At 44.7% G+C, this 263,217-nt stretch overlaps 2 protein-coding genes and 2 pseudogenes across 3 annotated transcripts; 1 reads left to right on the top strand and 3 right to left on the bottom strand.

The window, feature by feature from the left end:
- Positions 1-28,633: 28,633 nt before the first annotated feature.
- On the bottom strand, positions 28,634-104,653 carry LOC146357390 (cytosolic phospholipase A2 epsilon-like; annotated as a pseudogene). The gene is made up of 23 exons (XR_014789576.1): positions 104,639-104,653; positions 104,429-104,534; positions 104,251-104,264; positions 90,609-90,752; positions 81,129-81,246; positions 80,199-80,335; positions 75,244-75,375; positions 74,038-74,078; positions 61,040-61,082; positions 57,593-57,656; positions 54,837-55,003; positions 54,240-54,332; positions 53,426-53,463; positions 51,368-51,503; positions 50,246-50,382; positions 48,318-48,540; positions 47,392-47,506; positions 45,870-46,007; positions 43,040-43,147; positions 41,722-41,910; positions 34,712-34,881; positions 31,681-31,867; positions 28,634-28,876 (listed from the first exon to the last, which is right to left on the bottom strand). The product of XR_014789576.1 is annotated as a cytosolic phospholipase A2 epsilon-like (transcript).
- Positions 104,654-118,430: 13,777 nt separating this feature from the next.
- On the bottom strand, positions 118,431-193,636 carry LOC146357391 (cytosolic phospholipase A2 epsilon-like). The gene is made up of 21 exons (XM_084847194.1): positions 193,579-193,636; positions 192,758-192,847; positions 184,919-184,991; positions 183,473-183,609; positions 177,855-177,986; positions 157,923-157,963; positions 157,168-157,210; positions 156,109-156,172; positions 154,370-154,533; positions 153,015-153,098; positions 150,948-150,985; positions 142,284-142,419; positions 140,242-140,378; positions 137,315-137,537; positions 134,935-135,049; positions 132,628-132,765; positions 132,217-132,324; positions 130,133-130,330; positions 125,846-126,012; positions 124,369-124,555; positions 118,431-118,660 (listed from the first exon to the last, which is right to left on the bottom strand). The coding sequence occupies exons 1-21, from the start codon at positions 193,630-193,632 to the stop codon at positions 118,431-118,433; spliced, it is 2,559 nt and encodes an 852-aa protein (XP_084703320.1). The 5' UTR covers positions 193,633-193,636.
- A 21,515-nt stretch (positions 193,637-215,151) lies between these two features.
- Positions 215,152-255,972, bottom strand: PLA2G4D (phospholipase A2 group IVD). Its single transcript, XM_084847323.1, has 19 exons — positions 255,873-255,972; positions 254,067-254,203; positions 253,707-253,838; positions 253,084-253,124; positions 246,656-246,698; positions 246,381-246,444; positions 240,717-240,853; positions 238,471-238,584; positions 237,075-237,112; positions 233,865-234,000; positions 229,897-230,033; positions 228,214-228,436; positions 227,341-227,458; positions 226,245-226,382; positions 225,502-225,609; positions 223,323-223,514; positions 219,381-219,547; positions 216,163-216,349; positions 215,152-215,933 (listed from the first exon to the last, which is right to left on the bottom strand). Exons 1-19 carry the CDS (start codon positions 255,970-255,972, stop codon positions 215,725-215,727), a joined length of 2,421 nt encoding a protein of 806 aa, XP_084703449.1. The 3' UTR covers positions 215,152-215,724.
- Positions 255,973-258,495: 2,523 nt separating this feature from the next.
- LOC146357393 (hydroxymethylglutaryl-CoA lyase, mitochondrial pseudogene) lies at positions 258,496-259,221 on the top strand (annotated as a pseudogene).
- Positions 259,222-263,217: the final 3,996 nt, after the last annotated feature.

Here is a 263,217-nt window from a genome sequence, read left to right on the forward strand (position 1 = left end):
CACTGTCTGGCTTTCACTGAGAGGATTCTCAATGTGAGCCAGAGGGCAGGTGGCTGAGAACAGCTGCCCACCCTCTGTTTCGCTCTGAGGATCTCATCAGAGTGAAACAGAGGTTGGCAGCTACTCCAGAGAGTTCTGCTGGCCACTCTGTCACTGTGGCATTGGCCTTAGTAGGAGAACAAGACTGGCAGGGCTCTCCAGAGACTCACTAGTATCACTGAGTGGGCAGCTGCTCCAGAGAGTCCCACCAGCCACTCTCTCACTGCAGCATTTGCCATAGCAGGAATCAGCAGGGTGGAACTGATGAGGATCTCTGGAGTATTTTGCTAGCATCACTGAGAGGGCGGCTGCTCCAGAGAGCCTCAGGAGTAGCCCTGCTCTCCCCTTGCAGCAAATGCAACAGCAGGAGAGCAGCTAGCGGGGCTCTCCAGAGCATCTGCTGGAGGGGGCAGGAGGAGCAGAACAGTTGCCGCTCCTCCGACTCTGCTGCCCAAGGCGGGGGCTTCAACCCACCTCAAAGGAGGGCCAACCCTGCATCCATCCTCACTATTTGGAAACATTTTGTCCTCCCAGCCCCTTTTGTTCCTTGTGCAGCAGAAGAGTGAATGTTTCCCCCTGTAATTACGGAAAAAAATATTTAAAAATCCATGGAGGTGTTTCGCTGAGTGTTGTTTGCTAACTGCACATCCTGAGTATATAAGCAAATAAATACTTGTTGATCCCATATCCACAACTCACTCAGAATCAGGGTGCTTCCACTGAAAATCCTGCCAGTATAATAAGTGATAATAGCAAGTTATGGGTTATTGTACTAAGTGTCATAGAATCATAGAATAGTAGGGTTGGAAGGGGCCTACAAGGCCATCGAGTCCAACCCCCTGCTCAATGCAGGAATCCAAGTCAGAGCATCCCTGACAGGTGGCTGTCCAGCCTCGTCTTGAAGGCCTCCAGTGTGGGAGAGCCCACCACCTCCCTAGGTGTCACATGAAGCTTAACCCAAAAGCCACAAACCTTAATCCACTTCCTCCAGTATAAATGTCATCCTACTCAATGTCATCCTAGTCAAGTTATACTTAAAGTGAAACTAAAATTGAAAGTGGAAGCTTCCACTCAGAGGACTGGTTTTGTCAGGATTTCTATTTAAATAACTTCAGTAAGAGAATCACAGTTTCTCTGCATATTTATCTATTTAGTTTAGAATATCACCAAATTCTGCCTAATTTTAATCAAGTTTTATTTATGATTGTAAGCCACCCTGAGAGCCAATTTTTCTTGGTAGAAAGGAGGGGTACGATTCAAACAAATAAATAAACATTAGTGGAAACTAAAATAAAATCCAAAATTTACAATTACCAAAATTTTCTTTTGAAGATCTCTAGTTAATGAGATGAATTTAGGACTATTTTGGCTGAGGGTAGAAATCAATAAATATCTCAAGGTATTTATTTTCTATAAAATATAAAGACATTAGGCTGGTTCCAGACTAAGGGTGCAATCCTATGCATGTTTAGACCGAAAAAAGTCCTACAACGTCCACCATTCTACAGCCAGCCATGGCTTAAACTTTTGGTATCTCAGGGTAGATTCAGTGACCAGAGTCACAAGATAACTTCTGAGTCACAAGGTAACTTCTTAAAAACGTATGTGACTTTTAACCACGTGGGAAGCTAGCTCCCAATCATGTGATTATGCCCAGCATTACAACTTCACGGTGAATCTGGATTTTCAAGCAGATGCAGAGGAGTAAATACACTGGCCTTAACTGCGTAGCCAGAAACTAATGACGAACATCTCTCCACACAGTCACAGGCACCATGTCTGTAATTCGAGTGAGACAATGGAGTGCCTCTTCCAAGCACAGCCCTACAGAGGGGTAAAATGGACCTCAAAAATCAATGTGCTATATTTCTAATTATTAAAATATATTAAGTAATGTAATGTTTTTAGTGTGAACCATTCAGATGATTGGGAGACAGCTGGAAAGGGAGACTGCCATGTTTCCACCTTCTTATTGGCTCTGTGCATGCACCCTAATACTGTAAGGGCACAATCCTATCAAGATAGGCGGCCGCCTCCGAACCCGGAGGCAACCACCTATCGAAAGCAAGGCAGGAGAGGCATGGGGGAGGTCGTTCCCTCCTGCCCTGCTATTTTCTGCTAGACAACCATTTTCAGCTGTCTAGCTGGGGGGGGGGGGACTGGGAGAGGAGGCTGCTATATGGATGTGTCATACACACAGCTCCGCTCTCCCCATCCCGGAACACCCCTTTTCAGTCGTTCCACACTCCTCTTCCAAGTGCGGAGGACGGGGCTTCTCCGCGCTGCCTAGGATGCAGCGTGGACATGGGGGGAGGTCGGTTTTCCAGGAACCGACCTCAGAGTGTGGGCTCCAAGGTCGGTTCCAGAAAACAGCATATCCTACAGTGGCTATAGGATTGCTCCCTCTGGTGCATGTCACCACTGAATACTAGTGGTACAGGTGACAAATATCAGAAATACACAGCTGTGGCCAGCTGTTGCTGGTTGGGCAGCATCAAGTTTTCTATTTTTGCCACCCAGCTTCTGCATTGATGGTAGAACAGCAAGCAGATCTCAGAAATAATGCACCAGTAATCTTAAAGGAAAGGTACACAGCCATACATGATTGTATCAAACATCTATGAAATCAAAAGGGATCTTCATTGTTTGATGTGCCTGGGAAGCTAAGCAGGGTCAGCCCTGGTTAGTACTTGGATGGGAGACCACTGGGAATCAAGCTTCCTGCATTGAGCAGGGGTTTGAACTCGATGGCCTTGTAGGCGCCTTCCAACCCTATGATTCTATGATTCCCCAGAGGAGTCAGTCTAGGGATAACTCATGTTCTAGACATTTAACCTGTCATTATCATTATCATTATCATTATCATTTATATGTCATCTCACAGAAAGTAGGATTGTCCTTTTTGTATCTATTTGATATTGAAGCTTGGGAGAGGACAGCCATAAAGATTTCAAGTTTCCCCATAGAAAGGACTACTTATGGCAATACTTTTAATTTTTTTGTGGCTACTGCGCAGCACCCAGACACTTTCCTCTGTGAATAACTGACAAGACCTGCCTAGAGGTCTAGTGATTCCTGCTGAGTTTAGCTAGAATGACACCTTACCTTTGCTTGATTCTGGATCCTATAGTGAAAGGTTTCATTCCACACGGGGTCTTTGGAATCATTCACAGTCTGGGTTTTGGTCCTTTTCAGTGAGGCAGTTGGCAGCCATAACGTCACATAGCAATCAGACTGGGTTACTATTCCAAAAGAGACAGTTCTTTAATGATAACATAGCACAGCATCATAACTATTAGTGGGCTCTTTTGAGCTGTGTCTGTTTATTATTATAGATATGCATCCCAGGTTCTAAAGAGCTACTTAGACTCACACAAGATGCTTGTTGTCATAACATGTCATTTAATCCATTTAGTTGGCTAGAAGCTTGTCCTGAATGAGATCTGGTGGGAAGAAGAGGGTGGTGGAGCCAGAGGGGAGAAGGAGGAAGGAGGAAAAGGAGTGGATGAAGGGGCCGTAACTACTGGTAGAACACATGCGTTCCATGCAAAAGATTCCAGGTTCAATCCCCAGCATCTCCAGGAGGAGTTGGAAAAAATCCTGCCTGAACAACTGTGGAGAGCCACTACCAGTCAGTGTTGACAATACTGGACTAGATGGACCAATGGTCAGAGTCAGTATAAGGCAGCTTCCTGTGTTTCCTAGACAGAGCTAACACAAGATATTTTGCTGCCTGAAGCAGAAGGCAAATGGAGCCCCTGCCAAGTTAAGGTGCACAGTACCCAAGGCCGGCCAAATTATTTGGCAGCTGAGGCAAAAAAAAAATCCCTCAAATGCATCTCCCTGGCAGTAAAAATACAAAATACAACAATACAACAAATGTTCTCACACCATGGCTCAGTATGCCATGTTTATTGCATATGATGTACTTATTGACATGCTTAGCATTGATATAGTTGGACAGCTATATTAATAACCTCCACTGATAACAGTAATGGATAAAAAAATAAATGGAAAATCACTCCATGGACATGCAAAGCATATATTAAGATTCTCACTGGTCACACTCAAAGGGGGGGGGGGAGAGAGAGAGTTCCCCCCAGAATCTCATACAGAAGTCTTTGCCGGAAGATCACTCTTGGGCAATAGAGTGCACAAGGCAGAGCAGCTTACATTTTATGACATCACAGCCACTTTACCAAGGCTAGTAAACAAAGTATTAATTATTAGTCATACTAGCAGGGCTGGGGCTTAATTGTGGTGCATACCCAGAAAGCACAACAGCAAAAACATCAAAGTCCTAGGTAAAGGAATACTTAGTTCTGCCACACAACACTTCAAACAGTAGCAAGGAACTCATTACAAGGAACCACACATCACGAGTCCTATATTTTCATATAAACAAAATGGATGCAACTGAAATCCTGATGACTAAGCATATTAATTTGAATTAACATAAGCATTGGAGTAGAGCATCAAGTTCAGCATTGTGGTGGGAGGTTGTCCCAAATGACAGCAATCCTTTGCTCTTTAAGTTAGCTTTTTCAAGCATTCTGAGCCATTTACATGTCAGTTCAATCCCTTTAAATGAGAGCAGACTACAGCAGGGAAATACTATTTGTTCAACGTTGCACAGAAAGCCAGGGGAGGAGGAGAGGAGATTCCATACCCCTTACAATAGTGCAATCTAATGCTGTAAGGGTGCAATCCTATGCATGTTTAGACTGAAAAAAGTCCTACAACTCCCAGTATTCCCCAGCCAGCCACACTGGCTGGGGAATGCAGGGTGTTGTAGGCCTGTTCTTCTGTCTAAACACGATTGCGCCCTAAATGGATCTTTGTAATTTCAGAATGGCAGATTTTGTATTTTTGTGATAGCCTTAGAAGCCTTGCAGTGTAAAGTTTCTAACACTATCTGTATCATAAAATACAAAATATGTCATTCTGAAATTAGATAGATTCATAGCATCTACCACCCCCAATCCCCAAGCCCAAGCAGTCCATTTTATCCACAGACAGTGTTCAGAGGTCATAAAAGATGTAAGGGATCCCCTGAAGGCATTAAACATAAATCCTGTTTTCTCCTCTTTTCCATGGCATGTGTACATGGGCACTTATCAGTACCTTGTTCCAGAGAATGGGGGGGGGAGGGGCATGCACATCTCCCACATGTCCATCCAGCTCTCTCCCCTTCCCAGAGTCAACCCAAGCATGCACAGCAAGCTCAAAGCTCTTCAAATACCTGAAAGGTTGTCACATGGAAAAGGGCAAAGACTTCTTCTCTGCTGCCCCAGAGGGCAGGGATAGAGCGAACAGGCATAAGTGACAGGAGAGAATGGCCAGTTTGGCCAATGCGCTCCCCTGATCTCTCTACTTTATGTGAGAGGGAGGACAATTGTGCCCACTCACCCCCACCTGCTTGGCACAGCTGCCTTGCTGGATATTCACAATGTTTGAATAGGGCATATATATTGTGAAATCCAATGTAAGAGTACTAAGAGTACAATTGATATCCCAGATAAAATCCAAGGATCAGCCATACCATCTAGGCCCATGTACACACCATATTCAAATCTTACAGCCACAGATCAACATATGGTGCCTTCAGAAGTAGGACAGATAAATTGGATTGATGGGGAGGGAAGGCAGCCCCTGCATACTTCCCCCATGGGTAGAAGAGAGATTGGGGGAAAGTGTCTTCTGAACCAGGGTTATATCACTAGTGCACACATAGAGGGGCTGAGGTGCACCATATTATCAAGAGGGCCTATAGGACAGGGTCTAGGTCTAAAAGGCAGTCACATGGGACTGAAGCAAGAAATGTTTGCCATGTGCTCCATGGAAAGGTAGAAGGAACTAAAACCAAGTGACCTGTGAGAAAATTCCTTTCCAGCTTTCAAGCATGTTGATGATCTAATTGTGATCATGCAAGCAAGTCCTGTCTATCCATCCACCCCCATGGCTCACAATAGCATTGCAACACTTCCTGTTTCCTAACTGTTAATTCTCTATTATGTGTCCCCAGTCAAGACTGATCAGGTGGAGTGTTCTTTCTTCCGCCACCCCCAGACTTAGACCTTGGGCTGGTGAGCTAAAGTATATAGACCAACAATTAGCAGAAACTGAGTCAACCAATCTCTAATATTAAGGTTTATCTATCACCAAAGATCCTCTGGATTTTAAGTATGGCCTTAAAATAAATATTAGGAAAACAAAATATGTGGTGATAAGCAAAAAAAAAAACCCCTTTTACTGCATTTAATGTTACGATAAATAATATGCCGATTGAACAAGTCACAAAATACAAATACCTAGGAACTTGGCTCAATGAAAGAAATGAACAAACAAGAGATAAACACAAGAGTGGAGAAGGCAAGAACAGCGTTTGTTAAAATGAAACAATTATTATGTGATCAGGACTTAAATCTTGCAGTAAGGATTCAGATGGTAAGATGCTACGTGTTCTCAATATTATTCTAAAAAGTGGATGTTTGGGCACTTAAAAAGAACAATCTGAGGAAAATGGAATCATTCGAAATTATTATTATTATTATTTATTAAATTTATTAATCGCCCATCTGGCTGGTCACCCAGCCACTCTGGGCAATGTACAACACACCATAAAACAATTTAAAACAATAAAATTCTACCATAATTTTTTTTTTTAAATACCCTAACCCACCCCAAATGCCTGCCTGAACAACCACATTTTTAATGCACGATGGAAGCTCATTAAAGAGGGGGCATGACGGAGTTCCCTAGGGAGGGAGTTCCACAGAGTGGGGGCCACCTCAGAAAAGGCCCTCTCCCTCGTCCCCACCAGTCTAGCTGTCCTGGCTGATGGGACAGAGAGAAGGCCATCCGAGGCTAATCTTGTTAAGCCGCCTGTCTGGTGTTGCTGGAGGCGCTCCTTAAGATAGGCTGGGCCGGAACCATATAGGGTTTTAAAGGTCAAAACCAACACCTTGAATTTGGCCCGGAAAACAACTGGTAACCAGTGCAACTCCTTCAGCACTGGAGTGATGTGATCTCGCCGGCGGCTGCCTTTAATCAGGATATACTGATACTGAAATGTTGATATACTGATGCATGCTGAAAACACCGTGGACTGATAGAGTAACACATGAAAACGTACTATACAGAGTAAACAAACAAACAGAATTGGCAAAGACCATCATAAGAAGAAAGTTACAATACCTTGGTCATATTATCCAAGGTGAAAAATACGCCATACTCCAACTCATTATACAAGGGAAAATGGAAGGAAAAAGATCAGTAGGAAGAAGATGAACATCATGGTTAAAGAATCTGAGGGAATGGTTCAGCTGTACTTCTATACAACTATTCAGAGCAGCAGCGTCAAAAACAAAAATAGCTGTAATGATCATCATCCGATAGGAGATGGCATCTTCAGAAGAAGAAGGATCCTCTGAGGTATATAAGAGCTCTGAGGTATAACTGTGGCATAAGAACATAAGAAGAGCCATGCTGGGTCAGACCAAGGGTCCATCTAGTCCAGCAGTCTGTTCACACAGTGGTCAACCAGCTGTAGACCAGGGACCCACAAGCAGGGCATGAGCACAACAGCACCCTTCCACCCGTGTTCCCCAGCAACTGGTGTACATAGGCTCACTGCCTCTGGTACTGGAGGTAGCACATAGCCATCAAGACTAGTAGCCATTGATAGCCTTTTCCTCCAGGAATTTGTCTAACCCCCTTTTAAAGCCATCCAAACTGGTGGCCATCACTACTTCCTGTTGTAGCAAATTCCATAGTTTCACTAGTTTAACTATGGCAATTACTCTCATCCTGATAGCAGCATAAGGCTAGATGGTAAGGAGGAAACAGAAGGAGATGAGCATCCAAAGTAGATCACAAAGAAGAGAAATGGGTTCTCGGGATGCAAGCTTCTTATAATAAATTCTGTCTTGCATCCTGAGAACCTATTTCTCCTCTTTGTGACATAGGTGATAAGGAGGCCAGATATGTCAGAATAAATGTGGCCAGGATGCTATTACATTAGAAGGAGCTTTATTATACAAAGCATAAGAAATCAGGATGTAGGCAAAATTTTCCCTTAGCAAAGGGCTCTTTGGTGGTCTTCCTCCTATGTGGGTAAACCCTGACAGGTGGGTGCAGCAGTGGCAGACAGCAGCGCTCTGGGCAGTTGGGAGATAACATTTAAATGTTCCACAGTGTAGCTTTACTCTGGAGCAGGCCAGCCCTGCCAGTAGGCAAAGTGAGGCAGCCACCTGAGGCAGTAGATGCTGGGGGGCAGAGAGTGGCAGAAAGGTCTTGGGGCGAGGGCAAAACTGTGTGTGATACACAACTTGCCCTGCATCCCATAAGCTAGCCAGCTGCCTTCAGGTGTTGCGGAGGACACAGTCCTGTCACCATTGTCGAAGTAAGATTCAACTGCCAGTCCTCTCAGCTTCTGTAAATCATGGGATAGGGGAGCAGTCACCATCTTGTCCTTTGCTTAAGATGGCAAAATGTCTTGGGCCAGCCATGCGCTGGGACAGCTTCCCACTCCATCCCACAAAGTTAAGTATATGACTAGCAGTTCCTCCAGTATAATTTTAAAAAACAAAACAGAGCTTCTTCATGTCGCCTGCATCAATGCACCAAATCGGGATCGCACGGTCAGCATGATTATGTGATGATGCTACTATGATGCCATTTGATTAAGCTAATTTTTGGCTATATTATGATGTCTGCAAGCATTGGCAGGGAGACTTCATGCTTGTGGGCTCTACTTTGCTTTTTTGCTAGAACCCTAACAGAGCTAGGTGCAAAACAGCGGCCCAAGGGGAAACATACTCCTAGAATTAAGGAGCAAGGGTGCCTCTGAGCACATGCTCAGCCCAAAAAATTGTTTTCAGAACCAGAACTTAGCTTGCAGCCCTGTCACACAAAAATCCATTCCTAATTTTAAATAATAATAATAATAAATAACAACAACTAATAATAATAATAATAACAATAATAGGGCTCTCGTCCACCTCAGCAGACTCTATGCTCTCGTCCACCTCAGCAGACTCTAATTCAGAGTGGGAGGAGAGGGGGAAACCTTTTTGTTGTTGCTGTACGACTGGGAACCAGAAACTCCTGAGATCACCCAGAGGACTACCAATTGATCCCAATGTATCTTCAGCCTGCCCTTGCACTAAGCCATCTCAATGAGCGTAACAGTTCATGCCTTCACTCTCTACAGCTGAATACTTTAGCCTGTATCAACAAAGAACCCCAAACCATTGATACCGGGGCACTTTTCATATCCAGTTAAAGTTCTGGCGAAACCCACCACCTCTTTTGTTCTCAGCCCTAAATATTATTCACATCAAAAGCCGAGTGTAGTCAAACGCGTACCCTGGATTTTAGGAAAGCTGATTTTCATAAACTCAGAACAATGATCAGTAAGGTCCCATGGCAAGCGACTCTAACGAGAAAAGGAGTCCAAGATGGGTGGGAGCTTTTAAGAAAGGAAATTCTCAAGGCACAATCACAAGCAATTCCAACAAGAAGAAAAGGTGGAAGACAACAGAAGAAGCCAATGTAGCTTCACAAAAAGCTTAGGGATGACCTGAAAACAAAAAAGACACATATAGGAAGTGGAAAGAAGGCCAAGGAACAAAGGAAGAGTACAGGCAGATAGCACAGAATTGCAGGGATGGCGTCAGGAAGGCTAAAGCTGAGAATGAGCTGAGGTTAGCAAGGGATGTTAAAAACAACAAAAAGGCTTTCTTCAGCTACGTGCATAGTAAAAGGCAGAGGAAAGAAATGGTGGTTCAGCTATTAAATAAGGATGGCAAAATGATAACAGATGACAAAGAAAAGGCAGAGGTGCTCAATTCCTACTTTGGCTCAGTCTTCTCCCAAAAGAGGGTCTATGAGCCCCCTGGCAAAGGCGAAGTACAGGCTGAAGGGGCAGGATTGCAGCTTGAGATCGACAGGCATATGGTCAAGGAACACCTCATTACTTTGAATGAGTTCAAATCTCCAGGGCCAGATGAACTGCATCCTAGAGTCATAAAGGAACTGGCAGAAGAACTCTCAGAACCGCTGTCTATTCTCTTTGAGAAATCATGGAGGACGGGGGAAGTGCCAGATGACTGGAGGAGGCCTAACGTTGTCCCTATCTTCAAAAAGGGTAAAAAGGAGGAACCTGGGACCAGTCAGTCTGACATCAATCCCTGGGAAAATTCTGGAGCAGATCATAAAGCAATCCATCTGGAAGCACCTTGACAACAATGCCGTGATTACTCGAAGCCAACATGGATTTGTCAAAAACAAGTCCTGCCAGACAAATCTGATCTCATTTTTTGATCAAGTAACCTCCCTTGTAGACCGTGGGAATGCTGTAGACATCATATACCTCGACTTCAGCAAAGCTTTCGACAAAGTGCCCCATGATATCCTGATGAGCAAACTAGCTCAAAGTGGGCTAGATGAAACAACGATCCGGTGGATCCACAGTTGGCTACAGAATCGGACTCAAAGAGTGCTTATCAATGGGACCTTCTCAAACTGGGGAGAGGTAACGAGTGGGTACCGCAGGGCTCAGTCCTGGGCCCAATGCTCTTCAACATTTTTATTAATGACTTGGAGGAGGAGGTGCAGGGAATGCTGATCAAATTTGCAGATGACACAAAATTGGGAGGGATAGCTAATACTTTGGAAGACAGAAACAAAATTCAAAGTGACCTGGATAGACTGGAGCGCTGGGCAGAAAACAATAGAATGACATTTAATAGGGATAAATGCCAAGTTCTGCACCTAGGAAAAAGAAACCAAATGCACAGTGACAAGATGGGGGATACGTGGCTCAACCACACTACAAGCGAGAAGGATCTTGGAATTGTTGTCGATCACAAGCTGAATATGAGCCAACAATGTGATGTGGCTGCAAAAAAGGCAAATGCTATTTTGGGCTGCATTCATAGAAGCATCGCTTCCAAATCCCGGGAAGTACTAGTTCCCCCCTACTCAGCACTGGTTAGGCCTCATCTGGAGTACTGTGTCCAGTTCTGGGCACCACACTTGAAGAAGGATGCAGACAAACTGGAGAGGGTTCAGAGGAGGGCAACAAAGATGATCAGGGGACTGGAAACAAAGCCCTATGAAGAGAGACTGAAAGAACTAGGCATGTTTAGCCTTGAGAACAGAAGACTGAGGGGAGATATGATAGCACTCTTCAAGTACTTGAAAGGTTGTCACAGAGAAGAAGGCCAGGATCTCTTCTTGATCATCCCAGAGTGCAGGACACGGAATAATGGGCTCAAGTTACGGGAAGCCAGATTCCGGCTGAACATCAGGAAAAACTTCCTGACTGTAAGAGCAATACGACAATGGAACATATTACCTGGGGAGGTGGTGGGCTCTCCCACACTGGAGGCCTTCAAGACGAGGCTGGACAGCCATTTGTCAGGGATGCTCTGACTTGGATTCCTGCATTGAGCAGGGGGTTGGACTCGATGGCCTTGTAGGCCCCTTCCAACCCTACTATTCTATGATTCTATGATTCTATAAGTATGCATTTGTCTCCTTTTGCATGTTTGCGAGAGAGAAAAGGAAACTTATGTATGACCCGTAGGTCACTATTTCTGCACGTCCAAGGGCAAGCTGGTAGGTGCAGGATGGCAGAGCTCTCTGGGAGGCAATCAAGATGTTTTGCCACTGAACTGTGGAGCTGCCAGCAGCATCTTACTGTCTTTTGTTACAGAGGCTGGCAAGAGGATGGACCCAACCAAGCTAAGGCAACCAAAAGAGTTGCACTTCCAACTGCAGGAGATGGAAGAAGTTAAGGCATCTGGTGATCGACTTTGCAACTGACCAAGGCACTTTTGTTATTGATTCAGTTTCAGCAGTTAGGTCAGTGCCAGAGAGCAGAAATACTGATTCATAGTCCTCAAAACTCTTGCACTGGTACAGTGTATCTGTTACTCTAGGCCATGAGGTCATCCATTGCATCCTGTATAATTATCTGATAATCCTGGTAACTGACTATGCCTTTCGATTTAGCCCTACAATCAAATGCCATCACCTCACTAAATCAGCTCATTATCCATTGCTTAAAAAAACACCAAAAACTGTGTTTAATAGCATGCATGAAGCTGGCCAGAGATCAATTGCATCACCTACGTGATACTTCTCTTCACACCCTGAAAGTTTATCTTTCCTTTTCCCTTGTGAATTCTACCATTTAATTTAACAACAAAAAAGAAAGACAAGTAAAGAAAACTAGGATGGGCAACCATAGGAATATAAGAAAAGCCATGCTGTATCAGACCAGAGGCCTATCGGAAGAGCATTCTGCTCCCACAGTGGCCAACCAGATGTCTATAGGAAGTGAAAAAAAGCAGGACATGAATACAATAGCACTACCCCATTCATGTTCCCTACCAACTGGCATACTGAGGCATTTTGTTGTTGTTGTTTATTCGGTCAGTCGCTTCTGACTCTTCGTGACTTCATGGACCAGCCCACGCCAGAGCTTCCTGTCGGCCGAGGTAATATATAACCATCATGACTAGGAATTATTGATAGCCTTACCCTCCATGTATTTGTCTATTCCCCTTTTAAAACCATCCAAGTTGGTAGCCATCACTACATCTTGTGGTAGCAAATTCCACAGTTTAACTATGCACTATGTGAAGAACTACTTCCTATTAGTTCCTAATGGTTCTCAGTGAGTCAACTGAAACAATTGGTTCTCAACAAATAAGAGAGCAATCCTATGGCCCCTAGACAGCATCTGGGACACCACAGGAAGGTGCAGATCACCTCCTCTGTGCACATAAACAGAGCTATGAGCTTGAAGGAAGAGATCAGATCATTGTGACCTCATAGAAGAAGTTGGAGAAGGAGACTGGGGGGGTGTTGGTGGGTGGGGAAGGGAGAGGCCATGATATGCAATATCCTATGGGCTCTCCACCCCTCCCCACCCCTCTTGGCCTTTAGAGAAGTAATGGTGTTTTGTTATTTGCAATAATCCCTTTCCAGTTATAGACATTGAACAAATGGGTTTGTGATTGTGTGGTGCTAGTTCCTATATTCCATCATTTAAAACTTTAAGATTCATTAAGGAACAGGTCATATAGTGATATTTTTGTGATCATTTTTATTATTACATTTTGATAAAAGATGCATTGTAGAAAGATAGCCCCCACACATACCAAAAAAGAAGGAAATTGGACAGGTCAACCAGAATTTTTTTAAAAAAAACTCATATCTTCAAAAATCTCATATCCTCTACCCCAATATCTTCCATCAATTGCATACAAAGGCCAAATTTCCTCAGCTCATTGCCCAATCTTCGTGTGTCCTGCAAATTCTGCAATCCTGAATTGTTCAGTGTGATGGATGTTATCACACAGTAAGCCCTCTGTGTGAGTTATGTATGATCCCCCCCCACACACACACACTTCTATAAATGTTGCCAAAAGGGGGGGGGTTGCAGTGGCATGACCTGTACCACATGATGATGATGATAAGAGCAATTTAAAATGGCCTTCCAGTGGCAGCCATGACACCTAAACTGTTCTTAACTCTTGAGACGATACATCACAATTTCAAAATGTTCTGCAGTGGATGTTGCTTTGGCTGGCAGAACAGGTTGTTCTTCCCACAGTCTAATAATGTATTCTTGTTCGTTTCACCTTGCAAATTTTACATTTGGCGTTTGCTGCATTTTTATTTTATTTTTTTTTGGTGAGGGAGAGGCACATCTTTCCAACAAATCTTCTCATTGACTGGCGTAATTTCAAGTGTGTTTGTGCAACGTCTTTCCATTATTCATGATGCTATCTGGCTTCTTCACATAAATAGGCCCTTGGAGGTTTTGTTGATCACACACTTCCAGTTGCAACATGCAGGCGACAACTTGTCAGTGCCTGTAATCAACCTACTTCACCACAGGCTCACTGCAATAATCCCGCTGATATCTGGGACTACTCTGCCATTCTCCAGAAGTCAATGGCTTGCAGGTAGCAGCTGAAGTACCACAAAGGTGGTGACTACCTCATGATAAATCTTTGTGCACGCAAACCATTTCAGAGAGGCATTTTTGTGCCCTTTCCAAAGGCTGGATATTAAAGAACTACTGAGTTGAACCCAGGAACTTCCAGAGTAGAAATGAAGGGATCTGTGGGGCCTGCAACAAAATGCTCTCTGTTCACAAAGTGTTTCTGTTTAGGGTTCCAGTCAGCCCAGCCCTTTTCCCATAAAACTCCATAGAGTGGCCATGTGACTTACTTTACTGAGGACAGTCCGTTATTTTATGGTGTCCTCTATTTGATGGGCTGTCCAGTCCAAGTCCAGTTTAAAGTCAAAGCACCATAAGGAGGGAGAGCAGCAGGGGCCTTGAAGTTGCCCATCAGCAGTTACCACCTGGACAGGAGACTGATCAGATCACCTGGTCACATTCTTCCCCACTATAATGGGGAAGTGTAATGTATTTCTGCTTGAATTATAGTAATAATTTCTAAATTTGAATTAGTCCATGCATGTCAGGGTGGACACTGAGCCCATAGAATCCCAGAGTAGTTCTGATTCTGAGGAAGAGCAGTCGCTCCTGGGAGAGGAGCGCGCTCCTCTTTCCCAGGACCAACAGCTGACGGAGATTCCTCCCACCAGCATTCCTAGTTTAGTTAGCGGTCCAGGGAGTGACCAAGCACAGATAGCAGACTTGGTGGACGTGCGACACCGACGCAGAGAGCGGCGCCAGATGGAGGGCGCAGAAAGGAGGCAAAGTGCCAGGTTGGCGCGCAAACAACGGCTGCGCCCAGAGGCTCCAAGGGAAAACGGGAGGGACTCTCCCTAGTCCTTAAGTTCAGGGGTCTGCCAGTAATTCCCTTTCAAACGGAGACCAACTGTTCCAACTTAGGGCATAGGTACTGTGCTGCTCAGATCTAGTTGCAATCAGTATAGTTGTTAAGTTGTAAAAGAAGAATAAAGCTTTGAAAGGAATTCCTTTGTCTGTGTCTGGACTTGGCTACTGGTTTAGACAGAGAGAGACCTCCAAGGAGCCCTTGACAATGCAAATGTGCCCTCTTTTGTCCTTTTTGGTGATGCATTTCCTCTCTCTCTCTCTCTCTCTCTGGCGATATGTAAGTTGTCACCCTAATACTCCATTCTATCCCCCCCCCCCACAGTCTGGCAACATTATGCTCATTTGGATATTGCGGGTGGGGGGGGGGTGTCTTTTTCTTCCCTTAACTGTATTTCCCTAAAGATCTTTTGTACTTCTGAAAACCTTGAGCTGCCCCCAAGCCCACTGAAACTCCCCTCTTGTGCATGGATGGCTGCATTCGGGGTACATAAGAATCCACACTCAGAGAATGAGTTAGCTGAGGTCCCTAACATGGTGCCTTTGGTGACTGCCAGGCTTCCTGCCCCTTCTGGTTTTTTTTTTTTTTTAATTAATTTAAAAAAATAAACAGGAGATTGGTGTGTTGTAGAACCGGCCTCTAGTGCCACTTTTATTTCTCAGAATTCATCTGGTCCCAGAGGCATTCTTTAAAAAATTAAACTGGCTGCAGCCCAGTGCTTCATTTTGAAGTGCACCCAGCAGCACCCATAAAAAAGGAATAAGGCATAGTGGGGGTGATAGAGAGTGTCTTGTGGGGACGCTAGTGGAATAGTAGGGAGCAAGGGGGTTGTTTTGCCAGTGGTGTGTCGATCGTGTGTGTGTGTGTGTCTGTTAGCTGGTTTATTTATTTGTTTGTTTTGGCACGGTATGTGTTTTGCCTGGGGCTTTTTCTGGTGTGTCTGTGTGTTGCATGATTTTGTGTGTGTTTGTGTGGGGGTGTGGTATGGGGGTATTTTGCCCATGTGTATATGTTTATGTTTCTCTCTGGGCATCACCAGTTTGCCTTTTGTGATGTTTTGTTGTGCTTTGTGTGGGGAAATATACGATTTGACATTTCGGGCTCAGCCCCCACCTCTGTCTTGTGCTTGGTTTCTTGGCCAAGTTACTTGTCTCTGAGCCTCATGAGTTTATCTTCTGTGAAATGGGTGTTGGAGCAAAAAACAGTGGGTTCAAAAGGTTGCTGTTGAGTTTAGGAGCTCAGCCCCGCACTTCTGCCTTGTAATCAGGTTCTTAGACAAGTTACTTTCCTTTTAGCCTCACCAGTTGAGAGCACCCGGTTGAGAGCACTGCTCTCAAAATTCCAAATGTCCCAAAATTCCAAATGTTCCAGATGTCTGGTACATAGGGTAGACTCCAGAGACTGCTCTTTAAGATCAGATTTCTGCTCTCAGCCTGCTGGTCTTGTTAGATGATAGCAGGATTTTTATCTTGCCAAGTAGTATCTGACTTGTGTAGGTTCACCTAATGTAGCTGTCTAGTGACAGCTGATTGAAACCATCAGAATGTACAATCCTTCATGTGACTATACCACCCCAGAATGTAAATGGATGAAGTAAGTAAATGCTTGAATAAAGACCCACATCAAAATCTGCCTCCATATGGCAATAGTATGTGTCTTACACACAAGCTAGAAGCTTAGCCTTCTACACAGAAGCAGTAACCACCCCTGCTTATGATCAGCTGACAGTCATATGCCCTTCAAAACCCTAGAACTGATGCTTAAAGCATGCCACATCAAAGTCCAGTATTCTAGCCACTTGGCTATCTGGTTCTACTGACTTTAAGAGTCATATTCTTAAAATGAACATTGCAACAGCTGTGCTACATCAGACCAAAGGGCAATCTAATCCCTCATTCTGTTCCTACAGTGGCCAACCAGATGCCCCGATGGGAAGCCCACAAGCAGGACATGAGTGCAACTGGTATTGAGTGCAATACTGCCTGTGATACTGCAGGTAATGTGCAGCCTTCATGACTACTAGCTGAGAGCCCTGTCGTCCACACTCTAAGCAGCCATAGAGAAGAGCATGTTTAAAAATCAAACAAAGATAAATGCATAATTAGGTAGACCATGTGATACTTCATTTGCCATTTCCAAACCATTTAATCCCAAACTGTAAAATGCTTCATCAGAACCAGGCCCCTTCATGTATACGATTCTTTATGCCCAAACTACTTTGGATAGATTCCCAGTTTTCCACCCACCCCACACACACACCTGCAAAAACAACAAGTGATGGACATTTTTGGATTACCAGTTCCAGTGCCTAACCTAGTCTTAAAATTAAGAATCAATCCCTGGGCTCAGACTTGCTCTTCTGAACAAGGCCCACTGGGTCTTGTTCACCTGGCCAACAGTTTTTCTCATTTCCCCCAAATAATACTGGCACACCCAGGCTTCTTCATGGTGAGCTTTACTGGAATTCATGATGCCCTGTTATCTTCAGTGCCAGTAGTCCCTCCTGTATTTATCTTCCCATGTACTGGCTTATTCCGAGGTAAATCCTGCTTTGTTCAATGGGGCTCACCCTCAAGTATGTGTTTGTCAGATTTAGTCAGGAAAACACCACTTAACTTGTGTACAGTATTAGAAGACACTACTACCTAATATCAGGAATTAATAACTATTGGATACTCTGAGGATGAATAATCCCTGCTTCATCACTTGTTAACCACAGGATAAGTGGTAAAGATACTTTGAAATGCTATTTGTGTGGCAGGGGCAGGTGACATCATGCATTCCTCTATTGTTCCCTATAGAAACATTTGAGCTAAGTTGATTCTGAAACTAGAATTCTCAACTTGTCTTGAAATAAATGAGGATTGAAGATGTGCTGATCAAACCTTCTGTGATGTTTAGATCTGTGTTTAATTAAGATTCTATGCTTCTGGTACCACAAGAAAGTTCTAGGAACAATTGAAATACTCACGCAGGTCTGCCTTCCGGAGATTTTTCATTTTTACTATCTTTACTGTGAGGATGCTGCAAGGAGCAGGTTCTGTCTGCAGAATGAGAGCAAACACAAAGGATGGATTCACATTTAGCTTATTGTAGTGTTCAAAGATCCTCATATATTGAAGAAGTTCTGGGAGTTTGGTCATTCAGTTTGTTGATAAATCTCTGTTCAGAAGTGATCCCAATCCATGATAAGCAGAGACTGCATCTAACTCATTTACTGCATACAACAGGCCAACAAATTTCCCCCGGCCCAACATATAAAACAATAAGCAAAAACAATATTGAAAACTCAGGCATATCTGCTTTTGAAAATTGGAAATTCCTTGGCCGGCCGGCCATGCACTAAAACCCCCTCAGAGATCTTGTTGAAATGTCCTCTGGATTTCTACAAACATGTCACCCTTCAACTATACCTTCAATTTCACTTTGGGGGAAATTCAGTTAGACATGTGCAAACTCCCCTGACCTGACGAGAAATTTTGACTTCCTTCAAAATTCCTACTAAAGTTCCATCACACTAAGACCCCACTAGTCCCCTGAAAAACTTGCCTAGAATTCCACTTTAAACAATATTCAGTAAGAGATGTATAGATCTCCTTCCTGCCCTGAGAACTTTCTTCAGAATCCCTACAGGTACGTTAATTAAGGCTTGAATTTCACGGTATCCCATAGCTATTGTATCCCATAGCCATTGGCCATGCTGGCTGGGAATAATGGGAGTTGCAGTCTAACACATCTGGAGGGCACCAGATTGAGGTAGGCTGCTTTAAATAAACTTCATTGACAACTCTGAACTTGGTAATGCACACAGGACCATACTAGATCTGCTTGTGGTCCAAAAAAAGTGCTCAGATGTTCATATGTGCATAGATCTTTGCCTTCACCAGCACTGCTGCAACGGTGTTTGCCCATGACCCAATACAGTGAGCATTCCCCTAAGTGCTCTTTCATCACTCTGAGTGAGTTCTATGCATGTCATTCTTCTTTCTTTAAATTTCCAGGGCTGTTCGCATCGCTGATGGTGACACAACCCTGAGCTGTTCCAGTAAAAACATTGGACAGAGCCAGACACCTCCTCCTTTCTTGCAGATAATGTATCCCACAGCAGTTGTGGGTGTGGGTGTCACTGTTTATGATACTACATCTGCTGAAGCATAATATGAATGCTTTGGCTGCTGGTAATACCAAAGGAGGGCCAGGCAATTTTTTTTCCTCAATTTCGTGGGCTTATTGGACCGCATGGCTTGCCAGCATGACCAAAAGTACTTTCACACTTGTCTGGAAGAAAATTTCCATATCCATTTGATCCAATCCTGGCCCTTAGATCACTCTGTCAGGTTTAAGACTGAGAAGGGTGAGAAGCTCAGATACACAGGTATCATTTTAACGGCCTATTACCCAGCCATCCTTTTACCTAGCTAACAAAGCTGTTTGTCTTTGCCTGGGAAGGACTGCACTCAGACTGCTTCCCATCCTTGTTTATATAGCCCATAGAAGCCCCATCCCTTCTTTGATGCCCACTCCATCCATGTTCCAAGAGCCCCTGTGGTCCTTCAGGTTCTCTCAAGGAGTTTTCATCATGTATGTCTAACTGCTGTGACAAGGCAGAAGTAGAGCTCCAGTGAGCTTTCACAGTCTGCTTTGCCCTTCAACTTGTCTCTGGCCACCATGGTCAGTGTCAAAAGCAGACACGGTTGGGCACCTGCTGAGCGCCCACACCTCAGGGGCCCTAGGAGTTGCTCCCCTCTTCACCATTGCAACCAGTTTATCCACCTGCTTCTCACTCTGGCCCAGACAACAGAGATGGTGAGAAGGAGGGGCAATAGATGCCACTGCCTTCTTGTTCACTAGGTCTCTGCCTATCAGGCAAGGAAATGGTACAATAATGAGAAAGAGGATAAGGAACAGTAGCAGCTAGTGATAATGGTGGTGAGAAGGTAGACTCACTGCGGGAGCAGGCAGTTGTCTTGATGCCACTGGCCATTCATCATTCTATTACTTTCTGGATTGAGTTTATTTCCAAGCAAAAAACGCACTTGCAAAGCTGCACCAGCAAATGCTTCCGCCAGGCTTTCTCTGTTCTGACTGCTACAACTCCAGCCCAGACCTGGCAGAGATGTTTATGGATAAATCCAAGAGTACTCTGAAAGTGTCATTTCTTATTCATTCTGAGCTCTTTGTCGTGTATTAGGATCATTTCTGAACAGAGATTTATCAGCAGCCCAATAGGATTAGGGAAATGTATGCTATATGTTTTGAAGTGGTGACCAGAAACAAAAAAGAAAAAAAAACTCTTTTAAAAAGAAGAGAGGAATAACTCAGTTAGAAAGTGATACATATGTCACCCATGAAGCATCCTTCCCTGGGGCATTCCTTGCCATTATTTTGCTTTATAATGGGGGGTCAAACCCTCAGCTCCACCCTTCCCTCCCACTAAGAAAAAAACCGTAAGTAATTATTCCCCTTGCATTTTTACTTTTCTTGGATCAGTTAATCCTTGCTGAAAATTCAGTTCTTATGGGTCTAACTTTCTTGGTGGATTTCTATATGTGCAACATGAACATCTTTTATTTGTTTAGGGAGCAATCCTATGCCTGCTAGTAAGCGGCTAGATGGCCATAGGATATGTGGGTTTCCGGGAACCAACATTCCCCCCTTCCCTCGCTACCTCGCAGGCAGCTCAGAACAGCCCCACACTCCGTGCTCAGAAGAGGAGTGTGGTGCGGCAAAAATGGGGCATTCCAGGGGGCATTCCAGGGTGGGGAAGGCAGAAATGCAGGTATGAGACATCCTATGTGTCATCCGGCCGCAGCTTCTCCTGATCTGCCTTCCCACCGCTAGACGGCCACCACAAATGCAGGGTGGCTGAAGTGTGGAGGTGACGATCCTCTCCATGCTTCTCCTGCCCTGCATTGGATAGGCAGTCACCTCTGAGTTCAGAGGTGGCCACCTATTCCCATAGGATTGCACCCTTAACCTCTTACTGTAACTTCAGCCATTTCCACACAAAATTCATTATTTGGTGTTCTATTATACCTGGAGACTTTCCCTGGGAAAGCCAGGGGACTTTTCCCTAGGACACCTTTTGCACTTAGAGCAGTAAGCCAGTTGCAGAGCCTTTACTGGCTCCAGTCTAGCTGTGAGACCAGCAAACAATCTGCGTCAGGGACAGTCCCCCAGCACTGGAGGGATGGGATGCACCATGCAGTATGCTTGGCCCACAAGTGAGAGCCATGTGATTGTCTCATTATTCCTACATAACCCACATTCTAGCTGACAAATCAGAGTCTCAAGGTCTTTAACCCCGCCCACATTTTCAGCCCACCTCTGGACACAATCTCTGTTGATCTTCATTTAAAAAAAATCTTTCCAATGCCTATTCAGTGCAGCCTTTCATGGGAATCTGACCATTTTCTTAGCTCAGACACACTGATCAAGATGAAAGTATAACCAACAAAGGTCAATCATATGCTTAACAAGAAATGTTCCATAAAGCTGGAGATAACAGAGAAATGGCAATCTTAGTTCTGCACCGAAGAATCATTATGAAAACAAAACCTTGCTCACAGTGCCTAGAGAGCTGGTCAAACAGTGTGGATTTGAGTTCGCACCTCACGGCTCCTTACCTGTTGTTTGCTTGCAAATCCCCCCATTGTGGCCCTTGTCTGACAGATCCCACAACAGTTTCCCAGCCGGCAGTGATGGATGGAGTCAATTTACAGCCTTTAAACTCAGGAGTTAATGAGCAAGTGTTTTACAATCTGACTCACAGCCCCACCCCTGTCTAATTCCCATTAAAATGCAGCAATCTCTTTCATCAAACTGTGCTAAGAGCAATGAACAAGTACGACTTGCAGCTTCAGTGAACAGAAGACCAAGGAAACAGAGACTGATCCCCAAGCACTGGGCTATTGGCAAAAATTGGCTCACTGCAACACTTTGTTTGTTTGTTTGTTTCATTTTTATAGCGCCCAATAGCCGAAGCTGTCTGTGCAGTTCACAACCATTAAAACCACAAAATACAGCATAAAATGCCATATAAAATTTAAAAGTTTATAGCTACAGAATAAAAGTAAAACCAGAATAAAACTTAGTAGCAATGCAGAGATTTAGAATAAATAACAGATTTAAAATAACAGAGATAAAAAAGACTAAAATGTATGGGAAAATTAAAAAAAAAAAGTCTTCACCTGGTGCCAGAAAGAACACAATGTAGGCGCCGGGCAAGCCTCTGTGGAAAGAACATTCCACACCTCGGGGTGGGGCTACAATAGAAAAAGCCCTCTTCTTGGTAGCCAACCACCTCACTTCCTTTGGCAGGGGCTTCTGGAGAAAGGCCACTGAGGATGATCTTATGGTCCGGGCAGGTACCATAAGATACCTTGGGAAGAGACAATCCTTTAGGTAGCCTGGCCCCAAGCCATTTAGGGCTTTGAATGTTAATACCAGCACTTTGAATCGGGCCCAGACATGGACTGGCAGCCAGTGCGGACAAAAAAGTACTGGGATAATATGATCAAGCCAGTCCCCGTTAACACCCTCACTGAAATTTCTGGACTGTTTTCAAAGGCAGCCCCATGTATAATGCATTGCAGCAATCCAGACGATTGGTTATCAGAGCATGGATGTCGGTAGCAAGTCTCTCTCTGTCAAGATAAGGATATAGCTGGTATATCAGCCTAAGCTGATAAAAGATGCTCCATGCCATCGAGTCCATCTATGTCTTTAGTGACAGTTCTGGAACCAAGAGCACACTCAAACTATATATCACAAGCTCATTTATTTGAGTGGTCTAATAAATACCTAATACAGTACAATAAACACAATTTGGGATGAAAAGGAGTTGAAATTACCCAAAAGAATGTGGAGAAGACACAATCAAGATGTTTAGGGATTTTGGACTGGCTGATTACTTTTGCGTCTGAGATGCCACCAGAATATTGCACAGCAGTAGCAAGTTCCAGAACCCCCTATTATTATGTTTAGAACAGGGGTGGGTGGAAGGTAGGTCCAGATCTTCTGTTAGACCTCCAGGTGATTGGCAGTAAATTAGCAATGGTTGCCAGCTCCCGATGTCTTTAACAATCATGACAACAAAAGGCTTTTCTCCCCTCCTAAATTAGGCTGTTGAGAGATCAGAAAGCTTTGGGGAGGGGAAGAGATTTGTGTGTGAAAAGAACTATGCATGAGCTCCACTTCTGGTACTGAAAAGAAAGGGTTGTATCCAATGTCAGTCTAACTTTAGCCTCATTCATTTCAATAGGTCTGTTCTAAGTAGGACTAATATTAGATATAACCCAAATTCTTTGGCTGAGCATTGTTATGTCTGTGTGTCCCATGGATAACTCCTGGACACAGCACTGTAGTAATTTCTTTATGAGGCAGACATGTTGCTTGTTTCCCTGCTTGCCTTGTTCTGACTGCACTGAGATACACAGAGCCAGAAGAAACTCCCTAGAAGCTTGACATGGAACACAGATAACAAGCATGTTCTCAAAGGCACCTTGCCCCTCAATTCTATGTCTGCCCCCCTGGGCACTATTCTGCACATGGCTCTGGTCAGTGGACTCCTGGGTTCTACTAGAAAAAAAAAAGGGATATCCCACAAGCCTAAAGTCTGCCCAGCCCCGGTTTAGACGTTCTGACCACATAGTGTACAACTCATCATGTAGTACTACTAACCAATCAGTCAAATTTATTGCTTTTTTTACAAAGGCCATTGTTAAATATATAAGACAAATCACTGAAATATATAAAAATGATACAGAATATAAAATACAGATTTTTAAATTATGTTGCTACCGTTGATTATCACAGCCCAAAGAATAAAATCTCATTCACTGAAGTCATCCCCTGCACATCCCCGCTATCTCTTCAAATATGTGTGTGTGTGTGGGGGGGGGGGAGTGAATAGCAAAGGGAGCTACTTGCCAGGTCACATAGTTAGCCATATCATTTAGAAAATAAAAAAAACTGCATCCAGCAGAGTTTGATAAGAGAAGTCCTTAATTAGAGGTACAAAAAAATGCTCCTGACATTGTAAAACACAATGGATAAGATTCTGAGGTTAAGGATGAACCCCGATATAGAAACACTGTCTTCCTGAAAGGCCCCTATGTAATGTCTCCCATTCCAGTAAGCAGTATCCACTGTGGCTCTGTGTCTGTGAATGCTATCCAAAGATGCACATATAGGGAATATCCCATCCCTTGCTTCTTTTCTCTGGTATCTGCTGGAGAGGAAGGGAAACTCTCACAAGCAGTGGAGGTTTCCTATTTAAAAAAATGTATTTTTCCACTGTCCGTGGCAGGAAAGGAGTTCTGCTGCTGCCACCCCTAAAAGCAGTGGCAAAACCACTTTTTCGTAACCATTTATTTTTAAAAAGGGGGAAGACAAAAACACTACCATGGCTCACTGTCAGGGTAAGTGCCCCCCCCCATTTGAGAAATTTCAGACTTCTCAGCCCCAGTATCACTCTCTAAAGAACTTTGCCAATTTCAGTCCAGTCCTATTTCCCATCATTGTGAAGACTGCTCAAGCAGCTCATCAAACAGCATGGAGATAGCCTCTTTCCCCACCACTCCAATAATATAGGATTACAACTGACTGGCAATCAGCAGATGTAGACCTGCTGAAGGTACTAGAAACCATTTCTAGTGGAGGCCAGAGCTCGTTCATGGCACCCAGACTCCTGGAATCAGGGCCAATGTGCCCAGTGTGACACAGAAGCGGCACAATCCCTTTGCAGGGGAAGAAAGTGCTTTTCTTTTGCTAAGCTGACCCAAATTCTGACTTGGGGGTGGTGGTCAGAGGGATTGTGTCCTGCTTTTAGCTGTCAGGAAGGATATTTCCCCCCATGAATAATGGACCACGTGTAACCCACTGGTATGTTTCCCTTGAAGAATCCTGGAAGGGGGACATTCCTGCACATGCTCAGTAAGGGAGTGAGGTAAGGAGTGGACACCATTATGAGCAGTTACTTCAATGCAGTCTGGGGGAAGTTTGCTTTCTCCTCTCTATAAGGCCCTGAACCAGACAGGTTAATAGTGAGGCTTCCCTTAAAAAAAAATAATTTAAGGAGTCATGATTTTCACAAACACTATGAGTTCCTCTTCTGTTTATGTTCGTTTATTTCATATAAAGGGCTGTTGGTAAAGTTTTTTTCCTGTGTTACTGGACTCTGATCCATTTTGAGAAGACTGCTGCAGAGCTGAGATGAAATAAGAAGAGACTGTTTTCCCTCTTCGGCCAGCAGAAACATCAAGCTTCAGCGAGAAATGCTATTTATATTTTTGTTGTGGACCTAATCTGGAAGACAGAATTTGGGGAGGGCTGTGCTCTGTTTTATTGTTTTGTGATACGTGAATTATTATTTATGTAAAAGTCTTATATGTGTATTATTATTGTTGATAATTAAGAAATTAAAATGATATATGTTAATTGTCCCTGTATAAGGCCGTTGCTGTGAGTCCCTTTACAGACCCTGTAGAAAGTGTTACATGAGCACAATCTATGCTTAGGAATCTATTGATCTTCATTGGCTTGACAGCTTGATAAAATTTAGAACCCCTAATCAAAGAAGACCAAGATCTACTTTCCATTTTAAATGGCTTTAAAATGTTTTAACATTCAGGAACACATTAAAAGGGGGGAAAGTAGGCTTATTTCTTATACCATAGAGGTGGTATGGTTATTTCACACAGACAGACACACCTCCATCCCACATAATTCCAGAAGAATGTAGAGCCACATAGTAGGACTAGGATCTCCTGGGAAGGCTGTGCAAATGTCAAAGGCCAAATCATATGGGTCATGCTTCCCATGTGATCCAGCCCTCCCTCATGCTTTATACATTCCAGAGCAGGTAGAAGGAAGCCACATGGGAAAGCCAATGATGTCATTCCTCTAATGCAAGAATTGGCTCACTGATTATTTGGGGCAATGTTATCAAGTCAAAGAAAAATGGGTTGCATATCTTGCCCATGCAAGTTGTGGGAATATGGTAATGAAGATGCAAATGGACGGTATAATTGTAGCTAACTTAGAACTTTAGTTAAGCCACAACCTTTAAGAGTTCAGCCTAGAGGGTAAAAGGAGAGTTGAGAGCATTATGAATTAATACAACAAAGGCTGGAAAGTGTCCAGCCTGCAAGAGTCTATCTTGCTTTTTGTAGACTGGAGACAGAGAAGAGCTTTTTCAGAGAGAGAGGCAAAGGTGGAACAACAGAAGCATTGTTGCCACAGAGGGCACACTCATCCCGTGTTCACAGGCTTTGCAAGTTTTGTAATGCTTGAAAAACTTGCAAACTCAGTTTGATTAGGAATAATACTGAGGCAAAAGTATTAAGGAGGGGTGAAGATTTTGTTTGTTTGGTTTTGACAAGAATTTATAAAACTTTGCAAGTTCTTCATATCAAGCACAAAAAAAACCCTGGAGATTTAAAAAAAAAAACTGAAAGTGGGAGAAACCAAGTCTGAGAGATTCATGTTCTTAAAAATCTGCATTTGAACCTCTGTATTCAGCCATGTTAATGCTGAATTAGCATTACCACCTCTTTTTTTCTGACAGGCTTCTAAGCTTTAATAGCTACATGGCAAACAAATACACTCCATGCTGGGAATAGCTGTACTTACTGAATTTGGCTGGTGCAGATGGGTGAGGATTTCATTTCAGTACAGTTTTGATAAGAATGTACCAAAATTCACAATGTTCTTCACAGTCAGGAGAGAAAGAACTTGAGATTTTAAAAAAGTTTAATGTGGGAGAGAATGAAACAGGCAGATTTGCTGCTCTTAGGCTTAAGTCCAGGGTCACCTCCCCTCTGGTTGGTTCCGTGACCAGCTGTTCTAGGGCACAGCCATCTTGGGCTCCGTCCCCACCTAGTCTCTTCAGATGTTTCAGACTACAGCTCCTAGCATTCCGGATCATTGGCCATGGTGGCTGGGGCAGATTGGAGATGAAGTCCAAAACCCCAAGAGGGCACCAGGCTGGGATATCAAGAAATTTAACCTCTTTGTTGTGACTGAGATTTTTAAAAATCTGATTTTGAGAGAAAGTGAAACTGGCAGATTTACCCATCCATAAGAAGTTCTGTGCATAGTGTCAATATGTGGTCTAGTCACTAGATAATGCTGGACTGTCATATCTGATGGAGTCAGAAGTTTCCTGTGTCTGTTCTGTTTGTGTGGGAGAGAGTCAATAAAGTTATTTTCTAGCCTCCTGATTGGTGTGTCATCTAAGCCTTAACTGACATGGTGTGAGAAGTCATGTTTTAAATCCACAGATTCCTAACAAAGCAAAGAAATTGGCACAGTTCTCTGCACCAGACGCCGTCAGCTTTAATAATTCAGCACATCGTCAACTTCTCTAACACTACAGCACAATACATTTTCTGATGCCACAGGTGTTTTTCTCAATCGTGCACGCTACTAGCCATGCACAATACCATGTGGCATGCATTGATCAGGCCCAGTGCAGTTTCATCCTGAAATGCGAAATATTTTCCATCTATGGGCACAAAAGGGAAGGTTCCAAATCTGTGCAACCAAAACAGTAGTGTGCCGTTCAACCAGAACCCAATAATAAAACCGGAGGATTAATGTTAAAGCTTTTATTACCAGTTAAATTGATTACCAGTTAAATTGATTAACAGCAGAATCCTAGTTGTGTTTACTCAGAAGCTAGTCTCACTGTGTATGACACTCCCTCCCTAATAAGAGCATTTAGGGGCCGATCTACATTGCGCCCGCCATCGCAATGAATTCGGTGTCCCGTCGGGTTAAACGTTCTCTCATTAAAACGTGATTATTCACACTCACCCATTTTCCCCCTTGCAGTGCTTCATCAAATGCGCAAGCTCGGTTCACACTCGAGCACTGTGCTGTTTTCCTGCTGTTTTCCTGTGCGCACTTGTCTGATCTCGGATGCTAAGCGGGGTCGGCCTCAGTCAGTAGTTGGATGGGCGACCGCCTGGGAATCAGGCTTCCTGCAGTGAGCAGTGGGTTGTCCTATCCCTTCAAATGAGACTAAGTTTTACCCCCTCCTATCCCCCACTCCAGATGTTATTTAAAAATTAAGGCGTTATCCTTGCAGAATTGGGGCTTCTCCGCCATGTTTTTTTTTTCTAATTCTGGCATGATCTTCAAAGATTCGAAGTTGTGAAGCTTCACAACTTCAAAGATCATGCCTGAATTAGAAAAAAAAACATGGTGGAGAAGCCCTGATTCTGCAAGGATAACGCCTTAATTTTAAAAAAAAAACATCCAGAGCGGGGGATAGGAGGGGGTAAAACTTAATCTCATTTGAAGGGATAGAACAACCCCCTGCTCAGTGCAGGAACCCTGATTCCCAGGCGGTCGCCCATCCAACTACTGACCGGGGCCAACCCCGCTTAGCTTCCGAGATCAGACAAGCACACACACATCCAGCCCTTTGCTTGTTGCTGAGGAAATGGGGGCTGCTGAGGAAGCTATGTGATCAGTAGCTGGAAGAAGACATGGGGCTGTTGAGAGCTGTGATTGGACAGGAGAAAAATACAAACACCGCTGTATATGGACAGGCGGGGGAGGGGACTACGACCGGATATGGTAGCGAAGGCGGAAAATCAGAGCACATTAAGGGGAAATACCAGGATATTAGGGTATTGAAAGTGGGAGCACGGAAGTGGGAAATTCTGGTTCCAATTTGAGGCAGGTACTGTGTAGTGTGGAAGGCGGGCAGTGAAACCTAATTGGAAGCGAAAAAAGGCGGTAAGTGTAGATCCAGCCTAGGTTTGCACTGAAAACTTGCAGCACTGCTGCTTATAATGTCTGCTGTTTTCTTCGCTCCACTGCTAAATGCAAGGCTTCAACAATCTTGTTCTCATTGTTCAGGATGTTATATTCAGTCAGCTTCACCAATCTGTCAAAGTTCTCCTCTGAGAAGCTGACTTGCCATGTAGTAAATGGAGAATGAGAACTGGAGACATCTATATTGCCCTCTTCCATATTTGTGGGGCTGCGTTCCACACCTGTGGAAATAAAACAGCACTGTGACTCTAAGTATCACTAATAAGGCTTTAATCTAGGGATGTACGAAAGTCACTTACCTTTGCGGAGCTTGGATTTGCAGTGGGGGGGAGGTGCTCCGTCCCTCCCCCCGGAATCCTCCCTGGGCTGGCTCTGCGGAGCTGCCAGCCAGGGCCATCCGCAGCTGGAGTTCCAGCCGTGGACGGGCTGCTGCGGACGCAAATGGCGGCCGCCGTAGTGGCCACCATTTGTGTCCTGCAAAGCTGCCGTGATAGGCTACGTAAGTATTTACGTAGCCTATCACAGCAAGCCAAAAAACACCAGCAGCCGCCATTTGCGTTCCCTATTTTTAGCCGTTTTAGCCTACGTAAATATTTACGTAGGCTATTACGGCAAAAAACAAGGGCAACGCAAATAGAATAGTGGGCGCCATTTGCGTTCCCCCCCCCATTTTAGCCTACGTAAATATTTATGTAGGCTATTACAGGGAAAAAAACAACGCAAATAGCACCCACTACGCTATTTGCATTCCCCTTGTTTTTTGCCGTAAATATTTACGTAGGCTAAAACAGCTAAAAATAGGGAACTCAAATGGTGGCCGCCGTAGCCGCCACGATTTGCATACACTGTTCGGGGGTTTTTGGCTTGCCATGATAGGCTACGTAAATACTTACGTAGCCTATCACGGCCTCTGCAGGGACACAAAAGGCATCCCTGCGTTAGTATTGCCTACGTAGTCCCTATGTAAGTATTTATGTAGCCTATCATGGCTATGATGAAGAAGGAAATGGCGGCCACAAGGCGGCCGCCATTCACAAGTCAGCATGGACGGCAGCAGGTAAGTGCTCCATTTTGCGCGCCTTTTGTGGGTTGGGGGGCGGGGGCTTCATTCCACCACAGATTTCGGGGGGCCGAATGCACTGGCATTTGGCCTCACCAAGATCCGTGGCGGAATTCTCTGACATCCCTATCTAGGACATGATAACATAGCTAGTGCAGTCCCATGAACCTGATAAAGATAATATTGTTGGTCTTGCTTAACTACTACATTTTCCTTATATCTCTGGGTATGGTGGTGATATTGGTGCCCTGTCAATTAAGATACAAGTTTTCTCTGAGGGTGTAGATCTTTAATAATAAGAAAAAGATCTAGAAGAAGAAGAAGAAGAAGAAGAGGTAGAAGCGTCAGTAGCAGCAAGCATAAGTAGGGATGGGGAACCCAGCCATTTTTGAGCTTGGCTAAATTCTCTGAAAATCACTTCGAATCACATTTTGGTTCGCTTCCATTTTTTCAACCCATTTTTCACCTCATTCAAATGGGAAAAGTTAACATTTTGAGTGGGAAAAGTGAGTATTTCTATGCATATTTTTCACAACTGCACACTTTTCCTCCATTGACTAAAGCGTAAAAATGTGTATTTCTTTAAAAATGCACATTTAAAGTGCAATTTTTTTTAAAAAAAAATGCATATTTCAAACACCAGAGCAAGTTTAGGAATTTGCAAACATTGTCAGAGAACATGCGCTCCCCTTTGCATTCAGGGTTGCAAACAGGAAATTTTTGAGTGATTTGCAAATTGAAATGAAATTCTTGGATATCCCTATGCATAACAGGCACACAGCAAATTTAGAAACAAAGAAGGAAAAAGAAGAATAAAAGTAGAGACAAATGTTAGAACAGGCTGGAGTGTTAAGCATTTTAATAGTGTGGTCTCACGTCTCAGTGAAATATATTATTATTAATAATTTCATTTCTATGCTGCCCAATAACTGAAGCTCTCTGGGTGGTTTACAACAATTCCTAAAAGATACAGCAACAATATTACAAAAATATGACATTATGATAAAAACAGTCTAAAAAATTTTAACACACAAAAATTTAAACAATTCATACAGCTAAAAACACTGTTAATAAACAATTTTCCCATAAAGTCCTCTTTAAGACAGCAGTCAGAGATGCTCCATTATTTGCCATTAAATGCCTGGGGGCAGCAGAGGGCAGTCTTAACCTGGCACCGAAAAAATGACAGTGTCAGCACCAGGCACTGAAGGCAAATGAAAAATGAATGGATGAATACATAAATAAATAACTAGTAAACTGGACATGGGAGAAAAACATTCTGCCCAACAAGTCCCAAACATGAGGCTGTAATCTTTAAACTGTGTAGTAAGAAAAATCCCAAAGAAATAATATAGCCCATATCTTAAAGGGGGTTGGACTCAATGGTCTTACAGGCCCCTTCCAACCCTACTATTCTATGAACCCAAGTGATGCTGAACACCTTTCTTTTCTGATATAAGATTTTGTACTATATCCATTTCGAAGTTTAATATTTTGATTATTTAATATTTTGATTTTGATTGTAATTTTGATTACAATATTTTGTACTGTATTTTGAGTACAGGAAGATTATTAAGAACAAGGTAGTTTCACTTGTGGGAAATGAGAGAAAATATGAACTAAAACAGATACTTTAGATAAACATATCTTTGCTCTACCATGCTCCCAAGTCCTTGTTCTGCAACACACGTGGACGTTTCGCTGCACACCCACAAAGGCATCTGAAAGCTGGTCAGTGGCAACATCCCAAAATTAAAAGTTGGATCCATAGCGAACCCATCAGACAACAACTTCACCAGGTGCTCAAACTCAGCCCACACACCATCAACCCATATTTCAGTGCACTTGGGTAAAAATAGCAATTTAACCAAAGAAATGTTTTAGTGCACTGGATACAACATAGTATTACTGGGGCATGACTAGTAATAGTGGCATTAGGAAGTTCAGTGGCTTTTCACAACTTACCAGGCGATTCATATTTTCTGAAGGTGTCATTTGTTAGTGGAAAAAAGAGCACCATAGGAGCTGCTACATGATCTTTGTCTTCAAACACATAGCACTCCTTCAGGTTTTTCCTATCTTCCTCACTTAACTCAATTTTGGGAAATGGGATTCCCTGCTGAGAGGCATATGCTGAAAACTGGTCCAGATTCTAGATAAATAAATCACCCCCCAAAAATGAACAGTTAAAAGTCAAATACAAGACAGAACTACCAACGCACCAACAAATGTAAATATTTCAGTATCTAAAACAGGGATGGGGAAAGTATGGGCTGCACTTCACCGCCCAAAACCCTGTAGTGGAAACACCATTGCATTTCGAGGAGTTAGTGGTGCATCCATTCTCTTGCCCATATCTGAAGTGCCATTTGGGCCTATTTATGGAATTGGATGCTTTTTTATTAGTTCTCAGAGAATCGCTTGTTGATGCTCTGTTCCACACAATGTAGATAAGCTTCTGGCAGGACCTCAAGGTTAGCTATTGGTTGATTAGAGTGGCTGAGAATGCTGGGCCTGCCCATTATTAAGACTAGTGTTTTCCTCCTCAGGATGGATGATGTTGTGGGACCATGTCCAGAATGGGAGGGATCAAGGGGGTAGCGTATGATTCCCTGGGACCCCACTGAGGTAGAACCTCATTGTGGGCCAATCCCCAACAGGTGCTGCGGGCCAGACCGTTATGGAGTCACATTTGCTGCTAATCTTATCTTGATAAGATATCAGGGTTCCCAGTAGCTGAAAGGACGCATGCTTTATGCTTTGAATGTACTGTTTGGTTTTTCTCACTTTATTCACCTATTTTAGAGAAGTAAACTTCTTTCCATCACCCACTGGGTTCATTGCCTCTGAATAGCCAAAAAGAACCATTGCAGCAGCAGACTGGCAGCACAGTGCATTGGCAGGATTACTGCTTTGCTGCTAATAGTGGTGCTGAAACAGCATTCGAATCGGGGTATCTGGGGACTCCAGTGCAGCTCCCTCCACAATCCTGACCCTGTGCATGTGTGTGTGAAGGAGAGTGCACATATATGTACAGCCTCCAGCACTCCAGCAGGCATCCACTGCGACCCTTAGGGCTAAAAAGAGTATGTAGCTTTAGGGATGTACGAATCCCACTCACCCATCCGTTCCGGGGCATCGGTGGGGTGGGGGGAGGCACTCCATCCCTCCCCCCGGAATCCTCCCCGGCTGGCTCTGCTCCGTGGCAACTCCGTGGAGCCACCAGCCCAGGCCAGCCACAGCCAGAATTCTGGCCACTGTCAGGCTGCTGCGGCCGCAAATGGTGGCCACTACGCCAGCCACCATTTGCATGGCTGCCAAGCCGTGATAGGCTACGTAAGTATACACGTAGCCTATCACAGCAAAAGGCAGCCATGCAAATGGCGGCCGCTACGCCATTTGCGTGGCTGCCTTTTGCCGTGATAGGCTACGTAAATACTTACATAGCTTATTACGGCAAAGAGCAGGGGAGCAAATGGCGTAGCAGCCGCCATTTGCACCCCTGCTCTTTGCCGTGACAGGCCAAGGCTACGTAAGTATTTATGTAGCCTATCATGGCGAAAGGTAGCCACACAAATGGTGGCCACTACGACGGCTGCCATTTGCGGCGGCGGCAGCCCGGCAGCAGCCAGGAGACCAGACAGAGCTGCCGCCGCCACCACCACTGCATCTGCCGCCACCGCATCCACCACCAGGTAAGCACCGTCCTGGGCGGATTCCACAGGGTGGCGGTGGGAGGAGGCCGTTCCGCCATGGATTCTTTAGAATCTGGCCTCACTGGAGTCCGTGGCAGAATTCTCTGACATTCCTATGTAGCTCTGATCTAAAAGCCCAGTGCTACACATGGCAGGTGGGCAAGCGAGTAATCCAGTAAAGACAAAAATAACAAAGGAGAGACCCTGCATACAAGTTCACAGTCTTAAAAACTAAACAGTTATTAAGAATGTGGCATCTTTATTCTAGCATTTGTGCAATTTTCAAAGGACAATCCATGATACTATTATCCTGTGGAACACTCTTTTCAGAAAGGCTTGGCAAAGCCTTAGCTTACATCTCTTTTGGAAGCTCTGAAAGATGGATAGTCCACAATGTGAACCTGCTGCATTTTAGTCTTTGCAGGTGAGGCCTACAAATCCTACACAAAAGCAGTCTGTGATACCTAGTCTGTAGTGTACATAAGAAATGGGGAGCTGTTAAGGCTGCAACATAGGGTAGTCATTCATGCCTCACCAAAAGGTAAGAAATGCATCACACACAAAATAAGAACAAAAGAGGATACAGATCTGCATAACATGTACATATGCTGATCTATAGGTACAGATGAAAATTTGGAAATAATTACTATAATTTAAATAGAAATATAGTACATCTCACAAAAACGGGGAAGACTATGACCAGGGGACTTCTATGCCTGCTCAGTTTGTGGTCCAGCTGCTAATTGTTGGTGGGCAACTTCAAGGCCCCTACTGCTCTCCCTCTTTATGGGTCTTCGACTTTAAAACAGACTTGGACTGGCCAGCCCTTCAAACAGAGGACAACTTGAAACAGAGGACTGTTCTCAGTAAAGTCGGATACATAGCTAGCCTACTACAACATGACATGGGCAAATGAAGGTGACAGTTGGCCTATGTTGCATTGCTCACCACCAGAACCACCATGGGCGCAATGCCATCAGCTTCCATGACATTCACACCACCATGTTCCCAGTAGCACTCCAAATCTCTACAGTCCTACTAGGAAAAGAACCACCTTTCCCTGGTAATAATATATACAGGGCACTACACTCTGCATAAAATAAAAATAAAAACAGAACCATGTCAAGATCATCCAAAGTCTGTCCCAAGTAAAGTTGAATTTTGCAACATATAGAGTTTATGCAAATTAATGTGTGTGAAAGAGGCAAATGTAAGTCTTTTGAAATCAGTTCACTCTTCAAATAGCAGGAAGTTGCATTACAGCTGACAGAGGAAAGGCAGGATGAGCTCATGTATCTCACCAAGGTCTGTGGGCCCCCAGTGTAATTTAAATGTAGTATAACATCCACTTTTCTCTCAGGTTTCAGAAGGGGCGGGTAGCTGGTGTTGATGAAAAATCCAGTATCCACCAGAGACAGAGCTTGTGCTGCTGTTATCATTAGTTCGTTAGGCTGAGAATCCAGCACAGTGTCTGAAAAGCAAATATTTCAGGTCAGCTTTTTACTAGGGGTGTACAAAACCCCGCTTACCTGGCTCCGCTGGGTTCCACAGGTGGGGGGAGGCGATCCGTTCCTCCCCCCCAGAATCCTCAATGGGGGGGAGGCGATCCATTCCTCCCCCCCAGAATCCTGCCCGGCTGGCTCCGCTCCACGGCCAGGCCACAGAGCCGCCGGCCAGGCCAACCCGCAGCAGGGCCTCCAGCCGCTGCCAGGCTGGTGCGGATGCAAATGGCATCCTGTGTAGGAGATGCCATTTGCATCCCTACGCCGGCCCGTGATAGGCTATGTAAATATTTATGTAGCCTATCACGGCTAAAGCGGGGATGCAAATGGTGTCCCCTATGCCATTTGCATTCCCACTTTAGCTGTGATAGGCTATGTAAATATTTACATAGCCTATCACAGCAAAAAAAAAGGGAACGCAAATGGTGGCGGCTACGGCGGCCGCCATTTGCATTCCCTTTTTTTGCCATGATAGGCTACGTAAATATTTACGTAGCCTATCACAGCCTCCGCAGGGATACAAATGGTGTCCCTGCGTTAGCCGTGATAGGCTACGTAAGTATTTACATAGCCTATCATGGCCATTCAAAAGACGCGCGAATGGCGGCTGCAGACATGGCCACCATTCAAGGAGCACCGGAACGGCCGACCAAGGTAGGCTCCGTTCCAGGCCCATTTTGCAGGGGGGGCGGGGGGCTTCTTTCCACCACAGATTTCAGGGGAATCCCAGCGCATTCGCCCTCACCGAGATCCGTGGCGGAATTCTCTGCCATGCCTACTTTTTACAAGAGCTACCACAGTCTACAGGCCTCAGAGGTAGGGATGGTGGAGAATTTCTCCACAGATCTCCAGGAGGCCGAATGCCAATGCATTCGGCCCCCCGAAATTGGTGGGGAAATTCTCCGACACCCCCCCGCCCCCCCTGGGATGGGACTTACCTCTGTCGAATGTCCCTCTCAGCGGCGGGTCCCGGCGGCGTTTTGGCAGCATTTCTGCGGGGGCAGCAGCCGGTCTTCCAACCGGCTGCCGCCACCGCCATTTCCCCGTAAAGTAAAAAAAAAAAAGTGATAGGCTACATAACGATTTACATAGCCTATCACAGCTAGATTTTCAAAGTCAGCCGTGATAGGCTACGTAAATCATTACGTAGCCTATCATGGCTGACTTTGGGGGGGAAGCGCGTACACAAATGGCAGCGCCCTTGGGCGCCGCTATTTGCATTCTTTATTTGGGCATGGGTAGTCTACGTAAAGATTTACCTAGACCACGGCGAAAATAAGGGCAACGCAAATACGTAAATCATTACATAGCCTATCACTTTTTTTTTTCAATTTACTTTTTTATTTTGTGGCCGGGGAGACGGGGCGCTCCCACCTGGCCAGAATTTTGGCGGGGAGGGATGGGGCGCCTCCCCCCCGGCCTGAATTTCGGCCGGGAGGGGCGGGGCGCCTCTCCCCCACCAAGAATTTCGAGGAGAGAAACGGAGCGCCTCCCCCCCCACTGAAAACAGCTGCGGGACCAGGTAAGGGACTTTCGTCCATCCTTACTCAGAGGTAGGGATGTACGAAAGTCACTTACCTTTTCGCAGGAGTGATTCGCGGTGGGGGGGAGGTGCTCTGTCCCTCCCCCGGAATCCTCCCCGGCAGTCAGAACCCCGGAACCCCGGCAGCCAGAGTTCCAGCCGTGGCCAGGCTGCTGCGGACACAAATGACGGCCACCGTAGCAGCCTCCATTAGCATCCTGCTAGGCTGCCGTGATAGGCTACGTAAGTACTTACATAGCCTATCACGGCAAAGAGCAGGGAAGCAAACAGCAGCTCCTACGCCATTTGCGCCGCTGCTCTTTCCGTGATAGGCTACGTAAGTATTTACGTAGTCTATCATGGTAAAGGCAGCCAAGCAAATGGCGTAGTGGCCACCATTATCGTGGCTGCCTTTACTGTGATAGGCTACGTAAATACTTAGATAGCCTATCACAGAAAGAGCAGCGGCACAAATGGTGTAGCGGCTGCCGTTTGCATCCCTGCTCTTTGCCGTGATAGGCTACGTAAATACTTAAATACCCCCGGAATCCTCGACGGCCGGCTCCGGGCCATCCACAGCCGGATTTCCGGCCACGGACGGGCTGCTGCGGACGCAAATGGCGGCCGCCGTAGAGGACACCATTTGCATACAGCCAGGCAGCCATGATAGGCTACGTAAGAATTTACATAGCCTATCACAGCCAACACCCCCCCGCCCAAAAAACCCAGCGTACACAAATGACGGCGGCTACGGCAGCTGCCATTTGCGTTCCCTATTTTTCGCCGATTTATCTTACGTAAATATTTATGTAAGATAAAACGGCGAAAAAAGGGGAACGCAAATATCGTAGTGGGAGCTATTTGCGTTCCTTTTTTATGTAAATATTTACGTAGGCTAGAAGGGCGAAAAATAAAGGAATGCAAATAGCGCCCACTACACTATTTGAGTTCCCCTTTTTTTCGCTGTTTTATCTTACATAAATATTTACGTACAATAAATTGGCACTATTAAATAGGGAACGCAAATGGTGGCCGCCGTAGCCGCCACCATTTCCCTACGCTGGGTTGGGGGGGTAGGCGTGATAGGCTACGTAAATTCTTACGTAGCCTATCATGGCTGCAAGGATGGTAATGGTGGTGGTGGCAGCCCGGCCGCAGCCGGCCAGGAGACCAGCCGCTGAAGCCGCTGCTGCCGCCGCATCCACCGCATCCGCACCAGGTAAGTCCCGTCCCAGGGGGATTCCGTGGGGGGGCGGGGGGGCAGGAGACCATTCCACCACAGATTTCGGGGGGGCGAATGCACTGGCATTCGGCCTCACTGAAATCCGTGGTGGAATTCTCCACCATCCCTACTCTGGATTGACTATGCTTAAGGATGTCAGAGAAATCCACAACAGAATCAAATGACCAGCTTTTCCCGAGTCACACAGATTCCAGGGACTCACAGACTGAGGTTTTTTACTTTCCGGAATGTTACGCAAATTTAGTCATAGAAAAAAATGTAAAATAAAAAAAAATGGGCCAAAAATGTATGTCTCTCCCACAGGCTAAAGCATGAAAATACACATGGGAGGGGTGGATTGGGGCATGATTTGCTCATTCGCGCAAGTACGAATTTTGAAAAATTGGGGAAATTAGAAAAAATCTGATTCCATCAATGAATGAATGACAAAATGAAAGGTACCTGACAATCTGCAGAACACAGACAGAATGGAGTTTACAAAATCCATACATCCCTAACTATCCTTAGTGTACGTTCTAGGAGGTGAGCCTGTCTTTGTGTGGCCAGCTAAGCAGTACATTCTGCTTGCTGCTCTACAAGCTTCCTTTTTCTCACTACTCTAGCTGATCACAGGACCTCTGAAATAACCTCTCCACAGGGCCAGTGTAAGACATCTTGCTGAAGGACAAGATTTCCCCCACCAGCACCACCAGCACCTTCCATGCACAGAAGCCAACTGGACTGGCAGTTGAATCTTACTTCAATACTGGCAATGAAACAGCATCTCCACCAGCATCTCGGGATGTACGAAAGTCTCTTACCTGTATCGAAATTTGATTCGCGGTGGGGGGGAGGCGCTCCGTTCCCCCCCCGAAATTCTGCCTGGGGGGGAGGCGCCCCATCCCTCCTGCAGAGAATCCTGGCCGGCCAGGTCTGCAAATGGTGGCGGCCGTAGCCGCCGCCGTTTGCGTCCCTGCAGTCAGCCGTGATAGGCTATGTAAATGTTTACATAGCCTATCACAGCTGAGTGAAAAGAAAAAAACCCGCGCGTATGCAAATGGCGGCGCCCATCGTAGGGATGGCGGAGAATTTCTCCCCGAAACTTCGGGGGGGCGAGCGCCAACGTGTTCGGCCCCCCGAACAAGTTTCAGGGAGAAATCCTCCGCACACACCCCGCCCCCCGCACACACCCCCGGGACGGGACTTACCTTCGCCAAATGTCCCTCCCGGCAGCGGGTCCGGCCGGCGGTTCAGTGGGTGTTCGAGCAGGGCGGGAGCGGCAGCCGGTCTTTTGACCGCCATTCCAATAAAAGAAAAAAAAAACGCCCCCATGATAGGCTACGTGACGATTAACGTAGCCTATCATGGCTAGATTTGCAAAGTCAGCCGTGATAGGCTACGTAAATCGTCACGTAGCCTATCACGGGTGACTTTAAAAAAAAAAAGTGCGTACAGATAATGGCGGCCCCCATAGGGAGCCGCCATTGCTGTTCCTTATTTGGTCGCTGTAGTCTACGTAAACATTTACATAGACTACAGCGACTAAATAAGGAACGCGAATGGCGGCTCCCTATGGGGGCCGCCATTAGCGTACGCGCTTTTTTTTTTTAGTCACCCGTGATAGCCTACGTGATGATTAACGTAGCCTATCACGGCTGACTTTGCAGATCTAGCCGTAATAGGCTACGTTAATCGTCACGTAGCCTATCACGGGGGCGTTTTTTTTAAAAAAAAAAAACAATGGAGTTCGCGGCCGGACGAGGCAGGAAGCCTCCTCCCCGGTCTGAATTTCGGCCGGGCGAGGCGGGAAGCCTCCCCCCCCCCGGCCTGAATTTCGGCCAGGGCAAGGGGGGAAGCCTCCCCCCCCGGCCTGAACTTCGTGGGGGGAGCAGCGAAGTGCCTCCCCCCCACCGCGAACAAGCTTCGATGAAAGGTAAGTGCCTTTCGTCCACCCCTAGCCCATGGGCGCCGCCATTTGCGTTCCTTATTTTGGCACGTCTAGTCTACGTAAACATTTACATAGACTACTGCGAATATAAGGGGAACGCAAATAGCGTAGAATTTCGGGGGGAGGGACGGAGCGCCTCCCCCCCACCGCGAATCAAATTTCGTAAAAGGTAAGTGACTTTCGTACATCCCTACATTTGCGTACGCGCGGTTTTTTTTTCTTTTAAATCAGCCGTGATAGGCTACGTAAACATTTACGTAGCCTATCACAGTATTTTTTAAAAATGTAGCCATGATAGGCTACGTAAATCTTTACGTAGCCTATCACGTTTTTTTGTTTTTTGTTTTTTTTTACTGGAAATGGCGGTGGCTGAACCCGCCGCCTTGAGGAGGATTCGCCCAAGGAAAGTCCTGTCCCGGGGGGGTAGAGCGTTTCACCACTAATTTCGGGGGGCCAAATGCGCTGGCATTCGGCCCCCCTGAGATTCGTGGTGAAATTCTCTGACATCCCTAAGTGCGGGCCACAGGGCAGCAGGGTGACTGAGGGTGCATAGGGCACATCACATGGCACACACGGCTCTATCTTCCCAACCTTGAAGCTCCTGCCCCCTGCCCAACATCTGCCACCTTAGGTGGTTTTCTCATTCTCATTCTCACTCTGCCTAATGGTAGGGCCCAGCCCTGACCCTCCAGGACTGGACATGGGTGCAGCTGCCTACAGCTTGGTCTGGTCTGGCCTTGCCGACCGCCAAAACACTACCGCAAGCGTCTTTTAAAGTGCTATTAGATGATACATTAAAGATGTACTGTGTTTACCTGCCCAGCCCCATGGTCACTGGATACTCTAATGGTACTGATCTACTAGGTACATTTCTCACCGTGTTCCAGGTGTATACTAAATTTGTAATTAATACTGGTGCTTTGCCTCCCAATTATGTATTATTATTGACTGACTTCAAATATTTTAACCCATCTTTCAGAGTGAAAGTAATATGATACCTTCACTAGCAGACACTGTTCTTCAGTCCTGAAAATGTTGGAAGGTGTTGTTGGGGGTGGGGGAGGAATTAAAAAGAAATTTGTGCCACTGAAAATGTGAAAGTTTTAACAAATTTGAGAAATAGAAGGGGGGAAGTGGCAATAAATCACCTGTATAACCAAGGTAGCGGCATCCACACAGACAGATTCTTTAAAGGCAGCTGCAAAGCACTCCAGATCTCACCACAGCTGTTTTGTGCATAGTTTTGCATCGGTTGTCCAGCTGCTTCCCCCCACCACCACCACTTTTTTTAAACCTTATGGAGAGATGTGTATTCTGACATTACTCTTCCATAATATCTTTGGTGGAGTAAACTGCCAGATTCAAATGGAAGTGACTCTTCCATTAGGCCTTCTTGTGAAACTTAATGAACCCCTACTTCACTTCACACAGAACTAGATTGCCAATTTTCCTCAGTCAGATGTAGGGATGGGAAAGAATTCCACCACGGACTCCACCGAGGCTGGATTCTAAAGAATCCAGCCCCCCGGAGTCCGTGGTGGAACAGAAGACTTACCCCCGCCTCCAGGAGGAATCCTCTTTGGCTGGATCCTCCGGCTCCGGATTGCCAGCGATACGGCCAGCATGCCATATTGCTGGTTGAAGGGAAGTGACTGTGGATGCAAATGGTGTCCAGGATGCCATTTGCAGCTGTAAAGGCCTTAGTTTAAGGTAAATGCAGCCGTAAATTGCTGCATCTACCTTAAACGAAGGCCTTTACAGCTGCAAATGGCGTCTTGGATACCATTTGCATCCACAGTCAGTTCCCTCCCTTCAACCACCGATACGGCATGGCGGCCGTATCGCTGGCACTTCGGAGCCGGCCGGCAGCTCCGCAGAATTGCCACGGAGCAGAGCTGGCAAAAGAGGATTCCGGGGGGAGGAATGGATCGCCTCCCCCCCCATGGACCCCCCACCCACCCAGAGCGGCAGGTAAGTGTTCCGCCCATCCCTAGTCAGATGTGGAAAGGTACATCCTTGTCAGGTTGTGAACTGCTAGGTCTTGGTCATGAATGACAGTTGAGAGCACTCTGTACACCTAACGAGGTATCACCAGAAATGAAGGTTTATTACTGTGCCTTTCCAGGTAGAAAACTGCATATTCTCCAAGTATGCATCATGAAATTGGAAGCCCCTCAGGAAATTAGGATACTCTGCTATTGTTGGGCGTCCTGTTAAGACATCTCGGAAAGCATAAGAAAGTTGGTCCTGGGAAAGAAATAGGCGAGTTTCCAGATGGTGTGGTCTTGAAGGTAAAATAGAATCATCTGCAAAAGATAGAAAGAATTGTTGAAGTGCCTTAACTGTGCTCATGTTCATTGGTTTGAACAACATTACTTCTATAGGAGGGCAAACAGCTCAATGAAAGAGCACTAAGGGTGAAATCCTATGCATGCTGGGAGCTGTAGAACTTTTTTTCTGTCTAAACATGCATAGGATTGTGCTTTAAGAGCACATCCTTTGCAGTTGTTGTAGAGCTGCACAAACGTTTGCATGTATTTGGGATTTCTTCAAGGGGGAGATAGATCCTAAAGATCAGGAGAAGGAAGCAGACATTTGTTGGGGAGGGGCAAAAATTGGGGTTGAGGAATTGTAGTACTTAGTAACTGTTTTACAAGGTGGTTTTAGGGCTGAATCTTTATTTTGTTTTTTCTTTACTTTTAAAATTAGGCTGTGGCTGGGTGGCAGAGTGTGCAGCTGCGTGGCTGGCAAGCACTTGAGAAATAGGTCCACCGGTCTCCCAGGAAATGATGCTATGCAATGACATGGTGTCAGTACCAGTGGTACTTTATGGAAAAAAGATGGCTGCCACCATGGTTCAGTCCCCTTAGCATCTCCAGTTAAAGGATATCAAGAAGCTGAGCTGGAAAAAACTAGCTTAAGATTTTGGAGAACAAATGCCAATCTGAGAAGGAAATACTAGACTTGGACTAAAGATCTGATTCAGTGTAAGGCAGCTTCATCTGTGACAATAAAGTAAATGATAAATTTGACAATTTGTAATCAATATTAGCTGTATAAATGTGTGTACGTATTAAAGGAATATAAAAAGAAACAAACAATACATTTTTAATAAGCTTTTGCCACATGTAGTCTGAACACGTCATGAAAGTAAAGCCCTCCAGAATCAAGGGCTAAGTTTGAAGAAGATTGGGTCTCACTCTACTTGTCAAAGAGCTGGGAGAATTTGGGCTGGCATGTTCTGTGCTCTTCTTGGGTTAATGTCCTTTCCTATCTCTGATCACTTTTCTCAAGCAGGCAAGTACATTTTTAATAGAATCATACAAAATTATTTCCTCCCTCCTTTGACTGGAATGAGCTCATTCCTTGACACAACTCTGTATACTTTTCTTTCTTTTTTAAGAAAGGCAAGAAAGATGGAGAAAGTCACGTTACCAATGTCATTTATTCTATCTCTTGTCCATTTGTACCAGAAATCTTCTGAGTTACTGGACAAACTCCAGACATACATTAAATCCAAGGAAAATATACTGCTCCACATACCTGTGAAATGGGAGAGATTTAAAAGCACTAAACAGGTGAGGTCTTGAAAGAAAACCACTTTTCCTTGCACTAGGATTCACTAAATATCTTGTAATTTTTAATTTCTGTCCTGTATTTATTTTCTAAATCTAATTTTCTAGTTCTTCCATCCTATCCTGTTTTTGCTGCATACATCCTAATACTTGTTACTTTTTGTTCTACTTGCTTTTCTGCATTATCCTGAGAGGTTTTTTACAAATGTCAAACTATGTAAAACTTCTGCTATAGTTCTATACTTTATACCATTAGTACTCCCCAGCTTCCTATTAATTTTTACTTCAAATTTACCAGTTTCATCCTGCAAATTCTTCAGTTTCCATGACAAAACTACCCATCCCTTGCTTCTTATTTTTCTCATGTTCTACCAATTTTTCTCATACAACTACCTAATACTCTGTGGTTCTATAAGAAGATATAAAAAGAACAGAAACATAGAACAAATTGTATATACTTCCTAACCTTTGACCTTCATCCTTGTCGAATGGTCTCACCAAAGAGGTATGCCCTTCTGACTGTGCCCCTCGGGCAGCATCACACCCAGTGACACACTGACTGCCTTTTGCAAGAATCTTTATGAATAGTGCTGCTATTTATAAAAAGAATAGACCATGTGGAAAACAATGGCTAGAAACATTAGCTTCCAAGTCACCTTAGTACTGCAGTGGAGATGGTAGAGAGCCGAGCTCTTCCCATGAGAGGGGCTAGTTGTTACTCCTGAGTAGGTATGCATTTACTCCTGAATAGATATGCCTCACCTCCCACTGTCTTAATCCATGCTGCCTGGCTTTTGAAAAAGTCTTTTATAGATAGTAATGAAAATTAGATTTTTAAAGAGAAAAGCTTGAAGTATCTAATTTATTGGAATTTTTAGAATACTTATTTTGAATAATTCTAGGATCTAATGGTAACAAACAAGTGTATATTGACACCACATATCACATTAATTCAGAAGGGGCAACCATCTACATTGAACTCAGTGAGAGATGTACTTCTGAGTAGATATGCATAGGATAGCACTGTAAGGGCACAACTTCTGTATGCAAAGCAGGGGCTCTGCCCCTGAGCTATGGCCCCTCCCTGGCTGAGGGCAGCCTCTGTCAAAACCAAAAACCTGCCAGGCGCACAACAGCAGAACAGAAGACAGGAGGCATTTTTCTCCATGTTTTTTCCTATTTTATTCTGGTTTGTATGCATGCTAGGGTTGTATGAGATATTCATTTCAGTTTGTTTTTGATCAAGATTTACCCAGTTCATACCTCCCAGGCTGAACACAGACTTGGATGCAATTTTTGGCTGATGTCCGTACATTTCCAAGCTTGCAATGTGATTTGCAGACAAAAAAAGTGTGCATCAAAAATGCATCCTTTTGAAAATGCACACAAATACAGTTTAATGAATGGGAGAAGAATGTATACATTTCAAGACTGCACACAACTGATGTGTACATTTTGAAAAATACGCATGGAAAAGAAAAAGACAAAACCTTGCAAGCTGATGCGGACTCGAGTTGGAAAGAACTTCAAGATGGAATTCGGACTACTTCAGCGAGCTTGAGTTTTGCAGATTCGCACATCCCTACTGTGTCTGCCCCAGTTTTAATAAGTACAGTAACTCCAGGAAGAGGGTTGCACATTTTTCCTCCTGTTCTAGAGGCTGTTGGGAAAACAGGAAGACTTGGGATCCAGTCCATCCAAACTCTACCCGCCTCCCATGCATTCTATAAATGCTCCCTTTTTGTTTTTAACACCATCGGAGTACCGATAGCTGAACGGCAAGAGGTTTGCAATGGCAACAAAGATGGAGGTTTGCAATGGCAACTTTTCTTTCCACCCTTAGATACCTGTGGGCATAGAGGGACACTCTCCCAGTGGCTTTAGGACTGCAGCCTTACAATAGTAAGGAAATGTAATATGTAATATGGATTAGTAATATGTATATTAAGATGAAATCTTTTTGCATTGTTTTTCCGTGTGTGTGTGTGTGTGTATTAAAGAAATAATTTAAATTTTAAAGTGGGGGCCTATGGGAAAAATTAGTTTGTATGTTTGGACCAGCTTGTTTTGTTTTGTCTTTTGCTGCCTCCTACTTTTTTTGGTTACAATTATAATATAGGGCTCTATAGTTAAAGTGAGTGACATTTTCAGCATTCTACCATTATAGAGCCTAGAAATTCTATTTATCATGTAATCTAGACAACTGTTCCTGCGAGTGTCAATATGACATGGAGAATTCTGCTGGCAAGGGGTATAATCTGACTAAATTTCAGAACATAGTTTTAAACACATACACACACACACACACACACAACTATTCCTTCTCCTGGAGCTCTTCAGCAGAAGCAACTAAGGAACATTTGAAACCTCAACTTCCACCCCTCATTCTGAAAATATATTTCCTCTAAATACCTTCAAGCAACAAGCTCCTGTCTCACTTTATTCCAACGGCAGGTAGTTTTTTTAAGAGCTAGGTAAACTTTCTTTGTAAATTGATTAAGTGACTGGATGGGAGGCCATAGAGAGCAATTTCAAATCTCCGCTTTGGTTCCCTCAGCCTTTCTTTATTCTTCAGCCCCACTTGCAGCTTCTCTCTTACACTCCCCCTTTCCATACCAGAAAAAACAAAGAACAAAAGACAGACCCTTACTATTTCTTTCTTACTATTTTCCCCTGGCACATGAGTTTACCTTCCATGAAGCAGATTCGTGTTTCTGGGAGCTTTTTCATCAGTCGTCCCATGAAGAACTCACTACCAAAATTCTCTGAATGAATGTAGGCTCCATATTTTAAGCTTCCCACTTCATAAGGAGTGAACTCCAGCCACTCTGTGAACACAACAAAATGGAGGTTTAATAAGTACTGGAGAGCCTCAGTAATGAAACTAACCAAGGCATACAAACTAGTTTCTTCATTTGGTCTAGTCAAAATTTGCTCTAGTCAAAGGAAAACAGGTGCTGCTGGAACAAAGGAGGAACTGCCGCTTTAAAAGATAGCCATAACAGCTATGGAGGAAGGGTTGGTTTGAGTATCAGCAGAGGGTGCTTTTACTTTCTCTTCTCCAAGACCATGGAGTGTGGTAACGGTAAGCCTGTGTTCTGTTTCAGCCAGCGAGCCCTGTTGGAGCGAGCACATAGCTTCATTGGCCACGATGAAATCTAGTTCACACCGAGGACTTGGAGCAAGTCAAACTCGGTGGATTCCAACCAAGCAGGAGTCAGTTTTCCCAGAAAGACAGGAACACGATCAGAGAGCTCAGGGTGATGGTGGAATTGGAAGCTACACAAGCTTGCTTGTATGTTGTTCCAGCAGCAGATTGTGACTGAACCTTAAGTATGGTTTTGATTTCATTAGGTTGTTTAGCCCCACCTCCCTGTTGACTAAGGCCTTCTCCTTTAAAGGGGCTTTATCTGTTTCAGTAGCCTCAAGACATGATGACTACTATGGAAGTGGCTGCAGCTTGATACTGTCTTCATTGCTAGAGTCCTCAGAATCTGAGGGTGACAACAAGATGTCCTGTAGGCACAGGGGAGATCGTCGCTGGAGCCTTCTTGGCAAACTAGGTCCTAAGGAGGTGGGAACACATTTCTGTAACCCAGCCCTCTGCTTGATTGTTAAGTCAGGAGCCCCATTGTTAACTCAGGAGCCCCTGAAGCTTCGCCTTTCCTGCTGACCCTAAAACATACCATGCTTCTTAACTAGTGCCTGATGTTATCATATAACTTCAAACTGTGGAACATATTTTTAAAAGGACAACAAATAATCCCAGCCCTTCATTCAAAGGCACACAAAAAAAAAACCTTTTAGTAGGAAAAATCAGGATAGTAACTCTATTCACATACACTCAAACACCAGTTAGCAGTTACAAAGCTAAAGAGAACAAGGTTGCTGCATATAGAAAACGCCTACTCAGTCTGGAATCCTGCACTTCAAAAATAGTTTGCTGGTAGGAATTAATTTTTGTGAATAGCCCAGAGAGCTTCAGCTATTGAGCAGTATAGAAATTACATAAATAAATAAATAATAAACTTGGTATGAAATTATTGTACTAAACTTCCTTCTGCTCCTATCCAAGATTTAAAAGTCAAAATATGCTTGAATTTGAATGGGTTCATTTTATTAATACATTGTGGACACCCAAAATTTGTTAATATAAAAGAACTATAGGTATGGGGATAAGACAGTTAATTTATAATAGTACCATACTATTACCTCGAAAATCTTGAGCACTGTAGTTTTCTTTGAGGTTGACAGCCATGTAAATGGGCAAGGGGTTCTGCCCATCACTTACAGCCATTCGCTGATCTGAGAGGGTATGAAAGTCTTTCTGCGAAAGAAAGAGGTTCAAAGTTCAGCTAGAATCTAAGATTTGACTATGTGTGTACACATGTGCACAGATCCATTGGCTAGCATGTGTGAACAGATGGCTGTCTATATTGCAGTTTTATTAAAGATCCTCAAATTCACTTGAAATTTCTGCATTAGGTAAATTTGGTGGCAATGTATAGTAGCGGCAGCGCAGAGGCGTGCTGCTTGGACTATAAAGTCTATGCCAGTCCTATACTCACTGTCACTGACGTATGGTTGGATAGGAATATGCAGAGGGAGGAAGACTCACCTTTGTGAGGTGTGACTGGGGAGGGGGGTAGATGTGTCCCATGTGCACACATGGAAGGACATTAAAAGAGCCCCGCTGTGTCAAATCAAAGGTTCCTCTTGCCCAATATCCGGCTTCCCATAGTGGCCGTTATGTGCTTCTAGGAAGTCCAGAAGCATAATATGAAGGCAATAACCCATTCCCATTGTTGCTCCTGAGCAAACTGGTATTCAGCAACATACTACCTCTGGTTCCATATGGCCATCATGGCTGGTAGCCACTGACAGGCCTAACCTTCTTTAATTTGACTAACCCCTCTTTGAAGCCATCCAAGCTTGTCATCATCCACACATCTTGAGGCAGGTGAACTCCATAAATTAATTACGTATTGTGTGAAGAAGAAGAAGAAGAAGAAGAAGAAGAAGAAGAAACTTTCTTTTCAAATCACCTCCCTTCAAACCATTTTGCTATGCCCTTTCTCCTTTTACCCTCTCTTAATCATCCTGTTTCAAAAGGGGGGCAGGGGAAATACAGCCATTACCTCATCATGTAACATGGACTCAATGATAAGCCCCCAGAGGTCTATAAATGAAGTGTTGTGTCCTTCTTTGGTTCTTTGGTTCAGTTCATTATAATAATACTTCAGCTTATCCATGGAAAAAGAGTTAAACTTGGATTTGGCCACTTGCTTCCGAGCTTTGTCAATGGCTTCTTCCAGGTATTTTTGTGACCAATCAGCATCCTCATACACATTTGCCATACACCTGAATTTTAAAAGATGTTAAAATAGAAGAGTGGCATGCAACTAATTGCACAGAAACCTTAAGTTCAGAGAAAGCCATACTATGACTGTGTTCAGATGAGCTTTGGGACCCCATAAAACCACTCCCTTCTCCTCCAAACCAGCTACAAGGAGGAGACCAGAAGCTTCCACTTCAGTTTAGATTAGTTGCACTTTAGTGTGTTATCTATATCCTAAACTGTTGTTAATCTTAATTCTGGTTAGTTGAAACCAGCCAACTGTTGTCTTGCAGCCCCCATTTTGAGTAGATCTCTGTGCCTGAACTAGCAAGAAAGGCTTCATAACTGGAGTCATGTACCTCTGAGAATAATTGGTGGAAATTCTTATGGATGTCTCTGCAGGAATCAGCCTTGTTCAAACAATAAACTATCAGCCAGATAATCAATGGGCATTCTCTGAAAAACTAGTCCTGAGGTAGGATTCCAGCCTTGGGGCGCAATCCTATGGGGATAGGCGGCTGCCTCCGAACTTGAAGGCAACTGCCTACACAATGTAGGGCTGGAGAAGTGCAGAGGAGTTCCTCCCCTCCGCGCTTCAGCCACCCTGCATTCGCGGCTAGACAGCTAATTTTGGCTGTCTAGCCATGGGAAGTCAGAGCAGGGGGGTGGACGCCAGACAACGTCCGCCTGCCCCGGCACGACCCCAGGAATGCCCTGTTCCCTTGCTCCACGCTACTCTTCTGAATGCAGAGCAGAGGCCGATCCACGCTGCCTATGAGGCAGCGCGGGAGGGGGTGGAGGTCAGTTTCCGGGAACTGACCTATCCTATCATCTAGCCACTGACTAGGTTTAGGAAACTGCCTTATGCCAAATCAGATGATGGGCATATCTAACTCAGTATTGTATTTGCTAGCCTTCCCCAACCCACTACACATTTAGCACACCCCACCAACATGGCTCTCTAGGGTTTGGGACAGCAGACTCTTTCCCCACCTTAGCTGGATATACAGGGGATTGAACCCAGGGCCAACTGCATCCAAAACACCAACAGTGTGGAGAGAATAAGTGAGATGTCATGTTCTTATTCATCCATTTTCTACCCCACCCTCCACCCCTCATTCTGTCTGTCTGTAGGTTGCGCTGTCTGTCTGTCTGTCTGTCTGTTTCATAGGATTGCACCCTTAATTAAATATGTGATTTTAGCTGATTATTCTATTAATTAAAGTTGCATAGATTTGCACATGGGTGGAAACAATATTTCTGAAACAAGAAGAATACTTCCTTTATTTTTAGATGATGCACACATATTTCATAGTAGACATCATCTTAGAGGAAACATTCCTCCTCTAAGATGTGAAGGAATGCCTCTTTTAAGATGGTGCTCCTTGCCATCAGCAGTTTTCATAAGCAATTAAAAATCATTATTTTTTTTTATTGCTGACCAATTCATTGGCCACCTTTTTAGTCAGTTAAAAGTTTTAAAATCAATTAATCTAACTGATTTATTATAAACAGTGTAAGCCTACATTTCATAAAGGATGAAATGTCAGTGAATGTCATACATAGCTCATTTATTGTGGAAGAAAATCCCCTTTTTAATAGAAGCAGTGCAGACATCGTGGAAAGTCATATTGTTTTAAAGCTGTTCTGCAATACTGTGGTGCAGGGTATACATTGAACCGAATAGGGCATGCAAAAAACAGTAAATAAAAAGAAAATCCTCCTTACCATGTTGTGCCAGATAAACCCGTGATGTATGTAATGCAATCTAACAGATTCAGTTTCTGCAAACCCAGAAGGCTTCCATACATTGCCGCAAATGACCTGGTTCCACCACCTGTTGTCATGACTGCCACCACAGGTACCTGTTTAGCACCCAAAACTAAAGATGGTAAGCTAGTAGTCATTGTTCCAAGAAAATTAATTTTTAATGAAAGAAAAGACTGGCCAGATGTTCTACACCACTGGCACTGTCAGCACAATACACAACTTCTGTTTGAAGGCACTGGCAGATATTTATGGAAGTAACCTAATGGTCGAATTGTACCATTAACAGCCCAGAAGATTATGTATGTAGTCTTACTGCTTATTATCTTCCACTTGTTCTTCCACCGTCCATACAGAATACAACTGCATTATACAGAGATCTTTATTCTGGATGGACTTTGGCTTCTTTGTGACAATATGGGCTCTACCTGATGGACCACAAGCCTTGCTAAATCACCACACTTGGAACAGGGATACGCTGCACAATTGTGCCATTAAAAGGCTTATATCATCGCAAACCATTGTTGCCCATCTCCTCATGCTTTAATTCAAATGGTTGTTATTCAAAGACAGGTAAAGACAGAGAAGACAATATTTGGGGAAAAAAATTGAGCCATAAGACAACTGACTTGTTTTCTTCAAGGGATAGCTAAAACAATTGTGTACACTCTCTGACAGTTACTTTATCATGTAGCATACAAGATTGTTTTGGCTATCTCTTGGAGAGATTAACAGTGCAATCCTATGCATGTCTGTCTATCAGAATTAAGCTCCACTGAGTTTCCTACGGCTTACTCCAAGGTAAGTGTATATATAGGATTGCAATCTGTTGTCTTTGAAAAAGAGTCTTATGAGTTAAAACACATTGGACCTTAAGATATTCTTCTTGGTCCACCCCTGAGGTCTCCCCTCTCTGTGCTGGCACCTTTCCTTCTTTCCCTCCTGGTGTTCCCCCAACCACCATGCTTCTAGTAATGTTCTGTCAAAGAAGGTATTGTGAGAGTCCATAAGGGCAGCTATTTGACTGCTCTAGTCATACTGAGGAAACAGGAAAGGTCAAGGATACGCTCCTGCTTCACTTACCTCATCATCCTGCAGCTCTTCCTGTAGCTGAAGAGCCTTCTTAACAGCAGCCCCAACATATTTCCTTCTCTTGCTTAGGAAGCTCTGTTCCTCTGGACCCAAGTCATATGCTAAGCGCACATCTAGGTCTTTCGGCCTGCAATATAGCACTTCAGCATGCTTCCAATTTTGCACTTATTATAATTGTTATAGCTGGGCTAAACTCAATAGCATGGCGATATTACATGTCACTACGGCTGGACATAGGCTGTGGCTATGCCATCCCGCTGAAACTGATTCCCCAAACAGTTGCCTCACATTAATTCAAGGTAAGGCAGCCTTATTTGGACACCCAAGTTAGTCAGGGTGGGAGGAACCTGTTAAAGCTAACTCAAGCTTTAATTAAGTGGCATTTTTACCAAAGCAAACAATCCTCCAAGCTTCCTTGCTGGCAAACCATGCTCTAAAAAATGAAACATGAACCATGTTTGGACATCATGGCAGCTTTCAGCAGCAATTCATGGGTTAATTAACAAGGATGCACACTGTGCACAAACTACACACAAGCCACTTCCTGTTTCCATTAACAACCCTTGAGTGCTGCATTCAGGGGTTGTTTCCATGATGTCCAAACCCAGGAACCTGGGGTTGTTTGTTCGTTAAACACCCCCAAGTTAACCCATGGCTCATTCTTGGGTTAACTTGGGGATGTTTAACCCACAAACAACCCCAAGTGCCCGGGTTCAGATGTCACGGAAACAACCCTTTGAATACACCATTTGAAGGTTGTTAATGGAAACTGGAAGTTACTTGCGCATGGCTGTCATGACATGTAAACAGCCCCATAGTAAAAACAGGTGTGAGGAAGTAGTTGTGAACTGGCTGTCCTAGATAGAGAGGCTGGGAAGGAAGAGGTTGGTGTGCTCATGGTTCTTTTGGACTAAGGTGAACAGCACTACTTTGGCTAAATGCTGACCCAAAGCTATTCTTCACTATCCGTAAATGTATAAATACGTTTGTAAAAATAAAGACATCATAAGTCTTCAATGTTCTCTCATCTAAGAGAAGCTGATCCTGGAAATGGTCCCTTGAACCTGTCTTTTGGGGAAAGAAGAGTATGATAGATAACCAATAACTACACAACATGGATTATATAAGCTCAAGAAAAGAAGAGAACTCAATGCAAAAGTTAGTTGTGAACAGGGCTGCACCATGTATTTTCCTATTTTGATTTTGGAGTGAAAAATAGTGCTTTCAGAGGGGATAAGAATATTCCTTCCCACCCAAGCATTAGATGGTGGGGAAAATCACTGGCTTGGGGGTCTATTTGTTACAATTGGTTCTCTATGTGTCACTCCTTTATATGATTTTTGCTTCTAATTTTTGCATTTCTTATTCCTGCATTAATCATATGAGCAATCCCAGCCAATTGGGCTGCACACACTGAACAGGAGGACATCACTATGTAGCTGGCTAAGTGATGATGTCACTAACAACAAATGGGGGCAATGCTTCCTGGATAATATAAATCAGGGCTGGGCAACTTGTGGCCCCTTCAGAGGCTTTGGCCTACAACTCTCATCAGCATAGCAAGCAAAGCTAATAGTAAGGAATGATAGGAATGACCACAAGTTGCCCGCCCCTGGTATAAATGATGCTATGTGGCCAATCAGAGTTGGAAAAGCTTAAAAAGGACATCAAGAGAGAGCAATGTAAATTAATAAGTGACTATTCCCCAGGCATTGCCAAAAAAATTCAAAAGAGGTAGATACTTTTTGATGTTGCTGAAAATGTTCCTGAAATGTACTGTTTCTGTCCAGCCGTAGGCATGACTAACTTGTCTTATTATTATCAATGGGATTTGAGCATGGCTAAATTTCTCTGGATCAGGGACAAGGAATCTGGCTCTCTGGGTTAAAAGAAACAGCAGCAAATTGTTCAAGATGGTATTCCTCTACAAAGTCAGACTATCCTTCAAATGCTCTCAGATTCTTTTGAGAATCAAAAATCACATTTTCCTGAGAAGAAACAATGGAAATGCTTATATTTAGAAGAAACTGTCACCAAAAAATATTTTACCATTCTCTTTCCTTCACATGCAGATCAAATGTTTTGTGCTGAAAAGCAAGAGAATAAGTAAAACCTCAGGCACATGGTGAATTATTCCTCCCCTTCAACCTTACACCTGGGCAAACAACCCACCCCTGTTATTGATCAGCTTTAACTGCTACAGGAGATCCAACATGTGAATCAAACAGCATCCAAGGTTAGCAACTGAGTAGTTACAGACCCTCCAGGCCTTAACTTGTCATTAAAGTATTCCCCTTCCTTCTAGAACAATTGGAACAAAGGTGAGGAGCATAGGAAGCTGCTTTCTACTCAGTCAGACCACACTGGTCCATCTAGCTTGGAAAGCAGTCCTATGTATTGACTTAATCAAGTTAAGTAGGACTGAAGCTACAGTGTTGTCTATGCCAATGGAGGCTGGTGGCTTTGATTTTGGTGGGGCAGTGTAGCTATTCTGGGTTTCAGTCAGAACCAGCCAGAACTCTAAAGGAGCTATCCAAGGTGCTGAACCTATTTTGGGGACAGTGTTCAGAACCTTGGATAGCTCCTTTAGAGTTCTGTCTAGTTCTGACTGAAACCCAGAATGGATTTACAGCCCCACCAAAATCAGAGCCACCAGGTTCCACTAGTCTATACTCCCTGGCAGCTGCTCTCCAGATTTTCAGACAGGGGTCTTTCCCAGGCCTACCTGGAGGTGGTAGGAACTGAACCTGGGACCTTTTGCGTGCAAATGTTGTGCTCTACCACAAATCTATAGCCTCCCTTCTTTTCCTGACAAGCATTTAAATTCAATACAAATTTATTGTCTTAAAGATAAAGAACTCACCTCTCCTATTATTATTTCCTCTTCTATGGGAAGCTCAGCCAAAGGCAAAATCACAGTGGCATTACTTCCTGAGTTTTCTTTAAATGGATCCAACTAAATATATAAATATATATACACACACATATATATTTAAAAGGTATGGAGATTTAGCACATAATTTCTGCATTACAGAAAGAAAGAAAGAAAGAAAGAAAGAAAGAAAGAAAGAAAGATCTATTTATTTATTTATTTATTTATTTATTTATTACAAAGAGTGAAATCCAATGTCATGTAAGCAGATTTCCGTTTGCACTACGGGACTTTCCTCCCCCCTCCCCAGCATTCTGGGGACCCCCACAAAATCTTCTCTAAAGGGACCCCCAGTCCTCCAGAGCAGATCTTGAAGGTATCAGGGGACTCAAGGGGAGGGGGAATCACCCCCTTCCCTGTTCTGCTGATGGAAGCTATTCTGTCAGCAGGAGAGGCTAATTGGATGTTTAAGTAAATACAAATTTTTGCAAGCAAGTCTGAGATAGGAGAATTTGCTAGATAATTCCCCCCACTCCCTTTTTTTTCAGCCAAACAACCCTTGATGCAGTATTAGCAATGGTGACATACATTTGACCACTGCATCTTCTTAGGTAGTGTGACTTCCAGATTCGATTGATGATTCTTGATACAGTGAAACTGGATAATCGTTTGGTTACTAAGGCTGGACTTGGGAGCCAGTGGAATCTTCTGCGTTTCCTCATAGGAGCCCCTGACTGTAAGTATCAGATCACCTTCTAAACAGAAAAGAACAGACAAAGGGAATATTAACAAGAGCCACTTAGCCCCATGATGGGGCTCACCTTAAGAAGTGGTGGAGTGGCTTATGTGTGAGACCTTGCTGTAATAAACTGGTGCACCACCACTTGTGGGGACACAGCTCCAAACTGCTGTCCTGGCAGGCCATCACATCCCTTCCCAATGCCTCAGAAATGACATTTTGTCAGGATGTGGCATTATCTTCAGCATGTAACTACTTTGCTGAGTGAACGGCACTGCCTGTTCACTACTGAGCCAGGTTTAAGGTATTAGTACTAGTGTACAAAACCCTAAACAACTTGGGACCAGGAGAGCGCCTTCTTCTTTCCCAACCCGCCCGGTCACTGAGGTCATCAGAGGGCATGTCCCTGGTGGTTCCACAGGGACCGATGGACCAGCTTGAGTCCACCAGGAAAAGAGCCTTCAGCATGGTGGCCTCCTTCCTGTAGAACTCCCAAGGGATGGCGGAGAATTTCTCCCCGAAACTTCAGGGGGCCAAGCGCCAACGTGTTCGGCCCCCGAACAAGTTTCGGGGAGAAATTCTCCGCACCCACCGCACCCCGCACCCCCCCCGGGACGGGACTTACCTTTGCCGAATGTCCCTCCCGGCGGCGGGTCCGGCCGGCGGTTTGGCGGGTGTTCATGCGGGGCAGGAGCGGCAGCCGGTCTTTCGACCGGCTGCCGCCACCGCCATTCCAATAAAAGAAAAAAAAAACGCCCCCGTGATAGGCTACGTGACGATTAACGTAGCCTATCACGGCTAGATTTGCAAAGTCAGCTGTGATAGGCTACATAAATCGTCACGTAGCCTATCACGGGTGACTTTAAAAAAAAAAAAAGTGTGTACGCTAATGGCGGCCCCCATAGGGAGCCGCCATTCCCGTTCCTTATTTGGTCGCTGTAGTCTACATAAAGATTTACGTAGACTACGGTGAAAATAAGGGCAACGCTATTTGCATTGTCCTTATTTTCACCATAGTCTACATAAAGATTTACGTAGACTACAGCGACCAAATAAGGAACGCGAATGGCGGCTCCCTATGGGGGCCGCCATTAGCGTACACGCTTTTTTTTTTTTTAAGTCACCCGTGATAGGCTACGTGACGATTAACGTAGCCTATCACGGCTGACTTTGCAGATCTAGCCGTGATAGGCTACGTTAATCGTCATGTAGCCTATCATGGGGGCGTTTTTTTTAAAAAAAAAAACTTTGGAGTTCGCAGCCAGGCAAGGTGGGAAGCCTCCTCCCCGGCCTGAATTTCGGCCGGGCGAGGCGGGAAGCCTCCCCCCCGGCCTGAATTTCGGCTGGGCGAGGCGGGAAGCCTCCCCCCCGGCCTGAATTTCGCGGAGGGAGCAGCGAAGCGCCTCCCCCCCACCGCGAACTTTGACGACAGGTAAGTGACTTTCGTCCACCCCTAGAACTCTCTGCCTTTGGAGGTCAGGCAGGTGCCAACGTTGTGTTGCTTTCAGCACCTCCTGAGGACATTGTTATTTCAAGAGGCCTTCCTGAGTGACCAGCCGCGGTTTATTAAGTTTGGAATCTGTTCCTTTTAAAATGTTTTAATTGTTTTAATATCGTGTTTTATTCTTTTATTTTGTTGTTCACTGCTCCAAAATCTTTGATGTGGATCAGTATATAAATATTGTAAATAAATAAATAAATAATCTTGCAGAAAGGAAGATATGGTGGCCCCTTCAGAGTGGCTTTAGGTGCCACAGCATGTACTCAGGTAGGAATATCCAACTACAAAATGAATTCCCACACTATGAAGCATGAAAGGTACATCTATATAAAATTCTGCATGCATGTATCCTTTAAAACCACAAACCAATAATGAAATGGGCAGAGTAATCATAAAGTTCAGGGCTGGCCAACTTCAGGAGGTCCAGGGGCCATTTTTGCCCCTCCAGACTCCTCCCATGGGCCACACTCCCTGTGGGTGCCAAAAACATAGGAGAACCATTAAAAAAATTAAAACAATAAAACAAAATAGCATCTGGACCTGCTACAGAACACCAAAAGCCATCAAATACAGAATGCCAAATAGCACCTATGGAGCCCCCAAAGGGTCAAAATAGCTTGTAAACAAGCTAATTTAACCTGTTTGGACTCCGTAGTAGATCTGGATGCCATATATACATACATATGAAAGACAGAAAGACTTACAACAGAGTATTTTAAAAAATATTTAAGCTAAATGTTTCAGCTTCTGACCTCATCAGTAGCTGTGCTGTTAAAAGTGTGTGTGTGTGTGTGTGTGTGTGTGATTCATGTGTTTCTCTGTCTCCCAGGCCTGCCCCCAGCTGAGTGGGTGAGCTGGAAGGACCCAGAGGGCCATCGAACTCTAAATAATAAAACAGAGGAACGGGAGGTGTCTGCCACTCCTCCCGCTGTGCCGGGCTCTGGCCAGAAGAGCACAGGATAGACAGAGGGCACCAAGATCTGTCTTTAGAGCGTCAGTCCCTTACAATTGCACTCTTGATAGAACTATACATCTTCCAGTGGTTTCTGAGCTATTGACCCAAAGCAGCTCATACATAACCAGTTAATGACACTATGACCTCACTTGTGTATTGTTGCTTCAGCTTCTCAATATCCACTGTAACTTCCAGACATGAAACTTCACGTGACTGTAAGAACAATGGGACATAAGTAGTATGATGATCTCTTGATCCAAATGCTTACAACCCAGCAGCCTGACTAGTTATTCCAAATTAGTATTTGAAATCCAGCACTCTCCCTCAAATTCCTTCTGCCCACCCCACAAGCTTGAAGTCTTGCTGTTTCCCCAGTTTTCCCTCTACATCCTTTCTTCCCACAAGACACATCCTGTCCCAAACACTTCATCCCTCAGTTCCTTCTCTTTCCTTCAGCCAAAAGGAACTGGAGATTCATGGATGCATGAATCCATTTCTCAGCATGACTGGTATATGTGACAACTAATGGGAAGTGCTGCCACAATCGTGGGAATCAAGAGAGATTCCTACAGATGGTGCCTCCACAAAACCTAGTTCCAGCTGGGAACTTACCGGCAACCTCTCATACTCTCAAGGCAATTGAAGCGGGAGGGGGGGATCTCATACATGAAAGGGCCCAGCAGGAAAGCACCAGCACACCTCTCCAGAGAACTCACCAGGCCCAAACGCTTCATTCTCAGGGAGTCCTTCCTCAGAGTGTGGCATAGTGGGCAAGGTGGTCCTGGAGACTGCCAGTGCTCCAATGTTATAGGCAGTTTCTGTGGCCACCTCACCCACAATGCCTCACTCTGAGGACAGACCCCTCAGAGTGAGACATTGAGGGGGGAGGCAGAAGAGGTGGCAGTGCATTCTGCTCCCTCAGGCAGCTCGACATCTTGTGATGCTGTTGGTCCCTCCCATGACGATGGCTAATACTGGGTATTTCAGGGAGAGCTGTGGGGCTATTACAGTAATGCCTAGGGGTGGACGAAAGTCACTTACCTGTCGTCGAAGGCCGTTCGCGGTGGGGGGGAGGCGCTTCGCTGCTCCCCCCGTGAAGTTCAGGCCGGGGGGGGAGGCTTCCCGCCTTGCCCCGCCGAAATTCAGGCCGGGGGGGAGGCTTCCCGCCTCGCCCGGCCGAAATTCAGGCCGGGGAGGAGGCGCCTCGCCTCGCCCGGCCGCGAACGCGGAAGTAAAAACAAAAAACAAATAACGTCCCCTGATAGGCTACGTGACGATTCACGTAGCCTATCACGGCTAGATCTGCAAAGTCAGCCGTGATAGGCTACATCAATCGTCACGTAGCCTATCACGAGTGACTTAAAAAAAAAAAAAAGCGCGTACGCGAATGGCGGCCCCCATAGGGAGCCGCCATTCATGTTCATTATTTGGTCGCTGTAGTCTACGTAAATGTTTAGGTAGACTACAGCGAAAATAAGGGCAACGCAAATAGCGTTGCCCTTATTTTCGCCGTAGTCTACGTAAACATTTACGTAGACTACAGCGACCAAATAAGGAACGGGAATGGCGGCTCCCTATGGGGACCGCCATTATCCGTACACTCTTTTTTTTTTTTTAAAGTCACCCGTGATAGGCTACGTGACGATTCACGTAGCCTATCACGGCTGACTTTGCAAATCTAGCCGTGATAGGCTACGTGAATCGTCACATAGCCTATCAGGGGGCGTTGTTTTTTCTTTTTCTTTCATGGCAATGGCGGCGGCGGCAGCCGGTCGAAAGACCGGCTGCCGCTCCCGCCTCGCTCGAACACCCGCCGAACCGCCAGCCGGACCAGCCACCGGGAGGGACATTCGGTAAAGGTAAGTCCCGTCCCGGGGGGGGGCGGGGGGTTGCGGAGGATTTCTCCCCGAAACTTGTTCGGGGGGCTGAACACGTTGGCGCTCGGCCCCCCGAAGTTTCGGGGAGAAATTCTCCGCCATCCCTAGTAATGCCCAAACTGTTGGTCGCATCCAGCCTTCTGATGAGTTTGGTTAGTACTGCTTGATAACTAATTTTCCTACTTTGCATATGACAATAAATGCCCAAAAAGTAATGAGGTGTGACCCAGATGATTAAGTGACCTGCATCACTCTGAGGTGACTTTTCTCAGCAGATTAGTAATTTCTAATTGCAGCAAGAAGAAAATAATCTGTAACTGCAACCTTCTTCTGAGTCAGGGATTCCTGCCAGCATTGGGTTTAATTTTATTAATTTTGGGGATGTACAGATTTTTTAAATCTGTTCCGCTTGCATTTAGTGGATTGTCAGGTGCTTTTCATTCCATTGTCCACTCATTGACAGAATCAGATTTTTCCCAATTGCACTTACGCAAAATTCGCACTTTCAAAAATGTGCAAATCCCTCCAAAATGTGCATTTCATGCTTTAGTCTATAGAGGAAATGTGCATTTGGGGCTGGTATTTTTTATTTTACATATTTTTCTATGACTAAATTTGTGTAAAATTCCAGAAAGTAAAAAAAAAGAGAAAGAAAAGGTCCACAACTCTGCAGAGTCCGTACAACTTGGGAAAAGCTGGTTCACTGCAGAATCTGCAGGTCAGATTCACAGAAACTCAAACTCATTTGATTCTGTTGCAGATTTCTCCAACATTCTTAATTCGTTTCAGTGGCTTCAATCTAAAAGATGCTTTTGTTGATGATGAGAAATGGGAACTGATTAGTTGAGGTTGGAGCGAATAATAAAAGACACCACTGGAGAAAAAAGGCAGCTTGGCTGAAGCTTGTTTATCACTTTCAGAAGCAAATGCCATCTGCTGAAAGGCATACTGTTACTGTAGCAGTATTAGCTCAGTTGAGATAATCAGAAGTGCTAGGTATTTCACCCAGTCGTTCTATCTATACAGCTGTATTAGGGATGTACGAAAGTCACTTACCTTTTCGAAGGGTGACATTCGCAGTGGGGGGGAGGCACTCCGTCCCTCCCCTCTGAAATTCTGGCCGGGGGGGAGGCGCTCCGTCCCTCCCCCCCCGAATCCTAGCTGGCCAGCTCCGCAAATGGCGGCAGCCGAAGCCGCCGCCGCTTGCGTCCCTGCAGTCAGCCGTGATAGGCCACTTAAATGTTTACGTAGCCTATTACAGCTAATTTAAAAGAAAAAAACCCGCGCGTACGCAAATGGCAGCGCCCATGGGCGCCGCCATTTGCGTACGCGCGGTTTTTTTTTTCTTTTAAATCAGCCGTGATAGGCTACGTAAATCTTTACGTAACCTATCACATTTGTTTGTTTGTTTTACTGGAACTGGCGGCAGCGGCAGACAGTCGGAAGACCGGCCGCCGCCGAACCACCGCCGCAGCCGCCAGGAAGATTCGCCGAAGGTAAGTCCCGTCCTGGGGGGGACGGGAGGGGCAGACCATTTCACCACCGATTTCGGGGGGCCGAATGCACTGGCATTTGGCCTCCCCAAGATTCATGGCGAAATTCTCTGACATCCCTAGCAGTAGTACAGAGGCTTCCCCGCTTAGTGCAAGACAAGATGGCTTAAGTTCTCCACCTGACAACCATTTTGAAGAAAGAACTCTGAAAATAAATAATGATTACCAACAATGCTCCATTTGTAATGATGTTTTCAGGACGGTCTGGGCTAAAAAAAATAAAATGAAAAATGAAAAGGTTACATTCTGTTATTAATATTTTCTATGGCATCTCTTAGGTGCAAAACACCTTATAAACAGTCATCTTTCTCACTGCATAGTTTGTTGTAGCCAATCATTCCATTTGGGAAACTGAGATCAAAAGATAAATCCATTGTACAGTGAATATGAGAGGACATGTAAGTTCTAGAACTCTGGATATTATGCTACAGAATCAAGACAAGAGCTTGTGGTGGTCCTCCTAGCCTCAGATATTTTGTCATACATTAGTGTTCAGACTGTGGATTGTCTCCAGGGCTTTCCCTCCACTGACAGGAAGCTCTTTGATCCAGCAGAGACTTCCATCAGTGGAACAGGGAGGAGGCCATTTTTGCCAATTCCCTCTCCCTCCTACAGACCTCCATGCCACTTCCTACACCCCCCCCCCAACCTCTCGAACCAATTTAGGGAGGCACAAGGAGCTTGAAAACATTTTTACACAAACTTTCCCTGACCTGTAAAGGTTGTCCTTGACAATCCAATGCATTTCTGAACACTCTTGGGGATTTTCCAGTGGAGAGAGCTGGTGATCCAGCTGAGGCCCTAGTCTCACTGTGGAATGGTGAGATGCAGAGGCCCATCAGTTTGATTGCACCTGAGTGCCCTCTCTCACAGTGTACAGCCTGCTCAGCACCTTGGTATACTGGGGAGCTCTGGACAATGATACAAGCTGAACGTCAGCTAGAGTACAAATGGCATAAGACTTGAAGTTAAGACAACTGAGCACACTCTAGTCTAGAGCACATAATCATGACAATTGTGCAGCAGTGTGGCAGCAAAGCAGGCTTACTTTGCTGCCTCCATTGCATCCTTGAATAGCTGTTCAGTGGAGCTCTTTTGGGTGGTCTGGGGGTTGTTAACACTGTCTCCAGTGTGTGGAGCCGTGGTCCCTTCAAGGACCTGCTGTGACTGTTTTGCATCACACTTCGAGGACAAAATCACTTGTCTCCACAGTGAACTTGACACCATTATTAGCACAGCTCCAGTTGAAGTGTCTGATGCCATTATCCGTCCAATTTTGTGGGATCAGTGTCAGTTGCTGCAGCCCAATGATGTGGACAAGGTGCTTGCAGCAATGTGAATGACCACATGCCTTCTCAGTCCTTGCCCTTCCTAGCTAATAAGAGCTAGCTGAGGAGATATGACCAAGTGAGTCCAGGGAGTTGTAAATGCATATTTGCATGAGGGGGTGGTTCCTTAAGTCCTTAAGAAGGCAGTAGTGTGACCACTCCTGAAGAAACCCACTCTGGACCAAATTATATTTGACAACTACCACCCAGTCACAAATACCACTTTCCTAGGAAAGGCACGTAAGAGAGCCATGGCAGAGCAACTGCAGGCACTCTTGTAGGACACTGTTATCTAGATCCACTTCAGTCTGGGTTTTGATCTGATTATAGGACCGAATCAGCCTTAGTCATTCTGATGGATGACTAGGGTTGGCGGAGAATTTCTCCCCGAAACTTCGGGGGGTCGAGCGCCAACGTGTTCGGCCCCCCGAACAAGTTTCGGGGAGAAATTCTCCGCACACACCCCACACCCCGCACCCCCCCGGGACAGGACTTACCTTTGCCGAATGTCCCTCCCAGCGGCGGGTCCGGCCGGCGGTTCGGCGGGTGTTCGTGCGGGGCGGGAGCGGCAGCCGGTCTTTCGACCGGCTGCCGCCACCGCCATTCCAATAAAAGAAAAAAAAAACACCCCCGTGATAGGCTACGTGACAATTAACGTAGCCTATCACGGCTAAATTTGCAAAGTCAGCCGTGACAGGCTACGTAAATCGTCACGTAGCCTATCACGGGTGACTTTAAACAAAAAAAAAGCGCGTACGGATAATGGCGGCCCCCATAGGGAGCCGCCATTCCCGTTCCTTATTTGGTCGCTGTAGTCTACGTAAAGATTTACGTAGACTACAGCGACCAAATAAGGAACGCGAATGGCGGCTCCCTATGGGGGCCGCCATTCGCGTACGCGCTTTTTTTTTTTTTTAAGTCACCCGTGATAGGCTACGTGACGATTAACGTAGCCTATCACGGCTGACTTTGCAGATCTAGCCGTGATAGGCTACATTAATCGTCACGTAGCCTATCACGGGGGGTTTAAAAAAAACCAAAAAACTTTTGAGTTCGCGGCCGGGCAAGGTGAGGCGCCTCCTCCCCGGCCTGAGTTTCGGCCGGGCGAGGTGGGAAGCCTCCCCCCTGGCTTGAATTTCGGCCGGGAGAGGCGGGAAGCCTCCCCCCCCCGGCCTGAACTTCGCCGGTGGAGCAGCGAAGCGCCTCCCCCCCACCGCGAACAAGCTTCGAGGACAGGTAAGTGACTTTCGTCCACCCCTATGGATGACCTTAATCACAACAGGACAGAGGGAATGCAACCCTGTTAATTCTGCTCAGTCTCTTATCAGCTTTTGATACTATTAACCATGGTCTTCCTGGATCAACTTCATGAACTGGGATTGGAAGCACTGCATTACACTGGTTCTAGTCTTACCTGCAGGGTCAATTTTAGTGAGTAATATTGGGTGACCATTCCTCAGCCCCTTTGCAATTGAGCTATGGGGTTGTTTAACACCTATATGAAGCCACTGGGAGTGGGCATTAGGGCATTTGGAGCCAAGAACCATCAGTATGCTGATGACACACAGCTCTGTCTCCTTGTGACATCTGAATCAGGTGAGGTTTTCCAAGTCCTGGATGAGTGTCTAAACTCAGTGATGGGCTGGATGAGGGCCAATAAACTGAAGCTGAATCCTGGCAAGACAGAAGCCCTGTGGGTGAGTGGTTCCCAAGCCCAAGAGATAGGCTCATTGCCTATTCTGGATGGGGTTGCACTCCCTTTGAAATATCAGGTTCGTAGTCTGGGGGTATTCCATTTCCTAGATCCATCACTGTCTCTGGACGCCCAAGTGGCCATGGTGGCTCAGAGTGCCTTTTACCACCTTTGACTGGTTTGCCAGCTATGGCCTCTCCTGGAATGGGATAGTTTGGCCACAGTGATACAGGTGCTAGTATCCTCAAGACTGGATTACTGCATTGCAGTCTATGTGGGGCTGCCCTTAATGGGCAGTCTGAAAGCTAAAGCTAGTGCAGAATCCAGCAGCTTGGCTGTTGTCAGGAGCTGTCCCTTTTCAGCATATAACTCCTTTGCTGAGGGAACTACACTGGTTCCCTGTTAGCTACTGGGCCAGGTTTAAGGTTTTGCTACTAGTGTATAAAGTCCTAAGTAACTTGGGACGAAGATACTTGAAAGATTGGTTGCTCCCTTATCAACCAGCCTGCTCCCTGTGATCATCAAATGGGATGCTCCTGGCAGTTCCACACGGACTATGATTCAACTGGAGTCCACCTGGAGTAGAGCCTTTGAGTGTGGTGGCTCCTTTGGGAGGGTAATCCCTGCCTCTGGAGGTCAGGGGGGCACCAATGTTGTGTTGTTTTCGGCGATTGACCAGTCACATTTTAATTGGTATTGTTTTTTTAAAAAAATTAATATGAAGTGTATTCTTTTTATCTATTATTGTTCACCACACCACAATCTATTTAGATGTGGAGCAGAATATAAATTTTGTAAATAAAATCAATAAATTAAATAAAGGACTATGATGCAGCTCTGTATTATTGTTGTCTTCAATGTAATGTTTTCATTATTTATTAGTTTGTATTGTATTATATATACAAATTGGTGTGAACGGCTTAGATATATCATTTTATTAAGCAATACAGAACTATTATAAATAAACAAAGACCCTTCTTTCAGCCGAGGGACACCACAGGATACAACCCTGTTAACTGAATGCTTTCTATTATAAATCACATGAGAGAGTAAAGAGTCTTCTAAAATGAAGCAAGAGAAGTCCACATATGAAAGGAAGGTTCTGCATGCAGATTCCTCTAACGGATAGGAATCACTAAACAATCACTAAATCACTAAACACAGCATAGTGTTTAGTGATCCATTCCTAATGGATCACTAATGGATAGGAATCACTAAACACAGTGATTCCTAATGGATAGGAATCACTAAACACAGCAATCAACCCAGAACCAGATCCACTTCAGCATTGCAATGAGCATCTGAGGCACGTCATCCAATGCGTTCTGCATCCACGCTGCGTCATGTGGCTGGGACTGCATGTTTCCTTCTGTCTCACTCGCATGATGGGTGAGAATATTTCCAAGTCATTCTAATGCAGGGAATGGCAGCTGCCACCTTGCCCCCCACACCAATTGCCATAGAACAGAGTTACATCTGGGGCATTTGGGGAAGAATAAAATGGTGGCTGCAGGCAAGCAGCTGCTTCACAGAGCTTTGCAACCACCACCATCTTAGCAGCAGCAACTTTTTTTTAAAGGGCCAGCTGCCACACGCCACTGGTAAACCCCCTGACTTCTTCAGAAATCCCTCCCCCCCTTCACCAACTCTGCATGGGTCGGTGAACTGAGGGTGAGCATTTTGTAAAAGCTCCAGTTGCAAGCCTTCCTTTAAGCACCAGTCAGCTGACAGCTGCTAGGCCCTCAGAAGTGCCATCTTTTTTTCCTAACACAAAATGAGCTCAGATACTCCCTTGATGTCAGCATTCAATTGCTCTGTTGATCTTGATCTTGTTTTCTTTCTCCTGTCACAGAGGCTCAAGGTCTCTGGCAGTTGCAGTCCCTACTGGTTCCCTCCTCCTCCTGTGGTTTCTATCACATTTCTTTCTAATACCAAACTTGGGTGATCTCTTGCCTATCAACCTGGAAGCAAACAGGGCCATATATTTATATGCTTTCACTTCTGCTAAAAATAAAAGAATGAAGAGACTAACTATGAGTCTATAATGAATGGGTGCAATGGTACAAACTGAGCATAAAAGGAAAGAAGGAAATAAGACTTTGGTAACAAAAAGGGAAGCAGCATGCCCTCAATGTCAGAAAGGTTGCACATATTTTGTGCAAATAATTGGGAGTGAAGTGCTAAAATGGAACACTGTGTGGGGTGATGCATCATGAGATGCTGTATGGACTGTGAAATCTCCTAACACAATTACCAGCTTCAATTGCAGAATAAATATCACTCTGGGTACAATCTATACATGCATTGTTCTGAGAAATGATAAACATGTCTCCAAATGCACCAAGTAAATTTATAGTGGGCCCAATATGAACTCTTTGTTGCTTCCTTGCTCACTAATTGCCCATGATGAATCTCTTCATGCAAGAGTCTTATGAGGTTTCAAATATAGAGCATTTCTGCCAACATGAAATGAATGCATATGTGGTCTAAGGGGCTGTCCTAAAAGTCACATGGCTGCATTCACAAAATAAAAACAAAACCATTACAATACTATATTTGTCTTCATAGTCCTCTTTAATATATAATTTATACATATTTTATACATTTATTTACATTTTATGGACTTCTTTCCTTCATAGTTATCTTCACACAAACTTCTTGTTAGTCTAGGAATACACAAAAGGGCTGAAATTCAAATCTGTTGGAAAGAAAATGAGAAAAGTAAGTCAAATTAACCACCACCTACTCCATAGTTATCACATTCACATGGAGATATATTTGGGATCTGAAGTGTTTGGGGATCAGTACATCCAACCACCATGAGCCCTCATTGATAAGCTGGGCCCACACAGTTTTCCCATCCATCTGTGCAACAGAAGGAGGCCACAGCAGGCAAGCCACACCCCCTGGAGGAATCTGCTCACAGGGCATCCCCTCCCCCCACTGTTATCTCTGATCTGATTGGAGAGTAGAGATAGCAGCAGGGGAAGAGGAGTGGCAGGTGTTGGGACTTGCCTGTGCCGAGGAGAGTGGCTGCTCTTTCTGTGTACAGGCAAGTCCCCTTCTCTTTAGTCCACCCCACCTCCTTCCTGCAATGAGGGAAGGAGGCAGGGCAGCTGAAGCAACTAAGTCTCCTTCTCTGCTCCGTCGGAGAAACGAAAGGAACTCAGCCATTTCTCCTTCATACGCCCTGCCTCCGTCCTTCCACCATTGTGAGAAGGAGGTGGGGCATGCGAAGAACAGGGCAGAGGTGACCTAGTCCCCATTGGTCTTCCATCAGAGGAGCAACAGGAACTGGCTTGGCTGCGCTGCACATGGGACTTCCCTATCTGGGAAAGCCCATGTGGAGCAAAGGGGTCATATGGCCCACAGAGGGCTGATTGGGAGAGGCCATCTGCCCCCCCCCACCCAAAACTAGTTGTGTACCCCTGAGATACAGTATTCACATAATACAAGGCAAGAAGTCCATCTCCCCATTCCTTGTTACCTATTCCCCAACTTTGTTTCTGTCAAAGGCACCAAACTCTGGGCAGGATACCTCCCTATGTAGACATGCCTTAAAAATTACTTAGACATTTTAGAAATGTGATGTACCATTTTCTTTTCCAGGATCTACCAGAAGCCTTTTAATTGAAGGACCTCTGCTTATTAGAAGCCAGGAGGCCTAGGAATATCAACACTGCGGAACCAGTCAACCCAGCGAGATCCTAACGCAAGAATGCCTTCACTAGCAGGAGGCCCGGCAGTGCGAGGCCCGGCAGTGCGAGGGCCGGCAGTGCGAGGGCCGGCAGTGCGAGGGCCGGCAGTGCGAACCTCACCGCCCTCTCTTTGGCCCCTGTGAGCAGACAAAAGAGACAGAGAGAGAAAATGATGAAACACAGCAAAGTAATAATGAATACAAAAACACAGCAATTAACTACCTAAGTAAAAAGACAACTCACCTCCTCAACTTTTGCCTGCTGGGGCATCAGTTGTCACCCTTAGGCAGACCTGGTGTACGTATGGAGTCTCTTGACTCAGCTGAGGATGGCTAAAGCATTCCATGGACCATCCTGGGTACAGTGTCTTCAGATGGTCAGTGCCATTTGGTTTAGTAACGTTGCTGAAGTTCATATACACCTGGTTTAGAAAACGAGCTCCCCCCAGTTTGTAATGGGCAGCTTATGAATTGAGCACTATGTCCTACCTGGCTCAGAAATCTTCTAGGCATGTGAAGATCAACAAGAAATACCAACAGAGATGTCAGGTGCCTTGGTAACTTACATACCCAAGAGTTCCTAGCACCTGAGATGATGCTGCATGTCTCGTAACAGTGCCCCAGGTGTCCTGGGACATGTAGTTCCAAGAACTCCTGACATCCTTACTGAGTCCCTGCTCCTGCCATTTCCAAGTCTGGGGCACCAGGAAGGAATAGCCATTGCACACATTGCTACAAGATAAGGTTTGAGTGGAAGGAAGGGGGCAGGACTCAGGAGTTTATGGTGTGAGAGTAGGAAGGAGTTTTGAAGAGGCTTATGAGAAGTGGGATTTGGGCCCAATCACACTCCCAGTGCTGTGAGAAATGCAACAGGATTTCCAGATTTTGGAGCTGGGCTCAGAAAAACAAGAGCTATTTTCTTATGTATTAAATTTGGATAATAGCTTGGTCCGCTGAGTCCAAACTGAGCAGAGGGGAGTTCACCTATCATTTATCTGGTTCAAAGACCATGCCAGTAATACTGACAGCAAAGAAGAGATCTTGTACTGACATACAGAAGTACAGCTGTAATACTGTAGACAATTGCAATGTACATCAGAACACACAGACAACATAAAACAACTCTTGTCAAAATTAATTTTAACTATTTCATCAATGGAATTTGTTGTGTGATACCCAATGTACTAGAGAACGGTAGGGACTCCAGTGTCACTTACTTCTATAGCAAGTGTTATATGTACATAGACAGAGAGCTATACTTCAAACAAGAAATGCTAAGTTCCATTTTTCTGAAGACCCCCTTTTTCAAATACACATACAGAAAAGCCCCAAGCCCTTTATCCCTAGCATGGCATGCTAGCTAAAGGGTGTTTTACCAGAAGTCCTTAAACCAAAGCTAATTCTAACAGTAACACCAGCTGCTGATACTGAAAGAGATAATGTTGTTAAATGCTGTTCAATGAATTCTATATTTTGAATGAACAAATTATTAATTTTCACCTTCTTCTAGCTAATCAAGCTAACAAATGTGGGTCTACTCTAACAATGTTTCCCCACTTGTGTTTCAAAAACGTTTATGAGGAATTGGTCAGGAAATGTCCACAGACACAAGTTCTTGTAATTTCAAAAGGATGAGTCAAGTTTTAGGGCCATTTCCAAAATGATGTTTTATGCATGGCTAGCTGTTCCTTGCAGAAAAAAGTGGCAAATTGGGTGTCTTGATTTGGATTTGCTTGCAAAACGTCAAATCTATATTCTCCTAACTCTAGTTCTGTTAATGTTCCCAGACCCTGTGCAGTGGCTTAGCTATCCCTGAAGGAGGAGTGCCTCTCCTTATATCAGCCTGCCTAGGTCTCAGGATCTTCTGGGGTGGCTTTTTTCCAGGTACCTGCTGTGATATGTTATATGACAACTAGGGTGAGGCTCTTTTCTGTTGTGATATCCTGATTGTGAAACACCTTCCACAGAAAGGTGCAACTAGCACTAAATACTGCAACTGCTTCAACACCAGGTTGAAATTTGTTTTGTCTACACAGGCATTTTGAACTGGTTTATGCTAGATCGTGTTTTTTCTCCGTTGTTGTCTTCATTAAAATGATGATTATGTTTTATTGTTTGTATTTCATATTTGCATAGCTATTATCGTTGCACTATTGCATTCTTAATGTATTTATTTATGTATGATATTTATATACCGCTAAATATAATAAAATCCCTAAGCAGAATTAGTACACTATTAGTGTACACTAATAGTACACTATTATACACCAACCAGGTATCTGTAACAATGAAAGCAGGTGAAGAAGAAGAAGAAGAAGAAGAGGAAGAAGAAGAAGAAGAGGAAGAAGAAGAAATGTTGCTATGCTTAGAACACCACTATGCACAAGCCTATTTACCATCCTCTCAGTCCACAGGATGATGCCTGATAGTGAACCCACCAATCCAAACAGGGTTAAAACACACAGGGGCAGAAGCTGGGGCTGGAACAGAGGCAACGTGCAGCCCTGTACACGCTCTGTTGGCCGTTCATATATGAGACACAGTCATGCATTTTAGGGTAAAGCAGAAAAATCTAAGAAACTCTGAATGCATTCTAAAGTTCAACCACATTATTATGCTAGATGTCACTAATATGCAAGGGAAGTTTTGAAATCTGGCATTTTGGTGTCAAATTGTCCAAATATGACATATTTTGAAGTAGCTGGACTTATTTTAGAGCTCTAGTCATAGACTCAGCTACCTTTGCATCCAGTCATGTATTCATCATCCAGCTAAAAAGTCCATGATCAAAAACAAGCCTCACATCTTCCTGTCTTTTCTTTTTGCTTGACAAACTCACCAGAGTTTGCTATCTGCTAATATAACCTCCAAGGTTCCCCAGCCACCCATACAGAACTGTGTTTCTGCAGCCCCGCCAACCAGCTATCACCAGCTCAGTCTGCCCATCGTCTATTGAGTAGATCATCTATTAAGTGAACTACCCGGCCACCAGCCAAATGATCATTTCAGGACATCAAGTATTCCTCTGCCTATCCCTTTTGGGCCTCAGACAGCCCAGTCCATCATTGCATTGGAGGTCGTCCTCTACCTTGCACTGGGTTCCAAAAATGTTATGCTTGCATCTTTATGCACATTCTTTATACATTGGTGTCATCCTGCACCACCCCTTCATGGATCACTGCCTTGTTGTGGCGAAGGGGCTTGCGTAACTCAGTGAAGCCATAAGCTATGCCGTGCAGAGCCACCCAAGATGGACAGGTCATGGTGGAGAGTTCTGACAAAATGTGGTCCACTGGAGAAGGAAATGGCAACCCACTCCAGTATTCTTGCCAAGAAAACCCCATGGAATGTATCACAAAGCTAAAAGAGATGACACCGGAAGATGAGCCCCTCAGGTCGGAAGGTGTCCAGTATACTGCTGGGGAAGAGCAGAGGGAATTTCCAAGTAGCGCCAGAAAGAGCGAAGCGGCTGGGCCAAAGCTGAAAGGACACTCAGCTGTGGATGTGTCTGGTGGTGAAAAGGAAGTCTGATGCTGTAAAGATCAATATTGTTTAGGAACCTGGAATGTAAGATCAGTGAATCAAGGTAAGCTGGAGGTGGTCAAACATGAGATGGCAAGATTGAACATCGACATCTTGGGAATCAGCAAACTCAAATGGACAAGCATGGGCGAATTTAATTCAGGTGACCATTATATCTACTACTGTGGGCAAGAATCCCTTAGAAGAAATGGAGTAGCACTCATAGTCAATAAAAGGGTGGGAAAAGCAGTACTGGGGTACAATCTCATAAACGATAGAATGATCTCAGTACGAATCCAAGGCAAACCATTCAACATCACAGTGATTCAAGTCTATGCCCCAGCCACTGATGCCAAAGAAGCTGAGGTTGATCGGTTCTATGAAGACCTACAACACCTTCTAGAACTAACACCAAAAAAAGATATCCTCTTCATCATAGGCTATTGGAATGCTAAAGTAGGAAGTCAAGAAATCACCGGGATAACAGGCAAGCATGGCCTTGGTGTACAAAATGAAACAGGACAAAGGCTAATAGAGTTTTGCCAAGAGAACACGCTGATCATAGCAAACACTCTTTTCCAACAGCACAAGAGGCGACTCTACACATGGACATCACCAGATGGTCAATATCGAAATCAGATTGATTATGTCCTTTGCAGCCAAAGATGGAGAAGCTCTATACAGTCAGTAAAAACAAGACCTGGAGCTGACTGTGGCTCATGAAGAAGATCATGAGCTTCTTATTGCAAAATTTCGGCTTAAATTGAAGAACGTCGGGAAAACCACTAAACCATTCAGGTAGGACCTAAATCATATCCCTTATGAATATACAATGGAGGTGAGGAATAGATTTCAGGGATTAGACCTGATAGACAGAGTGCCTGAGGAACTATGGACAGAGGTCCGTAACATTGTTCAGGAGGCAGCAACTCAATCCATCCCAAAGAAAAAGAAATGCAAGAAAGCCAAGTGGCTGTCTGAGGAGGCTTTACAAGTAGCTGAGGAAAGAAGGGAAGTGAAAAGCAAGGGAGAAAGGGGAAAATATATCCAACTGAATGCAGAGTTCCAGAGAACAGCAAGGAGAGACAAGAAGGCCTTCTTAAATGAACAATGCAAAGAAATTGAGGAAAACAACAGAATGGGAAAGACTAGAGATCTCTTTAAGAAAATCGGAGATATCAAGGGAACATTTTGTGCAAAGACGGGCATGATAAAGGACAAAGAAGGCAGGGACCTAACAGAAGCAGATGAGATTAAGAAGAGGTGGAAAGAATACACAGAAGAACTATACAGGAAAGATCTGAATGTCCCTGATAGCCATGATAGTGCGGTTACTGAACTTGAGCCGGACATCCTAGAGAGTGAAGTCAAGTGGGCCTTAGGAAGCATTAGTAACAACAAAGCTAGCGGAGATGACAGTATTCCAACTGAGCTATTTAAAATCCTAAAAGATGATGCTGTTAAAGCACTGCACTCAATATGCCAACACATTTGGAACACTCAACAGTGGCCACAAGACTGGAAAAGGTCAGTTTACATTCCAATTCCAAAGAAAGGCAATGCCAAAGAGTGTTCAAACTACCACACAATTGCGCTCCTTTCACATGCCAGCAAGGTGATGCTCAAAATCCTACAAGCTAGGCTTCAGCAGCATGTGAACCAAGAACTACCGGAAGTACAAGCTGGGTTTCAAAGAGGCTGAGGAACTAGAGATCAAATCGCCAACATTCGCTGGATCATGGAGAAAGCAAGAGAATTCCAGAAGAACGTCTATTTCTGCTTCATTGACTACGCTAAAGCCTTTGATTGTGTGGATCACAACAAACTCTGGCAAATTCTGAAAGAGATGGGAGTACTAGACCACCTTACCTGTCTCCTGAGAAACCTGTACGAGGGTCAAGAAGCAACAGTAAGAACCGGACATGGAACAACCAATTGGTTCAAAATTGGGAAAGGAGTACGACAAGGCTGTATATTGTCGCCCTGGTTATTTAATTTATATGCAGAGTACATCATGAGAAATGCCAGGTTGGATGAATCACAGGTCGGAATTAAGAATGCCGGGAGAATTATCAACAACCTCAGATACGCAGACGATACCACCCTAATGGCAGAAAGCGAAGAGGATCTAAAGAGCCTCTTGTTGAGGGTGAAAGTGGAGAGTGCAAAAGCTGGTTTGAAACTCAACATTAAAAAAACTAAGTTCATGGCATCTGGCCCCATCACTTCCTGGCATATCGAAGGGGAAGAAATGGAAGCAGTGACAGATTTTATTTTCTTGGGCTCCAAGATCACTGCAGACGGTGACTGTAGCCATGAAATTAAAAGACGCTTGCTCCTTGGGAGGAAAGCTATGGCACACCTAGACAGCATAGTAAGAAGCAGAGACATCACCTTGCCGACAAAGGTTCATATAATCAAAGCTATGGTTTTTCCCAGTAGTAACGTATGGCTGTGAGAGCTGGACTATAAGGAAGGCTGAGCGCCAAAGAATTGATGCTTTCGAACTGTGGTGCTAGAGAAGACTCTTACGAGTCCCCTGGACTGCAAGGAAGTCAAATCAGTCAATCCTAAAGGAAATCAACCCTGACTGCTCATTGGAAGGACAGATACTGAAGCTGAAGCTCAAATATTTTGGCCACCTAATGCGAAGAGAAGTCACTGGAAAAGACCCTGATTCTGGGAAAGATTGAAGGCAAAAGGAGAAGGGGACGGCAGAGGATGAGATGGCTAGATAGCATCACCGATGCAATGAATATGAACTTGAGCACACTCCGGGAGAGAGTGGAGGACAGGAAGGCCTGGCGTGCTATGGTCCATGGGGTCACGAAGAGTCGGACATGACTTAACAGCTGAACAATATCCTGTACCAATTACTTTTCTACTGATTATACACCCACTGTAGTATTAAGAGTTGTACTCACATGTACTGTAACGAAAACTCTACTTCCAGCTCTTCATGTGTCTAGAAAAAAGGAGGGGGGTTATTCCTTCGTCCTTTTCAAATATCCATTAATAATATTTATTATTTTGGTACTTTACCCAACTCCCACCTTTCAATATATAAGATGGGCAACATGGAGCCAAAGAATTATGTTTCCTCTATGTTTAGCTACAGTTTTCTATTTTAGCATCAGTGCCAACACTGTTTGAATACAATGCATAAGATTCTTCCTGAAAGTAGTCCCCCACCTCCTCTTTTTCTTTTGCACCTGCAAGGAAATCAAAAACTTCTGCTTTCAGTTTTAAACAACCCAGGATTCCCCATGACATCCAAACCTGAGGAGCACTGGTTAATTAACTTTCCTGATCCCCTCTGGTGCATGAAAAAAGAGGAGTGGGAAGCACACAAGCCTGTGGCTTGGGCAGGCTCATTCATGAAGCAGGGAAACCATGATGTCTCATTATGGCTGAACTGGGCCAATGAGAGTTTAAATTGAATTGTGAATTCCGAACTGTGTATCTGAACACATTTGAATCAACACTGCCTTCAGTTCCAAGAATATACACTTCACAAAAGAGAATTCTAGAAGCAGCAAAACATCTTCTGTAACAATACGAAACACAGTGTTGTTGTTTTGTTTTGTCATACCCATGCTAACACCCTCTGGTTATCATTAGGCATTAGTTACTTGTTTTACAACTCCATCAATATTTGGGGCAAAGGGGTTCAAGTCCTACTCATTTTGCCCTATAACAAGGTGCATAATTTCCAGTGCTAAAAGGCAGAAACTGTACATTCTACTTCAACCCAAATATAATTAAACTTTGAAAGGAAAACTCCATTTTGAAAAGGTGTATAAGCAACCATTTGGCCGGCTGCCAATATTCTGAGAAAAATCAGCAGATGTATTTGCTCTTAAACAGAGGCACACCAAAACAATGAGAAACCGTCCTCACTTTCTCTATGTTAATGTTGCTGAGATAGCACCATCTGAGATAGCCACCATCTATACCAGTGTGCATGCCCAGGACGTTTTTATAAATAAATTCAGACAATAGTTTAAATACAGATAGAGGGGGTATCTACTACAGGGTAAAGTGCAATAATGCAATATATAGCAAATCTATGTTTGCTATATATTGCATTTGTTTCACTATATATTCCCCAGTATTACTTCACCACTTACTTCTGGATTCAATTTGAAGTTCACACGACTAGTTTGGCCGGTATTCAGTTTAGCAATATCAAAGAGGACTGTGTAAAGGTGATCATCTTTGGTGAATGTATCTTCATCACAGATTTTCAGATGCAGAATATTCTAGTAACAGACGAATATTGTGAGAATAAATATTATTTAAAAGACTATATTTTAAATTGCAGAAAACCCAAAAAGGGAAGGTACAGGCTAGCATATGTATATTCCATTTGTTTAGGTACATAAGGAAAATAAATAAGAGAGCCCTGAAGTAAACATTATATTTCTCTTTAAAATCAAGTCTTTGTGGACATTGTCATTATAAGGTTTAGAGAGCAATCCTATGGTCCCTGGGTGCTCTGATCGGAAGGGGGAATCAGAGATCTGACCCCTGACCCCAACCTCTCACAGCTGGCTGCCTCTCCAAAATCAGAAAATTGACCTCAAAGAGAGGGAAAGGGGGGGCATTCCAGTGGGCGGGAAGGGGAGAAGACTGGAGACACAAGGATATGATTTATCATGAGCCTCCTCCAGCCTCCTTCCCTCCCCTCGTGAAGCACCCTCACTAGATGGGCTCAAAAGCCCATCTCAAAAAAAATCAAAGATCAGAGGATGGGGAAGCAAAGATTGCCTCCGCTGCTCCTCCCACCCTGCCGGCTTCAGCCTGGCAGGGCATAGGAATCTTGGAAGCTTCCAAGTTTGGGGGCTTCTGAGCAGCAAGGACACAACCCATAGGATTAAGGCCTTAGTCACTAAGCGGCACTGGACTTAGTAATATCTGAGTGGAGTCAGGAAGTTTCCTGTTGCTTTTATGTTATTAAGACAGACAAAAAAGTTGTCTTTATTATGTCTTCCAAGCCTTCCATAAATGGTGCCAGAAGTCAAGTTTTAAGCCCAGGGATTCCTAACAAGACAAGGAAACAGCACAGTTCCTAGTACCCAAAGCGTTCATCATTAATAATCCTACAGCATGGCCTGAATGGAAATAAACATTTGCTTGCTTTGCCTGGCAACAAAGCTCCACCAAGGAAATAGCAATTTGTGGCCACAATTTCTGCAAAGCGCTATTTACACAAAAAAAAAACAAAAATCTGCGAACTGACCCAACTCGATGCAGATCAAGTTGGGCCAGCTCACAGGAAAGTGAACTGAAGTCCAGGGGGCTGAGCTGATGGAATCTCGGGGAGCTCCACCACCACCGACAGATACCTCTGACCTCCCTACTCTTCCCTCAGAGCTCAGTGGCCTTGAGTAGGAGACCTTAGGACTCGCTCCCTTAGCAGACCAGTAAGGGATATACCATCAAGGTAGCATGCCTTTAAACTATAGGAGACACAGCCACCTTTCGTTCCACAGTCTGCTCACTGTTTTTTTTTTTCTCCTTGCCTTTCTATTCTCCCACCCCCACTTCTTATACATGTCGATAGCATCTAAAGTGAAAGCCCGACATAGAAGCACAACAAGCCCAATATAGAAGCCCGATATAGAAGCACTTACTAGTACTTGAATTACTAGTAAGAAAGTATATCTAGGCTGTAGCTTTGACACGGACAGATTTTGGTCACACACACACACACACACACACACACACAGAGAGCAACCTATAACCTTCATATAACTTGTATAGTTCTCATTGGAGCAAACAAAAAATTGGCAAAAAAAAAGGATTATTGTAATGTATCTTCTGGTTTTTCTCCCTTTGAATATTCCATATTAAGAACTTTAGTGTGATATGTAAATTAGATCTTTTAATGATTGGCTGTTCTCTGTTCCTTACATGCCCACTGTTGGAAAAGGGAAGGGGAAGGGCAGGAAATGTTCCCTGTGAAATATTGATAGTTCACACAGTGTCTGATTTTAATGCCACATACTTGGACTTTTGACTTCTAGAAGCTTACTGGCTTCAGCACAGCAAAGGACTGAATTAGCCTCCACAAACTTCTTTTCCCCCCTCCATGTTTAACTTCTCCCATATGTGTGAAGGCAGCCAATTACACCAAAAGGAGTATTTGGACTATGTGATGTCATTTTTCAGGAGGTTTTGGGGAGACTATGTGCAGAGTGCCTCATGGTGCTGCCAGCAGGCATGCAACTTTTAAATATGTTTTACAGTTTAAAACCTCACCTCATACAGTTAATTAAGGTATATACAACCCCCTCAGACCCTCCACACACACCAAATCCCTCTGAAGTGCTCCCCCTGTGAAAGGAACTACTTGGCTTGGGGAGTCTCTGAGTCTGCCCCCTCCATTTCCAATCACCATTATTCTTTCCCTCTTCTTTCCTCCCCTGTTCTGCTCTTTCTTTCTCTTCTTTAGAGCAAGTCTTAGGGAATTCTCAAGAGAAGACGATGGTAAGTGAAAAAAGCTCTGAACTGTACTTGACTTTATACAAATGGACAAAATGTCTTCCTCATCCTCTTCTTCCTCCTATCCCAACTCTTCAGAAGAATTGGGTTCACAGAGTTACAGAGGAAAAAATTTGGGACTATTTTTTTTCATCAGCTGTGGTTATCCAGCAATGGAATGACAAACTTTAAGAAATTTGCAAAGTTTCAAAAGGATAGGTGAAGTGATTCATGTGGACGGACAGCTCTCCAATTTGGGGGTGGGGTTGATTTACTTCCCCTTCTCTCCCCTCACTTGTTTTTGGAGGGGGGGTGCAATTTGTATGAAAATGGCACACAACCTAGAAGACTCTCCAGGCAAAAGACCTGCAAAGTTTCAGAAGGATATGTGCAGAGGCTAGGGAGTTATGATGCTTGAAACCAATTTAAGGCTTTTTTTTCATAGTGAGGACTGGTGGCATTGGAAGAATGGCCATCCCACAGTTCCATCCTTGCCCTCCCCCAAAGCACAGTGATTGGAGTACCTGGTAAAATGTGCCCTAGGATTAGACAATACTCTGATCTGCACTCCCCTCTCCCCCCCCCCTCCATCAGCATTTTGGCCTATTTAGTGACCCAGGTTAGCAGTGAACATCCAGCAATAGTAGTGCATATGTTAACATTAACACACCACTTAATGGTAAATAAATGGAGAACAGCTACTATGCCTACTGATGGAATGTGTGGAGAAGGGTGTGGAAAAGAATGCCTATGAACAAAATTACTAGTTATAAAAGTTTATGGGAACAGAGAAGCGATTCAGCAGGGATCTGTCAGGGAATTTAATCAATATTTATCCGGTAGTGGATTGCTAACACATACATGATATCCTAACCTTTAATTAAACTGAGATATTAATATTTATGAATGTAAAGGAATATGATAGAATATGTATACATTATTTTCCTTAGTCAACATTTAGATTATTTGATTTTATGCTGTATAATATTCCTGAAACAGAGAATTGATTATAAATGATAATCTGTATATGTATGAGAAAAATGCAACTTAAAAAAGCTGTCAGTGACTCTTGCTGAAATATTGTCCATTTCAAATTTCTGAAAAGGGCTGTTATTAGTATTACTTATTATTAATAATCACATGTTTATCCTTTCAAATGGCTCCAGGCAGTGTGCATGAGCCTACCCCTCACAATCCTGTGAGACAGGTTAGGCTAAGAGACAATGGCCTGATTCGCACGCAATAACTAAGTTTTTAAAAACTTAGGCTGTCATGAATAAGCCAGCATGCTAGTCCCCACTACTCAGTCTTCTCTCATCTGGCTCCTCCTGCCAGTGGGAGTGGCTAAAAACCCAGTGAGCCACATAACTAACAAGGGATTTCAACTGGGTTTCTCATGTCCAGACCCACAAAAGGAGGAATCCTCTTGGTTGGTTGATCCCTCCTCCAAAATGTATTTATTATTATTATGTTCTATCTATCTATCTATCTATCTATTTATTTATTGTTTACAACATTTGTATACCACTCCATATCCAAAGCAGGTTCTGCAGCGGTGAACATAAAAGGCAAAACAGTGAAAAGATAGAAAGTTTAAAACACCATATTAAAATTATTCTTTTAAAAACACAATACCAATAAAAAAACTGTAGTTGGTCAATTAAGGAATGCATCCTGGAAGAGCTGTTTTCAAGAAGTGCAGGGAGCAACCAATGTTGGCACCTGCCTGACCTCCAGGGACAGGGAGTCCCAAACAAAGGGGCCCACCTTGTGGACAGATAGTCTCTATGGGATTCTTCAGGGTAACCCCAAGGAAGGTAGAGTTTGTTCTTGTAACCCTTTAATTTTGGAAGATATTACCCTTACCCATTTTATTTTAGAATGTGATGCCTATTCTGATATTAGGAAAATATATATATCCTTCTCTTGCTGGTTTGGATGAACACCTATGGACAGTCACCTATTGAAAAGCGATGTTTTTTATTAAATGATTTTAACAAATATGTAACTTTTAGAACTGCTAAATTTCTTGTACTGGCCTTGCACTCATGTGCAAAGGCCAAGGGGATGGATGTAACACATCTATGTGAAGTTGTATAATGGCTGGCTGCTAATTACAATAAACTTTTGCTTGCATGCTATGGGATTCAGAATAATAATTGTAGCACAATGTATATTTTATTTTAGCTTTTCTTATTTATTATTTTACAATGGGACCTACAACAAAATGGTGCAGTGTGGAGTGCAGCTGCTCAAGGTTCCAGTCAGCCAGGCTGCCAGCCCTACCCCCTTCCAAGGTATTCCATTCCCCTCCCCCTGGTTTGCTTCCCCCCACACCCAAATAATCAGTCAACATTTCATGCCCACCGAGCATGTTGTTTGGAGGAGCTACATTTTGGGAGGGGTTTCCTAAAGCTTTTTGTACAACCTGGGGTTCCCCCAAGCCTGTTGATACCTTCCTCTTGTGGGTGGATGGTGCCATTTTGGCTACATATAGATACAAACTAGGAGAACGAGTTTGATCATTTTTTGTTGGTTGATAGAATCTCATTGGAATTGTTCACACTCATGGCAAAAAAAGAGGTATATGTGGTCTCACCTTTACACGTTTGTCAATCCTGTAGCAAAAAGCTTGATTCCACACTGGATGTTTTGTGTTGGGAATAGTTATAGTCCGGACTTGTTCACTTGAAGCAGTTGGCAGTGATAGATACACATAGCAATCAGATTCAGTAACTGTAGGATGGGGAAATAAATTATAAGCGGTGAGGCAACTAGAACAGCCATATGCAGGGAGAACAAGGGTGGTGTATGCAGCATTAGCTACATGTGTACAAGAACCAGTGGTAAGCCCTGTGCAGGGAGACATGACTGACCGGGGGCGGGGGGAATGATTTCCCCTCATGGTGGGAAAAGAGCCTACAACTTCTACAGGGTGAGAGTAGGCCTCATAAAATCCTTGCTGGCCCAGGTGCAGCAGCCACAATCTCCATAACATTGTTACTAGGGCAATAGGCAAGGGAGAGGCCTAGGGAACTGGATGGATAAGGTCAAACCAGCTAGGACACGCACGCTGAAGTGTAAGCCTGGCCACTCCACCCAGCTTCCAAGTTCCAAATCGCACCCCTGTGCTAATTTGATTTCCAGCACCACACCCTGGATACTGGATACACTGGATAAGCAGATTTCAGACCTTGCCTAGATCAGCAGCCAAAGGAGGGGGGGCAGGAAAACAAGTGAATAGTATCCATTGCAGCAGAGAATAGCAGCCTTTCTAGAGTGGCCATGGAAGCTCAGATAAAATACTTCAACACAGTCAACCCTCCCTGTACAGCACCACCAAATGGCACTTGGGCATATCCAACTAACATCAGAGTGCAATGTTGTCCTTTTTAATTTAAATGGTCTAGGATTTTCTGTTTAACAATGACAAACCCTGTTTCCCTCACAGTCTGTAAAAATTTTCCCACCCACCTCCCAAAGCTAATATTGCTGGTTAGCCCAGGTACAGCCCAAGACATTTTGCTACCTGTGGCGAAAGACAAGATGGCATCCTCTTTCCACGTACAGAACCCAAACTGGCAGTTGAATCTTACTTCAACTCTGGTGATGGGACAACAACCTTGACCACACCTGAGGGCAGCAGGCTAGCTCAGAGCACGCACCCTGTGGCACATACAGCTATGTCCTCCACCACCTTACCACCACTACCCACCCCCAGCATTTGTCGCCTGAGGCACCTGCTTTACTGTGCATAATGATAGGACCAGCCCTGGCGCTAATCCTCAGATAACCACCATGCAGATATAAGATATATTTAAAAACAACGACAACAACAACAACGAACAAACCACCTTCACACATAAGGGCCGGGGGGGGGGGGGTGCTGGTGAAATCCTACATCAGAGGCAATAATGCACCACAGTGTGCAACATATTGCCACATGTGTGAGAATTCTCACATATATGCAGGAATCAATGACCTCTGCCTGAGATGCAAGGCCTTTTGCATTTTTGTAGGCAACTAAGGCAAGTCAACAAGAATTCTGGGCTGTTTAATGCCATACCATCTTGGGCAGCAGCAGAATAGCAGTTCCTAGTGCGGTCCACAAGTCTAAAGCAAGACTGTGAGAGGGAGAATATGCTGTATGGCCAGATCGGGCCTAGGTGTTCTCTACTTTAATTCTCTCCTTGCCCCACCCAGGGCTAATTTGCCATACAAAGAAGAAGTCTAGTCACTACCATTAGCAGCACCTATAGCAGCTGAGTGTGAGGTGAGGTTTTCCCTGGCTCTCCGCTTGTGTAGAGACTGTGGGCTGCTCTGGCAGTGGAACATAGGGAACATAAGGGGCTGCCTTCTACTGAGGCAGACCATTGGTCCACCTAGCCCAGCATCGTCAGCACAGACTGTCAGACCCTAATATCTGAGGGGGGATATTGGGGGGGGGGCAGTTCATCTGGTTTGCAGGCCTTATAAAGACAAAATTGTAAGCTGTTTTTTAATTGTTTGTTAAAAAAAACTGAGGGCATAGAAAACTTAGGGGGCTGGTCCCCTCAGGTGCCCCCCCCAGGCCCCCCTTGGCTTCAGGCCTGCTGACTGGCAGGAGTTCTCCAGGGTTTCTCAGTCAGGATTCTTTCCTAGCCCTACCTGGAGATGCCAGGGATTGAACCTGGCGCCTTTGGCATGCAAAGCATCTGCTCTGCCACTGAGCCTCCTGCAGTGCCACTGGACATTTTCTGGCAGTGCCAGGGGAGAGTGGAGTGCTCTTGTTTTTTTTATTACACGATGCAGATGGTAAGGGGAAAGTGAACAGACAAGGAAGGAAGACGCTACCCTTTAAAGCAGATAATATGAAGGGTAGTAGGCAGATATGCCTGGGCTTAGTGAGAAAGAGCAATAAGTGCAATGTGATTTTAGTGATGTTCCTGCACACTTTCCTGAGGAGAAGTGACATTGCTGTATGAAGGGATACCTTGGCACCCATATGGGATTTCTGAACAACAGAATTAGGAGGTGTGTGCCCTCCCAGCGTGTGCCCTCCCACTTCGACATTTGTGTTTATTATTGTTCTGATTTGGTTTTGCCTATATTTTTGTTAATTATAAGTAGTAATTTTAAAAACTGGCATAGGAATTTCTATTGACAGGCAGTATAGAAATGTCTTTAACAATAAATTCCCCATGCCTAGCACACGATTAAACAGAGCTCAATGCCTCACTAACATTACCATTTTTGAGATATCATAGGAAAGCAGCAGTTTTCAGGAGATAGTAATTTGTCATCTTACTATATGGAGCATCCAGACAATGGACTACTTTACTACATTAAAAATGAAGGGAAAAGTCTCCTTCAGGTGAAATTGCTCTTCTCTGTAAAATTATTATGTGAATTGGGCCTCTCTCTCCCCCAAATCCCATAAATTTCAATAAATCTAAGCTAACATAGGATGGGCCTATACTGTCCAAGCTAGCCACAGTTTCATTGTGCTGAAATCCTATTATGCAATGTGGCATTTTTCTGCAAAAGATTTAAAATATTTCCTTGACAGAGTACTTGAGATTGTCCATGTCTCTAAATCTGTCTTGTATGTCTTAATCATACTTTCCTAATACATTATGTGTCTCTTAGTGAGTATATTGCTGTGTCATCATTTGTCAGCACTTAAGGTCTGGCAATCTCACAGGTATGAGCAAAGACATGGTGCATTGAGTTGGCCTTGTACATACTCAAGTGGCTGATAATCCCAATGTAACAATTTAAGTCGGCAGTAATGAATCATCTAGTGGTTGTAATTTTCAAAAGAGTCATGCTCATTTCCCGTTGCCTTTCAGAGAGAGTTAAATACATAATACCTTCGGCATTAATTTTAAAAAGCAGCTCAACCCTATATCCCAAAGAATACTAATCGTTTACTTCTTATAAATCCATTTTCTCCACTCCCCAATGCATAAGCAGAGATGAAGTGGCTGACCACTAGCCTTCCCACATCAAATGGAATGCAGTAACAGAAGCCCTCTGTACCTCATCCCATGCCAATTAGTAACTTCTGGGTCAATTTCTGAGTACGATTTCTAATCTCCACCAAGCATCATCAAATCAGTCCAAGGAAGTCTCAAGTTTACCAGCCATGACTATGAAGTGTGAAAGCAACCCCTAGATACAATCCAGTTGACATTAATACAAGTAGCTTTACCTGCTTGTGCCTTTAAAGGGGCAAGGGGGCAGGGGGGGGAGCAGGAAAGCTAGACCCACACATCTTTATCCCATCCAAAGACCTGTGGAGGCCTGAGCACATGTTTCCTGCCCATTCTCATGCAGGGTTAGAAAAATATACACGTAGAGCCCTAAACAGAGCCTTCAGACATTGATCAGTTCCCTTTTCTGAGTAAGAAGGAACAATATTCTTGAAAGCACACTTCAATCTCTCATAAATATTGTTTGAATTAGAACTATTGTCTTTTGAAGCTGAAAAGGAAAAAGATAGGACTTAATAGATTGGGGGGGGGGACATAGAATTCAGGACTAAAGCAGCCTTCCCAACCTGATGCCCTCCAAATGCTTTGGACTACAATTCCCAGCATTATTGACCATTGATCATGCTGTCTGGGGCTGATGGAAGTTAAAATCCAAAACATCAGGAGGGCACCAGACTGGGAAAAGGTGGACTAAATGGGTAGTATCCAATATTAGTCCTATGAGGAGTAGACCCATTGAAATGAATGGGACTTTTTCTTTCAATGGGTCTATTCTACATAGGACTAACACTGGATACTACCCAATGGTTAAAACTCGTTGTTTCAATTAGGCAACTTAGGGTGCAATTCTATGCACGTTTAGACAGAAAAAAGTCCTACAACTCCCAGCATGCCCCAGCTATGTTGGCTGGGACATGCTGGGAGTTGTAGGACTTTTTTTCTGTCCAAACATGCATAGGATTGAGCCTCTAGGCAATTAGTGAAGCAACTTGGGTAGAATCAGATTCCCTTCTCCTTATTCCTGTATACTTAGCAGTTTTGGTGACAGGGTTAGATAATCCAATTACTTATTTGGATCCTGTGCTGCTGATGAATGGTACTCATGTTAGGAGCCCCTGTGTAACCATTTATGAAAGAACAGGGTGTGAAATATTTCATGTTCTTGTCATGCCACACATGTTTCACAGTGTGTTTCATAGTTACAGTAGATAAACCATTACGTGGAGCTATTAGGAAGAAGCACAAAGTGTAACAGAGTGACCGGGACATGTGTCATATTCCTAATAGCCTTGAAGCATTCCACCTGTTTGGCAACATACTCTAAACTGAGAGGCAGCAGTAGAGGTAATAAGGAGCTAAACACCTTTAAACGAGCAACAAACCAAAAGATAACACATTAATAAACACAACTGGGTATTGTTTTCCATGAGGTGGGCTTCTTTTGAGGATCCATTAAAACAGGGATGGGCAAACTGTGGATCATGGGCAGCACATGACCTTCAGAAGATGTCTGTGTGGCCTGCCACAGGAGCCCTCCCCTCCCCCACACCACTTCCATTACCATCACACAGCTGTTGGCAGGCTGGGGGGAACCTGATTCTGCCCAGAAATAGCACATGTAAGGATGACTCTCCTCACACACCCTTCCTGCCCCCACGATCCTGCTGGTAATAGCAGCAGGGAAATAGCAATCCTCCTTGCATTGGGATCACTGGGGGTGGGGTGGTAATTGTTTAAAACAAAGAGTGTTGATTTCATGGGGCTTTATAAATCTAGGGATTCTTTTTTGGAATAGAGTTGTGTGTGTTTTAAGGGGCACTCCTAATGATCAAGCATGTTTTAGGATACATGAGAAAGGATTACAATTTAATTTGTGAATTTAATTTGTGAAGCGATCATTATGGTAGGGAAACATGACGGAAGGTATGGCTTGTGGCGCAATTAGGGATGGCAGACAATTCCACCACGGATTTCAGTGAGAATTTCACGGATTTCACGGCCCCCTGAAGTCCATGGCAGAACGTCCTCCCACCCCCCATCACCCCACGGACTCCCCCCAGAACAAAACTTACCTGGGGCTCCGGTGGCGGCGGCGGAGGCTCCGGCGGCGGCAGCTGGTCTTTCGGCTGGCTGCTGCAGCCGTTATTTGCGTCCTGCCAGGCTGCCGTGATAGGCGATGTAAGTATTTACGTAGCCTATCACAGCAAACAGCAGGGATGCAAACAGCGGCCTCTACACCGTTTCTGCCGCGGGTCTTTCCGTGATAGGCTACGTAAGTATTTAGGCTAAGTAAGTATCTTTCCATGATACTACTCCATTTGCGTGGCTGTCTTTACTAAATACTTACGTAGCCTATCACGGAAAGAGCCGCAGCACAAACGTCGTGATAGGCTACATAAATACTTACATAGTATTATTTGCTCTTTGCCGTAAGAATTTACGTAGCCTATCATGGCAGCCTGGCAGGACGCAAATGCCGCTACAGCAGCCGCCATTTGCGTCCACAGCAGCCCGGCCGCGGCCGGAACTCCGGCTGCTGACGGCCCTGGCCGGCAGCTCCATGGAGCCGCCACAGAGCGGAGCCGGCCAGGGACAATTCCGGGGGGGAACGGAGCACCTCCCCCCCACCGCGAATCACACCTGCGAAAAGGCAAGTGACTTTTGTATATCCCTAGGCACAATAAGGGTACTTGTAACTAGTAATGTATTCTTGCAGGTGTTATTAGGGGTTTTGTCTGTATCACCCTGAGCTCTAGCTCCAGGTGGGAAAGGAGCTATAACTCGATATAAGTGCCTTCCACAAAATCTGGGGATTCCAAATGTACAGAGGTCCTAACATAAGAAGAGTCATGACTCATGCTGGATCAGACCAAGGGTCCATCTAGTTCAGCATTCTGTTCACACAGTGGTCAACCAATTGTCAACCAGGAACCCACAAGCAGGGCATGAGCGCAACAGCACCCTTCTGCCCATGTTCCCCAGCAAATGGGGTACATAGGCTCACTGCCTCTGGTACTGGAGGTAGCACATAGCCATCAGGCTATGTGCTACCTTCACACTTGGCCTCCAAGTTTGCAATGCCCCTTTGTGAACAGGGTCTATTTAGGCACAAATTGTACATGCACTCCCTCTGTGTATTCAGTAACCCCTTATTATGATGTGGTGAACAGGGCTAGACTGCACAAAAATCCAGAACAGGTTGTCACACAAGCCATACAACTGAGACGCTATGATAAGTGGTGAAACTCATTACGCAAGTAGGAATGAGGCTGCACTGAGTACCCACACCCCTGACTTCATGTCGTAATGTAGCTCTGCCCATAGGCAGAGGCATAACATGAATGCCTGCAGCAGGGAGGCCTTCGTGTGTACAGCTGTGTGCACACAGGCTTCCACTCAATTCCAAACCTTGCACAATCGGGGTCCTGAATCGCATGGAAGCCTACACATGTACAGCAGATATGATATTGGGGATGGGACCATTTGGCAGGGTCCCAGTCCTCGCATGGTGAGTTTCACCACTTATGAGAATGCCTGAATAGGACTAATGGGAAGGGGGGAATAAAAGGGAGAAAGAGCATGACTTTGAGTTGCATGGATTTCATGGACTTGCAGACCGGTTTTTTTACTTTCTGGAATTTTACGCAAATTTGCTCACAGAAAAATATGTAATATTAAAAAAAAAACCTGACAAAAATGAGCATTTTCCCCATAGACTAAAGCATGAAAATGCATATTTTGGGAGGATTTGCCCATTTTTGCAAGTCTGAATTTGTACAAATGCAAATTCATGCAAATTCAGGAAATTGGAAAAAATCTGATTCTTTAAATGAGTGGATGATGGAACAAAAGGCACCTGAAAATCCACAAAATGCAAACAGAATGGATTTTAGAAAACCCATACATCCAATGCACTGGCTACTGTGGGAGGGGGGAGGAGGTCCATACATCAATGCAAACCCTGGCCAGCATTACTTTACCAATATAATGTATAATGTACTAGCATCACACAAACAATGGAAGTGATCTCTGATCCCCCACCCCTCTTCATTAGAAAAGTTTCCGTCACTTGGGGCCAACATCATGTGTGACATTTTTTTTCTCTACATTGGATTTTGCTGTCCTTTACACAAGTTAAAACTTCAAATAAGAACAGAAGAAAAGCCCTGCTAGATCAGGCCAAAGGCCCACCTGATCCAGCATCCTGATTTGCACAGTAGCCAACCAGATACCTCCAGGAAGTCCACAAACAGGACATGAGGGCAAGAGCCATCTCCCACTGTTGTTCCCCAGCAATGTGGTATTTGGAGGCATGTTGCCTCTAATCCAGGAAGTGGCATATAGCCATTATGTCTAGTAGCCACTGATAGCCTTATTCTCCATGAATTGTCTAATCCCCTTTTAAATGCTGGTGATCATCAGCACATCTTGAGGAAGCACATTTCATATTTTAACCATGCACAGTACTTCCTTAGGGTGCAATCTTGTGCATGTTCAGACAGAAAACCGCAGCCAAAGTCATGAGATTGTTATCAGTGGCATCTCATTACATCATTAACATCTAGACTTCCATACTCCAAAATTCTTCCTGATCTGAGTAACAGGTGCCTGCTGACTCTTCTGTCACCTGAGTTTCTTCAAACACAGAAGAGTAACAAGCATTCGCAGATAAAGTTGTATTTTCATTCAGCTGCTCTTCTCAGTTTGTTTAAAATTCGGTGACTGATCCTTTACCTTAGACTTGTGCCAAAGTCCTTTCTGCGACTAAGATTAACTTATAATCATGTTTTGTTTGGCATTATGTTCTATATGAAAGTTGGGTTGTTACGTTAAACCATCACCATGCTGGGTGGGAAATTCAGTACAGGCAGTCTTGACATTTGTTGTCCAAAGGAGAATGGAAATTCCACCTTCTAAGGCAGGGTTTGGTAACTGCCAGCTTGTGGGCCACTTCTTGATCACCATGGAGAAGGTGACAGTGACAACTCAGGTGAGAGGAGGCGATAGAAAGATGACCACAGAGACATATTACTCTGTGGTCTCTCTTTGGTTGTCTTTATGACAAAGAGAGAAAGAAAGTGAATAACGTCTGATCCCCTTAAGGTGAGCCATTGTCATGGCCACATTTCAAGGCATTGAACTCTCAGCACTGTAAAGAGATAGACGTATGGAAGGGAAAACAAGGGATGTTGATGCTCACCAAAATTTTCCAAATTTCACTTCAGAGCTCGGTGTGGCTCACTCCCATTTTCATTTGTTATATTTTCATTTTTTACGATCACAGGAAGTCCACATTTCAAAATGGGAAACTGCTTTTTTTCCTTCATTTTTCAAAAGTGCAAACTTCTCCCGCCCTCCCTCCGCACAATTGACTAAAGCATGATGTGCCATCAGCCTCTTTGGTGGTACTTTGGGTATATTCCCTTTAATTAAAAAAGGCACCAATTAGTTCCTTGACACTGTTCAAAGTGACTGGGTCATATTTTGACCATTCTCCCAGTTGTGTGATAACAGCTCATGAATAAGAAACACCCAAGTATCTAGAAGACCTTCTACAGGGTCTCAGAGGCAGATCTGAGAAGAGGCTATAGTCCATGTGATTGGAATGGTTTTCGTTATTGAGTGAAAGAACACAGTTAACCAGATTCATTGTCACTGTAGGCAATATTATATTGGATGGAATCCAAGTATTATCATAATCAATTACATTTCTATATCGCCCCATAGCCAAAGTTCCCTAGGCAGTTTACAAAGATTAAAAATACTTGTGATGGAATCTGGCTGTTCTGTTCCGTAATGTGTAATACTATTTTCTAAGAACAAGACAGATCATTTTCCCTAACTCCCATCTTCTGGTTGCTTTTGTCCAGAATAACTTAAACCAAACACTCTAATCTGTTTTCTTTTACCATTGATTTTTAATTCTCTGGTTTTTTTTTATTTATTTATTAAATAAAATTCGCTGTTTTATCATGTTATACTGCTTTTGGTAGGTTAGAATTGGTTTTTTGGGTTTTTGTGTGTGTGATTCACCTGGTAGAAAGGTGGGTTATAAATCCTCTTATAAAATAAAAATAAAATAAAAACAAGAGAAGTGTGATCATGAAACCAACAGTCCTGGGGAGAGTGGGGAAGGAGAGACAATATTTGGAGCCTGCTCATCAGATTACAGCAATCTGGCTAGATTTGACACCACAGGCTCCCATTTCTGTGTGTCTGCTGACAAATAATACTCTCTCCAGAACCATGGACCATCTATTAATGACAGAGATACTCACATGTGTCTGCCTTGTGGATATTTCTGGCTCTTATTATTCTTACTATGAGAAGTCGGAAAGGAGATTCCTCTCTCTGCAACAGACAGAAACAACAAATAAGCAAGCATCTGTGTTTGTGTGTGTGCATTCAGAGACACACACACATATTCAAATAGAATAGATAGGAAAGGTTTTGTTTGTGCAATTTGGCAAGTTCTGGGTCACTTGAAGTTGATCTAAATGCAACAAAAAAGGCGGTGCTATTACATATTTTAGAACAGCGTTAAGGGGTTTGAAAAATAGATCAGCAGAATTTTATAGATACAAAATGATGGTCCTAGTGCCATTTTCAGCTAAGATAAGACCTTATCTTATCTTAAGATAAGTCTCCTGTGGGGTAGTAAGCCCATCCTATCATTTGTTACCATGCCCCCTTCTGGAACCATGCTTTACCCATCTGGGTTTTTTGAGCATTTCTGTCACACATTTCTCTCAAAAGAAAAATCCAACCCTCAAGGGTTTGGGTTTGGTGTGTGTGTTTGACAAGAATGCTCAAAAAGCCCAAATGCGCTTGAATATCACTAGCTACCTTTCTTTTAGAGGTGGCGCATGCTCTGGCATCATTGGTATCATTAATCAGATATTTTCGTATGCAACAAGAGGATGTATGCATGCTACCGACTAGGTTCACATGATTGGGAAAGGAAAATAAGCCGTCATAGCTTATTTTCCCACCCCGTGCATGCCCATCACACACCACCGCATTACCATAATTACCCTCTCCAGGCACGGTTTATCGTGTCGTCTGAACCTGGTGAAGGTGCGAAGCGGGGTTGAGTTACAAGCCACCGATTGTGAGGTGGTTTGTAAATCCAGCTGCCGCGCACCCTTCCCAGGTTCAGCTAACACAAGAAACCGCACCTGGCAAGGGCAGTTACGGTAATGACACTGCACATTCAGGGTGGGAAAATAAGCTACGATGGTTTGTTTCCTTCCCTGATCATGTGAACCTGTCCATTGGCTGCACATGGGATAGTTACCACTGAACAGGGAATTAGCAAACATCTCCACTGTGAGCACACTGGTCACTCCATGCAACTAGGGATGGCACAGGCACCTGACTGGGTCTGGGTTATCTATGAGACTCCCCCCACCACTCTCCCCCCCTTCCAGCTCAGTGATCTGCCACCCCTGCCTGCCAAGCTGCATGAGCGGCTTGGACTTACTGGACCTGTCCGTTCATGCCAGGCAGCCACCTGTCCTCCTTTCAAGCCTCCATCTTTTACGGAAGATGGGGCTCTATATTTTCATATATTTACTACTGCTCACAACAGCAGCCATAAAGGGCCATTTCCACAACATTAGAGGCATCTAATGTTGTTGAAATGACCCTTTACAGCCACCGTTCTGTGCAACAGTAAATATATGAAAATACAGAGCCCCATCTTGTGTAAAAGATGGTGGCTCAATGGGGGAGCAAGCAGCTGCAGTGCACTCTCAACAGGTCTCCAAGCCCTCCAGGGGCCTGTGCAGCCTGGCTTGCACAGGTGAATGGTAGCAGTCGCTGCTCGAGTGCCCGCCAAGCACGGACTCCAGTGAGTCCGTCCATCCCTACATGCAACAGGATTTCTCTTCTTTGTTTATGTGTGCAGTGCAGAGTGTGGTGCATGTGGAATGCCCCACCAAATTGGGCCAAGAGTGCCTACTTGTTGGTTACTGTACAATAACTCTATCAGCAGCAGCAGGTGACACCAGCTGTTATGACAAAGATTCCTAAGGCAATGCTAAAACATAATGGGCACAAACCAAGGACACTTACACCACAGTTAAATTCTGGAAGCTCATTGACCTCAGTGGGTCTATCAGAAGTCTGTACACATGACAAACTGCAAAGGAATTGCCAGCCTGCTTCAAGTGCCTAGTTTCATCTTGTTAATCCACTGCTGTGGGCTGAATTCTAATTTGGTGAACTTCTTGCCACGTAATATCAGAGCATGGCAGGGAGCACTGACACTGTGCAATCAGAGTGATGCTCACAATGCAACACATCCTGAAACCTATTAGGAAACTGGGATGAATCAGGATATGATGAGATTTCAAATCCTTTATTTTTTTATTTATTAAATTTATTAATTGCCCATCTGGCCTGTCACCCAGCCACTCTGGGCGATGTACAAAGTGTATAATAAACAGTTTAAAACAATAAAATTCTACAGTAAAAACACTATATTTCTAAAAAATACCCCAACACACCCCAAATGCCTGCCTGAACAACCACATTTTTAATGCGCGGCAGAAGCTCATTAAAGAGGGGGCATGGCGGAGTTCCCTAGGGAGGGAGTTCCACAGCTCTGATATCATGCTGAAGAACAAGACTGAATTATTCACATGGTGTCCAATTTTGGGGGAAAGTTCTCTACGTGGAAATCACACAAATCAGCCATAACAGCTGTATCCATTACACCGGTTTTCATCCAACCTCAGAGAGCTCCTTTAGAGTTCTGACTGAAACCTGGGGTGGGTTCCACTACAACCAGCTTCCACTACAACAAAACATACAGCTGAATGTGTTGCTCCCACAAAATGCTAGAAGGAAGCAGAAGAGGGGCGGGAAAGCCCTGCGAAGATGGGAAGTAGGCAAGAGGCTTGTGCATCCGTCAGCTGAACTCTGGTTTTGTATGCTGTAAACTAGGGTATTCTCAATAGCCTGTGGAAGGCTCTCAGGAAGGGACCAGAACTGGGCCGTGATCATTACTGATGAATAGCCTCTCAAAATTGCCCCAGTGCCAGTTTCTCTTCCAATGGGAGTTGACTATTTCTGGCACACTTTGATCATTTAAAAATAAAAAATAAAACAGTGAGTGGAAACCAGTAATTAAAGCCACCTTTTTTTCCCCTGCCACCCTATAAGAGGATGGCACCACGCTTCCTACTGATGAATGCAAGTAACAGACACAACAGCCCAAGTAATTCATGACTAATTCCCCAGCCTAGATCAACATGAAGCCATACAGTGGGCTAAGTCACAAAGAAGAAATTATTTATTTTATTTCTTCAATTTTTACACTGTACTGTAAAATCACTGTAATTCAGTTTATAGGCACTTGAGGCCTGAAAGGTATTAATAACATTTAATAACACTGGACAGGATGGTGCTGCAATTGTGTTTTATTGCAAAAAACCTGCCATAGATCCAATCTGAAAGAACACAGGATTACTTAGAAAGCATGATTCAAAGCAGTCACTTGGGGAGCTAATCCTAGCTGGAAAGCAGAGTATGCCTAAACAAATAAGATAAAGTTAAGATGAAAAAGGTGGCCCACCTGTTGCCACATAAAAGTATTTACATGTGGGCACCAATGCAAGAAATTTAAATGTATGTTTAATTTGTATCAATGGGTCTTACAAGTTCTTTGTTTTTGCTGGCTAACACCAGCTTAAAGGAAACACACAACTACTTTGTAGGAAACTAAAACACATGTAAATGACTGTAACCAAAGAATGCTATGCTCTGTGAAATGGCAGACTGAAAATGACCAATTCAAAAGGAGCTTCAAAGAGTTCCTGATAATTAATACACTTTTAAATTCCAGCAACTAAAAGCACAATTGCCCCAAAGAAAGGAAAAACAGCACATACTACAGTCAGGTATTTAGGATGGTGTTGACTTAATCATGAAAGGAGAGTGAGCTGGACATCTCAGACCCTCTTAGACAGAGGCTAAGAGATAAATGGGCTGCAGGAAGCCCAGGGGGCTGCCCTTTATCCTTCCGAGGTGCTGTGGGCTCATCAGGTGCTTCTGAGAGCTCCAACTGAATGGGGGGGGGTGGCCTGAGTACTCCCAGCAGCTGAGTGGGCAGGAAGCTTCAGTCTGTTTCCCACCTCCCAGCTGAGCAGAGCAGAGCAGAGGAAGCTGCTTCAGCTGGTCCAGGGACTACAGAAGCAAGCAAGCTCCCAGACAGCGAGCGACCAGGGGGAGCAAACAGGAGCTGGCCAGGGGAGGTCATGGGGGAGGCCCCTAACATTTTTTTTTCTTTTTTAACAAACATTTTTTTTCATTTATTTGTCTTGTAACACACACTTCCACACCAGTGGGACTCTTTTAACCTCTACTGAGTAGAGGAGCAGGCACAGGCTAGTCTAGAACAATCACAAAGCTAGACACAAAAAGGGAAAAGAGGCTATGGAAGGACAAGACTCTCCAGTGGTGGTGACCTGCAAGGTGTGTGCAATGTTTGTTTTCTTGCCGGAGAACAACATGGCCTACACGTGCAACAAGTACAAGTTGATCACGCTGCTGGAAGAAAAAGTAAGTGGACTGGAGCGGCGACTGTCGACCCTCTGGGGAATAAGAGAACACGAAGAGTTCTTGGACAGAATGGGGTAACTACAGCAGCAAAGGGAAGACCAGAAGTTTGAAGAGCAACAGCAAGCTGAGGCTGAAGTGGGAAATACTGAGGTGAGGAAAAATGGAGTAGAGGATACTCCTTGGAAAAGGGTGACAGTTAGAAGAAGAAGAACTAGATGCCACTCTGCACCAGTGGAAGCAGTGGAGCTGTGGAACCGATTCCAGGTACTTGCGGATGAGACTGGAGGACAGCCTGCAGAGGAAGAATCACAGGAGAACCTACATGAGAGTGAGCAGGAGGCTGAAGGTCAGTCAAACAGAGGCAATGAAACCCAGGCCTACAATAACAAGAAGAGAAGAGTGGTAGTAGTGGGAGACTCCTTGCTGCATGGCATCAAGACCCAAGTATGCCACGAAGACCCGTGGACTTGCCAGGTATGTTCTCTCCCTGGAGGATGGATTAGAGATGTGACTGAATGGTTGCCTGCACTCATAAAGCCCACTGAGGGGTATCCCTTTCTTCTCATCCATGTGGGAACAAATGATACCGCCAAGCAGAGCTACGAAGAAATCACATCAGACTTTGACGCTTTGGGAAGGAGACTCAAGACCTTTGGGGCCCAGATAGTTTTCTCATCCATCCTTCCAGTAGTTAGAAGAGGGATAGAAAGGGAACGAAAAATACTCTGGGTGAATGACTGGCTACAAAGGTGGTGCCGACGAGAGAAATTTGGATTCTGGGACCACGGGCCATACTTCCTGGAAGATGGGCTGTTGGCAAGCAAGTAGGGATGGCAGAGAATTCCGCCACGAATTATGGTGAGGCCAAATACCAGTGCATTCAGCCCCCCGAAAGCTGTGGCGGAACGGCCTGCCACCCCCCCGCCACTCCGCGGATCCCCCCCGGGATGAGATTTACCTGGGGCGGATCTTCCGGGCGTCAGTGGCTCCAGCGGCATCTCCGGCGGCGGCGGCTGGTCTTCCGACTGGCTGCCGCCACCGCCATTTGCAGTTTTTTTTTTTTTCCTACAGAGACGTAATAGGCTATGTAAGTTTTTACGTAGCCTAAAACGGCTGGGTTAAAAAAAAAACAAGGTGCACACAAATGGCGGCAGCTACGGCCGCCGCCATTTGTGTTCCTTAGTTTGGGCCGTCTTAGTCTATGTAAATATTTACACAGACTAAGACGGCGAAAATAAGGGGAACGCAAATAGTGTCAGCTACGCTATTTGCGTTCCCCTTATTTTCGCCATCTTAGTCTATGTAAATATTTATGTAGACTAAGATGGCCCAAACTAAGGAACGCAAATGGCGGTGGCCGTAGCCGCCGCCATTTGCGTACGCAGTTTTGTTTTTTCCCAGAGCCCTCCGTGGCCAGAAATCCTGCCGCGGACGGCTCTGGCTTGGCCTGGCCGGCTGCTTTCGGAGCTGCTGCGGAGCACAGCCGGCCGCGGAATATTCCGGGGGGGAGGAACGGAGCGCCTCCTCCCCGGCAAGGATTCCAGGGGAAGGGACGGAATGCCTCCCCCCCCACCATAAACATAATCTGCGAAAGGTAAGTGACTTTTGTACATCCCTACAAGCAAGGCACAGATTGCGCCTGTCAGGGTGGAAACTGAGCCCCACAGAGCCCCAGAGCAGTTCTGATTCTGAGGAGGAACAGCAATCCGTGGGAGAGGAGCTCGCTCATCTCTCACAAGCACAGCAGCTGGCAGAGATTCCTCCTGCCAGCATTCCTGGGATAGATAGTGACCCTGGCAGTGAGAAAGTGCGGGAGGGGGGCTTGCTGGACGCTCGGCACAGACGCAGGGAGCGACGACAGATGGAGGGCGCGGAAAGGGGGTGAAGCACAAATTTGGCATGCAAACAACGGTGGCATCCCGAGGACCCAAGGGAAAGAGGGAGGATCTCTCCTAGCCCATAAGTTCAGGGTCTTCCCGTGATTCTCCTTCAAACGGGGACCAACTGCCTTACTTGGAGCTTAGGCTACCCAGCTATCTTTCCTAGGGATGGACGAAAGTCCCTTACCTGATCCCAAAGCTTGCTTCGCAGTGGGGGGGAGGCGCTCCGTCCCTCCCCCCCGAAATTCTGGCTGGGGGAAAGACGCCCTGTCCCTCCCCCCCGAAATTCTGGCCGGGGGGGAGGAGCCCTGTCCCTCCAGCCACAAAACCTCCTCTCCTGCCGGGACGCAAACGGCGGCGGCCGTAGCCACCACCGTTTGCATCTCTGGCCTGCAGTCAGCCGTGATAGGCTACGTAAACGTTTACGTAGCCTATCACGGCTGACTTTAAAAAAAAAAAAGCGTGTATGCAAATGGCGGCGGCCATGGGCGCCACAATTTGCGTTCCTTATTATGGCACGTGTAGTCTACGTAAACATTTACGTAGACTATGGCGAAAATAAGGGGAAAGCTTATGTGAGCTTTTTTTTTTTTTAAGTCAGCCGTGAGAGGCTACGTAAATGTTTACGTAGCCTATCACGGTTTTTTTAAAATCTAGCCATGATAGGCTACATAAATGTTTACATAGCCTATCACGTTTGTTTGTTTGTTTGTTTGTTTTACTTGGAAATGGCGGCGGCGGCAGCCGGTCGGAAGACCAGCCGCTGCAGCCACCGCCACCAAACCGCCGTCGAACCACCGCTGGAGCCGCCGCTGCCGCCAGGGACATTCGAGCAAGGTAAGTCCTATCCCGGGGGGGGGCGGGGGGATGTCAGAGAATTTCACCACCAATTTCGGGGTGCCGAATGTGCTGGTAATCAGCCTCCCCGTGATTCGTGGAGAAATTCTCTGACATCCCTAATTTCCCAGGTCTGTTCCTTACTTTGTCACTAGTGATTAGTATTCTGAAAGAGTCATAAAGTAATAAAGGAATAAAGTCTCGGAAAGAATTCCTCGTCGTCTGTGTCCTGAGTTGGCTATTGGTGGGGACTGCAAGAGGCAGCTAGGGCGCTCCTGACAGTGCCTCACAAAGGATGGAAGGGATGTGTTTGGCCACAGCATGAAGAACTTAATCAGGAGGGCTTTAAACTGAATTCTACGGGGAAGGGAGATGTAAAGTTGGGGGTAACAATGGACGTAGGCGCATGCACTGCAACGGAGAGAACAGCTCTAATAGCGCCCAATAATAGTCTTCAGACACATGTAGGAAGAAAGCCACACTATGAAGCACATGGTCTTCGATGTCTATGTACTAATGCCCAGAGTATGGGAAACAAACAGAACGAACTTGAACACTTAATACAAGAGGGAAATTATAACTTGATAGGTATAACTGAGACTTGGCGGGATGACTCTCATGACTGAAATACAGCAATTGAAGGATATACCTTGTTCAAAAAGAACAGGAGGAACAGAAAGGGAGGTGGAGTTGCACTATATGTGAAAAATACATATCTCTGCACAGAAATACAGGAGGATGAGCTTGGTAGCCCCATTGAGAGCATCTGGTTCAAAATAAATGGAGCGAAGAATAAAAGGAACCTGGTGGTCGGAGTCTACTACTGGCCACCCAATCAAGGAGAAGACGAGGATGAAACTTTTGAAAGCAAATAGCCAATGTTTTAAGGAAGCATGATGTAGTAGTAATGGGGGACTTCAATTTCCCCGATATTTGTTGGGAGACAAATTCTGCAAAACATGGCCCCTCCAGGAAATTCCTGACTTGTGTGGAGGATAACTTCCTCCTACAGAAAGTAGAGGAAGGAACTAGAGGATCGGCTATCCTTGACTTGATCCTATCCAACAGAGATGACTTAGTGGATAAAGTAGCAGTTACAGGAACTCTGAGGGAAAGCGACCATGTTGTACTTCAGTTCTTGGTTCTAAGGGAAGCGAAAGCCGAGTGTAGTCAAACACATACCCTGGATTTTAGGAAAGCTGATTTTAATAAACACAGAACAATGATCAGTAAGGTCCCATGGCAAGCGACTCTAAATAGAAAAGGAGTCCAGATGGGTGGGAGGTTTTAAAAAAGGAAATTCTCAAGCCACAATTACAAACCATTCCAACAAGAAGAAAAGGTGGAAGACAACAGAAGAAGCCAGTGTAGCTTCACAAAAAGCTTAGAGATGACCTGAAAACAAAAAAGGACACATATAGGAAGTGGAAAGAAGGCCAAGTAACAAAGGAAGAGTACAGGCAGGTAGCACAGAATTGCAGGGATGGCGTCAGGAAGGCTAAAGCTGAGAATGAGCTGAGGTTAGCGAGAGATGCTAAAAGCAACACAAAGGCTTTCTTCAGCTACGTGCATAGTAAAAGGCAGAGGAAAGAAATGGTTGCTCAGCTATTAAATAAGGATGGCAAAACGATAACAGATGACAAAGAAAAGGCAGAGGTGCTCAATTCCTACTTTGGCTCAGTCTTCTACCAAAAAGAGGGTCTATGAGCCCCCTGGCAAAGGCGAAGTACAGGCTGAAGGGGCAGGATTGCAGCTTGAGATCGATAGGCATGTGGAACATCTAATTACTTTGAATGAGTTCAAATCTCCAGGGCCAGATGAACTGCACCTAGAGTAATAAAGGAACTGGCAGAAGAACTCTCAGAACCGCTGTCTATTCTCTTTGAGAAATCATGGAGGACGGGGGAAGTGCCAGATGACTGGAGGAGGGCTAATGTTGTCCCTATCTTCAAAAAGGGTAAAAAAGAGGAACCTGGGAACTACAGACCAGTCAGTCTGACATCAATCCCTGGGAAAATTCTGGAGCAGATGATAAAGCAATCCATCGGGAAGCACCTTGAAAACAATGCAGTGATTACTCAAAGCCGACATGGATTTGTCAAAAACAAGTCGTGCCAGACGAATCTGATCTCATTTTTTGATCAAGTAACCTCCCTTGTGAACTGTGGGAATGTAGACATCATATACCTTGACTTCAGCAAAGCTTTCGACAAAGTGCCCCATGATATCCTGATGAGCAAACTAGCTCAAAGTGGGCTAGATGAAACAATGATCCAGTGGATCCACAGTTGGCTACAGAATCGGATTCAAAGAGTGCTTATCAATGGGACCTTCTCAAACTGGGGAGAGGTAATGAGTGGGGCACTGCAGGGCTTAGTCCTGGGCCCAGTGCTCTTCAACATTTTTATGAATGACTTGGAGGAGGAGCTGCAGGGAATGCTGATCCAATTTGCAGATGACACAAAATTGGGTGGGATAGCTAATACTTTGGAAGACAGAAACAAAATTCAAAGTGATCTGGATAGACTGGAGCGCCAGGCAGAAAACAACAGAATGACATTTAATAGGGATAAATGCCAAGTTCTGCACCTAGGAAAAAGAAACCAAAGGCACAGTGACAAGATCGGGGATACGTGGCTCAACAACACTACAAGTGAGAAGGATCTTGGAATTGTTGTCAATCACAAGCTGAATATGAGCCAACAATGTGATGTGGCTACAAAAAGAGAGAATGCTATTTTGGGCTGCATTAATAGAAGCATAGCTTCCAAATCCCGGGAAGTACTAGTTCCCCTCTACTCAGCACTGGTTAGGCCTCATCTGCAGTACTTTGTCCAGTTCTGGGCACCACACTTGAAGAAGGATGCAGACAAACTGGAGAGGGTTCAGAGGAGGGCAATGAAGATGATCAGGGAACTGGAAACAAAGCCCTATGAAGAGAGGCTGAAAGAACTGGGCATGTTTAGCCTTGAGAAGAGAAGACTGAGGGGAGATATGATAGCACTCTTCAAGTACTTGAAAGGTTGTCACAGAGAAGAAGGCCAGGATCTCTTCTTGATCATCCCAGAGTGCAGGACACGGAATAACAGGCTCAAGTGACAGCAAGCCAGATTCCGGCTGAACATCAGGAAAAACATCCTGACTGTTAGAGCAATAGGACAATGGAACCAATTACCTAGGGAGGTGGTGGGATCTCCCACACTGGAGGCATTCAAGACGAGGCTGGACAGCCATCTGTCAGGGATGCTCTGACTTGGATTCCTGCACTGAGCAGGGGGTTGGAGTCGATGGCCTTGTAAGCCCCTTCCAACCCTACCATTCTATGATTCTATGACCCTTTCCTCATGCACAGGTATAGCAAGTGACTAGAATCAAACTACAGAACAAACTACCACACCATTAGAAAGCACAGACAACTAAATAGAAAGAGAAATACAAGCACTGTTTATATTTCTCCTGATGTTTTGGTCTGCAACTCCTATCAACCCCAGCCAGGATGTCCAATGGTAAGAGATAATGGGGGTTGTAATCCAAAACTCTCCCAAAGCAAGAGAAAAACATTTCAAATGTATTCTCAAAGTAAAAAGAGGACACATTTTTAAAAAGGCATTTTCTGTATCATTTGTACAAATCAGTCACACTACATCCTGTTCCCCATGTGTGAATAGGGACGCTGGAGAAATCCACTGCAGACCCAAATCAGGCTGAATTCCCAGGAATCCAACCTCTGGATTCAGCAGCATTCTGGCATCCCCTTACATGGCGCTTCAGCCATAGGTAAGGAGATGCCAGTGGGGTGGCTCTCTGGCTATCTAAAAGGCTTGATAGGCTAATGGCAGCTGCCATTATCCTATCGTGGAGAAATTACAGCTGTAAATTGCATAGTTGATGGCATTTGCAGTAGCAAAGCACTTTTTTCTATTGAAATTATGGCATAAAAGGCCACAATTTGCATAGAAGGATGTGCTTTATGGCCGCAAATGCCGTAAACTACGTGCCAGGGCTCCCAGGAAATCCGCAGGGTCCAAAGCAGGCCAGATTTCCTCACAGTGGATGCCACCCCTGGACCAATTGTCGGCGGGTTCACCTATCCCTGTGTGTGAGGTCCGTTAAAAGACATACTGCTCCTTATTGTGACAAACTATTTGGCATCCTTTAGAGTTGTAGATATTTTTGTCTAAGATACTCACTCTAATTCTTGAGTTCCCCTAAGCAGGGGGGAAAACTGCACATAACCATAATTAATCCTATATAGTCATACAAGGCCTAATATATAAACATACACTCATATTTCCATGAAACAAGTTGATAAAGAAAGAAAACAAAGGAGAAAGAAATCTGTAAAGAGAGGAACTGTAATATAAGAATTCATATGAACAAAGCGAGGGACCTAGTCTGTGGCACGGGATGATAGCGATAAGCAGTGAGACTTTATGGACCAGGATAATAAGGATTTATCCATAAAGCACATTCTGTATTTGCAGTTAAGATTTGTAATTGGAAATATGATGCTGTTCTAGTAAGATTTCATCTGATTTATGTTCCAACGCTGCCTCCCCAGACACCATTTATAGCACAACTTGTGTTCTAGGGCTGTGCTAATCCTGACCTCCTGTTTCCCAAAAGTTTTCTCCCCCTGGCCTCTCTTATTGTTATGAGGTGGCTGAGAGTGCTGTACATGTTATTCTAGTTTTCCTTCCTATTACACATCTCTCCATCGCTCTAGTTTTCCTTTCTATTACAATCTGTCCATCGCTCTGCAGCCTCCCTGGTTGCCCACACTTCCTGATCTGAAAACCCTCATTGGAAGGAGTTCCCTTGTAACATCTTCTGGGCTTTAATTGAAGTGTGGGAATCCAGAGGGTGCTGCAAACTGCCAGGGATGATTGTACAATGAAAACAAGACACTCGCACACACCCCTCAGCCCTCAACTAAGATAAGCACAAGAACCCACACCCCACCCACCAGAGTTTCACTGAAATGTGGTTTTTCCCTTGGAAAAATATCTGAAAGCAATTTATTTTCTCTCAAATTGCGTAAGAATGGTCAAAAATATGTAGAAAAAAAGTTCAGCTTAAAGTGTGTCAATTTGGTACATACCCATCTTGCCTGATGTTCTGGATTGTTGGCTAAGCCCTAAAGAAAGAAGAAAATATATGTTTAAAATGGTCATTTGATGTCATAAATTCCACATCTACAAACATATAAACACTCCACAGCTCTCCAACTAGGATGCTAAGGTTGCTTCCTGGCAGGGATATGTGTCTAGTTCTCTGGATTTATGTACTACAACAGGAATAAAAAGCAACTGTTGTTGTTGTTGTTGTTGTTGTTCAGTCGTTCAGTCGTGTCCGACTCTTCGTGACCCCATGGACCATAGCACGCCAGGTCTTCCTGTCCTGCGCTCTCTCCCGGAGCGTGCTCAAGTTCATATTCATTGCATCCGTGATGCTATCTAGCCATCTCATCCTCTGCCGTCCCCTTCTCCTTTTGCCTTCAGTCTTTCCCAGCATCAGGGTCTTTTCCAGGGAGTTTTCTCTTCGCATTAGGTGGCCAAAATATTGGAGCTTCAGCTTCATTATCTGTCCTTCCAATGAGCAGTCAGGGTTGATTTCCTTTAGGATGGACTGATTTGACCTCCTTGCAGTCCAGGGGACTCGTAAGAGTCTTCTCCAGCACCACAGTTCGAAAGCATCAATTCTTCGGCGCTCAGCCTTCCTTATAGTCCAGCTCTCACAGCCATACATTACTACTGGGAAAACCATAGCTTTGATTAGACGGACCTTTGTCGGCAAGGTGATGTCTCTGCTTCTTACTATGCTGTCTAGGTTTGCCATAGCTTTCCTCCCAAGGAGCAAGCGTCTTTTAATTTCATGGCTACAGTCACCGTCTGCGGTGATCTTGGAGCCCAAGAAAGTAAAATCTGTCACTGCTGCCATTTCTTCCCCTTCTATATGCCAGGAAGTGATAGGGCCAGATGACATGATCTTCGTTTTTTTAATGTTGAGTTTCAAACCAGCTTTTGCACTCTCCTCTTTCACCCTCAACAATAGGCTCTTGAGATCCTCTTCGCTTTCTGCCATTAGGGTGGTATCGTCTGCATATCGGAGGTTGTTGATAATTCTCCCGGCAATCTTAATTCCGACCTCTGATTCATCCAACCCGGCATTTCTCATGATGTACTCTGCATATAAGTTAAATAAGCAGGGTGACAATATGCAGCCTTGTCGTACTCCTTTCCCAATTTTGAACCAATCGGTTGTTCCATCTCTGGTTCTTACTGTTGCTTCTTGACCCTCGTACAGGTTTCTCAGGAGACAGGTAAGGTGGTCTGGTACTCCCATCACTTTAAGAATTTGCCACAGTTTGTTGTGATCCACACAATCAAAGGCTTTAGCGTAGTCAATGAAGCAGAAATAGACGTTTTTCTGGAATTCTCTTGCTTTCTCCATGATGCAGCGAATGTTGGCGATTTGATCTCTAGTTCCTCTGCCTCTTCGAAACCCAGCTTGTACTTCCGGTAGTTCTTGGTTCGCATACTGCTGAAGCCTAGCTTGTAGGATTTTGAGCATCGCCTTGCTGGCATGTGAAATGAGCGCAATTGTGCGGTAGTTTGAACACTCTTTGGCGTTGCCCTTCTTTGGAATTGGAATGTAAACTGACCTTTTCCAGTCTTGTGGCCACTGTTGAGTGTTCCAGATTTGTTGGCATATTGAATGCAGCACTTTAACAGCATCATCTTTTAGGATTTTAAATAGCTCAGCTGGAATACTGTCATCTCCGCTAGCTTTGTTGTTACTAATGCTTTCTAAGGCCCACTTGACTTCACTCTCTAGGATGTCCGGCTCAAGTTCAGTGACTGCACTATCATGGCTATCAGGGACATTCAGATCTTTCCTGTATAGTTCTTCTGTGTATTCTTGCCACCTCTTCTTAATCTCATCTGCTTCTGTTAGGTCCCTGCCTTCTTTGTCCTTTATCATGCCCGTCTTTGCACAAAACGTTCCCTTGAGATCTCCAATTTTCTTGAAGAGATCTCTAGTCTTTCCCATTCTGTTGTTTTCCTCGATTTCTTTGCATTGTTCATTTAAGAAGGCCTTCTTGTCTCTCCTTGCTATTCTCTGGAACTCTGCATTCAGTTGGGTATATCTTCCCCTTTCTCCCTTGCTTTTCGCTTCCCTTCTTTCGTGAGCTACTTGTAAAGCCTCATCAGACAGCCACTTGGCTTTCTTGCATTTCTTTTTCTTTGGGACGGATTTTGTTGCTGCCTCCTGAACAATGTTACGGACCTCCGTCCATAGTTCCTCAGGCACTCTGTCTATCAGGTCTAATCCCTGAAATCTATTCCTCACCTCCACTGTATATTCATCAGGGATATGATTTAGGTCATACCTGAACCGGTGTCTCTAAAAAGGCAGAAACAAAAGGCAACTGTTCCAGGTGCAACATCTGAGGACTTGTCAAAGCACCCCAAAGCATTTTACCTACATTTGAATATACCCACAATGAACTTCTAAACTGGCATTTCACACGCTCAGGGTGTGTTGCTTTGCTTGGGAAGTTTTCTTACCTCCCGTGAACTTGAATTTGCTCCCATCAGGGTATCTGCTGCATGTAATCCAGTTGCTTGGAGTGGTGCACAGCTGATACCGTCCACAGCTGACAGTGCCTCCTGGCTGAAGTAGACAAGCAGGTGATTTTGGAAGATGACTCATTACCCCACCCCTCGCTGAATGACAAGGAACACCAATGCTTCCTAGTCCCCACCCTCTTTCCTCACCCTGTTGAAACTCATCATCAGATTTAATTGAAGCTGAAGACATTTACACTGCTGTTGTTGTGGCTTGCATGACCACATTGTTCTGACCATACAGCCGGGTCAGCTGAGCATCCATTTAGCTATTGTCTATGCACTGAGTTCTTCTCAAAGCATATGCCAGTTCTGCGGTTTGAAAGGACAAGGATCAGAGAGAGGCAGAGGAAGAACATGGAGCTGTGAGTCGGGGTGCCAGAGAAATCCGCTACAGACTCAAATGAGTGCAGATCTCTTGCAGCCCATCCGAGAATTCCATGGCATCCACAGGTCAAGCACATTCTGCAGTCATGCAACTCCCCCCCCCCCGATTTCCCATTTCTGAAATTTAGTTGTAGGGATGTTGTGGGAGTCTGAGAGGGGGCTGGAATCTGGAAACTCCACACACACACACACACACACACACACACACACTCGGCCTGCCGGACCCCGCTCACCAAGCCTCCACGCACTTACTGGGCCATTTGTCAAGCACCACATGGCCCACAAGCACCTAGCAGCTGCCTGTCCCCTCACCAAGCCACCATTTTGCAAAAAAATGGTGGCTTGCGGTTTTCTATCGAAGTAATGTTGCATAAATGGCAGCCATAAAGGGGCCATTTACACAACATTACAGGGAGAAATGGACCATTTACACCTGCAGTGTGGTGTAAATGGCCCCTTTATGGCTGCCATTTATGCAACATTACTTTTACGGAAAACTCCAAGCCGCCATTTTTTCACAAAATGGCAGCTCGGTGAGGGGACGGGCAGCCGCCAGGCATTCACCAGGTGCTTGGTGGATTATTCAGTGGATCACACAGCATGGCGAGCACGGGTGGGCAGCGGCAGCAGTTCGGCAAGCACCTGGAGGGGATGGATGGAGGTGAGTCCATCCATCCCTATTTAGTGGGGGGGCAGTATTCTGCTTAGGGCAGCATTTTGCTTAAAGCAGCACTACTGTGAGCATTATGTGCAGGGGGCGGAGGTTAGAATGAAGTCTTCTGTGTTGGTGCATTTCCTACAACCATAAAAGGACTTGGGGTCCTTGCATGGGCATTCTCCTAAGTTTGCTGACTTGGAGACTGCCTGCATCTTTCAAGGAAAAAGCCCTTTCCCTCTTTGAAAGGCACTCGGGCAATCTCCCAGCCAGCAAATGCACAAACACAGAGACGTCATTCTAAAACACACACTGCTCATTATAAGCAGAATACTGCCCCCTCCAACTAAATTTATTAATAAGTCGTTTCTTCTGTAACTTGCTTTAAAGTTATTTCTGTATTTTTCTGGGTGGGGAAAAAAATAATCCGACTCCACAGGTTTGTGAATGGCAGACCAGAAAACTTAACCCAATCTGCAGACCTCACGTGGAGTGGATTTAATACAATCCTAACATCCCTAGCTGTGAGTTGGTTGAAGATGATGCCTTAGGATGGAACACCTCTTTGTGGCAATCCATTTCAGGCTGAGTAGATTTGCTGCTAGCTGGAGAAATGTCTATTTTATTTTTTTCCCAAATGAAACAAAATCCCTGTATTTGCTTTGCCCTGGGCTTCTCAGCACTTGGGGAAAACTGGGAATAGGGGTGGACCCCGTCGGGATTCCTGTTTTTCCACTGCCAAGCTTAGTCTGTCCTAGTTCCATATGGGGTTTGTTGTCCCCGATGCCACAGGCCCAAAATCTATTTTGTGCGCATTTTAAGACGTATGCATTTTTGTGCAGATTATTCAAATGTATGCATTTTTGTACACATGCACCCATTGGCTAAAGCATGCTTGTGTGCAGTTAGAAGTGTGCAGTTTTCTTTGCAGTTTTCAAACATGCACAAGTTCACAGATGCATCTTTTTGTTTCATGGAACACATCGCAAGCTTGGAAACATAGATTAATGATTGCAAATTGCATTTGGGTTCATGTTTAGTTTCAGGAGATACAAGTCAGGTAAAACCATCTAAAAAACCCTCATGGGTCTAATTTCCCAACCATCCCTAATCAGGAATGCTTAACAGTACAAATGAGGTACTTATGGACAAATGGCAGAATAAGCATGATCTAGCCAATGTTAAGCACCTCAAGTCCTGTTGATTTCATGGAGGAGTTCAACATGCACACATCTCTTATCATTAAAATGGGGGCGGGGGTAGATGATCTGGATTAGTGCCTAGTTTCTGGCATTCCAGTCCTATCTGCCTAAACTGCCATGCTCCACTCAAGGAGGCACGAGGGAACCCCAGAGCATAGTAGCACTTCCATTTCACAGTTTGGTCAGGATGGGGCTAAGGTGGAGCACCTGAAAATTTCAGTTTCTAGAGTGGTAGTAAATTAGGCTTTTGCAACAAAAACAACAAAGAGTGTTGTGGAATCTTAAAGACTGACTTTTGATGGCACAAGTATTTGTGGACTAGAATCCACTTCATCAGATGCATGAAGTAGCAGCTGCCCTAAGATGGTGTACTAACATGAGCAAGGCATTTCCCCCTGCTGGTCACAACAGAACCCTTTATACCAGCTTCCCCAACCTGGTACTTCCAGTTGTGTTGGCCTGCAACTTCCATCAGGCCCAGCCACCGTGGCCGATGGTCAAGAATCTTGGGAGTTGTAGTCTAAACATCTGGAGGGCTGCTGTATACAATGGTATAGCAAAAGTGTGCCCTTGATAGGGAGCCTTTACCCTGTCACATCATGGGAATTGCTGCCAGGAACATGGCTACATTGGACCAAACATTACTTCCACCATGCCACTGCATCCACCAAGACCTTCTCTCAGCATAACTGAAGACAGAATAGGATTGAAAACGTTAAAGCTTAAGGTATTCCTAGATAGCAAGTCATATCAACAAGGCAAATTTCTATGGGAATATTAATTCTTGTTTTCATATTTTATTGTAATTTTTTAAAGTTTTCCTTCTAATAAACGCAAGTTTTGGCCTTTGTAAAAAATCCAGCAAGCATTAAACATCCCAGAATATCTAATCTCTGTCCACAAGAGTGAATTAAATTCTACTGATTATACATACATGAAATTGCTTGCAGTGACGTGGATGCAGACAGTCATCTGATAAGGCAGAGGTCACGTGCACACTTTCAAATGGGCACTGCAGGGCACTACAAGACCACTTTGACAAAATGCCTTGTTGTTCATGACTAAGTTCATGACTAATGGCAGGGAAAGAAGTCAAGAGCATGTCTATGATGCCAACGCCAACATTCAATGTCAATGACTCAGTTTAAAATCATTCAGGAGCAACTTGAGTATTTCAAAGCATTCAAGAGATTTTGTCCAGGGGGGTATGTTAGACTATTGCAACAAAACCAACGAAGAGACTTCTGGCACCTTAGGCATGAACACATTTATTCTGGCATAAGCCTCCATGGACTACAGTTCACTTCAAAAAGTTGCATGAAGAGTTTCAAGCATATATATAGTATATAGCAGTGGGGGAAAGGGGCATAGTAAACAAAGAAGGTTAGTAAGCCATGTCAATGAGAATCACATTATCAATCATGACCATTCAAAAAAACTGTTGCTGCTGGTAACACAAACATCCTGGCACTAGGTAAGCCAATAAACACATGTAATGTGATAGAAATTCTCTCCCCCCCCCATTCAAGCCTTTTCTAAGGCTCATTGCTTGAAAGTGCAATGCAAGCGAGAAATTGTTCTGCAATGTTCTGTTTGCACAGAACCCACTAGTCCTGAAAGCGTAGAGGAAACTACTCTCACCATTTGTTTGGTTTTTCCAAAAAGTATCTTTGTTTCACAAAGGGGAGTGTTTGGGGGGAGTGGGGTGTTTTGGTGCCCTGAAAACAGGGCTCGGTAGAAGTTAAACATTTTTTGGTGAGTATAGAAAATGGAAAACATGCTACCAAACCAGTTTTGACATATATTAAGCCAACCACAGCTGGTAGCGATAAATCACTGGCTGATAACAGGCTCGTAAACCTGTCCAAGGTTGTGAGAGGGAGAAGGCAGCTGAAGCAGGAAATTTTGCCACATCACTTTGGATTCGACTGCCCGGGTGAAGAGAAGTCTGTTTTCCAGTCTGATGCCCAAAACACAAGGGAACATAAGCAAGGTCAGGTCTAGGGTTGAGGCTGAAATCCAGCATAAGATACAACATTGTTCTCCAGCAGCCTTGCTCCTGCCTGCTTCCTGCTTTTAACTGCCATGTCCTGAAGCAGCTGCATCCAATCACTCCTGCCTCTGAGAGCCTTTCTGTCTTAAACTGGCAGAGGCTCACCTATGTTGCTCTCTTACATGATGCAGCTGCCTTTGCTCTGCAGGGGTCAGTGGCATTTCACCCTCCAAATCCTTGGGACAGTGGGCTGCAGCCAGGCATGGAACATCCACAGGAGGTGAGGGGGCTCAGACTCCTTCTGTGCTGGTTGCTTCCCCTGGGTCAGGAGCCTACCATTCCCCTTCATCCTCAGAGGAGTCTGCAGGAGGCATGACACACTGACATTGGAGCCAGTCAAAACAATTCAAACAGCTACCACCACCTGATAATGCAGGGATCAGAATCCCAGTTTGTATGCCCCAGCCATGGGCTTCCAAGATTTAGGGATACTAAGAAAGGGATGAGTCAGGTCCAGATTTGCTTACAAGGAGATTTTTATTGAGTACCTACAGCACACAGGTGTACCCAATGGTTGGATCAGACAAAGCCCTGAACAAAAAGCTGTGCTGCAAGATGACTTTTATATCATACATGTTGTTCAGGTATAGCAGCTAGAGTTTGTCTACAGCTTTCCCAGCATAGCCTAGCAGTGCTTGGTAATATATTTGGTAGAAGCAAGACTATCATAATTTTCTCAGCATAGACACCTGTGGCTTAAGGTAAACATAACTTTACTCTCTGGCGCATCCTAGGCTCTAATAAGATAAACGGTACCAGAGCTTGTTAACTCTGGAATGTGCTGAAGAGGCACTACACTGGCCTTTGACTCATCTTATGAGCCAAGAGGCCCAACTGCAAGGAACTGCAACTATTAAGCAAAAGCAGAGAGCATTATGGATCTCTAAGCATCTCTAGAACTACTGTTAGCTTGTTTACAGGCCTGGGGGCCTACACAGTTGTAAATCACTGAACTGTAATGGCACCACACCATTCTTGTGGGCTTTTCCAGGCCCTCCCCTGTGCTAGATTCTCTACCCTTGAGTAGCACTTACATGCAGGCTTTTTGCCAAATTTGCGAACTGATGCAGAAAGGGCCAAAACAAATTTACAGTCAGGAAAAGAAGGAACTGAGTGAAACCGAAATAGATAGATTTGCCCATCCCCACATGGATGAGAACAAAGGTACAAACTTTTTGAAAGTCAGAGACCATCCAGCTGTGAACCCTGCAGGACCTGGACCCTGCTTCTCTGCCTGGCTCTTTCCACTTGGCCTGGGAGGGCAGGGGCCCAACCTGACTCCAGGTATAAAGGCTCTCCTGCTGCTGGAATGGTCAGAAACAACATAGCTGTGAGTGCTGCAGGACCGGGACCTTGTTCTTCTGCCTGGCTTTCTGGTGGCCTGAGTATGTGCCTGGGAGGGAGGGTGCTGGGCCAATTGTGGGGACGGGGGACCGGGGAACGGGGGGAGGGAATCAGTGTTGTAGTGTCAGGTAGAGGGAGATATGATGTTGTGAGGAGGACTTGCCAGGTAAGGGGAATGCGGCCCAGAGAGTTAACGGCTGTGCTGTGTTCCAATCCTCCCTGCACCCGCAGGTTTGGTGGTTGCTCTATCAGCCTGCCTTTGGGTCTCTGGAGGATGCTTTTAAATGCCAGATCAGTTCAGAATAAGGCCCCCCCTTATTCATGACTTAATGGTGGATGAGGCAGCCAATCTGGCATGTATAACTGAGACCTGGGTGGGTGAGTAGGGAGGAGTCAGTCTCTCCCAGCTATTCCCACTGGGGTACTTGGTCCAGCATCAGGGAAGGCTTGAGTGCTGGGGATGGGGGGTTCACTGTGGTCTATAGGAATTCCATATCCCTCTGCAGGCCCCCTGTCCATGTGACTACTGGTCTAGAGTGTTTGCACCTTGTGCTGGGTCAGCAGGACAGATTAGGGATTCTGCTGGTGTACTACCCACCCTGCTGCTCAACAGATGAGCTCATCCTAGATGAGCTGATGGAGGTGGTCTTGGTTGTGCTGCTGAGATCCCCCAGATTGTTGGTTCTGGGGGATGTCAACATTCACGCTGAGGGCACCTTGTCTGGGGTGGCTCAGGATTTCATGGTCTCCATGACAGCTATGGGACTGTCCCAACATGTTATCAGCCCACACATGTAGCAGGGCATGCTCTAGACCTGGTTTTCTCAACTGAACATGGAGATGGTGATCTGAAGGTGGGGGACTTTGCATCAGTCCCTTCGTCATGGTCAGATCACTGCCTGCTGAGGTTTAGATTTGCAAGGGTGGGGGAGCTATTAAGATGGTCTGCCCCCAGAGGCTAATGGATCCAGATGGTTTCCAGAGGGCTCTGGGGCGGTTTCCGGCTGATATGGCTGGTGCTCCTGTCAAAGCCCTGGTCAACCAGTGGGATGCAGAAATGACCCAGGTGGTTCACACAATCACTCCTGAGTGCCCTCTCCAGAGTAGAGCTTGTACGGCTCCATGGTATACCCTGGAGCTGAAAGTGATGAAACAAAATAGGAGATAGCTTGAGTGCAGGTGGAGAAAAACCCCTAGTGGATGCAATCGAACCCTGGTGTGTGCCTATGGCCAGGTGTATTCAAAGGCAGTGAGAGTGGCAAGGAAAAAATATTTCACTGCCTCTCTTCTATCATCCATATGCCACCCAGTGGAGCTTTTTAGAGTTGTCCTTGGCCTTTTACATTCTGGCCCTAAGGACACTCTGGAACCATCTGAGGCCTGCTGCAATGCACTGGCTAGGCACTTCCAGAACAGAATCTTTTGCATCTGCTGGGACTTAGACTCCAGTATTACTGCAGGTGAATCTGGTGAGGTATCCAGAGCACAGTCTTGTCCAGTTTTCTTGGGTGAGTTTCAGTTGGTACAGCTCGAGGACGTGGACAAGGTGCTTGGACAGGTTCGTGCAACCACTTCCATATTGGATCCTTGCCCAACTTGGCTAATAAAAACTAGCAGGGAGGGAACAGCCATCTGGGCTAGGGAAGTGATTAATGCCTCCTTGCAAGAGGGAGTGGTCCCAGACTGCCTGAAAGAGGTGGTGTTGAGACCACTCCTGAAGAAATCGTCCCTAGACCTGGAAAACCTTAATAATTATAGACCTGTTGCAAATGTTCCATTCCTGGGCAAGGTCCTTGAGTGAGTGGTTGCCAACCAGCTCCAGACACTCTTGGATGAGACCAATTATCTGGATCCATTTCAATTTGGGTTCAGGCCAGGTTTGGGCACAGAAACAGCCTTGGTCACCCTGTATGATGACCTGTGTCAGGAGAAAAGTAGGGGGAGTGCAACCCTGTTGATTCTCCTTGATCTCTCGTTGGCTTCTGATACCATCGACCATGCTATCCTTCTGGGACAGCTCTCTGAATTGGAAGTGGGAGGCACTGCATTGCAGTGGTTTCTCTCCTACTTGAAGGATTGGCTCCAGAAGGTGGTTCTTGGGGAACACTGCTTATCCCTGTGGATTCTCCAATTTAGGGTTCTACAGGGGTCAGTTTTGTCCCCCATGCTGTTCAACATCTACATGAAACAGTTGAGTGCGGTCATCTGGAGTTGTGCGTTGTCATTATTATGCTGATGGCACACAGCTCTATTTCTCCTTTTCATCTTCTTTAGGTGAGGCTGTGGGTGTGCTGAATCAGTGCCTGGCTGCAACAATGGACTGGATGAGGGCTAAGAAACTGAAGCTCAACCCAGGCAAGACTGAAATGCTGTTGGTGGGTGGTTCTGCTGACCAGATGGAGGGTGCTCAACCTGTTCTGGATGGGGTTGCACTGTCCCTGAAGGAGCAGGTCCATAGCTTGGGAGTCCTCCTGGAACCATCTTTGTCACTTGAGGCTCAGGTGGCCTCAATGGCACAGAGTGCCTTCTACCAACTTTGGCTGGTGGCCCAGGTATGCCCCTCTGGACAGGGATAACCTGGAGTCAGTTGTCTATCCTCTGGTAACCTCCAAGTTAGATTATTGCAGTGCGCTCTGCATGGGGCTGCCTTTGAAGATGGTTCGGAAGCTGCAGCTCATGCAAAATGCAGTGGCCAGGTTGATAATGGGGACCAGAAGGTCTGAACATATAAGACCGACTCTGGGCTGCTTGTACTGGCTGCCTATATGCTTCCGAGATCAATCCAAGGTGCTGGTTTTAACCTATAAAGCCCTACACGGCTTGGGACCACAATACCTGATGGCACGCCTCTCCCAAAGTTAACCTACCCATACACTACATTCAGCATCTAAGATCCTCCTCCGAGTGCTTCCTCCAAGGGAAGCTCAGAAGGCAGCAACAAGGGAGAGGGCCTTCTCAGTGGTGCCCCCCCATCTGTGGAACAAACTCCCTGATGAGGTCCACCTGGTGCCAACGTTATTATTTTTTCGGTGTCAGGTTAAGACCTCTCTCTTTTCCCAGGCATTGAACAGTATAGAAATGAAATAAAATAAATAAATAAATTTGACAGCACATGATGATTTTTAATTGGTCCTGGATGTGTCTTTAGTTGTGACTGACAGTTCAAAGTTGTTTTTAGTTATATGTTGTTTGTGTATATTGTCTGTGTGCTTTTATGTAATTGGCTTTTAAACTCTTTATATTGTATATTAATGTTTTTAACTTCTGTAAATCGCCCAGAGAGCTTCAGCTATGGGGTGGTATAGAAATATTAAAAAAGAAGAAAGTGTGAGATTACACTTTACACAGCATAGGACTACCTACCTTGGTGCATACATACATTCAGACCAGGGGCTGAATAGAAGGCTAGAAAATGGATTTTTTACTTGACCAAGGTTTTCAAAGTTGATATGGAGATTCTTCACAGGAGAGACATCTAACAAAAGATTTTCAGAACCCTCACCAGATTATTTGGAGGAAGCCATGCAAATTAAACTGATTTTTTAAACTTAATTTTCAGAGAGTCAAAATGAAACAGGACATTTGATAATATTTACTCATAGCTCTAAATAGTATTACACATGACCACCAAGCTTACTATGGGACAAACTAGATGTGATATTTTTCACATTGTCCAGGTTTGCATGATCAGCAGGAAAACTGTGCAGTATGGGTTGTTTCTCCTGCCCCTGCCCATGCCATCATTTGCTGAATTACCAGTGCCACATCATGGGTTGCCGTGTCATATGAGCCCGGTGCGCAGCATTGCGGGGGTGGCTTCTGGCCCACCCCACAACCCATAGCTTGTAGTAGAGGTTGTGGGGTGGGTTAGAAGCCACCCCTGCCACACCATGCACTGGCTTTGGACAACACGGCAACTCGTGACACAGCATGGGTGACTAAGGAAATTAATTACCTGCAAACAGCATGTGCAGTGGCAGGGGAAACAACCCATAGTGCGTAGTTTCCCCCACTGATCATGCACACTCAGCCATAGTTTGGTGCTACGTACCTGTTACGTTTTTGTTTTACAAAATAGCCAGCTCCAGGGGGCAAGCCAGATTGGGACTGTGGCATGGGGGGCTCTAACCCTTTGCTCCTGCCACAGCCCTCCCCTTCAAGCACACAATTGCTATTTGCAATAGGAGGACAGCTCCCATTGATGCCAATGGGCTTTACTCCCATTGCAAGTAGTGGGCATGTGGGGTGGCAGTTCCGACTGGGATTGCAGTGGGGACAAAGGGTTAAAGGCCCCCTCCACCCATAACACATCCCTGATCTGGCTGGGGGTGGGGGGACAACAGCTCTTGAGTTAGAAGAAATCACTACATAGTGCCAAACTATAGAGCAAAAGTCATGTCTGGTTTGGCCCTAGGAAGCAACATGAAGCCATCGCTTCAAGTTAGGCCATTCAAGACACAATGCCATATTCCTCCAATCCAGGGATGTCAAACTTCAGAGCTGCGGGCCAAATCCAGCCCACCTGGGTTCCCCAGATGGCCACACCTCCTTCCCCTAACCCCACCCTCTTTCCCCAGACTGCTGATTATTTGGTCATTTCCCCGGCTTTTGCACAGGCTTTTTCTTATTCTAAAAGGTTGAAATGTCTCTTCTTTGGCTTAGTTAGTGGTAGCGGGAGCTTTAAGCTTAAAATATGCTAGTTTTTTGGACCCACCCCTTTTGCCTTTGGGTCCTTCACCCGCCACTGCAACGTGGCCTCTAAGAGCTTCCCCAAAACTGAATTCAGCCCACGGACCAAAAGAGGGTTGACACCTGTGCTCCAATCTCTCTCTCTGTATGTTATTAAAATAAATGAATTCCCATCAGAACAGCATGGCTGTCCTTCATTACAGATGCACAAATGTCTCAGGCAAAGCATGACCATACAAAGCAGCTATTCTTCCCTTTCTTTCCTGGGACAATTTATCATAACAATTTAGATCCCTTAGATCAGTGTGAGATTTACAATCAATTTATAATTCCACACACTTGGCATGCCAGGAAAAGGGATGATAACATCTGAAATCTGGGGTAATTTATTTATGCCTTCTTCCTTTTGACAATTAGCTATGGAGGTGATGCTGTCTCTTGCATCTGAAAGAAGTATGACCATACATGTAATGAGAAGCAAAGTGTTGCTGACGTCTCATAGAAATGTTGCACCTTATTTCCCGAAGTAATTGTTGATTGAATTCACTGATAATGCTACTGAAGCTGTATTTCCCTCCCGTCCACCTCACCTTCCCTGCTGCCTCAGTGACAGTGTCACTCATCCAGACAGAGATTATTATATGCATAACATATTGTGAACAAGAGTTGCAATCAGGATTTTAAGAACTCGGGACACAAGGTGCTTTTAAGCACGAAAAGCAACAAAATGATTGCAGAAGTGGAGATGCGGTCTTTTTAGCTGGAGTTAGAAGAGCTTCACCTGTTTAGTGTAGTTTAAAAAAAAATAGACTGGAGGCTTGACATAGTGCCAATGCGATTTCAGAAAGGTTTTCAGAAAGGCAAAGCAAAGTGGGGTACCCACTCCCCAAAAAGGTTTCACCTATCCCGCCTCTGGAAAAATAGCCCTCTCCGTTTATCCACTCTCAAACAGACTAGCAAAACAGGGAGGGCCATTTCAGCACAGCCCCAGATATTCATGTACATCACCATTTCTCATCACTTGATTACCTCATGCTTGATGACTGCAACTGAAAGTGTGAACTGGCTTCACTGAAAAGCATTGTGGGTAAGATGGCATAGGGTGATGTGTGAGTGTTTCATCTGTGGTATTAGAGTGATAATATGGCTTATTCAAAAATGCAATTCATTGCGTAATGCTGCAACCATCAAGTGATGCATATGTCTGAGTGAATCAGCCCTGAAAAGGTGTGTGATAGGTCTCTCCAAATACCTCAGGGAGGCGGGCCGGGGCTGGGCAGAGTGGGAAGAGTTGAGAAGCTGCCAGGTGCCTGCTTCCCCTGGTATAGTAGTGCGACACAGGAAGTGCAGGGCGAGTACTTAGTGGAAAAGGAACGCTGACATCCCATCGTTGCTTGCGCCATAGCACAGGAGCGTTGAACCATTTGCACCCTGAGGACTGGATTCAATTTCAGAGAAGCTCTTGGGGGCCACATTTCATTAGTGGGCAGGACCAGAGGTGTAGGGAACTGGGGCCAGAAATACCAGCATATTTTAGCTTAATGTTTTTATTGCTAGTAATTAAACCTTAAGAGAGGCATTTCAGTCTTTTAGAATAGGGTGGGAAAAACCTGTGCAAACACCAGGAAATCACCAAATGATCAACTGGGGGAAAGGGGAAGGGGGTGGCCATCGGATTAAGACCCCAGGTGGACCAGATTTGGCCTGTGGAACTAAGATTGAGCAGGGGATTGGACTCAATAGTTTTATAGGCCCCTTGCAACCCTACTATTCTATGATTCTATGATTCAATGCCCCTGCTATAACAGTTGCTGTGTTACCCCTGCTGACCTTATTAGACAATTTGGATGAGCAGAAATCAATATAGGAATTAGCACAACCCCTGTATGGTTTTGCAAGCCACTCCCTCTTGTCTTCCAAACCCTCAAATCTCATGCAGGCCAAGATATAGCAGAATTTATTGTAAAGGACATGGACTGAAAAAATAATTTATTGTACCACAGACACTAGAGTGAAAATATATATGACAGCAAATGAACATAGACAGTACAAAAACATTCAGGTGCCTAGTTAACAGAGCAAACCTTCACACAAGACACATTGCCCAAATGTCACTTTCAGATTGGGAAGTACATGCTGGAAATGTTGAACAGCACCCCTATATATCCACTGGCCCTAGATTTGCAGGCTATCACCGATTCCATCCTTTCCCAACTTGATGCCCACCAAATGTTTTGGACTACAACTTCCAGCATTCCTGACCATTGGCCATGTCAGCTGGGGCTGATGGGAGTTGAACTCCAAAACACCTGGAGGGCACTACATTGGGGAAAGCTGGACTATTCCATTGGCCAAGTTGTTTGTTTTTGAAGGTTTGCTCCATTGCTCCATAGTTGAGTGTTTTTGAAATTTGCTCCATCATATGTTTTTTCCCCTTGTAATGATAATACAGACTAACTAACAAAAGAAAGTGTATGCTTTTTGTTAAAAAGGAATCCTGTCTTTGTAGCTGCATAGTATAAACTGGGTGCTGCAGGGACAGCTTTTCCCACATCTACCAATCTTCTCTTTGTCATACAGCTATTCAAAATTTATGATCTGGGGGGGGGGGTTATACGTTTAACAGTCTTAGGCTTGACACCTAAAATACTAGAAGTCTTGCTTGTTCTGAAGCTCTTTGCAACAACCTATGTAGCCCTTAAGGAAGGCTGAATCAGACATGAATATTCATTACTCCATGACAGTTTATAGTACTGTCAACCGAATTAACTTCTCTAGAGGGCATAAAAAAATCACTTTGTGTATAAATCATTCAAGAACACATCAGTCTCAGTCAATGAACCACAGATGAACATGTGAATTCGAATGTCCTCCATTGAAAAGTATTGCATCTGGGATAATGTGAGGTGACACGAAAGCTCTGTTCTGTGGTGTTTAATCACCGATGGCTACATCATATATGCCTATCATCACTTGATACTGCCATCTTCAAGTGATAAGTATACATGTATAAACTAAGCCTAAAACCTGAAGTGTTTATCAGGGACTTCAGCTGCTGAGCCAATATAATTCAGGCCTTCAAAGCCTCCACAGTGCTGGACTTGAACCTAGGAAAAACATGTTCCAACTCCACTTTGCTGAGGAGGTATTGAGTTGGGCACTATTTTTCCATTATTATTAGATTTATAACCCACACTTTTTCCCTCTTGCAAGGAATCCAAGGTGGCCTACGTGGTCCTCCTCCCCTCCATCTTATCCTCACAGCACTGTGAGGTAGGTTTGGCTGAGAGTCAGGGACTGGCCCAAAGTCATCCAGTGAGCTTCATAGCTGAGTGGGTCTAGAACTCAGATCTCCCAAGTCCTAGTTCAACACTCTAACCACTACACCACACTGGCTGTCATATATATCTCACTATATCTCAGAGCTCCCACCCTATCTGCTCCCCGCTGTGCTGTGCGTGAGTGAATATTCTAACACACTGTTGCACATTTGGGGTAAATGACAAGTAATAATAATGGCTTCCCATGTGTGTAATACTGGCAAATGGCACAAATGAGCCAACCCTGGTAGTTTCCAGAGTAAGAAAACAGGGAAAATACATTTGGAGGGGGTTAACAGGGAAATAGAGAGTGTCTCTTCTGCTGCTTCTTTCTTTCTATTGCTGTACGCAAAGCCTGAAGAATCAAATGTACATTATTGAGGATATTGTAGGTGGTCAAATTCAGCAGCTTGTTGAAATTCTTCTCTGAGTATTGCAGCATGCTATTAGCATATGGAGTAAAAACAGTGCTGGCAACATCAAGTTGGCCATCCTCCATCTCACTAGGACTGCGTTCCACACCTATAGAAACAAACAGGAAAGGAGGAATATAACAGATTGTATTTCTTAGAAAATGAGTTCAGAGAGGGATATTTGTATCTAATGAGTTAGCTCATATTTTTAATTAAAAATAATTCAATCATGCCTTACAGCAGAAGCCAGGCTGTGTATGCTTTGAAAAGAGAAGAGGGGCATTTGTGCTTTTGGGGAGAGAAAAAAGTGGCCCTTGCTACATTGAACTCAGGGTCCAGGATCCAAAGGAGATCCATGCATATTACCACACAAAGCCAGGGCTTCTCTCCTGTTTTTGCTGCAGCAGTTGCCACTGCTAAAGAGACATCCCACTTTTAAAACTAAAACTGAGTGGCTTATCTCTTTGGCAGCAGGGACTGCCATTACCAAAATGGCAAATCAAGGTCTAGATGTGCATGCAGCTTTCTCACTCTGGGCCGATCTACATTGCACCCGTCATTGCAATAAATTTGGCATCCCATCGGATTAAATGGTCTCGCATTAGAACGTGATTATTCACACTCACCCATTTTCCTCATTGCAGTGCTTCATCGAATGTGCAACCTCGGTTCACAGTCGAGCGCTGTGCTGTTTTTAGGGATGTACAAAACACTTACCTGGTTTCATCAAGGGACATCCGTGGTGGGGGGGAGGCACTCCATCCCTCCCCCCGAAATCATCGATGGGGGGGAGGCGATCCGTTCCTCCCCCCGGAATCCTGCCCAGCCAGCTCCACTCCGCTGGCCAGAGCCATCCACAGCTGGAGTTCCGGCTGTGAATGGGCTGCTGCGGACACAAATGGCGGCTGCTGTAGAGGCCGCCATTTGCACCCAGCGAAGCTGCCGTGATAGGCTATGTAAGTATTTACGTAGCCCATCACGACAAGCCAAAAAAAAAAAAAACAGCATATGCAAACGGCAGCGGCTACGGTTAGGGATGTCAGAGAATTTCGCCACGAATCTCGGGGAGGCCGAATGCCAGCATATTCAGCCCCCCGAAATCGGTGGTGAAACGGTCTGCCCCCCCCTGCCCCCCCCAGGACGGGACTTACCTTGGGCGAATCTCCCTGGCGGTGGCGGCTCCAGCGGCGGTTCAGCGGCGGTTCGGCGGCGGCGGCCGGTCTTCTGACCGGCTGCCGCCGCCACCATTTCCAAGTAGGGATGTACGAAAGTCACTTACCTGGTCTCGCAGCTTGCTTCGCGGTGGGGGGGAGGCTCTTGGCTTCTCCCCCCGAAGTTCAGGCGAGGGGGAGGAGGCATCCCGCCTCGCCCGGCCGAAATTCAGGCTGGGGGGGAGGTGCCCCGCCTCGCCCGGCCGAAATTCAGGCCGGGGAGAAGCGCCCCGTCTCCCCGGCCACGAACTTCGAAAGTTAAAAAAAAAAAACCCGTGATAGGCTACATAACGATTTACGCAGCCTATCACGGCTAGATCGGCAAAGTCAGCCGTGATAGGCTACGTTAATCGTTACGTAGCCTATCACGGGTGACTTTGGAAAAAAATACACGCGGACACAAATGGCGGCCCCCATGGGGCGCCGCCATTTGCGTTCCTTATTTGGTCCCTGCAGTCTACGTAAAGATTTATGTAGACTACGGCAAAAATAAGGGCAACGCTATCACGTTTACTTCAGCTGTAATGGCGGTGGCGGCAGCCGGTCGAAAGACCAGCTGCCGCCCCCGCCGAAAGCCCGCCAAACTGCCGCCGGGACCCGCCGCCGGGAGGGACATTCAGCTACGGTAAGTCCCATCCCGGGGGGGCGGGGGGCGGAGAATTTCACCGCCGATTTTGGGGGGCCAAATGCATTGGCACTCGGCCCCCCGAAGATTCAGGGAGAAATTCTCCGCCATCCCTATTTCCAAGTTTAAAAAAAAAACGTGATAGGCTACATAAAGATTTACGTAGCCTATCACGGCTCGATTTTTAAAAAATACCGTGATAGGCTACGTAAATGTTTACGTAGCCTATCACGGCTGAGTGGGGGGGGGGGAAGTGCGTACGCAAATGGCGGCGCTGCCATTTCTGTTCCTTATTTTGGCACATCTAGTCTACGTAAACATTTACGTAGACTACGGCGAAAATAAGGGGAATGCAAATAGCATAGCGTCTACGTTATTTGCGTTCCCCTTATTTTCGCCGTAGTCTACGTAAATGTTTACGTAGACTAGACGTGCCAAAATAATGAACGCAAATGGCAGCAACCATGGGGGCTGCCATTTGCGTATGCGCGGTTTTGTTTTTTTTTCACTCAGCCGTGATAGGCTACGTAAACATTTACATAGCCTATCACGGCTGACTGCAGGGACACAAATGGCCACCGCCATTTGCAGTCCCAGCAGGACAGGATTCGCGGCGAGAAGGACGGGGTGCCTCCCCCCCGGCCAGAATTTTGGGGGGAGGGACGGAGCACCTCCCTCCCACCGTGAATCAAATTTCGTCACAGGTAAGTGACTTTCGTACATCCCTAGCTACGGTGCCGCCATTTGCAGTCCCTATTTTTCGCCATTTTAGCCTACGTAAATATTTAATAGCGTAGTGCATGGTATTTGCGTGCTTTTTTTTCCACTGTAATAGCTTACATAAATATTGATGTAGGCTAAAATGGCGGGGGGGAAAGGAATGCAAATGGCACCCACTACGCTATTTGCGTTCCCCTTTTTTTCACTGTAATAGCCTACGTAAATATTTACGTAGGCTAAAACAGCAGAAAAAAGGGAACGCAAATGGGGGCCGCTGTAGCCGCCACCATTTGCGTATGCTGGGGGGGGGGGTTGGCTTGCCGTGATAGGCTATGTAAATACTTACATAGCCTATCACAGCAAACAGCATCCAGCAAAGCTGCTGTGATAGGCTATGTAAGTATTTACGTAGCCTATCACGGCAAGCCAAAAAAAAAACAGCATATGCAAACGGCGGCAGCTACGGTGGCCGCCATTTGCAGTCCCTATTTTTCGCCATTTTAGCCTATGTAAATATTTAATAGCGTAGTGCGTGGTATTTGCGTGCCTTTTTTTTCACTGTAATTGCTTACGTAAATATTTACGTAGGCTAAAATAGCGGGGGGGAAAGGAACGCAAATAGCGCCCACTACGCTATTTGCATTCCCCTTTCTTTCACCGTAATAGCCTACGTAAATATTTACATAGGCTAAAACGGCGAAAAATAGGGAACGCAAATGGCGGCCGCCATAGCTGCCATTTGCGTATGCTGTTTTTTGTTGTTGTTTTTTTGCCTGCCATGATAGGCTATGTAAATACCTATGTAGCCTATCATGGCAGCCTGGTTGGATGCAAATGGCAGCCACAGCAGCCAGTCCGCGGCCGGAACCCCAACTGCGGACAGCCCTGGCCGGCTTCTCCATGGAGCTACCGTGGAGCAGAGCCGGCCAGGCAGGATTCTGGGGGGGAGGACCGGCTCACCTCCCCCCCCATCAAGGATTCCGGGGGGAGGGACAGAGCGCCTCCCCCCCACCGCGAATCAATCCTCAAAAGGTAAGTGACTTTTGTACATCCCTACTATGCGTCCCTGTCTTTTGCTGTGATAGGCTATGTATATATTTTAGGGGTGAACGAAAGTCACTTACCTTTTCTCGCAGCTTTTTCACGGTGGGGGGGAGCGCTTCGCTGCTCCCCCCGCGAAGTTCAGGCCGGGGGGGGAGGCTTCCCACCTCGCCCGGCCGAAATTCAGGCCGGGGAGGAGGATTCCCACCTCGCCCGGCCGCGAACACGAAAGTAAAAAAAAAAAAAAAAAAACGTCCACTGATAGGCTACGTGACGATTCACGTAGCCTATCACGGCTAGATCTGGAAAGTCAGCCGTGATAGGCTACGTGAATCGTCACGTAGCCTATCACGGGTGACTTAAAAAAAAAAAAGCGCGTACGCGAATGGCGGCCCCCATAGGGAGTCGCCATTCGCGTTCCTTATTTAGTTGCTGTAGTCTACGTCAATGTTTACGTAGACTACGTCGAAAATAAGGGCAACGCAAATAGCGTTGCCCTTATTTTCGCCGTAGTCTATGTAAACATTGATGTAGACTACAGCGACCAAATAAGGAACGGGAATGGCGGCTCCCTATGGGGGCCGCCATTATCCGTACACACTTTTTTTTTTTTTTTAAAGTCACCCGTGATAGGCTACGTGACGATTCACGTAGCCTATCACGGCTGACTTTGCAAATCCTGCCGTGATAGGCTACGTGAATCGTCACGTAGCCTATCAGGGGACGTTTTTTTTTTTTTTCTTTCATTGCAATGGCAGGGGCAGCAGCCGGTTGAAAGACCGGCTGCCACTCCCGCCCCGCTCGAACACTGGACGAACCGCCAGCCGGACCCGCCGCCGGGAGGGACATTCAGGGAAGGTAAGTCCCGTCCCGGGGGGGGCGGGGGGCGGAGGATTTCTCCCCGAAACTTGTTCGGGGGGCCGAACACGTTGGCGCTCGGCCCCCCGAAGTTTCGGGGAGAAATTCTCCGCCATCCCTAATATATTTACGTAGCCTATCACAGCAAAATACAGGGGCGCAAATGGTGTAGCAGCCGCCATTTGCACCCCTGTCTTTTGCCGTGATAGGCTACATAAATATATATGTAGCCTGTCATGGCAAAAGACAGGGACGCAAATGGCGGCGGCTACAGCGGCCGCCATTTGCGTCCCTGTGCAGCCCAGCAGCCAGATGTTCAGCTGCAGACGACCCCGGCCGGCGGCTCTGCGGAGTCGCTATGGAGCGGAGCCAGCCAGGGAGAATTTTGGGGGGAGGAATGGAGCGCCTCCCCCCCAGTGCAAATGACCCCACGTGGAATGAAGTAAGGGATTCATACATCCCTATTGTATCCCTTCAAATGAGACTAAGTTTTACCCCCTCCTATCCCCCGCTCAGGATGTGTGTGTTTTTAATTAAGGTGTTATCCTCGCAGAATTGGGGCTTCTCACAAGGTTTTTTTTTCTAATTCAGGCATGATCTTCAAAGCTTTGAAGTTGTGAAGCTTCACAACTGGAAGCTTCGAAGATCATGCCTCAATTAGAAAAAAAAAACATTGCGGAGAAGCCCCGATTCTGTGAGGATAACGCCTTAATTAAAAAAAAATATATCCATACCTGGGGATAGGAGGGCATAAAACTTAATCTCATTTGAAGGGATAGAACAACCCCCTGCTAAGTGAAGGAAGCCTGATTCACAGGTGGTCTCCCATCAAAGCACTGACCGGGACCGACCCTGCTTAGCTTCCAAGATCAGACAAGCGCGTGCACATCCAGCCTTATGCTTGTTGCTGAGGAAATGGGGGCTGCTGAGGAAGCTATGCGATCGGTAGCCAGAAGAAGACATGGGGCCATCCAGAGCTGTGATTGGACAGGAGGGAAATATAAATATTGCCGCACATGGACAGGCGGGGGAGGGGACTATGACCGGATACGGTAGCGAAGGCGGAAAATCAGAGCACATTAAGGGGAAATACCAGGATATTAGGGTATTGAAAGCGGGAGCACGGAAGTGGGAAATTCCGATTCCAATTCAAGGCGGCTACTGCATAGTGTGAAAGGCGGGCAGTGAAACCTTATTGGAAGCGAAAAAAGGCGGTAAGTGTCAATCCAGCCTCTCTCACACACACGTGAACTTTCTTTCAATTTCAGCCATGGACTAAAAAAATCTTGGAGCCAGGAAGGAAAATCAGCAGGAAGAAAGGTCATGCTCTCCTCAGCTAGAATACTCCTCTGCTTAACTTACCGGGCGCTTTGTATTTCTGGAAGGTGTCGCATACCAATGGGAAATATAGCAATATAGGAGCCTTTGGACTCTCTCCTTCATCAAAGAGGTAGCACTCCTTCAGATGCTTCCTGTCTTCTTCAGTCAGCACCACCTTGGGGAATGGAATGTGCTGCTCCGCATAATACTTTGTGGCCATGTCCAATGGCTAGAGCATCAAACACAAGCAAAATCAGAATGGCTTTGATTCCACAAAGTCTAGCAGTTCCACTAAAAGGCCAGGCAGGCACCAGTCAGGGATACTTTGGGTGTGAGATATCTTGTCAGTGTAGGGGTGGGTATGGACTAGACTTTTATGTACTATGATGCTATCAGATGGTGATAAGGAAGGAGGAGATGGCAATGATGGCCTAGGCCTAGTCTCTCTAGGAGGCCCACTCTTTCTCCCACTGGCCTGCTTCTCTCTCTCTCTCTCCCCCTCTCCCTATCCCTCTCTGTTTCTAGAACTGTGCACAAATGGCCTCTCAACATTCTCCAGCCTATTTGCAGGCAGAGAAATTGGGGGGATGATTCTACCAAATTTCTCCTAGGGTTGGAGAAATTCTCCAACAGTTTCTCACAGATAGGGCTCACTATTGGCCGAGGTTGTAGCACAGGTTCTTTCTTTCTCCCTAAGGGTTTTTGGTTTACTGCACTGCTTCTGTAGGTGGCAACAGCATCAACTGTGTTGAGGATTCCACTTTTTTGAGGAAGAATTTTGGATTTCTTTTGGTGGTATTTTTGAGCTTACCTAATGGCCGAGATGGCCCAAGGTGCTGTGTGTGATTTCTCTCTCTATCACACATCTTTCCATTGCTCTGCAGCCTCCCAGGCCACCTGCACTTTCTGAACTGAAAAAGCCCCGTGGGAAGAATTGCTTCATTATGTCTTCCTTATGATGGCTTTAACTGAACTGCGAGAAGCTGAGGAGGCTGCAGGCTGCCACAGATTACTGTACAATGACAAGACAGGACACTCATGCACACTCTTCAACCACCTCATAAGTAAGGCAAGCCCAAGAAGCCTAAACCCAACCCATGAGAATTTGAATTTCTTTTCGAAAGCAATGTCTTTTCTATCAGATTGCATGAGAATGGTCAAAAAAATGTGGGAGAAATTTTTGGCACACCGCTATCTCTTTCTCTTTCTCAGCAAAGGTAGCCTGGGCCAGAAAGTAGGTCTATCTTGTTCCAAATCACTTCCTGTGTGAAGGGTTGGAGCTATATATTTGGGGAGGGGAAGAAATAGAAACCCTAAGCAATGTTACTTACAACTCAGTCATATTTGAAATAAGTTCAATGCCAGCTTTTTATAACGTGTAGTTACACCAAATAGCAGGACAAATTAACTGGATTATTTTCCAGGCTTTTCAAATCATCTTAATATTTAAAACTGAAAAATTAATGGGAAGGCCAGAGGTTATAGACAAGTTCCTAAAGACAATAAAGAAACTTCTCACCAATGTCTGTGATCCTCCACTATAATTTAAATGCAAAATAATGTCCACTTTCCTCTCTGGCCTCAGAAGGGGAGGGCAGCTGGTATTGATGAAGAAAGCAGTGTCTACAAGTTCCAAGTATTCTGCTGTGTCACTCAGTTCATTGGGGGTAGAATCTAGAACAGTGTCTGAAAGACAAATTGTTTATTTGCATGCACAACATTGTAAAGCAGGGGTGCAGAACCTTTGGTCCTCCAGAGGCAATTGGACTTCAACTCCCATCATACTTGACCACTATTTATTTATTTATTTATTTATTGCATTTATACCCCGCCTTTTTTCCTCTTGCAAGGAACCCAAGGCAGCTTACATTATCCTCCTCCTCTCCATTTTATCCTCACAACAACAACCCTGTGAGGTGGGTTGGGCTGAGAGTCTGTGACTGGCCCAAAGTCACCCAGTGACCTTCCATGGCCGAGTGGGGACTAGAACCCGGATCTCCCAGCTCCTAGTCCAACACTCTTGCCACTACACCACACTGGCTCTCACTAGCGCTGCTGGCTGAGGCCGCCAGGATCTGGAGTCCAACAACGTGTGGAGGGACACAGGTTCCTTGCTTCTATTGCTAAGGAAGTACATAGATAATAAAGGTGAGGAGAACACAAAGAATCTTGTGTTCTTGACATTTTATTAGGGATGTACGAAAGTCACTTACCTTTGCGGAGCTTGGATTCGTGGGGGGGGAGGCGCTCCATCCCTCCCCCCGGAATCCTCCCTGGGCCAGCTCCACTCCACGGCAGCTCCGCAGAGCCACCAGCCAGGGCCGTCCGCAGCTGGAGTTCCAGCTGCAGACGGGCTGCCGTGGACGCAAATGGCAGCCACCGTAGCGGCCACCATTAGCGTCCTGCAAAGCTGCCATGATAGGCTACATAAGTATTTATGTAGCCTATCATGGCAAGCCAAAAAAAAAAAAACCCAACGTATGCAAATGGCGGCGGCTATGGCTGCCGCCATTTGCATTCCCTATTTTTAGCCATTTTAGCCTATGTAAATATTTACGTAAGCTATTACGGCGAAAAACAAGGGGAACGCAAATAGTGCCCACTACGCTATTTGCGTTCCCCTTGTTTTTCACCATAATAGCCTACGTAAATACTTACGTAGGCTAAAACGGCTAAAAATAGGGAACGCAAATGGCGGCTGCCATAGCCAACACTATTTGCATACGCTGTTGTTGTTGTTTTGGCTTGCCATGATAGGCTACGTAAATACTTATGTAGCCTATCACGGCCTCCACAGGGACGCAAAAGGTGTCCCTGCATTAGCCGTGATAGGCTACGTAAGTATTTATGTAGCCTATCATGGCTATGATGAAGAAGTGAATGGCGGCCGCAGGGCGGCCGCCATTCGCAAGTCAGAGCGGATGGAAGCAGGTAAGTGCTCCATTTCACATGCCTTTCATGGGGCAGGGGCTTCGTTCCACCACGGATTTCAGGGGACCGAATGCACTGGCATTCGGCCTCACTGAGATCCGTGGCGGAATTCTCTGACATCCATGATATTTTATGCTGCTCAGTGCCCCCCTACTTTACAATTTTATATAAACTTTATAAACACCTTCTCCTAGGTTGGTACCTCTGACTGACTGGGGATTTTTATATTTTCATTTTTCAAGCCAATAGAGAAGCTTTTAAAAATCTCAGTTGATTCTTTAATGCAATGGAAGAATAAAGAAAGGTGTTTCCTCTACTAGCCCAAATTGTTCCATTTAGTTTGCCTTGATACCACATCCTAACAACTTTAAGCCAGAGAAACATGGATGTAGCCTGCTGGAGAATGAGGGGAGAGTCTTCCCTCACTGCATCTTTTCAGCAGCCCAAAAGGACATCAGGTCATCATTACTGGGGCAATATAGTTGTACTACCATCCCTTCATACCAAACCCATGCCTTTCCCTCCCTCACCTTTTCCCCTTTGCCACTCCAGTACTTGGAACAAACATGAAAAGTTTAGGAAAACATGAACCTCAAAAGAATAAATAATCCTTACAATCATTTATCTGCATAATTTATTCTGCCTGCACAATGAGCAAGAAGGGAGAGGGGAAAGAAAAGGAAACGGGGAAGGCCTGTGACTGGCTATGCAGGTTCTTGATACCCAACATAATAGCTTACTCAGTCCCACGCCACCTCTGTAGCTTCTGAGCTTTCACCAGATACTCTCCTTGTATTCATGAGTTCCATGAAATTTTTAAGAAACTACAATCAAATTGTGCAGAATGGCCCGTATTCAGTCCTGAGGGGGTGCTGAATAAGGCAATGAATGTGTAATACAGCAAACCGTGGTCATTTTGTCATGTAACACAACCCCGTGGGTCCTAACCTCACCACTGTCAACCTGTTGCAATGGTTGGGGGAGGAGCACCACTACTAGGGATGTCAGAGAATTCCGCCACAGATCTCGGGGAGGCCGAATGCCAGTGCATCGTGGAACGGCCTCCCGCCCCGCCCCCTGCGGATCCCCCCGGGATGAGACTTACCTGGGCCGAATTTTCCAGACAGCGGCAGCTCCAGCGGTGGCGGCGGCGGCTGGTCTTCCGAATGGCTGCTGCCGCCGCCATTTGCAGTCTGTGTCTTTCCCCCCCCCCCCATAGACACGATAGGCTACATAAAGACTTACGTAGCCTATCACGTCTGGGTCTAAAAAAGAAAAACGCGTACGCAAATGGTGGCGGCTACGGCCGCCACCATTTGCGTTCCTTATTTTTCGCTGTCTTAGTCTACATCAATATTTACGTAGACTAAGACGAAGAAAAAAAAGGGGAACGCAAATAGCACCCACTATGCTATTTGCGTTCCCCTTTCTTTTCTTTGTCTTAGTCTATGTAAATATTGACGTAGACTAAGACGGCAAAAAATAAGGAACACAAATGGTGGCGGCCATAGCCGCCATTTGCGTACACTTTTTGTTGTTGTTGTTGTTGTTACCCAGAGCCCTCCGCAGCCGGAAATCCGGATATGTGATGTCCAATGTATGCAGATGTGATCTAGAGTATTTCTACACAAGGCTTTTATTGCACACTCGTGATTGGTCACTCACAGAAGTTTGTGGGGCCTTTACATGATGTCATCAACCCCAGGGTATCTCCCGTGCTTTCTGACCTTTATCCTGGTTTTTAAAAGATTGGGGATAATGCAGTAATAAATGTTAATCCACTTTAATGGCTGTGTGGAATTGTGTGGTTCCCCTATAACACAGCACCACCTAGTGGCTGTATAATGAAACATGTAGAACTTGCAGACAAAGGAAGTCCTGGGGGGGGAAGCCCATGTCAGCCCATGTAAGGAGCCGATCTTAATCCTGCAAAGAATCCAGAATCAGAAGGTCCAGTACGTTGCAGGATAAAAAGCCTGATGTGGAGAAACCCATAGTTATGGGAAAGGATCATAAGAAACACCCGGAATAAGACAAAAAAGACAGAGGTGAAGAGATCTGGATAAATGAGTATTTATTGTAGGGATGGCGGAGAATTTCTCCACGAATCTCCAGGAGGCCGAATGCCAACGCATTCGGCCCCCTGAAATTGGTGGGGAAATTCTCCGCCACACCCCCCCCCGGATGGGACTTTCCTCTGTCGAATGTCCCTCTCGGCGGCGGGTCCCAGCGGCGTTTCGGCGGCGTTTCGGAGGGGGCGGCGGCCGGTCTTCCGACCGGCTGCCACCGCCGCCATTTCCCAGTAAAAAAAAAAAAAGTAATAGGCTACGTAACGATTTACGTCGCCTATCACGGCTAGATTTTCAAAGTCAGCCGTGATAGCGTTGCCCTTATTTTCGGTGTAGTCTACATAAATCTTTACATAGACTACACATGCCCAAATAAGGAACGCAAATGGTGGCGCCCATGGGCGCCGCCATTTGCGTATGCGCTTTTTTTTTTTCCAAAGTCACCCGTGATAGGCTACGTAACGATTTACGTAGCCTATCACGGCTGACTTTGAAACTCTAGCCATGATAGGCTACGTAAATCGTTACGTAGCCTATCATGTTTGTTTGTTGTTGTTTTTACCATTTACTTTTTTATTTCACGGCCGGGGAGACGGGGCGCTCCCCCCCGGCCAGAATTTCAGCGGGGAGGGATGGGGCGCCTCCCCCCCGGCTTGAATTTCAGCCAGGAGGGGTGGGGCGCCTCCCCCCCTGCCAAGAATTTTGGGGGGAGAACCGGAGCGCCTCCCCCCCCACCGAAAACAGCTGCGGGACCAGGTAAGGGACTTTCGTCCATCCTTAATTTATTGTAAACTTTAGTATATTACCTTTCCAGGTACAAAAACTGTCATTCTCCAAGTATTTGTTATTCAGTTGGAGGCCCCTCATGAAATTGTGATAATATGAAAGCACTGGGCGCAGCGTTACAACGTCTCTAAGCACGTCCGTCAGGAAACCACTAGGGGTGAAGAGGCGTGTTGGCTGCACATATGGCTTCCTAGGCAGGGTGTGTGGAATATCTTCTTCTGTGGAACATAGGAGAGCTTTGTTTAGATCCATTGTCCAAAGCGTTCCTTTGTAGCAGTGATAAATAGACAGCTATGGCTACTATTGAAAATAACAATGGATAATCACAACAGTGAGCTGAAAAAAGGCCACTTTCAGTTTTTAAAGTTTTTTTTTTTTAAGCAGTCCTTGAAGTCAGTTTTGAAGTGCGAAATCTAAGAATGGCTGGCATTTTAAAGGGTCAAATTCAAAACCTGCCATTTTGCCAAATTTTGAATTTGTAAAAAAAAATGTTTCCACTAAAGCAAGGATATTCTTAGTTTTTCTGCTGTCTTGGACCTTACACTAATATAAAGGGTCATGCAGATAAGGGAGAAAAGTCTGCAGTACTACTAAAACTAATTGCCTTCAAATAGTTTGGGGGCAGGGAAGACAAGCCAAAATAATTGTGGGGGGGATGACTCAGGCTTAGAGTCCCTTGGTGGTAGGGGGGCAAAGTAAGTGGGCTCAGAGGACACATACCACAAAATATGCCTCTTCCAAGCCAAATTCCTTGCTCCTGCTTTCAGCTCCAAGATGAAGGAAAGCAAGGGGCCTGTTTCACTTCAGCCTATCAAACGTCCCAGCCCAGTCTGTCTGACAGCTGGTACCTCCGTGCTGCTATCCAAAGTTCCCTGGAAGCATGAGAATATTGAATATACACAGCTCCATGAGTTTGGGCTGGTGGAGTTTAGGAGAGTCGAGGTCAACTTATACCAATCATGGGATAGCTTTGGTGTGTTGGGGGACTACATTCCCCCTCTCCTAGAACCCTTGCTGTGGTTGGAAGTGGCTGTGTAGCCAGATTCCAGACTCTTATAATACTAGGACCCAGGTTCATCCCATGGAGCTGACTGGTGGGAGATTCCGGACAGACAAAAGGAAGTACTTCTTCACACGGCACCTGGTCAAGCTATGGAATTCGCTACCACAAGACATAGTGATGGCCACCAATTTGGACGGCTTTAAAGAGGGCTAGATGAATTCTTGGAGGAGAAGGCTATCAATGGCTCCTAGTCCTGATGACTATATGCTACCTCCAGTATCAGAGGCAGTAAGCCTATATACCCCAGTTGCTGGGGAACATGGGCAGGAGGGTGCTGTTTTACGCATGACCTTCTTGTGGGTTTTCCGTCAACAGCTGGTTGGCCACTGTGTGAACAGAATGCTGGACTAGATGGACCCCTGGTCTGATCCAGCAGGGCTCTTCCTATGTTCTTCTTCCCAGTGATGCTGCTGGAAAACAAGGGTGTGGGAGCACATGCCTTGTTTCTGAGCAGAATCATGCTCCCCTCCCCTGTCAAACAGCTGTTTGGTGGGCTGGAGAGAACACAATTATGCTGTGATATACAAGGCACACACTCCCCACACACTTTGTTTCCCAACAGAACTGCTGGAAATTCAGCAGCCCAAGGAGACCCAGCAAAGGACACACACAAAAACCCATGGGGAACCTTATGAAACCCATGGGTTGCCCACCCCTAACCTATACTATCACAGATCTTTCTGGTGTCTGATCCTCAGCCTGTCTGCATGTAAATAGAGGGAGTGATTAATACTATTCCTGAGCATTTACTTCTAGTACTGCCCAATCTGTTGTACACAGAACATAGAAGTGGCAGGGCTTACAATCTACATTCAGTAGACAAGATGGGAAGAGGTTGGAGGTAAGAGATTGCCAGTTCAGAACTGGGATGGAGAAGGGACTATATGGTGATACTGGAGGGTAAGATAAGGCAGATTTACAGTTTTTACGAGCTTTCCATTTTGAACTAATTAACCTGAAAGCAAATCATGTCTAGAATTCTCAGCAAAGGTGAACCTTTCCAAGGTAAATTAACCAAAGGAGAAGCAATACCCTACTGACCGATATCAACCACTCTGTCTCTCGTCCATCTATGCCAGAAGTCCTCTGAACAGTCAGCGAAATATAAGGCATCCAGCACATTCTGGGAAAATATATTGCTCCACATGCCTGGCAAGCACAGAAAATTCAACGAAGACTCATTTGATATCAGATTTTTAAAGCATTTCAAACCAGCATTAATGTAATGTCCAACCATATGTTTAGCAGAGTGTTGTATTTCATTTTTAATTATCACATTGAAATTAAAGTCATGGTAAAAAGAACTGTACCTTGCTCTTCTTACTATCACCACAAATGCATGAAAGTTGGAAGTGTAGTAACATTCTTACCATAGGGGTGTAAAGAGTCAATTTCAAATTGCATGCAACTAAAGCAATATAGACCTTTTGTTTGTATGTTTAGATAAGCCACCTTGGATGAAACTGAGCCGAGATTCCGGGACCTTCTTCATCAAGTGACCCATGAAGAACTCACTTCCAAAATCTTCTGCATCAATGAAAGCTCCATATTTCAAGAAGCCGACTTCATAAGGTGTGAATTCCACCCACTCTGCAAATAGCCATAAGAAAATCATTGTAAATCAACTTGAAAATATAACCATTCGAAGAGTGGTGGAAAATGGCAATGAAACTACATTCAGCCTGTTAATGATGATGCCCATTTACCACATCTGAGTGTTCAACCTTAGTGTGGCTTTGCGCTAGGGATGTACGAAAGTCACTTACCTTTCCGCAGATTCTGTTCATGGGGGGGGGAGGCATTCCGTCCCTCCCCCTGGAATCCTCGACGGGGGGGGGAGGCGATCTGGTCCTTCCCCCCGGAATCCTCGACGGCCGGCTGTGCTCCGCAGCGGCTCTGCAGAGCAGCCAGCCAGGCCCAGGCCAGGGCCATCCGCAGCCAGATTTCCGGCCGTGGAGGGCTCTGGGTAAAAAAAAAAAAAGCGTACGCAAATGGCGGCGGCTAAAGCCGCCACCATTTGCGTTCCTTATTTTTGGCCGTCTTAGTCTACATAAAAATTTACGTAGGCTAAAACGGCAAATCAAAAAGGGACGCAAATAGCGCCCACTATGCTATTTGCGTTCCCCTTTCTTTTCTCTGTAATAGTCTATGTTATTTACATAGACTAAGACAGCCAAAAATAAGGAATGCAAATGGCGGCGGCCGTAGCCACTGCCGTTTGCGTACACGTTTTTGTTTTTTTGTTTTTTAAACCCAGACATGATAGGCTACATAAGTCTTTACGTAGCCTATCACGTCTCTGTTAAAAAAAAAAACAAAAAACCAAACCTCCAGACTGCAAATGGCGGCGGCGGCAGCCGGTCAGAAGACCAGCCGCCGAAGCCGCCGCCGCAAAAGCCGCCACCGGGACCGGAGCCACCACCACCCGGAACATCTGCCCCAGGTAAGTCTCATCCCGGGGGGGATCTGCGGGGGGGCAGGGGGGGCAGGCCGTTCTGCCACAGATTTGGGGGGGGCGAATGCACTGGCATTCGGCCTCACCGAGATCCATGGCGGAATTCTCTGACATCCCTACTTTGCACATCATGACATCCTCACAGAAGCTGACTGTAACAGCATAAAAGTGATAGGTCTGCCAAGTAGCAGACATAACCGTACTGTGGCTTGCTATGTGAATCACTGTCTCCTCCAGCAGATTTTTTGTCATTGATGCTGGAATGGAAAGTGTCTGTGAAATGAGAGCAATTCATGTGGCAAGCCAACATTTGGGGCTACCAGAGTTACAAGAAAAAGGCATTTTGAAGGGTAAACAAGTAAATGGGTGAGCTGTGTTGAAAGAGGACTGGAGGGGGAATCTAAATGGGTTGCTGCAGCATCTGCCAGAAATAATAGCAACCAGACAGAGGTTTCAGATCACATGGAAAATCTATTTTTTAAGTTATTTTCAGATTTTGCATAAATGTTAGTCATGTATTGTTTATTGTATTCTTTGATGACAATTAGTTTTAGGCAAATAATAAACTAAGCTAAACTTAATCGGAGGCTCCTGCATGAACCAGAGTACTGTTGTTTAGTGGAACGTGTTAGGGCCAAACTTGAGATACTTAAGGTGAAATTACAGCTGTGCATTTCACATACTGGACAGAGCAAAATAACTGATTCAGGACCTTTCCAGATCAGATTATATTGCAATGGATGTAGTTATGACCCATTTATTCGACAAGAGCCAGGAATTTTGAAACACACTTCTGATCTTGAAAAAGGTATAGAAATGTTTTCTCTCTCTTTCAGATATGTTAATTCATATCTACCTATTTATCTATCTATCTATCCATCCATCCATACTCATACACACGCGCACACCCCACTCTCCCTCTATAGCCCTATTCAGGCATTCTGAACCTGAATAGGGCAAACATGTGAAGAGAAGGAGCGTTCACTGCCCCTCCCCCTCATTGCATCTGTTGCCCTCTATTCACAGAGGGTGACTGTCTAAAGAGGAGAACCCCCTGTGCCTATGGAGGCTCTACAGGTGGGCCAAAATGCTGAAAAATCTGCCAGGACACATGAATAGGGCATCTATCTGTCTGTCTCTCTATCTAACTATCACCATCTGTGATTCTTCATCTAACAGGATGTTTAACATTGGTATTTGTACAAAGTACAAATTGTATTTGTAGAAACTGTCAACTAAAAGTCTCCTCCTGGCCCATCTGGCATCAAGTCATAAACTCATATAATCTATAACTACTACCTTACCTTTAAAGTCTAGAGTGCTGTATCTTTCTTTGACATTAAGAGCCAGATAGATGGGAAGAGGGTTCTGACCCAGATTCACTGCCTGTCGTTGATCTGAGAGCTTGTGGGGATCTGGCTATTAACAGAAAAGCAACGGTTAGAAAAGCAAAAGAGTCAGGAAGGAATTTCAGAAATAGCCTTTGATACATTTGGACTCCTGAGTCTATCATTTCCAATTGATTGCTAGATGGTCCAGGTTCTGTCAAATGACAACTTTCAGAGTAAGCTCATTTTTCTATGTACAGAAATATCTCGTATTGCACTGCTGCTGGAAACTACATTTCTATTAGATTTGTATGAAAGATAAATACACATTTTAATAGATGTGCATTTACCTTTTGATAAAACTTAGTGTATCATTACTTTCAACATTTTGACAGTGTAGTTTTTATTATTTTTGATAAAAAGGCACATTTTGGCAAAACCTTTTTAGGATATAGTGGAATCCCTTTTATTGTACTGGGAGATGGAATTGTCTGGGAGATGATGTCCAAAATGCTCAGATAATCAGAAATTCAGAAAATCACAAGTGTAGTTAACGTGGAGTTATATGTCTCCATGGACACTGGTTAATCAAGATTCAGAGGCTCCCTACTGTAATTGTGCTCTCTTATGACATTTATACTCAGTCACCCCAAGATCCATTTCTTGCTTGTGCGGAGGATTCCTTATTAGCGTGAAGCTATGTATAATTGTTGTCTGCAAGTTTCAACTGATATGTTGTAATAGACATTTAGCAGTGCTCTCTGGCTTCCACTGAAAATAGATCCAGCTTCTTATTACCATATGACACAGAACATAAAAGCTTACCTACTCATGGTGATGGAATGCCCAGAACTTATTACATCAGTATTGCAGCATCAGCACTGACTCCGTATTGTCTCATGGACAAAATTCAACATACAAGCTTGACTTTGAAATCCCCAAATAATCTGAATCCAATATGCCTAAGAGCCTGCCACCTCCATTATATCCAAACATATTTTCTAAGGTAGATTGACAGTTGTTATTATTATTAGACTTCTACTCTGTGCTTTTCTTCCATAAAGTTATTTACTTACTTACTTATTTCCTTACTGAAGAATTTATATGCTGGCTTTCTAAACAGAAGTTTTCCAAAGGCAATCAATAGCATAAAAACATTTTTAAATCAATATGTTACAAATTGTTAAACTAAAACAGCAAAGTAAAACTATTTCTAATCCAGTCCAATGAAACAAACAGTCTTAGAATTTTAAAGAGAGAGCAGCCCAGCATTTTTGAACAAAGCCAGATTCAAATAAAAGGTCTTTTAGGCCTGCTAAAAAGTGAACAGGGAAGGAGCCAGATATACCTCCATTGGGAGAGAGTTCCTTAAATGTGGGGCCACAGCTGAAAAGGCCCTTTGTCTGCCAATCTTTTAATTTAAGAGTGGTCTTATAAGCAGGGCCTTTGTGGCTGATCTTAATACCCAGGCAGGTTCATATGAGGTGCAGGCCAACAGAGTGGCCTACAACTATTAGGCAATACTCAAGCTTCAGTTGAGTTCTGTCTTCATAATACCAAACATTTTGTATAATAACAAAATTGTTGATGTACAAAAAAAATTAATAATAGGGCCTTTTACAGAGGTGTTCTGAATAGCCAACCACAAATATATAACTTTTTCTCCCCTTTGAAATTCACCAACACAAGTATTTTTTTTAAGAGTCAGAAAAACTTTCTACTTGGTTTGGCTTTGGAGATGTTGGTGGGATGGATGATCTGTTGAGTTAGTATGGTGCTGTGGCTAAAATGCTGGGTTTGGATGATGGGATATAGCTTCAAGTCCATGCTCAGCTATGAAGCTCCCTGGGTGGTCTTGGGCATATTATTCTCTCTCTCAGCCCAGCCTATCTCAGCCCTACTCTCTCTCAGTCCAACCTATTTTCATTTATAGTGCACCTGTCATGTCAAGCTGGGGTGGAAACAAACAAACAAACAGCTAACATATTATTTGTTCATGTATTCACCTGTCCCTACCATTTTTCCAAGGAGTTTAGAGTGGAATTATAGCCTCTCACCTACTCTGTAGGTTTGGTGAGAGACTATAATTCCACTCTAAACTCCTTGAAATAAGGGTAGGGCACAGGTGAATATAGGAACAAATAATATTTTAGCGGTTGGTTGGTTGGTTGGTTAGTTGGTTGGTTGGTTTCCACCCCAACTTTACACAACAGGCATACTATAAATGTAATTAAAGAAACAGTAGCAAACACTTCTTTTCCTTTCAGAGTTTACTTTATTACACATTTTCTATAATCTGGATCACATTATGGTTCGTTTGTTTTTTGAAGAAGAAAAAAAGATGTGAATAAAGTACCTCATCATGAAACATGGATTCAAGAATGAGTCCCCAGAGATCTGCAAAAGACAGCTTGTGGCCCTCAAGATGCCTCTGACATATTTCCTTTTCATAGTATTTTAAGCGCTCCGCAGTAAAACAGCACAGTTTATTTTTCATCACATGTTTACGAGTATCACTGATTGCCCCTTCCAGATCGTTTTGTGACCAATCTGCATCTTCATATAAATGTGTCATGGTCCTAGGAAAAGGAATTTTAAAAGCTAAAATTTAAATTTGAATTGGCCAGGAATTTGGGGCAAATACAGACAGCCACTTAAAAGTGCCACCTTGGCTGGATCGACACTTACCGCCTTTTTTCGCTTCCAATGAGGTTTCACTGCCCGCCTTTCACACTATGCAGTACCTGCCTCGAATTGGAACCGGAATTTCCCACTTCCATGCTCCCGCTTTCAATACCCTAATATCCTGGTATTTCCCCTTAATGGGTTCTGATTTTCTGCCTTAGCTACTGTATCAGGTCATAGTTCCCTCCCCTGCCTGTCCATATATGGCAGTGTTTGTATTTCCCTCCTGTCCAATCACAGCTCTGGATGGCCCCATGTCTTCTTTTGGCTACTAACTGATCGCATAGCTTCCTCAGCAGCCCCCATTTCCTCAGCAACAAGCAAAGGGCTGGATGTGTGCGCGCTTGTCTGATCTCAGAGGCTAAGCGGGGTCGGCTTATCTTTGCAGAATCAGAGCTTCTCCGCAATGTTTTTTTTTCCTAATTCAGGCATGATCTTCAAATTGCTTCACAACTTCAAATCTTCAAAGATCATGCCTGAATTAGAAAAAGAAACATTGCGGAGAAGCCCCGATTCTGTGAGGATAATGCCTTAATTTAAAAAAAAACCTCTGGAGCAGGGGATAGGAGGGGGTAAAACTTAATCTCATTTGAAGGGACAGAACAACCCGCTGCTCAGTGCAGGAAGCCTGATTCCCAGGCGGTCGCCCATCCAACTACTGACCAGGGCCGACCCCGCTTAGCATCCGAGATCAGACAAGCACGCGCAGGAAAACAGCACAGCACTCGAGTGTGAACCGAGCTCATGCATTCGAGGAAGCACTGCAGTGGGGAAAATGGGTGAGTGTGAATAATCACGTTTTAATGCGAGAGCATTTAACCCGACGGGACACCGAATTCATGGCAATGGTGGGAGCAATGTAGATCGGCCCCTTATCACCATGTTCATGCAATCACTTCATGAGCAGGTATGTCCTGCCAAGTAGTCAGGAGAGTTTCTCCATGCATCTACACCTGTTCAAATATCCAGGGAAGCAAAAGGGGAGGGGAGGGGTAAAATTCTCCACACCGCTTTACAGAATAAGTTTCTGCAACACTTTCAGATAAAAGAAGCCAGCTTTCTTTAGAAATCTCTGCTTGGCTCAAAGGAGTTTATAAACTTCAATTAAAGTTGAGAGAGAGAGAGAGAGAGAGAGAGAGAGAATCCCACCTCTGACTCTTAACACATTTGAAAGTTGCTAAAGGTTCTTAAGAGATGTATGATGTTCCCTTGGTATTAAAAAAAAAAAATCATAAAGGCTGTCAGTGGTCCTATTAGCGAACCTGTCACATTCACATCGTTAGGGATGTACGAAAGTCACTTACCTTTTCGCAGCTTGGATTCGCGGTGGGGGGGAGGTGCTCTGTCCCTCCCCCCGGAATCCTCCCTGGGCCAGCTCCGTGGAGCCGCCGGCCAGGGCCGTCCACAGCTGGAGTTCCGGCTGCAGACAGGCTACTGCGGACGCAAATGGCGGCCACTGTAGTGGCCGCCATTTGCATCCAGCGAAGCTGCCATGATAGGCTACATAAGTATTTACGTAGCCTATCACAGCAAGCCAAAAAAAAAACAACAACTCAGCGTACGCAAATGGCGGCGGCTATGGCGGCCGCCATTTGCGTTCCCTATGTTTAGCCGTTTTAGCCTATGTAAATATTTACGTAGGCTATTATGGCGAAAAAAGGGGAACGCAAATAGCATAGTGGGCGCTATTTGCGTTCCTTTTTTTTTCGCTGTAATAGCTTACGTAAATATTTACGTAGGCTAAAACGGTGGGAAAAAAGGAATGCAAATGGCGCCCACTACGCTATTTGTGTCCCCCTTTTTTTCGCCGTAATAGCCTAGAAAAATATTTACGTAGGCCAAAACAACTAAAAATAGGGAATGCAAATGGCGGCCGCTGTAACCGCCGCCATTTGCGTACTCTGTTGGGGGGGGTTGGCTTGCCGTGATAGGCTATGTAAATACTTACGTAGCCTATCACGGCTGTGATGAAGGAGCGAATGGCAGCCGCAGGGCAGACGGCAGCAGGTAAGTGCTCCGTTTCGCGCACCTTTTGTGGGTTGGGGGGGCAGGGGCTTCGTTCTGCCATGGATTTCGGGGGGCCAAATGCATTGGCATTCTGCCTCACTGAGATCCATGGCGGAATTCTCTGACATCCTTACACATCGTATTTCATTTCAATTTGCTCTCAGCATCCAGCACTGTTTCCCATACATGCATGCTTCCTTCTCCTAGAACTGCAGACTCAGTTTGTTATTTATATTTTCCTAATCATGTTGAAAGCAATTGCACTCCATTAATAAATTAACTAATACATAAATTATAAATCATTAAGATTAATTAATTAATTAATTGTGTTAATGCAGAAAAGGGCACCTGAAGTTGAGGGGTACAACACTTTAAACAAATTCTTACATAAAAGGGCATAAATCAGAGACATGGAGGATGATTTTCATCTGGACCACAGAGCGTGTGTGTGGGGTGGGGTGGGGTTCACACTTCCCTCCCCAGTCATGAGCCTGACAAGAATCCCCAACCCAACCCCAGCAACGAGGCTTAGAGAAAAAGCTTCTCCTGGTGCCAATGTCCTCCTTATAGATTTAAGTATGTTCTCCTTACCATGTTGTGCCAGATAAACCAGTGATGTATGAAATACAGTCTAAGAGATTCAGCTTCTGGAGAGCTAATAGACTACCATACATAGCTATCATGGATCTCACTCCACCTGCTGTTGTCATCGCAGCCACTACTGGAATCTGAACAAACAAAGGCATTCAATTCAGGACTAAGTATTCACACATTCCAAGAAAAGGGTTGCCTCACTTTTGGGATTCTCCATGTGATCTTACTATACCGCACAAATTATTGAACCATCTTCAGAGCTCTACCTTTATTTGGATAGCTTGCCATTCAATTATTGCAACCTTTGGAAGCTCTTTGGAAACTGCAATTCATTCAGAACACAGTAGCAAGATTGCTGAGCGATATCAACAATGGGGGACACGCAGACACACATCTTGCCAGTTCTTAAAAGAAATTCACTGGCTTCCAGTTTCCAGGCATAATTCAAAATGCTGGTGTTCACCGACAAAGCCCCAAATGGCCTGAGACCCACTCCCAGCCAAACCACCCAACAATTAAGTTCATCAGAGGCCCTGTTCAGAGTGCTCCCACAACAACATAAACAGAGCCTTCTTGTTTCTGGCACCTCGACTGTGAAATGCCCTTCTTCTATCCATCCATTTGCTCAGCTCCTTCTTTGATGGCCTCTAAATGCCAGTTAAAAGCACTAGCATATATTCAAGCTTTTAATAGAAGTCTAGGATCTTTTCAGCATTTCATTATTGGATCTGATACTTTTTAAACATTGCGTGTATGCTGCTGCTGTTGTGTTTTTATAGCTGTTTGATACTACAGCTTTTGCTCTCTTGATTGTTTTTCTGCTGCTTTCCTAATGTGGCTTTAATTTTATTGGCTTTATTTCTTGTGTGGATTTTAAAATGTTGTTCTAACCCACCTCAGGAACTAAGGTTGAGAAGCAGGTTATAAATATTTTGAATAAATAACTACCTGTTTTGTTAGCTGGTTCGGGGGAGTGGAGGCAATCAGACTCAGAAAGACAAATAAATATATTTTATCAACCATATCCTGGCTACATATGTTAAGTACAGGCCCCATCTCAGAGGTATAAGAAAGATTTCTAAGTTTTTCAGATTTGAATCGCAGAGATGTAATACATACAGGGCCAACCCAAAACATTTTGCTGCCTGAGATGGAACAGCAAATGGTATCTCCCATCCCAAGTCAAGGGGCATAGTACCCAAACCTGGGTACAGAGACAGAAAAGCCCACAACCACGTTTCCCTGTGAGTAAAAATACAATAAAAATAAAATTTAAAGCTAACAGTTCACTGTCCTTCCAAGAAGTTGTTCCCAAAAATTCTTCTGAAAAATCTTCTTCCCCAAATCAGCTGTCTGAGGCAACCAGGTCTCACTCTGCCTAATGGTAGGGCAAGCTTTGTGGGGTCAAGCTGAAGTCAGGTTCACATATTTGAATGTAAAATTGTGTGTGAGGACCCTAATTGCTCCCGGGGAGGTTCAGGAGTTTGATCTTCCAGTCCTCAGCTTAAGAGCATACGGGAGCAATCCTATGGCCACTAGACGCTGTCTAGAGGATATGCTCATTTGTGGGAACCGACCAGCTCCGAGGTCGGTTCCCAGAAAATTGACTTCTTCCCTCATCCGCGCTTCCTCCGAGACAATGCAGAGAAGCCCCGTCCTGCATACTCGGAAGAGGAGCGCGAAGTGACTGAAAAGGGGCATTCAGGGGGGGCGTTCCAGGGTGGGGAGAGGAGAGCTGCGCTCACGACACATTCTATGTGTCGTACGGCAGCTTCCTCTCCTGGTCGCCCCACCACCACCACTAGACAGCTGAAAATGGCTATCTAGCAAAAAAGAGCAAGGCAGGAGAGGCACGGAGGGATCCCACCCGTGCCTCTCCCGCCTTGCTTTGGATAGGCAGTTGCCTCCGAGTTTGGAGGCGGCCGCCTATCTAGTTAGGATTGCGCCCTAAATTGCACATGAATGCATGTGTACATGCATATATCTGCACTCATCAGCACCACTTTCTCTGCCTTCTTACGTTCTTCTGGAGGCCATACCTCATCATCCTGCAGATCTTCTTCTAGCTGAAGAACATTTTTCAAAGCAGCAGCAACATATCTCTTGCGCTTATAGATGAAATCCTGCTCCTCTGGACATAGATCAAATCCCAAACGTATATCTAGGTCCTTCTGCCTAGATCACAAAGATTCATATCATAAATCTGAGCAACTCTATGCACATTATATAAGCATTATTAAGTGAGTCAATTCAAATGGATTGTACAGGAACATATTTTGTAAATTTGAACATATGAAAATAATAACATAATAGTTTCGACTGAAAATATTTATATTTCACCTTTTGATTCCAAGAATATAGAGGGCAGCTTGTAAAATAAGTGACCCCATGCAAATGCTAGTGCAATGTAATGGGTAGATATTTGGGGTTGAATCCATTGCTGGCCATCTGCCAGAGGAATGGAAACTGCTGGTGGAATAGATTTCCCCTTCTCCCTGCAGCCCACAAGCACTGCCAATCTGCTACAGAGGGTTGGGGGAACCTCCAGAGATGATTTGGGGGGGTGAGGGGGGCTGCAGGGGGTAGGGGAGTAAGGTGAAGCTCTGCTGCATAAGCAGGCATCCGCTCATATAACATTACATTTAAACTCTGGTGTTTGATTTCAGAGATATTAGCTACCGAGCCACATATAAGGTTATGTGATTGTCATATAGAACCAAAACCAACTTGGGACCAGGACACCTAGCAGGCAACCTTCCCTTATACATACCCAGGCAACCTTTACAATCATCAGAAGAGGCCTTGCTGGTCTTTGAAAAACCAATGGAATGCTGCCATGCAATACCCCGACGGCGGGCCTTCTCTGTAGTGGGACCCACACTTTGGAAAACCCTCCCTCATGCAGTTCAGGACACAGAAAATGTGGCATCTTTTAAATGCCTCTGGAAACACACAGGTTAACTTGTTTCCCTAGGCTGTAATTAATTTATCATGCTGCTCCATCTTACTGCTCCTTGTATTGTTTTTATTGTAATTCTCAAAAAGAACAGGAGGAACAGAAAGGGAGGTGGGGTTGCACTATATGTTAAAAATACTTATCTCTGCACAGAAATACAGGAGGATGAGCTTGGCAGCCCCATCGAGAGCATCTGGGTTAAAATAAATGGAGCAAAGAATAAAAGGAACATGGTCGTTGGAGTCTACTACCAGCCACCCAATCAAGGAGATTGGCCATGGTTTCAAGGAAGCATGATGTAGTAGTAATGGGGGACTTCAATTTCCCCAATATTTGTTGGGAGACAAATTTTGCGAAACATGCCCCTCCAAGAGATTCCTGACTTGTGTTGCTGATAATTTCCTCCTACAGAAAGTAGAGGAAGGAACTAGAGGATCGGCTATCCTTGACTTGATCCTAACCAACAGAGATGACTTAGTGGATAAAGTAGCAGTTATGGGAACTCAGGGGAAAAGAGACCACATTATACTTGAGTTGTTGGTTCTAAAGGAAGCAAAAGCCAAGTGTAACCAAACATGTACCCTGGATTTTAGGAAAGCTGATTTTAATAAACTCAGAACAATTATCAGGAAGGTCCCATGGCAAGTGACTCTAACAAGAAAAGGAGTCCAAGATGGGTGGGAGTTTTTAGAAAAGGAAATTCTCAAGGCACAATTACAAACAATTCCAACAAGAAAAAAAGGTGGAAGACAACAGAAGAAGCCAATGTGGCTTCACAAAAAGCTTAGAGATGACCTGAAAACAAAAGGACACATACAGGAAGTGGAAGGGAGGCCAAGCAACAAAGGTTACAGGCAGGTAACACAGAATTGCATAGGGATGTCAAAGAATTCCGCCACAGATCTCGGTGAGGCCGAATGGCAGTGCATTCGGCCCCCCAAACTCCGTGGCGGAATGGCCTGCCACTCCCCGCCACCCTGCGGATCCCCCCCGGGATGAGACTTACCTGGGGTGGATCTTCCGGGCGGTGGCGGCTCTGGCAGTGGCTCCGGCGGCAGCAGCTGTGGCGGCTGGTCTTCCGACCGGCTGCCGCCACCGCCATTTCCAGTCTTGTTTAAAAAAAAAAAAAAAGACGTGATAGGCTATGTAAATCTTTACGTAGCCTATCATGGCTGGGTGGGTTTAAAAAAAAAACCACGTACATTTTTGTTACCATTTGCTTACTATGTTACCATTTTGTTACCATTTGCGTTCCTTATTTTTGGCCGTCTTAGTCTACGTAAATATTTCCGAAGACTATGACGGCGAAAATAAAGGGGAACGCAAATAGCGTAGCGGGCGCTATTTGCGTCCCTATTTGATGTGCCATTTCAGCCTGCGTAAAGATTTACGTAGGCTAAAATGGTGAATCAAAAAGGGATGCAAATAGCACCCGCTACGCTATTTGCGTTCCCCTTTATTTTCGCCATCATAGTCTACATAAATATTTACGTAGATTCAGATGGCCAAAAATAAGGAACACAAATGGCAGCGGCCGTAGCCGCCGCCATTTGCCTATGCGGTTTGTTGGTTTTTTTCCCCAGAGCCCTCTGTGGCCGGAAATCCAGCTGCAGGCAGCTCTGGGCTGGGCTGGGCCTGGCCAGCTGCTCCGCTGAGCTGCCGCGGAGCACAGCCAGCCATCGAGGATTCCAGGGGGGAGGAATGGATCACCTCCCCCCCATCCAGGATTCCGGGGGGAGGGACAGAACGCCTCCCCCCCCCACAAACATAATCCACGAAAGGTAAGTCACTTTCGTACATCCCTAGAATTGCAGGGATGGATCAGGAAGGCTAAAGCTGAGAATGAGCTGAGGTTAGCAAGGGATGCTAAAAGCAACAAAAAAGCTTTCTTCAGCTGCGTTCATAGTGAAAGACAGAGGAAAGAAATGGTGGTTCAACTATTAAATAAGGATGGCAAAATGATAACAGATGACAAGGAAAAGGCAAAAGTACTCAATTCCTACTTTGGCTCAGTCTTCTCCCCAAAGAGGTTCTATCTGAGCCCCCTGGCAAAGGCGAAGTACAGGCTGAAGGGGCAGGATTGCCGCTTGAGATCGATAGGCATATGGTCAAGGAACACCTAATTATTTTGAATGAGTTCAAATCTAGGGATGTACGAAAGTCACTTACCTTTTCGCAGTGGGGCGGAGGCGCTCCGTCCTCCCCCCAAAATTCTCTCTGGCTGGCTCCGCTCAGCAGAGATTCCGCGGAGCCGCCGGCTGGGGTCACCTGCAGCTGGACATCCGGCCGCTGGGCAGCCTGCAGGGACACAAATGGCAGCTGCCACCATTTGTATCCCTGTATTTTGTCATGATAGGCTACGTAAAGATTTACATAGCCTATCACAGCAAAAAAAAAAAGCGAATGCAAATGGTGGCGGCAACGGCGGCCGCCATTTGCATTCCCTTTTTTTTTGCCGTCTTAGCCTACGTAAATATTTATGTAGGCCATTACGGCCAAAAAAAAAAAGGAATGCAAATGGCGACCGCTAGGCCATTTGCGTTCCCTTTTTTTTTTTTTGCCATAATAGCCTACGTAAATATTTACATAGGCTAAAACGGCAAAAAAAAGGGAACGCAAATGGCGGCTGCCGTAGCCCCCGCCATTTGCATTCCCTTACTTAAGCCGTGATAGGCTACATAAATACTTACGTAGCCTATCACGGCTTCCACAGGGACGCAATTGGCAGACGCAGTATTTACGTAGCCTATCACGGCTATATGGAAGAAGTGAATGGCAGATGCAGACGCGGCCGCCATTCTCAAGTCAGTGCGGACGGCAGCAGGTAGGTGGTCCGTTCTGGGTCCATTTCGTGGGGGGGGCGGGGGGCTTCGTTCTGCCACAGATTTCGGGGGGCCGAAGGCACTGGCATTCGGCCTCACTGAGATCCATGGCAGAATTCTCTGACATCCCTATTCAAATCTCCAGGGCCAGATGAACTGCATCCTAGAGTAATTAAGGAACTGGCAGAAGAGCTCTCAGAACCACTGTCTATGATCTTTGAGAAATCATAGAGGACAGGTGAAGTGCCAGATGATTGGAGGAGGGCTAATGTTGTTACGGGTGTACGAAGTACTTACCCGATTCCAGTCCGGGGCATCCGCATGCGGGGGGCGGCAATCCGGTACTCCCCCCAGAATCCTCCATGGCGGGTTCCACTCCGAGGGAGTCCACAGAGCCGCCAGCCAGTTCCGGCCATGGTCGGACTTCCGGCTGTGGCCAGTCTGCAGACGCAAATGGCGTCCAGCGTAGGGGACACCATTTGCGTCCCTGCCGTTGGCCGTGATTGGCTACGTAAATATTTACGTAGCCAATCACGGCCAATGGCAGGGATGCAAATGGCATCCCCTATGCCATTTGCATCCCTGATCTTTGCTGTGATAGTCTACGTAAATATTTACATAGCCAATCATGGCCAACGGGAGGGACGCAAATGGCATCCCCTATGCCGGACACCATTTTGTTCCACAGCCCGGCAGCAGAATGAAGACAGCGACCCGGACCAACCGCCATCAGGTAGGTTCCATCCTGGGGGGGATTTCGGGGGCGGCCACTGTAGACCGTTTGCCACGGACTCCAGGGATTCTTTGGAATCCAGCCTCATTGGAGTCCGTGGCAGATTTCTCCACCATCCCTAAATGTTGTCCCTATCTTCAAAAAGGGCAAAAAGGAGGTAATTCTGGAGCAGATGATAAAGCAATACATCTGCAAGCACCTTGAAAACAATGCAGTGATTTCTCAAAGCCAACATGGATTTGTCAAGAACAAATTCTGCCAGATGAATCTGATCTCATTTTTTGATCAGGTCACCTCCCCTGTGGACTGTGGGAATGCTGTGGAAATAATATACCTCGACTTCAGCAAAGCTTTTGACAAAGTGCCTCATGATATCCTGATCAGTAAACTAGCTAAAAGTGGGCTAGATGAAACAACAATCCGGTGGATCCACAGCTGGCTACAGGACTGGACTCAAAGGGTGCTTACAATGAGATCTTCTCAAACTAGGGAGAAGTAATGAGTGGGGTACCGCAGAGCTCAGTCCAGGGCCCAGTGCTCTTCAACATTTTTATTAATGACTTGGGTGAGGAGGTGCAGGGAATGCTGATCAGATCTGCAGATGACACAAAATTGGGCAGGATAGCTAATACCTTGGAAGACAGAAACAAAATTCAAAGTGACCTTGATAGGCTGGAGTGCTGGTCAGAAAACAACAGAATGATATTTAATAGGGATAAATGCCAAGTTCTGCACCTAGGAAAAAGAAATCAAATGCTCAGTTACAAGATGGGGGATACGTGGCTGAACAACACTACAAGCAAGAAGGATCTTGGAATAGTTGTCGATCACAAGCTGAATATGAGCCAACAATGGGATGTGGCTGCAAAAAAGGCCAATGCTCTTTTGGGCTGCATTAATAGAAGCATAGCTTCCAAATTCTGGGAAGTCCTAGTTCCCCTCTAGTCAGCACTGCTTATGCCTCATCTGGAGTACTGTGTGCAGTTCTGGGCACCACACTTTAAGAAGGATGCAGACAAGCTGGAGAGGGTTCAGAGGAGGGCAACAAAGATAATCAGGGGACTGGAAACAAAGCCCTATGAGGAGAGACTGAAAGAACTGGGCATGTTTAGCCTTGAGAAGAGAAGACTGAGGGGAGATATGATAGCGCTCTTCAAGTACTTGCCACAGAGAGGAAGGCCAGGATCTTTTCTTGATCTTCTCAGAGTGCAGGACACGGAATAATGGGCTCAAGTGACAGGAAGCCAGATTCCGGCTGAACATCAGGAGAAACTTCCTGACTGTTAAAGCACTAAGACAATGGAACCAATTACCTAGGGAGGTGGTGGGCTCTCCCGTACTGGAGGCATTCAAGACGAGGCTGGACAGCCATCTGTCGGGGATGCTCTGACTTGGATTCCTGCATTGAGCAAGGGGTTGGACTCGATGGTCTTATAGGCCCCTTCCAACCCTACTATTCTATGATTCTATGACATTTGCAGAAGCCATCATATTATATAACTACAACGTAGCTAGCCAGCAGCCATGCTTACAGGTTCAGTAAAAGGAACTGTAGAGATTCAGGTGACAAGTATCTCCATAAGCAAAACTGAATAGAATCCAAAAGACTGACGCTGCAGTGCCAGAGGCCGAGTGTTGAAAAAGTGATTGGAGAGTGACGAAATCATGACTGTCACATGGAATCTTGAGCTATTTCATGCCACTGAATCCCAAGTTCTATGTAGACTGTACTATTCTATGATTCTATGATTCTAATTGGAATTGCTTTTAATGTTGTTTTTAATATTGTATTTTAAATGTGATTTTAATATTTATATGTGAACTGCTCGGGAATTTTATTACACTTAGTGGTATAGAAATATCACAAAAAATAGTAAATAATAAAGAGATCTGGCTTCAATATTCACCTCAAACACTGAATCATAGCAACTCCCTATTTCTCCATCCCAGTTCCACATCTGTGAAACATGAATCAGGGTGACCTACCTACAAGTCTGTTATAAGGCTGAGAGCAAACAGGTTGTAAAATATTTTGTAAATCAGAAGTGCTGTACTAATATTATGCAGTATTTGTTATATATCCTTGTTACAACGTGCCGCGGGTTGTAATGGAAGTCATTATGTAACGCTACATCATAGAATTTAGGGGATGGGTGGCTCAGGATAGCTTCAGTCATTCTAAACAAGCTGTTGTTGTTGTTTATGAATTCCATTTATGAGTCACCCTATAGCTGAACCTTTCACAGCAACATACATAATAAAAACAAATAAAATAGAAGCAATGATAAAACACATTAAAAGAATTGAAAAGCAGCAACAATAATTTAGGGCGCAATCCTATGTGATCTGCACCAGGTTATCTGAAGGATTGCATCCTCCCATATGTGCCTGCCTGGACCCTATGATCATCCTCAGCGGTCCTTCTCCATGAGCCCCTGCCAAAGGAAGTGAGGCGGATGGCTACCAGGAAGAGGGCCTTTTCTGCTGCGGCACCCTGGCTGTGGAATGAGCTCCCTAGAAAGGTTAGCCTGGCACCTATGTTGTATTCCTTCGTGCACCAGGTGAAGACCTTTTTATTCTCCCAGGCATTTTAGCATTTTAGCTTCCTAGTCTTTTAGCTTTGGTGTTTTAAATATGTATTTTAAATCTCTGCATTGCTGCTAGGATTTATTCTGGTTGTATTGTTATATCGTGGTTTTAATGTTTTTATATTTTATATTGTTTTGTCCTGTGCTTTTGGGTTTTAATTTTTGTGAACCGTCCAGAGAACTTTGGCTATTGGGTGGTATAGAAATGAAATAAATAAATAAATGCAGGTTTTTAGACAGAAAAAAAGTCCTGTAACTCCCCGCATTCCCCAGCCAGCTATACTTTTTTCTGTCTAAACTTTTTTTCTGTCTAAACCTGCATAGGATTGTGCCCTTAAAATAGTTTTTTAAAAGACAGATAGATAGGAGAGAGGAAGTGCAAATGTGTTGTGCTTCCTCTCCCCTTAGTTATTCGGAACAGAGCTCAAATAAATTTTCTCCCAAAAGTTCTTATCAGAATTATCCTATGAGAGTTTTGATATTGAATACTCTCCTAATGTGCGTCACATTATTTACTGGATTTGCTGGATATTCTATATTGTATGCCTGTACCTTTCCATATTAGATATTTGACTCCAGTGTCTGTTTTCGGCAGTTTATGTTTAATAGTATTTGACAGCTGACATGTAACAGTATTTGTCACCATTTGATAAATAACTTTTTACAGGTGACCCATAAAGTGTCATTCCACTAGCACAAATCTTCCGCTTGCAGAGACACTGTTTATATCTTTGCACAAGTGGTGTCAAATCCAGTATGCTTGATTCCACTTGTCCAAGCTTTTGTACAAGCCACTGCATAATTTGTAATGCAATGCATAATTAGGCATTGTGCAAGCTGTCGCACAAGTTGTCCCGCAAATCACTGTCCAAGGCTTGCACAATTCAGCACGACTTTAGTAGACTCGATGTTGTTTGTGCTACCTGTGCTAATTCTGATAACTCTTGTTCAACTGCTAGTGGAACAACACCAATTCTTGTAATTTTTCCACTAGAGTAACATTGGATATAACCCTATGATATTTCATATTTGATGATTGCCAAAGTTAACAAAGAAAAAGAAAAGCTAGCAACGAAACTAAAGCACTTTGAATGTGGAAATAAAATGTTACATTCAAACCTGAGTTCAAATTTCAAATTCAAAAATTTGCATTCAAAAGTCAAATGAAAAAATTGAAATTTTCCAAAATTGTTGTTTTGACATAACTATTTCAAAATTGTTGAAATAGTTGTTTCAGCTGTACCTTAAAACATCTGAGGTTGAGCCTGTGTAGCCTTCCACTCCCCTCATACACACACACACACACACACACACACACACAGAGACAGAGACAGAGACAGAGACAGACAGACAGACAGACAGAGCTTCAACACTACATGCACACCTAGCCAAAGACCAGAAAAGGAAGATGAATTAAACCTCTATGAGAAATCCCTTCCTGGGTACACAGGGCTGGGAATGGATCAAGCTACTTATTTGTTCCTTTTTAAGCCATTTCAGAAAGCTGTAAACGAATTCTCTCAAATATTTAAAAAAGCAGACGAAGTAAAGATCAAACTGCAAAGTCACCAGAATAAATAGAAAAATAGGAGGGAAAAGTTTACCAGTTTTCTTCTGTCACAAATATATCATATGCTTTGTCCTAAAGGAAAACAAACCGGAAATGTAATTATTACCATTTATTAGTTCTAACTCATTTCTAAAGTGTCCATCATCTTCAAAGGAATTTTGTTTGATCTCCTCCTTCTTTAGTCCAATTTGACAATAATAGTAAACAAACTACAGTTTGAATCTTCCTAATGGGATGAAATGTAGTTTATCAGAATCACACAACTGCATCAATTCAGTTTACTATAAGAAATCTACTTTAGAAATCCATGATTTACTACAGTTTCTCAGTTATGCACTCATCTACTCAACTTCAGATAACTATGGATGGGTCTGCACATGCAGGTTAATGATGGTTCAATAGTTATCCAGTATATCCTGACAGCTATCAAACCTGCACAATTGCATCTGTGTACACTGAATTTTATCGTATCTGATAACTACTTTCAAGCACACAAGCTCTGATGCTTGCATTAAGCTCCCTGTATGCAGAATGGCTTCTCCATTCATTTCAGTGGAGGGTCATATTTCCATGCACATTCCTTTTGACACATGAATCAACTCCTTCCATTTTAAAGAATGAGGAACCCCAAGCATACAAGAGATCATCTAAGCATACACTGATCTCTGGAGTGCAACAGTCAATTGTGATCCAGAAAAGCAGATTACAAATCCACATTTTGCCTTTGTAAATCAGTCTTGCCTCTAGATCATACTCACACATTGTATTTTGTTGATAATTTTTAAAAAATCAGATTATCCATTTTTTGTTCATAAAGTGGTAGAGAATGGTTTCATAAGTGATATGAGATAAATGAAGGCAAACTGCCTCTTTTGGGAAGAAGAAATCACCCAGATGATGGCTGCTACTTAGGGAGCAATCCTATGGCCACTAGACACTGTTTAGAGGGCCATAGGATATGTTCATTTCCAGGAACCGCCCTCCGAGGTTGGTTCCTGGAAAACCGACCTCCGAGGCAGCGTGGAGAAGCCCCATCCTCCGTGCCCGGAAGAGGAGCGTGGAGTGACTGAAAGGGATGGGGCTGGGGCATTCCGGGGCGGGGAGAGTGGAGCTGCACGTACGACACATCCAATGTGTTGTACAGCAGCTTCCTCTCCCTGTCAGCCCCACCACCACTAGACAGCCAAAAACATCTGTCCAGCAGAAAATAGCCGGGCAGGAGAGGAGCGGAGGGAACAATCCCCCCCCCCCGTGCCTCTCCTGCCTTGCTTTGGATAGGCGGTTGCCTCTGAGGTTGGAGGCGGCCACCTATGTAGTTAGGATTGCGCCCTTAATTTATTTGATGGAGGGTTTTTTAATGTCAATATTTCTTGGGATTTTATTACTTGTATGCTGCCTTGGTGGGACTTGTATCCTGAAAGGCAGCATATATACCTGTAATAATAAATAAATGTTCTAGAGAGGTGGAAATCAGGAGTTAAACCATTCTTGCTTCAACAGAGGAGGAAGGTAGAATTTTCTGTAGGAAAAGTCCTATAGCTGCTGCCCACCAAGCTACGAGAACCTAAGGCTGAATGTGCTCTTGGTAGAACACTCTTGACTTGATCTCAAGTAAACTAGATGGGATGGCAGCAGTTCCATGTGTTTAAAGACAAAACTGCCCCAATCAAGTTGGAAGGAGGGAAAGCAAAGGAGCCCTCAGATGATGCGTAAATCCTTCTTCCAGTTGTGACAGGCTTTTGCGGATGGATTTTATCAGTGTTGCTCCTCTAGATTTCTCTTCACCCCCAGTGTCTGTTCTAGCATACTAGCAGTGAAACAAAACATCTTACCCTTGGAGAACAGGGAAAACCCAGCGCTCTCTAGACACTGGTGTTACTCACGTCTGGATTAAGCTATCATTGCTGCAATTGTGCGTTCACCTAGGATTAAGCCCCACTGAACTCAGTCAAACTTACTTTTGAGTAGAGACATACAGGATTGCAATGTAAGTATTGTTTCATATGTTGTACACCATCTACTGTGCCGCTCAGGTGGCAGAGAAGCAGTATAGAAAACAAATATTGTAAACATTGTAAATACTGTAAATCTGAGGACTCACGTTTGCTATTTCTATTCTCTCCCCCATCGGAAGATGACACAAAGGCAAAGTCATAGACTCCTTTCTCCTTTTACTTGAGAAATGCTGAAGGGGAAAAAAACAAATAGTCACAATACAAAATGGCAGATGGTTCGTGCTAGAAGGTATCTGTCCACTACTCCAGTGACCAGGGTGCAGAATAACCAGCGATGGATATCTTGGGTTGACTACGTTAAGTCCCATTTATTTCAATGAGTCTGCTCTAAGTAGGAATAAGACTGGATATAACCCATTGTGGAAGGCACGTGTTCTATATTTCTGAATAGAATTTCCCAAGTTGCATAATTTATTCCAATCAGAGATAATTAAAATATTCTAATTAGAGATAACAATCTAGCTAAAAGTTTACTGAAAGGCAACTTTGGAAAATATTTTAAAATAAATAAATAAAATATTGAAGACTACGTCCCCTTAAAAACATTGGGACTTAACATTAATCACAACTAACATGTTGTATCAGTTTCAGTGGGTCATGATTATGTTCATCTGGATTGGGGCTTTTAAGGTTTGCGTGGGCTAACAGGCAGGTGGGATAGGAGCACAAAATTCTAGGACCTAAGAATATGCATCGGCTTTTGTGCATCCCTCATGTCTGTGAGTTGCCATCTACACATCGAATCCCTTAACTACGTTAGCCCTATTCAGGCATTCAGGAACTGGGTAAAATCAACATGCAAGCAGAAGGAGTGCTCTAGCCCTGTCCACTTCCTCACACATTTCCATCACCCTGTACTTTTGTAGGTCAACAGTCTGAAGAGGACAGCCTCCTTTATCCCTGGAGGCTCTCCACATGGGCTAGGCTGCTGATTGTCCAGGGTCCTGGATTGCATAAAGAGCACCTCCAGATACAGGAGGCTGTCCTCTTCAGACATTCTCCCTACACAAGGACAGGGTGATGGAAATGCATAAAGAATGGGGCTCGAGCGTTCCTTCCGCTTGCTTGTTGATTCTATAAAGATCCTGAATGCCTGAATAGGGCATTTGAAACGTGCCATTCTGAGAATGGCAGCTTATATTATAGCTCATCTCTCCTTAATCTCTGGTTTCTGTTCTCTTCCCTAACTTCCCACTTCCCTACTTCCTAGGACTTTAGGAAGGACAACTGACAATTTTCTTTGTGGAAATTTTCCAAATTCCCTTGAAGCCCAGATCTTAGAAGTAGGAATAAAACTGCGAAACAAGCAAATGGCATACAGTTTGCTTAAGGTGTTCTATTCATTCTGAACAACATAGCATTTAAGGTTTTCTCTATGCAGAATATGGAAGCTATTTGTGTGGAGTACATATGACCCTGGACATGGGTGACAGTTACTCACACAGCAGGAACATTTCTTTGGTAAGGCCACCTCCATTTGGGGGCAACAGTACTTCGCATAATGGAACAGTGTGGGATTTGGGGGAACATTCCTGGTATGCAAGTCCAGTACAATGCTGGCAGTATCTTCATAGGATCCTTTTACAGTAAATACGAAGGTTCGCTCTGTGTTCAGAGTAGAGAATACAAACAGAACTTCAGTATTCATCTAGCCAGAAGTGCATTTTTATTTATAGTATTTGGAATCCTCTCCTCCCTTCAAGAAGATCAGGGCAGCATTCATTAGGTCAACCTTCCCCAACCTGGTGCCCTTCAGCTGTGTTGGACTAAAACTCCCAGCAATGGCCATGTGGGCAGGGGATCATGGGAGTTCTAGCCCAACACACTTAGAGGACACCAGGTTGGTGAAGACTGCATCAATTTACCCCATTTTATTCTCACAACAGTAGTCGACTGGGTCAAGAGGTAGCAACTTGCCCAAAGTGGGAATTGACAAATCTGTCAGTTTCTCTTTCTCCAGCATCTGAAAATCAAAATCTCAATGTCTTTCTCTCCCATATATGAAGAAATTTGTGAATTTTGCTAAGTTCTTATAAAGAATGAACTGAAATGAAATTCTCATCCATCTTCAGCTATTCCCAGCATGAAGAGCATTATGTTGTACTTGCCTGCAATATAGCTGGTTAAGATGAGAAGCCTGACAGAAAAAAAAGGTGGCCCCCCAGTTCAGCACCACAAACTTGGTTGACTACACAGGGATTAAAAGCCAGACTTTTAAGATCTAAGTGCCTGGGCCTGGATGAGCGAATCTGTCAGTTTTGGTTTCTTCCTCATTCAAATATTTTTGAATCTTAAGGTCTTTCCATCCCATTTATGGAAAAATGCATAGTTTTTGGTAAGTTCTTATCAGTAAATGAATTGAATGAAATTCTCACCCATCCCTAGCCCGAAGCTAGGGCTTCTTGGCTGAGTTGGGATTTGAGCTCTGATCTCTGTAATCCAAGTCCACATTTATGTCACCCTGTCTCTCCTTACAAGGAGGGTAAGAGATTATACCCTGGCCAGAAGAAAAATACACTGTGTCAGAGAGCTACCTCCATATTAGCGGGCAAGTGGGAAGGTCAACAGGACCAGTTGCCAAAGGAGAGAATTAAGCAGGGCAGCAAAAAAAGTAGTGCGATAGGAGATATGTTTGCCTTGATGATGGTCAGGATGTCACAGAGCTGAAAGGAGTGGGGAGAAGGGGCCCACTTGTTATGCATGTATTCTACATACCCATGAAATCAGGATGTCTTAGGTGACTCTGAGCTTTATTAGACAAGGCTGTTTATCCCATTATTTCTACTTTTGTTTCTGTTGCAGAATTAAGATCAGAATTCTACATGCAGTTATTTTCCTTTCCTGCCTTTCTGTACTTTCCGCTATGTAACCTCTAAGTGGCGCCGTGGAATAGTGGAATAACACAACTACAGTGGTGGAGACTAGCACTTTGTTTTGCTTTGGCAAAAAACCCTGGATTTTCCCCACTCCAACTCCCACCCCTGTACAATTGCTTTTAAAAAACAGAAGTGAAGCTGGATGGTGACAATGATGTCTAAAGCGCCCTCAAGCACAGAATGTGAGGAATGATGAGTGCACAATAAAAACCTTGTCTACAAAAGTTCACAGTTTGCATATCTGTAGATTGCACACATTGTGTGCAATGGGGAAAACACAGATAGATGCAATCAATAATCTTACTTCTGAATTTTTTCCACCTTTCTTTTCCATCCACTTCTACATTTAGGCAGGAAAGTTCCCGGGACTGCAAGAGAAAAGACAACAACTGCATAGCTCCAAGGGTTCAACAGATGAAAATATGGGCATGCTTGTCAATTTGTAACACCCCTGTTCACACACCAGGTATCACTACCTGGTGGCCCCTGTGCTACAAATTATTGAAAGCTCTTCTCTGAGTAATGCAATAGTCTGACTCTTCAATAGCATTCAAAGTAGATGGGGCTTTTAAAAATATTTTGCTTTAAGAAATGCTAGAAAATCAATTTTCCTTAAGGTTAAAATGGACATCACTAGGTACAGTATGTGAAATGACAGGCCCTTGCTACATGGTGCTTTAGTGTTCTTGTCTATGTATGTACATGCATGTACACTAGAGAGAGAAAAGTGTGATCTGTTCACACACACACACACACACACACACACCATTCAGAGATTATGGGATGAATACAATTGTGCCCTTCCATCTGCAGAAAGGCCTTTGATTCTGTGTATGCTTCCATTAACCAAAGAGGAAGTGGCTAATTTTCGATGAGCCCTCTGGAGCAGAATTGGGGGGGGGGGTATAAAGATCACCTCTGACCTTCTTCTGCTAGTGGAGGTACCTGCTAGATCAAAAGCAATTGGGTTAAACCCATCTTCCTGAGAAGCAGGGAAAGGAGCTGAAACCTGAAGAATAGCAACTCTGACAATTCATAGCAGAGTTTTAAAAGGCATGTTAAGAAGACAGAATAGGAACAACCATTTACCAGCAGCAGTTGCCAGAAAACAGTGACTCTCCCCAGTAAAATAGGAACCATCAGAGCATGTGCAATCGCTGACATCGTGTTCTACCATATTCTGATCCACTATTACAAGAAGCAGCAACGTATGGATGCTGTTAGGAGCCATCATGCTCTAACCTGGCAAGGAGTTTGTTTGTTTGTTTGTTTGTTTGTTTGTTTGTTTACTATTCCAGCTTTTAGAATAAAATCTCCCAAAGTCATGGTAAATAATTCAGAAACACAAAGCCAAAGAACATACCACCATTACTCCATTTGTAGCAAGGTTTTCAGGAATATCTGGCCTGGCGATAGAAAATATATCCGTTAAAACCACTATCTACATAAAGCTTACTTTCTTTTTCATTTTTCTGAGTATTTTGAACCATTTCCAAGCATGCTATATTTTCCCAGCACACATTGCATATAAACTTTGGGCATTGATTTTAAGTTTTATCTGAAATTATTCCATCATAATGAGATTTATTTAGAAATAAGTCACATTGAAAACACAGGTACTCCATTCCTTGTTTTATCCTGCAATTTCTGGTTGGTGTGTTCTATTTTTAATCCAGCTAATTACAAGCATTCTCTGGGCAGATTTCAAAAAGCTAAAAGAATACAATACAATATAATGTATTTGTTTTATACCCAGCCTTTGCATTTAAACATGTCCTATTTAGCATGGTCCCTTGATATATTTTAGGTGATAAAGAATTAAGAAGTTATCCTGGGGTGCTGTGGAAGAGACAATAGGTTTACCTGAACAAACATAATCCAGTTCATAAACTAAAACTAGTTCTCATTACAGTGTACAGGCCATAACCATTTCAGGATGAGAAATGTTCTGCCCTTTTGAGGCGGCAGAAAAGCATAATCATTTTGGTGGGAAAAGCTGTCATCTGAGAAAGCACCTAGCATATGCCTGATTCTGTACTGCATTACGGATAATCTCCTGAATCCTTGAAATGTACATTTTATCTTCTCTAGACAATTTATCTCCTCAAGTTTACTCACATCTGTTCCAAAGTGAACTCCACATCTAGCAGCTCATCTTTCTGAAATTGGGAGAGAAAAAAAAACAATCGGAGAAAGGTAATTATATGTGCTAAGTATTATTATAAATTTTAAAATTGCACTGCTGAACTGATTCTGTGCCATTTTCCTGGGAGTGGCTTCACAAGCAAATATTTCATACATGATATCCCTTCCATGTTGGAAATTAATATGCATAACGTACAATATGGCGAGCACATGGGCCTAACTCAAGATGTAAAGCTATGGCTTCCCACCACATGCAACAAAAGGAATTCCGAAGGAGTGCCTTCTCCTATATCAACCTGCCCATGCATTAAGATTGTCAGAGGAGGCTTTCCTCTGTGCTCCTTCTGTAAGAGAAGTACATTTAACATTTACAAAAGCGAGGGCCTTCTGTGGTAGCCCCCGGCCCTGGAATGCTCTCCCATAGGAGATACGGCTGGCACTAACATTGTACTCCTTTCAGTGGCAGGTGAAAACCTTCTTGCACAGGCATTTCAAAGCAAACTTTCAAAATTGTTACATGTTTAAATTCAACTTTGTATTGTTTTAGCTGGTTGAACTAGTTGTTTACCTCTTGATTTTACTTTTTGATGTTTAGATTTTAGATTGTTTTATCATATTGTAATGTATTGTTTTTAGGTCATTTTATCTTTCTGAAAATGAAAAAAAAATGGGAGAAAGGTAATTAAGGGCGCAATCCTATTCAGATAGGCAGCTGCGTTCAGACTTGGAGGCAAATGCCTATCCAATGTAGGGTAGGAGAAGCACAGAGGGGATCGTTCCCTCCACGCTTCTCCTGCCCTGCATTTTTGGCTAGATGGCCGATTGCGGCTGTCTAGCCGCAGGAAGGCAGAGCGGGGGAGGAGGCTGCTGGACGACACATTGGATGTGTCATACAGGCATTTCCGCCCTGCCCGCCCTGGACCACCCTCCGGGAACGCCCCTTTTCGGCCGCTCCGCACTTCTCTTGCAAGCACAGAGCATGGGGCTGTTCTGCGCTGCCTTGGAGGCAGCGTGGAAGTAGGAGAAGGTCAGTTCTCTAGGAACCGACCTCAGACAGCAGGCTCCAAGGTCAGTTCCCAGAAAACCAGATATCCTCTGGCTGTCTAGCCACTATGTCTAGCAGCCATAGGTTTGCTCCCTAAATGTGCAAAGTATTATTATAACTTTTAGAAATGCACTTTTATACTGATACTGTGCCACTTTCCGGGAATGAAATCCTTTTTGGGATGAAAATGAGGTTTATAAAAACAAACAAATAAATAAATAAATCAGAACCATTTGTTGACTGCACTGATAGATGTTGTAACCTGCCTTTCCTACATAGCAGAACTGGCATCAAGGGTAAGCGTGGTTGGGCCCCTACCAAGGCCCTGCACTCCCTCAGGGGCCCACTAATAAGAACCCCTTGGAGTTTCTGCTCCTCTTCACCATTGCAGCCTACTTGTTCACTGGCCTCTCACTCCAGCCCAGACAACAGTGGTGGTGAGAAGGATGAGCAGTAGATGCCTAGGGATGTAAGAAAGTCACTTACCTTTTTGATGGGGTGATTCGCGGAGAGGCGCTCCTCACCTCTCCCTGAAATCCTAATCTGGCTGGCTCCGCTCCACAGAGATTACGCAGAGCCTCCAGCCGGGGCCACCCACAGCCGGACATCCGGCCGCTGGGAAGCCTGCACATTTAAAAAAAAAAAGCGTAGGCAAATGGTGGCGGCTACAGTGGCCACCATTTGCGTTCCCTTTTTTTCGCTGTTTTAGCCTACATAAATATTTACGTAAGCTATTACAGTGGGGGGGGAAAGGAACGCAAATGGCGCCCACTATGCTATTTGCGTTCCCCTTTTTTTTCGCCATAATAGCTTACGTAAATATTTACGTAGGCTAAAACAGCGAAAAAAAGGGAATGCAAATGGCGGCCGCTGTAGCTGCCGCCATTTGCATACGCAGTTTTTTTTCTTTAGCTTGCTGTGTTAGGCTATGTAAATACTTATGTAGCCTATCACGGCAAAGAGCAGGACGCAAATGGCGGCCACGGCAGCCAGTCGAAAGACCATCCGCTGCCGTCGCTGCCACCGCCACCGCCGCCGGAGCGGGTAAGTTTCCTTCCGGGGCTATTCTGCAAGGTAGTGGAGGATGGGAGGCTGTTCTGCCATGGGTTTCGGGGGGCCAAATGAAATGGCAAAAAAGGGGAACGCAAATGCACTGGCATTCGGCCTCACTGAAATCCATGGCGGAATTCTCCGCCAGCCTCCTTGCTTACTGGTTACTTGCTCACTGGCTCTTTGCCTGTAAAGCAGGTAGGGGTGTACGAAACCCTGCTTACCTGGCTCCGCTGGGGTCCGCAGGTGGGGAGAGGCTATCCGTTCCTCTCCCCCAGAATCCTGCCCGGCAGGCTCCGCTTCACGGCCAGTCCGCAGAGCTGCCAGCTGGGCCAACCCGCAGCGGGGTCTCCAGCCTCTGCCGGGCTGCTGCGGACGCAAATGGCGTCCTGTGTAGGGGATGCCATTTGCGTCCCTACACCGGCCCGTGATTGGTTACATATATATTTATGTAGCCTATCACAGCTAAAGCAGGGATGCAAATGGTGTCCCTTATGCCGTTTGCGTTCGCACTTTAGCCATGATAGGCTACATAAATATTTACGCAGCCTATCACGGCTAAAGCGGGAACACAAATGGCATAGGGGATGCCATTTGCATTCCCGCTTTAGCCGTGATAGGCTACGGAAATATATACGTAGCCTATCATGGGCCAGCGTAGGGACGCAAATGGCGGCCGCTATGACAGCTGCCATTTGCGGCTGCAGCAGCCCGGCAGTGGCCAGAGCCACCACCATCGCTCTCACCGCCGCTTCATCCGCTGCTGGAGCCACCACCGCCGCTGGAGCCGCAGCCAGGTAGGCTCCGTTTCGCGGGGCTTTTGCAGGGTGGTGGGGTGGGTTACTCTGTTCCGCCACGGATTCCGGCGGGCCAAATTCAGTGGAATTCAGCCTCCCCGGGATCCGTGGCAGAATTCTCCAACATCCCTAAAAGCAGGTAAGCAAGTGGTAGCAGTGATGAGAGAAAGGAGGAGGAGCAAGAGCGGCTGGTGACAACGCCGGTGAAAAGCAGACTCACTGTGCGGGGAGGGGCTACTGAGGGTGTCTCGCACAAAGGCCCTCAAAAACCTGGAACACAGTAATGATTTCTACACGGTAATGATTTTTGTATAGAAAACAGCCATGTATTGAGCATTTATTTACTGCCAGAAATGGCATCTGTATGAGTGGGTCCTTGAGCTGCTGTGCCGAGAATGTGATGATACAAGTGGTGCTTTCATGCCTCATTCGGGGAGACAATGCAATACAGAATCAGCACAAGGAACACCACAGCCAAAGCCTCCTGAGATTTAGCAACTGCCCTGGGATCGCCAATTTGGCCACTGAAGGGCAGGATTTTTATTTTGTTTTTGAAATAAATAGGAAATAAATGTATAAGCTGCATATGAAAGGTCAGGCCAAAAGCAGAGTTTTCCTCAGAAGAGAAAGAGGTCCCTCTGGTATGGCTCCACTTTTCAGGAACAGGTTCCAAATTCAGCTATAGTGGCTCAAGGCATCACTTGCACTCCCTTCAGCTAATGCCCAGGAATACTGGTGAGGATGTGCATTTCACAGACAGGGGAATTCTGAGTTAGTTAGGATGTGAGGTTACATGTTATGCTTATTCTTTAGTTTTTGATAAATTAATTTCAGATGTGGGTAGGTGGATGAGTGGCTCAGTGATTATTACTTTGAATGAAGCCTGTAGTGAAGACAGGCTTTTCATTCCCCAGCTGCACAGCGCAGGCTTTGGAAGAAGGTTCCTATTGGGGTCAGTGGGAATTTCTTTTCCAAAGCTACAAGCTGTGTGTGTGGTGGAAAGGGAGGGATTTTTGGTCGGAACTAGGGATGGGGGAGAATTTCTACCCGAAACTTTGAGGGGCCGAGTGCCAACGCATTCGGCCCCCCGAAATCGGCGGTGAAATTCTCCGCCCCCCTGCCCCCCCCGGGATGGGACTTACCTTTGACGAATGTCCCTCCCAGCGGCGGGTCCCGGTGGCGGTTCGGCGGGTCTTCATCAGGGGCGGGGGCGGCAGCCGGTCTTTCGACCGGCTGCCACCGCCGCCATTACAAGGAAAGTAAAAAAAAAAACAAAAACGGGATAGGCTACGTAACAATTAACATAGCCTATCACGGCTAGATCTCCAAAGTCAGCCGTGATAGGCTACGTTAATTGTTACGTAGCCTATCACGGGTTTGGTTTTTTTTTACTTTTTTTTTCATGGCCGGGTAGACGGGGCGCTTCTACCCAGCCTGAATTTCACCGGCGAGGGATGGGGCGCCTCCCCCCTGGCCTGAATTTTGGCCGGGTGAGGCAGGGCACCTCCCCCCCTCGCCTGAACCTCGGGGGGAGAACCGAAGCGCCTTCCCCCCACCGTGAAGCAAGCTTCAAGAACAGGTAAGGGACTTTCGTCCATCCCTAGTCAGAACACAAAAATAAATGATAAGCCGCTTCTCACCACATACTGCATTCAAAAGTACAAATCACACACACCTGTAATTAATTTATTAAAACACCAATAAATGTAGTATGTAGTTTTGCCCTAAATCAGAATAAGGAAAATGTAGAAAGAGAGACTTTTCAGTTCTTTATAAGCTCAAAATTCACTGTTAGTTATTATGAGAATGTTATAGGGATTATTGGTTAATAGGAAAGCATCGTTTGTTGTTTAATTTTCAATAATTATGTACAAGTTCTGACAACCACTGCCTCCACCCTAACCTCTCTTGCAACCCTTGACACCTGTTTGTGGGATCAGGATGTCTGAGGTATATGACATGTATCAATTCATATCAAGAGAAGTATCAACACGAATTCAGTTATCCAATAAACTCAGATACCCCTAGTATCTGTGTTTATCCAGGAGATGTTAGAATAGAGTACTTCCAAAAGGATGTAAAGTCCCTCAACCTCCCCCTGCCTTTATACAAGTTCGATTCTTTCATGTCTGATCACAGCCCTGGTGTGTTGCTGCTATGATACTAATTTTTAGGGCTTCTTTCTCCTTCAGCACAAGAACCCAGCCAATGAGAGATCACGCAGCGAACACGATGGTGTCACAGAATCATAGAATAGTAGGGTTGGAAGGGGCCTATAAGACCATCGAGTCCAACCCCCTGCTCAATGCAGGAATCCAAGTCAGAGCATCCCTGACAGATGGCTGCCCAGCTTCATCTTGAATGCCTCCAGGGTGGGAGAGCCCACCACCTCCCTAGGTCATTGGTTCCATGGTCGTATTGCTCTAACAGTCAGGAAGTTTTTCCTGATGTTCAGCTGGAATCTGGCTACCTGTCACTTGAGCCCATTATTCCGTGTCCTGCATTCTGGGATGATCGAGAAGAGATCCTGGCCTTCTTCTTTATGACAACCTTTCAAGTACTTGAAGAGCGCTATCATATCTCCCCTCAGTCTTCTCTTCTCAAGGCTAAGCATGCCCAGTTCTTTCAGTCTCTCCTCATAGGGCTTTGTTTCCAGTCCTCTGATCATCTTCCTTGCCCCCCTCTGACCCCTCTCCAGCTTGTCTGCATCCTCCTTAAAGTATGGTGCCCAAAATTGGACGCAGTACTCCAGATGAGGCCTAACCAGTGCTGAGTAGGGGGGAACTAGTACTTCCCGGGATTTGGAAGCTATGTTTCTATTAATGCAGCCCAAAAGAGTAATTGCCTTCAGCTTGCGATGGACAACAATTCCAAGATCCTTCTCGCTTGTAGTGTTGTTGAGACAAGTATCCCCCATCTTGTAACTGTGCATTTGGTTTCTTTTTCCTAGGTGCAGAACTTGGCATTTATCCCTATTAAATGTCATTCTGTTTTTTTCAGCCCAGCGTTCCAGTCTATCAAGATCACTTTGAATGTTCTTTCTGTTTTCCAAGGTATTAGCTATCCCACCCAATTTTGTATCATCTGCAAATCTGATCAGCGTTCCCTGCACCTCCTCCTCCAAGTCATTAATAAAAATGTTGAAGAGCATTGGGCCCAGGACTGAGCCCTGTGGTACCCCGCTTGTTACCTCTCCCCAGTTTGAGCGAATCCCATTGATAAGCACTCTTTGAGTCCGATTCTGAAGCCAACTGTGGATCCACCGGATCATTGTTTCATCTAGCCCACTTTGAGCTAGTTTGCTCATCAGGATATCATGGGGCACTTTGTCAAAAGCTTTGCTGAAGTCAAGGTATATTATGTCCACAGCATTCCCACAGTCCACAAGGGAGGTGACCTGATCAAAAAATGAGATCAGATTCGTCTGGCAAGATTCTTAGATTTGTTCTTGACAAATCCATGTTGGCTTCCAGTAATCACTGCATTGTTTTCAAGGGGCTTACAGATGGACCACTTTATCATCTGCTCCAGAATTTTCCCAGGGATTGATGTCAGACTGACTGGTCTGTAGTTCCCAGGTTCCTCTTTTTTACCCTTTTTGAAGATAGGGACAACATTAGGCCTCCTCCTATCATCTGGCACTTCACCTGTCCTCCATGATTTCTCAAAGATCATAGACAGTGGTTCTGAGAGCTCTTCTGCCAGTTCCTTTATTACTCTAGTATGCAGTTCACCTGGCCCTGGAGATTTGAACTCATTCAAAGTAATTAGGTGTTCCTTGACCATATGCCTATCGATCTCAAGCTGCAATCCTGCCCCTTCCGCCCGTACTTCGCCTTTGCCAGGGGGCTCATAGACCCTCAATTGGGAGAAGACTGAGCCAAAGTAGGAATTGAGCACCTCTGCCTTTTCTTTGTCATCTTTTATCGTTTTGCCATCCTTATTTAATAGCTGAACAACCATTTCTTTCCTCTGCCTTTTACTGTGCACGTAGCTGAAGAAAGCCTTTTTGTTGCTTTTAGCATCCCTTGCTAACCTCAGCTTGTTCTCAGCTTTAGCCTTTCTGACACCATCCCTGCAATTCTGTGCTACCTGCCTGTACTCTTCCTTTGTTGCTTGGCCACTTCCACTTCCTGTATGTGTCCTTTTTTTATTTTCAGGTCATCTCTAAGCTTTTTGTGAAGCCACATTGGCTTCTTCTGTTGTCTTCTGCCTTTTTTTCTTGTTGGAATTGTTTGTAATTGTGCCTTGAGAATTTCCTTTTTTAAGAACTCCCACTCATCTTGGACTCCTTTTCTCATTAGAGTTGCTTGCCATGGGACCTTACTGATCATTGTTTTGAGTTTATTAAAATCGGCTTTCCTAAAATCCAAGGTATGTGTTTGGCTACACTCGGCTTTTGCTTCCTTTAGAACTAGGGATGTACAAAATCCCTTACCTCCAGTCCACCGGGGGTCCGCAGGGGGGAGGCGATCCATTCCTCCCCCCCCCCAGAATCCTCACCAACTGGCTCCGCTCCGCAAGCGATACAGCCACCATTGCGGTCCGTATCGCTGTCTGAGTGGAAAGAGGAAGTGATCCGGACGCAAATGGCCTCTGCTACGCCATTTGCGTCCCCATTTCTTCTTGAGATAGGCTACGCATCTTAATTTCCATAGATATTTACATAGCCTATCGTGTGTGGGGGGGGGGAAACAGGGACGCAAATGGCATCCACTACGTCGTTTACATCCCTGTTTTTTCATGCGATAGGCTACGTAAGTATCTACATAAATAAAGACGCGTAGCCTATCATGATAAGTAATGGGGATGGAAATGGCGTAGTAGATGCCATTTGCATCCGATCACTTCCTGGTTCCGCTCAGGACAGTGGAACGGAATAGGCTGGGAGGGGAGATTCGGCCTGTTGCATCCGGGGTGGCAGGGGTAAGTACATTCATTCCACCACGGACTCCAGGGGGGGGGGGAATTAACTGGAATTTGGCCTCATTTGAGTCTGTGGTGGATTTCACGGCCATCCCTATTTAGAACCAAGAACTCAAGTATAACATGGTTGCTTTCCTGGAACAGGACCCTAGCGTGAGGGTAGGGGAGCATTTAAGAACTGGATTGGGCCACCTGAGCCTTCTATAAACTAACATGAAAAAAGACGTAGGTGCTGCTAGACACAGATTCAGAGTAATGTCTGCTTTGGCTGACTATTAGCCCAGCCCTGATCACCAATGTGCGCCCTAGTCCTCTGGCCTGTTGAACCATAACAACTAATTCCTCAGCCTTGGTCAGCTCTTGTCATGTAAGAGGGGGAAATACTCTTCAGAGGAGGAGCCAGAGCTTCCAGAGACAAACAGCATTGAAAAGCAGTCCATATCTGGAAACCAGGAGTTGGACCAGGAGCAGCATGGGCCCTTCGAGAAGATATCCACTGGTCTGTCCCCACAAGGGAGGGGAGTTCTGCCTCTGAGACAGAAGCAGAGTGACAACCAAACCCCTGAGAGTGACAGCATCTCAAGAGACAGGCCAGAATAATCACTATGAGAAGAAGTGCCCATTTGCAAAGGACGGCGTGAAGGTAGGTCTGACTAGGCCTTGTAAGTAGTTTGGGTTAGGCAAGGTGCCTGATGGGACTGAGAGAGAGAGAGAGAGAGAGAGAGTGTTTGACCATGAGAAGGTAATTGTAACTTGCTCATAAGCAAGAAATTCCTATCCACCAGAGTAACTCATCCCTAAAGATAAGAAGGCCGCTGTGCTGATGACTGTCCCCTCAGCTTCTTATGCTGGGAGACTTTGACATCCATGCTGAGGCTACCATGTCGGGAGTGGCTCAGGACTTCATGTCCTCCATGACGACCATGGGTCTGTCCCAAGTAGTTTCTGGCCCCACTCATACAGCAGGTCACACTAGCCCTAGTTTTCTATGCTGAGCAGGATGATGGGCGGAGAAACTTTCTGTTGTTCCGTTGTCATGGACAGAGCACTACCTGGTGGGGTTTAGACTCACTGGAACTCAGTGCCTCTGCAGGGGGGGGGGGGACTGATTAAGCTGGTCCGCTCCAGGAGGCTGATGGATCCAGATGGTTTCCTGACAGCTCTTGGGGATTCTTCTGCTGCCTCGGCAGGCGATTCTGTCAAAGCCCTGGCTGATCTCTGGAATAGAGAAATGACTGGGGCGGTGGACACAATCGCTCCTGAGCGTCCCCTCTCATGGAGTGGCGCCACACCAGCACCCAGGTTCTCTGGGGAACTGGCGGTGATGAAGCGAATGAGACGGAGACTAGAGCGATGTTGGCGGAAAACTTGGAATGAGTCCGATTGAACACGGGCTAGAGCTTATTTGAAAGCCTACTCTGTGACAATGAGGGCAGCAAAGAAGACTTTCTTTTCTGCCACCATGGCATCTGCAGGGAGCCGGCCAGCGGAGCTGTTTCGAGTGGCCAGGGGCATGTGATAAAAATTCTGACCATTCAACAGCCCGCTGTGAACAATTTGCTCAGCACTTTGCTGATAAAATCACTCGGATCCGTTCTGACTTGGATGCTGTAGTTGATGCAGATCCTGTGGATGTCACCTTGGCTCCTGCTTGTTAAGTGTTGATGGATTCTTTTCAATTTGTGCAGCCCGAGGATGTGGACAGGATCCTTGGAGCGGCAAGAGCCACCACATGTATGCTTGATCTTTGCCCCTCCTGACTTATTAAAGAGGCCAGAGGAGGACTGCTGAGTAGATAACGGGAGTGATTAATGCCTCTTTGGAACAAGTTATTGTTCCATTATGCTTAAAAGAGGCAGTTGTGAGACTTCTGTTGAAGAAGCCTTTCCTGAATCCCACCATACTAGATAACTATCATCCAGTCTCTAACGTACCATTTTGGGGCAAGGTATTAGAGCGTGTGGTGACCTCCCAGCTCCAGGGGTTCCTGGATGACACAAATTATCTTGATCCATTTCAATCTGGTTTCAGGCCTGGGTATGGGACAGAGACAGCTTTGGTCACCTTGGTGGATGACCTACACCGGGAACTGGACAGGGGGAGTGTGTCCCTGTTAGTTCTGCTGGACCTTTCAGTGGCATTCAATACCATCAACCATGGTATTCTTCTGGGATGGGACTTGGGGGTACTGTTTTACAGTGGCTCCATTCCTTTCTAGCGGGGTGAACTCAGAAGGTGGTGTTGGGGGGATGCCTGTTCAACTCCGTGGCCATTAGCTTGCAGGGTCCCTCAGGTTTCTGTTCTGTCCCCCATGCTATTTAATATCTACGTGAAACCGCTGGGAGAGGTTGTCCAGAGTTTTGGAGTTTGGTGCCACCAATATGCTGATGACGCCCAGCTCTACTACTCCTTTCCACCAGATTCCAAGGAAGATGTCTCTGTCCTTAACCAGTGTTTGGCATCAGTAATGGACTGGCTGAGGGAGAACAAATTGAAACTTAATCCAGACAAGACAGAGGTCCTCCTGGTCAGTCAAAAGGCAGATCAGGGAATAGGGATTCAGCCTGTGTTGGATATGGTTACACTCCTCCTGAAGATTCAGGTTTGCGGTTTGGGGGTGCTCCTGGATTCAGCCCTAAGCTTGGATGCTCAGGTCTCAGTGGTGGCCAGGAGTGCTTTTGCACAGTTAAAACTAGTGTGCCAACTGCGCCCGTTCCTGGAGATGTCTGATCTGGCCATGGTGACACATGCCTTAGTTACATCCCATTTGGATTACTGCAACGCACTCTATGTGGGGCTGCCTATGAAGAGTGTTCAGAAACTGCAGTAGGTTCGAAGAGCTGCTGCCAGACTGTTGACTGGAGCTGGTTACAGGGAGCATACAACTCCCTTGTTAAAACAGCTTCACTGGCTTCCAGTCTGTTTCTGGGCACAATTCAAAGTGCTGGCTATGACCTATACGGCTCCGGTCCAGGTTATCTGAAAGACCATATCTTCCCTTATGAACCTGCCCGTGTCCTGAGATCTTCTGGGGAGGACCTTCTCTCAGTCCCACCACTGTCACTGGCACATTTGGTGGGAACCCAGGAGAAGGTCTTCTCGGTGGCTGCCCCACAGCTGTGGAACACCCTTCCCAGGGAGGCTAGGATGGCTGCTTCCTTGATGTGTGTCTGGAGGCAGATTAAGGGCTGATCTACACTTATGTTTTTTTTCACTTCCAATGAGGTTTCACCGCCCACCTTTCACACTACGCAGTACCCGATTCAAATTGGAACCGGAATTTCCCACTTCCCCCAAGCTCCCGCTTTCAATACCCTGATATCCCTGTATCCCCTTAATGTGCTCTGATTTTCCGCCTTTGCTACCATATCTGGTCGTAGTCCCCTCCCCTGCCTGTCCATATACGGCGGTGTTTGTATTTCCCTCCTGTCCAATCACAGCTCTCGACGGCCCCATGTCGCCTTCCGGCTACTGATCGCATAGCTTCCTCAGCACTCAATGCTTCCTCAGCAACAAGCAAAGGGCTGGATGTGCGCACACTTGTCTGATCTCGGAAGCTAAGCAGGGTCGGCCCCGGCAGTAGTTGGATGGGCGACCACCTGGGAATCAGGCTTTCTGCATTGAGCAGGGGGTTGTTCTATCCCTTCAAATGAGACTAAGTTTTACCCCCTTGGGCTTTTTTTTTTTAATTAAGGCGTTATCTTTGAAGAATCGTGCCTTATCCGCAATTTTTTTTTTCTAATTCAGGCATGATCTTTGAAGAAAATATTTTTCCCCAAGAAGTGTGCACTATATTAACAAGCAAATTGGCCAAATGAAGAACCAGCTGATCTTAATACTTTAGACCAAGTGCACAGGAAAATATTCTAGTACTGCTGCCATTTTTTTTCTTCTTTTTTTTTGTAGTCAAATTTGAGCATAAGAAAAGTAAGTGTCGCAGCTGGCCTGGCTAGCCGATGGAAACATTTCACACATCCCCCTCATCCCCCTCCTCCTCAGAACTTCTAAGACAGCCAAGAAGTTTATAACTTCATCAACGCCCATTTCTTTCTATTGACCAGAGGCCTTTTGTGTAAACTTAGTTGTACTATCTTTGCTCCCTGACAGAGTATATTTAGATATCCCTGAGCCACTTTCCTGGTCTTCCAAAGCTGAATCTGCTTCCACTGCTCCAAAACAAGCCCTATTTTAAAACAACTTGGACTTCCTAATTATTGCATTCACTCTCTTCTGTTCTGAAAAAAAAAAATTCTGTTGCTCTTACTGTGCTTACCTAAAAGCATGGAAATAAGAACTGACTAGTAATATATTACAGTACTTTCCTTGATTCTGCAGCTGTTGCCCTCTTTGTTCAAGCCTCTGAAAACATTGTGTTATGTTCTCCTTTAACTCTTTGTGTACCTCACTCAGTGGCAGCTTTTCTACTTAAAACAAAGACTGCACCTATCTCAATCACGCCTCTTCAAGGATGAAATTTTGCTTCTCTCTAGCAATCATATTACTCTAAACTCTAAATCCTGCTTCTTTGCTACCTGATCCTTCTGAAAGTATCCCTTATGATTGTTTAGAAGTGGTTGAACACTTAGCAAAGCCATGTCCAGACTTATCAAATGAGCCAATGACTAATGTAGATTATGTATATGTTGTGGATGGGTGTTGTCAAAGAAATGCTAAAGAGATATGCTGTCTGTACTTCCCATCCTGTAACAGAACAAATTATTTTGCCTAACTGTACTTCTGGTCAAGTAGCAGAACTCTGTGCCCTCACGAGGGCTACTGCCTTATTCCTTTCAGCAATAAACCAGTCTCCCATGACAACTTTTAAAGATGTTGCACAACTCCAAAATTAGGCCCAAATGTTGAAAAAGAAAAGTAGAGACTGACTGGTTGTTCTCAGTTCACTGACCATTTGTGGTGCTCCCTGGACGGCCACCTGGTGGTAGCGCCCATGGTCCTTCTTCCCCACCTTGTAGCAGCAGATAAGAAAGGTAGAATCGATTGAGTCAATCCCCTAAGGGGTGAAGATGCTACTATGTAGGGATGTTAGAGAATTCCGCCACGGACTCCAGTGAGTCCTAATGGAGTCATTCCCCCCGGAGTCCGTGGCAGAATGGAGCACTCCCCCTCGCCATCCCACGAAACTTTCCCGGGACGGACCCTACTTGGTGTCAACTGGTCCGGTCCATCCGCTGCCCCGCTCTGCGGCTACGAATGGCTGCCCCAGTCTGCGGCCACCATTTGCCTCCCTACTTTAGCCATGATAGGCTATGTAAGTATTTACGTAGCCTATCTGGGCAAAGAAAGAGCAAGGACGCAAATGGCGTCCGCTATGTCATTTGCGTCACTACTCTTTTCTGTGATAGGCTACGTAATTATATACATAGCCTATCATGGCTAACGCAGGGATGCAAATGGCAGCCGCTACGCCATTTGCATCCCTGCATTAGCCATGATAGGCTATGTATATATTTACGTAGCATATCACAAAAAGAGCAGGGAAGCAAATGGTGTAGCGGGCGCCATTTGTGTCCCTGCTCTTTACTGTGATAGGCTACGTAAATATATACGTAGCCTATCACGGCTAACACACTAATGCAAATGGTGCCCGCTACGCTGGACGCCATTTGCGGTCACAGCCTGGCAGCGGACAGAAGCCCAGCTGTGAGCGGCCCCGTCCAGTGGCTCTGTGGACTTGCCACAGAGTGGAGCTGGCCAGGAAGGATTCCGGGGGGAGGGACGGATCGCCTCCCCCCCACTGTGGACACCCTGGACCGGAACAGGGTAAGTAATCCGCCCATCCCTACTACTATGGTTTAGATAGGGATGTACGAAAGTTCCGCCACGGATCTCGAGGAGGCCGAATGCCAGCGCATTCAGCCCCCCGAAATTGGTGGCGGAATGGCCCACCACCCCTCCGCCACCCCCGGGACAGGACTTACCTTGGGCGGATCTTCCTGGCGGCGGTGGTTCGGCAGTGGCGGCCGGTCTTCCGACCGGCTGCCACCGCCGCCATTTCCAGTTAAAACAAAAACAAAAAAGTGATAGGCTACGTAAAGACTTACATAGCCGATCACGTCTGGGTGAAAAAAAAAACGCATATGCAAATGGCGGCGGCTATTGCCGCCACCATTTGCGTTCCTTATTTTTCGCCGTCTTAGTCTACATAAATATTTACATAGACTAAGATGAAGACAAGAAAGGGGAACACAAATAGCGCCCAGTACACTATTTGTGTTCCCCTTTCTTGTCTTCATCTTAGTCTATGTAAATATTTACGTAGACTAAGACTGCGAAAAATAAGGAACGCAAATGGCAGCGGCCGTAGCCACCGCCATTTCGTACGCGTGTTTTTTGTTGGCGGCACAGCCGCGGAGCAGAGCCGGCCGTCGAGGATTCCGGGGGGGAGGACCGGATCCCCTCCCCCCCCCGTCGAGGATTCCGGGGGGAGGGACGGAACGCCTCCCCCCCCACCATGAACAGAATCCACGAAAAGGTAAGTGACTTTCATACATCCCTAAAAAACAGCCTACCTGGATCCCTGCATCCCACTGCAAGAAGGTGTTGCTCCCTAGAGTAGGGATGTCAGAGAATTCCACCACAGATCTCGGGGAGGCCGAATGCCAGTGCATTCGGCCCCCCGAAATGAGGTGGCAGAATGCACTGCCACCCCCCCGCCACCCCCCCGGGACGAGACTTACCTGGGGCAGATCTTCTGGGCGGCAGCGGTTCGGTGGCGGCGGTGGCAGCGGCCGGTCTTCTGACCGGCTGCCGCTGCCGCCATTTCCAGTTAAAAAAAAAAAAAGACGTGATAGGTTACGTAAAGATTTACGTAGCCTATCATGGCTAGGTTTAAAAAAAAAAACGTGATGGGCTACGTAAATGTTTACGTAGCCGATCACATCTGACTTAAAAAACAAAACGCGCGTACGCAAATGGCGGCGGCTACGGCCGCCACCATTTGCATTCCTTATTTTGGCACGTCTTAGTCTACGTCAAGATTTATGTAGACTAAGACAGCGAAAATAAGGGGAGCACAAATAGCGTACGCTATTTGCGTTCCCCTTATTTTCGCCATCTTAGTCTACGTAAATCTTGACATAGACTAAGACGTGCCAAAATAAAGAACGCAAATGGGGGCAGCCGTGGCCACCGCCATTTGCGTACGCGTGTTGTTGTTGTTGTTTTTTAAGTCAGATGTCATAGGCTACGTAAACATTTACATAGCCTATCACGGCTGACTGCAGGGATGCAAACGGCAGCAGCTACGGCTGCTGCCATTTGCGTCCCTGCTAGCCAGCGGCCGGATGTCCGGCTGCTGGCGGAGCCGGCCAGTAGCTCCGCAGAGTCCCTGCGGAGTACAGCCAGCCGGCCAGGATTCAGGGGGGAGGGACGGAGCACCTCCCCCCCACCATCAACATAATCCGCGAAAAGGTAAGTGACTTTCGTACATCCCTACCCTAGAGACAACATACCCCAGAACAAGACAACGCTGGACGTGCCCTAACACAGAGTTCATCAGCCCTCTGAGTCATTTTGGACCCAGAAAGAGAAGAACATCTCTGGTTGCCATCGTGGTACTGGCTTGTTGCCCTTTTTCCTGCTATTGTTTGAAATCTTCTTAGACATTTGGCACTTTAGCCTCCTCTGGATTACAAAATAGTAATCTAAAGGACCAGTAGTGAGCCAAGCACTTGCTGGTGAGGTCAGCATAAGTCTAGCAGTGTTTCTGCTGTTAGTGAAGAAAGAGTTGTCTCAGCATCCACCAGAGGCACATTCTCATGATGTGGCCCAGCTGCATCCTGCTCCTGCTTGACATCTTCAGTTGCATAAAAGCAAAGAACACTTTCCTGAAAGTAGTAAACCAGATTCAAGTAGACTTAAATGTAGGGGTGAGCAGGTCACTTACCCGGTTCCGGTCCGGGGCATCCGCTGCAGGGTGAAGGCGATCCGTCCCTCCCCCCCCCCCCTGGAATCCTCCCCAGCCGGCTCTGCTCCACGGCAAAGTAGTAAGTATTTAATTATTTACATAAGTATTTACATAGCCTATCACAGCAAAGAGCAGGGGCGTAAATGGCGCCCATTACACATGTAAGTATTTACGTAGCCTATCTCGGCCTAAGACACGGGCGCAAATGGCGGCCACTACGACAGCCGCCATTTGCGGCCACAGCAGCCCAGCAGCAGCTGGAAGATGACCCAGAGCCGCATCCGCTGCCGCTGCATCTGCCTCATCTGCTGCCGCCGCCGCCAGGTAGGTCCATTCCAAGGGGGATTTCGGGGGGGGGGGAGGTAGTCCGTTCCGCCACAGACTCACTGGAGTCCATGGCGGAATTCTCCAGCATCCCTACTTAAATGTATCCAACTGCTAGATCTGCAGCCATGTGCCAGTCCATGCTCATGGAGGCATACCAATGATCTCAATTCCACAAAATGAGACTAAGGGTGCAATCCTATGCATGTTTAGACAGAAAAAACTCCTACTGGAGAATGCTGGCTGGGGAATGCTGGGAGTTGTAGGCCTTTTCTCTGTCTAAACCTGCATAGGATTGTACCCTAAAATGATTAAACCCTATTACCTAGATCTACCAGAAACAGCCACCTAGCAAGATGTACAATGTAGTAAGCATAATTGTTGTTTGTATTGTTTTGTTCCATGTGATCATTGCTTTGATTAAATGTTTTATCAAATTCCTTACTAAAGCTATACATAAAGCTGAACTGAACCAGATGGTCAGTAGAATGCAAAGATAAATGTGAAAAAAAGAGAGAGAGATAAAGAGATTGAAGAACTGATAACAGTACAAGCATAGAAGGTGACTAGGCCTTGTAAGTAGTTTGGTTCAAGCCTGACTAGGCCTTGTAAGTAGTTTGGTTCAAGGCAAGGTGCCTGATGGGACTGAGAGAGAGTATGTATGTGTCTGACCATGATGAGAAGGTAATTGTAACTTGCTCATAAGCAAGAAATTCCTATCCACCAAAGTAACTCATTCTATTTTGTCAGGGATGCTCTGACTTGGATTCCTGCATTGAGCAGGGGGTTGGACTCGATGGCCTTGTAGCCCCATTCCAACCCTACTATTCTATTCTATGATTCTAAAGATAAGAAGGCCACTGTGCTGAGTATTAATTGGTTTCTGAGCATGCGTAGTGTATTTTCTTTGTTCTCCAACTTTCAGTCTGAATAAATGCATCCTGTCTGTTTTATTTGGGAGAGACACAGATTCGTCTGTCTCTCCCACAGCCATGATGTGCTTTAATAAATTTCTGACTGTTGAATAGGGATGGCTTCCAATTTTGGGCACAACACTTTAAGGAGGATGCAGACAAGCTGGAGAGGGTTCAGAGGAGGGCAAGGAAGATGATCAGGGGACTGGAAACAAAGCCCTATGAAGAGGGACTGAAAGAACTGGGCATGTTTAGCCTTTAGCCTCATTTTTTGATCAGGTCACCTCCCCTGTGGACTGTGGGAATGCTGTGGACATAATATACCTAGACTTCAGCAAAGCTTTCGACAAAGTGCCTCATGATATCCTGATCAGTAAACTAGCTCAAAGTGGGCTAGATGAAGCAACGATCAGGTGGTCCCACAGTTGGCTACAGAATCGGACTCAAAGAGTGCTTATCAATGGGACCTTCTCAAACTGGGGAGAGGTCACGAGCGGGGTACCTCAGGGCTCAGTCCTGGGCCCAGTGCTCTTCAACATTTTTATTAATGACTTGGAGGAGGGGGTGCAGGGAATGCTGATCAAATTTGCAGATGACACAAAATTGAGCAGGATAGCTAATACCCTGGAAGACAGAAACAAAATTCAAAGTGATCTTGATAGGCTGGAGCACTGGGCTGAAAACAACAGTATGAAATTTAACAGCGATTAATGTCAAGTTCTGCAACTAGGAAAAAGAAACCAAATGCACAGTTACAAGATGGGCGATACTTGGGTCAACAGTACTACAAGCGAGAAGGATCTTGGAATTGTTGTCGATCACAAGCTGAATATGAGCCAACAATGGGATGTGGCTGCAAAAAAGGCAAATGCTCTTTGGGGCTGCATTAATAGAAGTACAGCTTCCAAATCACATGAAGTACTAGTTCCCCTCTACTCAGCACTGGTTAGGCCTCATCTTGAATACTGCGTCTAGTTCTGGGCGCCACACTTTAAGAAGGATGCCGACAAACTCGAGAGGGTACAGAGGAGGGCAACAAGAATGATCAGGAGACTGAAAACAAAGCCCTATGAGGAGAGACTGAAAGAACTGGGCATGTTTAGCCTTGAGAAGAGAAGACTGAGGGGAGATATAATGGCGCTCTTCAAGTACTTGAAAGGTTGTCACAGAGAGGAAGGCCAGGATCTCTTCTCAATCATCGCAGAGTGCAGGACATGGAATAATGGGCTCAAGTTACAGGAAGCCAGGTTCCGGCTGAACATCAGGAGAAACTTCCTGACTGCTAGAGCAATATGACAATGGAACCAATTACCTAGGGAGGTGGTGGGCTCTCCCACCCTGGAGGTGTTCAAGATGAAACTGGGCAGCCTTCTGTCAGGGATGCTCTGACTTGGATTCCTGCACTGAGCAGGGGGTTGGACTCGATGGTCTTATAGGCCCCTTCCAACCTTACTATTCTATGATTCTATGACATTTGCAGAAGCCATCATATTATATAACTACAACGTAGCTAGCCAGCCATGCTTACAGGTTCTGTAAAAGGAATTGTAGAGATTCAGGTGACAAGTATCTCCATAAGCAAAACTGAATAGAATCCAAAAGACTGACGCTGCAGTGCCAGAGGCCGAGTGTTGAAAAAGTGATTGGAGAGTGACGAAATCATGACTGTCACATGGACTCTTGAGCTATTTCATGCCATTGAATCCCAAGTCGCAATAGGGATGTCGGAGAATTTCTCCACGAATCTCCGGGAGGCCGAATGCCAACACATTCTCCCCGAAATTGATGGAGAAACGGTCTGCCACCCCCCGCCACCCCCCCCTCGGAATGGGACTTACCTTTGTCGAATGTCCCTGGTGCTGGCGGCTCCCGGCGGCGGTTCAGCAGCAGTGCGGCAGCAACGGCGGCCGGTCTTCTGACCGGCCGCCGCCGCTGCCATTTCCAAGGTGAAAAAAAAAAACACCAAACGTGATAGGCTACGTAAAGATTTACGTAGCCTATCACAGCTAGATTTTCAAAAAACACCATGATAGGCTACGTAAATCCTTACGTAGCCTATCACGGCTGACTTTGAGAGGGAAAAAAAAAAAGCGCGTACGCAAATGGCGGCGCCCATGGGCGCTGCCATTTGCGTTCCTTATTTGGGCACATGTAGTCTACGTAAACATTTACGTAGACTACCGTGAAAATAAGGGCAACGCAAATAGCGTTGCCCTTATTTTCGCCATAGTCTACATAAATGTTTACGTAGACTACACATGCCCAAATAAGGAACGCAAATGGCAGCGCCCATGGGCACCGCCATTTGCATACGCACTTTTTTTTCCCCCCAAAGTCAGCCGTGATAAGCTACGTAAGGATTTATGTAGCCTATTACGGCTGCCTGCAGGGACGCAAATGGCGGTGGCTATGGCCGCCACCATTTGCATCCCGGCAGGAGACGAGGTTCGCGGCCGGAGGGACGGGGCGCCTCCCCCCCAGCCAGAATTTCAGGGGGAGGAACAGAGCACCTCCCCCCCACCGCGAAGAAAGCTGCGGGATCAGGTAAGGGACTTTCGTCCATCCCTACATGTAGACTGTACTTCTTAAAACTAACTAGACTTTATATTTTTCTAACAAGGGGGCTGTATTAAAGACTAAACAATTCTACATCAAATGCAATTCTACATTTAAATGATAAATGCAAAATAGGTATCTTAATGGGCAGAAGGAATTTCCTGTAATCGTGTATATACAGTATAATGAAAGCATAAATGTTTGGAAAATCACTCTGAATGGTGAAAATTACTTGGGAACACTAAATGAAAGTGAAACAACAATGTACACTGAGCAAATTAGATACACATTACAGGATGTTTCACAGAAACTCCTATGAAGCTGTATCGTACCCACACAAACCACACATATAATTTTGTTTCTTACCTTTTTGTTCAGTTCAAAATGCCTGTAAACCGTTTGTCCAGGTTGGAGATGAGCTATGTCAAAAAGAACTGTGCAGAGCTGCTCATCCCTGAAAGGCCTATCTTCATCACAGACTTTCAGTTCGAGTACATTCTGCAGGGGGGGGGGATATATGATGAGAAGGGTAGAAGCCTTTTTTAAGACAGACAGCATTAGCATATCCCCCCCATGGCAGAGTCCACACAAGCATTTGAGGTTGTGTGTGCTGCATTCATTTATTTATTTATTATCACGATTATATCCTGCCTTTTTTCCTCTTGCAAGGAATCCAAGGCAGCTTACATGATCCCCCTCCGCCTCTCCATTTTATCCTCACAACAACTCTGTGAGGTTAGGCTGAGAATCAGTGACTGGCCCAAAGTCACCCAGTGAGCTTCATGGCCAAGTGGGGACTACTAGAACCCGGATCTCCCGACTCCCAGTCCAGCAATCTAACCACTACACCACACTGGCTCTCAAGGCAGTCCTGATTTCTGACAGGGATGGACAGATCACTCTAGTTCCAGCCTTTGTCAGTTTCATAAATCTGTTTTGTCCTGTTTCTGCATCAGCTTGTGTAATTTTTTGAATTAAAAAAAACCACACTTTCTCATTTAGAGTTGGTTAAATATGCATTTTTATGCATTTTACCCTAAAATACATGTTTTTATATGCATTTTTTAATATGCATTCAGTCTGTTTCCCGCCTCCCAGCTGAGCTGAGCAGAGCAGAGCAGAGGAAGCTGCCCAGCTGGTCTAGGGACTATAGAAGCAAGCAAGCTCCCAGAGAGTGAGGTCTCAGAGCGACCAAACATGGGGAGCAGACAAGAGTTGGCCAAGGGGAGTTGCAGTGGCAGAAGAGACAAAGGAGACAACGGCAAAGAGGTAAGTGGGCTGGAGGAAGCCCAGAGGGCTGTCCTTTTTCTTCTGAGTGGCTGTGAGCTCACCAGGTGCTCCTGAGAACTCCAACTGAATTGGGGGCGGGGGGTGGCCTGAGTACTCCCAGCAGCTATGTGGGCAGGAAGCTTCAGTCTGTTTCCCACCTCCCAGCTGAGCAGAGAAGAGCAGAGGGAGCTGCTCCAGCTGGTGTTGGGACTATAGAAGCAAGCAAGCTCCCAGAGAGCGAGTGAACAGTGGGAGCAAACAGGAGTTGGCCAGGGGAGCTGCAGCAGGAGAGGTTCAAGGGGGAGGCCCCTAACATTTTTTTGATTTTTTTAAACATTTTTTTTCATTTTTTCAAATAAAATAATAATAAAAAACTTGTCTTGTTACATGCCAGTGGGACTCTATTTTTAACCTCCAGTGAGTAGAGAAGCAGGCACAGGCTAGTCTAGAACAATCACAAAGCTAGACACAAAAAGGGAAAAGAGGCTATGGAAGGACAAGACTCTCCAGTGGTGGTGACCTGCAAGGTGTGTGCAATGTTTGTTTTCTTGCCTGAGGACAACATGGCCTACACCTGCAACAAGTACAAGTTGATCACGCTGCTGGAAGAAAAAGTAAGTGGACTGGAGCGGCGACTGTCGACCCTCCAGGGAATAAGAGAACAGAAAGAGTTTTTGGACAGAATGGGGTAACTACAGCAGCAAAGGGAAGACCAGAAGTTTGAAGAGCAACAGCAAGCTGAGGCAAAAGTGGGAAATGCTGAGGTGAGGAAAAATGGAGTAGAGGATACTCCTTGGAAAAGGGTGACAGTTAGGAAAAGAAGAACTAGACGCCACTCTGCACCAGTGGAAGCAGTGGAGCTGTGGAACCAATTCCAGGTACTTGCGGATGAGACTGGAGGACAGCCTGCAGAGGAAGAATCACAGGAGAACCTACATGAGAGTGAGCGGGAGGCTGAAGGTCAGTCAAACAGAGGCAATGAAACCCAGGCCTACAACAACAAGAAGAGAAGAGTGGTAGTAGTGGGAGACTCATTGCTGTGTGGGATCGAGACCCAAGTATGCCGCGAAGACCCGTGGACTCGCCAGGTATGTTGTCTCCCTGGAGGATGGATTAGAGACGTGACTGAACAGTTGCCTGCACTCATAAAGCCCACGGACGGGTATCCCTTTCTTCTCATCCACGTGGGAACAAATGATACTGCCAAGCGGAGCTACAAAGAAATCATGTCAGACTTTGAAGCTTTGGGAAGGAGACAAGACCTTTGGGGCCCAGATAGTTTTCTCATCCATACTTCCAGTAGTTAGAAGAAGGATAGAAAGGGAAAGAAAAATACCCTGGGTGAATGACTGGCTACAAAGGTGGTGCTGGTGTGAGAGATTTGGATTCTGGGACCAAGGGCTATATTTCCTGGAAGATGGACTGTTGGCAAGGGACGGGTTGCACCTCACAAAGGCTGGGAAGAATGTGTTTGGCCACAGCATGAAGAACTTCATCAGGAGGGCTTTAAACTGAATCCTACAGGGAAGGGAGACGTAAAGGGGGGGAGTAACAATGGATGAAGGCTCATGCACCGCAACGGAGAAAACAGCTCTAATAACACCCAATAATAGTCTTCAGAAACATGTAGGAAGAAAGCCAGACTATGAAGCACATGGTCTTCAATGTCTATATACTAATGCCCAGAGTATGGGAAACAAACAGAACAAACTTGAACTCTTAATACAAGAGGGAAATTATGACTTGATAGGTATAACTGAGACTTGGCGGGATGACTCTCATGACTGGAAAACAGCAATTGAAGCATATAACTTGTTCAAAAAGAACTGGAGGAACAGAAAGGGAGGTGGGGTTGCACTATACATTAAAAATACAAATCTCTGCACAGAAATACCAGAGGATGAGCTTGATAGCCACATCAAGAGCATCTGGGTTAAAATAAATGGAGCAAAGAATAAAAGGAACATGGTGGTCAGAGTCTACTACCAGCCACTCAATCATGGAGAAGATGAGGATGAAACTTTTGAAAAGCAAATAGTTTCAAAGAAGCATGATGTAGTAGTAATGGGGGACTTCAATTTCCCTGATATTTGTTGGGAGACAAATTCTGCAAAACATGGCCCCTCCAGGAAATTCCGGACTTGTGTGGCAGATAACTTCCTCCTACAGAAAGTAGAGGAAGGAACTAGAGGATCGGCTAGCCTTGACTTGATCCTAACTTAGTGGATAAAGTAGTAGTTAACAGGAACTCTGCGGGAAAGCGACCATGTTATACTTAGTTCTAAAGGAAGCAAAAGCCGAGTGTAGCCAGACGCATACCCTGGATTTTAGGAAAGCTGATTTTAATAAACTCAGAACAATGATCAGTAAGGTCCCATGGCAAGCGACTGTAATGAGAAAAGGAGTCCAAGATGGGTGGGAGTTTTTAGAAAAGGAAATTCTAAAGGCACAATTACAAACAATTCCAACAAGAAAAAAAGGTGGAAGCCAACAGAAGAAGCCAATGTGGCTTCACAAAAAGCTTAGAGATGACCTGAAAATAAAAAAGGACACATACAGGAAGTGGAAAGAAGGCTAAGTAACAAAGGAAGAGTATAGGCAGATAGCACAGAATTGCAGGGATGGTGTCAGAAAGGCTAAAGCTGAGAACAAGCTGAGGTTAGCAAGGGATGCTAAAAGCAACAAAAAGGCTTTCTTCAGCTACGTGCACAGTAAAAGACAGAGGAAAGAAATGGTGGTTCAGTTAATAAATAAGGATGGCAAAATGATAACAGATGACAAAGAAAAGGCAGAAGTGCTCAATTCCTACTTTGGCTCAGTCTTCTCCCAATTGAGGGTCTATGAGCCCCCTGGCAAAGGCGAAGTACAGGCTGAAGGGGCAGGATTGCAGCTTGAGATCGATAAGCATATGGTCAAGGAACACCTAATTACTTTGAATGAGTTCAAATCTCCAGGGCCAGATGAACTGCATACTAGAGTAATAAAGGAACTGGCAGAAGAGCTCTCAGAACCACTGTCTATGATCTTTGAGAAATCATGGAGGACAGGTGAAGTGCCAGATGATAGGAGGAGGGCTAATGTTGTCCCTATCTTCAAAAAGGGTAAAAAAGAGGAACCTGGGAACTACAGACCAGTCAGTCTGACATCAATCCCTGGGAAAATTCTGGAGCAGATGATAAAGCGGTCCATCTGTAAGCCCCTTGAAAACAATGTAGTGATTACTGGAAGCCAACATGGATTTGTCAAGAACAAATCTTGCCAGACGAATCTGATCTCATTTTTTGATCAGGTCACCTCCCTTGCGGACTGTGGGAATGCTGTGGACATAATATACCTTGACTTCAGATTCCAGAAGCCAGATTCCGGCTGAGCATCAGGAGAAACTTCCTGACTGTTAGAGCAATACGACCATGGAACCAATGACCTAGGGAGGTGGTGGGCTCTCCCACACTGTAGGTGTTCAAGACGAGGCTGGACAGCCATCTGTCAGGGATGCTCTGACTTGGATTCCTGCACTGAGCAAGGGGTTGGCCTCGATGGTCTTGTAGGCCCCTTCCAACCCTACTATTCTATGATTCTATGATTTTGTACATTTTTTGAGCTGAGGACTGGATCCCAAAATTCAGCAAGTGCATAATCCAAAAGATAACTGCGGTCTGATCCACGTATTAGTCAGGGAAGTGTGAATCAGATTGTTCTGCTTAAAAATGCATATCAAACCAAATAATTCTGCCTAATTTCCGAGCCCCAAGAATGATCACCTCTTCCTGCCACGTCATACCTTCTCCTCTTCTTCTTCCTCTTCCTTGACCGTACTGAATGCAAAATGGGTCATAATGACACTGAATAGCAATCAGGTTGTTCAGAAAGATGGAGAGGAGTAAAATAACTGGTTCTGTTTTAGGCGTGGGAGGAGTATGTAATGGTAAAGTGATACAGAGGCCTGGCAAAAGATATGAAGACTACCTGACCATCACTCAACAATTATATAAAGTTTCACTGTACGTATGTGTAGGCTGAATCTTCCTATATCACTGTTCCACCCAAGAGGAAACAACAGCTAGATCTGAATAACAAATGCTAGTTGGGATATCTTTAGCATCTTCTAAGTTAATTAGACTCTGCAGAACATTAGAGGAATCAAATAAAATCAACAACATATAATTAGAATGTGGAGCTCTCCCCAAACATTATGGTAGCTAAGAATTAGAAACACGATTCAAGGGAAACAAAGGACCATTTAGGAACTTATTTAAATCTGTGGAGACTTTTTTTCCCAATGTGGGCTCCGTGCCACACTCCCCCTTCATATGCGTAGTCAGAAGTGTGGGAGCTCTTTCCACTTGTGCATGTAAACAATGAGATTGTGTGGTTGTGACGAGTGTTGTGGATCCAGTGGAGGCCAATGGCTCCAATATATGGATATTTCTCACTCAGCACTAACTGGGTCCTAACTGGGTAAGAGACCCACTTGGATTGGCCCCACCCACAAAGTCGTTCTATTCATACATGCTTCTTTGCAGCCCTTCTCCTCCATTTACTGGCCACCATAGGTGGGCTTTTTTAAAAGTGTGCAGTAGCATATTAATTGGGATCTAGGTGCATAATGGACTGGAAAAATACTTTGTCCTATCCACATATTAAAAATAAGCCAAAAATGTAGACACGGGGGAGGCATATGAGCTGCCATTGGGAAGAGATCATTAGCACATCACCTTAGTCATATTCTGGATCCTAAAGAAGAAAATTTCATTCCAGACTGGATTTCTGCAATTTGAGACGGTTTTTGTCCGAGCATCATGAAACGAAGCTGTTGGTAACCTCAAACTCACGTAACAATCACTTTGGCTTACTGCATGATTTAAAAAATATGCATAAGAAAGCAGATACAGACTTCTCATTTAAAAATAATTGTTTGAGATATTACTTCAAGAAAGATATATGGTAAAGTGCACTGGATCAATTAAAAGGAAGATGTTCTACACGCATATATTTACTATTGTGTTTGTCATTTGGAATATATTATGCTTATGGTTATCTTTGTACGAACAAGACTTCTAACAGGTCAGTTTCATTCCTATTTTTCGACCTGTAGCCTATTGAATAATATTCTGCTCTTCTGCCAAAATGTTAGGTAGTCATCATGGAATCAGGTTTCTTGAAGCGCTACTACTTGTACAGACAACATGAAAAAAAGGATGTCTGAATTAGTTGTCTACAGAATATTTAGGGAAATGAAACTACACATGGCCTTACAGCTGGGACAGAGGACCCGTGGCCCTCCAGTTGTTGTTGGACTTCAGCTGCCATCAGCCCCAGTCAGCAAGGCCAATGATCAAAGATGCTGGGAGCGACAGCCCAGAAACATCTGGAGGGCCACAGGGTTCTCACCCCTACCTTACAGGTGCACATACCTCTTGTTTATTGGATTTTCTTTTGGAAAGTTACATCCTTCAGGTGGCACCTGGTTCCTCCCTCCATCCTACCTCACTTGGGACAAATAGTCTGCTGTAGTGCATATATTTAATTAGAGACCTGGTTCAGAGTATAATTTGATATATACCTTGTTGAGTGTTGGGGGGAGCACATTTTGGTCTATTTAAGTGTGCAGCAGCAGAAAATGTGTACCAGAAGTTCTTTTCAGACATTGACTGCATGGGAAATGAACAAGCATAGACAGATGGGGGGTGGAGAGAGAGCAGCATCACAGCATCCAGCTCTGCCTCTGATGTACATGCATTTCTCTTTCGCTGTGTAAAACAAGCTTCTAAGCATCCTTTTCCCATGTGGATAACGTTCAAAAAAGGATTAGAAATGGATCTTAATCCATGGTCGCAGCCCAGAGGCCTGCACTGAACTCTGTGGCCAGCTAGAGCAAACCACGTTCTAAATGCGTGCTATAAACAGGGGCTTCTGTCGTTCCCTTTCTAACAGACTGCAGAAGCAAGCATGGGAATGATGGTCTCTTCAGATCCTTCAGCAATGGCAAAGACAGTGGACATCATAGGTCTAAAGAACCTACAGTAGCAGTGGTTACTGCAGCTTCCATTGAACACTGACAACAATTAATATAATGTTTAATTAATATTAATTAATGTTAACCTGTTTCCCCCCTGCATTTGGGGAGCTAAGCAGCAAGCATGGGATTTACGGATACTCACACACATCTGCTTGCCGGAGATTTCTCATTCGTATAACATGTACAGAGAGCAAACAGAAGGGTGGTACCTGTGCCTGAAAGTCAATGTGAAGGAAAAAGAAAGACATCAACAACTCAAGGCAGTTAACCATAAGGAGGCTCAATGTCCTTCAGGAGCCACAGAATGTTGAATGTCAGCTGGAAAAGAAAAACAGAAAAGTGGGAGGAGTGAACTGATTTACTCGAGCCTTGAACAGCTTATAATATCCCAGAGAATATTGGCTGGCGCCCCAAACAGGAGCACTTCTGCTAAGGGGTTAGGATATACTGCAACACTTTGTTGCAGATTCCACTTGCAAGTGCATAGTGCTTGACCAGCCAGATATCATTAATTAAAATTTAACAAGAAAAACAGAGTGAGAGAACGCAGATCCCACCCACATTTTCCCTCATCCCCATCACATTGTGCATTAATTCCGCATAATGCACAGTCTATGAACAACTGAACTATGCCAAAACTCTTGTTCATTTTCAGCTTAGAGTAACTGATAGAATTGTTATCAACCTACGCAAGGATAGCCATGAATCGATTTCTCTCACTAAGGATTCTAGATTGTTGAACTTGCTCAGTAAGGGGAGGGGGTATTTCAGCATAATGCCAACATCCCAAGGTTGTGAAACCCATTACTTCTACTCTCATTGCTGGGACTTTCCCACTATTGTGCTACGTTTTGCTGTAGAACTTCCCTTTATCCTTCATTCAATAAAACAAGCTGAGGATTCAACAAAACCAAACAGCCAATAATTCTTTGAATAAGTTTCACAACTTCTTGACAAACCTGCAACCTTTTGAGCACAAGTTGCACAACCCAAATCCAGTCTTAATGATACCTGCAACATACAGAAGATTAGTATGCCATCTAGATGAAGCCACCCTTCCATGGCTATAAACAGATAACTTGGAATTGGTGTTCCATATCTCTCTCTTCATCTGCATCTGGATTTGTACCCAGATTACTATGCTATTTAGTCCTATGTGACACGGATGCATGCAAAGCTATACCTAACAATGTTGTTTTATATATACAGATGGTTATTTATTTATTTTTCAAAATGTATAGCCAAAGCTGGCTGACGATATCAATAACAAAACAACAAGAGGATAAAAATAATTAATTTCAAAGTACAACAGCATAGAACAGCAAGATAGAACATAACCTATTAAAATATCAACACAAAGTCAAAATTATCAACATCAAGTACCACCTAAAAACAGCAGCATAAAACCATATCAATAAAACCACAAGCAGTTAAAAAAAAAAGAACAGAAAACCAGAGCAAGGTGTTATAGCTCAGCAGCCCTTCTAGAAAGAAAGGTCTTTGCCGACTGGCAAAATATCATTGGAGAGCAGCAAGATGGAGTCCCCTTGGGAAGGAGTCCTGTTGCCTGAGAAGGCCGTCTCCTTGGACCCACCCAGTGGAGGCTCCAATTTCAGTGGGGCTGTGAATCTATTCCGGGTTTCAGTCACAACCAGCCAGAATTCTAAAGAAGCTATCCAAGGTGCTAGACCTGTTTTGGGCATAGTGTTCAGCACCTTCGGTAGTTCCTTTAGAGTTCTGGCTGTTTATGACTGAAACCTGGAATGGATTTATAGCCCCACTGAAATCAGAGCCACCAGCCTCCACTGGTCCCACCCAAAGTCCAAAGTCAAAGTCATTTGACCTTAAAATACTTTCTAGAGATGCAAGATCCCTACTCAGAAAATGCAACATAATAGTGACAATCAGGAAGGGCCTAATCTAGACTGAAGATAGGGTTTAAGGATGGAACTATACATTACACACAAACGTATATCTGTATATATAAAAGCCCAATGGCTGCAGGGAAAAGCTATTTTGGATGGAGTCCATTTTGAGTGGAGAAGTGGTAGAGGGAGGGGGCTTATTCCTTTCATTGCCTGCCACTTCTCTCCTTTTCAGTTCTCCTCTTGTTAACTGTTTTTCTCCCAGCAGCATTCCAGCTGTGTTTACCTTTACAAATACATATGACTGGGATCTCATAGTGGAGGAAAGCAACAAGGAGGAGAAATGTGAATCACTGGGCAGGTTTCAGCTCAGTCCTATGCAGGTTTTGTCATTTGTGGGTTTGGGGGGTGGAGGTTTGCATGAACTCTAGCTTCAGTGGTGAGGGAAAGGCACTTGGTGCATGCTCAGAGTTCCTACATAACTGAGCCCTACTTTTGAAAACAGACTCATTGGCTGAATCCTGGTGAAGTCTTGGCACAAATGAAGTTATGGGGAGGAAAATACAATGAGAGCTTGTGCATAACAAGGAGGGGGTAGAGAGGAGTTGCACAAAACAAGACATCTGTTTCGATGAAGAGTTGCTGGAGGATGGTAGGATGAGGAGGGAGGGTTGCATGGCGGGGAATAGAATTGGTAGGGGGAGGATGTAAGTGCTCAGTGGTGAAAGAAAAACATTCTGCACATGCTCAGAGGCACTCTCTATTTAAGAACATAAGAAGAGCCATGCTGCATCAGACCAAGGTCCATCTAGTCCAGCATTCTGTTCAGATGCCCATTGGAAACCCACAAGCAGGACATGAGTGCAATAGCACCCTCCCACCCATGTTCCCCTGCTGCCAACATTAATAAAATGTAAATACATTCTAGTAATTCTAAATTAGAATGCATGTATATCCTTCAGAAACTTTGCAAGTTTCTTGCCTGGGGGACACCTCTAATGACCTCCGCATTTTCTTACAAATTTACCCAAAAACTATTGGGAAAGGGGTGAATGGAGAACTCCCCCAAACTGGAGAACTCCCCTTCCACATGAACTGCTGCACCTATCCTTCTGAAACTTTGCTGGTTTCTTACTTAGGGACAACTCTAGGCTGTCTGTAACTTTCAGAACAATGGTCCACAAGGAATATAGGGAGGTAAGTATGTCTTCTTTTGGAGACCTCAAAATGTCAAGGCCATCCTTGCACAAAAACCCTTGTGGCTATCATTCTGAAATTTGGCAGACATGATCTCCTCTGATGGGGCAATGAATACTGAAATTTTTATCCAATTCTTCAAAGGAATAAAAAACATTATTGGCAGTTCCCTTTAAAAGAAAATATAAACCCTGCACCTATTTTTCTGACATTGGGCAGGTGTAATCCCCTTCTAGGGGGCTACTATGCCTGAAATTATCCAGTTCTGACCAAGAGAAAAAAGTTACTTTTTTTTTTCTAATTTCCCATGGTAGTCAACAGGAAGCATAAAGACTCATTTTTCCAAACATTGACTCAGGTTTGGTGCTAAGCTGAAGTGGTCCGACTACAAATTGGCCAGAGCAGAAGTGGGATGTTTTCCAAAATGCTGAATCGGGGTCTGAGTTGAAGTGGGGTAGGGGGTCAGTGCACACTTCTTATGTATGTATGTATGTATGTATGTAATCTATATACACATGCAAGCACACTGCATGTATGCACCACACACACACACAAGCACACTGCATGAATGCATCACAAACACACACACACACAGACATTACATGTGCACTTAGACTCATGTGTGTGTGTATGCATAAATTTGTGTTATGGGCCCGTGCCTCAGATCTTTTAAGACCCTAGCAATGCCCCTGCCTTAGTCTCAAAGCAGAAAACAACTTTTAAAGACATAAATACATACGTAAACATTCCATGCCTACATCCAACCACTGACACTAAAGAAGTCCTAGGAAGTCACTGGGACAGCCCCAAGGAAAGTGGGTCATGGATTATGACCTGTGTCTCCAAACTGGTTATTTAAAAGCACAGATATACTGTACTTCGTTGCTGAATCTGCTTATTTTATTAATAATAATCTTAGCTAGATACTAATTGACACTACCATCTAAGTGGTGTTTTGTTGTACTGTATAATTGCATCTAGAAATAGTTTGTACAGCATTTAAGAGTAGCTGCACTGTGAAGGCAATTCTGATGTGCATGTCAACTCATGCTGGATTCTTCCCGCAGCCACCATGTGGAACATGGTGAAGAGGATCATCTGCCCAGGCCCGGGGCCCGGGTGCTCATCTCTCAAAGGCTGGGTTTGAATCCCTGTGTGGTCAACCATATTTGTGCTTAATTGGGGTTGCCAGCTCTTTTTGTCTGACAGGCTCCTCATGTCCGACGGCTGTATGGCAGGCAGATACAGTGGCGAGAAAAAGTTTGTGAACCCTCATGATAATTATGGAAATTCCATAGTTTTACCATGATAGCTTTCGTGAATCATAACCAACCCTTTTTAAAATATCCAGTAGGGTTTATATTAACCAATTCCATGTTCTGTGAAATAAAACAATGTATGAACTAGGCAAACAATGAATACTTAAGAGTCAGGGTATATGCAAAAGTAAGTGAAACCCTGGTTGCATCAACTCAGTTAAAGGGAATAATCAGAATCAGGTGTTTAAGTAGTTAGGTAGATCTTCAAGGGTGAGGAGGCCCCACCCTACAAAAGGATCAGACGCTTTGTTAGTTTGGTCTTCACCATATGGTTGTGTGGAAACGCATCATGCCACAACCAAAGGACATCTCCGTGATAGGCTACGTGACGATTTACGTAGCCTATCATGGCTGACTTTGCAGATCTAGCCGTGATAGGCTACGTTAATTGTCACGTAGCCTATCACGGGGCCGTTTTTGTTTTGTTTTTTAACTTTTAATTTCACGGCCGGGCGAGGCGAGGCGCCTCCTCCCCAGCCTGAATTTCGGCCGGGCGAGGCGGGAAGCCTCCTCCCCGGCCTGAATTTCGGCCGGGCAAGGCGGGAAGCCTCCCCCCCCTGGCCTGAACTTCGGGGGGAGAGCAGCGAAGCGCCTCCCCCCCACCGCGAAAAGCTGCGAGACCAGGTAAGTGGGTTTCGTGCACCCCTACTAATCAGTGTAGAAAGGGTTACAAAAACATTTCTAAAGACTGGGGCTCCACCAATCCAATGTCAGACAGATAGTATATAGTATATAGAAATAGTATATAGAAATGGAGAAAGTTCAAGATCACAGTCACTCTACCCAGGAGCAAGCATCCTACCAAAATCTCTCCAAGAACAAACTGGCGCATCATCTATGTTTAGCAAAAAACAAACACTGAGTTCAAACAGAAGAACCACATCCCAACCATCAAATATGGTGGTGGGAATGTGATGCTTTGGGCCTACTTTGCTGCCTCAGGACCTAGACAGCTTGCCACCATTGACACAACCATGAATACTGCAGTGTATCAGAAGATTCTAGAGGACAATGTCAGGCCATCTGTCCATGACCTGAAGCTGAACTGAAAGTGGGTCATGAAACATGACAATGATCCTAAATGTACAAACAGATCTACAAAAGAATGACTGCGGAAGAAGAAATTCTGTGGCCTAGTCAAATGCAGACCTAAACCCCATCAAAATGTTGTGGCAGGACCTGAAGCAAGCTGTTCATGCAAGGAAGCCCTCAAATGTCAGTGAGCTGAAGCAGTTCTGTAAGGAGGAATGGGCCAATATTCCTCAAAACTGATGTGAGAGACTGACCAACAGTTACAGGAAATGCTTACTTTAAGTCACTGCTGCTCAAGGCTGTGCCACAAGGTACAGAATCTAAAGGTTCACATAGTTTTTCCCACATGGATATTGAATGTGGAATCAGTTGTGGATAAATAAATGTTGCAAAAGCATCATGTTTGTGTGTCATTTGCTTAATCAGGTTATCGTTCTTTATCTAGTCTTATGGGGTTACATTACGTTCTAATAATATTTTAGGCTGGAAATATGTGACAATCCTAACGGGTTCACAAACTTTTTCTCACCACTGTACATCATAGTTCTCTCCATGCACCTATTGAATCTGGCTGGTACAGATGAGTGAGAATTTCATTTTGGTTCATTTTTTATAATAATTTACCAAAATCCATGCATTTCTTCATATTCAAGATGGGAAGGACTTAAGATTTAAAAAAATCGAATGCAGGGGAAAGAAAAACTGACATGTTCATCCATCCCTATACAGAGCAATATCCCATTACTCTGTCCACTCCATTCATAATGGAATAATATACAATCAATACCCAATGGACGGGTGAATGTGCTTTGGAGACAGAGAATGCCTGCTGCTCTTTCCTTCCCCCTCACTTTTAAAGGCACATTGATGTGCATTTTGGCACTGAAAAAAAGGAGCATTCAGCCTGCCAAGAGAGTATTTGCACAGCAGCTGAAACGGACCAGTCCCCAGTGGAGGCTGGTGGTTTCGATTTCAGTGGGGCTGTGTATCTATTCTGGGTTTCAGTCAGAACAAACCAGAATTCTAAAGGAGCTATCCAAGGTACTGGACCTATTTTGTGGGCGGGGTTCAGGACCTTGGATAGCTCTTTTAGAGTTCTGGCTTGTTGTGACTGAAACCCAGAATGGATTTATAGCCCCACCAAAATCAGAGCCACCAGCCTCCACTGCTAGCCTTGAAGCAGAGTCTAAAGAAGCCAACATTACAGTTCAGCAGGACATCTAGAGCCCTTTTCAAAACTGCACTGAGTAGACATGTGAGGAGCAGGAACTTGCTGTCCTCACCCCCAACCCCCAACCACTGAGTGTCTATATGCACAGAGCCCACACACCTATACAACTTGTATGCACATAATCTATCTCCACATGGTAGAGGATCCAGCTTTTTGCCAGGTTCCCAAGCACGCATACAGATGAACATGTTTTAAGGAATGAGCTGCCTTATACTGAGTCAGACAGTTGGTCCATGTAGCTCAGTATTGTCTATCCTGACTGGCAGCTTCAGGGTTTCAGCCAAGAGTCTTTCCCAGCCCTATCTGGGAATGGAACCTGAGACCTTTGGCATGCTAAGCATGTGCTCCATCACTGAGCTACAGCCTTTCTTCTTGCCTTATGTGTGCACAGAATCCAACAAAATGGGGAACCCCAGATTGGAACACCAAGAAAGCACAAAGTAATTGGGTCAGCAAAAGAAGATGATTTGCTCCAGTCTAGATACAAGTATGTGCATAGAGCAGCTTTCCTCAGTCTGATGCTCTCAGATGTCTTAAAGTACAACCGCTATAATCCATATACAGCATTGGGAGGGCACTAGTTTGGGGAAGGCTGGCATAGACCCTATCTACACAGGCACATTCAATGCACAGAGATCAGAGGGTGGGAACGGTGGGCGTGATCATGCTCCCCCCTCCACATATTCACTCTGAGCCATTTTAAAGGGTCTGAAGAGGGCTTAGCAAATGTCCCCAGGAGAAATCTGAAGTCGTCATGCCAAAGATGAAGCTGACAAGGTTGTCTTTTCTCTGCAGTTTGCCTTGACTATGCAGTTCCAGCTCCTCTCTCAAGTCCCCTCTTACCAGAGTCACAAAATAACGATAATTCGGGTCGCTTGTTGTCAGTGGTCTCGCAAGCATGATCTAGGCACCTGTCAAATTTGCAGAACGCATAGCTGTCCAGATCACAACAGACCTGCTAGAGGGGAAAAGGATCACATTTCCTCCAGTGACGGCTTATTGAATGCTAGAAAAATGTGTTATGCTCTTGAGGGAAACATTTTACAGCCCTCAAAACAAACGAGGAAAACCAGCTCGCACTGGTCACACTATAAACAGTGCATAAAAATCATTCAATCAAAATACAACTGCTGTGTAAAATATTCACACACACATACACACACACCAGCCTAGTGCCCCCCCAGGTCTGCTGAATAACAACTCCCATCATCCCCAGCCAAGACTGATCAGATTAAAGGATTTGAAGAGTATACTGAAGCATACAGACAAATGTAGCACCGCAGAGCCATTCCTCCACTCATTCCTCCCACCATAAAAATAGCTGCATTGTCTAGTACCTGCCATTCAGCCCCATGTGGAACGTCAGCGCCATAGTACTTCCTCTTTGTTTCTCCATTTCCACATAGATTTGTTTGAGTGTTTGGGTCCTAGGTGGGAAAAAGAAGTTCAATGAATCTAATTTACAAATTCCTCTCATTTTTAAAATTATTTTTGAGTTCTACTATATTTCACAATTGGGGTAGATACAAAATGAAAGTGATAGTTAAGATCTACAGTGATTTTGCATTGGGATGCCTGCCAGATATTTGGAGATTAAGGGCTCTGATATATTTGAATGAGAATATTTATTAATATTTGTTATCAACACCATTAACTTGTCTAAATGTTGTTGTGTTATTATAATGATTATTATTATCTTATAGTTTGCTGTAAACAGCTCTGGGAATTTTAAAATAGGAAGTGGCATGTAGATATTCTAAAATAAATAAAATAAATAATATTTGCTAAAAGGCCATCAAGGTGGCATACAACAACTTGAAACACTAAATGCTTAACACAGTAAAAAACAAGAACATGAAGAACAGTAAAACATTAAAGCTACATAATTTTAAAAGCTAAATTTTATAAGATGTATCTTCACACCCTTTCTAAAAGCCAAGCAAGTGCTGATAAACTGTAGTTAAACTGCAAGTACAGAATCTATGTGTCAGTTACACCATTTTATGAAAACAATCAAGAGAAATACACTGTTAGCTAAACTGCTTATCGTTTGAGCTCACAGACCCTCTTCCATCACAGATACAGCCAGCCGTCAAAATACAATCCACAATTACTGTTTTTGTGTTTGCTCTGTCTCTGTCAGGAAAGTAAAACATACCATCTGGCACTGAGGACTTTTTCTTACGTGGAGAATATTCGCTGATGAACCCATATAAATCTCTGATACATACAGTTCAGATGCAGCAGGTGGAGCTTTGATACAGAAGCCCAAAGCTGGCAATGAGCCTTGTAACACAGATAAAGCCTTCAAACCAGTTGAGGAGGATGTACAGGTGTATAAACACTGACTCAGAGCTCCACCCCTTCCCGAATGTAAAATTATACTAAATCACTTCCCACTTTCCACACTCTTGCTCATTAAATCTACCAGGGGGTTGAAAAATGGGATAGCTTTCTTGTATGCTTCCTGGAGAGTCAAAGATATAAAACTTGCCAAAGTTTAAAAGAGGAAACCCTAAATTCTCATATTGGATGACTTGAAAAAGAATCAAGAATTAAAACTAAACTAAACAAATCTGATATGTTCACTATTAAAATTCTGGTCTGTGAAACAGCCTCAGGCTCACCACTGCCATTTCTGATCACCACCATTAGTAGTCAAGTTTCCTGTCCCAGTAATAGCTGCAGGCCAAAGTAAAATGCCAAGGAAGGGAGAGAAGGGAGTGAACAAACAGCTGAACTGAAAAAGACTTCTTGAATTAGGATCAGAAAAGCAGAGGCCACTGTAAGGCTGGGGGCAAGATATGGGAAAATTCCAAGGGACCAGCTTCCATTTTGCTCAGTTTGTTTGGGCGAGCCATCCCCGCAGAATAAAAGAGCCAGCCCTATCCCCTTTTAGTTGCTGTCCGTCACCCAAGCCTTCTAAAATCTTTCCATCCTTATTTGGCACCCTGATGTTGTGGGAGGGGGCATAAAGTATTTTTGTCCTGTGAAATAGGCAGACAACAGGGAGATTGTCCCCATCAATGTATCTCCATGCTGGAAAGTACTTTATCCACTGAATATCTGCCCATCATGCAGGTATTCATGAAAAAAGATTTCTGAAACATAAAAAGTGGACATCTTGTTTCAATATATGGAACCTTCAGAACTTGTTGGCATAACTTTAAGACTGTCACAAGGGGGTGGAGCTACTGTGACATCCTTAGGATGTGGCAGATGTAATCTCCAGGGGCTCCACCTCTGATACCAAATATTCCTTACCTGGCACAAGCACGGACATCACCACCATCTGCTCCTCTGTTGAGGTGGAGTGGGCAGAGCCAGTTCCCATGACTAAAGCATGGGAATCAGTTTTCTCTTGGTCTGGTAACAGGAGATTATCATCTGATGCTACTCTTTATACACAGGGGAGCATAAGATCTGCAGGCATTCATACAAATTGTGCCAGGTTTTCATGGATTTTCATATCAAAATTTATATTATTAGTGAGATATAATTTTTCAACAAATCTGTTTTTTTAACTATCTTTTTTTTTTTCTACTCCAAAGTCCTCCATCTTCAGCAATGACTTCCAAACAAGATCACGGGGCTATACACCCAGGGAGCTCACAGCAAAAGGGACTGTGTTAAAGTGTGACATAGGATACTACAACGTCACCAAACTTATTTATGTAGATCAACAGCCAATGTGGTACCATCAACTTTATGCAGTGATGCCAGACCATGAAGACTACAAGAATACAACACATGGACTTGCAGTGACAATAATAGAAAATGTGGCTGGGAATTGGAGGTAGTGCATTTTGGCGGTTCTGTTCCTGCCACGAAGGCAAGATCCAAATGGTGATGCTGGGGAATTACTGCTTGAGTCCATGGCATTTACACTAATGGATCACATTTTGTTCTATTTTGTTTTCCAACAGGCAGCTGTTGGCCACTGTGTGAACAGAATGCTGAACTAGATGGACCCTTGGTCTGATCCAGCAGGGCTCTTCTTATGTGCCTTTGAAAAGTGCCCACGCAGAATGTGGCAGCCAGGTTGCTAACTGGTACTGCCTATTGAGAACATGTGACTTCCTTGATGAAACAACTGCACTAGCTTCCAATTTGTTTATGGGCCCAATTCAAAGGACTGGTGGTGACTTCTAAAGCCTTTTATGAATTGGAACCAGGATATCTGAAGGACTGCCTTCCAGGGCTGGCCCTCCCATGAAGCAGGGTGAGGCTGCTGCATCAGGCAGCTGAGTGAAAGGAGTGGCAAATTGCACTGGACAAGGTGCTTGGCCAAGTCCAGTCAACCACCTGTGTGCTTGACCCTTGCCTGTCATGGCTTATTACAACTAATAGGGAAGGGATGTCCAGCTGTCCAGTAGGTTATCAGCTCCTCCTTGAGAGAGGGGTCAGTGCTGGCCACTATAAAAAGGCACTTTAAAGAATCAGGCCACTCCTGAAAAAGCCTAACTTGGACCAAGAAGATGCTACCAACTATAGGCCAGTTGCCAATATTCCTTTCCTGGGCAAGATGTTTGTGCAGGTGGTTACTGGCCAACTCCAGGCACTCTTGAATGAATTGGATTATCTAGATCCATCTCAATCAGACTTCAGGCCTGGGCCTGGCACAGAAACTGTCTTGGTTGCTCTGTGGGATGACCTTTGCTGGGAGAGGGACAGGGGGAGTTTAATCCTGTTGGTTGTCTTGGACCTCTCAGCAGCTCTGGATACCATTGACCATGGTATATTTCTGGATACTTCTGGTTGGGAGTTGGAGGTACTGAACTGCAGTGGTTCCATTCCTACTTGGATGGCTGATTTCAGAAGGTGGTGCTGGGGGTTTATTGTTCTGTCCCTTGGCATTTATGCCATGGGGTGCCACAGGGTTCTATTTTATCCCTCATGCTGTTTAACATCTGCATGAAAACACTGGGGGAGGTCATCTGGAGATATGGGCTGAGGTGTCACCAATATACAGATGACACCCAGTGATATCTCTCCTTTCATCAAACCCAGGTGAGGCAGTGGGCATTCTGAACCGCTTGGGTACCGTAATGGACTGGATGAGGTCTAATAAACTGAGACGCAATCCAGACAAGAAAGAGGTATGGTTAGTGGGTGGTTCATATGCCCAGCTAGGTGATATTCAACCTGTCCTGGGGGGGGGGTGTACTCCCCCTAAGGATCAGCTTGCAGTTTGGGGGTGCTTTTGGATCCAGCATTGTCACTGGATGCACAAGTGAATGGAGCACGTTTTATCAGTTTAGGCTGATATACCAACTATGTCCTTATCTGGACAGAGATGGCCTAGCTACAGTTATCCATGCTCTGGTAACCTCTCATCTGGATTACTGCAATGCGTTATATGTGGGGCTGCCTTTGAAAACTTCAGCTGGTCCAAAATAAGGCTGCAAGATTGTTAACAGAGACTGGCCAATGTGATCATATTATCCCACTACTTTTCCATCTGCACTGGCTGCCAGTCCATTTCCAGGCCTGATTCAAAGCACTGGTCTTAACATTCAAAGCCCTAAACAGCTTGGGACCAGGTTACCTGAAGGATCGTCTGCTCCTATATGTACCTGTCTGGACCCCAAGATCAGCTTCAGCAGTCCTCCAGGACCAGGAGCCCCTGCCAAAAGAAGTGAGGTGGGTGGCTATCAAGAAAAGGGCCTTTTCTGCTGTGGCACCCCGATTGTGGAATGAGCTTCCCAGAGAAGCAACCCTGGCACCTACACTGTGGTATTTTTGGCGCCAGATGAAGCCCTTTTTATTTTCCCAGGCATGTTTAGTATTTCAGTTTCTGTTTTAAAACTGGTATTGTATTCAAAATCTTTGCACTGCAGCTAGGCTCTATTTTTATACTGTAGTTTTAAACTTTTATTTTTTATGTTGTATTTAATTGTCTTGTATTTTATTAGTTTAATTATTGTGAACTGCCCGGAGAGCTTCAGCTACTGGACAGTTCAGAAATGTAATTAATAAATAAATAACACATTTGAACTTGAGCCACACCTGACCACATTGGGATGTCAGAGAAATCTGCCACCGATCCAATGAGTTTGGATCTCTATAAATCCATCCTCTTGATTCTGCAGTGGTCCTACTTTTTCTGAATATGAGAATTCCATAGACTTGATTACCAGTGTTTCACTTTTGAGGGGAATTTGTGGTAATTCAAATTAGCACAAATAGAATTAAATTCTGATTTTAAAAAAATCGGATTCCCTCAATGAGCAGATGATGGAATGAAAGGCACCTGACAATCCATGAAACACAGACGGAACATATTTCACAAAATCTCTACATCCCTATGACCACCACATCCAACGGTCGAACACCCAGAGTCTCGCTAATGGACCACATTGACCAATATCATAAATTGGTAGGCTTTGGAGTCCTGAGCCACAACAAAACACTGGACAACATCCAACATCATGCGAGCTAACTTCTGATCCCACCATGGGACCTCCTCTCCTCCCCACTGCACCAGTCCAAAGCTGCTTCGGAGAGTCCCTCAGCTATCTGGAGTTGATTTGTGGGGCATGGGGGGCTGGCAGTAGGGATGTACGAAACCCCTACCTGGCTCTGCTCCGGTGCATCTGCAGTGGGGGGGAGGCGCTCCGACCCTCCCCCCAGATCCTGCCCGGCCAGCTCCACTTTGCGGCAGCTCCACATAGGGATGTACAAAAGTGACTTACCTTTCGCAGATTATGTTGATGGTGGCGGGGGAGGCGTTCCGTCCCTCCCCCTGGAATCCTGGCCAGGGGGGAGGCGCTCCGTTCCTCCCCCCGGAATCCTTGAATGGCTGGCTGTGCTCCACTGCAGCTCCGCAGAGCAGCCGGCCAGGCCCGGCCCAGCCAGGCCAGAGCCGTCCGCAGCCGGATTTCCGGCCACGGAGGGCTCTGGGGGAAAAACAACAACAACCGCGTACGCAAATGGCGGCAGCTACGGCTGCCGCCATTTGCGTTCCTTCTTTTTGGCCGTCTTAATCTATGTAAATGTTTACGTAGACTATGACGGCAAAAATCAAGGGGAACGCAAATAGTGTAGCGGGCGCTATTTGCGTCCCTTTTTAATTCCCCGTTTTACGTTTTAAATATTTACGTAGGCTAAAACGGCAAATCAAAACGGGACGTAAATAGCGCCCACTATGCTATTTGCATTCCCCTTGATTTTTGCCGTCATAGTCTATGTAAATATTTACGTAGATTAAGACGGTAAAAAGAAGGAACACAAATGGCGGCGCCCATAGCTGCCACCATTTGCATACGCATTGTTGTTGTTTTTTAAACCCACCTCCAACCATGATAGGCTACGTAAAGATTTACGTAGCCTATCACTCTTTTTTTTCTTTTTTTTTTAAACCTAGCCATGATAGGCTACGTAAATCTTTACGTAGCCTATCACGTCTTTTTTTTTTCCCCACAAGCCTGGAAATGGCGGCGGCGGCAGCACCAGAGCCGCTGCCGCCACCGCCGCCAGAGCCGCTGCCACCCGGAAGATCTGCCCCAGGTAAGTCTCGTCCCGGGGGGGATCCGCGGGGGGGCAGGGGTGGCAGGCTGTTCCGCCATGGATTTCGGGGGGCCGAATGCACTGGCATTCAGCCTCACCGAGATCCATGGCAGAATTCTCTGACATCCCTAGCTCCACGGAGCCGCTGGCCAGGGCCGGCCGCAGCCAGAGTTCCGGCCGCTGCCAGGCTGCTGCGGCCGCAAATGGCAGCCACTATGGCTGCCTTTTGCCATGATAGGCTACATAAATACTTACGTAGCCTATTACGGCAAAGAGCAGGGGTGCAAATAGCATAGCAGCCGCCATTTGCGTGGCTGCCTTTTGCCGTGATAGGCTATGTAAATACTTACGTAGCCTATCACGGCTTACTGCAAGGCCGTAAATGGCGGCTGCTACGACGGCCACCACTTGCGGCCGCAGCAGCCTGGCACCAGCCAGGAGACCAGCCAGAGCCGCTGCCACTGCTGCATCCACCGCCGCCGGAGCCGCCGCCAGGTACGCTCCGTCCCAGGGGGATTCTGCGGGGTGGCTGGGGGAGGCCGTTCCACCATGGATTCTGGGGGAATTTAAAATCCGGCCTCACTGGAGTCCGTGGCGGAATTCTCTGACATCCCTAGCTGGCAGGGGAGGGGGAATCCATTCTACTAGCCATGTCTGCTCAATTGGCAGACAGATATAGTTGGAAACAACCCACTAAGCTTTCAATCCTGCAACCACAAACACTGATACCACTGTACTGAAAAGTGTATTGCCCTATTTTTTAAAATGGTCTAAACTGACAAAGTATTTTCAAGATGGGCCATAGCTCAGTGGTATAGCAGATGCTTTGCATGCAAAGGTTCAGTCCCTGGCATCTCCAGGTAGGATCCTTTCTTAGGGAACAATCCTATGGCCGCTAGTCAGCGGCTAGACAGCCATAGGGTGGTTGGTTCCTGGGAACCGACCTCAGAGCCCATGCTCTGAGGTCAGTTCCCAGAGAAACTACCTCCACCCCCTCCCGCGCCACCTCATAGGCAGTGTGGATTGGCCTCAGAAGAGCCGCGCAGAGCAGGGGAAATGGGGCGTTCCTGGGGGCGGGGCGGCGATGGTCGAAAGTGTACGACATTTGTACGACATTTCCTATGTGTCATCCGGCCTCCCCATCCCATGCTCTGAGGTCCCCGCATCCTCCCCACCCTGCACTCCGAAAGCAAGGCAGCAGGAGTCCAGAGGAGATCCACTCCTCATTGCTCCTCCCGCCCTGCACTGGATAGGCAGTCGCCCCTGAGTTCAGAGGTGATCGTTGACCACCATAGGACTGCTCTCCTTATACATACCAAGGCAACCTTTAAGATCAGCAGAGGAGGCCTTGCTGGTCATTCCAACATGAACAGAATGTCACCGTGAAAAACCCTGATGGAGGACCTTCTCTGTAGCGGCCCCCACCCTCTGGAAAACCCTCCCCCATGTAGTTCAGGAGGCAGAAAATGTGAGATCTTTCAAACACCTCCTGAAAACACATTTGTTCACCCAGGCTTTCCCTGGGCTGTAAGTAAATTAATTATGTTGCTCTATTTTACTGCTCCTTGATTTTTACTGTGGTTGGAAGTGTTTTTAATGCTGTGTTTTAATGTTTTGTTTTTGATATTTTACTTCAGTACTTATCAGGGTTGGATTGGAGCCCAGAGAGCCCCAAAGTAGTTCTGATTATGAGGAAGAGATAGAGACCATGGGAGAGGAACCTGCGCGCTGTTCAGAGGTGCAGCTGGCGGGAAAGCCCCTCCCTGCTCGCATTCCTGAGAGTGCAAGTGACCCTGGCAGGGAGGGGGAGGGACAACAGGAGTTTCGGGATGCTAGGCACCAGCCCACTTGGCGGGAGATGGCCGGCACTGAGAGGAGGCGCTCAGCCCACTTGGCGCAACACCTGCGCCCCGATGCCCCACAGGAAAGGGGTGGACTCTCTCCTCCTAGCCCATAAGTTCAGAGGCTTCCCGCCATCTCCCTCCAGACAGAGACCAACTGATTTCTCTAAGGCTAGATTAGAAACTTCTGGTAGGCAGCTCTCTTAAGCTTCCCTCATTAGGCTCAGGCAATTAGCATCTGTAAGCGTCATTAGGTTGATTCTGGCTACTTGAGGATTTCAGAAGGCAGCCAGGCTGTGAACTGCTGGTTTTATTATATTCAGCAGTATGTAAATGCCACAAATAAATAAAATAAATAAATAAAACTCTTGGAGAGCTGCTGCTACAGTACAAGGCGGTTTCCTATGTTACGTATGACAAGTCTTTGTCTGACACACCCTGCCTTAGGCAAGAGTAGAACTAACAGGATGTGTAAGAGCCAACATTTATTAGATACCAAAATAAAACCAGGCAGGTATACCAAACTTGCTTAACAAGTTGCAACATAACAATCTGGTTAAGCAGACAATTTCCAGTATCAAGGCAATCCTCCAGAATGTTTCTATATCCTGGTTCTTTCATAAACCAATTAGAATTATGTAATCCTCAGCATCCATTTAGATAATCAGAAGATAACATGAAGAAGAACTGTGAGCAGATAATCTTATCCCATAGGGAGTTCAGACTCACCAAATGTACTGGGATCTATTAAAAAAAAAAAAAAAACTGGGTGCTACAGCCATTCCCTAGGTAATGTTGAAGATCATTTTACAAGTGATCTAAAAGGGACATATTTAGGGGACACTTCTTAACAAGCAGCCACAATCAATGTGGTCCCAACCCCCATCCATTGCTTTTATTTTCTGTTTTATTGTTTATTTGTTTGTTTGTTTGTTTGTTTTGTTTTCTTGATGCTTATTGTTTTAATTATTTTATACAAATCACTTTGTGATTTATTTACGATTCACCAGATAAGTCAGGCATATAAATATCTAAAGAAAGGAAAGAAAGGAAAGAAAGAAAGAAAGAAAGAAAGAGCACATTTATTTGCTACGTCCTATTAAACTCAATGAGACTTAAGAGAAAATACAAGTAGTAAAGGAGGGGGCCCGCATCAAACTCTAAACCATGCCCCATTTGCAAAGGTGACAGTTGCACCGCCCCCCATTGAGACAGGAAGTCCCGCCCTAGCCGGAAGCCCCACGTATGCGATCAGCTGACCCCGGTCATATGACCTTCAGGGTCACCTGACAGGGGTCATGTGACCCCTCTACAAACTCGCCATGCCACCATGGACCCATAGGAATAGGTTTTAGAGCCCTAGGGGGCACAGGAGCGGAAATGGCCCCGCAGGACCACTGCGGGCGCAGCTTGGAAAAGGCCCCGTGGGCCATCTCCGCACCCATACCTGCTAGGGCTCTAAAACCAATTCTTATTGGTCCACAGCGGCGAGGCGAGTTCGTAGAGGGGTCACATGACCCCGCAGGACCACTCCGGGCGCAGCTTGGAAAAGGCTCTGCGGGTCATCTCTGCGCCCGTACCTGCTAGGGCTCTAAAACCAATCCCTATTGGTCCACGGTGGTGAGGCGAGTTCGTAGAGGGGTCACATGACCCTGCAGGACCACTCCGGGCGCAGCTTGCAAAAGGCCCCGCGGGCCATCTCCGTGCCCGTACCTGCTAGGGCTCTAAAACCAATCCCTATTGGTCCATGGCAGCGTGGTGAGTTCATTGAGGGGTCACATGACCCCACAGGACCACTCCGGGCATGGCTTGGAAATGGCACCATGGGCCATTTCCACGCCTGTGCCCCCTAGGGCTCTAAAACCAATTCCTATGGGTCCACGGTGGCATGGCGAGTTCGTAGAGGGGTCACATGACCCCTGTCAGGTGACCCTGAAGGTCATATGACCGGGGTCAGCTGATTGCATACGTGGGGCTTCCGGCTAGGGCGGGACTTTTCATCTCAATGGGGGGTGGCACAACTGTCACCTTCACAAACGGGGCCTCTCTAAATAACAATGTCTCCAGGAAGTGCCAAAAGCAACACAATGTTGGTGCCTGTCTGACCTCCAAAGGCAGGGAGTTCCACAGGAAGGGGCCACCATGCTGAAGGCTCTTTTCCTGGTGGACTCCAGCTGGGCCATGGGTCCATGTGGAACCACCAGGGACATGCCCTCTGATGACCTCAGAGACCAGGCACATTGGTAAAGAAGAAGGCGCTCTCTCAGGTATCCTGGGCCCAAGTTGTTTAGGGCTTTGTACACTAGTACTAAAACCTTGAACCTGGCCTGGTAGCGAATAGGCAGCCAGGGCAGTTCCCTCAGCAAAGGAGTTACACACTGAAAAGGGGCAGCTCCTGACAACAGCCGAGCTGCTGCATTCTGCACTAGCTCCAGCTTCCGGACCAGCCTCAAGGGCAGCCCCACATACAGCGTGTTGCAATAATCCAGTCTTGAGGTTACTAATGCCTGTGCCACTGTGGCCAAGCTATCCCTGGCCAGGAGAGGCCGTAGCTGGCGAACCAGCTGAAGCTGGTAAAAGGTACTCCAGACTGCAGTGGCCACTTGGGCCTCCAGCAACAATGATAGGTCTAGCAGCAGCTGCAGACTACAAACCTGAACTTTGGGAGGGAGTGCAACCCCATCTTTGGGTTGGACTCGATGGTCTTGTAGGTCCCTTCCAACCCTACCATTCTATGATTATATGATTCAGAACAGGCAATGAGCCTATCTCCTGGACCCAGGAACCACTCACCCACAGGGCTTCTGTCTGGTTTAGAGTTTGATGCGGGGGCCCCTCCTTACTACTAATACATATAGGATTGTGCTGCATGAAATAGGATACAAAAGGTTTCTTTATGGGAAGGAAAGAAAATAAACATAAGACAGGCGGCTGATTTGATTCTAGAAGCACAGAACATCTGAAAATTGCTGGTCAGTTTGAGGCTTGTTGCAGCTCTATCTCCCTGTGACATCTGAATCAGGAGAGGCTGTGGAAGTCCTGGAGTCAGTAATGGGCTGGATGAGGGCCAATAAACTGAAGCTGAATCCTGGCAAGACAGAAGCCCTGTGGGTGAGTGGTTCCTGGGTCCAGGAGATAGGCTCCTTGCCTGTTCTGGATCATATAATCATAGAATGGTAGGGTTGGAAGGGACCTACAAGACCATTGAGTCCAACCCAAAGATGGGGTTGCACTCCCTCCAAAAGTTCAGGTTCATAGTCTGCAGCTGCTGCTAGACCTATCATTGTTGCTGGAGGCCCAAGTGGCCACTGCAGTCTGGAGTACCTTTTACCAGCTTCAGCTGGTTCGCCAGCTATGGCCTCTCCTGGCCAGGGATAGCTTGGCCACAGTGGCACAGGCATTAGTAACCTCAAGACTGGATTACTGCAACACGCTGTATGTGGGGCTGCCCTTGAGGCTGGTCCGGAAGCTGGAGCTAGTGCAGAATGCAGCAGCTCGGCTGTTGTCAGGAGCTGCCCCTTTTCAGCGTGTAACTCCTTTGCTGAGGGAACTGCCCTGGCTGCCTATTCGCTACCAGGCCAGGTTCAAGGTTTTAGTACTAGTGTACAAAGCCCTAAACAACTTGGGCCCAGGATACCTGAGAGAGCGCCTTCTTCTTTACCAATGTGCCTGGTCTCTGAGGTCATCAGAGGGCATGTCCCTGGTGGTTCCACATGGACCCATGGCCCAGCTGGAGTCCACCAGGAAAAGAGCCTTCAGCATGGTGGCCCCTTCCTGTGGAACTCCCTGCCTTTGGAGGTCAGACAGGCACCAACATTGTGTTGCTTTTGGCACTTCCTGAAGACATTGTTATTTAGAGAGGCCTTCCCTGAGTGACCAGCTGCAGTTTAAGTCCAGAATCTGTTTCTTTTAAAATGCTTTAATTGTTTTAATATGATATTTTATTATTTTATTTTGTTATTCACCACTCCAAAATCGTTGATGTGGAGTGTTATATACATTTTGTAAATAAGTAAGTAAGTAAGTAAGTAAATAAAATTATTCTACAGGTTTAGAAAGGCTTGTTTCACAACATCCCCATTTTAACACTAAATAACAAACCATTAAATTTAGACTTCCAGTGCAGTCTCAAAAACAAATGAACCACACACCTCTCTTTCTTTTTCCCTTGGGTTTATTCATCTCTGAAACAGCGATTGTAATACTCACATTCCTTAGCGCCCAAACTACATGTCACACAGGAGATCCATGATTGGATCTCCCAGTGCCTTTTACTTTTACTACTCATGGGGAGGGAGATTTTGATTGGGGCCCCAGCACTGGGGAAGCGAGGGTTTAATCCTGTCACCCCATGCCATTTCCTTGACCCTCCTATTCGCTGTGGAGGGGTCACTTAACACACACTCATATTATGTGCCTATATTTCAAAGCACTTTGAAATATATATGTCACAAAAGTCGTGCCTAGATGGCACAACATTGATGGGCTCATAATCTGGACTAATTGTATGTGACATGGTGACACAAGAATTAAATATACATGAAGCAAGATGGTGACTGGGCAGTGATTAGGTCTGTGTTCACAGCCAGAAAAATTAGAAAAAAATATAATCATTTACTCACCACCCAATTATCATCTTCCTTTACTTTGTCTTATGCTTTCTATGGGTGCTTCTCTACATGCTTTTATCGCCCTGCCTCAAACACAGACTTCTATGAGGAGAAGAGTGGGTTGGGTAGAACTGGAGACCTGTGTTTGTTGCTCCCTTTCTCTGTCAAGCCAACTTCGGCTCTTCCCTCAAGTATTTAAGGCAGGACTGCCAGAAGTATGGTGCCAAATGCCAAGTGCCCTGTGCGATGCTAAGTATGTACTTGGAGTCACACTTTGAATCATACAAGAGTCATACAGGAGCCGATAAAAATGTCAATGGGAAACCCACAAGCAGGACATGAGTGCAACAGCACCCTCCCACCCATGTTCCCCAGCAATTGGTGTACATAGGCTCACTGTTTCTGGTACTGGAGGTAGCACATAGCCATCAGGACTAGTAGCCATTGATAGCCTTCTCCTTCAGGAATTTGTCGAACCCCCTTTCAAAGCCATCCAAATTAGTGGCCATCACTACATCTTGTGGTAACAAATTCCATAGTTTAACTATGTGCTGTGTGAAGAGGTACTTCCTTTTATCTATCCTGAATCTCCCACCAATCAGTTTCATGGGATGACCCCAGGTTCCAGTATTATGAGAGAGGGGAAAAAATGTCTCCCTATCCACATTCTCTGCACTGTGTCTCCCTTTACTCACCTTTCTTTCCTAAGCTAAACAATCCCAGCAGTTGTAACCTTCCCTCATTGGGGAGTTGCTCCAGTCCCTTGATTACTTTAGTTGCCCTTTTCTGCCCTTTTTCCAGACTACAATAACTTTTTAGGTGCAGTGACCAGAACTGTACACAGTATTCTAAGTGTGGACGTACTGTAGATTTGCATAAGGGCAGTATGATTAGGGATGTGTGGATCCACCCCTGTCCATGTTCTCCAGGTGCCTGCTCAGCCCCTGCCCCCACTCGCCGGTCCCCAGATTGCCCTCCAGCCGCTCCCACGCTTGGTGAGCGGTCTGCACTTACCCTGGTGGCCTTGTCGAGCGCCACAGCTGCCATTTAAAAAAAATAAAATGGCGATTCCAAACATGCACATATTTGCGTATGGGCGAAAATGTGCATTTTTGCGCATACACAAATATGTGCATTTTTGCAATCGCCATTTTATTTTTCAAAAAATGGCAACTGCGGACCTCAGTGAGGCCACCGGTGTGAGTGCAGGTTGTTTGCTAGGTGCGGGCAGGGGGTGAGCGGGGGCAGGGGCTCAGCAAGTGAGCCTTGGGTGTGTAGGCAGGGGTGATTCTGCCAGATTCCCAGATGGAATCAGGTGCCTGCACTATCCCTAAGTATGATATTGGCAATTTTATTCCCAATTCCTTTCCTAATTATTCCTAATATAGAGTTTGCCCTTTTTTTGCAGCAGGTTCACGCTAGGTTGACATTTTCATCAAGCTGCCCACCACAGCCCCAAGATCACTTTCTTAGTCAGTCACTGTTAGCTCAGATCCCATCAGGCTATACTTGAAGTTGGGTTTTCTTGCCCCAACATGCATCACTTTACACTTGTGTACATTGAACTGCATTTGCCATTTAGATGCCTATTCTCCCAGTTTGGAGCAACCCTTCTGGAGCTCCTCACAATCCCCTTTTGTTTTAACAACCCTAAATAGTTTGGTGTCATTGGCAAACTTGGCCATTTCATTGTTCACTCCTAATTCTGGATCACTTAAGAACAAGCTGGAAAGCATTGGTCCCAATACAGACCTCACTATTTACATCCCTTCCTTTGGAGAATTTACCATTTATTCTTATTCTCTAAGAACCAGACATGGAACAACCGATTGGTTCAAAATTGGGAAAGGAGTACGACATGCTGCATATTGTCACCCTGCTTATTTAACTTATATGCAGAGTACATCATGAGAAATGCCGGGTTGGATGAATCAGAGGTCGGAATTAAGATTGCCGGGAGAATTATCAACAACCTCCGATATGCAGACGATACCACCCTAATGGCAGAAAGCGAAGAGGATCTCAAGAGCCTCTTGTTGAGGGTGAAAGAGGAGAGTGCAAAAGCTGGTTTGAAACTCAACATTAAAAAAACTAAGATCATGTCATCTGGCCCTATCACTTCCTGGCATATAGAAGGGGAAGAAATGGAAGCAGTGACAGATTTTACTTTCTTGGGCTCCAAGATCACCGCAGACGGTGACTGTAGCCATGAAATTAAAAGACGCTTGCTCCTTGGGAGGAAAGCTATGGCCAACCTAGACAGCATAGTAAGAAGCAGAGACATCACCTTGCCAACAAAGGTCCGTCTAATCAAAGCTATGGTTTTTCCAGTAGTAATGTATGGCTGTGAGAGCTGGACTATAAGGAAGGCTGAGCGCCGAAGAATTGATGCTTTCGAACTGTGGTGCTGGAGAAGACTCTTACGAGTCCCCTGGACTGCAAGGAGGTCAAATCAGTCCATCCTAAAGGAAATCAACCCTGAGTGCTCATTGGAAGGACAGATAATGAAGCTGAAGCTCCAATATTTTGGCCACCTAATGCGAAGAGAAAACTCCCTGGAAAAGACCCTGATGCTGGGAAAGACTGAAGGCAAAAGGAGAAGGGGACGGTAGAGGATGAGATGGCTAGATAGCATCACGGATGCAATGAATATGAACTTGAGCACGCTCCGGGAGAGAGCGCAGGACAGGAAGGCCTGGCGTGCTATGGTCCATGGGGTCACGAAGAGTCAGACACGACTGAACGACTGAACAACAACAACAACTTATTCTCTGCTTTCTGTTCTTTAACCAGTTAATGATCCTCTCCTCTTATTCCATTAATGCTAAGTTTGTTCAGCAGTCTATAGCAAGGGATTTTGTCAAAAGCCTCTTGGAAGCCCAAATAGACAATGTCTACCAGATCACCCCTATCTACATGTCTATTGACACTCTCAAAGAACCCTAAAAGATTAGTGTGACAGGACTTACCTTTGCGGAAGTCACGTTGATTCTTTTTCAGCAGGGCTTATCCTTCTATATGCTTACTAATTTTATCTTTAATAATGCTTTCAACCAATTTACCTGGAAAAAACGTTAAGCTAACTGGCTTGTAATTTCCCAGATCCCCCTGGGATCCCTTTTCAAAAATTTGTGTGACATTGGCCTTCTCCAGTCCTCTGGTACAGAGGTTGATCTTAGGGCCATATTGCATATTTTTGTATGAAAATCAGCAATTTCATATTTGAGTTCTTTAAGAACTCTAGGATGGATACCACCTAGCCCACTGATTCATTTAGTTTCAGTTTGTCAATAAGGTTGAGAACTTCATCTTTTGTCATCACTATTTGCCTCAGTTCCTCAGACCCCCCTCCCGAAAACATCAGTTCAGGCACAGTTATCTGTCCTATATCTTCTTCTGCAGTAAAGAAGGATGAGAAGAAATCATTCAGCTTCTCTGAAATCTCCTTATCCTCCTTTAGTACTCCTTTAACTCCATTGTCATCCAACGGTCCACCTGATTCCTTAGCTGGTTTCCTGCTTCTGATATATTTAACTCTCTGTTATGCAGACACCAGCTGATTTAGATCTTCAGTGTTGGAGAGCTGCAGCTGATAAATCCTGTTACATATTCCAAAATATGGAATTGTTAGAGCTTCATATCAGCATACATCAACTGTTTCCAAATACAGGAAAGCATTCATGCTTGCTTGTTTCAATGTGCTGTCCTCTGCATTGTTTAAGTAGAAGACTCAGTAAGATTCAGTAAGATTCTGATAAACAAACATCTGTATCTGTGTGGAATGGGTGCAATAGACTCCTGTACTGCAATCTGTATACAGTTTGCAGAGAAAAGCTGATTCTCTCCATACTGAGAACTCTCCTGGGACGTTTGAAGAGCTGGTGATGTTTTGTTTGAAGGATGACTCACCCTATATCACTGGGAGGGTTGCCAGTTTTTTTAAATTTTTAATTTCAATGCAACTAAGGGAAAAATTATGTTGGCTCCATTTTAAAATTTATAGTTTTTATCTAATTACTCTCAGTCGGTCGTATCTTTTTCTTTAAAAAATTGTATTGGTCTGTGACCATAATAAACTGTTCATTCATGTGGAGTCCAAATGACAATGTCTTCCATTTGTAACCCCCTCCCCATGTTTTCCCACTGCTTCTCCCATCTTTTTTATTTCCTCAAAAATTCCATTAAGGAGGAATAGGCAGAATAAGCGCACATTGCTTTTGATTGGACAGAAAGCATTTGAGATTTTAAAAATCAGATGGTAGGAAAAGCGAAACTGACAGATTCAACCATCCCTGATTATTTGTTCTGTTTTAACACTACTCCTGATTGGCTCCAGCAAATCTCATAAGACTGGGTGTTCACATACAGATATACAGAAATAGGCTTGCCTAAATATTCTCAACAGTTTAGCCTCAATTTTTCTTTTCCTTATGGTTTGCAGCCCAAGCCAGCCCTGCCCTGGACCTCCAGGCCCAAGTTAGGGATGGATGAGAATTTTGTTTGGATTCAATTTTGACCCAAATTTGCTCTGTTCTCACCCCAAAACCTGAACGCAAGAGCATTTTTTCAGTAAAAGCTAGCATTTTCCAAAACTTGCGGTTGCATTTTAAGAAGTACACTGTAGAAATGTACTCATTTTTATGCTTTCATCAATGGTGGGAAAGTGGACATGTTGAGAGCACACTTTAAAAAATCCCCAATGTGCATGTTTCCTGCTCTGGTGGGGGGGGGGAAGCTCACAACTGAGCACAAAAACGGGACAAACCAAGCTACAAGATGAAGCGTGGAGAAACTCCATGAGATCATGCTTCTCTGATTTCCCATCGTTAGCCTGGGTAAAGTGTCCCCCAGCCCCCACCCCATGCATGAACCCAACCCCAAATATATCTAAAGCTAAAATTTTAGGTCGCAGCAAACTGACATTAAAATATTGTATTAGTGTGTTGCCTCACAGTGGGAAAAAAGTTTGCCTAAGTTAAAAGCAGATGGTGTTCTCATGAAGCAGTTGTTATTTCCTAAGGCATAACCCTCTGGAAGCCAATGTTTATTACATCATACTAGAAAGAATGGGTGTTACCTAAGAGGTCAGTGCAATTTCTATGGATTTCAATGCAGTTTGCCAAGCAAGACTTCCCATGGTTGTGCTTGTAATCTTGTTTATCTTTTCCACGGCTGCTGTTGACACATGATTCAAGACAAGATGGTTGGCAGTGTCTCTTTACACATACATACAGCTGCTCCAATCTAGAAATCTGCAAGATCAGCAGAATATCTGGTCGGCACAAACAAATTATCAAAGAGTTGGGAAAGAAGGTGGCAGGGCTGAGCCCCGCACATGCAACCAAGAGAAATGCAGGAAGGTTCCACAAGCACATCTCTAGAAAACCTGGGCTGCTGGCTATAGAAGATTCCCATTAAACAGCTTCTTGCATGTGTAATGAGGTTAATTCAGATGAAGGCATCTGTTTCTGTGCATGAGTTACTTTTCACGAGATTGGGACCACATAGATAACCCAAGTGCCTAGATTTTATTTTCTACAGTAAACCAGGTGTGCTCTGTAACAGCGTATGCCCAGCTTGATCCTATGTGTTGAGTAGTACATACCACAGTAGTACATGTAATGCCTTGAACTGCTCCAGAAGCATGATGCTATTCCCTGGCAATGCAGCCCTGCTTCCCTATCCCATCCCTTCCCATTTGTAATGATCACACAGCTTTGCACCTGCTTCCATGGCTCCTATAAATCAAGACGGTGCATAGGTTGCAGTACAACAGAGCCTTCCCATAGCCCTACCAGCATAGATTCACGTGCACAAGCTGAAAGAGGATACTTGCACAGCAGTACCAGTAACAGCTGCTCCATCAGTAGAATCACAGAGTTAAAAGGGAGGTCTTCCAGTCCAGCCCCTTGCTGAATGCAGGCTCTGCAATGCAGGATGCCACTACTGCATCCCTGCAAAATGGCCATCCAGCATCTGCTTATATGCCACTGGAGAAGGAGGGCCCACCCCCGCCCAAGGCAGACTGTTCCGTTGCTGAACAGCTCTTACCATAACAATGTTTCTTCTCATGTTTACCCAGACTCTTGACTCCTTGCAATTTCCCTCCATTGGCTCTAGTCCTGCCCTCTGGAAGAGCAAAGGATAAGTCTGCTCCATCTTCTGCGTGACAGCCCTTCTGATATTTGAAGGCAGCTATCATGTCTCTTGTGATGCATTTCATGGGGTTTTCTCAGCAAGAATACTGGAGTGGGTTGCCATTTCCTTCTCCAGTGGACCACATTTTGTCAGAACTCTCTGCCATGAGCTGTCCGTCTTGGGTGGCCCTGCACGGCATAGCTTATGGATTCACTGAGTTACGCAAGCCCCTTCGCCACAACAAGGCAGTGATCCATGAAGGGGAATTGAAGAACATAGGGAAAACGTAGGGAGAACCACTAAACCATTCAGGTAGGACCTAAATGATATCCCTTATGAATATACAGTGGAGGGGATGAATAGATTTAAGGGATTAGACCTGATAGATAAAGTGCCTGAGGAACTATGGACGGAGGTCCGTAACATTGTTCAGGAGGCAGCAACTAAATCCATCCCAAAGAAAAAGAAATACAAGAAAGCAAAGTGGCCGTCTGATGAGGCTTTACAAGTAGCTGAGGAAAGAAGGGAAGCAAAAAGAGATCAAATGGCCAACATTCGCTGGATCATGGAGAAAGCAAGAGAATTCCAGAAAAACATCTATTTCTGCTTCATTGACTACGCTAAAGCCTTTGATTGTGTGGATCACAACAAACTGTGGCAAATTCTTAAAGTGATGGGAGTACCAGACCACCTTACCTGTCTCCTGAGAAACCTGTACGAGTGTCAAGAAGCAACAGTCAGAACCAGACATGGAACAACCGAGTGGTTCAAAATTGGGAAAGGAGTATGACAAGGCTGCATATTGTCGCCCTGCTTATTGAATTTATATGCAGAGTACATCATGAGAAACGCTGGGTTGGATGAATCACAGGTCGGAATTAAGATTGCCGGGAGAATTATCAACAACCTCAGATACGCAGACGATACCACCCTAATGGCAGGAAGCGAAGAAGATCTAAAGAGCCTCTTGTTGAGGGTGAAAGTGGAGAGTGCAAACGCTGGTTTGAAACTCAACATTAAAAAAGCTAAGATCATGGCATCTGGCCCCATCACTTCCTGGCATATAGAAGGGGAAGAAATGGAAGCAGTGACAGATTTTACTTTCTTGGGCTCCAGGATCACTGCAGCCGGTGACTGTAGCCATGAAATTAAAAGACACTTGCTCCTTGGGAGGAAAGCTATGGCAAACCTAGACAGCATAGTAAGAAGCAGAGACATCACCTTGCCAACAAAGGTCCGTCTAATCAAAGCTATGGTTTTTCCAGTAGTAATGTATGGCTGTGAGAGCTGGACTATAAGGAAGGCTGAGCGCCGAAGAATTGATGCGTTCGAACTGTGGTGCTGGAGAAGACTCTTACGAGTCCCCTGGACTGCAAGGAGGTCAAATCAGTCAATCCTAAAGGAAATCAACTCTGACTGCTCATTGGGAGGACAGATACTGAAGCTGAAGCTGAAATATTTTGGCCACCTAATGTGAAGAGAAAACTCACTGGAAAAGACCCTGATGCTGGGAAAGATTGACAGCAAAAGGAGAAGGGGATGGCAGAGGATGAGATGGCTAAATAGCATCACTGAATATGAACTTGAGCACACTCCGGGAGAGAGCGGAGGACAGGAAGGCCTGGTGTGCTATGGTCCATGGGGTCACAAAGAGTCAGACACGACTTAACGACTGAACAACAACATCATGTCTCTTTTTAATCTTCTCTTCTCCAAGCTAAACATACCCAGCTCCAATTTGGGAATGACTTTAAAATCTGGCACCCAGAACTGGACACACTATTCCAGATGTGGACTGACCAGTACAGAATAGAGGCCTCAGGTCCAGGTCAAGCACTAGAAACAGAAGAATTGCTTTGCTGATTCAGACAAGGCCTGTGTTATCCAGCGGTCTTTTTCCATTAGTGGCCACCCAGATGCCCCTGGCAGCTTACAAGGATGGCATTTGAAGGTGATGGCCATACTCTTGTTTGACACCCTCCTCCTGTATTCAGAGGTACATTTCCACTATATATGGAGTTCCCATTTAGCTATCATCATGATAGCAACTGCTATGGCTGAGTGCCATGAGAAGATCCTTATCCTGGAGACAACTGTAGGATGTTTAGATGCATTGTACATTCAGCCCAGTAGTTCTTACCTTGCAATTAGGAGGTTTCCTAATGGAAAAAGTAAGTTGCTTACATTCAGTTTCACTCACAATATGGAAAGCATGCATATACTAAGACACTAACAAAATTAGTACATTATTTCTGAATTCGCTCCTACAGTAAAGTTATAGATTTAGTCTAATTTTAGATGAACGCTTATAGAAATATAGATTAAAAAATAATCACTGGTCATCTTATCCAATCCAGTTAGTGAAGCAGCATTCACTGTATTGAAAAGTAGATGATTATCTAGTTTCTTCAAAATTCTACAGCATTCTTGAACATGTTCCAAACATCCTGGGCAAGTAATCCTGAAATTACCTTCTAGCATCCATTCTCCCAAATTGTACCCTGTTTGGCAGTGGCAAAGTGTTTTCAATCTTCTTTACCTGCCCCAAATGTCCCCACCCTTAATCTTCTTTGTTCCAAACTAAACATATCCATTTCCTTTGGCCATTTTTCATGCTTCTTATATTCCAATCCCTTTATCTTCTCTCTTGTTTTCCACTTTTCTCAATCCTCTTTTGTTTGTCAACGTCCTTCTTAAAATATGGGTCCACTATACTCCTAGCGTACTGAGGCATAACTAATGCTGTGCAAACCAGCACAGTTGCTTCATACCCCCATCGGATGAATTTTGCAAGAAGCTTAGGAAGAAGCCTAGAGTGTTTACAGGAGTGTTAATTCTCATCAGACTTACCAGTCGGCTGTGACTTTTAGATGATTTACCACAAACTGACCTGGTTGCGTGAGTACTGATGTTATATGTAGAAGCCATCACATATCAGCTTGGCGTACAATCTCAACCACAGCTTTTTGCATTCACTGCCTAAGAGCCAACATAGGCATGATGGCAACAGATTTATGCACAGCAGGGGTGTCAGAGCTCTTTCAGCCCATGGGTCAGTTTCAATTTTGGAGAAGTTCTCGAGGCCCACATTCCAGTGGTAGGTGGGCCAAAGGCAAAGGGGGGCAGGGCCAAGATGCCAAAAATACCAGCATATTTTAGCTTAAACATCTTACTGCCGGTAATTAAGCCTTGGGAGAGGCATTTCAATCTTATTTGGAATGGGAAAAACCTGTAAAAGCTGAGAAACCACCAAATGATTGGTGGTTGGGGGAAAGGCAGGGCAGACTTGGCTTGCAGGCTTGAAGGTGTACATCCCCGTGCTACAGTCACATATAAAGCGGAGGTCTGATTTTAAGAGCATAAGGGTCATGTAGATGAAGGAGTGCTAAACAAACACTACCCTTTCCACAACCTTTCCCCTCAGGAACTTTGCTCCCAATGACTTAACTTCTGAGGCAGAGGCAATAACAACAGATCTGCATTTAAAGAGAAGGTCCGCCACTGTCACATGTAGCTTGTCCTTGAGGTGTTTGGCTGCCACACAGAGAAAATGCTGTGAGAACTGGCCCTACATTACCAATGCAAGCCCATCTTTAAAACCCAGAAACAAACAAAAAAGCAATTGATACATTTGAACTATGTATGTAGCACACTTGTAATTTCACCTAAAGCCAATATTTGTGTCACATATAACTTATAACCATAATCATGGGTACTGAATTTATCATACAAAGAAGTTATCCAAAGTTTTGACACTAAGTGTTGATATATGATATGATATGCCTAGCTGTAACAATTACTGGTATCTTTTTTCCCCTCCCTTTCAAACTAATTTTTAAGTGCTTGAAAAATGCATCTGCTTGTCTGTTCCTTGATACTAAAAGAGTCCTTTGGGCCAAAGAACAAGTAACGGTGAGAAGAACGAAGATTTCTCCATTGTAAAGTTCTTATTGTAAAATCCTACGCAGGTTTGCTCATAAGTGAGTCCCACTGAGTTTAATGTGACTTACTCTCTAGTAAGTGTGCTTAGGATTGCAGCCTTCAGCTATTTTAGGGATTACAACATTGATCTCCTCCTTCAAAGGAAAATCGAAAGGCTTGATGACATACCAGGACAAGGAAGCCAGACAAATGGTGAGATCCCACTGGCGGTAGGAGACAGCAGGCAAGGAGCCTTAAGAAAAGTCACATGGCTGGATACAGATTTCATTGCCTGCTACATCTTTTCCATTCTATAGCTGTGGAGAAAGCCTCAAAAATCAGGTCTTTGTTATTCTGGATGTTGTAGTCTGTCAGCTTCAGGAGTTTGTCAAAGTCCTTCTTAGTGTATGTGAAATTCATCAGGTGGTATGGTGAGCAATATCCAGAAAGGGGAACTATGCCATCTGCCAACTCCGTTTGACGACGTTCTACCCCTGCAAAAAGAGGAGAAAAACCTACCTCAGTTAGCTCACTTGGGAGATCTTTTAAATTTATTTTATTTTAAATTTTACCCTGCCTTTCTACCAAAAAATGGCACTCAAGGTGGCCAAATTTTGGGAATATGACACAAGCTAAGTAAGATGAAGTGTTCACCCCTGGTCACACTACCCGTATGTGTTATGTTAAGAAACAAAATATTATAGGTTAAAAAGTAAGGTATACCTGGTTCTTCAAATTTCTGGAATGTATCATTCACAAGTGGGAAATGAAGTACGATGGGGGCTTTTTTATTCTTGTCATCTGCAAACAGGTAACACTCTCTCGGATTCTTCTTGTCTTCCTCACTCAGTAAAATCTTGGGGAAAGGAATTCCCTGGTCCAAGCAGTATTTTTCAGTCTGTTCAATAGACTTTAGTATAAAAAGAGAGGGTAACCTTACCCAAACAAAATAAAGTCTGTCCATTTATTTATACTAATGATCACTCAAGTATATAACCACATTTATAGGGGTATGATTGCACTGAATGAAATCATGAACATGCGTTTAAAAGAAAATACACCACAGGTGCCTACATGCAGAGAGAGAGAGAGAGAGAGAGAGGAAGAAAGGAAGAAAGGAAGAAAGGAAGGAAGGAGCAGCAAAAATTAATAGATAAATCATTACTTTTTAGAACACTCCCTCTACAGGGCTGTTTAAGAGAAATGTGTGTCTCATATTCTAAAGATATTTTTTTCTTGAAATGCTGAATATAAAAAACTATTTTCTGCTGATCATCCACAGTTGTGGCTTTGTGTTTTCATTTAAAAATGGATACACTTTTGTTCAGTTTAATGCTGTTAACCATGCTTGTATAGAGGGCTACTTCCAGTGTTATGCCTGTGGACATCAGCTTGCACAATGGGACTTTTGATTCTCCTTCTCCCTGCTGCAGCCACCCATGTGCCCCCAACTGTGTTCTACAGAGCTCCCCACTCCCTGTTCAGCAGATTTGTGGGTGTACGAGGGGCTAAAGCAGGGAGATGGGCACGGTTGGATACAACGCTATGTTGGGATACTCAGTCCTTTCTATAACCTTAGTTTTTATTCTGAAAGGTTTCTCTCCTTTTTTGGTTTTAACTTTAAATATACAGCCACTGCTTAGGGTGGCCAGATACAGAAGAGGACAAAACTCCGGTGCCTTAATAATTGTACAGGGGGGGGGGGGAATTTTGACAAGGACATCTTGTCATGCAGTATTTTTCTCTGAGTGTCCCTTTAGACTACTTTTGCTTTATTTTAACTGAGGGGAACTTAAAAATGCAGTTTAGGAGTGGGGGGGGCAGCTTCTGAAAAGAAAAATCTGGTAAAAAAAAATCAGGGATGCACACAGTCCTTTAGAACAGAGCCAATGCTATTAGAAAAGAAGGATAGAATAGAAAGCCAATGTAGAAGCACGCATCACAGAGCTGAAAGGGACAGCAGGTCATCTCGTCCAACTTCTCCCCAAAAGGAAGAACATCCACACGTGTTCTCCCAAGACTTCACCCCAGGGAATCCAGGCCCAGTAAATCACAAACAGGGAGGCAGTGTACTACAGAAAGATGCTAGGAAGACCAAACATCTCTTTATCTTTCATAATGTTTAGTTTGGATTACATGATAGGAAAAGCAAAACAAACAAAAGCAGGGTCTGTCGCCAATTATCACTCTTATAAGCCTAGCCTTTATCATACAATTTAGAACAAACCTTTATTCACCTAGATGCGCTTGGTCAGCTATATCTACTAAACAGATGACAAAGCTGATCAGTTAGACTATGTGGATGAGCAAAACCCTATCTGCTGATACTGCTGACTCTTCCAAAGGCAAACTGGAGCAGGGAGGACACCAACGTCCTGTTCCTACTTTCAAATTTCTTCATAACATAACTAACAATGTTCCCCAGACACAAGAACTTCAACACAAACTGACCTAACTCTAGGCCAGTTTGGGAGAACGGTAATGCAATCTGTGATATAGGCAGGAATAACAGAGGCAGGACATGCTCAGGAGAGCAATACAAATAGGTAAGCCAAAGCTGAAAACAATGGGATGTTACACCTGTGACACAACCTGAGCCTCCATGTTGAGTGAGCAAACAAGAGTAGTCACTAAATTCTTCACTAGATCTATGAGCAGGGTGTCTGACTTTCATTATCAGAATTAAGGACCTTAGGAACTCACACTGGTTTTTAAGAAGTGCTGCACCTTTTATTTCACTCCTACTTCAACATGAGTGAAGATGAATAAAAAGGATAGGAAACCTGGCCACACACCCTCACCAGCCCCACTCCATGTTACTGATGTTATTTACTCTGCCCTGCTATGTCCTCCAACTACAAAGCTTACACAAACTGGGGAAGGAGAACACTTTTTTGCCTTTTTTCCTGGTTAATACTGAACAAAGTTAAGGGTCAATCCATAATTCTAAGCACATTTGGCTCTGGCCCCATCCGCATTTGGCTTTGGCCTTGCCCACTGCTGGAATGCAGACCTCAACAGGTTTCAACCAAAGCACAAGAGGAGAGGCTTCAGTCTCACGTCTTTAATTCACTATCAACAGGCTCATTACAGATGCAAATCCCCAAGACTCTCAGGCTACAAAGGAATAACAGCAGGGAATCCAAATGGGGACTGTGATGTTGCTGGCAGCTTGAACAGGGACTTGCTGGCTAGACTAACTTAGGGAGGGAAACCCTTCCCATCCAGTGAGGCTCCCCTATGTCGACCCTCACGCATCACCAACCGGGTCGACTGTCTGAGCTCCACCTCTAACTTCTCCTGCTTCGCTCTGCGTCGCAGTCTAGCATCCCTCAGGTCACGCCCCGCGCTCTCTTCCTCCGCCTCCTCCTCCTGGATTCTCATGGGGGGGGGGGGCTTCAGGCCTAGCCATCTGGGTGCTAGCTTCCTGAGCTGCATGCCTAACCATATCTGAACTGGCTGGGGAAGATGTCTCCCCCGATTCTGGCTGTTTGTTTATTTATTACATTTATACCCCACCATTTTTCCTCCTTAAGGAACGCAAGGCGGCGTAACGTAGTCCTCTTCCTCCTCCATTTTATCCTCACAACAACATCCCTGTGAGGTGGCTTGGGCTGAGAGTCTGTGACGGGCCCAAAGTCACACAGAGAGCTTCCATGGCCGAGTGGGAACTAGAACCCGGATCTCCCAACTCCCAGTCCAACACTCTATCCACTACACCACACTGGGTGTTCCCCTTCTGAATCTGAACTGCTAACTATTTCCATACGCTCAGAATCAATCCTGACAATGTGGACCTCAACAGGGAAAAGGCTCCCCACCCCTGATTTAGAATTTGACACAAGTCTTCGTGGTGGCTGCTCTACAATGGATACTGTTGTTAAACCTGAAAAGTTTGTAAGGAAAGCAAACTGTTGGCAGAAAGATAGTGGAACATTGACCTGGAAAGGGCAGTCCAGAGAGTAATCAAATGATAAGATGACATCCACTTTCCTCCCCTTCCTCAAGAGTGGAGGACAGCTTGTATTGATGAAATATGCAGCATCGACCAAGCAGATGCCATCTTCTGATGGTGTAAGTTGATTAGGGAACTGGTCCAGTCGACTGTCTGAAAGGTAAATTTTGTGATAAACAGCAATCTAATTTGACCTGGTTTCTCCAGTCCATATGTTTGATCACAGAAAGTTTCAAATATGTTTCAAGAGAATGCTCACAGGAGGCAAGGAAATAACAAATTGCTATACATACAAAGACAGGCACACCTTTATGTCATAGTTTTTGAAAAGAAGTGACACCATCATGTACCATACTACCATGCAGCAGCTGAGAACAGCACTGCTGCACTGAGCTGCCAGTTCCAAAAAGGAACTGCTGAATCTGCACAGTTGGTTTAAAGGAAAAGACATCACCTGAACACACAGATAATGAGAAGTAGGGAAAAGAAGCTGGTGTGATCCTTGAGGGTTACCAGATAGGATTCAGGGCTATTTCACACCTTACATGGCAGCAAACGTGGGTTTATCAGAAAGTACATTCAACTGGCACTGCAGCCAAGCCCAGACTAGTGATGAGTTTTCCTGTCTGCTGCACATGCCTGTAAACACACGTTTATCATGTTCACACTTTACATATGTATTTAGAAAGTCTTATGGTCCATCTAAGAGAAAATGGAATGTGCACTTGAAAAGTCATTCCAAACCTGAATCTCTGTTGCTGGAGAACGTGTTCCCTTAGAAGCAGGACTCTCCTATTTAAGAGAAGGGGGTTAACAGTTGACAGAGAGGGAGCCAACGACAGGGAGACAGAGAGAAACATTTTTGGGGATTGGAACTGGGGCTTGCATTTGATTCAGTGGTCCAAATGCAACTAAAATCAAAGTCACTGTGTTCACAATAAATACATATTTTCAAATAGCATCCTGGGCCCAGTTTTGGGAGATGACTGTCAGGAGCGCCCTAGCAGCCTCTTTCAGTCTACTCCAATAGCCAACACAAGACACAGACGAAAAGATTCTTTTCAAGGCTTTAGTCCTTTTACAACTTAGTGACTCTTTCAGATGCTAATCACCAGCGACTAAGCAAGGAACAGCAGAGTAGCCTATGCTCCAGGTAGGCAGTTGGTCCCCGTTTGAGGGAGAGTCACTTGAAAACCCTGAACTTATGGCCTAGGGAGAGATCCTCCCTCTTTCCCTTGGGTCCACGGGAGGCGGCCGTTGCTTGCGTGCCAAACGGGCGCTACGCCTCCTTTCCACACCCTCCATCACTCGTCGCTCCCTGTGCCTGCGTCGAGCTTCTAGCAAGCCCTGTTCCCACACTTTCTCACTGCTAGGATCACTATCTCAGGAATGCCGGCAGGAGGGATCTCTGCCAGCTGCTGTGCCTGTGAGGGATGAGTTAGGATGTCAGAGAATTTCGCCACGAATCTCAGGGAGGCCGAATGCCAGCGCATTCAGCCCCCCGAAATCGGTGGCGAAACAGTATGCCCCCCGCCCCCCCCGGGACAGGACTTACCTTGGGCGAATCCTCCTGGCGGTGGCGGCTCTGGCGGCGGTGCGGCAGCGATGCGGCAGCGGCGGCGGCCGGTCTTCCGACCGGCTGCCACCACCGCTATTTCCAGTAAAAAAACAACAACAACAAAACGTGATAGGCTACGTAAAGATTTACATAGCCTATCACGGATAGATTTTTTAAAAATACCGTGATAGGCTACGTAAATGTTTACATAGCCTACATGGCTGAGTAAAAAAAAAAAAACCGCGCGTACGCATATGGCGGCGCCCATGGGCGCCGCCATTTGCGTTCCTTATTTTGGCACGTCTAGTCTACATAAACATTTACGTAGACTACGGCGAAAATAAGGGGAATGCAAATAGCGTAGGGTCTACCCTATTTGCGTTCCCCTTATTTTCGCCGTAATCTACGTAAATGTTTACATAGACTAGACGTGCCAAAATAAGGAACGTAAATGGCGGCGCCCATGGGCGCCGCCATTTGCATACGCACAGTTTTTTGTTGTTGTTTTTTACTCAGCCGTGGTAGGCTACGTAAACATTTACATAGCCTATCACGGCTGACTGCAGGGACGCAAACGGCGGCAGCTACAGCTGCCGCCATTTGCAGACCAGCCAGCCAGGATTCGGGGGTGGAGTGACGGAGCGCCTCCCCCCTGGCCAGAATTTCGGGAGGGAGGGACAGAGCACCTCCCCCCCTGGCCAGAATTTCAGGGGGAGGGACGAAGCGCCTCCCCCCCCCACGAATCAAATTTCGTTCAAGGTAAGTGACTTTCGTACATCCCTAGGGATGAGCTGGCTCCTTTCCCACGAATTGCTGATCCTCCTCAGATTATAGGGATGTACAAAAGTCACTTACCTTGAATGAAATTTGATTTGCGGTGGGGGGGAGGCGCTCCGTCCCTCCCCCCCGAAATTCTAGCCGTGGGAGGAGGCGCTCCGTCCCTCCCCCCCAAAATTCTGGCTGGGCGGGAGGCGCTCCGTCCCTCCACCCCTGAATCCTGGCCAGCCGGGCCGCAAATGGTGGCAGCCGTAGCCGCCGCCGTTTGCATCCCTGCAGTCAGCCGTGATAGGCTACATAAATGTTTACATAGCCTATCACGGCTGAGTAAAAAAAAACACAACTGCACGTATGCAAATGGCGGCGCCCACAGGCACCGCCATTTTCGTTCCTTATTTTGGCACGTCTAGTCTACGTAAACATTTACGTAGACTATGGCGAAAATAAGGGGAACGCAAATAGCGTAGCATCTACGCTATTTGCGTTCCCCTTATTTTCGCCGTAGTCTACGTAAATGTTTACATAGACTAGACGTGCCAAAATAAGGAACGAAAATGGCGGCGCCCATGGGTGCCGCCATTTGCGTATGCGCGGGTTTTTTTTTTTACTCAGCCGTGATAGGCTACATAAACATTTACATAGCCTATCACAGTATTTTTTAAAAATCTAGCCGTGATAGGCTACGTAAATCTTTACGTAGCCTATCACTTTTTTTTTTGTTGTTGTTTTTTACTGGAAATGGCGGCGGTGGCAGCCGGTCGGAAGACCGGCCACCGCAGTCGCCGCCGCTGCACCGCCGCCGCTAGGAGGATTCACCCAAGGTACGTCCCGTCCCGGGGGGGGGCAGACCATTTCACCACCAATTTCGGGGGCCGAATGCGCTGGCATTCGACCTCCCTGAGATTCGTGGCGAAATTCTCTGACATCCCTACCTCAGAATTAGAACTGCTCTGGGGTTCTATCGGCTCAGTTTTCACCCTGACAATGACAAGTCTGTAGTTTTGTAAAAGTTAGTGTTTTAGACATATGTCTTTGAAACAGAATCCACAGTGATATTCTAACCACTAAAGAAGCCCCAGATTCTTTTGTAACAAAGGGCTTCTTCACATGGAACTTTTATCCTGCTACTAAGATTACTTACTCACAGAAGTTTGCGGTCCCTTTAGATGACATCGTGAACCTCCAGGGCGTCTCCTACACTAAATGACCTTTATTCCATTTTTAAATAGGTCAGAGATAATGAGCTATCAAATTACCCCACTTGTGTTCTGCTTGAGTTCCCTCTGTGAAAAAGGAAAAGCAGGAAGAAGAGAAGCTCGAACAATGAAACATATGGAAGACTCAGATAAGGGGGAGAAGGAGGGGGAAAGGGGAGGGAAAAAGGAAACACATGTAAAGGGAGTCCGTTGTGATCCTGCATTTAAAGCGGAAGCAGAAAGCCCCTTTTAAATGCAGGATTTTAGGCTGCTGTAGAGATGCCCTAAATCACAAGAACTGTAAAAGAAAGGAAAGGTGTTTTCTGGCATCACTAGAACAAGCTGTTTGAAATGTCAGTGAGAGACCTTTGGGTATATGATAAGAGGATGCAATTACCTTTCCACACAGAGAACTGACTCTCTTGATAGTAGTCTTTGTGCATATGGAACCCTTTGAGGAAATTATGGATGTGATGGTGCAGTGGACGATTAGTTAAAATGTTACTTATAATCTGAAAGGGCATCCCATCAGGACACATCCAGGAGGTCCCCAGGTAGGTGGAGCTTTTCCGTGAAGCATGATTTCTCTCTGTATAAGAGAAATGGGGATGGGGGGAAAAACAGTCCTTATTGCTACACCATGCCACTATGGCCCAGTCAGACCTCATCTGGAGTACTGTGCTCAGTTCTGGATGGATCACTTTGAGAAGGATATAGACAAATGGGAACAGGTACAGAAGAGGGCATTGAAGATGCTCAGGGGTATAGAAGACAATTCCTATGAGGAAAGCTTGAAGGAACATGAGTGTGATTAGCCTGGAGACATCCGAGTGGGTCATGATAGCAAACACCTGAGAAGTTGCCATAGACATGTTCTGTGCTGCCCCAAAGGGTGGGAGAGAAGGGTCTTAAGTTACAAGATTTTGGTTGAACATTAGGAGAAACATCTTGACAGGCAGAGCAGTTTGACAATAGAACTCACTACCTAGAGGGACGAGGGCTCTCCCTTGCTGGAGGTCCTCAAGGAGAGGCTGGACAGCCATCTGTTGGGGAGGCGCTAGCTCTGGATTTTCTGCCTTGAGCAGGTGTACAGATTAGATGGTCTGCAAGACCCTCTCCAACTCTATGATTCTATAGCAGGGATGGGCAACTGTGTGAGGTCTGGGGGCCATTTTCAACCCACCCGCCCCCTGTGGGTGCTGGGAAACTTTAAAAAAAATAATGGTGTCCGTAGAGGCTACAGAGCTCAAAAGGGTCAAATTTAGCTTGCAAACAAGCTAAATTTGACTCCTTTCGTGTCGTGCCCTGTAGGCACTACAAACATCTTTTTAAAAATATCAAAATTTGAGGGCAGCAGGGGGTGGCTGGGGCTTTATGTGGCCCACAGCCTGAGGGTTGCCAACCCCTGTTCTATAATAATATAATTAAATAAGTGATAATGAAAATGCTAATTCATGAATCATGAATAGTTGTCTAGTGGCTGCTTTCCTCTGTGCAACTCTGTGTATCTTAAAGCAGATGTATAATATTGTTTATGAATAGTGACACAGTGGAAAGAACTTTCGAATTTGTATGCTTATGACAGACATGAGCTAACACCATTTAGGCAATTCCTTTACTATTCCTTCAACAGGATTCCTCCCCCCCCCCCCCGGCAATTCTTCTAGAATATCTAAACGCCAGTCATTACTCAATTTCTGTAGGATCTTAGACAGTGCCAGCTCCAGGTTTTTGAGGGCTCTTGAGCAAGACATCGTCAAGGGGCCCTCTCCCTCAGTGTATCTACCTTCTCACTGCCATTGTCACCTTTTTGCTATTGCTTCTCATCCACTTTCTCACCATTGCTACCACTTCCTGCTTGACAAACACAAAGCCAGTGAGCAAATAGTAGGCAGTGGCATTTACCACCATTGTCCGGGCCAGAGTGACAGACAGGTGAACAAAGCAGGTTGCAAGGGTGAGGAAGAACAGCTCCAGGGAGCTCTTGCCAGTGGGCCTCTGCTGGGGTATGGGCCCTTCGCAGATGCCCAACCAGGCCTACCCCTGACACTGGCCCTAATGCCAGAGGTGGCTCTCCAAACCACCCTAGCATTTCAGAGAGAGAGAGAGAGTCTACGTGCATTATCATCTCTTTGCCATGATGTTTGCTTGTGCTGTTGTACAAGAATGGTGTGTGACATAGAGACAGTCACCATAGGGGGTCATTTGGAGGAGCCTCTACAGTGCCACTAGAGATTTAAACTAATGTAACACTCCCTCTCACCGGAGAATCTGGAGGCTGTGATTCTGTGAGGGGGTTAAGGCATCTCTAAAAGAAAATTTTCAAGAATCTTTGGGAGGATCCAGGACAACTGAACTGGTATAAAAGAGGTATAGGTTTGTAGTACAAATATGCTCACAGAGAATAGTGCTGCATTACCTTCAGACTCTTCCATTTCTTAGATCACATGCTGGCCATGGCTGTGTTTGTGTGAATGTAAACACACAACCTTACATATTTCTCCAGGGGTTATTTATGAGAGCATGCTTATTTTGCTACTGTTTCCACATTTTTTAAGCAAACAAAAAATTCCTACCAATATTCCTGATTTTGCTTTGGATAAGTTTCTGCCAAGTTTCATCTGTACTGCTCAGGTTATTCCAGATATCAAGCAGATTCACAGCAAGGATATTGCTCCATAACGCTGCAATGCCAAACATATTGCATCGTCAACCCTATTTCATTCATCTGTTTATCATTACTCAGAAATGCAATACAAATGAAATACTAGAGGCTGCAACACTGCCTCATCAGTTACTTTTGAAGTACTGAAACTTCCTGTACTAGATAATGGCTGCACTATTGCTCATACATGCACATTTATTTATTTATTTATTTATTCATTCATTCATTCATTCATTCATATATACATACATAAATACATACATACATATTAATTCACCATTGTGCTTATCTTTACTGAACATGAGCAAATGTGTTTCCCACTGCTTTTTCCATCTTTTTTTAGCCAGAAATAAAGGGTGGGGGGAGACTGAATAGCTACACAATGTCTTTTGAGTCTTATCACTAGGAGCCCTTCATCTAGAAGCACACAACAATGGAGAATGCTATATATTCCAGCCTGTTTAATATGGGAAAGGAAAAAACCTTCCAACCAGCTGGAATTTCTTGCCATACTTTGAGAGAGTTTCCTCAAAAACCTGATAACCAACATACAGCACTTATTTGATTATCTTAGTACTGCCCATTACAAACCCAGTGCGCAACATGGCCTTTGAGATAATTTCCTGTCAAGTGGCATGTTCTTATGATAATTACCTTCTAAATAACAGATCCGAGACTCTGGGTTTTTCTTCATTAACCGTCCCATGAAGAATTCACTTCCAAAGTCTTCTGAGTGGATGAATGCACCATATTTCAGAAAACCAACTTCATAAGGGGAAAATTCACACCATTCTGTGAACAGAGTATTAACACACAGAGTAGTAACACATTTAATTGTGGAAAAAAGCACGATAACATAAAAATCCTGCTTCATCTAAGACCACATATGGAAAACATACTATTTTATATATGTACTTTATTTACAGCACTGAAGTCTACAAAGAAGGCTCTAGTTCTGCAAAAACACTTACTCTCACTCCCACTTATTTTCTAAAGCTGGGCCAAATCTTCTCAGAAAATTCCTGAGATTTTTTCTTCTTCTCACTGCCCCCTGCCATCCTAGAAAAATAGGGCCACTTAGCAAAATTTTATCTACATATTCTGCATCATTTCTTTTGAGTTGTCTCCCATTCCCCCCCACCCCACAGTGCCCCAGAACAATGGTAGATTCAGGGCATTGTGGAGGATGCAAAATTGTGGCCAGGCTGCCAACACAGTTGCTGCTGAGAAAGGAAGGAAGGGAGGGAGGGAGGGAGGGAGGGAGGGAAAGAAAGAAAGAAAGAAAGAAAGAAAGAAAGAAAGAAAGAAAGAAGCTGTGGCACCCTTACTACCACAGTTAAAGGTGAGCCCCACCCCAAGAAACTGGAGAATTTCTCCTCCCCCTGGAGAAATTTGATGCAACAGTCTCGCTAGTTTCTCTGCCCACAAGTAAGGTGGAAAAATTCAAGAGACCATTTGCACACAGCTCTGTTTATTTTCCATTTGGATACCAGTCCGAGACTTAGCCACATACAAGCTTCTCTAAGGTCAACTAATCTCTGTTTCGAACTACATACTAGTCTAACGTTCAGCATGAAGATGAGGTAACCACTCAGGTTGTTTTGAAATCTCCCTCATGGAGCTTACCAAAAATGTACATCTACCAACATTGCTGGATACAGAAAAGCTACCTCAGGAGAACAGGTTAATAAAAATAACTGTCATTTGTACCCGGTCTTCTCTACTGCAATTACAATTTTATTAGAATTACCTTTGAAATCAAAAGTAGAGATATGGTTTTCTTTCACATTGAGGGCTAAATAGAGGGGCAAAGGATTCTGCCCTTGGCTCACACCCTGCTGCTGATCAGAGAGTTTAAAATCATTCACCTAATAAAGGAGAACAAATTAATGATCTGAAAAACAGAGAGAAATCAGAGACTCGGAACGTAACAGAGTGCACTATTCATTGCTAAGTAATACTGAACCTGAATAGAATGTACTCTTCCTAATGTATTTTCAGCATTAATATCTGGTTTTGATCACGTAATGACAGTGTTCATCTATTTCCCTCACACACCTTGGCATTACTTTCTGGTGGCGGGGGGGGGGGGAGAATGTCAGACAAAAGAGAGGGGAGGGGAGAGAGATCTTCCACTATTAAAAAATAAAAACAAAGCTAGGTAAGTGCCCTCTCCTAGGTAAGTGCCCTCTCTCCTCATCCACTACTGAAAAGTAGTTGAAATAGCCCTCCCCAAATGTGTGTCAGAACATTTGGAAAGTGTAAAAGCTAAAGAATAACTAAGTTCCAAACCACACAGTAGTCCAGGAGGTGTGGATGAAGTCAGTTCATACCAGAATTCACAAAGGCTGAATTCTTCAAGCTTCCCTATTTGATTATTTCTGAATATGTTTGTTTATATTTACACACACACACGATGAGGAACATTTCAAAAAATTCAGAATTTCTCCCTGAAAAGTCACCTCATCTTTAGGGAATTCATGTGCGTGTGTGTATGTGTGTGCAAGAGAGAGAGAGAGAGAGAGAGAGTGCATGTGTGTTATTTTGTATGTTAAATATTTGTAAGTTTTGTATATTTATTATATATTTAAAGAAGGAAGAAAGTGTCCCAACAGTTGCATACCCTATCATGTAAGATATTCTCAAGAGCCACTGCCCACAGATCATTAAAAGATGTAGAGATGCCCTCTTTAGCCCTCTGGCTCAGCTCCTTTTGATAATAAATCAGATGCTCAAGAGAAAAAGTGCCCATCTTGTTCTTTGTCATGTGCTTCTTGGCCTCACAGATTGGCCTTTCCAGTTCTTTTTGGGACCAACAGGAATCTTCATACAGATTTGACATTGCCCTAGACAAAGGGTTATAATAAAAGAATGAACAGAAGTATATGACAATAACACACACACTTCATCACAAAGGAACAATATTTGTTTTGCTGAGAGCTGGTTTAAGTTGTTACGCAGAATCAGGGAAAACAGAGGTATGAATGAGCCATGCTTCTGTTTCACACTCTTGCCCCTCATGTAGGGAGCGGCACATGTGGATCTCACCCATGAGGCCCAGATGACGATGGAATGTTACACCAGAAATGTAGAAAGCAGAAGTTCAACTATTCATTTCTGGTTTCCTTACTTCTGATTGCACTAGCTCTGTGTGGAATATAATGTGGGATAGCTTATTAGAGGCTATCTTAAATGGACTGATTATGGACATTTTTTATTGTACTTCCATTCCTGATCATTTGGGAAGAGTGGGTTGTATTGTAATTAGAGATGTACAATTTCTGGAAATGTTGAGGCCATGATTTTTTTTCTGGGAGGGTTCAGAAAAATTGGAAATTTTTGAAAAATAATAAAAAAAGCAAATACTTATTTTTTTAGTGCGCTTTACAGATCTGAAGTCACTTTGTTGCTTTAAGGCAGCATTCCCCAACCTGGTGCACTCCAGATTTTTTGGACTTCAGCTCCCATCAGCCTCAGGCAGCATGGCCAATGGTCAGGAATGCTGGGCACTGCAGTCCAAAACCTCTGGAATGCACCATGTTGGGGAGGGCTGCTTTAGGAACATAAAAGTAGCCTTTCTGTTCCTAAAGTTATTTTATGTATGACTTACATTGCTCATAAAATAATCATCATACTTTAAAACTTTAAAAAGTAAACTCAGTAAATTTGTAATTATTGTCTGAATAGATTAGAACTACATTAAATGACTGCTACAGCATCAGAAACACAGGACTCTACAGAACAAAACCCAAGCTGTCAAGAATGCCCATTTACTGTCAAGAATGCACAATGGTGACTCTAGTCACTTGTTGGGAAATGACCATAAATGTCTATCAGTAAAATATACTTTACATCAATAATTTTAATAAGGAATGAAAGAACTAATTATGCTGGGAATCTTACAGAGAGGATTTAAAAAAATATGTTTCCCCATGGCTTCATTATTTCCAGACGTTTTACACCTCTGTTCTTTCTATAAAATTATTCTTACTACATCGCTTTTTTAGAAATCATCTTGGGGGAAGTAAAGGCTGGGTAACTATATATACATACTTTGTCTTAAATTGCAAAAGAAAATATGTCATAATCCAAAGCTGTTCAATATTTCCAGTTTTGGGGGGTGGAAACAAAAATGGCCCTTGGAAAAAAACTGAAAAAAACACTGTTTCCTAACTTTTCTGGGGGTTTTCCAGGCCTTCACATCTCTAGTCATAATAATTTTCTTATACACATCTTATGAAATCCTTTTCTTGGTTTCAACTACAAACACCAGGTTTCCCTCCCCATTTCATGATGATGGTCTCACCAAGTTGAGCCCGAGGTGCCACTGATATAAGTTATGCAGTCCAGAATGTCAAGCTTCTTAAGCCCTGAGAGCTGCCCATAAAGAGATGTCATTGCTCTGCATCCACCTCCTGTTGCCATGACTGCCACTACTGGAATCTGTTTAAAATATACATATATGTAAACATATGTATTAGCACTTCCCAGTGGCATCACATCATCTAGAATAACCCTTCTCCACAAGACTAATAGCTAGCATACAGGTTGACCCAACATAATAAATCACCCCTCTGCCAAAGAGCAGAATTTTATAAGTCCCATTCAGTAGTTACTGTGCCAGAGATCAGTTGTTCTGCTAACACCACTGCCTCCGAAAACACCTGCCACAAGTTCATTGGCTGTTGCTGAAAGAAAGGGATTGGGTACTGAGGTCAGTGTCCATATACAAATGATGTTCACAGTGGGTTGTATCCAGATGAACACAATTTGTGCAACTGATCCTTCTCTTCCCCTCCTACCCACTGCAGCCACCTGGACTCCCTAAAACCGTCTCCAGAGGATCAGGGGACTCCTGGACAGTTTGGGCTGAGTCGTACAGAGCTGCAGTGGGAAGGGGGAGATGAATTGGGCAGATTATCAGTATGCCTGCTATTTAAAAAGTGATGGTGCTGCGTGCCTGCCAGCCCCAGCTTGGCTACACCCCTACTCATGCAATCATTGGATACGAAGCGAGAGGCATTCACCAGTGGAAGAGAAAGCCCAAGTAGCAAACCAGTGGCAATTCACAGACTCACAACACATACATGCAGGACCTTTCTTTGTGGAATCAGATGGTTCCAAACATGATGGAGACTAGGGAAACATTTCGACATGCAGATGCCTAAATGGTTTTGGCCCGACACCACTATCTTCTCAAAGTTCACCACTTCAACAAATAGACGTTCTACATATGCAGCAAAATTATATTATACACCTTTTTCTGAATATCACATTGCGCTGGGGCAGGGGGGATCATGTTTGAATGTTCTCCAAGTTTAAAAAAATCACTGCACATAGAAAACTCAGGAAGCTCCAGGAAGAAAAGTTCTAGATTGGGGATTTCTGTGACACAGTGTGATTTTATTTTTCCTATTTTACTTCAAGTTGTCTTTCTATTGTCTCCTCATATCCACTTATATTTCCCTTATATCTTACATTATCGCTTTTATTAATATTCTCTTATTTCTTAAATCCACCTTTCCCTGATTTTTGTCAATAAAGATTGCTTCTCTCTATAACTTCTCTCCCTGCTCCTAGTAGATAACCTTGTAGTCTTCAGGCACCACAGTGTACTCTTGTTTTCTTTGCAATGTAAGAAATGTGGTGTGAAGAGAAACAGAATGCAAAGTTTGACCCTGAATACAAGCCTGAATTGTAAACATCCTGAAATGTATTCTGTGACCCAAAACATCTGAGAACACTATGAAATGTGAAAAGGTCAACGTTCTAAACCAGTCCATGCCATGTGAATAGCCCCGGTCAAGAAGGGGAGGTGTGAGTGCAGAATGAATGGCTTTATTGCAGGAAGGGCAAATAGGGGTGCTCTGGTATGTGCTGAAGATTGCCAAAGTATCAGTTACAGAAGATGGAAATGGGCCAATAAAAAAGGAGGACGGAACGTTATGACCACAGAAACAACCTTGAGAAACGTTGGGGAGTCGGAAGGAGGTGCCAGGCTGTCTACAACAAACATCAATCCTGGAAATTGGGAACATGATGTATTATCAGCAAAGAACATAATGAGCCCCTCTTTGATCTCATGAGTCCTAATGGAGGAAAAAGGGTATAAAACCCTCAAGCTTTCCATTGTTCAGGGGGGACATGGTTGCATCTGGATCGTTTGTATGTGCACATACCAACAGTACCCTCAATCCACAGGACACATATTAAGTGCCCTGGCCAAGTCAGGGTGAGTATGTGTTGGGTAGAATTCAGGGAAGGGATTTTACTGTCCAGGCTTAGATAAAGTGCAGTTATCGTACTTCTGACATACTCACTGTTTGGGCTTGGGATATAAGACAGCAGGCTTAGGCTTGGGCCTGGCTGACACTGTATCACCATTGCCTCAGTGGGCCAGTTGCGGTGTATACCGATCTGGAGCTGAGCAACAAACAGAGACTAACTGTATATTTAGTCCTTTAATGCACCACATTTGGGTAACTAAGTTGTGACCAAGAAGGGTGCAGCTTCTTGAGAATTGTTTGTGTTAAGCTCTTACCTAGGCGCACAACCTCTTAAGCTTCAGAGAAGGGCACAGCTTCTTCAGGACTGTTTGTGTTAAGCTCATACCTGAGAGGCATGCAACCTCTCATGTCTCAGAGCCTGAAACTCTTTGAGAATTCTCTGTAATCAAGTTTGTACCTAGGAGGCGTGCAACCTCTTCAGCCTCAGAGAGAGAGTGCAACTCTCTGAGGAGGTTCTACTTTTGCTTATTTCTTCTATTTCAATAAATTTCCTTTTTATTTCATTTACATTGGTTGTGTGCGGGTTCTTCTCCACCTCATAAGATCCCAAACCTCTCAGCCTGATCAACTGAGCGGTCCTGGGTAAACTGAATTCTATATTTCACGCCTGCCTTAATTTCTGTACCACAAGGCATGCGAAGAAAAAGAACCAGAAGGAATAACTGAGCAGTAAAGCAATGGTTCACAGCAGAACAGCCCTGAATTATCTACAATATATATGTTTCTCTGTTTCTCTCGGTCTAATCCCCTATGCACATATATGCAGTGGAGGCTGGTGGCTCTGATGTCGGTGGGGCGGAGAATCTGCTGCAGGTTTCAGTTGGACCCAGTCAGAAGTCTAAATGAGCTATCCTAAGTGTGGGTTCTGACTGAAACCTGGAGCAGATTCACCATTCCACTGACATTGGAGCCACCAGCCTCCCACTGCATATATGTATTGTTACAGGTTTGTTTTGGAGTTTTTTTAATCAATGAGTTTGCATATGTCTAGGGATGTACGAAAGTCACTTACCTTTTCACAGCTTGGACTCATGGTGGGGGGGAGGCGCTCCGTCGCTCCCCCTGGAATCCTCCCTCGGGCGGCTCCGCAGAGCCGCTGGCCAGGGCCATCCGCAGCCGGAGTTCCGGCCACAGACGGGCTGCTGCGGACGCAAATGGCAGCCGCCATAGCGGCCGCCATTTGCATCCTGCAAAGCTGCCGTGATAGGCTACGTAAGTATTTCTGTAGCCTATCACGGCAAGCCAAAAAAAAACAAAACACAGCGTACGCAAATGGCAGCTACAGCGGCCGCCATTTGTGTTCCCTTTTTTTCGCTGTTTTAGCCTACGTAAATATTTACGTAAGCTATTACGGCAAAAAAAAGGGGAACGCAAATAGCATAGTGGGCGCTATTTGCGTTCCTTTTTGTTTTTGCCATAATAGCTTACGTAAATATTTACATAGGCTAAAACAGCGGGGGGGGAAGGAACGCAAATGGCGCCCACTACGCTATTTGCATTCCCCTTTTTTTCGCCATAATAGCTTATGTAAATATTTACATAGGCTAAAACAGCGAAAAAAAGGGAACGCAAATGGCGGCCGCCATAGCCACCGCCATTTGCGTACGCTGGTGGGGTTTTTTGGCTTGCTGTGATAGTAGCCTATTACGGCTATGATGAAGAAGTGAATGGCGGCTGCAGGGCGGCCGCCATTCCCAAGTCAGCGCGGACAGCAGCAGGTAAGTGCTCCATTTCGCGCGCCTTTCGTGGGTTGGGGGGGCGGGGGCTTCGTTCCACCATGGATTTCGTTGGGCCGAATGCACTGGCATTCGGCCTCACCAAGATCTGTGGCAGAATTCTCTGACATCCCTACATATGACACAGCTAGAAAATGATGTAAGCTTAAAAAAACAAAACAGGTACAGTGTATCAAATGTAAACTTGTCTTCCTTTTGAAATGTGCTTTCTCTTCCTTTCTGCTCCAGATCCTGCTCTCTGCCCCTCATACCTCATGATCTAATAGATCCTCTCCTAGCTGGAGAACGCTTTTCAGAGCAGCTGCAACCACTTGTTTTCGTTTGTGTAGAAAAGCCTTCTCCTCTCCACAGAGATCAAATCCTAGGCGCATATCGAGGTGTTCCGAACTGTAAACATATATGAAGAAATAGTTACTAGAACTGAACGGTGCGTCATCCAGTGACTACAGGATCACTATGCCACATTAGGAGATAACCAATTCCTCTACCTGTTATCAGAGTGGTTTCAATCATGACAGAACTGCAAGAGTAACAGGAAGTCCAAAATGCTTTGTTCTTCATGTCAACATGTATTTTCATCATGTCAGAAACAGAACTATTCCATCTCCCCAGCTCCAAATGAGAGGATAGCTTGTTTCTCTCTCCTCTTGAGGTGTGAAAGTGCAATTTTGGGTAAAACCATTTGGACTTCCTGTGTGGATCACCTGCTCCCTATATCTCTGTCATATCTGAAGCTACCCTCAACGTAAAGAGTACCAACGCTCATGTTGCGCTGAATTTGCAACAACATTTGCAATAGGGAACTGATACTGCTATGTGGTCATTCTGGGTTTGGTACATCTGCAAACAGCATGTACTATTTGGCCCAGGAGAATATCAATACTATACATGATATCAGGACCAGTATATGTATTTGAAAGGAGCACTGTAAAGCTTTTCCAGGATTGAACCACCAGGCTCCAATTAGAGCAGGGATGGGGAATGTATAGCGCTCCAGATATTGTTGGGCTGAAATTCCTGAAAACATCTTTATTTCAAGAAGCTTTCCTTGACTGACCAGCCACAGTTTTTATTGGTATTGTTTTTTTTAAAACCAAAATCTTAATATGGTGTTTTATTCATATTATCTTTTATTGCTCACCACTCCGGAATCTCGTTAGATGTGGAGCGGTATATAAATGTTGTAAATGAAGTAAATAAATAAGTTCCCATCATCCCTCACCATTGGCTTCCCAATGTTGGCTAGAGCTGTTGGGACTTCACACATGCCTGGAGTCCACACATTCCCCACCCCTGAAGTAGTGGATAATATTTTTAAATTCATCCTCCAAAAGCAAACAAACCGTCACATATATAAAAGAAAAATAGAAATTAAAAGGATCAAGATTGAACTCTTATCCTTGACTTCATCATTATCTATGTAGGGAATTTCTTTCATGAGGGAGCATTCCTACATGCAATCTCACAGTGAATTGGTACAACACAGGAAAAGCTTTACCACATGATGTATAAACTGGTCCTCAGATTGATATCTCTCACGCGCTCTCTCGCTCTCCCTCCCTCTCGCGCTCTCTCTCTCTCCCCTCATGTGAGAGAGAATGTCCAGGATTGCAATCTGCCTGGGACCTTGAACTTGTACTTTATTACACTTTACTATATATTGTCACCCTGCTTATTTAACTTATATGCAGAGTACATCATGAGATATGCCAGGTTGGATGAGATACGCAGACGATACCACCCTAATGGCAGAAAGCGAAGAGGATCTAAAGAGCCTCTTGCTGAGGGTGAAAGTGGAGAATACAAAAGCTGGTTTGAAACTCTCCATCATGGCATCTGGCCCCATCACTTCCTGGCATATAGAAGGGGAAGAAATGGAAGCAGTGACAGATTTTATTTTCTTGGGCTCCAAGATCACCGCAGATGGTGACTGTAGCCATGAAATTAAAAGACACTTGCTCCTTGGGAGGAAAGCTATGGCAAACCTAGACAACAAAGCAGGAAGCAGAGACATCACCTTGCCGACAAAGGTTCGTATAATCAAAGCTATGGTTTTCCTAGTAGTAACGTATGGCTGTGAGAGCTGGACTATAAAGAAGGCTGAGCGCCGAAGAATTGATGCTTTCAAACTGTGGTGATGGAGAAGACTCTTACGAGTCCCCTGGACTGCAAGGAGGTCAAATCAGTCCATCCTAAAGGAAATCAACCCTGACTGCTCATTGGAAGGACAGATACTGAAGCTGAAGCTGAAATATTTTGGCCACCTAATGCAAAGAGAAAAGTCACTGGAAAAGACCCTGATGCTGGGAAAGATTGAAGGCAAAAGGAGAAGGGGGCGGCAGAGGATGAGATGGCTAGATAGCATCACCGATGCAATGAATATGAACTTGAGCACGCTCCGGGAGAGAGTGGAGGACAGGAAGGCCTGGCGTGCTATGGTCCATGGGGTCACAAAGAGTTGGACACAACTTAACAACTGAACAACAACAAATATGTACATGGGAAGAATTTTAGGGACACAAGACAGAAAATGGGGGCAGATGCTCTATCAGAAGGCTTTGCTGTTACATTACTGTAAAATAAATGTGCTTGCTAGTGATATGTATCCTGTTATGTCCTTTTGATAGATATAATAACTGAGGCACAACTAGGGAATAATATCTCAATCTCCTGTATTACCTAAGCATGGAGAAGTTGTATTTCCAGTTCTGGGAAAAGAAGGCTGTACCTACTTAAGGTCAACTTAAAACGACTACGACATTTTAACAGCAGGGGCTGAGCGGGGTTATTGCCATTACCTAAATTTCTGTTAGCAACTGTCTCGGCTTCCCCTCAACATACACAGACATCATCCCACTGGAAATATTGGATGGGGAAAAAGACAATGGGGCTTTATGGAACTCTCTCACTGAACACTGACATGCCACACAATGCTGATTCAAGAATTCCCATTATAGCAGGGGGTGGGCAACTTGTGCCCCCCCCCCCGATGTTCTGGCTCACAACTTTTATCATTCCTCACCATTGGCTATGCTGGCTATGGCTGATGGGAGTTGTAGGCCAAAGCATCTGGATGGTCACAAGCTGCCCACAAACACTATAGTGTTTGGATCATGGATCTAGTCCACTTTATTATTATTTTTAGTCTTTAGTGTGTGTGTTTTAGTTTTAGTTTCATCTTTAATAGTTAGCTTTTTTTCATCTTTACTATTTTTTAGTCATTAAGGTGCCACAAAACTCAGGGGGGAGGAATAATATTTGAGATGTCTTGTCCTGGCATTGCCTATTGAGGAGACTTGTTCCCAAGAGTCTAAAAGTGAGCCATTACAGTCAGGCTGGGATCTAAATCCCTTAGCTAGCCAAATGAGTTGCAAAGAGGACACAACAGAAAAACAAGGGAAAGCCTGGGTTAGCCTATACATCTATTCAATAATGATTTCCCCAGAAAAATTATATGTTACCAATTCTTTGTGTTTAACTTCAGCTCCAGATTAGTATCCTGAAATGAAGAATTTAAATGTGTAAGTACTTAAGGTTGCATGCATAATTCACAGAATTCAACTTTCTTACAGTACATTTACATTAGAAGTTCTTACTGGGAAACTGGGAAAAATCCCTGTAGTTGTTTTTCATGGTTCTTGGTTTTGACAATTGCACCCCACATGATGAAACAGAGCAATAGCCATATGACAATAGCCATACTAAAAATTAACAGTGCTTTTTCTATTACTGTACCTCTGCATTATGGTGTACAGACACATTCATAAGAATGAAAGGAGTCCATGAGAATTATAGGGCATTTTTACTTCTTGTGATATTCCTTGTTGTTGTTTTTTAAAAAATGATACACGCTTATCCTAAGTTTGTATAACATATAATTACATCTTGTTAAGTTGTATTATATGGTTTTAGTTGTGACCTGCCCAGAAAGCCGTGGCTACCGGGCAGTATAAAAATGTAATAAATAAAATAAATTAACAATAACAATGAAGGTTGTACAAGTTATGTATATATTTATTTATTTTACAATATTTGCCTACCTCTTTTCAACCATAATTGTTCTTAAAGTGGCTCACAATAATCAAATCAGATTTATGACGGACAATATTGCCATTAAAATTACAGATCCCATGAAGTGTATCCAGGAACTGGACATTATATTTTCTGGATATTGTTATCCTACTGGTTCTACTAGTCTTAAAGAATTCCTGAAGCAAGAGAAACAAGCTTCTTCTTTAAGCTCTTTGCTCTGGAATACCAGGTACTGTCGATGGTGTCAAACATATCTGGACTGATGGTTCCTGGAACTGCATCCCCACAAAAACAAAGACTGGTACTGGGGAATGTGGGAAGATGTTCCTGAGAAATCTTGCCACAAACCAAAAGGTGTTCCTGCTACCACTACTGGTACTCTGGACAGGGGGAACCAAGGGCTTCCAGCTCTTAGAATCATAGAATAGTAGGGTTGGAAAGGGCCTATAAGACCATCGAGTCCAACCCGCTGCTCAATGCAGGAATGTCTTAAAACTCTCAGAGACAGTAGCCCTATTCAGTTGTTCAAAATCGTGTGATCATCATTGCATGGAGCGGGAGAGCAGGAGCATCCCACTGCCCTCGCACACACACACACCCCATTTCTCCATCAGGCCCAGTCGTCCCCCTACCATGCATGTATCTTAGGGACAAATGCATTATATTTCAGCTGTCACAACTAATCGTGCTGAAGCAAGCATAAAACCTTTTGGGATCCTTTGATCATTGTTGCTTGCCAACCTTTCAAGTTTGGTCTTAGTGTAAATAACTGGGGCAGTGAAATACTATATGTTAAGCCATCTATTCAAAGAGTGAAGCACATACCTTTGACACAGGAAGAACTACTTTCACCTCCTGTCCAGCAGAAAGTAATTTCAGAGGCATAGCCAAGGAAGCAGAACAATTCCGTTTGTCTTGCCCCCCATTACTTGAGCAGTGCTGGGGACAAGGGAGGAAGGAGACCCATGTTTTTACATAAACAAAGAATACTGTGCATAACGCTTGTTATTTTAAACATGTTAATCTTAAAATGTTGATATTATTAGATATCCCAGTCTAAGCCTGGGTAGATGGCTGTCTAAATAACTCTGGAGTTAAGACTTGCCATTTTTGCATATAACTTGTCAATGCACTGAAACACTAAAACTATACATATATTATCATTTGAATTTGCTTTTATCAAGATCAGGACAATACATGGGTAAACGTTTGGAGTGAAAGCATAAATGTAATTATTTGCCTTACCAACTCTAAACACCATTTCCCTCCTGTCTCTCTCACATCTGATTTCTTGGAGTTGGAAAGGAAAAGTCTGGATGTCAGACATTAAGGGCAGAATCCTATGCATGTTTAAACAGAAAAAGTTCCTACAAAGCCCAGCATGCCCCAACCAGCCATGCTGGTTTGGGGATGCTGGGAGTTATAGGACTTTTTACTGTCTAAGCATGCATAGGATTGTGCCCTAAGGGACTCAAATTAGGATTCTTGGAAGCCAGGCTCCAGTGCCTGGTGTCCTGCACCACGAAAGATAAAGCATTAGACTATTCTTCAGTCTAAGCAACTTCTTTTCCAAGTGAGAAGATCCTGCCAGATCAAGTTCCTGCTTCCCACTCTTCCTCTGGAACCTGGACCCTGCCTTGGACGATGCTGTGTCTGGCTCTTCTGTCGTTAGCTGTTGCCTATGGAATCTGACTGCTTGCCCTCCTTAGGCCATGCCACCTATCTTGGGCTCCCATCTAGATAATGGCTTGTACCCTTCTGGCCTTGGAGCTCTGGTTTTGCTAGCACTTGATATGCCAACCCCCAGCAAACTCTTACACAAATTATATTGAAATGTCTTGAAACTGCTTATTGTGTGAAATCTTTGACATGTGAAGGTTGTAGGGTAAAGCTTAATGAAGGCCAGTCAAGAAGTCAACCTGCTCGGACACTGAGGTTTTCAGAGCACATGCTCCTGGTGGTTCTGCATGGACCTATGGCCTGATTGGAGTCTACATGAAGAACAGCCCTCAGTGTGGTGGCCCCCTTTCTATGGAACTCCCTGCCTTTGGAGGTCAGGCAGGCACCAACAGTGTTATTTTCAGCACCTCCTGAAAACATATTTCTTCCAGGAAGCCTTCCTTGACTGACCAACCACAGTTTTTCTCGGTTCTCTGTTTTTAAAAATAGGCATTTTTAATATGGTGTTTTAAGTCTTTTATCTTTTATTGTTCACCACTCCAGAATCTGTTTAGATGTGGAGCAATATATGAAAATGCTGTAAATAAATAAATAAATAAATATCATGAGTACATAGTTGGTACCAGGATCTACTCTGAATTATCTTCTCCTGTGCCAGTGCAAAGGGACTGTAGGTTTTACTAACAATGAGGAATGTAACTTGCAGCAGAGGAGAAAGGGGTGGGGGACACAACAAGGTACTCTCTGGAGGTCTATCTCAGACATTTAAAGCCAGAAGGATGGAAAGAGTCCCAGCTGCTTATTGCAGCTACCTACTAGGCCTTTAAAACCAGGGAAAAGAGTGGAATCGCACATATCTAACAGAATGGCCTGGTTCAGATCAGATGTAACAGGAAATGACAAAAATATCGACTGAACCTCAGGTCAGATAACCCCCTCTCCCCTTCCCTCTTTCATGTGCAAGGGAAGTTTAAAGCTTCTTCTTGTGGTAGGGAACAAACCAAAGTTTCCCATGATGTCCAAATATCACAGTTACTCACAACAAGCCAGAATCAAACCATAGTTTCAGATTCTGGTTTGTTCTAATCAATCATGTTTTACCCAACCACTATTTTCTGTATTAAGTCATAACAGAAAACTGTGATTTGTTCAAAACTGAAAATGGAAGCTTTAAACATCCTCCCCTCGTGTGAGAAGGAGGAAGGAAGATATGTGGTACATGTGAGCCTGAGGCTCACTATGGAACATTCTCATAACAGGAAACCATGATTTCTTGAAAAGTCTGAACTAGTTTGTACCACTCTGAGTCAAGTACATTTTTCTACCTCTGCTTTAAGCCATATTGTTAGGTGTTAAGTTTGATACAATATTTCCAATGACAGTAAAATAACCTGCAGATGAGCATTTAATTCTGGTTCCCAATATGTTGGATAATGGAAGTGAAAGCATTCTCCCAATCCAGACTCCAAAGCACTTTTCCATGTATCTTCATATGATCCTTTCACTCTCAACTCAAGGTCATCTTCCTCTACAAAAAGAGACCCCCGCAAAAAAGATCACATTACCAACATCAGTGACTGCCAAAGCACTCTAGGGACCACACTTTACAGTATCCATCTAGATATAAAAAGAGTATCAAAACAAGCCAGTTCATAATTATTGTGTAGGCTGATAACTAGAAGGAAACAACATTCAGAATATTCATACTAGTGAGGAGATTGCTCTTCCAAACTCCAGTTTAATATTTAATAAACTGATTGCTCATGTTTTATTTGAAATTTAAGTACTACCAATAATTTCAAAATAGTGGTGGACTTTGCCAAGGGCTGGTTTAAGCAACAGGCTAACTATGCTATAGAGGAGGGACACAACTGAAGTATTAGCAATGTCAGTGTAACTGTGTGCCTATAGCAGGCCTCTCCTGCTCCTTCTGCTGACTTCTTTGAATTACACACAAAACTGGGAAAGGCTGACTTTCTTTGCTCATCTAAGTAGTATTTTTTTACATTTTATTGTTCAAAGTTGTTTCTTTGGTTTTTGTTTTTAAATTGCCTGGTTAGCTGCCCTGGAAATAGATATATTGAAGCGTAGGGTAAAAATATTGTATAAAACAAAATAAAATAAATATCTGAATGTGGGCAGATTAAGGAACAGAACATATAGAATCTATGTTATAGATCAAAATGTCCTTCAGTCCAACTCGGATTCTGCAATGAGTCATTTCTAATATGCTATCATAGTTTCTCTTGAGACTGCCATTGCTTTAGAATTTGTTGTTGTTCAGTCGTTCAGTCGTGTCCGACTCTTCGTGACCCCATGGACCATAGCACGCCAGGCCTTCCTGTCCTGCGCTCTCTCCCGGAGCGTGATTGCTTTAGAATGCACACACTTAAAATGAAGACCATTTAAGCACTCTATATGCATTTAGTCTTGATTAGTGATGGGTAAACTTACCCTGAGTGCATTTGTTATTCACTCAGAAAGTAATGAATTTGTCGACTTCCACTTGGAACCAATGTCGCTCTGGTAGCATCTCACGGGCGCTCCCGTGGGAACTTTCTCAAACACCTTTTTAAAAGGTGGAAAAACCTTTTCATTCCCCCCTGGAATTAAAAGGGGGCAAGGCAACATCTGGATAATATCTTGGAGAAAAGTACCCCCCTCAAGATTGTGTGGGGAGCTGGATTCCAGGATTATCTCTCCAGAGCTTTACCAATGCAAAAAGCTGTCCTGAGACTCCTATTTCATAGGAGAAAACAGGGCTGACGTGTTCCATAATAATATATGCTTTAAGAAATATCAACAACTTCTGAGGGATGATTTAAGAAATGTGAACAATATTTGAGAAAATCTGAGAACCTGCAAGATCTGTTTGAGAGAAACATGTCTGCGCCGAGGAGAAGAAAGGAGCCGGCATCAACTCCACCCGCACCCCCTGTGTCAAAAGTTTCGAGAACAGAAGATATAGGGGAATTATTTACTCTGATAAAGACTTTATCTTCGCAATTTACTTTATTTTCGCAAACCAGGTGAGGCAGTGGCTGTTCTGAATCAGTGCCTGGGCATGGTAATGGACTGGATGAGGGCCAATAAACTGAAACTCCATCCAGACAAGACGGAGGTACTGTTAGTGGGTGGTTCATCTGCCCAGCTAGGTGATATTCAACCTGTTCTGGAGGGGGGTGCACTCCCCCTAAAGGTTCACGTTTGTAGTTTGGGGGTGCTCTTGGATCCAGAACTGTCACTTGAGGCACAGGTGAACTCAGTGGCACGGAGCACTTTTTATCAGCTTAGGCTGGTATACCAACTACGCCCTTATCTGGACAGAGATAGCCCAGCTACAGTGATCCATGCTCTGATAACTTCTCGTCTGGATTACTGCAATGCATTATACATGCGGCTGCCTTTGAAAACGGTCCGGAAACTTCAGCTGGTCCAAACTAGGGCAGCAAGATTGTTAACAGGGACTGGCCTGCGAGCTCATATTACGCCAGTACTTTTCCAGCTGCACTGGCTGCCAGTCAATTTCCGGGCCCGATTCAAAGTGCTGGTGTTAACATTCAAAGCCCTTAACGGCTTGGGGCCAGGTTACCTGAAGGATCGCCTCCTCCCATATGTGCCTGCCCAGACCATCATCAGCGGCCCTTCTCCGTGAGCCCCTGCCAAAGGAAGTGAGGCGGGTGGCTACTAGGAGGAGGGCTGTTTCTGCTGTGGCACTGGAATGAGCTCCCTAGTGAGGTTCGCCTGGCACCTACATTGTATTCCTTTCGGCGCCAGGTGAAGACCTTTTTATTTTCCCAGGCATTTTAGCATTTTAGCTTTCTGAATTTTTAGTTTTGCTGTTTTAAATCTGTATTTTAAACTCCTACACTGCTGCTAGGTTTTATTGTGGTTGTATTGTTATATTGTGGTTTTAATGTTCTATATATTTTAAATTGTTTTATTGTGTGCTGTTTGGTTTTAATTTTTGTGAACCGCCCAGAGAGCTTCGGCTATTGGGCGGTATAGAAATGAAATTAAATAAATAAATAAATAAATTTACAGAGCAAGCCAAAAGATTGGATTTAATCCAAAATTCCATCACCACTTTGCAAGGAGCTGTAGATTTATTTATTTTATTTATTTATTAAATTTATTAATAGCCCATCTGGCTGGTCACCCAGCCACTCTGGGCGATGTACAAGCATACAATAAAACAGTTTAAAACAATAAAATTCTACAGTAAAAACATTTTCTAAAATACCCTAACCCACCCCAAATGCCTGCCTGAACAACCACGTTTTTAATGCATGGCAGAAGCTCATTAAAGAGGGGGCATGGCAGAGTTCCCTAGGGAGGCTGGAAGGGAGTTCCACAGAGTGGGGGCCACCACAGAAAAGGCCCTGTCCCTCGTCCCCACCAGTCTAGCTGCCCTGGCTGATGGGACAGAGAGAAGGCCATCCGAGGCTGATCTTGTTAAGTGGCCTGTCTGGTGTTGCTGGAGGCGCTCCTTAAGATAGGCTGGGCTGGAACCATATAGGGTTTTAAAGGTCAAAACCAACACCTTGAATTTGGCCTGGAAAACAACTGGTAACCAGTGCAACTCCTTCAGCACTGGAGTGATGTGATCTCGCCGGCCACTGTCTTTAATCAGGCGAGCCGCCGCGTTCTGTACCAGCTGCAGCTTCCGAACCGTCTTCAAGGGTAACCCCACATAGAGCACATTACAGTATTGGAGTTTCTGTATGTAGTACAGTATGTAGGCCAGGGGGTATTGGAGTTTAAATTTAATTCTTTAAAGGGGAGGGAGAGGGGGAGGGGAGGGGAAAGAATCTTCTTTTTTCTTCACTTTCTTTCTTCCTCCCTTTTCCTTTTTTTTTTCTTTTTCCTTCTCTTTTTGTTATTGTGGTGTCCTCATCAGAATATTGTATTGTTGGAAAATTGTAGTATTGATCAGGTTGTTGGTAATTTTGGTATTGTTTATTTCAATTATAAAGATAAAATAAATAAAAATATATTTTAAAAAAGTAATGAATTTGTCCAAAGGACAAGGGTTCTCCTTTAATACAAAATCTCATTCTGTATACATGGGTATTTTGCACATTTGCAATACTACGATACATCTTGGGAGCTGGAATCTCATAGTGCAGGCATGATGTCATGCCTGCACTATGAGAGTCAATCATTTTTCACAAGTCCACTAGTCCACAGAGGGGCTCACCTTTTGGGTAATAGAAAAACTGCATGGATCTAATAATAAATTGCTCCTCAGAAGAGAAATGTTTTGGGTTTTAAAGCTTGGTAGTGTTTCTCCCATAGGACTGAATGACGATGTTGATTATTTACCATCGCTGTAAATGTGATAATAATTCTTTAAGCTTTTTTCAGAATCAGGAAAGGCAGAGAGGAGCTTTTGCTTTCCTTATGTAACATCAATGTTTTAGGCCAGTGTAGCCAATTAAGGGCATTTTTTCCAAATGATTTAAGCTAGCTCACGGGACCTTTTCTGCTAATACGAACGGATGAGGTTTGTCTGCCTTAGTATACTGGCTACGAGATAAGGTGAGTTTGTGGGCGTTAAGCAAATAACGTCCCCTGAAAACTATGAGGTCATAGGTCACCACGTTATGCCACCCCTCCGGATTAGCTGTTTCCATGTGGCCTGCCTGCAGGATGATGTCACGCGCTATTCACTCTCCGTCACCAATCGCCAGTATGACGGCAGATGCCACAGGGTCCTCCTCGTCCTTTCGGAGTCAGAGCTGCAGCAGCGGCAGTACAACAGCGACAAGGAAAGCACCTAAGGAGGCTGCTTCAAGTAAGCTTGGGGGAGGTCTGGGGGGGTCTAGGGGGGGTCTAGGTTGACTGGAACTTTAGGGGAGGAATCTGTTTACTACTTTACTGCACATGTTCTGAAGCTTGTAATAATTCCAAATGTAACAGCGAATTGGTAATACAGCGATCCAGGATCACTACAAAGGTAAACATTATGAATGGATGAGTTTCAACCAACAAGCTGGCTAATTATGAGATTCGGCAGCATCGCTAGTCTTGTTGCTAGTGAGATTAATTATGAGATTCGGCAGCATCACTAGTCATCTCTTAATTATGAGATTCGGCATCAGTAGTCATCTCTTAATTATGAGATTCGGCAGCATCACTAGTCTTGATCTTATTATCCAAAATGGAATAGAATATAAAGTTGTTGCTTAATAAAACAAAACAGATAGAAAAGTAAGATTTTACCTATATCCATTTTCTTGATTCTCAGAAAAGAGAAAGGAATTGCCTTTCAACAAAAGTGCTAGTTGTTTAGGGATGTACGAAAGTCACTTACCTTTTCGAAGGGTGACATTCGCGGGGGGGGAGGCCGCTGGGCAGCCTGCAGGGACGCAAATGGTGGCTGCTGTAGCCACCGCCATTTGCGTCCCTGTATTTTGACATGATAGGCTACATAAATATTTACGTAGCCTATCATGGCAAAAAAAAAAACAGCGAACGCAAATGGCAGCAGCTACGGCAGCCACCATTTGCGTTCCTTTTTTTTTTTGGCAGTTATGGCAAAAGAGATGGGTGCAAAAGGTGGCCACTACACCATTTGCACCCCTCTCTTTTGCCATAATAGCCTTCGTAAATATTTACGTAGGCTATCACGACCAAAAAAAAAGGGAACGCAAATGGCAGCCGCCGTAGCCGCCGCCATTTGCGTTCCCTTTTTTTTGCCGTGATAGGCTACATAAATACTTACACAGCCTATCACAGCTTCCACAGGGACGCAAATGGTGTCCCTGCATTAGCCATGATAGGCTACATAAGTATTTACGTAGCCTATCACGGCTATAATGAAGAAGCGAATGGCGGCCGCCGACACGGACACCATTCGCAAAGCAGCGCGAACAGCAGCAGGTAGGTGTCCTGTTTAGTGTGCCTTTCGTGGGGTGGGGGGCAGGGGGGCTTCGTTCCACCATGGATTTCGGGGGGCCGAATGCACTGGCATTCGGCCTCACCGAGATCTGTGGCGGAATTCTCTGACATCCGTATAGTCGTTTGGGAGAAAAATTTCTGTGTGCACTTACCTTTTAAATATTTTACACTCTTCCCCTTGGCCACACAAACATTTAAACAGGAAACAGGACGGGACTGTGAGAAATGAACAACAGCACAAGTTATGAAGATTCAAAGTTACTGAAAGGATCAAGCATTCAGTAAGAGCGATATCTGAAGACAGTTCTGTGACGTTCTTATGTCAAAGGCTTCTACCCCACTGCTTTTCATTCCTTCCATCGCTAAATTATTATTTCTCAAAAAGCACTTTCAAAGGGAGACAAAAAATCAAAACTATAAATATTACCACAAGGATGTCATTTGTGATGAGGTTTTCAAGATGCTCCGAACTAGAAAGAGGAGGGAAAGGCACTTTTTTTTAATGGATAATTGCATTCAATACATCCATTTTAGCAACTAACTGTACCTTGTTACAAATTCAGTCAACACAGACCTGGCAGAGCAGGATTGGGAGAAGTACTGTGACTCACAAGCAAGAGAGAAAGGGAAGTCCACTCCCACCCCCACTCACTTCCAACGTGGAAGTTACAAACTATTGGTTCAGTACAGTTGAAGATAATAATTTGTGACACAAGTCTATGCATATTTATTCAGAAGTAAATCCCACTGTGTGCAATAGGCTTTAATCCCCAGTGTGTTTATGACTGAAGCTTTAAGTCCCTTTCATTTCAGTAGGAGAGACTTAATGTGGAACTCCCTCCCTAGGGAACTCCGCCATGCCCCCTCTTTAATGAGCTTCCGCCATGCACTAAAAATGTGGTTGTTCAGGCAGGCATTTGGGGTGGGTTAGGGTAATTTTAGAAATGTGATGTTTTTAATGTTGAATTTTATTGTTTTAAACTGTTTTTAATGTTGTACATCGCCCAGAGTGGCTGGGTGACCAGCCAGATGGGCGATTAATAAATTTAATAAATAAATAAATGTGCTAGATTTTCCCACTGACTTAAAAGTGCTTAATTGCAGCCAAATTGTACCTAGTGCTGTTGTGTTAAAGATGTAGTAGGGATGGCGGAGAATTCCACCACAGATTTCAGTGAGGCTGAATGCACTGGCATTCAGCCCCCCGAAACCCGTGGCGGAACGGCCTCCCACTCCCCGCCACCCCGCGGAATCCCCCTGGGACGAAGCTTACCTGGGGTGGATGCGGAGGCGGCAGCTTCGGCTCCGGCTAGTCTCTTGGCCGGCTGCTGCAGCCGCAAATGGCGGCCGTCGTAGCGGCCGCCGTTTGCATCCTTCCAGGCTGCCCTGATAGGCTATGTAAGTATTTATGTAGCCTATCATGGCAAAGAGCAGGGACACAAACGGTGGCAGCCTGGAAGGATGCAAATGGCGGCCGCTATGACGGCCATCATTTGCAGCCGCAGCAGCCCAGCTGTGGCTGGAACACCGGATGCGGCTGGCCCTGGCCAGCGGCTCCACAACCTGCCGCAGAGTGGAGCCGGCTGGGGAGGATTCTGGGGGGAGGGACGGAGTGCCTCCCCCCCCAGCGCGGATGCCCCGGCACGGAACCAGGTAAGTGTTTCATACATCCGTATGTACAAGTGAATATGTTCTTTGTGCATTGCTGCCCTCTGCTGGATATAATCAAACTTGCTTTGATTATAAACTTGCGTAAACTAATCTAATGTCATGACCAGCTGGACTGTTAGAAAGCATTTGTCTAACAATGACCTTAGGAAGTCTGGAACAGACTTCTACCATACTCATCATTGTAGTCAGTCACTTTGTTTAATATTGCTTAGCAAAAACTATTACGTTTTAATAAGCACTCGATATATGTATTCTTTGTAAAAATTACAATCATCATTCTATTGGAATTATTGCTACATAAAAATGAACAGAATTTAGAATTCTCCCAAAGAGATACAAGCCTACAGCAGTTGACTATAGGTGAAAGGTAATTAAGAGAAGAAGCAATTTTATAAATAGCGTGATTTACTGTGTACAATTAAACTCGTGCCTGGACAGGCAAAAGTTGATATCTTTTCTCATAATAGCCCAGGAGCTTTCAGCATCCCAAATGAACAAAGTGACAGGAGACGTAATTAGTGTTACCTTAAAGCTCCTGCTGACCCCTGCTTATGAAATTCACAACATGTCATAAGGACATCTATAAGTGTACTGTTTAAACCCATATCTTTTGATTTACTCCGCATTTCATATGTAAGAAAACCATAATACTTCCCCGTTATCAAGAACATAAGGAGAGCCCTGCTGGATCTGACCACGGGTCCATCTAGTCCAGCATTCTGTTCACACAGTGGCCAACCAGCTGTCGATCAGGAACCCACAAGCAGGGCATGAGTGCAACAGCACCCTCCGGCCAGGGATGTTGCTAGGTTCTTAAAAGATGCGGGGCACAAACCCATAACACAAATTTGTGCATATATATATATATATACACACATGAGTCTAAGTGCACATCTAATATATATATGTGTGTGTGTGCATGCAGTGTGCTTGCATGTGTGTATAGATTACATACATACATAAATGTGCACTGACCACCCCACTCCACTTCAACTCAGACCCCGATTCAGCATTTTGGAAAACATCCCACTTCTGCTTGGGCCAATTTGTAGTCGGACCACTTCAGCTCAGCACCAAACCTAAGTCGAGGTTTGGAAAAATGAGTCTTTATGCTTCCTGTTGACTACCATGGGAAATTAGAAAAAAAAAACTGTAACTTTTTTCTCTTGGTCAGAACTGGATGATCATTTCAGGCATAGTAGCCCCTTAGAAGGAGATTACACCTGCCCAATGTCAGGAAAAAAAATAGGTACAGGGTTTATATTTTGATTTTATTTTAAAGGGAACTGCCAATAACATTTTAATTCCTTGGAAGAATTGGATAAAAATTTCAAGATTCATTGCCCCATCAGAAGAGATCCTGTCTGCCAAATTTCAGAATGCTAGCCACAAGGGCTTTTGTGCAGCATTTTGAGGTCTCCAAAAGAGGACATACTTACCTCCCTATGTTCCTTGTGGACCATTGTTCTGAAAATTACAGACAGCCTACAGTTGTCCCTAAGTAAGAAGCCAGCAAAGTTTCAGAAGGATAGGTGCAGCAGTTCATGTGGAAGGGGAGTTCTCCAATTTAGGGGAGGGAGTGATTTGCTTTCCCTTCCATTCACCACTTCCCCAATGGTTTTTAGGTAAATTTGTATGAAAATGCACAGGTCATTAGTGGTGTCCCCCAGGCAAGAAACATGCAAAGTTTCTGAAGGGTATACATGCATGCTAATTTAGAATTCCTAGAATTTATTTACATTTCACCAATGTTAGCAGCAGGGGTGGGAAGATGCTATTGCACTCATGTCCTGCTTGTGGGTTTCCTATAGGCATCTGGTTGGCCACTGTATGAACAGAATGCTGGACTAGATGGACCTTGGTCTGATGCAGCACAGCTCTTCTTATGTTCTTAAATATAGAATGCCTCTGAGCATGTGCAGAATGTTTTTCTTTCACCACAGAGCACTTACATTCTCCCCCTACCAATTCTATTCCCCTCCATGCAACCATCCCTCCTCATCCTACGATCCTTCAGCAACTCTTCATAAAAATAGATGTCTTATTTTGTGCAACTCCTCTCTACCTCCTCCTTGTTATGCACAAGCTCTCATTGTATCTTCCTCCCCATAACTTCATTTGTGCTGATACTTCATCAGGATTCAGCCAATGAGTCTGTTTTCAAAACTATGGCTCATTTATGGAGAAACTCTGAGCATGTACTAGTGCCTTTTCCTTACCACTGAAGCTGGAGTTCATGCAAAAAAAAACCCAAACCCACAAATGACAAAACATGCATAGGACTGAGCTGAAAGGGTAGGCAATTCATTAGACGGAATTGAGTAGGCCCTGTATTAAGCTTGCAGTGCCATGCTCACGACTCAGGACTTATTTCTGAGTAAACATGCAGAACATCGAGGTGCAAACCTCCCTGCAAAAGGAGGGAGCTGTGCTGGAATCCTATGCACATTTTCCTGAGGGTAAGCCTCATTCAACATAATGGGGCTTCTGAGTAGGCATAGATAGGATTGCATAAATTAGCAATATATATATCTCTCCTCCACTTAAAAAAATAAACCAAAAACTCCTATTTCTTTTTTATTAAAGATTTCTGTTCATAGGAACACAGGAAGCTGCCTTATACTGAGTCAGACCCTGGGTCCATCTAGCGCAGTACTGTTGACACAGGCACAGCAGCTCTCCAGAGTTTCAGGCAGGATCCTTTCGTAGCCCTACCTGGAGGTGCTGGGGATCAAACCTGGTACCTTCTGCCTGCCAAGCATGCACTCTGCCACTGAGCTGCAGCCCTTCCTATTGCTGGATGATGGCAACTGACAAACAGAACAGCCCCAGATTTGTTTCTCTGTGACCATGTGAACCCACTTTTCTCAAAGACTTGAGTGAGGAGGAGGGGGAGAAAAGCCAATCCTCTTTGTCTGTTTGTATAAAGTCAAATACAGTTCAGTACTTCTCTTGCCCACCAAAGAGAATTCTCTTTAAGAATTCCCCAAGATATGGTCTGGGTGGAATAAAGGAGAGAGAGAGAGAGAGAGAGAGAGAGAGGGGAGGGGAGGGGAGGGGAGGGGAGGGAACAAGAAAAGAAGAATGGTGATTGGAAATGTGCGTGGGGTGGGGGGTAGAGAGACTTCCCTAAGCCAAGTGGCTCCTTTCAGAGAAGTAGTACTTCAGAGGAATTTAGGAGGCTGTGCAGGGTTTGCAAGAATTGCACGTACTTAAATGAACTTTATAAGGTGAGGTGGCTGAGGGGTTTTTCTAGCTTTTTAAAACTGTAGAACCTATTTGAAAGCCCCAGCAGTTTCTCAATCATGACACCACATAGTCCTAACCCTTCCTTTGGGATTATTTGAGTCCTACAGCTATTTAGGAGAAATTAAAATGGAGGAGGAGAAAGAAGTTTGTGGAGGCTGATTGGATCCTTTTCTGTACTGAAGCTACTAAACTTCCACAGAAGCCAAAGGTTCCAGTTTGGGGCAGTAAAATCAGATGCCATGTGAAATACCAGAATTTCACATGGAGCTCTTTCTTCCCTTCCTTCTCCCTCTTCAAAATTTCATTGAAGGCAAGCTCACAACAGTGGGCATTTGAGAGCAGAAAAGTAAGGGAGAGAGAGGTTTTTTGCATCTCAAAAAAAACCTACACCAGAGATTAGGGATAGTGGGATAGATTTGTTCAGGCAGGCATTTTGGGGTGGGTTAGGGTACTTTTAGAAATACAACCTTTTAATGTGGAATTTTATTGTTTTAAACTGTTGTATTATTGTACATCACCCCGAGCGGCTGGGTGACTGACCAGATGGGTGATTAAGAAATTTAATTAATAAATAAATACCACCTAATGGTCACCTTAAACACCTTCTGATTAGGATCTCTAATCCCTTGGGTGACTTGACAGTTTTTACTTTTCATTTTAGGCTTTGAGAAAAGGAAACGTCATGCATGGCTAGTGCAAAAGCCACTGGACCTAACTTTCTGAAATTTGGTAGGTTCCTTCAGTTCCATAGGGTCTGCTAGTTCCCCAAATTCCATAAATTTATGTGGAAGCACGAAAAAATTATAGCTCTTTACTTTGACAAGTTTTCTTGGAAAAAGCAAATTTTACCTATGGCTAGCACAAAAGCCACTAGACCTGCCTGAACGTTGGCAAGCTCAGTCACCTCCATAGGGGCTGCCAGGTTCCCAAATTCCATGCACATATGTGGAAGCACAAAAATATATATGTACATATATAGCTCTTTGCTTTGACACATTTTCTTGAAAATACCAAACTTTACCTGTGACTAGCACAAAAGTCACTGGACATAACTGCCTGAAATTTGGCAGGTTCCATTAGCTCCATGGGGGCTGCCAGGTTGCCAAATTCCACACACTTATGTGGAAGAACAAAGAAATTATAGCTCTTTGCTTTGACACATTTTTTTTAAAAAAGCCACTAGGCTTAACTGTCTGAAATTTGGCATATTCAATCAGCTCCAAGGGGGCTACCAAGCCTCCAAATTTCATGTATGTACCATACAAACTAAAAAAAGGTATAGCTGTTTTTGTTTTCCAATGCAAGTCAATGGGAAAATGTAAAAAAAATGGCAATTAGGGCAGCTCAAAAGATCCGGGGCACAGCTCGAAAGATCCAGGGCACAGCTCCTCTAACGATACCCCTGATCCCTCCCATGTTCCCCAGCAGCTGTTGTATATAGGCATACTGCCTCTGATACTGGAGACAGTACATAACCATCAGGATTAGTAGCCATTGATAGCCTTTTTCTCCAGGAATTTGTCTAACCCCCTTTTAAGGCCATCCAAATCGGTGGCCATCGCTACATCTTGTGGTAGTGAATTCCATAGTTTAACTATGCACAGTGTGAAGAAGTACTTCCTTTTATCTGTTCTGAATCTCCCACCAATCAGCTTCATGAGATGATCCCGAGCTCTAGAATTATGAGAGAGGGAGAAAAATGTCTCCCTATCCACTTGTTCCACACCATGCATAATTTTGTAGACCTCTATCATGTCTCCCCTTACCCTCCTTTTTTTCCAAGCTAAACAATCCCAGCTATTGTAACCTTCCCTCATACGGGAGATGGTCCAGCCCCTTGATCATTTTAGTTGCCCTGTTCTGCACTTTTTCCAGCTCTACATTATCCTTTTTTAGGTGTGGTGATCAGAACTGTACATTGTTATTGCTACTTACTTTTCCTTCACTCTGAATTCCACATCTAGTTCTTCCTTTCTCTAGGAAGAAAAGGATGACTGGAATAAGTAGAATAAAATATGCTAAACATTAAAAACAAAGTAAAGAAATATCATTTATAATTATTAAAAATAAATAATAAGAACAAGTGGGCCTACACTGCTGAGTGCTTCTGTTCAGAATTCCTGTCAGCCAGCCATTTTCAAAGATACTCCATTCTTTTGCTCCCTCCCCACCACCACCATCACCCCAACAGTGAGTTCTCATTCCATGCCCAGTGAGCATGCTCCGTTCTCACTGAGTCCTTGGGGGGGTCTAAAGCGTTTTTTGTACTATAGGCCTGTTTATGTTTCCCTCTTCAATGTGGTTGGTGTAGCTTTGGCTACCGAAGGATCCACACTTAGAGAATGGGTTCATTTTATAGCGTATTAGATATAAATTGAAAAAATACAGTTAAATGTTATCCTGGGTCTCTTCATACATAATATGACACAATTTTCTCCCTACACCTCTATTACATTTCTGTAGTAAAATCCTCATTTGTGAAGCACACACACACACACACACATCCTCTTCCACTGAAATATGAAGCAAAGATGTGAGCAAGATGTTCTACTCTGTACCTTCGAATTCAGAATAAAGGTTACATGGAAAGTCTCTCCAGGCCTGAGTTCGGCAACATCAAAGAAAACAGTAAAGAGAAGGTCATCTTTGGTGAGTGGGTCTTCATCAAACATCCTCAATTCCAGAATGTTCTGAAAATAAGAAAGTTTCTCAAAAATAAACAAACCCTGTGCATAGTTTAAAACCTTGAATTCATCTTAATAGACACCCATTGATTTTTTTGAAGAAGGTATAGTAGATAAAAAGTTGGTAATGTATTCATTTCCACAAACAATGTTGGTCCAGAATCCATCGTCCCCAATTGTCCTGGAAATTCTGAATTCACTGAGACTTGAAGACTAGTGATACTGTTTCCTTACCTTCACTTGGCTCTGTATCATGAAATAGAAGGTTTCATTCCACACAGGTGCACTGGAGTTCAAGATGGTTTGAGTCCTTGCTTCCTCCTTTGAAGCTGTTGGCAGCCACAGTGTTACATAGCAATCAGCTCCACTCACTACATCAGAGAAGAAAACTTTCTTAACGCAAGTCTAAACCAAGTACTAAAATCACAACATTGGAAAAAATCTCAAGGGATCATCTTCTTAGGGTGCAATCCTATGCATGTTTAGACAGAAAAAAGTCTTACAACTCTCAGCATTCTCCAGCCAGTCATGCTGGCTGGGGCATCCTGGGAGTTGTAGGACTCATTTCTGTCTAAACATGCATAGGATTGCACTGTTAATCTACTAAACTTGGGACTTGACAGATAAAGAGGTTAGATGGAATTAGTGCTACTCTCTCCAGTGGCAAAGACTCTATTTACTGTTCTACCATAAAGGTCATCATTCACTTCTACGGGGAAAAGTAAACCTCTGGACTTGTGACATCTTTGGATAAAGGCAAAGACCTGTCCTTCACACAGATACTTGCACACGCACACACACGCACACACACAATGACTGTCCTGGCTGCCACAGACAAGGGTCTAGTGGCAGAGGATGGTACACTGCAGCTCTATGTTCTCTCCAATATACAGGCCCTCCCACTAGGGATAGGGGAAACATTTGTTCAGTTTGCATTTTCATGCAAATTTACCTAATTTCCGTGAACCAAAACTCAGTTATCCTTCGAAGTTCGCACTTCTCCAAATTTTGCATTGGGGCTCTCCAATAAACAAAATGCATAGCAAAATAATGTTTTAGGGGAAATGTGCACACACACACACACACACACACACTACTTATTACAACAGCAGGCAATTTGCAGATCACATATAAATAGCTGCTTCTTAGGACCATTCCCCATATTTCCCATAGTGGAACATAGGAAACTGCCTTACACCAAGTCAGAGTTTTGTTCCGTCTAGCTCAGTAGCATCGACTCTGACTGGCAGCTGCTCTCCACAGCTTAGGCAGAGGTCTTTTCCATCACGTGCTACCTGATCTTCCTAACTGGGTATGCCAGGGATTGAACCTGGGACCTTCTGCACAGAAATATGTCCTCTACTACTGAGCTATGGTCTCTCCCTACTGCTATAGTCCTGCTTTTCACATAGATGGCCTGAAGAATTCATAAGTAGATTTTAGATGTTGACCAGCCTTCACTTACATAAGATTATACCTAAATAATAACCACCTACCAGACAAGGAAGCAAAGTGTGTGTGCGTGTGTGTGTGTTTGCATGTGTGTATGTATCTATCTAAGAGATTTTTCTCTTGACTTCAAAGAAGTGTGCATGTGATCAGCTTGCAATCAGTGAACAAAGATATAGTAAGCAAAGATGGATTATTGGCAGAAAAACAGCCAGGTGGGGAAAGGTTAAGCATCCTTTTCCCCACTCTCCTCCTCTCTTGTCCCTCATCGCATTTCTCCACTTCAGCTTTCAGCTTCCTGGGGCTTCTTTGGTTCAAAACAAAAATATTTGGGGGAAATACATGTGGATTTGTATCCCATCCAGGTGGGTCCCAAGAGTCTTTATGGATATAGATTAGTAGGACTCTGGTCCTTTCCTGAACCTGCCAAACTGCTTCAGGTTTGCCACACACTGATTAAAATCTGAATTTAGAGATCCGTTCTTACCATCTTTTGAAATATTTCCTGTTTTTGTTTTTCTGGTTATCACTACTTCTAATTTTAATGGAAGGGAGACACTGAAAAAAATCTGTAAGCAGTATAGTACTCACATAGGTCACCTACGGTGATATTTCTAGCTTGCACGATTTTCACAGTGAGCAGAGAGGTCGGAAAGGCTTGAATCTGCAAAGCAAAGGCATGACATGACATGATTTCACATGAAGTCACAGGACTGGATTGAACTACACACTCAACATGACAACAGCACAAGGGAACAGAACAGATCATCTGAGATACATGGAATTACAAGACTGGGACATATCTGAGGGTCAGTCCAAACCTGAACACTGAAGCAAATTCCTTCATGCTTAATGTTGAAAAGCAGGTTAGGCCTTAACTGTCCTCAGACATTTGGGAACCCTCAATGCATGGAGCGGGGAGGGAGATAGTATTGGCTGATCTCACTTTTGATCTTCTATTGATCTGAAGTTCTCAGTAAAGCTCCCCATTTTCTAGGTGATTTTAATAAAGGTACACAGGTACAGTCTAGTTCCCATCTACACTAAAGGGGGGGGTAAAATCTGACAGGTAGAAGAAATCACAATGTAGAATGGATTTTATAAGCTTAAACTGTAATGTGAATGGGATGTTGGAACTGTTTTTTGCACACAGGTAAAGCATAGAGGAATCTGTGAATATTCTGTCTCGTGGGCCAGATCTACACCTCATGTCATACCAATACGATCCCATCATGGTGACGATATATCCCTCTTGCACAATTATACCTGGTAGCACACACAACAATATCTGTTGCGGTATTTTGGATAATATGGAATAAAAAGCAGGAAATAATGCTATACAGAATGCATAATGTGCCCCAACAATTGTCAGTGCACTTTAATGCCAATAAAAAGCACTAGTGTACGTAGATCTAGCCCATCTTTCTCATTTTACTTGCACATCATTCTCCCTTGCCACTGTGTTTGTAGAGTTCCATCTGGAAAGAAGACCCATCAGAGTTTTGGAAAACTTCAAACTGTCCTAGCTGCTACTAGGCAAAAATGCAAATGAAAGAAACAAATGAGGAATGAATGACAGCAAATGCACAGATGCTCGTTCAGTACTCATTCATTTCTATTGCATTTACTAGTAGGTGTGAAGGAACAGAACTGTCCTCCATTTTTTAATTTAGTTTGGTTTAAGGATATTATGGAGTTAAATTTTGTGTCTGTGCTGTTCAATTCATAGAATCATAGAATCATAGGGTTGGAAGGGGCCTACAAGACCATCGAGTCCAACCCCCTGCTCCATGCAGGAAGCCAAATTCCCAGGTGGTCTCCCATCCAAGTACTCAGCCAAAAAGTTAATAGTTTAGAGTTCAAAAGTTTCATTTGAATGTAGAGACCAGAGAGTTGTTCTCATTAGAAAGTGAAATTACAAACTTCAACAGAAGGTCAGAGGAAGAGAGGGCAAAGGTTTTAACGCAGGAAACAGAAACTTAGTTTGCAGAATTTAACAGAAAACTACTATCCTGGTTGACTGGAGTTGGGGAGAGAAAAAAAAAATGTTAGAAGATAAAAGGCATAGGGGCAGAGAAGGATGGAAAGAAGGTCAGACTCCTAGAGAAAATAAAGGGTCAGAGCTGCTGGAACTAGAGAACTGATTAAGGGAGCTGGACCAATGATAGTAAGATATTCCTTGGATAACAGGCCTGGATAAAATGGGGACGCAGATTTGGCTAGTTGGATGCAGTTATCCCTGGTTGCTTTTATTACCCTATTGCTCATGTGGATTTTTGTGTGTGGGGGGGGTGTCCATTCAAATTTTAAAACTTTTTTCCTATTGACATTTTCCTTCAGTAAAAAATTAAACTTTATTTTTGAAATGTTGTGGTCTTTTCTGGTTACCAACCCCACATCTAACAGTCAACTGACACACTACTTAAAGTAGATACCTGAGTCCCAGAGAGTTTTAAAGCAGGTTTGGTGGCAGTCAGAGAAATAAAGATTTCCAACTGGTGGCAGCAAAAAAGGACACAGGAAGGGAAGGATTAAAAGGATTATGGGCACACTATTTTCCTTGTTTTCACTTCCATTTACGGAACAAGGTGTTGCCAGTTTATGACAGTAGTATATGAAACATAGGTCATAAAACAAACTGAAATTGTTCAAGCAAGAGTCACTTGCCATCATGTAAGTATCTCTGCTTCCAGAAGCAGGTGTTTTGCAATTACAGCAAAGGGCAAAATACTATGAAGAGTTCATTTTGGGGACACTGATTTTGATCAAGGTAGATTTCAAGAAAAGAAAAAGCATTCTGTAGATCTGCTAGAAAATAGTTTGGAATTCTCTATAGTATGAGCCAGAGCCAATTGTCTGGCCTGTGAGAACATCCCTTCTTGATCTTAAATGTGGTAATAATAATTGGCATGAGTCCGATTTGGCATGCCAGTCCTACAAGGGAATATTTTCTTAGCAATTTAACATCATTTCAGTTTGTTGCCTTTTGTGGTTCTGCATTGTAACATAGTATATTATAATGCATAACATATTATATGTGATATCAATATACTGTACTGAAGCTGAAAATATATATATAACATATAATTTGCCAGATGTAACTTTCTTAAAGAAAAAATGCTCTGAGTGGAAGAAAGAAACCCTTCAAATCTTCAGTGTGGTTCTACTATTAGATTAGTATTTATTGCACAATACAATTCACTACACAAGCAGCATGAGCCAAGAGGTGCTAATCTTTGGGAGAGCATCAGAACTTTTCACAAAGAAGAACATCAGCTCTTCCATAGAGGAGAGTCTGCAGACATTCAGAAATGCACTAAACACAGCAAAAGAAGCGACCACACTGGTCTGAGCATTTATCTCCCACATCCTTGGCTGATGTTATGAAGGGAAGATGGTTCCCACTGAAGTGGCAGAAGTATCAAAGACAATGTATGCAATGGAATGCTGTGAGATTTCTTTGCCAATATCATTGTGTTGGGAACTTCTGGCAATACCATTGGTGTCGGGATCTCGGGCAACATGAAGGAACATAAGAAGAGCTATGCCAAATCAGACCCAAGGCCTATCTAGTCCAGCATTCTGCTCACACAGTGGCCAACCAGATGCCTGTGGGAATCTGTGGGAAGGAGATGCTCCCTGCTGTCATGAAAGAAGTGCCTGTCAAAGCTCTGGGTGTTCCTTGCCACAATACTTACAGGCAGGCTTTCACCAACATGCTGGTAGCAATTCAGATGTGTGTGAATGTGACTGATTCCCCAGTTGCTTGCTCCAGAGGCTGTCCCTATTGCAATAAGCAACTGGGAATGTTGCAATGGAAGAGATTATGTACATTCTCTATGGTCTTAGCACTCATACTGGGTTTGAATACCATCTGGACATCATTTTGAACTGGGCTGCTCTTAGAATTAAACATATTGGGTTGGTCCAGATTTTTTAAAAACAAATATATAATTTTGCTTTTGCTTTGTACTTGTTATGAAATCTAGATTACTTCATTGTAATATGAAATTTATACTATGTTTATTGAATTGAGCAGGGACTGTCTCGTCTTTATTCATCCTGTGTAAGCTTCTCTGGGAGCCTTTTCAAGATCAAAGAGTTGGATAAAAATGCTTTAAATAAATTAAAACAGGCTCAATAAATTTTAAAAACCCATGGCTCATGTGAGAATAATTCAGTGCACCAAGGCAATGTTACGGTTGTAGACCAAGGAACTACAGCAGATTTGGGCAACCTTTTCTCTGTTGAGGGCTGCGTTCCCTTGGGGTATTCAGTTACTTCCCCATGCCAGTGGTGGGTGGGGCCATCCCTTTTCCTTCTCTTTCTTTCACCCCCTTTTCTGTCTTTATTTATTTATTACATTTCTATACTGCCCAATAGCTGAAGCTATTGTCTCTCAGCCAGTCAGCTCCCTTTCTCTCTTTCTTCCTCCCTCCCCAGCGGGCCACGGGTGAAGGAACAAAAGTCCAAACTTACTTGCAGAGGTCTTTTGAAATTTGGCGAAGGGGCACATGATATTATTAGGCTGAGTGACGTATGGTGACCTAGAGCTGCAGGTTGCCCACCACTGATCAAAATCCTATGTGATGGCTTTCTGCCACCCCTGTTGTTCTCAAGAACTTCACAAGCAAACTATTTATTAAATACCTCTTCATTAGAACACTTAAGGCACAATCCTATGCATGTTTGGACAGAAAAAAGTCCTACCACTCCCAGCATTCCCCAGCCAGCCTTCCCAGCCTAGTGCCCTCCAGTTGTTTTGGACTACAACTTTCATAATTTCTGACCATGCTGGCTGGGGCTGATAGCAGTAAAAGTCCAAAACATCTGGAGGGCACCAGATTGTGGAAGGTTGATGTAGGTTGTCAGGCTAAATGTTTTAGATATGTGCATTTCTGAGTGTTGCAGCACATCATGTCTGACCACCTCTACCTCTCTGACCCTTCTGTGACTAGATCAGGTAGGGCAACCCCTTTGTTAGAAGAGCAAGCAGGAACTGGACCTATATAACTAAAGGGAATTCATACACAGACACACATGCTCTTGGCTTTTGTACTTATAGTACTTGCTAATATTGTTCAGCTTGCAATTTCTAGCACCAGAGCTCCAAGTTATTTCCCAACAGAAAACACATAGCTGGAATAAACAAGCTTCCTTCAATCAAACCTGGTTTCCATTTCCTCATTTCCCTATGGAGGGACGTGGCACACAACGTACCTCCCCACACCAGCGAGCAGCAATCAAGGGCGAGGGGCCGCTGGAGACGTCAGTGCAGACATGGGATCCAAAAAGGAGGAGCTGATTCTATCATCTCCTCTGTGGGGCTCCTTCTCTTTCAGTTGCTGCTCAGCAGTGAGGGGAGAGGTTCAAAGGAGAGATGAAGAGGTGGTCTTTTATAGGTGTATTCTCCAGATTGCAATCGGCAACCTAATACTGCCAGAGATTGCTCTACCTGCGTCTTCTAACTTCTTCACATGCTAACATTACTGTGGAGCCCCTCAAGTGAAGTGGTCATAGAATCATAGAATAGTAGGGTTGGAAGGGGCCTATAAGACCATCGAGTCCAACCCCCTGCTCAATGCAGGAATCCAAGTCAAAGCATCCCTGACAGGTGGCTGTCCAGCCTCATCTTGAATGCCTCCAGTGTGGGAGAGCCCACTACTTCCCTTAGTAGTGGGCTCTCCCACATGACCCAGCAGTGTCTGGCATACTTAGAACTGCTGTACACACACAAACACACATGAACTCACAGTATACCCCAACATTCATCCTTTCATTTGACCCTGCGGTGATATGACTAGACATTCACATAAAATAACAATTGATTGGATAGTTATGTTCTTAGATTTACCTCCTGACAACTGGTGGTTGGCTTCTCAGACATCTTGTGGTCTCAGCCTCATGCAGTCAGATGAGCAAAAATGTCAGGTTGTTGTGCTTGAGGGAAATGGCTGAATCCTGGTTCTGGCTGCCTCTAAAGTGACAGAACTTGGAAATAGCTGTAATATAAACAGAAACAACCCCACCCTCGAGATGATTTTTTAAAAAGACTTTGAAAGAGTGCTTCATTCACATATAAATAGAAGGGCTTAGATTGTTATTTTTAACAGGTTTGCACTGTGTTTATATGGTGTGGCCAACTGAATTATGTACATTACTAGCACACAAAATTCCAGAGTTCCTATCCTGGTACTGATTCATTACCAAATGTGATCTCAGCACTTCTGGAGATGGTAACCCAACACATGTCAAAACCGTTGTTCTTATTAAATCATGTAATGCCCACACTTAAGTTATTTGTGCAGCAACCACTCCCCTGCATAGGGAAACTGAGGACACATTACTGCCAAATGTTTTGGGGGGAAGTATTTGGGAAGAGAGTGGCATTGAGAGACATGGGGGACAATCATATTGCTGCTCAGGTCCCCTTTAAACAATGTTAGGTACTCTGGAGCTGAGTAGCAGTGAGCTACCTTAGACTTGTCCTTCCCATTCCCCCCCCCCCCGCAATATATTGCTGAATAACAAGTCTTCTGTGGAGCTGTACATCCTGTGAACTACCCTTTGAAATTTCTCCATACAGCGATCCACACTTATGTATTATTGTGTATCCACATCAGCCTTTCTTCTCAATAGCTTTGCTGGATCAAATGGGAGAGGTCCTGTTGGGAAACTGAGAGATGGGCAAACATAGGGGGCTGTGTTTGGGGAATTTGTAACTGCTGGCCTTGGAGAAAGTCCCAAAACTATTCCTGCCCCAAAGAATTCCAGTGGAAGAAACAATCGGAAGGCTGCTTTGGATGCCATTGCAATAGCTGCCAGCAGACGAATCCCTTCTCCCATCCCATAGCTATTTGCATGATTAAAACCTCCTAACACGAACTAGATTTGCGTGCTGTCAATTTTATACTGGATTCGAAAGGTTTTAGCCCACCTCTCTGATCTATTCAAATTTGCTGGAACCTACAGATACCCTGGAGAAGATGCTGATGCTAGGGAAAGTGGAAGGCAAAAGGAAGAGGGGCCGACCAAGGGCAAGGTGGATGGATGATATTCTGGAGGTGACGGACTCGACCTGGGGGGAGCTGGGGGTGGCAACGGCCAGCAGGAAGCTCTGACGTGGGCTGGTCCATGAAGTCACGAAGACTCGGAAGCAACTGACCGAATAAACAACAACAACACGGCAAATTCAGTATCATTCAAGGAACTGCTTGTCCTGGGTTTCATGTGTCCAAGCCCAATGCCACTGCTCCACACCGATCCACATATGCCATGTCCCCAATCCAGCTCTAGCCACACTTGGCTGTGTGCAACTAGTGGCTGAGGAAGGAGGTATACACCCCTAGCCACTTCAGATGCTTCCTCAGCCTCCGTTGAAACAACAATGTCCTTTTACATCTTCTTCATCTGCATATATGTATCTACCTTGCTGAGCTGGAATGCCTGTGTTTCAGTAGTTTGTGTCTTTGCCAAGGCTACAAATGGAATAATTTTAGCAGAGACTGTATTAGTTTTAGACTCTAGCTTCACTAAAGGTGGCCTTACACATACATTTTGGGCTAATTTCCTCTTCACATTGGTACTGTATACCTCACAGAGAGAAACACTTGCAAAAAGGGAACGCTTTCCCCATTTTGAGTAGCAACCCATGGCAAGTTAGCACCACTGCGATAAAATGGATACGTGGTTTGTTTTTTTTAATGAAGAAAGGTCTTCCCTTTGTTGCCATGTGTACTCATTCACATGTACATGTGCACTTGTGTGCATACACAGATAACAGTGAACATGGGTCCTTTACCAAAAAAGTGGTGCACACATTGCAGATATATGCACTATGCTTCAACAATGTAGAGAATAGTTACTTCCAAACTGTGGAAACTAGCTAAATAATAATAATAATAATAAAATCCAAATATATAGAATTTATTTTTAC

Source organism: Heloderma suspectum, chromosome 1, assembly GCF_057233095.1.
Source record: "Heloderma suspectum isolate Gila_16-S chromosome 1, 16-S_ref, whole genome shotgun sequence".
Lineage (NCBI taxonomy): Eukaryota > Metazoa > Chordata > Lepidosauria > Squamata > Helodermatidae > Heloderma > Heloderma suspectum.

Coding starts and splice junctions, on each gene's coding strand:
- LOC146357391 (XM_084847194.1), bottom strand. CDS start 193,632: ATGGGTTCATCAGCGAATATTCTCCACGTAAGAAAAAGTCCTCAGTGC. Junction 192,848..193,578: donor AAAGTCCTCAGTGCCAGATG/GTATGTTTTACT, acceptor TTTCCCACCTAG/GACCCAAACACTCAAACAAA. Junction 157,964..177,854: donor ATTTTGAACTGAACAAAAAG/GTAAGAAACAAA, acceptor TCCCAATTTCAG/AAAGATGAGCTGCTAGATGT.
- PLA2G4D (XM_084847323.1), bottom strand. CDS start 255,972: ATGTCATGTCATGCCTTTGCTTTGCAGATTCAAGCCTTTCCGACCTCT. Junction 246,445..246,655: donor TCACAAATGACATCCTTGTG/GTAATATTTATA, acceptor CATTTCTCACAG/TCCCGTCCTGTTTCCTGTTT. Junction 240,854..246,380: donor GAGTGTAAAATATTTAAAAG/GTAAGTGCACAC, acceptor CTCTTTTTGTAG/AGGAAGATGACCTTGAGTTG.